This window comes from Spea bombifrons, chromosome 2 (genome assembly GCF_027358695.1).
Source record: "Spea bombifrons isolate aSpeBom1 chromosome 2, aSpeBom1.2.pri, whole genome shotgun sequence".
Taxonomy (NCBI): Eukaryota; Metazoa; Chordata; class Amphibia; order Anura; family Pelobatidae; genus Spea; species Spea bombifrons.
Genome location: NC_071088.1, coordinates 23130423 through 23418780, shown reverse-complemented (window position 1 = coordinate 23418780; position 288358 = coordinate 23130423). Strand labels below are relative to the sequence as shown.

The following is a 288358-nucleotide window of genomic DNA, read 5'->3' as shown; positions in this document are numbered from 1 at the left end:
TCCATAATTTAATAAATAAGCATGCTGGGAAATAGCTACCAATTCTAATGAAATAATAAGGATAGGGTGTAGACCACTTGCAGCCAGTGCAGTGGTGGCTTAGGGGGCTACGGGTCAAATTCTTCAGGAGCACAATGGGGTCGAGTACCGAGATGTTACATGACCCCAAGGTTATAGCACAGCGTGTAAGCAGCCATGAGGAAAGGCTCCAGGCAAGGTAGTCTATGGAGATGCCATAGACTGAGTGTGTATAGGTGTGTGTTAGTGTGAGTGTATTAGAGTGTGTATGTATGTTAGAGTGTGTGTTAACAAGTGTGCTAATGTGCGCCTGTTCTGCACTTGCCATTAGCCCCCCAGGGAACAAGGTACCATTCCTCCCCTTTCAGGGTTTAGGTGGTCCCTCCATTAGGCTGTATGGTTATACTGCTTCCATCCTCTGGAATCCCTTAGCTCTGAAAACTTGTGTTTGTTATGCCCTGTGTACTCGATAAAGCCCTGTATAATCGAAAATATTTATTTCATCTGATTAAGAATGCATAGGCAGAGTTGTATGGACTTAGCCGCAATACACTTCAATGCACTTCAACAAGGAAACACACACATCCCTTACAACATTGTTACCAAAGTCATTACTATATAAAAAAATCTATTTAATTTCCACTACTTGATAAATTCGTGTGCGTACTAAGCCTTAAAAAATGTTTTAAGTTCAGATTCTAATACTGAGAAAGTCCAAGATACTATTGATTTGCATGAATGTGCACAAGTGAAATTGGCTTTAGATATCTATGCTGTCTTCAGGATTTCTATGGTCTGGGTCTAGAATCTAAAATAGAATCTAAAATAGGGTTGAGTTGTTTAGTGCTGGGACACTAACGCAATCTTTCAATCTAATTTTTGTCCGATTATCCGTAAAGGAAAGATTATGGATACATATTAATACAAATCAAGTGGTGGAGGTGAGAGTAAAACTCATGTCTGATATTCTAGTGGAAGCCCCCTCAAATTTAGGTAAACCAGAACATATGGTGCTTAATAATCCAAAGCATGACAATAAGATCGCTATTCACAATTCAGATAAAGGCGGCTCTGTAGCTGTATAAAATAGACAGGATTATATTGGAGAGGCCTGGAGACAGCTGGGTGATACCGAATCTTATGAACGGTTAAAAAATAACCCTCTTGCTAAATTTAAAGCTGAATTAAAGGATTTGATGGTAGGTTAGAGGCAGGTATTTGTTATAACAAAGTGGGAGAATTGTTAGTAGAACAACCACTGTTGATTTCTTTCTTTACATCTGATAGATACGAATAGATTTATTTTCTCCAAAGATGGGGGACAGCAGTGGGTGCTAAATTTGTTCCTCTTATGTCAACCTGTTGACAGTCGTCCCACATCTTTGGAGAGAGGACCCATTTTGTGGAGTACCTAAAGCAGGTATGTCCAAAGTCTGGCCCGCGGGCCGCAATCCGGACTGATAAGGCCCCACAGATAAGTTGCCCAATTAAATTTGCATTTCATTTTAATGGTTCAAGGAATGTCAGGCAAAATGGTTGGCCCTCGCACATGTTCACTTCATCAAATCTGGCACTCTTCGAAAAAAGTTTGGACATGCGTATGATTTGAACATCACTAATACAGTCTATTTGGATGTTATTCTGTGAGGACAGGGACAAGAAATTATAACTGAAATGTATCGCGAAATAATAGCAGGTAATACTTTAATACATGGCTCTTCGTGTCATCCCTCATCACTTTCATTTTGGTGTACCAAAGGGTTAGTTTATGCGTCTAAAACCTAATTGCTCTAATTGCTAATTGCTACCAGATTCATGGGGATAATCTGACCAAACGCTTAACTGCAAGAAGGTAGCCTAAAAATAAAATGAACACAGCTAGGGGAATTGTGGGTAATTTGAATAGACAGAACTGAGTACTTATCATGTGGGTAAAAAGACCACTGTCCCATAGGTGAGAAAATTAACTTTATACTAGAACTATACCCTAGAAATTCATATGATGTTTAACATTATTAAAACTACCCTCCTTCTTCTGCCTACAGATAATAAATGACAGCATATAGTTAAGCAGGATTGTAGGTTCTCTACTATGGGGAAGCCAACCCTGGGCAGCTTTCTCTCACAGAACCTTTTAAAAAATCCAGAGCAAGGCCGACGGGGTTGTTTAACTACTACGCAGTGAAATTACTGGTGCGGTAGTTACCTCTGTATTTGTTGCTCTCCCCTAAATGTCTGACATACTGGCAGCAAATTCCAAATTAAGCGGGATTTGAACTTCAATACGCGTAATGTCATTTATTTAATCACTTATAATTATGGAACAGGTTATACTCCCAGTTAACGCAGGAGATATACAAGAATTATATTAGATTTTAGCTTTGGGGAGTAGATAGATACTCTCATGGTTTAAACCATGAATGGGATGTATGATGACTTTTTTCAATAATCTGGTTTTGCTGATCAATATATTCATTTATGAAACGTGAATAGCTAATATGGTCGGCCTTGTTCAGTCAGTTTTGCTGTTTAGTCTTAGATTTCAGATACTGATACCAACTATGATTAACTATTCATTGCTTGCCTTAGGGATATCTTAGGGATTTTATATGGCTCTTTATGTTTGCATTAATTTATCTGATCATCGTTATATTGAGTGGCAATTTATTGGTCATTGAAATCTAAACAACATTAACATGATTATTTATTGTTGTCCATATGTATAGCGTCAGCTTTTTATATCTATGTAAAATTTATGCATATTGGATTGATTCTTATGAACTATGAATACATTTATATTGTTTATATTGTTACTTTAGTGCTACAGTACACCAGGACTTCAGCATTTTAGTTTTTTTACATATGTGTTTTTTTATAGTAATAATCACTTTGGTAACAATGTTGCGTGGGTAGTGTGTAGTTCCTTGACAAGGCACATTTATGGGTGTGCCATTGGTCTAAACCCAATACCTAAATCTAAGTAAGAAGGACTAAACACGTCGGGTGACGCTGATGTACCGTATTTGCTCGATTATAAGACGACCCTGATTATAAGACGACCCCCCCCAAAATCTGAATATTAACTTAGGAAAAAAAGAAAAAGCCTGAATATAAGACGACCCTAAAAGAAAAAAGTTTTACCAGTAAATGTTAATTCATGTAAACTATTTTTTTTAATAAAAGCTATGATTGAGAAAAATATTTTTTTTATTTCCTTGTATTTTCCAACCTGTCCCCCAGTTACGCACATCTGCCCCCAGGCTTGCCACACCAATATGGCACTGTGGCCCATGATATGCCTTTTAACCCTCTATATGCCACTGTGCCCCATGGTATGCCTTTTGACCCCCTATGTGCCACTCTGCCTCCAGAAATGCCTTATACCCCTATATCCCATTCTGGCATTTAGAAGACGACCCCGATTAGAAGACAAGGGGTATTTTTCAGAGCATTTGCTCTGAAAAAAACCTCATCTTATAATCGAGCAAATACGGTATATGGTATATTGCGGCTAAATGCATACAACTCTGCTTATTTTATAATATGATTTCTGTGCAGGCTTGGACTTCTTTAAGCAACTTTATACTGGGAATTACCACCGATTCTTGATTGGAGGTGGTCGTTTGTGATTTGGATTCATCCTCTTGTTATGAAGCACCAAGAGTGGATTTCCCATGGATTGGCAGAGGATACTATGCTTCTGAGAGACTAAGTTGCTGCACTTCTTTTTGTATAATAAGTGAACAAAAAGCTTGTATCATTTTTAATTGAGGAAAGGTTCATATCCCTATGGGAGAATTTCATATCACCAGTACAGAGTTTAACATTGCCAGTGTGGTGTTTCAACTCACTAGAGAAAAGTTTTGTATAACACAAGGAGAGTTTACTATCAGCTGCAGAGAATTTCATATTAACAGTGACATTTCTATAAGTTATATAAAAGGATGATAAAGTTCAAGCTAAAACTACCAGGCCCATATGGATTGCTGTTAATTGTGTTTAATTATAAAGAAATTGAAATGGAGAAACATGTGACCAAAGCACTGAGGATTCCTTTTAAAAACTTCACTAACTAGTCTGGTTGCAGCTGTCTAAAGGGAAATATTAAGTAAGTGCTAGAATAGCTTGCAATTATTTCCATTGGACTTACTAGCTAGATAAATATATAAAAAAAAGTTTGGCATATAAAAGTTATCCCTTACTATTTGCTTTTTTTTTGTTTCCATTTCTAACCTGACAATTGTAGCTCAACTAGAAGCTGTCAACAAGAAATTGTTAACTAGCCTAAAACATACATTGAAAAGGGTGTTAATAACTAATTGTTTGACCTTTGACATTTTAGACTCTAGAAATGTAAGATGAGACTCTGCTGACTTCAGATTAAAGCCTTCCCAATCTGTAATGCATAACTCACACCATTGGCATTTTGAGTCCAAGTCAAAACACTGAAGTGAGACCTTCCCTGTATTCAGTGCACGGTTATTCTGAAGCTTAATATTATCTTTGCTTCAGTGATGTTCAAGAATATAGAGATTTTATGTGTTTTTTATAGGTCTGTCAACACAAAATGCAGTCGACAATTTATTTCATCAAGTGCTGATATAAACACATTGTACCACCTGATTCCTATTTATTTTTATAATAATAATTAATACCATATTTGTTTGATTTTAAGACGACCCTGATTATAAGAGGACCCTCCAAAATTTGAATATTAATTTAGAAAAAAAGAAAAAGCCTGAATATAAGACTACCCTATAGGAAAAAAAGTTTTACTAGTAAATGTTAATTTATATGTAAACTATTTTTTCATATTTGATAAAAACGCATTTTTTGTTTCCTTTTATTTGCCACTCTGCCCCCCAGATATGCCTTATACCCCTATATGCCACTCTGCCTACCTGGTATGCCACTCTGCCCCCATGATAAGCCTTATACCCCCCTATATGCCTCTCTGCCCCCCTAGATATGCCTTATACCCACTATATGCCACTCTGCCCCCCCCCCCAGACTTACCAGCGCATCCCGAGCCTTGTCCCCCGTCCTCCAGACTCCCTGGTGTTTAGTGGGGGCAGCCGGTGAATATCTGCGCGATGTGAGTAGACAACCCCCACTTCTGCCCGGCACTTCCGCCAGGGCTTTTATGACTGACCACCAAAAGGTCCTGTCACGTCAGCGCTCTGTCAAAGAAGCCCCGGCGGAAGTGCTGGGCAGAAGCGTAGGTTGTCTGTGCGTATCGCAGAGACGTTCAACGGCTGCCAGAGAGGAGGATCCAAGTCTCCTGCAGCATTCAGCCAAAGGGGCAAGTCCAGCCAAGCCAATGTCAGTCAACATGCTCAATGTGCACTATCAACGCTGTCCAAAACACATTTACAGAAAGCAAATGCATACAAAGCCAATAAAAGGAGCACAGAAACGATCCAGCCAACACTTAAATGTTGTTTAAGTGTTTTCTTACTCTAAATACCCCAAGTGAATACAAGCTCGGAATTGAATGTATGTAAACCCTATAAACATCCATCATTTGGGCAGCATTGGAAATTATTAAAATATATTCAAATGGTGGATGCCAAAAAAAACAAGTAAAGTGGCTCATAATAAACCCTCTTGCAACTAAATAGTACATGTAATACAAAGGGTAAGCAAAGCCTGTCAGAGGGTAGTAGGAGTGTGGTGGAAGGTCCATGGGAATCCCACAAACAGGAGCTGCCCAGGTATTAAAAATGCCCTTGTACGTAACCTTGGGGTAAATAATGCTAACAACTCCCAAACCGGTTCATTTGTCCGTTAAGCAAATATAGGATTAGCCCTAATTTTATATTTTCTTTGCCTAACCAAAAAAAAATATATATTTTTTCCATAAAGCATTACATCCTAAAGAATGGAACGTATTCACCAGGCATTTTGAGTCACAGGAAATATTGTTTATTTTCAAGCAGCGTTAAAGCACAGAGGAAACATTTTAACAGTCTGCATGCATATTTAATATGCATATTTAAAATAAAATACGGCTCTACTGAGTTTACGGTTTATTGCAAAAATATCATATTTAACATCTCAGACCGTTTGGATTGTTTGCTACCTGATGATGTGCAGGTCTCTTTAACACTGAAGCAGTTAATTTACTGAAATGTATCCATTTGCTAAGTGATTACAATTTTCCCTAAAGGAAACTTCAGTTAATTTAGTTAGTGACTCATATGCCAGTCTGCCAATTATAACACACATGATTATGAACACATAGAAACCTCTCGCTGTTTTCACGGTAAATCGCCGTCTACAGTGGAAGCAAACATTTCTTTTATTTTGCAGTTTCTTAGAATCCCTTTATGTCAAAGCAGCTAGCAAAACAATTGCCCACATATGCTAAAGCTTTCCAATAAATTAAAACCGTCTTGTCAATCAAAAACACATAGTTATTAGGAAAGAAAACAACATTTAGAAGATCTTAGAGAGTATTCAGTTTGTTTAGATGCTAATCAACTTTACTAGCCTTTTTGTCCTAAAGTAACCTACAGTATTGTCTTAAAAAAACAAGGTAGAACTAAGCCACATTTTTGTTATTCATTTAATAAACCAGCGTTCCTAGTTTTAGCTCAATATTTTAAATATATTATAAGATGCATCTTAGCAATGATTTGCTACAGGAATGGAAACCATTATCCACTCTTTTTATCTACAGTAAACACTAGGTGGCAACCCTTTAGCAATGTACTGACCTTTCAAGAACAGACACAAGAATGCTGAACAGGGCCTACTGAAGACTGTTTTACCATAACTTGTAAATGTGCAGAATGGGATTGCTTATCTCATGAATGGGTAACCTTGCATTACTCCAGCTGCTGATGAACTACACATTTCAGAAGCCCTCTCTCATATCAGGGTCTCCAAAATACCATGTTGTATGAGGTTCTATGGGAATGCAGATGGATTTATGGTCTTCCTCACTTCTCACATCAATATTATAGATATTAAGGAAAGGATAACACCAATCTAAATTAATATTCATAATTGTGTCTACACTTGTGTTTGTGAAAATAAGGTATGTAAAATCTACCAGCATTGCATGGTGGCACCAGCAAGCCACTGTCCACTTTAGGTAGCTGCGACATAACACCACACATGTCCATTCCTCTTTGCAGCAAAATAAGCTTTTCAAAGTGGTTACAACTTTTCAATTTGTTGGAAACATGATAAAAATGGTTCTGTTTGAGTCGATTAATATATAGTTTTTGTTAGAATTAAGGACCCATTTAATTTCCATTCAACACGAGACAGAAGATGCCAAGATCGAAGGAACTGAGCTAGTTACAAACATGTGTAGCAATAAGTAATCAATGAAAACTACATTACATATCTTTAAAAGCCATTACTAGGAAAAATCAATTACTTTTACGTAAACTTTTCTTCTATACGACCCAAATGATTTCTTTAAAAAGTATTGATTTCAACACTAATTAACTACTTTTCCAAAGAATTATCACTAAAAGAAAGTAAAAAAAGGTACATGTCTATGCACATCAATATGTAAGTATAACCTATTTGCCTCAAGTGATGCTCTGTTTTGTATGCAATAGGGGTTTCACCTTATTAAATTGTGATTAAGGGTAGTACTCTATAGCTTACTAGCTAAGGCATATTTAAAGGTGGAGGTTGTGGAAACATATCACCAAAGACTAAAAACTGCACATGGGAGTTGTTTTGTTTCTGCATCCATAGAAGCCATATGGTCCGTATGGTCCACTTACTAGGAAGCATCTTACGATTTTTCAGAATGACACAAGTAAACATCTCATCCCAATCATAAGAGTCAACGTGTCAACATGATTATACATAACATGTAAAAGGAAAAACTATTCATTTTCATACACCTGGATCTAGACAGTTCAGGGAGAAACACTTGAGCATGCGGAAAAAGGCTAAATGTGCTTTTTATAGAAAGAGAATTTGTATCCTATTGAGTCACAAATGCCAATAAAATCCATATTCAATACAATTATAGACTATTTTATGATAAGATCAATGAGTGTTACTCTAGCAGATAATATTAACTGGCCATTACAGCTACATACATGTAAGGGATTGAAGTTTGAACCTACTAATCATTTGATTAATTTTAAATGTCAGTATTACTAAGTACATAAGATCTGAAGCAATTATAGAGGAGTTTTTAGATCTGCCACACATCGTACTGACTTGCCAAGCACAAGGCTTGTCTACACAGTTACTAAAAATCTCTTATCATTTCTTGATACCTGTAAATTGGGCGTTACTGAAACAAAACTGAAATCTCAGTCAAAGAACAATGGGATCAAGACATGGAGCCCTTGAGGAACTACAATAAGTTGTAAATATCCAAACATCGGATACGGGGAGCATTACCTTACTGTCTCATGACCAACACTTAAAAAAGCCTATTGACCAATGGTTGCTGTATGAATACGGTTTTTCACTCGTGTACCAAAGGTGGCATGGGAGCACATTTTAATTCACTGACAAAAAGGCATGGCTTTGCCTAATATACTCTTTTATAAAGACACAGATCCAGGTGGAACAGTTTCAAGTAAACAGTCCAGAGAACAGAGAATAATTATACTGTAGTGTCACGTTCTCCAGAACAATCATGCACCATTGTCCCTCTCACACCCATACTTACCAGGAGGAGCAAGCATCTAAACTGAAACTTCAATTGATTGAGAGAAGCTTACTGGGTTGGCAATTTATATGCATATTGAAATCAAACATGTAAAATGTCTACCTCTCCTGCTGACTAACTCCTAGTTTAGTGAGTACACAATTAACTCTCTAATCACCTGTGCAAAAAGTAAAAAAGATTGAAACTAGCAAACAGAAAAGTCTCCTGCCTCAATAGCTCATTAGTCTTTTTGAATAATTTTTACACTATTGTGATACTAGATGAAAATAAATTAAACTAAAGTTCTTATAGTATAAATTGGCTATTCAAATGCTTTTAAACTTGCTCTACCAAATGTATAGATTTTAGAACAGCATTAAACATATTGTTCCTAGTAATGAAATGTGGAGTTGGTATTCCATTATTTTCAAGGCTGGTTTTTATACTCAGTCTAGCCCGGGCAGGCATTGATAAGCTGATGCCCTAAAAACTGAGATGACTTTTTAGAACATTTTTGCATTGTTTTTATGTGATTAAATCTTCCTTGGATGAAGAAAATGACAAATATGCTAAGATTTGTTTGCTCAACATACTTGAGTACCATTAAGGTTCAGCACTTTTAACATAAAATCAGATAACCTTTTAATACAAACATACCTAAGTATTAATTTAAAAAAAAAACTTGCATTCAATGTATGATATTCAGAATGTCAATTAGCACCAATAGTTAAATAAAAATAATATAAACTCCATCTGGCAGGTTTGTGGCTGACACTTTTAGCATCAAGTGGGAGAATTAATTTTGATTCATATCTCTGACATCTGCTCTCAAAAGTACTTATTGTAAGTGTTTCTAAAATAACACCAATATCCAAGGACCTAAGTCAAGTGAAGATTCTATTCTTCATTTCAGTTAGCTTTTTCTAATATTAGCTTTGGCGCCTATCGTGTAGAACAGTGCTGAACAAGGCAACCGTGTTGTTCAACGTGGAATTTGGAATAGAGACAGTAACCCAACTATAGTTGATTGAACCGGGGCCAGCCCTACCATGGAGCAGAGTGGGGCAATTGCTCCAGGTGGCACTTTTGAAGCGGAAGAGAGAGAGGGCGCTGAGCGGTTTTTGCTTACCAAGTTGTCAGTATCCGCTCAGCGCCCCTCTCTCCTCTGTGAGCCCTCTAGCTCGGTCTCGGTGCCGCCTTGTAATGCCGAGCGCCGGAAGATGACGTAATTTCCGGCACTCAGCATTACAAGCCAGCACCGAGACCAAGCAGGGAGAGTCGCCGCAGGACTGCTGATAGGTAAGTACAAAGGGGAAGGGGGGATAGGGTTGATAATAGGGAGGGAGAGGAAGGGTAGATAATGGGGGGTGGCAGAGGAAGGGTAGATAATGGGGGGAGGCGGCATTTTAAACTTCGCCCCAGGCGGCATTATGTCTTGGGCCGGCCCTGGATAGAACCCAACTAAATGTCAGTCTAAAACGTAAGAAGATCCAAATCTTAGCACAAGTAGGAGGCACTTTGCCCACCCCAAAGGACAATTTAATTATAATGCGAAAGTGAAAAACTCAAAACACACTCCTTTAAAACAAGATCTTATTTATTCATGCAAGTACCGTATTTGCTCGATTATAAGACGAGTTTTTTTTCAGAGCAAATGCTCTGAAAAATACCCCTCGTCTTATAATCGGGGTCATCTTCTAATCAGACCTCAAATAGAGGTCTGACTATGAGACTAAGATCCAGATCCCCTGCAGCGCTGCAGGGGACCTGGAGCCTCCTGTCTGATAACCTCAGCTGCTGTCGGCACTTCCACCGGCTATTACCGAGCGCCGGCGAAAGTGCGGACAGCAGCGGAGGTTGCATATGTGCGTACCTTCTCACAGCCGGGATAGCCCGCCCACTGCCGGGGAAGAGCTTTTTTTTTAAAAAGGCATAACATGGGGCAGAGTGGCATATAGGAGGGTAAAAGGCATATCAGGGAGGCAAAGTGGCACATAGGGGATATAAGGCATTTCTGGAGGCACAGTGGCAAATAAAAGGAAATAAAAAGAAACAAATAAAAAGTTTATATGAATTAAACTTTTTTCCTATAGGGTCGTCTTGTAATCAGGCTTTTTCTTTTTTTTTTAAATTAATATTCAGATTTTGGGGGGTCGTCTTATAATCAGGGTCGTCTTATAATCGAGCAAATACAGGTATATAGAAAATGTACATTTGACCAAAGTGTGGCCATCATGCAGATGCAATAGGTGGAAAGGAAAAAAATCACAGGATTCAAGGACCCGACAGATCTTTGCCCTGTAGCACCTCCTGTATACCATGGCAAGAAAATGTAAGTGAACCCTTACGAATTATTTGATTTTCTGCATTAATCATTCATAAAATGTGATCTGATCTTCATCTAAGTCACATTTATAGACAAACAATGATAATCTTTCATGTCTTTATTGAACACACCCATCAAACATTCACAATGCTGGTGGAAGAGTCACTAAGGGAAAACTCTGGATCATGAGCCTAGCATTGCGGCACACCCCACTCCCCGCACACTTTCCGATGAAAAAAGCATGTGTCCTGTGACGTCAGTGGGACCGCCAACCGACATCAGCGGGACCTCCTACCCACATCCTGTAAGGTGGGGCTCTGGGTAGCAGGAGCCAAAAAGTATGGCTTCCAATAGCTGCAGATCAGACCCGCACGATGTTCAGGAGGAATTTTGGGCCATTCTTCCTTAGAGCACTTATTTAGTGATATTTTATGAGACATCCTCGGTGAAACAGCACCTTTAAATTTCTGATAGGGTGCCTATTTTTCCTTTGGATTTAAATCTTTCCTTTTAACCTGTTCAGAGCTGTACACATATATCGGAAACTGTAACAGGACTGTGAATGCAACATAATAATGCTTCATAACATGCAACTATCTCTAATATGAAGCATTTTGTCCAAAACTCTGCAACAAAAGTATATCTTCACCAAAATGACAGGCTAAGTGATCATTTAGTAAATGGAACTGCTAAAATGAACAAGGATTACTAATTGAAAGGAATCTTGTTTTATTGGGTACATTGAAGCTGTTGTGAATCATTGACTTGACCTTTGAACAATATCTAAATGTAAGTAAAGGATGCTGCTATATATTCGTCTGATTCTTGGCTATAGAATTTCCTTAAAGGCTTTGTAAATTGCCCGTGGAGTTTGGTACCTTTAAGTGGCACTATTTGACTGCAGTTCAAATCTTTAACTTTTGAACAGCTCATTGCAACTGTTGACTTAATAATACTTTGACATGCCAAATAGGTTTTGCCAGGTACACTCAAAAGTCATTGTTCCTTATTTACTTTTACTGAAATGCATTTAATAAAATCAGAGGGTGGTGCTAACTTTCAGAAGAGTCACACCAGACTGACAAGTACAGCCTTGACAAGCTGCGGATAAATAATATCTGCGCAACCTGTCTGTAGATTCACACATGCTGATCGACAAGTTCTGAGCATTATCTAGGTTAACATAACTAGTCAAAACGATGACCCAATATTAAGTAACCTGTTTATACTGTAAAAACGACCCACAAAATACTTTAATTTGTCTAGTTGCAGAGCAAATGGAACACATCTTCAAAGGAAACCAAGGCGGTAAATAAAGACGTAAGGCAACATACTAAGTAAACAGAGTTAATATGAGACCTGCCAGCTTTGTTTACTTAGTGCTGGGCCAAGTTTAATTCAGTTACTTGGTTGTTTGAAACTGGGATTTTTATGAATTTGTAAAGTTGATATCACCAGATACATATATTCTATGAAGCCAAGTACATACGGGAAATTTGATGCAAACTGAGTAGTAACTGGTAAGAAAAAGTTCACTCTGAGTCAGAGGAATCAGATAGCTCCACTCATAGACAGAGAAAGAGATAACAAGGAAAAACTGAAGCTACTTGTAACTATAAAATGCCTGAAAAGGGAAAGGATAGAAAATGATTAAATAGGTTAATAGACAGTTTATATTATTATTATTTTCAGGCACGCACTATGAATTACATTTATTTTAAAAGTAGTACAACCAGAGGTACTACAATGGATACCAACAGATTTTTCTAGGGTGCAGCTAAGCAAAAATCAACAGTTAACAGTTGATTATTGGATTTAATCTAAATCATTTTTCTATAGAGCCTGTTGATAAATAAACTGGTGGAAAGTGTAAGACAGGTTTATATATTTTTTTGGATTTTGGGTTAGTTCAGCACACTTGTATAGCCTTTAAACTATTTGATTAATCACTATTCATGTAGTATATAATACAAGCCTTGCTTGGTGAGCCGTATATAAGACCATTGAGATATCTTATTAATGATATTGTTGGGTGTGTTTCATATTCTGTCATTGTTCACTTCTTAAAAATAATTGTGAGATATTCATTCAAGAATTCTAAACAAATTTGAAGAGGTTTTTTTTTTTGCCACGTAAACTTCAGTTTTGTCAATTGCTAATCAGGATAACCCAACCTTATCAAAAGTCAAGTTACTGAATCAGAAAATCTCCACCTAACTTAAGGGGGCAACAATGAAAAGGGGAGGGGGGCACAAACACTTATCAAATTGACCTTTCACCTAAAACTCATTTTGACATTAATTAATGTATTAAGTAATTTGTATCCTGCAGCCCATGAACCAGTTTTGTAGCCCTTCTTTAAATGTTCTCCAAAGTATCTATATCCTTCTAGAGATACATTGTCTACCCACCTTTAAGTCCTCTGAAATACTTACCCATAACTCCATTTTCTCAGATGTTGAGGATAATATATATCTTAATAATATTTATAATAGTTCCCCTGCAAGAAGATCCTTGGTAACTCATTTACCAAGTTGAAAGACTTTGCACTAATTCCAGATATTCTAGGTTTTATCTTTTTTATTAGATTCACATCCATAATAAAGCCTAGGCTTCAAGGATTCTTCCTGAATTATTATGAAAAAACTATGATAGTGTGCCCATCAAGTTGAGAGACTGTCTTTTAATACCAGATATTGTATATTCGTCTATAATATTTTGATTAACTTTCCACTAATTATGGTCACCATGGGTTCCCTGATAAGTGAGTTCCAGAATATACAAAATTCCATTGGTCAAGCTTCCTGTTAAATAATCTCACCTGGGAAGTTTCTTACTGAGCTGAGACTTTTAAAACATTAACTTTTCAATAGCCTATCCAGCAGATTCTATGTAACAGAAATCTGTTAACCAAATGGCTGTAATACCTGTACACTTGGAAGCCTTGACTTGTCATTATTTAAAGATACAGATAATTGAGTCACCTGCATTCAATCAAGAATATCAACCATAACATACTCACTGATGTGCCTGCTCCAGATTGTGTGGCCCTGATAATCTGCCTCTTTACCCTGAGATTGGGGCAAAAACCCTGAGACAGATTCAAATCTCAGGTGTGTAAGGATTTCACCATTTGAATGGAGACAGAAAAACAAATATAGACAGAAACATGTCTACAGAGGGATGCTTGAAATCTTTAGTTTTACAATATGATTTTCCCAACTTAAAGAACATAAGTAAACAAATGTTTTATCTTTCATGAAATAACACACTGTATATAAATGCTCATATACAAAACTCAAGGTCTCATTTTAGCAGTTTATGCCTAGGAACAAGTTGACTTGCCAAAACTGAAAACACTAAAATGGTAGGAAACAAAGTGATAAATGAAGTTCCATTTATGATGGTCTTCATTTGGTGTTTTAAGCAGCACAGTAAAAATAAAGATGTAAATTGTATGGGAGAAAACAAGCGATTAGTCATATTCAATAATACCCATTAACTTGTCTTCTTGCGGTACAGTCTTTATACAATACTGATTCATGTAAACACTCAAATATCATTTCTCTTTATCAATTATCTGTTTAGTGCATGTGATATATATATATATATATATATATATATATATATATATATATATACACATACAAACAGTACTCTTTCATGCATTCTCCAATCAACCATATATTTATGTAGATCACAACAGCAAAAAATCTGCACATCTGTTTGTTCAATTTTGGGTCTATTTTAGCTTTCTTTCCAGCAGGCATGGGAAAGTGTATTTTCTGTTTTTTTTTCTTTTTCTGACATCTGCAATAAACATGTTCATTGCCTCAGACAGAGAATGAGCAGCCAACAACAGGAGTGAGTAACCCCAGACCTTATTACAGTAATTGATGACAGAGGCCACTTCCGCCAAGAAGTCTGGAAAGCAACAACAATTGAAATATTTAATGACACATTACAGTGAAGCGCAAAGCACATGGGAGATGAATAAAAAGGGGATTTGTGGGGAATTTGGCAACTCATACCTAGAACATGAGATCCAGTAGCTAATGTTCATGCACTTTATTTTAACACTGGATATTATTAGATATTGACTTATGTTACCCAATCCTCAGAATCATATAAATTCCTTTGTACTTAAGACACATGGGAACAGATAGAGGTAGAGACCAGATATGGCAAATAGCATGATGTCAGTAGGATTAACCAAATATTTCTCTTTTATTCTCTTTATGATTAAGGGAATTAAAATATTTATTTCAAAGAATATTTTCCCATTGAGCAAGCATAAATGGCTATCTAACATTTTACCTCTGCCAGCTTGATAGTTTGAAGACTCAGCTTCTTGTTATAAAGATTTATTTATATATGATAGTATAACTTTCCATGAAGCTGTAGTTTTGTTCTAAAGAGGGAGAATTTTCTCCATGTTGCATTACTTATTAGTTATTTATTAGTAGTGGCAAAGGAGTAAAAGGATTAGGTTGGTAGTCTAATAGGAATGCAGTTTGTGTTTTCACTTGGACGATTTCAAATTGGTTGTATTTTTACTGTCAATTATTGGAACCTGTGGCATATTCTAGCCTGCCTAGGCCTAGGGTAGCAAATTCAGGAGTACTTCCACAAAAGAGCAAATCCAGGGCATGTCCTACTGGGACAGCCTCCGCCCCTTTCGAGGAAGCGCTCCAGGAGGCCTGGTTAACGGAGCTGATACAGGGGAGAAGTGGACGAAAAAAGATGACAAAAAAAACAAAAAAGATACAGGAGAAGAAGTGGATCTGTGTAAAAGGAGACAGGGACATGGAAATAGTCTGCGGAGAAGGAGAGACATTTAGAGAGAGTGTAAAAGGGTGTAAGAGAGAATATGTTAGCGAGAGTAAGTCAGAGTGAGAGAGCATGCATCAGGGATATTCTAGTGTGCATCAGGGAAGCGAGAGAAACATCCGCATTTACAGGAGACTCCTGTAAGAATAAGCAGCAATCCATGGAGTTATTTTCTGTACCAAGCTGCAAAATAGTGTTTGGGAAAGTGACAGATCCGATTAAATCAACATCAGACAGCACAAATTATGAATATGATTAATTTAGACTTAGCTTCCTGATTCATTTTTATGTTAGGCAAAAAATTAGCATGTTCACTTTAATTATCTTTGCTGTTACAATTACTGCACTTGCACAGCTCTCTTTTCAGTTAGCCTGCCAAAAATCATGGTTTTGGACTAACTAGACAGAAAAACTGATCCGTATCAAGTTTTTCCTGACCTTGCTTTATTTTAATATCAATATATTTTCAGTAGCTTTACAAGAGTTCCATAAACAGTTTGTAGAGATAGGTTTAAAGTAGATTGTCTACAGATTATTTGCAATCGTTGGTAAATAAAACCTTGCTATCAAAACATTAAATATTAAACATAATATTATGAGTAAACAGATAATGATTAAGCATAATAATATTATTAAACAGATAATTATTTTTATATCATGTCGCCATGCATAAAATAGACTAGTCTCACTGCTCATGCGCTGTCTTAAAGATAAAGTGGAAGGAAAGGGGCCACTCCAACCCTACTTTAATGTAAAATGCATATAGGAGTCCCTTTTACAATGACTAATTGGTGCATGTATTCGTTAGTGATTGGAAACTTAAAAAAAAAAAAATATTGAGCACAATCAAAAAATAATTGAGCTTTAAAATCTGAATAGAAAGACTGTACTAACAGAACTACTAAATTTTCTAATGTGCTAATTGTAAAAATATTATGTCCATTGACCTTTTTATGCTAATATATTTTAAGATTGCATTGTTGTTGAATAAATTGTATACCTGTGATTATTTACCCTCCTATTACCCCCTTCTTTAGCGCTTGCACCAGTTGCAATTATCCATTGTCTTTCGCTTTTCTTCAATGTTTTCTGGTGTTTGCTTAGTTGCTCCTCTTTCTTACTATCTACATTCTTTCTTTCCTCCCCTTATTCCGGGCACAAGCCTATACTGTAACTCATGTTTAGTATGCCTGCCAAATGACCTGATTTTTTGTGGGACAGTCCCAATTTTGTGCAATGATTAGCCACCAGCTCCCAGAAAGTAACTCTCAACAGCATGTAGTTTAGTGGACTTTAGTAATGTCAACTGTAGTAATAATAATTATTATTATATTAAAAAGTTTATTTTTTTAGTGCTAAAATATACTATCACGGAAGCCTCCGTGACTTGGAACTTGGGGGGCGCCAGTAGGCTATACCTGATTAGGGGTACAGGGTGGCAACAGTGATCCTAGTTTCCTCCTTCCTCATGCCTGTCTGACCAATATTATTGGTTCTGATGGCAGGATTGTGTTTGTGTGGTTTTCTGTTATAACTAATTTGCATATGATCTGCATGTTGTGTTTTGCATATGGTGTGATGCATGCTGGTCATAGCTCACCACCAGCCTATTGAAAGGCTCTTAGAGGCTGGTGGTGATTGTGTCCTCAATAAAGTTAGTTCCTGTTTTACCTCAATACAAGTCCTGTCTTCTTATTGGGGTTAGCCTCAGTGCTACCCTTGTCAGGGCGGTAAAGCACTGTATTGCTATGCTTCTGTATACCACAGTGCCGCCGAGGCTCCCAAAGAGCTATGTTTCCTTCTGTCTTCGATGCTAGTCCTGCCCGACGGTTGAAGTTTCGTGTTCCCGGTGGCCATGGGGAGAAGGAAGGAACGGCTGGCGGGTTACCCATTCGGGGTACAGGTCGTTCCTGTCATATATACATTTAATACTTTTTTTCTTACTCAATTTGGACAAGCCAACATTTCCCCTATCCCTTCTGTTTTCTTTGGTCAACCAAAGGGAGAAGGATGCTGCACACACAATAATTGTTATGCTGCATGAAAATATTCATCACACATGCATTAATGAATCATAATAAATCTTTGCACTCATGGTTGGCAGATCTTCCAACTGCTTTTTGTGGGAAAGTCCCAACTTTGTTGTCCTATTCCGCTTGTTCACGCTGTTGCAACCTGAATCACACAAGTGATGCTACAAAAAATGGAAGCATACATTTGATGCAATACACTTGTCAAAGTAAGTGTACCTATATGGCAGTTAGGAAATGTGGTCACCCTAGCGGCCACACATATGCATCCGCCGGCCAAATCCACACCATCATGTGGCTGCTCGTCTTAAAGTGCCAGGGGCGCCTCATGATCGCTAGTTTGTCACTGGACACTTTCAACCTTTCCACTAAGCCTTTGGTTTACAAATTACCAAATTAATAACATATATAAAACTTTATAAAATGTTTAGGATGACATGTTGCTTGTCTTTACTAGAACGTAATTTTCTGTGGAAAGTTTTATGTGTACACTTTGAGTGTCTGTGTCATGGGTTAAACCTCAACCTTACTTGGCCCAAATACTGTAACACTAGAAACCTGCCCTTATCTACTGGGACAAACTCCCATGGAAAATAAATATTTCAATAAGGCAGGCAATATTACCGACACCCCTGTGGCATTCTATTCCTAATTTGATCCGGGATCAGTAGACATTGCTATTTATATGTAACAAGCAGATGTATAACTTTAGATAATATGTTTAGGACTCATGAATGTATAAGAATCTGTGTAAAAGGCCACAACCAGTTCTAAAGGTTTACATTTACCTTCACAACATTAAAGAACCAGTACGTGTATACAGTGTGTTATACCGCATTATATTTAACCTGTGCACTCCACAATCCAAGCAAAGACCACAAATTACTGCATATAGACCTACAACGAAAGTGTTAGTAAAAGGGAACTACACGCCATTTAACTGCATTTCTGTCTCCTTAAAATTTATCATCTGTGAATCTATTGAAAAAACATTTTCTAGGAAATAAATCCCTGGTTGTCTGCTTTTGCGTGTTCTTTACTTATCCTTGTATTGATTTCTGTCCTGGAGATTTAAGCCTCTCAATTTGTTTTATGAGCAGACTGCTGCAAACCTGACAAGAATAGACGGTGATAGATATTTTCCGGTGTCATTTTATACAGAGATAAAAAGCATTTTTTTCATATTAGTCTTGCCGTTACATCATCATAGAATAGTGTTTCTGACAGAAGTCAAGAAATGATTTGCTCATCTAACTCTCTTGGCTGTAGTAAGTTGTCTTCCTTTTCACATTATATTAATGTGTAACATAATAGATCCTCCTGAACCACGTATATTATTACCAGTAGGTTTGAGAGTAAATGTGTAAATTTTCTTTTTGTATCAGTCTGACCATTGTTTCTTTTGATTCATTTAAGTTCTAAAGGGCAGGCCCACCACATACCCCTTCTGCAGTGTATTTAAAGGGTCGATAATGTCTTAGCATAAATTGATTTTTTATGAACCAGCACCCTGATAGAAATGTAAATGCTATGTAAAGGTTACAAGAGTTAAAGGAATTCATTGAAAACAAATATGTGCAGGTATTCTTTAGTTATTGGATTTTTTCTCTGTTAATCCTCCCCCAGCTGCCTATTACTGAAAGCTAGGAGCATACTCTGGTTTCCATTTTGCACATGCTCAGTAGAACTTCTATCCTAGTCAATGAGAGAAGAACCAGCCACTCACAGGTATGCTATGTGAATATTGCTTACATGCACGTGGTTGGCAGCTGTTGGATTCATTCAGTGGGATTGCTGCTTAAATGCTACAAGAAGTTTACCTCCTAATGCTTTCTAAAGTCAGTAGAGGCAAACAGGTGAGTACTTAACCCCTTATTATTTTTGTACCCTTCTTGACCAAGGCTGTTTTAACACTTTTGCAGTGCTCATGTTTAGCTGTAATTTTCTCCTCACCCATTTAGGGTACCCACAGTTATATATTGTTTTTGTCAGTATAAGAAGGGCTTTCTTCGGGGTCCAATTTTTGATCATATCATCTAAGTTACTTTTACAAAGTTTGTGGCAGTATTTTATTCACACAAAATGTACTTCAGGTATATACTTAGCTCCTGTCAATTAACACCTCAATATGTGTTCAGCAATATCTCCTGAGTACAGTGATACCATCCATGCATGGGTTTGTCTGGTTGTTTGGGGAATAAAAGGCCAAACTTGGGAGGTGTTTTTTTTTTCATTTTGACATCTGATCAGTCTGCGTCTATGCCCTATTCGGGACATCTTTGAACCCGGCCAATTCAATTTACCCCATCAAACCATACATTTTTTTTAAAGTAATTGAAATGCTAGTATTTTAACTCTTTCCATGTCAGGATTTTTTTTAAAAGATACAGCGCTCATTTTAGCACTTGCTCATAAATATAAACTTTATTTTTTTTATGATGAACACTTTGAACTTCTTTAGTGTTGATTGTACATGCAACTCAAAGTAAAATTGAAGCACAACTATTACTTTAAAATTGGTGTCTGAGAGACTTGGCAAAATAAGATTTTAAGTTTTACAAAAAAGGGAACATGTGGATGATAAACTGGGTATTCCAGGGGTATTACACTACAAAACCTTTAGTGTTCTGGGACCAGCTGAAACGAGTAAAAAATGTATGTTTATCACTCAAGAAAATTTCCAAAATGTATTTTTTCACAATTGTATTATACACTCAAAACATGAAATATACTAGGACCTCGAATATACACCAGCAGCACCAAAGTCTTCATTCTTTCCTCAATCACATACACATTAGAACACAACAAACAAAAAAATATATGGTGCACTCCAATAGAAAATAATAATAATTTATCCAATTATAAAAAGTAGCTTAGTCTCAAATATCCAAAATATCAGGACATACACATAAAAGAAAAAAGTTACAGATATGGGGTAATATTGCAAAAATACGACCATTTAAATGAAACATTACAGTGCACTCATATTTAAGTTGGAGTGAAAAACACTCATATCCAATATGAAGAAGTTGATCCCAGATCTCTGTAGCAAGTTGAGGGTTAAAAGAAATACTCAGGTCAGCAGATAGTATTTTAAAACCAATAACATAATACATGTACCATCAGTGGTTCCAAAAGTATAGCCAAATATATGTGGACACAAAGCAAAATAAATATCAGAAATTACAATAAAAACTAATATAAAATCTCTTTGAGCTTCCTCCAGGCGTTTATTGTATTACACCTATTCATCTGTTAAAACAGAACTGGGATTTAATTTAGCCATACATTATCAGAATCTCAATGTGCACAATTTTCAAATAATTTCTTCATAATATGATATAATTAATTTCAACTGCTTGTTAGGGCCTCACGAGAATAAAAAAATCATCTGTTGGTTGCACAAGACAAGTAGCTAATTTTGGGTTAGTTCTCAAATCTGAATTGAATGCATGTTAAGAATGGTAAATTCTACAGCTGGTGGTTGTGTAATGGACCATAATTCCCATCAACACAGAACTGCCCAATGCAGGCATAAAAAAATATTGATTAAATGCAGCAACGTAACTGAATGCAGTTTAAGATAAATTTATTTTGAAAAAAACGCTTGCAAACTTTGAATCCCCCCCCAAAGAGTACTAACGTTATTCAATACTTTTAGTTTGCCAGAGATTCCTGCCTGTCTACTGTTAGCCAGCCTGCTAGCTCTTGTGTATATGTTTGTAACACTAAACATATGTGCAAACACATTGAAAACCTGCATTGCTAATGGAGCATTATAGAGGCATGTACTGCATGATGCAGAAAAATAAAGGCTGCAAGATATGTCAGTCCTCTCATGGCTACGGTGAAGAAACAAATCTATTATTATAAAAAAAAGCTGTTTTATTAATACTTATATAATATATGTTATACCCTCACTGGCCACTTTATTAGGTACACCTTGCTAGTACTGGGTTGGACCCCTTTTTGCCTTTAGAGCTGCCTTCATTCTTTGAGGCATACTTTCTACAAGGTGATGTTAACATTACTTAGAGATTTTGGTCCATATGGACTTGATGGCATCACGCTGTTGCTGCAGATTTGTTGGCTGCACATCCATGAGGCGAATTTCCACATCTCAAAGGTGCTCTACTGGCTTGAGATCTGGTGACTGTGGAGGCCACAGTGAACTCATTGTCATGTTCAAGAAACCAGTTTGAGATGATGTGAGCTTTGTGACATGGTGCATTATCCTGCTGATAGTAACCGTCAGAAGATGGGCACACTGTGGTCATAAAGGGATGGATATGGTCAGCAATAATACTCAGGTAAACTGTCGTGTTTAAACTATCCTCCATTGGTATGTCCCCCACACCATTACACCACCACCACCACCAGCATGAACCGTTGATACAGGATGGATACATGCTTTCACGCTGTTAATGCCAAAGTCTGACCCTGCCATCTAAATGTCGCAGCTGTAATCGATACTCATCAGACCAGACAACGTTCTTCCAGTCTTCCATTGTCCAATTTTGGTGAGCCAATTTTAGCCACAGTTTTCTGTTCTTACCTGACAGGAGTGGCACCCGGTCTTCTGCTGCTGTAGCTCATCTGCTTCAACGTGTACGTCCAGAGATGTTATTCTGCATATCTTGTTTGGAGTGGTTATTTGAGTTACTGTTGCCTTTCTGTCATCTCGAACCAGTCTGCCCATTCTCCTCTGACCTCTGACATCAACAAGGCATTTAGGTCCACACAACTGGCGCTCACTGGATATTTACTCTTTTTCGGACCACTCTCTGTAAACCCTAGAGATGGTTTTGCATGAAAATCCCAGTAGATCAGCAGTTCCCTAAATACACAGACAGCCCGTCTGGCACCAGCAACCATGCCACATTCAAAGTCACTTAAATCCCCTTTCTTCCCCATTCTGATGCTCGGTTTGAACTTCAGCAAGTTGTCTTGACCAGGTCTACATGCCTAAATATATTCATTTGCTTCCATGTGATTGGCTAATTAGCAAGCAGTTGAACAGGTGTACCTAATAAAGTGGCCAGTGAGTATATATATATATATATATATATATATTTATATATATATTACCGTATTTGCTCGATTATAAGACGAGGTTTTTTTCAGAGCAAATTCTCTGAAAAATACCCCTCGTCTTCTAATCGGCGTCGTCTTCTAATCAGACCTCAAATAGAGGTCTGATTATGAGACTAAGATCCAGATCCCCCGCACCGCTGCAGGGGACCTGGATCCTCCTGTCTCCCCCCCCCCATACACACACTTACCGGTGCTTCCTGCTGTATTGCCGAGGCAGCGTAGACAACGTCCGCTGCAGCCGGAAGGAGGTGTGGCTAGCAGCGGGGGTTGTCTGCGTCCGTCGCGCATACCTTCCCCGGCTGTCAGAGATCAGAGTTGCCCGCACCGGTGCGGGGAACTCTGATCTCTGACAGCCGGGGAAGGTATACGAGACGGACGCAGACAAACCCCCGCTGCCAACTCCACCTCCTTCCGGCTGCAGCGGACGTTGTCTACGCTGCCTCGGCAATACAGCAGGAAGCACCGGTAAGTGTGTGTATGGGGGGGGGAGACAGGAGGATCCAGGTCCCCTGCAGCGGTGCGGGGGATCTGGATCTTAGTCTCATAATCAGACCTCTAGCATATAGGGAGGTATAAGGCATTTCACCTCCCTATATGCCACTCTGCCCCATAATATGCCTTTTAACCCCCTAAATGCCAGAGTGGCATATAGGGGTATAAGGCATTTCTGGAGGCAGAGTGCTCTATGCAATGCCTTTTAACTCCCTTAATGCCACTCTGCCTCCTGGAATGCCTTATACCTCCCTATATGCCACTCTGCCCCATAATATGCATTTTAACCCCCTAAATGCCAGAATGGGATATAGGGGTATAAGGCATTTCTGGAGGCAGAGTGGCACATAGGGGGTCAAAAGGCATACCATGGGGCACAGTGGCACATAGAGGGTTAAAAGGCATATCATGGGCCACAGTGCCATATTGGTGTGGCAAGCCTGGGGGCAGATGTGCATAACTGGAGGACAGGTTGGAAAATACAAGGAAATAAAAACAAAAAAATATTTTTCTCAATCATAGCTTTTATTAAAAAAAATAGTTTACATGAATTAACATTTTCTGGTAAAACTTTTTTCCTTTAGGGTCGTCTTATATTCAGGCTTTTTCTTTTTTTAATATTAAGTTAATATTAATTAATTAAGTTAATATTCAGATTTTGGGGGGTCGTCTTATAATCAGGGTCGTCTTATAATCGAGCAAATACGGTATTTATTTATTTTTAAATTATTATTCTTATTTTGCTGGACATTGTTTCACATAATATTTTCCCGAGTCATGCATGTACCCTGGGGACATGAAAATGTCTCCTATAAGTCCATGAAAAATGGGTATTAAATCCATTTGTCAAAAGTGCAATAAAATGCTTTCTCACTATTTGCTCCATTATTAAACTAAAATATGCAATTTCAAGATGATATGATTCAATGATGATCAACACATTATAAGTAAATGCAATTTGTTGCAAATGTGATGCACAGTTTTTTAAAGCAGCAGCAAATAGCCTAGAATGAATTTACAATGCCTTTTGGTCTTTGTGAATACAATTCCAGACAGGGGTGTAACGGCTAACAGGAGAGGCTTAAGTTGGACACAGAGGGAAATTCAACTTTTAGAGTGAGGGGGAGGGAGCTTTAGTAAATTTGTTACTGACAATTTACTGTGAAATGTATGGTGGGTGGAGGACAGCAGAACCTTGGAACCACAAGGTACAAAACAGCTAACCATAATTCACTAGGTTTTTTTTTTTCATTTTAATGGATTGTAAGAAAGCTTTCTGTCCCTATTTATTAAACACAATATCAATCTATGAGACAAATTAACATTTTTCATAACCTTCTCCTTTCAAAGTCATACCCATTAATATTATCAGCCCCAAAATGCCTAGACATTCAGAAATAGCCATCCACCTGGCTAGCTACTATAATTATATTCTAATTTTTGCTCAAGAACCAAATTGTATATAGATAAATAGCTAAAATCAAACTTCTACAATCATATATTTGGCCAGTGTAGTTAAAAGCACTGTTCACAAAATTTAAACGGCTCCCTTTATTCTTTATTTTTTTCTGTAGTTCCCCTGTATATGCTTAAGACTTTGAAGAAATCATTCATCTGACTGGTTAACAAACTTCTCACGTGTCTGCCCTGGAATAACCCTAGAATTATTTCCCATTAAAAGTATGATCTTGGCAACACAATGTATGGTGTATTACATATGCACAAATCTATCAAGAAATGTGATATAGCAAGAGATGTGATATATGTATGTCATATCAGTGTGTTCTTAGTGGGTACAGCACAGAAAAATATATGTGTAAGAGCGCTGCCACTGCTCAGTGGACAAGAATCTGACGTCAGACTTCTTAAATAGTTAAACAAGTTTCACTAAATGTAGTAATTCCGACAGGTCTGTTAACCCCTTAAGGACAATGGGCTGTCCCTAAACCCATTGAAAACAATGCATTTTGAGCCCGTACATGTACGGGCTTTGTCATTAAGGGGTTAATAGCAATTTCAATATCTCTATAATCAACAAGCAAGCTGAGAAAGCCATCAAAGCATACATAAATCCAGGGCTGTTCTGGCAAAGTCATGACTAAATGTAATTAATAGTTAAATTGTGGGTTAAAACTACCAGTACAGTATTGGTTAGTCGTTGTTGCAGTAGGTATTGATGATGAGTGTAGTTGTTGTAGTGTGGAGAAGGGAGATTGATGGTTGATATAAACCCTGAATGTCACCAAAAGCTACTGCTGGAAGGATTAACTAAACAACCAGTCAGCAATTTGTATAACAGAAATCGCTTTGTTATATTCTAACTATAATGTGTTAGTTCATACAGTACAAACACTAATGCAGAGGCAGATATATAATCCACAACTATGCAATGTCTATACACTCCACCACTGACATGTTTACAGAAATGGCACCAGGATAATTTATGAAACAGGACACCTTACTTTTGTTTTGGTTTTTTTTTTTTAAAAGGACCTTCTGTCTTCATGCCCTCACTTCTAGCGAAAACCTCACATTATGTTCTCATTTACTTCCTCTCAGTCTCCTAATGCATCCCACTTGTGTAAACTGGTGAAAACTAATGTTTTGGCAGATTTGACACACAGAGGTCACACATAATTTCCTAAAGTTCACTTCTCATAAATAGGCCTACTGTAATGTCCTCTCTTGCCTAGATGAGATTTGAAACTTTGGGATTACATATTGTCTTTTCTGCCAATTTTCCTTCAAATGTAATTTTTTAGAGCTGGATTGTATATTTTCATATCGGAGTAACTGTTTTCGTACAAGCACAGTTAAAGGGCTGAGTCTTCCTTCCCACAATGTTGTTAAGCCATTATACACAGGCAAATATAGAAAGTCTGGTGTTCACAGCATTTGATAAATACTAGTATTCAATTAAATTGAAAATAAGCAATCAATCCTGGGCTATAAATAAAAATAAGTTATTTTTTGGAAAGTGTCAGTAATCTCAATCATTAATAAATAAGCTTTTTTATAAATAATGATACAAACAGTGGTAATCTGCTGTTATGTTACTGCCATTTGCTCCAATATTACAGTATCCTGAATAACTTATTGATTTTATTTCATTGTATTGTTCTGTATGTTACTCTCGGATCCTGACTTACCTGTGGACGTTTGATCTTCTGTTCCAATCTCGGGATTTTTACACTGTATGGCTGATTTTGCATAACGTCATTTGAGTTATGCCACGAATTTTGTAAGTTTTTACTCTACTTTATTAAAAATTTTGGATAAAAGATACTGCACCATTTGGGTCTCTGTTTGTACATTTCCAGACTGTAAGAAGATTTCAAGCCCTTTGGTCTCTTTTGATGAGCTTCCCATACTGCAACACTTGTGAGTGCACTGCACACCTACACTATTAAGTGTATACTTTTTTTACTGCACTATTATTGCTGTTTTTGTTTTCTCCACATGTACTTGCGCCCCAATCTCGTGAAGAGTATCCTGAATAATACACTTTTACAAGCCCACTTTTTTTGTTGAGCTACGTATTGGTTGTTGTGGTAGTAAATATTCTTCTTTACTGGTCATTGCTGTTGGAAGTATCTTCCAGTACTGGCCATAATAGGAGGAGGAATTACTTGTTGCTTTCGGAAGTGTTCTGGTTGTAGCTTAAATAGTTTTTTTCAGTACCAGCAATATTCAAATATCACTACATTGGCTTTTGCTCATTTGTCACATGAGTTGCCAATAACATGAAAGAAAACATTTATTAAAATAAAACATAGAACTGGTTTGTGAATCAATTAATTACTCTTATTATATAATAAAATAGCTATTCATCGTGACATATAATAATTAGTTCCACTAATCACACAATTAATTTTCATAACATACAAAGAAAATCAGTTTTAATACATTAAACCAAATTGCTATGGACTGTTATTCTTTTTCTTGCTTTCTGTGATAGTTAAGAAATATATACAAATAATTACTTACATTAATTTAAAGGAAGCTATTTTACTTCTATATATAGATCAAAGTAATAAGAATTGTTTACTGGATATCCTTGATTTTGACGACAAAAATTTCAGGCTATATATTAACTTAAAAATACACATAATGTATTGATTTTACTGTAGGTAAAATAACTTTCTCCTTTGATGATTTCCCTGTGAAAATGTCGCTAAGGCTTAATTTATTATGTTTATTGTTTTAGACGTTAAACTGTATTTTAGCTGGCAATGCGGTAAGGTTAAATATAATTTTATGTTTATATATGTAATGAGAATGCCTCGTCTAGTTGTTGTTTGAACCAGCTACTTGAAAATGCACACAAGGGGAGGTGTAGAGATCTAATATATTATAAGATATGGGAAATGAGAGCAAACATTTTAAGAATGTTGCCCCAAGACTGGAATACATGTATACATGTATTCCAGTGAAATAGATACATTTCTGGTATCTTCTGATTGTAACTTTTCCTTTGATTGTATTTTCTACTTATATGTTATTCCACCCATCTTATCCAAAGTATGATAAATTACGATGTAAGGTATGCCCCACCCGTTTGTTATGATTGTCTCAGTCTGGATTCTAAAGGTATGTCCCTCTTGTTCAGTTTCAGCTTTAGTTATTCAGTAGGCAGGGTTTAGCGTTAGGACCCACCGAATATTGGAGTACTTTGGCGTAGTGGTGGGCTAAGCATACTACGGCCATTAGATGTGACTGAATCTTCAATTGTTCTCATATAGTCCTAGGCTAGTCCTGTATTTATGTGTGTCAATCTTCTATGTACCTTTGCCCTCAATTCCCTGAATCATCTGAGGATCTTGGTTCCTCTCTCCTCTCCCCATGTCCCAGTTAAGATATCCTATCCTTGCTTAAGGAGAAGCGTCTGAGGATCTCGGCTTCTTACTCCGTCCCCTGTGTTCCTTGCCTTGTTCCCTGTCCTTTGTTGTGTCCTGCATAAAGGATGTTTTGTTTGGCTACTTTATTTTTCTCCTGAGGAAGCCGTTGATTTATTCGGCGAATTTAGTTTATTCTACTGTATTGTTCTTTATGATATCTCCGGATCCTGACTTACCTGTGGACGTTTGTTTTTCCGTTCCAATCTCGGGATTTTTACACTTTATGGCTGGTTTTGCATAACGTCATTTGAGTTATGCCACCAATTTTGTAAGTGATTTTACTCTTCATTATTAAAATTTGGATAAAAGATATTGCACCATTTGGGTCTCTGTCTATACATTTCCAGATTATAAGAAGAACTCAAGCCCTCTGGTCTTTTTCTGATGTGCTTCCCATACTGCTACACTTGTGAGTGCACTGCACACCTACACTATTAAGTGTATACATTTTTTACTGCACTATATATTATATATATATATATATATATATATATATATATATATATATATATACATACACAGCTCTACTATTATTTTCTATTTCCATAACTTTAACTTTACTTCCTATTAAACTATATTTCCTACACACTCAACATCTAGAAAATTATAGTCTGGTATTAGCATTCTCTTCTACAAAAGTAGATTACTTGATCAAAGCTATTTGCCTGTACTAATCAACACTTTGAGCTACACAATACAAGCTACTTATTTTCGTTTAGTTTTCATCACCGTTCTATTTTTAAACTGGATTCCTCCTCTAAGACAATTACCTTCATAAGCTGAAAAACGTGCATGTAATACCAGCCACAAAATATATAATGGCAGAGTGTTTGAGAATTCAGAATTCAACTACTGTTAAAATGTTTATTTACCAATTCTATTTGTATTTGTATTCATCTCTGTGTGGTACGCACTTAGGTATTTGCATCATTGCCAAATGTTTAATACAATAGTGAATCTATATTAAGGTGTGATAAACTGTGTTTTCCTGTGTGGTCCATGGCATCCACACTAAGATCAGTTACCACCCATGAATCCTCCTTAGTACACAATTGCCTCTTGTCTTGGGTGCCGCTTGTTAATTCTCTGATGGTCCTATGAAAACCACAAACTAATGCTAACACCATACACTAAGGCACAAACACTCATGCGAACACCATATACAAACACACACTCTAATATCACACAGTAAAACACTCACACAGGCTAACACCATATGCTCACACGCCTGCTGGGCACCCCGGATTTAAACATGGTTTGATGCTACCATCTTGGTTATAAACCATTAAACTGACAGGATTTACAAATTACATACACAGCTGGTAGTTGTAAACCTTTCAGTTAAAGGACAACTCCCACCATAGTTTTATATCATTTTGCTATTGTCCTGTAATTGCAAGGAATATCCATGTTCAAGATTTTAACAAGTCAGGCTCATTTTTCAGGGTACAAACTACATCCACTTCTTCAAAAAAAAAAAAACTACAAATGTTGTAACATTAATTCTCGACTTTACACAGGAAAGAACCCAATATAAATACCGTATGTCAGATTCTTACTGAAGTCAGTAAATGGCTATTTTGCGAAATGTTCTGTCTGTTTGATGAATTAAAAGTTGACCCACAAGTAATTAAGTTATGGTCAGTCGTAAGAATTTCTAACAAAATGTCCCCTGTGAAATTTTATGACCTTTTCTATAACTAGTAGAGAAAGGAAAATCATAGAAAAGCTATTACAGTACATTCCATTAAACCAAAAGGACATTGGGAAAGAAATAAATGAATTTCTGCTATTATACAATGTTTGTTAGATCTGAAACAGTTGAAAGGGTACATTTTATTTAAGACCTACTTTGTGTGACTGTAATGCCAAATTTAAACACATTTTTCTCCTACTAAAACAAATGTGAATTTGCTTAAAATGGCTCTCTGATGCCCACTTTAACTCTTTAGTCGTTGAAAGCAATTGGAGAATTACAACATAACGGGTTAAACAATAATTAGTGATGGGAAGAATAGACTAGAATAGAATAATGTGGCCTTTAGTCACTATGCAATGCCTAGAATCTTTAGCACACTTAAGAGAACTGCAGATTGCATACATGTCAAAATCACAATCTCAAATAATAACTATCAACCTTACAAGGCAAAACAGCACAATAAAACATAGGATGTATATATATATATATATATATATATATATATATATATATATATATATATATATGTTATACATAACCAAGTCAACAGGCTAACTAAACATTGATTACAATATTGCATTTTATATTAGAAGCTTTGTTACCTAGTCCTCAAGTTAGCACGATATCTTGTGTCCAAGACTGGAAAAACCAGGGAAAGGCTGGCACCTTCCTCCCTGGAGGCAAGTATAGCCAACCGGCCCCGTGCCCCCTTGTGTCTCACCCTCCAGCAACTAACACTTGCACACACACACTTACACTAGAACTTCCTCACTTCATCAGTCTTACCTTGTCTGGAGCCTTTTTTTTTATAGCTGGTCACATACAGTGCGAGTGGCCCTCTAGTACCGTGGGGTCACGTTGCATCAAGTTACACGACTGCCTTGTGTTCCTGCTACCGCTAGTGGGCCCACCCTGTTTCAAGAACTGGCTCAGGGGGCATTTTCTCCACTGCCCCATGGGCCAGCCAACCCCTGGGGAGACATCAAAGCATCCCCTCCCAGTTCCCAGCCCCAAAGCTGAAGGCATACTCACTCCACACCCTTACCTTGATGCTCAGCATGCTTCATCAATTCCTCACAGTCTCTCAGGCTCACTATGCCACATGCCCAGATGTGACATCACTTCCTGACATGATTTGCTTGAGATGACGTTTTCTGTGAAGGAAGGCTTGCAGCTTTGCAGGACAGAGTACCAAAATTGGGACTGTCCCACGCGAACTAGGATAGCTGCAAGGTATGCATTTCCTATTCCTCATTTCTATAGTTATAACAACTTGGCACTTGGAGAGTTTGGAGAGGCATGGAATACTGGAAGTGGTTTGACAGCTCCTGACAGTGTTTCTTGCTCGATTTTGGGTCTACAATATAGTGGGCCTAAAGTTTAAACATTTATGGCAAGGATCACTTTAGAGCTCCATGTAACCTGGCATGATACTTGCATTCTTACGTGTTCGTGTTCCAGACGCCAACATGACAGGAAGTGTTTTGTTCTTCTTTTAATAGCCTCGTCTGATTATACTTTGCTGAATAATTAGTGAACACCTATTCTCCAGGCACTTTGGATTAAGACTGTGTATTTTCAATAACAACTTTAAGTGGGAAATGCCACACATAAACCATATTTACATGTCTGCCTGACAAAATAAATAGTTTTTTGTCTGCTTTTAATTTAGGTTGCTTGCAATAATAAACATACCTTCTTAAATAATTATATACTGGAACAGTAGTTAAAAAACATTTGTGCATTAGATCATTTGTACAGATGGGTGCTACATAACGTAGTCATAAATACTGCACATACAAATGTAATATTACATCACTATATCAGCAGTAAAAACAAACAATAAGCTCTTCCACCCAAGGGCTCAGCAGGGTCACGTAATGTAAAATTATGTTACATGACCTTATACTAGTAGTATTAGTAAAACAGACAATGTGAATCCACTGATTGAACCCAACTGTACAGTTCTTAGCCTGTAACTTTGTCTTCATTAAATGGATGTATTGTTGGCCACTGTCCCGAGAAATAGCAGTGTTTAGAATTGTCTTGAATCCTTGTCTTTGAGAAGAAGGAGAAAGAAGATTCATCACATTACAACAGTGGCAAATAAATCTATAGTGCAAACGTGGATTCATCCTGAACATTTGTATTGCCTCTATTTAAATCAAAATGGGTAAACATATTTAGGATGGACTGGGCAGTAGCCACATATATCACAAAGGAAACTGCTACCAAAACTTGTGGTGACTGATACTTCAATATTGTATGTGTGAGTACAAATCAAGTTGATATTTCAGCTTACTGCCTTATATTGCTTTACAGTCCTGCAAGGCTAGTTACAGTTAAACTTCCTAGCTCTCAGATAAGAGCCTTTACCCATAACACATTAGTAAGGATTAGGAGACTATACAATTATGACCAAAATATAGGTAAGGGTTAATATGGTTTTCTTAATCTCAGTTTGAAGTTCACCTGTTTTGAATGTTAAAACAAAAAGCGGAATTGGTTATTCGCTTCTCACACGTCACTAACTTTCCTATGCTGTGGCATACCGGAGAACTCCTTTTGATTGAACCATCATCTTCAGGAGAAATCTTGCTTCCCTGGATCTCCTGGTTAGTTTCTGCTTTCTCTGGTTTGGCCACACCTACTCCATGGCCACTTTACTCTGCTCTGCTCTGTGTTGTCCTCATAGCTAATGCATGGAGGGATTCAGCACAATCCTCCATTATGGATTTGCCCTTTTCTTCCCCCTACAGTTATTTGCCATAAGGAAGATGTACTTAGCTGAACCATCCCAGTACTGGCTCCCCGAGAATTCTGGGAGAAAGTATAATAAAACGCATATTCAATGGGAGAGCGTTACTGCCACTGATTGGTTGCTTCAAGAAGTGGCGCAAAACGTTTGACCATGGAGTAGGTGTTCGGCTGCAGCTTCCACTAAAGGTAAGTTTTCATTTTCAGGTCTAATTAATGCATATTAAAGCACTTACAAACTAATTTAATGCATTCATTGTTCAGGGGGTTGTCTGGGACACTGGAGTGACAATTTACAGAGGGGTACATCTTATACCCAAGATTTTGCAGGGCAGATGAATCCTCTCTTGACCACTGACCCCTGTGGAAACTTTGAAAAAGCTTTGGCACAAAATAAGGTCAGCTTTTTAGAAAAGAGAAAGAAAATACACATACCACTGTCTGTGTGTGTATAAAAATAACTAGGCAACTAGAAAAGAGTCATTAACTACATGTAAGACAAACCATACAACATTGTTGTTAATGCTTCCTTACACTTGTACACAAAATTTACATGGGCACACAAAATATATTTTTATGGATTATGTTTATATGCTGCCAAGACAGTAATTGCATGAATTTAACCCCTTAAGGAAAATGGGCAGTACCTAAACCCATTGAAAACAATGCATTTTGAGCCCGTACATGTATGGGCTGTCATTAATGGGTTAATATTGCACAGACAGTGAGAAAACCGGTGACTTTAATGGACCAGAATGTTCCACACATTATCTTAACATACATAGATATAGACAGACAGTATAAATACATAGCAAACAAAATGTAAGCACAAAGTTTTTTTGAATGTGTTTGTATCAGGAAAAAAAATCCCACAGGCCAAAATACAATTAAAAGTGATAAATGCTGTTTCAATGCACTAAAAGCTTTCATTTATTGTTGATGATGCAAAATGTCATGAAAAACTGGCATTAATGTCATGAAAAGCCACACATTTTTAAATGTGGAATGTTAATGCACTAAAAGGTATAACTGTTTGTAGTGTATTGTTTTTAGTTAGAGGATCATTACATTTAAAAAAAAGAGAGACGCATGCTGCTCTCACCCCTGCTTTTCGCTCTGGCTATGGAGCCTATAGCAATAGCCATAAGATCCAACCCCAATATACAGGGTTTCCAATGTCAATACATGGACATAAAAGTGGAACTGTATGCTGATGACGTCATCCTAACCTTAATCTCGGCCATCTCCTTAAACTGTCCCACCAAGATGAAGAACAGATGAAGGTTTGTGCTTTTGCCGCAGGTGTGGTCATCAGGTATAAGCCTTACTATGGCAATTTGGGTACACTAATGCCACAGATCAGCTTACAGCTCTCTGCCTAGCGGAGCATTCCCTCTCGTATGAAGCACAACCTCCATGCTAGTAGTGCAGGGTCATGGTGGCAGTTGCAAATCAGGATTTATGTAGGTTCCTATGATAGCATTGCAGAACGTTGGACAATGTCTATAAATTAAAGACTGTCCCACAAATATCACAACAGGTGGCAACAGTGTACAAAGCTCATGTTAGAACAATGTAAAGTACATCTGTAATGGACACACAAACAAAAAGCCCCCATGAAACTAGGAATTATACACAGGACCAGAATTCCCAATACGCACATGGCTAATCCTGTCTAGAGCACAAACTTGGTTGGCAAAATGGCCAGTTTTCGAGCATAAGTCTCCCTTTTTTTTTTTTTACAATCTCTATCTACTTCTTGTTCATTTGATGCTTATGTTTGCTCATTTGATCCCTTCATCAGTGTTTTAGGGACACAGAGGTAGGTTGGACTAAAGCTCACAAAATCATATTACTGTTATTACTTTTGGTTTATGGGGTAGTGTAAAAAATACTAGTATGAGTTCAATTTTTAATTTGGCACCTACTACTGGAGGAGAAGCACTGGCATTCTCCATTATTCAAGTGTAACTGGAGGTCACATCGGAAACCATTACACTTAAACTAACTGAGCCTGTGATCTGTATGGTAAATTAGGTATCGCTAAATAGATAATAAAAGTATCTTTCTGAAAATGCTATTTTCATTTCAATTACAACAGATACAGTAGATTTTAGTGACGAATATACACACGGTCAAGTTTGTTCTACTTTATCCCCCACTCCATTACCAAAATCCTATTTCCAAAGTAGTGAAAATTCATTATACAAATATACACACATACATATTTCAGTGCGTGGAAAGGACCGTGCAACCACACCCACTAAATCATGGTTTTGAAGAAGAATGGATTTAACTCATTAAGACAGAAATAACTATAATAACAAGTAATCCTGGGTTTATTAAGGTTTTGTGTTGATGAAATGAGCAGACACCTAAAGTTTGGGATGGTTTTATTCTAGGATTAGGAAAATTATAGGATTATATTATCACTTAAACATTTCTGTCAAGATGTATTTAAATGAAGGCAGATTCCAAGAAATAGCATTAATTCATTAATGTATGTTTTAAAATTGTATAGGTTACAAAAAAATATTTAAATGTAACAACCAGTCCTGTACCTTTTTATTGGGCAACTTTTACAAAAACTATACCAATATATAAAACACCAGAAAAAATCTTGGGTCTAATATGCACTCATGTAATAATATTTTATGTTTAATTTAAATAATCAGGAAAACTTAAAGCGTTCATGGTATTTTATACTTATGTAAAATAAATACCTCTAAGTATCCTTAAAAAGACCAAAATGTATTATACATGAAAACTTATAGTAATAAAGAATGCGTCCATCTTTATAACAAATGTTTTTTTTCATGCATCCTTGCATGTCTATTACAAGTAAAATGCAATCTGGAATGTTCTGGACATGCAAGGGCTTCTGTGGGTTTTAAACACAGGAAAGAAGTTTAACACGTTGCTCCACTCTCCCCTAATCACATTAATATTTTATAATTATCAAAACTAAATAGACATAAATACAGATAGTTCATAAAACGTGTTACACAAACAATGGTATGATTCGTGTTTCTGTCTGGTCCCCAGATAGCTACCTACTTTTTTTTCTGGGCTCTGTCAAGTGGTTGTTTTTGAGGATAATTAAAAGTTCAATTTCACTTCAAAAATAAAAAAAAAATGGTAGAAAGGGAGTCACAATTTTGGGAACAGATTTGCAGGGCAATTTAAGATGTCATTGGCCATAGGGGAGAGCTTAAAAAAAATGTCTCTCACTTAACCCCTTAGGGACCATGCTGTTTTTTTGTTATTTGTGCCTGTGACGGGAGGACCCCCGACTGGGTACACCTGCCAAAGAGTGCTTCCTTCTGCTGAGACACCAGCAGTTAACCCATTCAGCAAAACTAGCTCTGGCGAAACCAAAGCGGGACAGCAAAATAATGGAACCGTGCTGGCACTGTGGCTAGCCAGAGCTTAGATACACTGTGCTTATATGGTCCCAAAAAAGACAATAAGTTGTTGATGGTTGATCATGGAGCAGAGGCCCCTGCTGCAGTTTTTGGTGTTGCTGAATTCCAGCATCGAAGCATTACAGCAACACGGTTTAAGCAAAGCTGATTTAATGGTCGTTAAGGGGTTAAATGTATCCATTTTTAAAGTTATGTTTTTTAAAAGTCCACTAAACTTTTACAAGGACTCACTGTTGGGCAATCTATTAGGCTGGTGCCTGTTCTCCGTCGCTTCAAACCATTTTCTATGTAATTTCACACTTCTGGGATTTCTTGGGGTCCCAAGAGTCCAAATTTAAAAGTCTGCTGCATAGCTTATCCCACCTACAGCACAACCTGGAGACCCATGTAAGGATTTTGTGTACTTGTTATGAAGCTTTACTATCCCTTTAAAGGGGATCTTTCATGTTTTGTTTTTTTATGTATAAATAGCATCATATTAAAAAAAAACCCATGCCGGTTTTGGCTTCTGGAAAAGAGAATGTAAAAAATCTCCCAAATCATGTTACAATTCAAACTGAACTCATAATATAAACATCTCTATAAAAGAAAAACGTTCACATAAAGGAAAATCTCAGTAGAAACATGAAGTGTTAAATGTCTAAAATATTTAGCTTTCATTTCTTTCTGTGTTGGGATATAATTAGAACACATGCCCTAGAGGTCTCCCACAATTTAGGTCAGTATGGATAGAAAGGTTGTTAACTTTCTCTGCTCTTTCCCCAAAGTGCCTCAAATCATTGCCTACTGGGTGAAAAGCTAATTAATTTTGCATGTTTCATCTGGACAAATGTGTCGGATGAACAAGACCAAAACATATTATCTACTTATATTCAATGCATTCCATGTATTAATTATGAAGCTAATTATTGCTAATACATTAGCAGGCTTGTTGATAAAAGAAACACTTGGCAGTCTGTAGTATTAAGAAAATGTTTATTGGAAGAGAACAAAAAATGTAATTTCTTTCTGTTGTCTCAGAGGTGGGGCTGGACTGCTTTATATTCCAGAGAAAGAACAGGCATGCATTCAGTTGTCTTTAAAATCTGCCCTTTTATAGTTAACCATTTCAAACCAAAGGCTAGCTACTGAGAAAAATTTAAGAAGTTATACGCTTCTAGCATATACAAGTTGTATTAATCACAAAAAAACAGGTCATGGGCAGAGGTCCTTAGTGACCGTATTCTTGCCAAGGTCTGGATTTCAGTAATTAACAAGTAGTTGCTGAGCAATGTGCTAAGTGCATCCTAATAAGAAGAACTGATGTTATTGAATTAGCCCAAGACAAAATGGAGTCTTTAGTCAAAGTTAACATTTTTTATAATATTATATAATTGGTCCAACATAGAAAAAACATAAAGATACACAAGCTGTTGGGACATCAAAGGTCTTTTATATTAACCCAATATCTGTATATCAATTTGAGACAGTAAAAGTAAAGATATAAGTATAAGTTTTTATTACTTGCAAAATCTTTGGTGCAGAGATTAGGAACAATTGTTCATGTCCATTCGCCCCTTAAAATAAAATTGTGCCTTCACTCAACAGTGAATAGTGTCACAAACCTCCTTCATTTAACTGAGAACATGATCTAATGGTCCTCATACATTTAATTTGTGTTGTCTCAGTCTGTGGTTACTGTAAAGGCCCAAATACCTAGACAGTTCCTGATCATCTTATGTGATCTACTGTCAACATTTCTGCTACACTCAAAAAATCTACAGGAAAGTCAAGAATACATTTTTTTAAAACAACAGTTGTTTACACTTGATCACAGAAAAATGTTCTTAAATGAAGATTACATCAGACAGCTACAGATCTTGAGTGGGTTTAATGGACTCTTGTTCTATGTATAACATTCTTAATGAAGAGCCCTTCCCACTGTGTCAAATAGCTTCTTGTCGAACTGTAATCACGTATGCTCTCTTAGTTCTTAGAAAATAGATACAAAATAAACTTCATGGTGTATTTTTCAGACTGTATTTGTCCAAAGGGGGTCTTATTGATTGATAAAATGATAGAAAAATCAAGAACATAAGGTAGGATAAATTTCCATGTGTCCATCAATGGTGTTGCTTATTCATCCAGCATTCGTGTTTCTACTGGGCTCCAGATAAAGACTCAAATTGAAATTCGTGTAGAAAAAAAAAAAGGTGGTTAGCCTGGCAAACGTTCCTACTAATGCCTTGAAGTTTCAGTATAGGTAAATGAGCTGCTCTGCAAGTAACCTAGAAGGATTTTTAACAGTTTAAGTTTATTTAAAAATGCTGCCATACTGTGGATACTTGAGAAATAAACTACAGTTTTTAGCAATGATGAACTATGGTGACATTTCCTTCTGTGATCTGAAAAGGAATTTACTTTTATGGGTCATGAAATGCACGAAAATATCTGTAACAAGCATTAAAATAAGAATGTGGCCAACTACTCTGGAAGAAGTTGCCGTTTTTTTCAGATGTGTTCCCATTTAATACCATGACAATCAGTGCTTGACCTGCATGATCTCGCGTTCTTACCCGTCAGGATATAATGATGTAACCACAACTTCAGAGAGGATGTCAAACGAGAAAGGGGGTGAATTGTGACAATGTACATTTGGATTTGCAACAAAACGCCTCAGAATGTGACAGCTGGATCAAAAGGTAGACCTGTGAATCAAAAATGCACAAACTATAGGTTGAATATCTTGTATAAATATTTGTTGAGTTTTTGAGCCAACCCTTTCCCCAAATTAAAAACCACAGTAAAAGAGATCACAACATAAACAAACGAAACACACACACACACACACACACACACATATATATATATATATTCACAGTTAGTATGAATGTGAAAAAATACCAAATATATATTTGTTAATATAATTTTGATTTTTTTTATTTTCTTCTGACTCCCTTAACCCTATCTATTCCCTCACTAACTAACCCGCCACACTAATTTCTAAATATACATAAAGAATTACATACAGAAAAATACAAACTGCGTGATCGGGCATTCCTTGAATGATAGTGTCCCATCAGTTGGCAGGAAGCCGGGGGAGAGTCCAGGCTGTCGATAGCAAGTACCTGTACATCCTAATGGGCTATTATACACATAGAGGAAGGGTTTTTTCATGGGCACTTTTTTTTCTCTCAGGTAGTTCGGTTTTGGTCAGAATTGACTCATCTCCGTAGCATCTGTGATCACTGTCAACACCTCCAGATCAAGATTTGTGTTGCCATCCAACTTTACATTTCCTCCTGTCACATACAGCAGAGACACTGGCGCAGGGTAGGACAGTGTGTCCCCCAGAGAAAGCCCATCAGTCTCAGAAGAGTTCTTCTCCCTCCAACCGGTTTCCCCTTGGGTTGAGCCTTTTCGGTTGAAGCAGCTGCGGGACTTTATGATAATCTTCCAAGATCAGGGACTAACTCTGAGGTTGCACACACAGGTAAATTGAACAGGTCTTAAGCCAGGAGTCTGTGACCAGGGAAGCCGGAGCTGGAGTTCATAATAGTCAAGTAACAAGCCGAAATTCAGGATAGTCAGGGTCAAGCCGGGTCAAACACAGATGCAAAGGAGCAATAAAACGCACTAAGATAGGATACACTATGGTAAAACATAGGTACAACCATCGGAGGCAAGGTGTAGTGGTTCTCCGATTACTTTTATAGAAAACAGGAAAAGAAGAGGCGCCAGTTACCTGAGGGCCGCCCTTGTCCCCTGAATGCTTCTATTTAGGGCTGCAACTAACGATTATTTTCATAATCGATTAGTTGGCCGATTATTTTTTCGATTAATCGGATAAAAAAAATTTAATTTTTCATTTATTTTAAATTATTTAATAAAGTAACATAGAATGCTAAAAACAAACGGCAGAATTAAAAAAAATTCTTGTTTTTATTTCCCCAACCTGCCCCCCAGTTATGCATATTTGAGCCCAGGCTTGCCACACTGCCCTCCCAGACATGCCACACTGCCCTCCCCCCATATGCCTTATATACCCTATATGCCTTATACCCCCAGATATGTCACTCCGTCCTCCTCAGGTATGCCGTATACCCCCGTGATATGCCATATTGCCCTCATAGGATTTGCAGACTCGTTCACAGACACAATACTTTTATAAATAAACACAGGATTAATCTTCACTGCCCCCAGGATTTAGATTCCCCTCAGTTTGCCCCCCTTTACCTCTAACTGCACCTTAAGTTAACCTTATTAAATTAATTAAATTAACCCTCAGTCCTCAGCATTAAATTAATCCTGAGAGAAGACCCCATTAACCACAACTGCCCCTAAATTGACCCTGAAGACCCCATCAACCACAACTGCCCCTAAATTAACCCATTAACTATAACTGCCCCTAAATTAACCCTGAAGACCCCAACCACAACTGCCCCTAAATTAACCCTAAACACCCCATCAACCACAACTGCCTCTAAATTAACCCTAAACACCCCATCAATCACCACTGCCCCTAAATTAACCCTAAACACCCCATTAACTATAACTGCCCCTAAATGCCCCATTAATTATACCTGCCCCTAAATTAACCCTAAACACCCCATTAACTATAACTGCCCCTAAGTTAACCCTACACACCCCATTAACTATAACTGCCCCTAAGTTAACCCTAAACACCCCATTAACTATAACTGCCCCCAAGTTAACCCTAAACACCCCATTAACTATACCTGCCCCTAAGTTAACCCTAAACACCCCATTAACTATAACTGCCCCTAAATTAACCCCCACCTCCCCTAACTTTCAGCAGCCCAAATATTAATTTTATACTCAGTTAGATGAGTGTCACAGCCATGGCGATGCTAAGGAAATGGGCGGAGTCAATCGGCCGTTTGGCTCCGCCCCTTTCTTCCTCCCTGTCCCTCCCTGCAGTCACTGCCGATTGGCCCCGCCCCTTTCTTTCTCCAGCAGCGATTGCAGGGAGGGACTGGAAAAAGGAAGTGGGCGGGCTAATCGGCAGTGACTGCAGGGAGGAACTGTAAGTAGCAACTGCTGCTGTGACTCCTGTGAGTCACACTAAACTGATTATAACACGAGGGGTATTTTTCAGAGCATTTGCTCTGAAAAAACCCTAATTTATAATCGATAAAAATCGATTCAACTAATCGATAATGAAATTCGTTACCAACGAATTTCATTATCGATTATCATCGATTGGTTGTTGCAGCCCTACTTCTATTAAAATACCATATCGTTTAGCTATTTAGGTTCAAACTGATGAAAAAGGTAAAACAGATAGATCTGGCTTGCAGTCTGGCAAGGGGTGGCAAATTTGATACTGTAGCCTATGTAAATCCACCAGGGTGCTAAGCCTATAAGCACCAGTAAGGGCACAAAACACATTAAGCTGTATCCTACCTGTATACTCCTTATTCATCTGTTCCTGTAAGCACGGTTTTACTTTATTGAATACACAAAGCGAAGTGAGTGCAGATTTTTTTTTACTTATTTATCAAACTGATTTTTTTTTGCATAAGCCTTATTGTTTGTGACCCATCCCAGCATTAGCTTTCTTTAAAATCACATTGGGCCATCACAGCTCATCTCCTTCCACGTTAAGTTTTACCCTCTATGCCAGATACCATTTTGGTAAGACACGGTTCCATTACATTTTTAATTAGTAATAGGCTATATGATTGACCCCAATTTTGCCAATATCAGCTGGCTGCAGTGCATGACCAATGGTATCAATGTATAAGAGAAAACTATATATATATATATATATATATATATATATATATATATATATATATATATATATATATATATATATACATATATTATTTGTGATAGTGTTAATAGGAGAAAACTGCAAAAAACACAAATTTTGCATTCCTGTTCTGTGCAGGATATTGTTTTCAGGATAATATTGTACACAGTCCTATAAGCTACTGAAACATCTAACATAATTGTTCATGTACTGATTGTTGTTGCTTCACTGCTGCAACACTGTAAAAAAATCTGTTTCATCATAAATATTGTTAATAAATACCCATAAAGTAAGGTATATCATATTAATCTTGCCTTGAATTAAGCATGTTTTAACAGCTCTTCGAGATATTACATTACCGTAAAAATGATGGACTGCGTACAGCTGATTGAGTGGAGATGCTGAGAGTACCGACTAGATGAGCAATATCTGTCATTCATGAGATACTTTAAAGTCGACAGATTAACATGATGCTTATACAGAAAACAGCAATTAAGTAAATAATTTAAAAGCCGATTTCTGCTGACTGAAAATTCCGGCCAATAAATACTTTAATGCATTACTTTGTTTTATATTATAGCTTGTTTATATACTAATGCTCAATCACCAGCGAAAATGTAATCACAGATTTATGACAGGGATTTACGCGTAGCAGTAATACATTATTACAGCCATCACATGAATAACAAAAGCAACATCTTATGTGAATGATCAGTTCTTGTTTCTGTTTCTCACAAGTTAAAAACTTTTTTTTCAAAAAATGGGTTTAAAAATGAGATTTTGGATATTAGTTTAGAATTCCCAATAATTCCTTCAACTTCCTTGTGTAAATGATGCCTTATTTATTTAGTATGCACTACATTTATGTCTTTTAGGTGCAGAAAACAAGATGCCAAAATGCCGTTAATAAAAAGAACCTAAATTCTACTAAATATAAAAATATTTGAAATGTTTGCACTAAATGTGTGTTTCAGGAGGTTGGCACAAGGCCACCTGCTGAATAGACGCTCCTTTCCGCGTGCAGCCGTGCAAATTCAACAGATAGTTTCACGTTAAAGCATGTGATCTGCTGCACGAGATGCAATAAAGGTATGCGGCGGTGCTATCAATGGCTAGTCCTGGCCAAGATCCAATCAACCAGTCCTGGTTAAGAGTGAGCAGCCAGGGTTATTTATAAAGTATTAAGAACAACCATCTCAACTAAATCGGGAAGTATAGTCTTATGGGTTGTGTGCCATTCTTTCTAAGCATGGTTATTGTATGCTGTGGAACCCCAAGGCCCTGAGAAACGAGGAACCTGGAGCAATCTCCCCAACTTCGCACAATGTACAAGATATGCCCGCTCAAGCCATCAACGCTGCTTCCTAATACCTCTTCATTGCCTATTCCCATTCCACTAATAATATTTCTCAAACACAGGGGGAAAAAAGCATCACCTCACTGATGTCCAGCATCTCACATAAGAAACTTGCCAACAATTTCACTAAAAGCCATTTAAAAAGAGAGTTACACTTGCTTTTCAATGTGAAAATGTAGCAATTGAAAACATTAAAAATAATGTCCCAAAACTAAATGTTAATAAAAAATAATGACCTAAAGCCAAAATGAACCAAAGCTTTCTGAGTATACGTGTTTTTCTTTACACAGATTAAAAGTTACATTTTATTAAACTTAAACTTATTTATTGTGCCATCGCAAAATATTTTCAATGTCCAGATACTTAGGTGCAGAGGCCAGTTATCCATCGCCGTTTATATACAAGTCAGTATATTCAGTATTCACAGAGATTAACAAATCCTTAATTATAGAGTTCTATATAATAAATATCCCCCCTGTGGGTGATAATATTATATATGTAAAAAAAACTACCATCAAGAGATGCTAAACTTTAAAATACCAAAAAAAACACCAAACACTTTGCTGCCCCAATACCACAAAGTGTTTAAAGAAAAGTAAAAAAAAAAAAAAAAAGTAGTGCTGCATGTAAGGAAAAAAATACTTATTCTTGTGGGAATCAGCGTACTCCATGGATGCTGTGTGTACTGAACGGTTGGCCATAGCTATTTTTCACACATACCGTGACTTTCCCAATTCCAGAAAATTATAATTTTTGGGGAGTTTTGCTGTAGGATAGGGCCATGAGTTACTTTATTCAAATCTTTCATGCATTGTTGTGTTTTTTATACCTTGATTTCTTTTTACATCTAGTATTATGTTTCTAGTCTGCACAGATCAAAAGTGATGTGGACAACAAAAGGTATTACCTTTGATTAACCCGTTAAAACCTTTATAACATTCCATGTCGTCATGAAAAAAAGTGACACAAAAACCTATCATCATATACGGTACGGAACGTCATGAAGAAAGCAGCGGTGTGAGCTCCTGTTGCCTGTCGGTTCCTGGGGCAGGGAACTTCTGTACACCCTTTCCATGCCAGAAGACTTCCTTTATGAATGGGTGCATTGCCTTCTCAATTTAAAGTGAGTGCTGCTGATAACTCACAGACCGATCAGGAGTCTTAGAAAAGTAAAAAAAAAAATAAAAGTTGAAAAGTTTGCCACTAGCTGGTACCCTGAAAAAACTGTCTGATCCCCGCTGTCATGCAGGGGATCAGACAATATGGCACAGCCAGTCTCTCCGCAAATAAAATAAATAAAGCACAAATGATAAAAATGAACTATACCCAAAATATAGTGTATTATCATTTAACCCTTTATTTTCTGTGCTCTGTTGTGAAGTGACATGAGCATGCCATGTAGCCTGACCTGTTTTCTCACCAAAAATATATACTTTTGCAGGGGTATTGTGCGCTTAACAGTCCCAAATGAGACATAGGCTTCAGAAAATAAGATCTGAAAATGCCAGGTTTGGAAAAAGGAATGGACATGTTCGATTCTGTACCCTGCAACTTCCAAAAAATATTTCCAATTCAATTAAATTTTAGTAATATTTTAGTCAACTGAACTGGTTTGGGGACCACTTTCATAGTAAAATATTAGAAATAATGTGTGGGTTTTTTTTCCATTATTTGAATTTATTATTCATACTAACTGTTGGGACTATATATCCAAAACAGTATCAAAAGAAAGCGCTATCTGTTCTTGAAGAAACAATATATAATTTGTGTGGGCGCACGAAACATTAAAAAGGAAAATAATGGTTAAGGGAAACCTAGTGTACAGATGCTTAAAAAAAGACTCTGGTTTTTGGGCACAAAACACCCTCGGAAAAGAAGGGGTTAAACACTCCATCTTCCCCTGGACTAACGTTGCTTTTATTATTGTCTTTTCAGAGTACAATAACTAAGGAAATGTATCGCATATTCACCAGAAAACCTGGGAGCAGCATCCAGAACTGTTCAAAATATAACTGATTTGTAATAATTTGAATCGTTTCTTCAAAATGCAATCTGGTGAAAAGATCTTGAACAAAATAATAAAAAAAAAGTAAAATAAGTAAGTATATGCAGGAAAATAACATAACTAGCAGTCCTGTGGTTAAAATGGTTTCCCTTTTCTGTTTTCTAATGAGCAAACCAGCCTTGATGGGAACTCGGATCGGATGAAGAAGAGAGATGCTTGGAGAATCAAAAATTCGCTAAACACTCACAAATTTTACTTATTTCAGTATTATTATTTATTATATAACACCGGCGATTTACACAGCGCTTCTTATACTCAAAGGATACTGACAGACTAAGACAAACCTATACATTAGGTAAAGAGGCATTTCCCTGCAAGGTTTTGGTATATGTGAGCATAAGTGAACATACTGCATAACTTGGCAACTCACTTAACTATTGTACGCTTTATTAAACTGCAATTTAAACCGTTTATTTACCCTTTAAGAGAAAATTTGTATCAGCAGTTTCTAGTCAAATGTGTGTCAGCAGATTCTAGTTAATTAGTTTGAAGTATAAAATAAAGATTTTTTGTGCATTGTACGGCACTTTGGGGGAGAAATGAAAAGTTACTCCAGATTCCATATGAGAGAACAACATAAGAGGAGCAAATACAATATTTTGGCATTTTGCTTCCTTAGCTAACACTTGTAATTAAATAAATGAAGGTACAACTTCACATGTATGTGTAATACTCCGTCATACAAACCAACCGTGCTGCAGTACAAACATGTAACAGTAATAACACCGCTGCATCCGTGCGCTAATTTAATATCAAAGTGATTAATGCCATGATAATTACATATTCATTAGATCACAATAATAATGTCTGCACAGCAAGCACCAAAATCAGCTCCACTGTGACAGACAAGTACACAAAGGGGTCTATTCACTAAAGGGAGAATTGACATGAAGTTGTATTTCACATCCTTCACACTATACATTATGAAGGGCCAGCCCTAGTCAGCTTCTGAAGCAGGAAGCGCCTGGCAGACCCTGTATAATGTATAGTAAAAATCCGTGAGAGCCCTTCAGTGTTACCAATTGAACTACATACTATAATACAGGACCAGCTGACCCCTTCTTGCTGGAGAAGCCTAATGTCGGCCTCTTATAAGAAATAACGCAATGAAGGCGTTGAGACCAGGGCTCTCCTGTTAGCTCTCCGTTTAGAGAATAAACACCAGGGTTTCTAATAATTTAATTAAATGATGATGATGATTATAATATAACCTGTTTAGTGAGACGGAGGCAGTCTTTAGAACGTGTTATAACCCGCGCAGCCAGCAGGAAATGGGAGGACGGTTAGATAACCATTACCACAGACGATTCCGTAACGAGTTCTACATAAGCCGGGATAAAGTTATTAAAACCATCGTAAAACATAACAATTTAACGCAATGTACAGACTTCGCGTTTATCGCTCTATACTTTTTACGAGGCAGGGCTTTAAGTATTAAGCAGGTTTCGAACAGTGCAGCCATTTATCGTATATTTAAAACGTACTTCTCTTCATGTGGAGAAAGCGGGTGTCCTTTTTAACCATAGCGCTGCCGCCTTATATCGAACCCGCCGCACTGGAGTTGAAGCCACGCCCACTGACTGGCTCCCGCCTGTTAAGTTCTCCTCACGTGAAGCGAAGTAACAGTGAAAGAAAACAAACCTCCCCCGGAGTCCGACCTGTCAGCGTGTAAAGCTGAGGCTGCATAATTATGCGTCTGAAGCTATTCGCTCCTCTTATAGTAAATAAAGCGGAGTGCTCGGCTCCGAGATGCGTCACCTCTCTGCCCTGTCACCCGTCACATAACGATACCCCCCAAGCCTTGTGACTTGGCTCCCTGGGGAGAGCTGCCCTCCTCCCGTCTGCTTCCCGCTGACCTCAGTTGGTCTCTGAATTAACAAGTATACAAAAATGAAATGAATGAGCATCGCTTAACCCTATCGAGTCCGACCACTTCCCCAACCAGCTCCGCTTATCTCTAAAATCAATATAGGGGTACAGAGTCGAGCCTTGCAAAGGAAATAAGTACATTTGCTAAAGGCGATAGCGTTATTGGCATTAGATTGCAAGCTTCGGGGACTAGTAAGGCGGATTCTTAAGGCATATTGAGAGCTCAGCAGTCTTCTGACGCGGTTATATATTTACCAAATGTATATAAAGAATGAAAAGAAAACGGGACTACAGCATCCGGCTTGCCGATATATTAGAGAATGTTTCGTTAAAAGAATTTAAATCATTTTTATGAATTTGCTCCGGATATAACTTCCTGCCCGGGATGCGGTGAATTCACCCGGAAAATATTGTATAGAAACTCAGTGTAGGTTTTGCTGCACAAGTGTCTGTCTCTTATTAACGGGTTAATGTTATTTAATAAAACGCGGAGAATTTCATCAAAACTATGTTTCTCATGAAATGACGTTTATTAGATAAATAAGGCAGACGGCGCTGCGCGCGGGGCCGTTTTAGCGGAGGTGTCTGGCAGCCTACGGCCCGGGCTACAAGCACCGAGCAGCGGCCGCCTCTCGAGTGAGCAGCGAGCGGGAGAAATGGCAGCCAATCGCCGGCTAAAATGGAGGGAGTTTGTGTGAGAAGTAAGCCGGGCAGGCCCCGCTCCGTGCCGGCAGAGGGTGGGTGTGGAGATCCGCTCCGTGTTTTGCTCTTGCTCCCTCCCTCCTTCCTTTCCCCCTCCTCCGCCGCTTTGCTCGTGAACTCCAGCCCCCTCTCTATCAGCCTCTCACTCCGTCTCAATATGTCTCAAGATGGCGGCCAATGCGGGATCGATGTTTCAATATTGGAAGCGCTTTGATTTACAGCAGCTGCAGGTCAGCTCCGTTTTCTTACTTTTTCTTCCTCGCCACCCTCTCCCGCTCTCCCTCAGCCTTCTATCCGTGTGCTCCGAACCCCTCTCCGCCGTCCCTGACCGGGGCAAAACCGCCGCTTTTCTGGCCGCTCTCATTGATAACGTTTTATCAGAAATTGATCCTCTTTGTTCAATTCATCGATCAGCCAAGATGGCGCCGGCTCTGTGGCGCCGCTCTCCTTCTCTCCCTGCTCCCTCTCTCCTATGCTCCCCTCAGCTCCTACCGGGCGCTTCTCCCGCCGAAGCCCCTCTTTTACCGACACCTTTTGTAGACCTCTCCAAGTTTATTATTTTATTGCACTTTTTTTTGCTTCTTCTTTTATTGAACTTGTCTAATCGGCCGGTTGTTTTGCATGATGATGCTGGTGGCGCTGTGGTGCCAGGCTCAGCTCCTCCATCGTCTCCCCCTCCTCTCTCCCCACACACACAGCACAGGCAGCAGCCGCAAGCAGCCCGGCTCCTGCTCCCGGACCCTTCCCGGAGAAACTTCATACCATATTATGATTTTAATTGCGGGGAAATAAAATTAAATGCGAATACGTCTGTTACTCAGTCTTATTACGGGCGCTGCATCCTCTCTCAAGCACTCAGCAGGCATCTGACTTTTTAGGGGTTGTTTACCTCCTTGGATCTCTTTATCTTTTTGTAAATAATTTTGTGAGGAACTTCTGAAGGACCCGCTTATTAAAAATGTCCGTTTTGTTCCAATTGTAGTAATTATTCTATTGCTGTTTTTTGGTGGGGTTTTCCGTGCTGCTGTTTTGTAGAAAGCAATGTTATTTATAAGGTTGGTAAAAAGTTTGAGGAAATGACTAAAATTTAGGGGAAAAATACTTTTCTGCTAATATGATCTCTAGCGTTAGATCGGTTTGTCTGGCTGTTGACCCTTCTTTTCTGCTTTGATCTTGACGTTGTATCCACTCCTCGGGCTGCCTCCTCAGCTTTTTGCAGAGGTAAACTTCAAAAGCGCGTTTCTTTCACACAGCAAATAAAATGTCATTTGTTTCTTTGCGTAAATGGTATTTTCACAACTTTCTGGTTTTGGTTTGCATGATTACTGTAAACGTTGAAATTCTTATTCCGAGAAATGCCCTGAATTGCTGTCGTGTTTTTGCTTTCTCTCTACCTGTATAAACCTTAAAGCCGCCTGAATGTTCGGAAAACAGGAAGGTTTTATGATGAAGCTTTATTTTTTTCGCTTTTTTTTTTTTTCTGTGTTTTACTGTAGAAGTAGGTTATCATGTCGCTGGCTCTTTGTTGGTACCGTTTCTGCTTTATTTGTCCCTAATCTGTAGAGCTGTGAGGCATTGCCATTATATGGATTATTGTAACGGGGGTTTACGATACATTTTGGCTTTCTTGTTGGAGATGGGAGAGAGCCTGCGGTGTATGTGATCCAAAGAGGTGACCCAGTTTCCCCAGACATAAAACACTTGGCGTCCCTTAATGCGAGAGTCGTGCTGAATACAGCCAGCCGGAGAGTTAACTGTCTGATCCCTTGCATTGTTCTAGGAAGGTGTTAATTCAGTGAACGCTTTCTTTACGCCGCTCGGTTCTTTTTACCCTAAGAATGAGGAACATAGTTCTTTGGGGATTCTTGAGATCGCTTTATCAGATGAAAATGTATTTTACATAAAATTAATTAAGGCACAGGCATCTTTTTCTTTGAGGGAAAGAGTACCCTTTGCATAGATTTGCATACAATTATAAGGCTTCAAAAGTGCGTATCTCTATTACTTTCATGTCTCCCTGAGCGTGTCGTTGCGTTGTCAGGGGTCTTAGCCGAGCCTGGAAGTTATTTCTATATTTTTAATGTTTCCTTATTCTTTCTTCCTTTTAAAGCTCGTCTTCCTCAAGCAGCTTGCTTGATGTGAGCAGTGCTGTGTCTGCCTGTATCTGTATGAAAGGCTTAAGCTCAAGTAGAGATCTTAGCTATGGAGTCATGGTTAAGATCAATAGACGTTCTCATGAACTTACAGGGGGCAGAAAAATATTCTTGGCTGCCTCTATAGATTTTTTTTCCCCCTGCTTGCATCCAGACAGTTTTTATAGGACCAAAACAAAATGGCAATTTTCTTTTTTTTGTGCACTACCAGATCATGATCTGCACTGCATGATTTTACTGAAAAAAAATAAAAAGCCATCCCAAGCTTTAGATTTTGAAGGGTGTTTGACAGCTTTTTGTTAATTTGTTTGCCAGCCTTGTGTCTGACAGAATGCTTTATATTGATATGCGAACAGAGGTTTTATTTCTTTTTATATGACAGTGAATGCTTTGTTGTAGATACTGAATATTTTTGGTCTGTGGTTTAGGGAAATTTGCATTACAGATTAGTGGAATGCAAACGCATACATAAAACGGTTTATTCAATGTGCCGTTGTAGTACTCTGTCTATACTTTGTGTTTAATAAAATGAAACTACTACTAATCTTGGCCTCCTTCATTCTTGCACTTTAGCGACAAAGAGAAGCAGAGGTCATGTATTAATGCGTTCTTTGAATGAAATATTATTTATGCTTTTCTTGGTGGGTGAGAAAATATGTGCTAATGCTTTGCAGGCATCCAAACACTTTTTAACGTTCGAGAAACGTAATTTAAAAACTATAGTGTTTCAGACAATGCTGGTGGAAACCCAATAATTCTCAATACACGGAGGTGCGAGGGTCAACATTCAGCGTGTTTTTCTTTGTGTTTTTTTATGTAAATGAATGCACTTTTTGTGTCTGTCGGTGTGTATTATTTTAAGAAGGTTCTAGGTTGCTTTTAGTCTTCCATACAGAATTCATTGTTGTGTCTTTGTTAAATTGAAACTCATTAATCATGGTCTGGATTTGCAAAGTCATAGGTCATGGATTTCATATGATCGCTCCAGACTTGTCACACTGCAAGCTTTATGTGCTTGGTTTTGCTGAAAAAAGGCAATCAAACACTTCTGACAGGATCAGAAGTCAAGACTTCTTCTGCTGTCAGTTCATTAGAGTTTACAAAAATTAGATGCAAATTACAGAACAGACACTTTTGTACAAAAATTTGTTACCTTAATAGTTGATAACTTCTCAAGTAGCTTTCTAGCTATAGATTGTGCTACTAGTTTTAACATTTTAAGAATACCTTGTGGAATACTTTAAAATAAAATCCAGATGCACTTCTCCCGAATGGGATGTTATTAAATTAGTAACAATATGTTAAAATAATTCCAGACGATAGGGCTTCCTGCGCAAGTTTGGCCAAAAGTACCTGCTGTTTAAGACCTGCATAAGATAAATTATAGCTCCATAGATGTTCTTGCAGTGAGTGTTACGGAAATACGGGGCAGTTCTGCTGCCCTTGTCGGTGGCTGTATGCGTTTACCGAGCTGCCATTTGTAAACTGTCACCTAGTTCTGCAGCGCTGTACGTTTAAATCGGGTTAAAAACAGGTTCATGGACAGTCTGATAAATTAACACCACAAGGGCTCTTCTTGGCTTAAAAAGTCTTTAAAGCCCCAAATCATACAAGGGCATTAAAACGTTGTTTTAGCGCTAATTTATAAGTGTGAAGATAATCTATTAGTGTAGCAAATATATAGATCTGTAACTGTATTTGTGTAACATTGTCTTGTTTGGCATGGCTGTTGAGGATCGGCCCGTTAGTGCTTCCACAACAGGGCCCGTGTTCATTGATTTACTTTCTCCATATCCAGCCCTGAATCTCTCTTTAGGTGCTGCTCCAGTTGGACAAATCATTAATTGCGCTCCCTACAGATAAACCATAGCAGACCATCGCACAACTCTGAGGAACGTGTTGGGGCTCTACAAATAGATGTGTGGCATGCAAAGCCCTGCAAATTACTATTTTGCTACTATTTGTACACATAATGGCCTTCTGCTGTTCAGAGACTAGTCATGAGCGCAGTGTGTGTGTTTCCTCATTCTACTTCATGGACACGTCCGGTTTTACAGTCAGTATTACTGATATATTATAAAAATAGTGGGATGTGATCAAATACAAGTGCGCATTTTGCATAACGTTTGGCACCCGACTCCCTAACTGGGGCTGCGATGAAGTAGGTGCAACGTGTGGAGAACTTGTAGGATTAAAACTAGATGGTATCTAAACGCCTGTGTAGCCAGTGCTACAAATATAGAGGTTCAAGACAAGTCATAGAGGAAAGTTAGAAACATTAACCACCAGACACCTTTCTGTTCTTTCATCTGTCCTTGTATTGGGTAATAGCGAGCATTGAAAGAAAAAGTTGGCAGGCCGGTGATCTTTAGGTCATTGCTGACTTTCTGATAAGCGCAACGGTTAAGAATGGTTTATTGACATTGTGGAAACTGATATACCTTACTGAAGCTGCAGCCTTGCTGGTTGGTATTGCAGTCTTCACGTTATTTCTAGTGTGGCTGTCGGTGGTTGCAGCCGGATACAACGGTGTTTACCTGTCTTCTTAAACATTCATAGGAATCTCAGCGGCTCCCTGAAGCACTGCAGTGTGTGTGTGTGTTTCTGTGTGTGTTGCGGTGGGTCTGCATGATACTGCTGAAAGACTTGGTTGTCTCTGCGTGAATGGAGAGGAAATTATGCTTTTAGTAGTATCCTTATGAAAACTCCCTAAAAGTTATTTTTTTTTTTTTTTTTTCATCAGTTACAAATATTTAAAGTTAATCTGGTATAAGGAACATTATCATTTGATCTTAAATACATGTTAAATTCAAACACAAAATTAAAATATGTGAACCTAGAAATATTCTGGAAACCTTTCAAAAGATTTGCTTGCTGCTGCATTTGAGCTTTATCTTTCATAACACCTACATCAGACGCATTACGCCTAAATGAACTCGTTCTCCTATCCATAAAAATGTTTAATAATTAATCGCTTACATTTATTGCATAGATGGCTTTTTTATGGGTATTTTCTTTCCTAAAGCTGTGATTTCATAGTTTTTTTTGTTAATGTATGCATGTGTATTTATGCAAGATCCTGTGAAAAGTATTAGTGAGCGTATTTAATTCCATCAGCCCATTATTCTTATTTGATAATTGGGGCCCACATTTTATTTTTCTGTTTAATAAACACAGGACCTTCCAAAAACTTTGATATTTTTTTGTCTTGTTTCAACCCAATGTAGTTTGTTAGTATTTTGTCTGAATGTTGGCCCTCTCTAATGTACCCATACAAATGATACATCTTCTGAGGACAACTAGAGTTTTTCGATTTTAAGCCATATTTAAACGTACAAAACAAAATTCATTAAGATTAAAAGCTTGGTGTTTCTTTTAGAAGATAAAAGTAACCCCAAATTATGTTAAGCAATATCAAGTATAATAATATATATATATATATATATATATATATATATATATATATATATATATATATATATATATATATATATATATATATATATAGGGCTGCAACTAACGATTATTTTAATCGATTAGTTGGCCGATTATTTTTTCGATTAATCGGATAAAAAAAACAATATGCAAATTTTTCGTTTATTTAAAATAATTTAATGAACTGGATGTTAAAAAACAACTTAAATTTTACATTAACATTCTTATTTTGTTATGATGTAATAAAAAACAATATTTTCAAAGTACAAGAACCCAAACACAATATTTATGCACTTTGCACCCAGCACTCAGCACTTTGCCCCAGCCCTGGCACTTTGCACCCAGCACTTTGCACCCAGCACTTTGCCCCCAGCCCTGGCACTTTGCACCCAGCACTTTGCACCCAGCCCTGGCACTTTGCACCCAGCACTTTGCACCCAGCACTTTGCCCCAGCCCTGGCAATTTGCACCCAGCACTTTGCACCCAGCACTTTGCACCCAGCACTTTGCCCCAGCCCTGGCACTTTGCACCCAGCCCTGGCACTTTGCACCCAGCACTTTGCCCCAGCCCTGGCACTTTGCACCCAGCACTTTGCCCCAGCCCTGGCACTTTGCACCCAGCCCTGGCACTTTGCACCCAGCACTTTGCCCCAGCCCTGGCACTTTGCACCCAGCCCTGGCACTTTGCACCCAGCACTTTGCCCCAGCACCCAGTCTCCAACTCTGCCCTGCCCCCACATTCTGCCCTGCCCCCACACTCACACCCTGCATCCCCACCCCCACTCTGCCCTGCACCCAGTCTCCCACTCTGCCCTGCCCCCACACTCACACCCTGCATGCCCACCCCCACTCTGCCCTGCACCCAGTCTCCTGCCCTGCCCCCCCACCCAGCCCTACACCCACACTCACACCCTGCCCTGCATCCCCACCCCCACTCTGCCCTGCACCCAGTCTCCTACCCTGGCTCCTACCCATTCGCTCTGTGCGAATGGAGCCACTCGAACAGAGCGAATGGAGCCACTCGCACAGAGCGAATCGCTCTGTTCGAATAGAGCGATTCGCACATAGACAAAGAATACTCACCTCTGCTACGGACTCGTTCCACTTCCAAGCTTCAAGTTTAAAACTTTATTGAAGTCTTGATTGAAGCGCGTCACATCCGTCACGTAGCTAAAAGAAGGCGGAGAGTGCAGAGCGTGTAGCAGAAGCGGGGAACGCTCGCGGAGGTAAGTAAAAGGAGCCGAGTGCTCCAACAACGAATCGATCACTCGATTAATCGATAACGGAAATCGTCGACAACGATTTCCGTTATCGATTATTATCGATTTTATCGATTCGTTGTTTCAGCCCTATATATATATATAACACACTCCCTCGTGTACGTTTCCTTTTTTTTTTCTTACTACTTTAGATGGGAAATAAATGTTTGGAATTTTCTTGTGTGCTTTTTGAAACTTTTTTTGCATTTTCATTTTTTAAATTACAGGAAATTGATTAGATAATGCTGGTGGCGCTGCTCCTGAGGCACTTGTCCCAGCTGCTATGGGGTGAACTTTTAAAATAAAATTCTCCAAACAATTACACTGGCAAACAAAACACATAAGCTGAAAGAGTTTTAACCCCTTCAGTCCCAGGGGTTTTTGGTACCTCAAAGCCTGGAGCAATTTAGCCATTTTTGTGCTATGTCGGTTCAGCGATTATTCTCCTTTCCTGTGAATAGTGTACCCATGTAAACTATATATTGGTTTTTCAAGGAGAGCGCTTTCTTTTGATACCATAGTTAGATAGCTGAACATTTAGGATGAGAAATTTAGTAAAAATTAGCGAAAATTAGAAAAACTTTTTTTTTGTTAAAATACATTTTCCCTCTGAATCCTCACAAAATTAGGTAACGTGATGGAAAATCCCCTCCAAGTGTATCAATTCAGGTGTCCTGATTTCAGAAATACCTAATTTATATAGACTTTCCACACTTTCCCAGCACTTATAGGGAACATACTATAAGGTGTACATTATTCGTAGAATGTTTATGCCTATGGCTTAACGGGTTTGGTGGTTGTGAACGGCGTCAGGAGGGTTATACTTTTTTAGATGTTGTGTTAGGGCAATGGGATGTAAGGTTTTTTTTAAAATATTTTTTTGTATTTTTTTTTTTAAATGCACTGTCCTCCTTTGGGACTTCTTGAACATGTTGTTCATGTCGGTAATGTCTGCACAGATCACACTGATCTCTATGCAAGTCCCCACAGACTTGCATAGAGATCATTGTCTGTGATCTGTGCCTCATCGGAGTGATCGGATATCCCAGCAGGGTCTGGACAGACCCTGCAGGGGATATCCTGTCCTCCAATGACCTTCCGCATGACGTCAGCAGTTAGGCGATCAGGCATTTAAAATGTAACGGTTTGTTACATGAGATCGGGCAGCAGCTGCTGGCTTCTGCTGACAGAGGGGAGTCCAGGCTGTCAAACGACAGCCTGATCTCCCGTGTAGCCGCTGCAAGAAGGTAAAGACGTACTGGTACGTCCATAGGGGACTGAAGGGGTTAAAGCAACTGGTTCTGAAAGCCTTAAGAGAACATTTTGCTGGTCTCTTCTCGCAAGAATTTGTGAATTTATGATCCTGAATGATCATTTTAAAAGCCAGCTTCATAATAATAAATATATAATCAATTATCAAATGCACCTTACACTTGAAGTCCTACTCCAGCCCTATTTGTATGTTAATATTGTAGTCTGTTCTCTGTGCACACTGGTGTAATTCACTTCATGCAGATAGGTGCCGGCATTCTTTAGTTATTGGAGTTTGTCTCATTTTACTTCTGCCCGGCGCGTACCACAATATGCATCTTGCACATGACCAGCAGATCTTCCATTCTAGCCAATGGGAGCCAAGCTCCTATTGAAATGTGGTTAATGCAACCAATCACATGAATGCTTTCAATGTTTTGCTTACATACATATGATTGGCTGCTGATTTAGTGGCTTCAGTGGAAGTACTAAGCACGTGCAATAGGCTTACAGACCAATGATTCCGGTTTTCAGTGGAGGGGAAACGTAATGCATAAGTCTCATTTTCATTGTGTTGCTTGGTTATTGTAGTTAGAACAATTTGTGTGGCCTAAAATGCATCGGGGTCTGCAAAATACATGACCACATACTACAGCATAGAAATACAATTTTGGAGACCTTTTGTAAGCCAGGAAAGAGTATCTGCATCTGCACAGGGTTAGCAGGAACAACAATTGCTTGAATTTGAGTTGTTCCTCTGCCATGCATTATAGTGAAGTTGTTAATTTTACTCTTTGACATGTCTATCTTACCAACTATGGTGTTTTTCTCCGAAGTCCCAGAGATAAACCGTTCCCCTCTACCCCTTGATAGTGTGTGAAGGGGCTCACAAGGCGGTGCGACCAATGACTTCCCATGTCATAAATTTTAATGTACGTAAGGTTTAGAGCACAAGGTCCTGCTCAGAAAATGTCTACTTTGCATTCGTGGGCTGTGAGAGCCTTCCATAATCGCATGAAACACATTCTAGGTAAACAAACTTTTATCATTGCTGTCTTGTTTTAAAATGGCTACAGGAGCAGCATATATTTAGGGTCTAGGATGTCTCCGTGCTCCTACCTATTCATGTTCAGAAGGTGTGATAGAAGCCCTGTGTTCCTGACATTGATTGGGGGCCATGGCGTTTAGCAGATAGGCCTTTAGCCAAGGCTATGTTTTTATTAAGATGGCTAATTTGTTCTGTGCGCAGCTTTACTGGATTCTTCTTCTTTAGGGCAGGCAGAGGTTGGTAACCATTATAATTGAAGTTAAATATGAACAAGATCATGCTAGGGAACAAGATGCTTTTCTCTCTAACCTGTTTAGTTCACATATGTTTTAAAAGGTGTTCTTGTTGAAGGTCACTTATTAAAATCATACACTGCGTGATCTGCTCTGCAGACATTGAAATTTGCGACTATAAGTTGGCCGACCTCCACGTACACTGGAATTTCCTCAGGAAATATTCATAGCTATCTTTCATTTGGAAGCTTGCGGTCTTGCTATTTAATATTGTATCGCTAAAATAGAAGATAATGGTAGATAAGCATAACAGAACTGTCTGTATCATGAATTTTGGTCGTTTGTCATGCTAAAAATTGTTAATGTATTATATGGCCCATTTCCTAGAGCTGGGGGGAGGCCAGTTTCATAATTTTGCAATAGTCATAGTTGGGTGACAAACTTATAAACATCTTACACTTTATTCACAGCACTTAATGCACATAAGCACACGTTTTTATTTTAACATTAATGTGCGTGTCTGTTTTATTTGCTTTTTGGGGGTTCCCCTGTGATATGATTATTAAACATAGAACTAGGAACGCCAGTTGTAGTACAGCTTGTTCTAAAATTACTGAAGGGGATTCGGGGTCCGTTTACCAGGTATATCGATCCTGATTAGTATTCAGCCTGTAACCGGTTTATCAATATCCACAGCATGCGACTACAGTTATACTGATCTGCCGAGTTTGGGGAAATTACTGCAGAAATATTGGTCGTGCTTTGATGCAGCTTATTTTATAAATAATTTTGTTCCTTGCGGAATATATTGGCAATGGTCAGAGTTACACTATTCTACTGACCATGGACAAACTGTAATGTTGGTAACAATGTACCTGTATCTGTATTATGTCATACGCCAACAGGAGAGCTCCTTGAAAGTAATTTACATAATTTCTATATATCTTCAAAACCAGATATGAATATTCTTACATGTTTTATTGAATTGAAAATTCTCAGTGTGTCAACATCATTCAGAATGTTAACCTGGACCTTTGGTTCAAGCTGATCAGTTTCCTCTTTACATTTCACTTGCTATTTTTCCTTAAAAGCAATGTTTTGTTCTACCAGTGTTTCATAGAAGTCCAGTCTGTCTTCCAAGCTTGACCAGAAACCAGTCTGGCCTAACAAAGCTCTTCATTCCTAGCACCTGCCTACAGCAATGTAGGTGAAAGCTTCTTGGACGTATCTGTGGCATGTGAACTAAAGACATCCTGCTACATAAAATAGGGGTTTTACAAGATCTTTTTATACGTGTTTTGTTTAGTTTTCCTTTCTGTTATCTCTCTTCACACCTTCCCAAAATGAAAATAAAAAAGTATTCAAATTTTTTCATTGCCCTCAACCATATTTGTTTTTTTTCTTCCCCCGGCCCTGTCTGTGTGCACCTTTTTATAGCACAATGTTTTAAACGACCACCAATCTTCAGTAATACATTTTGTCTTCATGGATATTGTGAAATGATTCCCAAACAGATTCCTTTCCTTACCTTTGTTCATTCCCATAAATGCTTAACAGTCGCATTTTTAATTAGGTATTTATGAGCCCTGCAAAATGCTGAGTCCATAAGCCTATTTAACAAGTGTTGTGTAAGTTGACATGGGAGGGGGAGAGAAGGAATACTGTGACTGCAGGAGTGTTAGGAATTTGAATTCCGTATCCGCATTACCTACTCCTGATGTCAAGTCATAACCCATATCTTGCTCTGTAGGTCAATGCGGGATACCTGTATATCACAGAAAGTTATTCTTTTGATGCCATTATCTTATGAACTAGACTCCAAATATATTTTGTATTGATCTCTGGTCACATCCCTGGCTGCAAAAAAGAAAAATAAAATAAAAAAAATTATAAAAAGTAGCATGGAAAAACTCCTTGTTTATGGTGTGTGTCGCTGTCTTAGTCATGTGTGATATCTATATATATATATATATCACGTAGTGTGCATGGACTCTGCTGCAGCCACTCTTTAGACATTAAGTTTTATCTTAACTTCTCCCCCACTTGCCTATGTACGCTTCCTGCACATGTTCAGTAGTGTGCTTGTGGAAGTGAGCTAACTTTATTATTGGTGAGAGGGGCAGCACCTGGTATGTATGCCAGCATCAGTCTTAATACACGTTCATTTGATTGGCTGCAATGGGAGTTCAGCTCCTGTGGACCAGCATAGGGCTTCTACAGAGCATGTGCAAGTGTACTGGTGAATGCTCCCTGCTTTGCTTACACTCAGCCAGGGGAGGAGTTAGCTGACAGAAGATGTCTGCACCTATTCACGTGCAATAAAAATGGATTCCGGTATGTGTTAAAGCTCCTTTCTGTAAGGCCAAATTGTTAATGTCCTGTGTGCTCAGTGCTGCAGAATAACATAGTACTATATAAATAAAAAATAGAGTGCATGAGGGTTTTTTTTTTTTTTAGTCATACCTTTATATTCTTGGTATACCTTTAACTGCCTTCTATGCATTTTGTAAGTTTCTTCTAACAAATTACCTGCTTAGTGTCACTTATTTTCTGTCAAGTAGAAACCCAGCCTGGATTAGACATCTCATTTTGTTTTGTTGCACCAACAGCACATAATTGAATGAATTAGCGCTGCTTTTATAAAATAGTGTGAATTGACATTTGTATAACAAGTTGAATTAAAGAAATTGAATTAGAACTTCCGCCTTTAATGAAACTTTTTGCAGTGCTTCTGTTTATGGAGTCGCTTCAGGACTTCTCCTTCCACAAAGTCAGACGGCTCTTAAAAACCATTCTGCGCTACATGTAGGGGAGGTAATGCCATTTGCACGTTTGCTCACAGCTAGCATATGGATAGGGCTAAGCTGTTTATGGCTGTTTAGACCTGCGACTGTAAATGCTAAATCATAAACAGCTTGTTCAGTAAAGAGCTTGGGGGTATTGATTTCACCAGCCTCTTTGCACCACAGAGTGATTTTACTTAGGACCCACTCGGTGACATTCCCACTGGCTCTTGACATGGGATCTCTCGGGAAAATGCGTGTGTTTGGCAATGAAGAACAACTCGCTTCTCTCCAACCAGACGATCGCCCAACTGCTGTACTGTGACTGTGAAAGGCAAACACTGTGTGTTGCTCAATAGAATGGCTGGGAAAGCATCGCTGATGTCTACCGATGAAAATAAAACAGCTAGTGGGACAAGAAACCTACTATGGAATAAAACTTTATACTTTTAACACAATTTTTTCCTGCTTTTTTGAGATCCCAATGAATTCTATCAATGCTGTTTTCTGAATATGCCATATTGTTTTCCACGCACACTCGCCAATTTATAGTGGGGTGCTGGGGTCTGCATAGAAGGGACAGCAGCCACGCAGAGAAATCCTATACATGGCACAGGGGAGCGATTCTGTTTAATTGAAAAGATGGCTCTTCCTTTTAATCTATTTTAAGACAGAAATTAAGCTGTTCTGACACTGTCTGTACACTGATCTATATGTCATGGTTTGGATATTCATCTTATTTGTTCATAATCAGTTATACAGTTTATGGCATTGACTAGCTTCCTTCATAAGTACGCTGTTTAATGGACCACCTATTAATGTCCCTGACACCACTCCTACAGAAGAATGGATATTAAAGTACTCTGAACACTTTAAAATGTCTTCTTCTATAATGGGTGGAAATCCCCCCCCCCCTCCATGATCCAATTTATTTTTTGTGCCACTGATTGGGTGTTTATGTTGTCAGTTAGTGGCAGTAAAGTACTTTTAATTAAATCAAAGGTTTCCAGGCACAGGAGTAATTAGTCTTGCAAATGTGTAGAATTTGTCCTCAAAGTAAAGACATTTAGAAACGTATAATTTGTAAGGTTGGGGAAGTCCACTTACATAAGGTTTGGAATAAATACAGAGTAACATTAAATGCTTGCTACACCATGAAAGTTATAAAATAAAAGGCTTGCGCTTTCTCAAAATATATACCTTGTGTCCCTTTATTACTTTTCCTCACCCCCCCCTGCTTTCTTATGATTTTGGAACATTCCTTCCCAATCCTGGCAGTGCCGGGTAATCTGTGCAGTAAATTCGTCTTTGTTCTATTTCATATTCCAGTATTAAGAAAATAAACTTTCACGTAATTTGCTGAATTAGGGTAAGAAATTCAAACCGTATAAAACAAAGGCTTTTATCAGACACTTGCTTTTTATGTGAACCTTCTGCTTGGGTTTATTTTCTCTCCTCTACAGCGAAGGGTCATGAAGTTTCCAGTGGAAACTTTTATCAGTTTTGTTAGTCTTTGTTTTAGAAGTGTTTGCAAGCAATCTTTTTTTAGAAATCTGTATTTATCCTTCTTCAAGGACACCGTGTGTGAGAAAGAGGGCAGGGTAAGAAAGAGACTGAAAGCAAACGTCTGGAGCTTCCTTTTCAACGTATATGTTCCAAAAATATTTTGGACATTTTAATTCGGAATTTTCATGCAGCAAATTGCTTTTACCGGGGTTTGTCAAATTTGGTTTGTTTCTAGGTGCCCCCCCCATACTAACACTTAATAATGCATAATAAGTGCAGGAGTTCTCCTTTAAATCATACCTTATATTTTGTTTTTATACCTTAAACTGCCACTAAGGTGCACATTGTACTTTTGTATGCTCCCCTGCAAAACCCTAGGTGCCAGGAACTGTTGTTGCCATGGCGACCTGGCACCTGGGGTTTGTCAAGCCCTGGCTTATACCCTTAGTCTGGGGATACATATACCACGTATACCACATATCCTCTTAACACATTACATACAATAAGCAGTTCATTTGGCACACTCTGGAGTGTTAAGGCTGCACTCGCTCTTTGAAGTGATTTTAGAAATCATTTTAAGTCCATTACAATTTTAGTATGTTTAACACCATAATTTCTCTAGCATGCAGAGATGAGCTGGCCCTGTATAATGCATTATTTTATAAGTAATAATACTTTAATAATCTTACTGTTTATAACGGTACAGCCTGCAGCAGTAGCTCTCTGGTAATATAGGCTTAGGTATTACTGGTTAACAAAATAAGAATTGATGTTTCTTTGCAGGTAGATTTAGACAGTCTGGGATTGGGCAGGCAAGTAGCAAATGAGATTCAATACAGACAAATGTAAAGTTATGCATTGAGAAAAATAATGATGCAACATATACCTTAAATGTTATATCCCTGGGAAAAACTACCAATGAGTGATTTTAGGAATTATCGTATAAAACAGACTAGGCGATAAGATATCGGCGTGTATAAAATGGGGTATTGATTCATGGGAGGAGAATATCATCTTGCTTCTTTGTAAGTCAATCCTAAGACCTTACCTTGAATATACGGTGTAATTCTGGACACTGGTCCTTTAAAAAGGAGATTATAGAATTAGTGCAAAGGAGGGCTGTTAGTAAGGGGATTGGGAAAGAGACTGAAATGGGGGGGAGGTGTATTCATAACATTGTAAAAATATACGCAGGACCAATATAAATAGTTCTCCAGTGACCTGTTCATTAACAGAAATGTACAAAGGACAAGAGGTCATCCTCTGAGACTGGAAGAGTGGAGATTTCGTAGACGACAAAGAAAGGGATTCTTTACAGGAAGGACAATAAAGATACGGAATTCACTGCCAAGAGGTGATGCTATCAAATACAATGGATGCCTCCAATCAGGGTCTGGATAGCTTTTTATGATTGCAGAATATACAGGGGTATAAATAATAGAATAAAATTGATATTTTAGGTCTTCTTGGTCCAAGGAGGAGTCAGATTGGTTAACCCCTTAACAACACAGCCCGTACATGGGCTAACGATTTTTTTTTTGCCGCCTTTTTTAGGTCCTAAGCCAGAAGGATAGGTAGAAGAGTTGAACTTGATGGGTCTTTTTTTTTTTCAACCTAAATTACTATGAGAAATACAATACTATCCATTCAGAGACTAATTAGTTCCTTGTTTTGTGCTCCCTTTGTATTTAGACAATTAGAAATAGATTTTTTAATAGACATATAAAATGAAGTTATGAGTTCTTTTAAATATTAGAATTGTCTTGCTCTTCCATTTCACAGCCTTGTGCATTTGATTTGGAATTGATATCATAAGCTGCTCAGCAGTCTGCAGCAATTCATGCTTTCTTAAAAGCAAATTCCATCTTTACAAATAATGTAATAATAATAATAACTGAACATTCACACGAGAAGCTTCAGAAACAAAGCTTCATAGTGCCATCCCTAGTCTAGAATGATTGTAATTGAAAGTAGAATCCGGCTTTTTTGGGATAGGTTTTCCAAAAAGCTGCAAACATGCTTTAGAGTGAATGACATGTTTTAGAAGGGATACTATGTGATAAACAATTTGGTAAATGGCAGTGTTTTTATCAAACAGCGGTGGGTATAAATGTGGGTATCGGCGTCATGTTGTGATGCTACTCGCTGTTCTTATAGTTGGTACGCTGCCTATGACTGGGAAAATAGAATACAAAGTGCTCTGTGTGTGTGTGTGTGTGTGCGTGTGGTACGTGAATTTGCGTGGATCGTACAGAAGAGGAACCTTGTATTGAATGTTTAATGGAAAAGTCATTGTTGGATCACTTCTTGATGTTGCTGTTTTCAGGGATATGGATACAAGTCCCTCATTCCAGCTTCATGGCCCACTTCTGTTTTCCCCCCATCAACTTTAGTCGTTAAACCTTTTGGTTTTGGAGACCGCATTGGGAGCACGTGCTATACACCCAGCCGGGAACGAATGCGGCTTTGCTCGTTTTAAGTGCGCGTTAGACCTCTTTGCGTAAAAGGATCATGTTTTCCAGTTGTGACATGATTAGGAACTCAATTGTTGTCCTTGTTTCCCTTCTCACAATTGCAGTTATATTTTTACAAGCGTCTCTGTCACTTTACAAAGAAATTTCTTTCTTCTGAACGATGTATAATAACATTTAATGAATTCTTGCAGAGACCTGCCGAAACTCTTACACCAATAAAATGATTTTTACTTAATCATATCTTAACGAAGCAATCCGTCTTTACCTTATAATTCCTGATTTAGTTCTTGTAACATCAGTGCCGTAACATGAACGTGATTCACTCTCAAATCCTTTAACCAAATTAACTTTATGGTTCGCGCTTATAAGTGGCATTACTGGGAAAACCTTTGCAGCTCCAATTAAACGACGCTGGTTTATATATGTATAATGATTTTCCTTTAAATAAATGTGTAATTCTGACACTTCCGGATGTTGCCAGCATGTAGCTTGTGTTGTAGTAAACTTTCTACCATTTTTAATCTTCTTTCCAACAGCCTTGCTGCTGCCATTCTCCTCCACCGTCAGATTCTTGCCAGTGATTGGCTGCTTGAACAAGCCAATCAGTGACAGGAAAGTGACCATAATTGACATAAATAGGATGATCTGCGAATGACGGTCTGGGCAGTGCTATGCACGTAGAGGGATATAAAATGCATTTAAAAGAAGGTTGAAAAAAATATTAAGTATGTACTATAATAATTACAGATACTAGAGTGTTATGATCTGAGGTGTATGTGGATTTATAGTGATAATAGACCTTTCTGTTGCGCAGTTTATGGATTTGATACATTAAGCATAGCACGATAAAAGTGTTGGTATTAACGCAGGCCCGTCACTTGTAGTAACAAGCTTGATTAAACTGGGGTCTGTTGTGTAGATTTAAAGTTACAGGAGCTCACGTTTACTTTCCGTTCTGCTTACTATAATTAAAAAAATGCCTCGATGATCTTAACACATGATTCAACTGACAAGCACTAATTGCTGTGTATCAAGCCAAGAGACGTTGAATGTTGTCAAAAACCACAAGTCAGACAAACTGATTCTGCTTTTAGTCTGACACCATGTTCCCATGTACAAACCAGTTTTTACTGGATATTTTCCAGCGTCGAAACGAAATTGGATTTTAATTCCTTTTATGCTTTGTTGTTTTGTGTTGTAAATGAGATGGATGCTCGTTAAAAAAGAAAGGAATTAAACACTCAGATATCAGTTTTATATATGTGTATGTAATTATTTAGTCTTGATGTAACAGAATAGCAACTGATCTCTCACTTTTTCCAAATCATACGCGTTGATTTAGTACATTCAATAAACATGTCTTAAAAAAGTGCAGAGTAAGCAATACATATTTATTATAACCAACGTCATGGGAACAACTGTCTTAACCTCGTGTTCCAGGATTTTCGTGGCTATTCCTCTTTGTCGAGGGAGCACACCAGCCCTGTTTTCATGTTAAATGCATATTGATCAAGGCAGGTTGGAGGCACATATAAGAGAACATTAAGAAAATAATAAAATCAAATATGGAGTCTGTAAAGTTGTGCAATAGGGAATAAGATACAAATATTAAAACAAACTTAGCAGTTAGAAAGCATGAACATGGGATCTGCCTTACCGGATATATGTTGTACGTTCTTTACCGTTTTATGTATGTTACGTCTGTTGATGTGTTGTCTTAAGATATGTTGTATACAGAAGATTACATATGTATAATCTTTATTTTGTAAAGAAAAAAGAGGAAAATAAAGATTTCAAAATAAAAAAATGCATATTGATCATTAATAAGCCTGAAGAAGAGACCGAGGTAGTCTCAAAAGCCTGCGATCCATTATACGTCGGTGAGCCAATAAAGGTATCATCTTTACCGAATTTGTGTTCTAGTTAATGTAAGCTAAGCTTCTATTGAAGGCAATGAGTAGTGGCAACCAATCACATGCATGGGGATCTGAACATATGTTTTGCTAGCATACATGTGATTGGCTGCTGCTTCAATATATTAAGTAGAGGTTCTGAGCATGTGCACAAAGTTTATATGTTAATAGCTGTAGTAAAGGCAGCAAGGGGAGAATTTAAATCGGAATAAATTCTATTTTTTTTTCTAAATCCAAAAAGTGAATAATCAATGCTCCGTTTTGCGTGCAGTGAATCCTTACTAGATGGACATCACCATGCATTCGCTTTAAAACTACATATACCCATATTTACCCAAAAACAAGCATGAATTCCATCAGAGATTCCCTCAGTGCCCTTTGATCCAGATACGGATGTCAAGGGATAGTGTGAACAGGACTGAATTTTCCATAAGACAGACTGGAATATTTTAGGGATGCTTGATGCTGACACCACCAATTGCACCACAGTTTACAAAGCTTTCCCCCCCAACATTTTCTGCCTTTAAAGTATTTTTCCGTCTGGGGATCTCTTCATGTAGATATTTTTCTCTCTTGCTCTAGACCACTTGTAATTGCTGCATTTTCTGACTTTAGCATTATTCCCCCATGGTATAGGACATTCAGTTACTTGTTATCCCTAATAAATCATTGCTGCTTAAACTGCCAAATATAATTATTTTGGGTGTATTTTCCTTAAACTTCTTGAAGGGTTGTTTTTTTTTTTTTGTTTTTTTTTTTTATTAAATATATAAACATTTTTTCTGTATAGTGTGAAAAAATAAATCTGCAGACATAAGCTTGATTTATATACATGCTAGCTATAAAGTGTAATGATAAACTTTGAAGGAAAATGTTGTCTAGGAATAGTCGTATACTGTGTGTTCAATGTGTAGAGGAAATAATATTCTCTAGTGCTAATTTCTGTTATAAAGTGAATATTGAGCAGAGGAACAATCCATTAATTTGCACTTTTACACCAGAATTGTGATTTGTGAATTTCTATACCAGTGCTTTACAATCACTAACCTTAAAAATGCCTCAAAGAACAAGAATCACAAATGTTTAATGCGTGCCATTGATGCTTAAAAAATAAATAAATAAATAAATACTATTGTGTACATTTGTAAAACAAACTATTTTTTCTTATTGTTATAAATCAGATGTACTTATTTTCTGAGAATATATGTGTGTATTTATAGTGGTTTTTTTTTTTGGTTTGTTTTATTTTTCCCTTTTACGCTTATACGTTTTTGCAATACCCACCTATCTGTATGGTAGAATTGCAGCATTCTGAACAAATGGCTAATCTACCAGCCATTAAATGAGAGCCAAATGGATGCACCATTTGGACCGAAAGCGAGCAATGAGTGTTGGCAAACGGGGTATCCACTTAACATGTGGGTAATCTGGTGGAGTGCCAAATCTGTGTGCTGTATTGGAAGGCACTGTAAAGTATTTTTGAATCTTGCAGCTGCTGTGGACATCGTTGTGTTTTAATCCTTTAACCTTTCTGTCAGCTTTACATGCACTTACAGATTTACTTTTGTAATGCAACATGTTTGAGACGCTTGTATTTTTAGTAAATCACATAGCATGTACAATGTGTTCCTCGCTTGATGGCAAAAGAAAAAAAAAAGTTTGAATAATTATAATATTGTCAATTTAGGCAGGGGTCTGTAACCGAGATCCCTGGCTTTTGCTGATCTCCTTCTCAGGTACTTTAGAAGTGATCCTATGAAGAACCCTGAGATGAAAAAGTCTTCGTGAATGCAAATAGTCACATTCTAAGAAGTAGGGGAGACGAAAACATAACTCATTTGTAGGGACTTAATATCAGCTATTCCTACACAATAAAGCAGACAAATGCTAGTACTGAGTGGAGCTAAGGGAGCAATGGTTTATTGGGATAATGCAGGACAATGGGGAGGAAATAAACAGGCAACAAATTAAAGATTTGAAACAAAAAATGGACAGGGGTATTAAGGAACCATTAATAAGGGGGGGACTCCCTCTCTTGGGGAAGGCCACAAATCATGTAGTCCTTGCATGTTATCCTATTGGGAAGGGTGAACAATCAGAGAAGCACCTGCAGCCTGCATGTTATTCAGTGGGGGTTGGCACATGCAGAATGGCCACCTATTGCCTATCATGGCATGCCTCTCCTGATGGACACCATCACTCTCACTCTCCAATCACAACTTAAATAAATCTTATAAGCTTATAAATCTTCTTTCAGAGGCCTTTATATTCTTTGGATCTTTTAGTTATTTACGCTTGAGTGCATTTGTGATTTTTGAAAGGGTGGTAGAAGCTTTTACACTTACAGCTTTCCTGGGCAGTTGGTGCCATCTGTAGCCTTCTGTACAACTATATCCGGTGTATACTGTCATTACATATTTTTATAAACATACCCATAGTAAACAAGCCAGTTCTTAGGTCTGCTGCTGCTCTCTTATAATATGCACATAACGTGACCCTGCTGGGTGCCTCTCCTCACCATGCCCCTGCCGGGAAGCAAAGGGTGCCAGATTCATGATAGTAGAAAATAGGCAGTGGCTCCACAAGGTGAGAGGGGGGATGGAGTCGGGGGAAGCAGTGTGTGTATGTATACTGTAGTGTCTGGGCCGGTATGTATATCTATAGTGCTAGTCAGTGTGTGTATAGTATGTAGCATCTGTGGGTGTTTTTTTGTGTGTGTACCATAGTATCAGTGTATAGTGCCACATTTAGTGTGTGTGTCCATAACGTTAGTGCGTAATCTTATATATGTGTAGTGTTAAACAGTGTGTGTGTGCGCGAGTGGATGTGTAGCGTTGGTGTTTGTTACTGTATGACACTAGCATGTGTGCGTATGCATATAGTGTTAGTGTGTGTGTGTATACGTGTATGGTGTTCACGTGTGTTCATGAGTAGAATTTTAGCATCTGTGTTTCACTGTAAGGAAGAGGTCGAGAAATAGAGGTCCTGAGAAATGCAAGGCAGTTGGCAAATACTGAACATTATATATAATATCTAAACGTCCTGGGGGACTAGAGTATTTATTCAGGGAAGATTATACAGGAAAAAAAGGAATGTTTCATCAATCTAAGAAGGGGTGTGAGGTTACTACTTTTATGAAAAGGTCTTAAATTGTTTTCTGTTCTCACCAAGCTACCTGGAAGCTTGCATTGTGCTAATAAATCTTGACGTGGAACTAGAGTCCTGGTGATCTGTGCCAAGTTGGCAGTAATTGGAGCTGAACAGGATGTCCGTTTTGACAGGAAGCAAACACACAACTGTTGTCAGTAGTAGTCTGCCTTCAGGTCTGCGTCTTAGATCCTCCCACACCACGGAAAAAGGAGAAGTCAAAAAGTGTAAGGAAAGCAAACATGTCACGACTCTAAATTAAGGTCTCCACCAAAAAGCACAATAAGCGTGACAAAACAAATCTTAAAAAAAAAAAGATGAATTAAAATATATTTAAAACCTTGATAGCTTTTTCTAAGCTTCCATTACTAGATAGCACTAGCTTCCTGCAGACCACAGGTTTTGGCATCGGGATCTTGTAATAAAATTCAGCAACGGCGTGCACCCGTGGTGGGCGAACTGCAGTTTGTTGCCATGCTGCCTAAACACATGTGATTGGAATTCTGATGATCTGGCACGGGGTTCATCTCTGCACGGAGACTGGAATCTGGCAACGCAGTTCCAGCGGCCGCCCTCCCTCCCTTCAGAAGAGCACTTAGTAAAATCATTATTAGCACTTGTCCTGGGGAGGCAGGAGTTTGCAGTATGCGCTGATAAGATTAGCTGTGGAGCAAGGTTGGCTCAATTAGACTAGCCGTACAGAAAACAGGTACAGAGCTGTTTTTTTTTTGAGGGGGGGTAGTTATGATTTTTGGGCACTGTCCTGCTGTCCCAGGTAGCTAGCAATGCTAGCATCGCAAGTTTTAAAAATGTGGGCCACCTGCCCTGCTTGCTTCCAGCAAACCCCGGCAAACTGAGCACTTACTCATCTAGGAGTGGGTATGCTGTATTCCTGTATGCAGAGATTTAAAGTAGAACCCCCCCCCCCCCGGTTTATTTAAGTAAGTTATTGTTACTTGAAGGAGAGGAGCAGAAAAAAAGTGCATACAGTTTTTTGCATGAGTGTCACAACTACAGTAGAATGTCACCTTTCCCTGGCTTTGGACACTACAGGGCAGTGCCAGCCTGAGCCGATATCTGAAGCGATATACCCGACACCTGGGTATAATTGCAAATACTGATGCAGTTTCGTATTTTTGAGGCAGTTTGACATGATTAGCGGCATAAATAATTTGGGATTGCATCTCCTACTGTGTCAAATATACTGGAATCAGGTGCTGTTCCCTGATCTAAAGCGCTTCAAGGTCATGAGAATTAGCTCCGAAATAGTAGAGGATCATGGGTAACTAAGTACTTGTGTAAAACATAATAATAAAGTATTGTACTACTTATGTAACTTTTTGAGATAAATATTGCATTCAACCATAAGACATAAAAAAGAAAATTATGGTGGGAGTTCACCTTAAAATAAATAAATAAATCCTAGTGGCCATGTGTTCACTCTGAATATACTTTATATGTTTGTGAACCTCATTTGATAAGAGGAACAGGTGCTTGCAAAACCGTTACAAGTTCCTTTTGATCTTAATGTTGATACATTTTTTTAACTGTAAAATCTTTTTTAAACACATTTGGTTTTGAGCGTTTGCCACTTGTTATCATTACTCTGTTTGCTGAGGTTCAGCAGTCAGTGGAAACCTTGAACTACTCAACGGTGTTGTTAGCCATCCACCTAGAGTAGCACATTTCTTGGATTGAAAGAAAAAGGGAAAAGTAGCCAATATCCAACTGAACTGCCTTGCATTGATGGTGGGTCGCCTTACCTGCCCGTAATGGTGGTATATAGTAAAGCAAATGAAGATTTAATCCTTGGAAGTAACAGTAAATACACTAAGAAGCGTTTCATTCATCCAGTAGAGTATTTGAGAGATCAGGCACTGATGTTGGATGAGAAGGCCTGGCTCGCCCCGTGCGCCTCAGCACTCGGTGACCCCGCTCTGGGACATTACGTGGTCTTCCACTTCCTGGCGGAGTTGCTGCAGTTCCTAAACGCTTCCACTTTCCAATAATATCGCTTACAGTTGACCGTTGATGGCTCATCCAGCAGGGATGACGTTTCTCAAACTTCACAGACTTATTGCAAAGGTGGCATCTGTCATGATTAACTCATATAATGTAGTGGATGCATGGAATGGTAACCCAGCAGAGGTGGTTAGTTTCTTTGTTTAAGCATTCAATGAGTTAATCTGAGGTTGATTTTAATGTGTTTCTTTGTGAATGCCCTCTGTATCTGTTCTGGCTAGAGGTGTCATCTTCCCAAAGGACCCCTGTGGTGATTCATGGCCTAACAGATAAGGATCCTTAGTTATAGGAATTCCATTCCTATCTTAAGTGGAGGGGTTTCCATCACCTTTACCCCACCATAACTTATTGGCACATCAAAGATGGGACCCGATTCTTGGGGATGGTGTCATATAATCAGTCATGTGGTCAGAGGGGCGTTTGCTTGCAAAAGTGTGATTTAGGGACAATGCAGCGACCTCAAAGGAGAACTCCATGATATACTCTGATCGGAACAACATCATAAGAAACCATCTGGACTTGAGGAGTTCCCACAGGCCTACTTATTGGAGAAACTCGTGAGTGAGGGTCCTGTGTTTAAGTCCTATTGTTTTTAAGAACTGTTTGCTGTTTTATTTTTCTTTTGTATGTCTTGTTTTTTGTAATTCTGGCACTGTGTAATCTTTGTCTTTTTGTTATTAAAATATTCAAAATCTAAGTCTGTCTTTGGGCTCTAGTATCGATATCCACAAACCCTAAGAGAGGATAACACGTTACCGTATTGTTATTGAGTTCTACAGGATATATATATATGTTGTTTGCCCGGGGTGGGTTGATATATATATATAGAGATAAAGTTTCTAATTCGGATTTCTCACGAATCCGGTATCAAAATCGTGAGTGGTGGCAGACTACCTGGGGGGATACAGGCAGGATTTGGGGGTTAATTTGGTATAACTGATGCCTTGTTAAGGGGTCTAGTTAGTAAATCCAGAGGCCTGGTGCTATTAACCCCTTCATGCCCACGCCCTCCACACAGTCACGGCTTGGCAAGTAGTCCTGACCGTGACAGCATCCTTTTTTCACAAATGTTTGTAAATGCAGACTGCAGGGCTAGGTGATTGATTTTATGCACCTGTGACAATGGGTCTGATTGGAACATCTAAAACTAATAATTAAGAGGTCTGTCCCAATAATTTTGTCTATATAGTGTAAATTTTATAAGTATACAAACACAGCGTTTATTTCATCTGTATAATGCAAGATATGTCAAATGATCACAAAGGCAACCAAAAAACGCGCTTCATCCATCTCACACGGACTTATTCGTAGGTTTGGCTTCCAGTGGAGTTAAATACTCCGATCAGAACCAGGCACATGTATGTAACTTAAATTATGTGTCGATTGAGATACAATCACAAGCATGATTTAAATTACATAGATATTGGTACATAATGCTAAGTACACTAAGTATTAAAACTGTATATAATCACAATGAAACACTGTGTACTAAATACATTGAGATTGTGTGTGATGCTGTCAGCGGGACGCTTGGCACTCCCTATAGGAAGGAGATATAATACTACGAAATCGTGAAAGATATGCAAACCATAAGCCATCCAATTCATGGCTGTGTGATCGTTCTGCATACTGCGGATTACACGGATGAAACAAAAGCTATGTTTTATACCTCGGCTCCGTGATTTCTACCTACTTATAAGGTGTTTTCTGTCTATTCCAAGCAATCGAATCTTCGTTCAGTTTTATAGCATATTTCTTTGATTCTTGGCATACAATTGTAACTTTTCACTTGTATTTATTTTATAATCTTAATTGATCTAGGTTTGTGTGTGATTTAGTCGATTACTCCTGTCCGCTTGCACTTACGTCATCTATGGGAAAATGCTGTAACCCTCTTAAAGTTTTACTACTTCAGTCAGACTGTCCAGTTCTAGAGATGTGTGGGGATCTCTATTAAACTTTAAACAACTTTAGCTTCTCTAGAATAAACAAAAGCCTTGGCTATTTAGATCCAGGCTGTATTTTCAGAAGATGTGGCGCATCTACACAGTATTTTATGGCTGCCGTACCTCGGACGATGAGCTCGATGAGAACATCAGTCGTCGGCGCTTAGTTTGGTTGGAAAAAGCAGATTGTAGCTTCAAAATCGAAGCTGCCTGTCCGAAATTTTTTACAGAAAAAAATACCTGTTATGTTCACATGTTAGTGGTGCTTTGAGATGATCAGCTTACACGTTAAGCGCCTATACCATAGCTCTGGTCCTGCGCATGAAGAGGCTACAGAGTATACCTTATAATGCAGGTGCGGAGGCGAGCCGCAAGACAACTGTGAAGGAAATGACTTGTGTAGAGGGACATTTTACAATTACAGTCACAAGAATGAATATGACGGAGTACAGTAGAGCTGAAGATAAAAGAGTAATAGAGTGAATAATTCCAGACAGTCATTAAGTACTTGGCAGATTCATATGCCAGTCAAAAGCCTGAGTAAACAGATGGTTTATGTGCTTGTTTTAAATGATTCTAGTGAATAGACTCGCAGACTAGAACATAGAAATTGGATCCTGAGCACTGGAGCAGCCTGGTTAACCGCTCCGAGAACCAAACCTTTCCCTTACTTAGAATGATGGCTTCGTTAAAATAACATAAAAAACACAAAGCACTCTTATTCGTTTGTTGTCAGATCTAAAAATGAAATGACTACAGGGAATAAAGGTTACAAGCAGATCTTGGGTGTGCGTGGGCAACTAAAGTCCTTTAACAAAGTCTAGTAGATCAGCTAGATCCCCACTGGGGGTGATGCTAACTCTTCAGTGCTTGGTGTAAGGATTGAATAACGTGTCATATTCATGGTGATATTAGCTTTTTCCTGAGTATCCTATTGATCAAAAAGTAGTCATCCGTTTCTCTTCATCTGATCCCATATGCTGCCCGATCCATGCGTGCGGAGCCCAGATCCTGTGTAGAAAATGGCTGAAAGATTTAGCAGTTATCCCCCAAGCTTTATTTGGTTTACTAGGGGTCTTACTGAGCCAGATCAAAGTATTTCATATATACCTCTGTATTCTATAACCAAAAATAGATGCAAAGAAAGAAATTGGAGATGATATGTATGGATTCCCAAAGATTCAAAATGTTGCAATACTGTTAAAATTCGACAAACATTTATACTTTTTTATATGTCACTTTTTATTTTTTTTACTTGACTGGCCTACTTTTTAGTATTCTTTTCTTGAATATATTAAATCTGGTTCTAACACGAAATGTATTACCGGTGCATTAAAAACGCATTTTCATTAAATTATATTGAATTGTCTTTTTTTATTATTTATGTAAGTATTCCAACGTACGCCCCCCTCCTCCCAAAACAGATGGCTTATGACCCTTTAGATTATTTAACCCTACTTTTGCATAGATTAAATTGGGCCAGATATCGGTGATCTCCTGTGCCTACCTGTGCATAGTGCGAACAACTAAAAACTGGAAACAAAATAGTGCCACAAAATGTACCGTTGTCCACTTTGTAAATGCATCAAATGGCACTCAAGATTCCAAGACTCTTCTTTTATCCATCTGCGTTTTGTCCGTCCGCTTATACATTGTGTGTTAATTTTGATATGAGGGATATGAGCTTATACATAATGTCAGCTAAGAGTCTTGTATAACACTATAGTATATGTTGGAACTTTAGGGTTATAATACTGTTGTGTAGACTATATGAGCAGGGGGGTAAATGATGATTATATCTGATTTGTCTATTACTTTTTAAAATTTTATATTTTTTTATATTCTTTTCTACTCGCCTATCTTTCTTGATTCTTTAATTTATTTTTTTTTGTACGATAACTTATATTTTATTATTTCCTTACAGAGAGAACTTGATACCACAGCAACAGTATTAGCAAACAGACAAGATGAAAGCGAACAGTCTAGGAAAAAACTCATTGATCAAAGTAGAGAATTCAAGAAAAACACTCCTGAGGTAAGCAATGTGTTGGTTATGTTAATGCTTTGTAAGGTTTTCAATCTAAGCCTGTTCCCCCTCCCGTTGTAGACTCTGGGATGGTCTTTGTTCTGAAATCTGGGATATAAAGTTGTTTGGGTTTTTTTAGGTGAAAAAATGCCCTGAAAATAATATATTATAGTGTTTTCTTATGTTTTTTTTTAAATATTTTTGTAACATAAAACAAGAATGAAAGATTCAGGGTCCTTAGCTTCGTGAAATTTAGATTTTCTTTAACCCGAGAGAAAATTATGAAATGATCATTTTTATCGAAGCCGATATGCTGCAAAATCAGTTTAAAATCTATGAAAATCCAGGTGTAAGACAGAAATGTGGGTGAGTTGCGAAATGATGCAAATTACTAAAAATCTACACTGACATAGGCCTAGCATCAGAACATACGCAGAGACTTGTGTGAAATTGTGGTATTTGTAGTGCTTTTAGGGTTTTTTTTCTTCCTTCCCACCATGTTGTACAGATGTTTGTACCTCGTTTTCAAGATTTATTTATTTATTTATTTTTGAGAAACCACACCTGAAAAGCACGTTGCCTTTTCTCTGCCCTTTCCGTGGCTCTTACAGCCTATTTACCATAATCTTGGCCACGCTGCACGCGGACCACCAAGTCCATCTGTAGCCAATGCTTTCCAGGACACCTGCGATGGCCACTATTGCCCATGGACTTTCCGGCCTCATGGACAGCTATGAAGGGCTCACCTTAGACTCAATGGTCTCTCTAATTTAGGCAAGGAGCCAACCTAAAATGAAGACACGGGTGTAATCTGTAACACAAGACATATAGAGCATTGATGATGCTTACGGGGTGACAGGCAGTTCGGATAATATCACAGTATAAGTAACTATTTGTGTTAAGAATTGCAATTTTCAACGAATCAGGTGAGGGCCTCGTTAGCCCGCAGGCTCTCATGTAATGTAATAACGCGTGTAATAAGCAGCCTAGTGCCTCCTTAAGAAGTTGTGGCCGTTTTTCTCAGGATTTCCACTGATGTCTTGTGTTCTCTGAAGCTTAATGTTTTAAATACCTGTTAGCCATATTTTCCGCCAGCTCAGTGAAGACGATGTTAAGAGAGATGGCAATGTGTTTGTGAGACCGCTAGCAGTGAACAAGTTAATATAATTAGTACCCTGGAGACGCATGCATTTTGCCCTTGGATGCACAAACTGTTTTTAGCAACAGCAGCTGGTTTCATGTTTGCACAGTTAAACCGAATATATTTTGGTGGATTGCCTCTGAGCCATTTCTTAGTAATCGCTTCTCAATCATGTAAAAAGGTACCGTCTTTTAAGAAGGGACAGCAGGAAATGATTTGTTTTGTATAGCGCCATCATATTCCGCAGCGTTGTACAATGCGGTATAGTGTATATTTCATGTTAAAATAGAAGGTATAGTGTTCACTTAGAGATGACCTCGGATATATTTAATCCTATTATGGATGTGTTGCTGTATCTGTGAAGGCTCACATCTTGATCAGTGCTTGGTCTCATCCTAGACTCAGGATAACCACATGCCATGCGTGTGTAAATGTCCTCACTGTATTAACCTTTACAGCTGCTGAGAGGCTGTTTAACTTATCTACTACTCTTTGAAGTGGGACTCATCATGGTGAGTTTCTAGGGTTAGGCGTATGAGTGAGGCTGCACAAAAAAGACAATTTCAGGAGATGACAACAGAGAAAGGTGGTAAATGTATTGGTGTAACATACATGTACAAAATCAACACATCCGGTTAACGAGCTTTAGGGGGTTAATTCCCTAAACCGTCATGGTGAGATATTTCTACTTATAGACTTCAGTATCCATTGAAGGGCTGCTTTGAAGCTGCGTAATGTTTTGTTAAATGAAATCTCCCCTCGTTTATATCGCCACGTACAAGGCCGGGCGTACCTTACCCACGAGAGGTCGGGATTACACAGGCGATACTGTAACGCAAGTGATGTATTTTTGGTTATTTACAGCCGTTGGTACATAATTGACAAACTCCTACAATGCGGGAACACTGAAGGGGCAGTGTATTTACTATGAAGCTTTATGATGAACATATCAACGCAAACAATGCTGTACATGCTTTCCTGCAAGCAGTTCTAAATCAAAGACTAAAATTATACCCAAGATTCTTTCTTAGCAGTCTTACCAGTCATTAAACTCTGCTGCATACCTATGATGTACATTATAATATATATATATATATTACACGCACATGTGTTTGCCTCCTGTTTATGCAGGATAATTCTGTATGTCTGTGCTTTGCACACTCTGTAAAGTAAAGCAGCGTATGAAGGTTTGTCTGCGGTTCCTCCTGGGTTTTTTTTTTCTCCCATCGTTTCATTTTCTTTTTACACTTTAGGATTCCTTGTGCATTAACACATCCAGAGGGCTGATGAATATATGGAAAAATGGATTTGTGCTTTTACACGGTGTCTACAATGTGACAATAAATCTCGTTTTTTCCTTTTAAAACGTCTAGATGTATGATTTATGGCCGCCTAACGTTTTTACTAAATTCATGGTAGGTGTTTTAGTTGGCAACAGAAGTATCAAGAGATTTTGTAAACCTTTTAGTACCCTGCTTTTTCAAGGGCCTGTAGTCTAGTCTGATATATAGAGAAAAATATTACACACTGTCTGGTTTAACCCGTTAAAATGCTTGCGGGGTAAAGTCTTAATTTATGTTTGTGATTTCCCGTTTTACTGAAGATAATTGTAAGGTTCTTTTTCCTGTAAACCTTGTTTCTTTGTTAGTGGAAAGCGGCCATTTTCATATCATTTTTATTAGGTTTAGTGGGTCATCAAAGAAAGAAATCTGTATTGAATACAGAATAGCATGTAATGGCAACACAACCCAAACCCCTGTCTGCATTGCGGATTGTATTAACAGATATGCAGATACGTACAGTAAGACGGCCTCTGAACAGACCCGGCCTGAAACATCTAACCGTGTGTGTCTGAAATACATGGAATCACCGGGGTATAACATAAAACAGAAAAGAGGTAACAAGGAAGAAAAGGAAAATAAAGAGGACATATTCTATGATAGCAGCTGATCATACGTGCTCCCCCCTGCATGGCAGTTACAGGGCGCGCTCTAATTCAAGGGGCGCTTTCAACCAGATTCTGTCTCTCGGGATAGTCATTCCCTGGGGCTGGGAAATTCAAGTATGTGAGCACGATTTATTTGCCGTAAGAGCCATATTTTTTTTCAATGAACCCAGGGTATTTGTGGAGTTCGTTGTGGAGTGAAACATCTCCGTGATACTGTGCTCTTCTAGAGTATATCTGACAAGAAGAGGGGCAACGCACTTCTCATTACATTAAGTTTGGAATACATGCAACATGACCTGAGTTAACCCCGATATCGGACCCCAACGTTATAGTAAAAATCTTAAACATTTCCCCCCCAGAGAGGTTGAATTTGCAGACAAGACCACCGCAAATGGGTCATGCTGCATATCCCCCAACCTATCCCCCCCCCCCCGCACTTTCTTCAGCACTGGTCACCTGCCCTTGAACATTTTGGATATATGTTGTGGGTGAATATACCACCTGCACATCCTTTTTCTTTTGATTCTCAGTCAAGTTTAATGACACCCCTCATAGCCGCCTCTGCCATCCGCCGTAGCTCGATGGATAATTCCCACTGAATCGTATGGCTTGGATTATAGGCATAGAATAACTCCAATACAGCGGAGTAAAGGCTCCTATAAGGCATGTTAACAGTGACTCTGTTTTAGTTTATAAACTCCCTATAACATTGTTGCATATATTCCAATTTGAAGATAAAGCCGATCTTCATGAAATGCACTCATTTTGATTGCTGGCCCGGTGTAGACCCTTCTGTTAAATTCCCATCTGGGATAAATTATTTTTTTTTACCCGTTACACGTCTTGGTGCTTCTGGTCCGCAGTTTAGTTTTTCCCCTCTGTAGGCATTCCCTGCGCTGGCTTCTCTCCCTTTCCCTGTCCATTTAACTGTAAATAGATTTCAGTTCAGTTTCATTCACTTTGATTGCCCACATGAGAAATTCACTAATGTAGCTGTGGATATCCACACTCAGCAGGCCTCCTATTGTAAAACCAGCAGTGCTTTTCAAAACTTTCAGCTATGCTGGAATTGAAACCAGAGCTATTTATATGGTCACTGGAGAGTCTATTCATACTGACAGCTTGAATGGGGTGTACCACACTTAATATGTTCAATATGTACGTATATTTATATACACGGTACACAGACCTGCTTCCCACATCAATATCAGTTGTTCAGCAGCGTATTTTGGACAAGCAGTGATATAGTGCTGTTTGCCTGTTCTGCGGCCTCTGTTTTCCAGTTATTGAGGAATAATTTTGACGTCTTGTAAGCCTTATTTACAGATCTGGTGTCTAGCCTTTCGGTGGGTTTGTTCTAGGGCTGCAACTAACGATTATTTTAATAATCGATTAGTTGGCCGATTATTTTTTCGATTAATCGGATAAAAAAAAAACAATATGCAAATTTTTCGTTTATTTAAAATAATTTAATGAACTGGATGTTAAAAAACAACTTAAAATTTACATTAACATTCTTATTTTGTTATGATGTAATAAAAAACAATATTTTCAAAGTACAAGAACCCAAACACAATATTTATGAAACAAAATAACCCCAAACATTCTGAAAAGAGGTGGACTATTACTGTTCAAGAAACTTTGCCCCAGCCCTGGCACTTTGCACCCAGCACTTTGCACCCAGCACTTTGCACTTTCCACCCAGCACTTTGCCCCCAGCACTTTGCACCCAGCCCTGGCACTTTGCACCCAGCACTTTGCACCCAGCACTTTGCACCCAGCCCTGGCACTTTGCACCCGGCACTTTGCACCCAGCACTTTGCACCCAGCACTTTGCCCCAGCCCTGGCACTTTGCATCCAGCACTTTGCACCTAGCACTCAGCACTTTGCACCAGCACTTTGCACTTTGCACCCAGCCCTGGCACTTTGCACCCAGCACTTTGTACTCAGCACTTTGCACCCAGCACTTTGCCCCAGCCCTGGCACTTTGCACCCAGCCCTGGCACTTTGCACCCAGCCCTGGCACTTTGCACCCAGCACTGGCACTTTGCACCCAGCACTGGCACTTTGCACCCAGCACTGGCACTTTGCACTGTGCCCCTGCACCCAGTCTCCAACTCTGCCCTGCACCCAGCCCTGCCCCCACATTCTGCCCTGCCCCCACACTCTGCCCTGCACCCACTCTGCCCTGCACCCACACTCACACCCTGCCCTGCATCCCCACCCCCACTCTGCCCTGCACCCAGTCTCCCACTCTGCCCTGCACCCACACTCACACCCTGCATCCCCACCCCCACTCTGCCCTGCACCCAGTCTCCCACTCTGCCCTGCACCCACACTCACACCCTGCATCCCCACCCCCACTCTGCCCTGCATCCAGTCTCCTGCCCTGCACCCCCACTCACACCCTGCCCTGCATCCCCTGAAACCCCACCCCCACCCCGCCGTGGACCCCCACCCCCGCGAATCGCTCTGTGCGAATGGAGCCACTCGCACAGAGCGAACCGCTCTGTGCGAATGGAGCCACTCGCACAGAGCGAACCGCTCTGTGCGAATGGAGCCACTCGCACAGAGCGAACCGCTCTGTGCGAATGGAGCCACTCGCACAGAGCGAACCGCTCTGTGCGAATGGAGCCACTCGCACAGAGCGAACCGCTCTGTGCGAATGGAGCCACTCGCACAGAGCGAATCGCTCTGTGCGAGTGGCTCCATTCGCACAGAGCGATTCGCTCTGTGCGAGTGGCTCTGTGCGATCTGTGCACATAGACATGAAGAATACTTACCTCCGGAACGCGTCACATCCGTCACGTAGTTAAAAGAAGGCGGAGACTGCAGAGCGTGTAGCAGAAGCGGGGAACGCTCGCGGAGGTAAGTAAAAGGAGCCGAGTGCTCCAACAACGAATCGATCACTCGATTAATCGATAACGGAAATCGTCGACAACGATTTCCGTTATCGATTATTATCGATTTTATCGATTCGTTGTTTCAGCCCTAGTTTGTTCTGCCCTGCTGATTGGACCGTTTCATTGGCTGTAGTGGCTTTGCACCAAAAAAAAAATAAAAAAAAAATATATATATATATATATATATATATATATATATATAAACATTCATATTATATAGTCCTGGTTTCAGTGGGAAGGTCCATATTTCAGGCACTGTCCCAGGTAGCTGCCTTAATGGGGGGGAGGAATAGGCCTATTGGGGACATCACTAGATGTCTAGTCGGGTAAGGTGGGTGAATGGCCCTGCCTCCACTTCTGGGATTGACCCCTCTTCTTCTTGCCATCACAGGTGTCCCAGATTAGGGGATGTATTTACATGACCACGTTTGTGTTGTCTTTTCCCCCACAGTTCTTCTAGCTCTAGGTACAGCAGTGAGAGCAGACCTTGTGGGCAGGTTTATATGTTGATTCTGGCACTGGGTCACGTGTGACTCACACAGGTTTCTTGTTACACGGAGTGCCACGTGATGTCACTTCCTGCTGCACATCATCAGCTGTATGTGGATGCTGCCGACTCCAGAGTGAGGATACTGATTTTCAGCTAAGTGCTATAAGAAATGGGCTACTTGGCTGGGTTGGCCCTATGAGCCCTGCCCTCCTCTGTAAGCATATAAACGGGACCGTGACTGGACATGGTCACTGGAAAAAAAGCTGATGGGTTATTGTAAATAATTCACAAATAGAGAAAAAACCCAAAGCTGTATTTTGCAGACATTTTCATCAGTTGCTCCCTTGCTATGTCTCTAATTGCTTATAATTACTGTATCGTACATGAGTAGGCGTAATTTTCTGGTGAACTAACCATTCTGTTCAGTCTCATTATACACAGCTCCAGCCGCTTATAATCAGATTCTTACGTCGCTCGTCAGAGTTCAACAGGGATAATTTTTCTTTGGTTAACAGTAAATGCACAGGGGCTAATCCCTTTCTTGCGATTTGTTTGAGTTGTTACTTGGATGAAGCTGAGGGCAGATAAATATCACTACATAAAATAAAATGGCCTGTTTCAAGGAAAGCTTACCCCAAAAATATCCACAAAACTGCACAAAATATAGCAATTATTTGCTTGTTACTTTTTATAGCTAATGCATTTTTAAAATAATTTTAAATAGATTGAAAATGATTCCCCCGACAGCCCTTCTAATTCCTACTTCATAGTCAAGCTCACACTTATGGAATCCCCTTATAACATTTTATTTGTTAATGTTTTTGTTATATAGTATTCATAGTATTTATGCCACTTTGTTTTCCACTGGATACATAATGTTCTTATAGAAGTATCAGAGTTGTGAGCAGCCAGTAGTGAATAGGATCAAGACCTTCCAATTATACCAAGACTGAAGTAAAAGTTGTCCAGGACTGGTCTAGGCAGCCCTGTCATCACTTTATCACACAACGAAACCTGCCATAACATATAGGCTGTTCTGGCGCTCTTCCGGTTAGCTTTTGTGGGCAGTGAGGATCATTGGCCAGCTGGGAGATCTGGTCTTCAGTGGCCAGCCCAATGAGCTGTGGAGGCCTTTGTTGCAGCTCCTACTCGACCTCTGTAAAACCATCTAAGGTTGATCTCTGCAAGGTGGCTCTTTGCGTAAGGTGGGTAGGTGGCCCACTTCCATTGATTTCCTGCCCCCCCACCCCAACAGACAAGTATCTTAATTTGAACTTCTGAATGGTTGAGGGGGTATAAATCCACCTGACTCTGTGAGTGCGATAGGCTATGGGCTTCGCCGTCGTCTATAGCGTTTCCCTCTAAGGCCATCCGTAGTTTGTAACATGCATGGACCGTGTACGTGTCAGTGTTTCAATTTTAAAATAATGAGGTAGTGGATTACTTATTGTGTGTAATTATTTGCCACGTCGAGAGGTAATACAGCATTCTTTAGATTTCCTTGGAAGCTAGTTTGAGGAAATCAACCAGTCTGTTTTCTGTGTGAGCCGTTGGCGGAGAACGTAAAGGAAAGGCATTATCTTATATGAAATAAACCACTTAATCTGTTCTGCAATAAAACAGCTTGTAAAGGTTCGGGTAATCAGGCTGCCATTATCTTTCAAAACATGCCAAATTGGATTGTCACAGATCAAGCATGTTACGTTCCATTTGAGAACAAATGTGTGTGTGTATATATATATATATATATATATATATATATATATATATATATATATATATATATATATATATATATATACGTGTGTGTGTATATATATTTATATAATATAACGTGTGTGTGTTAATAAAGTTAAGGAGTCGAGAATAAGGTTTGAAGTTTTATCGAGGCTAAAGGACCTGACCGTGGGTCAAAAAGTCTCATAAAATCATCATAAATGGTACTATATGTTAAATGCTAATCTCAATTCAATCGAAAGGTGCAAATTCTGAAATGGTTTCTTACAGCCAAAAGCACAACCTCAAATGGTAAGTCTGCTTTATGTTTCAATCCAGTTTAACTTGTATAACCTTTGTTACCTGTGTGACTGTTACGGTGCGATAACCTAAGAAGGAAGGAGTGCAGTTAGTCTTTTTTTTTTTCTTTTTCTAAAACAGAATAAATGTGTATAGAGCACACACTCTTATACTTTTTATACTTCTGCCTGTTGCCAAGTCACATGTAACTGCGGCATTCTCTATGTCTATAGCGTATGTAATAATGGCCCTCTATATCTGAAAGTCTGTCTTTGGATCTAGCTGTTGATCCATAGTATTGACGTTCTGATGATTCTGTTATCCCTCTTGTGCTGTACCATTCTATATACTTGGATGTTTATTCTTTAGTCAATCTCGCTGTAGCTGACTGTATTGATTTATCAAACTTTTCTTCCTACTCTTAAATTTAAATGCATGGAAAATTGTGAATTTCTAGATTCCTGAATGAGCAACAGATCTTTATAAATATTAAACTGGAACCTGCAAGTCGCCTTAATAATTGTCTCCACGTATCCGCGGTTCCCCATGTACTTTTGCATTTGGATGTTTTTCCCCAGTGCCCCTTTATTTTCCTCTGTTCTCTATGTCAATTTTGTGGCGTTCCTGTTCTTGGCTTCTCACGTTCACCTGGCTGACACTTTTATTGGCCAAGTAATGTTCTGCTGAATGGCTGCAATAAATATTCCTAGATTAAAACACATCAACTTGCCAAGTAAAGTGCTGGGCAGAATTTATTAAGAGAACAACTTTCTTCTTAGGTTATTAGCTGGAATGTCATAATCGATAATGTATCTGTAATAGAATTTGGATATTAATTATCGATGCGGATTGTAACTAATTGCAGTTTAATGGATCGTTGGCTTCTGACACACCGTTTCATGAAAATCATTAGCCCTGTTTCCGCATGTGTGTGGATTAGTCTGTTTTACATATTCCTGAAGTGTTATATATAGTTTGTGACATTTGTATATTAAACTAGTAAACTGTGGCCCAAAGATGATGCATGAAGTGGTCTTCTCTAGAATGCCTTGTAGAGGAATGCATAAAGAAACTATTGGTTAAGCTGTTACCATGTGACTTTTACTTCTAGGGGGTATTCTAGAACACGAGTGTTCAAGGAGGAGCCCAGTAGACTTATCTTGACTGAATTCCCATTATTTAGGAGAAAGGGAAGCCTTATATAAAATACTTATTGAGGCAGAGGCCCGAGCCGGCCAGTCCACCTGTTATGGACATCTCCCGGCCCATTTACTCTTTAGAATTCTATCCTATCCTGAATGGTAATCACAGTATCTTTTCTCCTGTGCATCCTTTTTGGGGTGAAGTGCCAGTACATGCCATCGTGTGTTGGCACTCAGCACAGAAGGTACCAAAGGAAGAAACCTTCCTCAAAGCAAGTAGGTGTGCTGGTCTTGTTTGGAAATGCTCATAAATACAGCACTATCTGGAGGAATGTGAAGAGAAGCTGTGGGACCTGGGTTCTGACCGGGACTCTTCTGCTACCAAAGGATTCATTTTGGAATAATATCAAATTTTGCATTTTTATGTTTAACACCTTGATTTGAGATTGCATAGAATTAATTGACAAAAGGTTTACTTTAGAATAGGCAGATTATAATTCCAAGAACTATTTTTGATATGACATGTTAGAATAAAATGTAATGTGTTTGTTAGATGGGCAGCAGCCTGTGGCGGGGCCAGAAATGTCTGAAAACCAGAAAAGCAAATGCCCAAGGTGGTCTTGTTTGACCCCCTAGAAATCTTTAACGACTAAGCGGTTCTAAGCAGCGGGTCTGTTCGGGTGGACGACTCCTGCTGGGTACTAAAGTTCAAAGTTGCCATTTCCAGATCATTGTACTTTCCTATATGTTACGTTAATGTATATTACAAGTAAACCGCAGTGATTTATGGATTTGTTTTGTATTTCTACATTTCTTTTTCTTTTACATCAATATAACAGGTGAATTTTACCCGCTTCTCTGTAGTTTGTGTGCGTAGCTCGGATTCTGTGGGGTTTAATGCTGTTGTATAATACGTTTGTATGGAAATGGTAATGCTGTCATGGGAAGTTGGAACCTGCCATTTCAAATTAGCAGAAACTGCTAAGTGAGCATTACTGACATTGTGAATATAGTAATTGGGGTTGATTTCTTGGCACGCTGCCGACGCTGACTGACTAGCGTCTCGCAAGTTAATTATAACACAGTTAACCGAGAGAGCAGACATTTAACAGTAAGAGAGACCGAATGGAGTCCACGGCACTTTGTAATAAAGAAAATGCGGGAGAATTTTGTAAATGGGTCGATAATGGTGCTTAATTTCCTAAGTGACAGCTCAGAAGTGAACCCCATTGCTACTCTTTATTTTTGATTGTGCTCACTGCCTCTCAATAATCATAACCCACATTTTTCCTTTTTAAATGACAAAAGAATTTGCATGCCGGTGAAATGGGAACAGCGTGCCGGCAAGCCCTTGGTGTGATGGTGGGGGGCACGCTTCAGTGCTTTCGAGCGCAGTAACATTAACGCACTAAAACGCCGCCGTCTCCGTGCTGGCCGACAAGGAGACACGTTCTTCATTAGAATAATGAGGCCTTGGTAATAATTGAAAGCATTTGGCTATTACAGTTTTATTTTTTTCTTTCAGAGCCATTTTTTTCCATATTAATGTGTTTTGGTATTAACTGGGTTGAGGGGTGGTTTAAAATAAAATAAGCAGTTTCTCAGCCTTTTAACAATCATTATATATATGTCAAATTGTTATATTACATACTACTTATGTCCTGTCTACTCATGGTACAGCGCTACGGAGTTTGGTGCTATATAAAACAATTAATATTAATAATTAACCCTTTCTGTTGATGCTACATATAAAATACCATTAACTTTTAGAGCGGAACAACAAATTGAGAAACACTGTTTTGGGGAACATTTAAATGGAATCTGACACTTCCCCCAAATTCTACCCACCTTATGTGTATATAACGCTGCCAGCTGTCTAATTATTCCACCCCATTTAGTTTTCTCTCCCCAATTGTTGATTGTTCATGCAGCCTTTGTTAAGGGTGGTTGAGAAGACAGCAGATTTTGTCAGGTCAGGAAATTGGACATCTTGGTTGTGCTGCAATGAGCCAAATTTAAACTAAATATCCCCAAAACAGTTATGAATGCCAAAAAAACACAAGCTGTAGGTAGTTTTAGTAACGAAATTTATGTTAAACGCCTACAGCTTCCCCGTTTCATTCACAATCACAGAGCTATTATGTAATGAAAAGCGTTCAAGATAATAGGCCATACATTGGAGGAACAGTTCTAAATGTGGAGCAATCACCATGGAAACCACAGGAATGCACCTATTTGCACCTTCTTATGAAGCAAACTTTATTAAAAAGAAAAGAAAAAGACTTATGTTGTGTTAGATTAGTGTTGGCCTTCATCCAAGTCACTCCACAGGGGTTCTTTGTGGCCCTAAAGGGAAAAGTGTAAGATTGGTGATTGGAATTCTGGAGTTTTGGCAGCACAAGTCCTATAGAGCCCACCAGGCTTCTGCATAATCCCAGCTTTCCCAGTCAATCTGCGAACGCTTAAGGATTCCGGGTTAATAAGGATTGGTTGCATCTCATGTAAAATGTAGCAGCCAGCTCTGTTTCATAAAACGCCAGAAAGCAATACACCCGTATAGATCAATATAAATTAGCACATGAAGTTAGTTGGAAGTAGTAAAACGTGAATTACATGGACACCTGACTCCAGGGATTTGTCTACCTGGATTGTGTTTGAATGAAAGCAGATGTGTTAAGACTTTTATGTAAAGCGGGGGGGGGGACTGCCCAGGAGGCACAGTAAATTAAAGATGTCTGTTAATGTTAATGCATCTGTATGTGAAACAGCTGCTCCATACCTATCCGCCATTAGCAGGATGGAAGCGGAGTATAACTATAAGGTTTAAGACTTTTGGGGTGTATGATTGCGCAAATATATGGGTCATTTAAAAACCGGGAAGGGGTGCATCCATGGAGAACAATAAAAATGGCCCGCCGGCGATTAACAAGTGATATTAATAATAATCGCTGGCTCCAGAAATGTTTTCAGATCACCGTGAATCGACATCACTATAGTAGGCATTGAAGCGACTTGCTGGATAAAACATTTAGCCCCTGAAGCATACGGTACATACATCACATACTGAGAATGCTGGGAAACGCTACGTGCCTTTTAGCTGACAATTTCCATTTAAGAATATGAACAATTCTAAAGTGACAGTCCCCCTGATTGAACACAGGACCCGCATTTACTAATAATAAAGGTTGGTGTTAGAATTGTCTAGGAAACACTACGTGCCTGTGTAGCAGATAAGACGTGTCCGGGAAAATCTAGGTCCATTTAATTGTGGGAAAGCAATAAAGATTATATGTGGAGCATCATCACTTGTTCCCTTTTCTTCTGTTCGGTTGCAAACATAGTGTTTTAATAACCGCAGTCCGGAGGAAGGCAGACACTGCGTTCCCCACAATAATTTGCAGCCTGTGGCTTCATTGCGTTTTTTGGTACCTGCCAGCGCTTCAAACAGTCCACAGGAGATGACAAGATGGATGAAAGGCAAAAAAGGGTTTTATTATAAAAGTTAACCTTGACCTACATTAAGAACGGAGTGTACCTAAGGATTCGGCAGCGAGTGTTCTGTCATCTGTGCGGCTCGGATGAAGCATTACTTGGCCTTTTATTGCATTAGCGTAAATCCTATATATAGGATGAGACTGGGAGCTGAACAAGTTAGCACCCGGTCTGCATGTAATCACGGAGATTATTGTGTACGCCAGCACCTACTGTAAAAGGAAGAAATACGCCACAAATGCGATTTAGCTACAGTTGTTTTTTGTTTCCACAATTTGTGCGGTACATTCTAAGAGATTTCTGTAAATAAGTCCATGACATTGGATGTCTTGCTTGCCTTATTACGCTCCTTAGATATACCGTATTTGCTCGATTATAAGACGAGGTTTTTTTCAGAGCAAATGCTCTGAAAAATACCCCTCGTCTTATAATCGAGGTCGTCTACTAATCAGACCTCAAAATGTCCAGTGGGGCCATGCTACTTACCGGGCTTTGGTCGCGAGCAGCAGGAGAACAAGAAGCTAGCAGCGTGTCACAAAACTCTGCCTCCCCCCTCCTTCCTCTGGGGGCGGGGCCAGAGAAGTTGCACGCACAGCGGGCCCCTGCAGAAGTCTTGAGTGAGAGATCAGCAGTTCAGGTAAGGGGGTGGGGGGCTGGGGGGTTTGAGCGTGTGTGTGTATATGTGATTAATGGAATGAATGAGTATTTACATGTTTGTGAATGAGTGTGTGTTAGTATGGATGTGTAAGGGTGGTGGTGGTAGCATGGCATAGGGAGGCTGTACTCACACTCCTATCATCCTAGGTTCCAGCATGTACTGGCTGCCTTGGCTTGATAGGGGTGTGATTGCTGTTAGCAGTTATATATATATATCTCCAGAAATGCCTTTTAACCCCCTATATGCCACTCTGCCCCATGATATGCCTTTTAACCCCCTATATGCCACTCTGGCATATAGGGGATTAAAAGGCATATCATGGGGCAGAGTGGCAAATAGGAGGTATAAGGCATTTCTGGGGGCAGAGTGGCAACCCTGGGGGCAGATGTGCATAACTGGGGGGGCAGGTTGGCAAATAAAAGGAAATAAAAAAATATATATTTTTCTCAATCATAGCTTTTATTAAATATGAAAATATTGTTTACATGAATTAATATTTACTAGTAAAACTTTTTTTCCTATAGGGTAGTCTTTTATTCAGGCTTTTTGTTTTTTTCCTAAATTAATATTTAGATTTTGGGGGGTCGTCTTATAATCGGGGTCGTCTTATAATCGAGCAAATACGGTACTTCATATCACTTTAAGCCGTGGAAGAGTGTATATGTGCTAGAACTAGAACCGGATGAGCCGGGTTGGGCTAATTACCAGTGTCGCAGTTCTCTGCTCGTAAAACATTTGGGCTTCCTTGCGCAGCGGATGAAGTCTGTTGTGGGCTACCTAGACATGACCCTGGTTGGTTTTGTGCCTCAGCACCAGCCCTATCTGTATGGCACTAACTCATAAGGTCCTGTGAAGAGCAGCGTTGGCTTAATGCTTTTCTAACATGCTGCCATGTCTCCCACCAATAGTGTCCCCACTGTAACGGGAAGAAGTGAATATACCTTTTTTTATACGGGTCATCGGCCACGTTCATTCACAACCTGTTTAGAGAGATGTCGGCTTTAAAATCTGCCATACTCTTGTACTTTATTTTGATCACATGACAGACAGTTAAATTCCCTAATTAAAAAGTCTCCTTACAACATAGCCATTAAACTCTGGTGAAACCTTCATTCAGTCGCTAACGATTATTGAGCGAGGCGTAGCACATTCCTCACCCTTCTTACATTAAGTAACGCCCCTTCGCTGCTTCTGCCCTGGCGTGATTTTGGGAGGTGGCTTTTTATTAACAAATTAACAACCACAGTTTAGTAATTCGATTACATGCATGTTTTTCATTCCGGCAAACTTTTTTTTAATTCATTTAATTTCTTGCAAAACTGGTGAAGTAGTTCTAGCAAAAGAAACGATACCGGAGGCTTTCCTGGGATGGCCCTGCAGACTAATACAATAATAAGGTTTATTGTACTAACACTTTGCACATCTTCTCCCCGGTTCAAACTGTTCAAGTTGTCGGTTTTTTCTTCCCAGACCATATGTTATGATTGATTAGCCGCTGCAGAGTCAAATTAATCTCACATGGAATTGTGGTCTGGCTCAACACAGGCTTAGGTAGGAGTAGTTAGCTAATTACATGCCATCGGTGCATACTCCCTTGTTTTTGCTTATTTATAGAAAACGTCTACCACTTTTGTGCATATGTATGTATGTAACATTTACTTTTTAAAGGCGCTGCACCACTTAGGCCGAATAACAATTTGTGGCCATTTTTTTTTAATTTTTTTATAGAGATCTTGTTTGATAACGTTTATATGAGGTTACACGATGGACAGCATGCAGAGATTTCCTTTCATTCCTCCCTCTTAAACGCATAAAGGTTTCTGTGTTAAGAAGCCTTTCCAGGTTCTACGGCAACAGCCTGTGGGTTCCTGGTTTTGTGTCGCATAAGAGACAAATTATAAATGAGCCAAACTTTACCGTGATTCTTTCTGGCAACGCTTTGTGCATTCAGCAGTACTATGAATGATGATTTTATTGTTGCATTTAGTTATAAAACTGTTAAGCTCAGTAGAATAAAAGGAACAGCAGCAAAACGGCACTTTCTGCACCCCTGATATGGAGAAGCGGCTCCGTATCGCTCCATTCTCAGCTACTCTTATATGATGCGGGCCGGCTTCATAGCAACGAATGTCCCCATTGTGAGGAAAATCACCTTCCTTTCTACGTCTTTGTTCAATAATTTAAGGAATTTCAGAGAAAACAGTAAAATAAACAGCAAAAGCCATTATTTTCTTTATTAGCAGCATGTTGCAGCAGATTTACGTTGGGGAAACGGCATCGCTCTTCTAAGAAGGCAGCTGCTTGACGGCAATGTTACCGGAACGCAAACACCATCCACGATTGCAGCAAGTTTAGCAGATAAATTAGACAAATGGTGATGTCATTTGGCAATTTATTTATTTTCTAGTTATTTTGCTCATTATTACTAAAAACTGACTGGTCAGACCATTTCTAAAGATCCTCGCTGTATCCGAACACACAACTGCACCTAGATTGTAAGCTCTTTGATCAGAGCCATCCTCACCTGTTTCTGTAAATCTAAATTGTTATGTACTACCCGTTGTACAGCGCTACTACAGAATCTGATGGCACTATATAAAACAAATAACTCCCATTACTAGTGCCCCCCCCCACACCACCACCACAGCCTGCTATTGGCGTTAAAGAACTAGTCAAGCTGTGTAATTACGCTGGAGCTATTTGGTTTAAATTAAGGGACTATTTTACCATGCGGGAGAGCTGCGTCATTACTAGCTACTTTCTTATACAACAGGAAGATTCAAAAATGATATAATCTAAGGTTCATTTTTTTTCTTAACGCAAATACATTTTTTGCATGAAATACAGGAAATGATAGATCACCTTTTAAGGACTGAAGAACTAGGGTATGTTTGTGGGGGGGGGATATAACATTTATATAAATATTTAGTCATTATTACCCCATCTGCACCAACCCAGGTGCAAAGATTCTCCTCAGTTTTTGTACAGATTGAGGCATTTTAATGTTACCTATGATTGTTCTTGGTTAAAAACGTTCTACTTAAAATAGCGATTTATTTTGTGGTATTTTTTAAAATATTTTTTTAGGAAAAGGATTACACTGCACGTAGCAAGTAATGTTAGCACCATCAGGGTCTTTAGAGCCAAGAATCCGGAACAGGCCCTCGCAGCTGTAGGAAGAATGTGCCTAAAAATCTGATATTTTTCTGCTTTCTGTTTATTGCATCTAGAGCATAAATGTGATGCTTAAGTAGGAAGGAAAACACGACAAGAGGCTTTTAAAATAATTTATATTCATGTTGAGACTCTTTGTGGACGGTCTTAATTGAGGCCTTAGGATTAGTCGCAGTAAAATTAGTCCCAGAGTTCTAGCCGTCTACATGGCTGTGGAAGGATGACTGGGCCTTTTCTAGTGGTGCCAATTGCATGGCGTGTTTGCTAATCTTCTGGCTCCAAGCATTATGACATCATGGGAATTGAACGCTGATCACGACTAGCTGTAAGAATACAGAACATTTACAAAAATAAAATTGGTAATTTGCTGCTTCTAAGCTGCGCAGACAGTCTGCTGTAAAACTTTGTAAAAAGTTTGTTCCAAGATCGTGTTCTAATATACGTCAGAAGGTAAATGATTGCGTGATCTCTCGGGTGTTTTCATGCCGTTATAACCAGGTTTAGATAACCTTTTGATTACCAGATAGATGGGTTGATTTAATGTAACTTCTTATGTTTATTGCCATTGTCACATCTTATTGTGTGTTCCTTTTAAAAACAGATTTTGATGTATATTTGAATGTCTGCCATAAATAGGCATAAAGAGGAAGAATAAAATACGAATGAGAATAAAGGATAGAGATTCTGAAGTGAAATACAAAAATAGGACTTGTTTAAGACATCTGCAGGTTGTCTGCAGCCATTCTGTGTGACTCCAGATTTCTTCTTTTAATTCCATTGACCCTGATTATGGAGATTACTTAAAGCACAGAATTATGGTTTAACCCCCGGGTCATCACTGCCAGACACTCTTGTTTTATCACAGTAGCTTGTTTAATGAAGATTCTGTTTGTGCGTAATTATTTAGGAATATCTATGTGACTATGATGGATAATCCCATATGTTTTAAACTTTGTCTCAGATTTATCAAGGTACTTTAGCGTTCTCTGCATGACCTTCCTCTTCTTGGCTCGTAGGTTTCCATGTGTCCTTAAGTGTTTTTGTAGTGTGTACGACTGACTGATCTCATTAGTTAAAGCTTAGTGTAGGCCATTTGTGGAGAACTGTGGGCTTACTGGAATTATCTATTGGGCTGGGTGACGGACATTTTTCTTTTCTTTCTAGAGGAATCCGTTTTAACTCACTTGTTCATTATGATTACTAATATTTAATTCGGTATACTGGGCGATACTTTTTACCATTAATATATGGGACTTTGTATCCCAAGGATTTATGGCTGGCCGAGGCACTGTATCTTAGCGCGCTGACTGCTGTCCAAAGGCGTGTGATGTTTAATGGATCGAGACACGTGTGCACGCTGATGACCCCGTATCTCTTTCTGTTCACTCTCTTGGCTCATGGTGAGCCATTCATCATGCAGCTTTTGATAAATTGCATATATAAGCTCACACTGTTCCATCATGTGGTTACATGCATATTTATACTTTCTCATTTTCAGTGTATTTAGTAAGACGGGAGCATTACTCTGTCCTCTTCGGTTTATTTTACTTCTTATTCCAATTCTTAGAGCTCCTTTGCTATGTGTGTCCTTAAACATTCCAGTTTCTGAAAGAAAATAAAAACAAAAATGGTCTATAGAAGTCCTTTCCTTTGAAATGCACTTCATATCGCCATTAGAAAATAGCCGTGTGTGCATCTACCCCTGAAAACCGAGGGCTGATTAAAATATATTAGCATGGAATTAGATGACTACTTAAATTCTTAATGAATTTCAGACAGTTAAATATCACCAGCAGCTATGGATAAAGCTGAGCACTCAAATTTGTGCAATTTTCCTTTTTATGGCATGTCATCTCATGTAAGTGTTTTGTGACCCATGGAAGGAGTTTGAGGAGTAGCGCAATTAGATTTTATTTAGCTAAGCAGCGTGTGTGTCCTTAAAGACAGCCATTGTTATGGTGCAAAATCAATGCAAATCTTTGTATTAACCAGTTAATGGCTCCATCATGATGATTTCTATAAAATGTTAGCGTAAATTAAACTAGTGGATGATCGTTAATACTGGGAGGGAAAAACGTGCACAGACTAAACACTTATTGTATGAAAATTACATCCTAAACTGTGAAAGGTAAGGTTCATCTTAGATGTGTTTTTAAGAAGCCACGAAACGTATGCATAACATCTGAAAAACAGTTTATCCCCAATCTGTGTATGTGTTCTTTAATTTAAGTATACTTTCCACACATGCTTTGTAGTACTTCCATTAAACGTCATTGCAATAGAAGCAACTGGTGTTCATCTGGCATAAGTATTACTGGCTACTGCTGAATTTGAGTTGGAGTGTGGCTGAGCTTGTGCAAGAAGCATACTTAAGTATGCTTCCTGGTTTCCGTAGAGGCACCACAATGGAGTTAAATGAGACAGAAGTCCACGCTATTTTCCATGCAGTAAAGTGCATCGGAGTTGTTGTAAAATAAAATTAAATATTTAATGTAAAAATATGGCTTTAGTGCTTCAATGATTTCCATAAAGTTGGACACTTGTGAAGTATACATCTATGCTTGTATATGTGCTATGCCAGATAAATCTCCAACGCAAGAATTTATGGCTTTTTAAAATTCTGAATACTTTGTCCTTAAATTAAAACTTGTTGGCTCCTAAAACACACTGTGTGTAACATTGTGTGTGTTTGCATACAGCCTTACAAATAAATCAGACATGTAAATGATTTGGCTGATCACTGTCGTATTGTCTCGATAGTATCCTGAGAAAGCCGCCTGATCAGCACTCAGGTCAGCCATCGGTAAAAAGGTTAGTCCTATTTACTGGGCATCTCATTTTTTTCATGTAATGTGCAGATGAATAGCAGTGTTAATAAAAGAGTTATTGCTCAGTTCTCTGACATTTATGTCCTTGGATTCCAATAAAGAATTGAAATTATGAATAGCTGATGGTTTAAATTGATGTTTTATGTTGAACACTAGCTGTAATTTGCCCTCTGAGGATTGTTATACCGAGAAACAGATGGTTTTTCAGAGTAACAAATTGCTTGAAGTATATATATAGAACGGGCTTTGAAATGCTTACACCTTCGATTGCAAACAGTCTGATCCTGTTTAGAAACGTTTATCATAAAACAGAGACTAGTTTTCACAGTAAACATATTTTCTGACCTGGTATTGTGTTATACCGGAGAATTAATGTTTCTGGGAAAAGACTAGTTCATAGCCTCTTTCGGAGTAAACCAAGGAAAACTGATTTTGCCAGATTCTCTATTATGTACTTGTTTTGAACACGTTGGAAATAACCTTGTTTTGCTGTATAACCCAACAACGTATGCTACCAATTTAATAATAGGGGATTCTATGTAGTGGCTTTAAAATGGGGAGCATGTCACACAGCATTATGTACGTCCTTCGTTAGTAAACATAAATTCATGAGTGTCTGCTTACCGCTTTGGATTAAATGGCTAGGACTATCTATCTATAAGAATATCTGCTAAAAGTTTCCTTTGTTTGTGCTCCTAATTGCTGTGGTTATGTGTATAAATCTAATTGGCGCCATGGATGCATATGAAACACACATATCTGTAAATAGATTTGTGACCATGGTGGATTTTTGCGTCCTTGGGCATGTGCGGCAAGTTTATAATATACACTCACTGGCCACTTTATTAGGTACACCTTGCTAGTACTGGGTTGGACCCCCTTTTGCCTTCATTCTTTGAGGCATACTTTCTACATGGTGCTGGAAACATTCCTCAGAGATTTTGGTCCAAATGGACTCGATGGCATCACACAGTTGCAGCAGATTTGTCGTCTGCTCATCCATGATGCCAATCTTCCGTTCCACCAAATACCAAAGGTGCTCTCATGGATTGGGATCTGTTGACTGTGGAGGCCATTGGAGTAAAGTGAACTCATTGTCATGTTCAAGAAACCAGTTTGGGATGATGTGAGCTCCGTGACATGGTGCATTATGCTGCTGGAAGTAGCCATCAGAAGATACACTGTGGTCATAAAGGGATGGACATGGTCAGCAACAATACTCTGGTAGGCTGTTGCGTTTAAACAATGCTCAATTGGTACTAATTACACCATTACACCCCACACCATTACACCCCCACCACCAGCTTGAACCATTGATACAAGGCAGGATGGATCTGTGCTTTCATGTTGTTTGCTTTCATGTTCACTGCTTAGCTTGCCAGTCTCAGACATTACAGAAGAGACATTACCTTCAGGCTCTTCTAATCGCTCACATCACACAGAAAACCTCACTCAATCACACCCACTGGTCATCACTGTAAATGTGGATCTGTAGAGCTTTGCTGTTTCCCATGCATGGAATGGCTGATGGGAGGGGCTGTGGGCAGTCAGACTGCTGTGATGTAATACACAGGGGAGGGCTTTGGAGGAACGACAGAACTCTGTTTCTAGCTGACTGTAGTATTCCAATAGACTTTTGAACATAGTTTTTTTTTTAAGAGAAAACACCATAGAGCATTAACTAAAAAAAAACCCAACAGATTGACAGCTTTCTTTTACTCAGAAGTTATCTGGGGCTATTTTAAGAGTCCCTCAATGTAAGGCAGCTCCCTTAATGCCCTTCATTCGCAAACTTCAGCTAACTCTACCAAGGGCTCAATAGCCCTATTGTGGAAACGCAATATTTTGCAACACTTTGGGGAAGGGAAGCCCATGATGAAGTACAGTCGCTAGCCATCAATGTCCCTTTGGCTTGAAGAAACTTTGATTAGAATGATAGCAATACTCTGTATTACTGCTTCACAAGGCCCTGGCGGATACAACTCTGAAGTGGTTTTATTTTTCCTAAATCTTTGTGGAATAAAACGGGAATGCTTTGCCCCTTGAGTGCTAGCAGCTTGAGTAATCGATGTGAAAATTAGGTTTGGCAAATGCTGCTACATTAGCAGAAGCTAAAAAAAAAAAAACGTTTTTCCCCTCTGAAATATACAGGGGGATTATGTGACAGCAACAACTGAAAAATATCTGTTATTTTATAAGGTCTTGAAGTAGAAGAACATTCCTAATTCCCTCCTTAGTTTGTTTTATTTGATCATTTTTAAAGCCTACCTAATATTACAATTCTGAGCTGTAATCTCGTCTTTTCCCTTTATTTCTTGTTTAGCAGTGAAAAATATATAAAATGTTTTTAAATATATTCAAGATAATTAAAGTATGATGGAGGTAATGAATGTTTAAGACAATAGAATACATATTGTATATAAAATATATTATGAGCAGTGAGAAACTAATCCTCAGATGCTTCTAAAAGAGATCTGCAATTTATGAAGAAATCAACTGGCAAAGAACCATGTGATCTATCTTTTCTGCCAGTTTTTCTAGTTGTTGCAAAACAAATATGGGTGACACGTGTGCCCCAATGGAATGAAGGTGTAGAGCCCATGTTTTGTTGAATCTTTCTGGTTATATACGGAACGGCTGCTTGGTTATTATTATATAGCTTACCAAATGGACAGGTAATATCATCTACCCCCCCTCCCCCGTATTTGTGCCCTGTTGAGGTGATATTGATTTTGTTCGGCTGACATCAACATTCTTTGTGAAGGGCCAACCTCGCTGAATGCAATGCTAGGCCTTTATATTTTATAGCTAACATCCAACCTTCACGTAATCAAATTTACAAAGCCTTGAGGTAAAATCTCCCTCCGAACTCAAGTGTAATATTTTGGACTACAGTGGAAATTTGACTTTACCTCTGTGTTCACACCACAGTATTGGATTGGCAAAATAAAATGGTACTTAAGCTTTCACGCATAGGTATACATATATACATGCATTGTGTTATTGCTATAAATATTCTGTTTTAACCAATTTGCTCTTTACTGAACCAACAGAACAGTTTCATAATTTAGTAGTCAAACCAAAATAATATAATCGGTCAATAGATCATAACGTAAACCAGGGCTCAACAAACCCCAGGCACCAGATTAATATTGGCCACAAGAAATCACCTTTGGTCAACTAATGTATTGCTGGGGGTAGGGCTGCAACTAACGATTATTTTAATAATCGATTAGTTGGCCGATTATTTTTTCGATTAATCGATTAATCGGATAAAAAATATGAATGAAAATTTTTCATTTATTTAAAATAATTTACTTAACAAATGATGTTAAATACAAACAGCAGAATAAAAAAACTTTGATAATAAATTTCTTGTCTTTATTTCCCAACCAGCCCCCCAATATATGCACATTTGAGCCCAGGCTTGCTACGCTGCCTCCCAGACATGCCATGCTGCCCCCCCACATATGCCACGCTGCCTACCACAGCACTCCACGCTGCCTCCCACATCTGCCACTCCACGCTGCCTCCCACATCTGCCACTCCACGCTGCCTCCCACATCTGCCACTCCACGCTGCCTCCCACATCTGCCACGCCACGCTGCCTCCCACATCTGCCACTCCACTCTACACCCACATGCCACTGTGCCTGATACGCCTTATACCCCCTGAAACACCACTCCATCCTCCCCAGACATGCCACCCTGCCCTCCCCACATATGCCACGCCATGCTGCCTCCCACATCTGCCACTCCACAATGCCTCCCACATATGCCACGCTGCCTCCCACATCTGCCACTCCACGCTGCCTCCCACATCTGCCACTCCACTCTACCCCCCACATGCCACTGTGCCTGATACGCCTTATACCCCCTGAAACACCACTCCATCCTCCCCAGACATGCCACCCTGCCCTCCCCACATATGCCACGCCATGCTGCCTCCCACATCTGCCACTCCACAATGCCTCCCACATATGCCACGCTGCCTCCCACATCTGCCACTCCACGCTGCCTCCCACATCTGCCACTCCACGCTGCCTCCCACATCTGCCACTCCACGCTGCCTCCCACATCTGCCACTCCACGCTGCCTCCCACATCTGCCACTCCACGCTGCCTCCCACATCTGCCACTGTGCCTGATATCCCACTCCATCCTCCCCAGACATGCCACCCTGCCTCCCAGACATGCCACTTCTCTACCCCCAGATATGCCACTCTACCCCCAGATATGCCTTATACACCCTGATACACCACTCCGTCCTCCCCAGACATGCCACACTGCCCTCCCCACATATGCCTTATATACTGTATATGCCTTATACCCCCAGATATGTCACTTCACTGCCCCCAGGATTTAGATTCCCCTAAATTAACCCTTAACACCCCCTTAACCACAGCATCCCCTAAATTAACCTTAAAGACCCCATCAACCACAGCATCCCCTAAATTAACCCTAAACACACCATTAACCACAACTGCCTCAAATTAACCCCAAACACCCCATTAACCACAGCTGCTCCTAAATTAACCCTAAACACCCTATTAACATAACTGCCCCTAAATTAACCCTAAACACCCAATTAACCATAACTGCCCCTAAATTAACCCTAAACACCCCACTAACCATAACTGCCCCTAAATTAACCCCCACCTCCCCTAACTTTCAGTAGCCCAAATATATATATATATATATATATATATATATATATATATATATATTACATACATATATACACATATATATATATATATATATATATATATATATACACACATTATATATGTATATACATATACTTACAGTTAGATGAGTGTCACAGCCATGTGGTTCTGGCCTGGAGAAGGAAGGGGCGGGGCCAGTTGTCACAGTGATTACAGGGAGGGGGAGTAAGTAGGAGCTGCTGCTGTGAGACGGTGAGTCAGACTAAACGGATTATATAATGAGGGGGATTTTTCAGAACGTTTGCTCTGAAAAAACCCTCATTTTATAATCGATAATAATCGATTCAACTAATCGATAATGAAATTCGTTGCCAACGAATTTCATTATCGATTATTATCGATTTTATCGATTAGTTGTTGCAGCCCTAGCTGGGGGGCACCTGCCCAGTACCTCCAAGGGCCCCATCTCTTCCCCAGCACACTGCCCTCTCTCCTTCAGTCCCAGAACATTGAGTCTGAGTGCAGGGGGGAAAGATGTCCTATCCCTCACTCAGACACAATCAGCGCGTGAGGACCTTGAGGGAGCTATTACCTTCTCCATGGAAAATGCAACTTTGCAAGGATTTTAATATTTACATTGGCCCTAAAACAATGTTTGCTAATTTATAGGTTCCTAGAATAAACACACGTTATGGAAGAGGAAGGTGCCCCTTAACCAATGTTTAATTAAAGGCTACATGTTTTGGCCCGTCTTCAACACATTGAATACCAGAATAACATTTCAGCACAACATCCAAAAGACTAGCACTATAGCCTTGAATTCTGTAGTGTGTGTGTGTGTGTATGTATGTATGTATGTATGTATGTATGTATGTATGTATATATATATATATATATATATATATAATGTGTGTATGTATATTTATATGTGTGTGTGTGTGTATACGGCGGTCCCTAATTGAAACCAATGAGGAAAACGTTACACATCCGCACTGGGGTCTAAATAGACGTCTGCACACAGCCTTCCCCAGAGCCAGCGCTGGATCTGGCTGGAGGTGAGTATATCACATGCAGGGAGATGCTTTCAGCCAAAAGGGGAAATTGCATTGGTGGGTAGATTCTGCAAGTAACTTTAAAGTGAATATGATGGCTGGATCTGGCACTTTTTCCATATTCTACATACGAGTGCTGTACATTTACTTTATTCTAGGGAAAAAAATAGCTTTGAGGATAATGAAAGCCCCACTTAATGTATATTCCATTGGGGAGTCTTTCGGCTTCATGTTCTTGGAATCGGCATGCTAATTCTTCTCATTGTTTTATCTCTGCCCTGCTGTTAAGTTACTGATTGTTGATGGTTCAGGCAGCTTTTGTAATGGAGGGGTGAGACAGTATCAGAACAGGCAATTGATAATGTAGCATACAAACACCAGTTACAAATGTTAATCTTTTAAATGCAACAGTAGTGGTAAAACAGATATTCGCAATAGCATTTGAACAAATACCGGTAACTACATTCTCTTCCATTAAGCAGGAGAGTTTTTTTCTTCTTCTAATTGATGCAGTGCTTGTAAGAGGAAGTATATTCGTGACTCACCTCTTGGGGTCTTCTCTCTGTATGAACACCGCAGAGTCTGGCCAAGCTCCCCGTGTCTTTGTAACTCACTGAGTATCGCATCATCCAATTGAAGAACAAAGATCTGGATGCCTGCCTCTCATGTATCTTGAAAAGGCCTGGCTACCAAGCACACTTAGAACACATCTTGCCGTGCACAGTTTCATTCTCTCAGATAACAGGCGTCTGCATAAATATTTTCAAAAGTAGCTCTTTTTACCAAGCGAATTAACGCGTTTGTGTTTGGAAAACACCATGATGTGCATTCTATAAATAACTATTTTAAGATATTGTGTCTTAAAGCTGACGTAAACTTCCTCATCTACATATAGCTCCCTTGTTAAAGGCCAAAACCCTGTTGAAGGGTGCCAAATGTTGGGGAATTGAGACAATGATGGATAAACATCCCAACTTCAAGTGATTATTTTGTGCAAGAATCGTGTTTTATTTTGGGCCTGACCCTAAGCCTTGTTGGCGACCCTCCTCTCTGCAAAGCGCCGGGATGTGATGTCATATTCTAGCGCTCTGTGACTAAAAGCACAGTAGCAGCGAATCATTGTAGCTTTGTAGGGAAAGATATTTTTATAGAACATTTTGCTCTTATGATATTCTGGGATTTCTTTGTGACTATCAGGTGAGTTAGGAGAAGCGACGTGTACATTCTATGGCAGCGACAACTGAAATCCCACACCATTCCTAATCACGAACTCACTGGCTTCAAAACACTGGCCGCAATGCATATTCTTGATGAGTCTGTAGATTTACCTGAAGGTGCAGTGAGAGTGTAAGAGTAATAGAAGAATCCTTCTGTTTAATCATTGCTTTGAAAAATAGGTCAAGAAGAATAATCTACATCTTCTCCTAGTGAATAATTAAAGCTAATGGAATTTTCACAAGATCTGGGGAGGAGAATTTCTGTAAGACTGCAAGCTTGTGTAGATCAAGGTATTTTTTATTTATTACCACAGTGAGTATAAATGTACCTGGTAAATGCATTTTAAAGCTAAACTATTCCACACTTCTATTTTTAAAGGTGGAAATGCTCTTCGGTCAAATGGGGGAACATTTCCGTATCGATTTAATTACGCAGTAGTAGACGGCTTTTGGCTCAGAGGAGAAATGTTTCAGCGGACGGACATGCAATTAGAAAACACACTATAACCCCTTGTTTGACTGTACAGTTGGCAGCTACATAGTCTGGATTGGACAAAATCGTGCCACGTTAGGAGCCACGGAGAAAAAAAGTCTACGAGCTGTCTAGTAATACATTACAAAAAAAGTTAGGAGCTAGAAGTCAAATTCTAGAAGCCATCGTTACCCAACGCCTGTGACTGGTCTATCCCTGTTATAAGCATAGCATGATATAAATTCTCTACATGGCTGGATCAAAAGATCTGATACACCCTACACATACCTTCCTCCATACCGTAATAAATAATGCAATGACTGCTAAGGGTTACTTGTATAACCTACTAGAGAGCACAGTTCATTTTTTGTGCATCAGAGTCTTTAAGTGTCCAATGGGGAAAAAATGAATGTTGTTTATGACATTTTACAGTGGATTATGGTGGCCTAAAGTGGAACTGCTGTTGATCTTGTCTTTTGGCTTATTACATAGGGCTTATTTCACTTAAAGCACGGCTGTGTCGTTAACAGCACAGCTCGCAAACTGCTTCGGATGTCTAGAGCTTACCTCCCTTTTTTTGTTTTGGCTACCTGGGCTTAAAGTCTCCAACAAAGTTGTATAATGAATTAACAAATAATTACATTATGGATCTGGTCAGAAAAGGTTCTCCAAGCGAGAATCAACTCAGCTTCAATGCCTGGCCTGAAATTCTAAGCTTGTTGCGCCAGTATAGGTGTTTAACCCCTTTTTGTTACAGGGCAAGCAGGTTGTCTCGTTGCAGTGCCTTCCATTATTCCTCTGGTATGGAAATTGTTACAGAGCAGCATTAAAGCTGTCTGGAAGATATATTGTTTATTTTGTCTGTCTAGACGCCTTCCCAGTCTTGCTTTATTATGCACGCATCTATTTTGCCCCATGATATTCTGGTTTTCATGCTTGCAGTAAAGTGAATCCGTGCCCCCATCTCAGTAACGTCTGTTTGCAAGTTCACGCAGGTAATGAGAGCATGGGCTGTTTGTCGTCAAAGTACCGCCATCCTCATGAATTGCTTGTGTTTGTGATGTGTGTTTGCTGAGGCTTTATTCAGTTTACTTTTCAGTAGTGATCCAATTCCGGTGCTGTGGTTAGAATCGATATACATGAACTCCCTCCCTTGGATATTTGCTTTTGTAAAATGTTTCTTGCTGTTTCACATGAAAGGATTTCTCCTTCTTCCGATCTGTACACATAACCCGCGCTCATGAAGCTTAATGACAGTGTCGCCTGACCATAAGTGCTAATCAAAACAATTACGAGTGCCCTTCAGATCAAATAGACGTATAGATGGCATTATTTGATTTAAACGGTGTACTGCTCTATACAGGGTTTGCCATGACTCTGAAAACATATGTCTGTACATATGCCAGCCCAACATGTGTTGATAGTATTAGAAAACAAGCAGCGCAAAAAAGTTACGTCATTTTTAAAGTATAATTTTTTGTATATATTCTTTCGTATATTTGTCTTAACTACTATTGTTTTTGGCGCTCCATGTTTTCTCTATATCTTATCTCTGGTTTCTTTGCGCACTTTCTTGGGGTTTATTCAGGTATTTTGCCCATTCTTTGTGTTTAGTGTTCATCTGTGGTCAGTAAGAAACAAGCGTTATGCCTTAAAAGCTTTAAAAGTCATTCATCAAAGGTCTCTAAACAACAGAATGTCCCTTAAATTGGTTTACTGTATAGCTGGCACACGTCACTGTGGACAATGTAATCCTATGGATGCTATACCCTCTCATACGTCAAGGGGACATAACGTTTTCCTCCTGTGTTTGTTCTCCTGCACAGTGCTACATCATTCTTTGTGAATCAAGATCAACTGACTTTTATTTTTGATGTACTGTTTGTGAAGGATGTGTATTCAGGGAGTCTTTATGTTACATTTAGTATTGATTACTTGCAATTTTATACGATTAATGCTCCCTTGGGCTCTATTACATAGTTAATTGGGAGCTTAAATTATGTGGAGCCTCATCTGTACTGGTTGGTATAATCACTTAAAACAGGATTCTCACCCACGCTTGTGCAACCGAGTGGTGAAGTTACTGCAGAATATATGTTTACATAATGTTTACTTTCGATACAATTCTAAAAGAAAAGTCCCAGTGAAAATGTTTTGAAGGATCCAATAAACCGATGAAAGCTTGGTTTTATTTTATTCGGACCTAGAGCCTGCAGTTGTTGTCAGTCATGTGATATGTTGGGTGATGTTCTTACTCATACCCCACATTGAGCTAATTCTTTATTGCAGTGCTACTTATCGTCCTACTTATCGTGTGTGACATCTAAGTTGTTGGGTTCTAAAGTCTAGGGTAGTTCTAGAAGGTCAAACAAACAGGACTTGTAAATCTCCAGATCTTCTCCAGATAGCCTGGCTGGGTAATTGTAGAAGTCTCGCAATCTCGGCACTGGGTAGCGCTACCTGCTCACCAACCACTACTCTCAGCCTTGTACTACTTTTATTTCTTATTCTGAACCTCTAACCTATGGAGACCAACCTGGAAGAGACTCAGAAAGCCTCTATAGGAGAAAACCAGCACAAATCATAAGCCATACGATAACCCAATTCTTTTAGTCCTGTACAAACCAATAAGATGGGTGATGCAGCTTCCATTCCTTACTCCCCCTATAATCAGCATAACTTATAACTGCCTGATTCTGTCCATAATAACAGTTTTCATGGCTTCCTTTCTTTAGACTTATTTTATTTTTTCTTCCTTCCTCTGGGCGGGCTGGTGGCAGTAACCAAAGCACGAGAGTGTGACTGAGGCCACCATTCAGATACTTTCCCTGCATCCTTACATACAGGATTGTCCAGGGGATAGTAACCATAGATCAATAAATGAAACCAAACACTCACTAATCCTTGTGTAATCAAATGGGGACTGATGTTACAAAAACTAATCTTATATTTCTCTGCTTTAATTGTAACCGTGGTGTCCGACCTTGTTATTGGGGGTCTGTAGCTTGCTGGGATAATAGAAATTATCCAATTATTATTCTATCAAGCAGTGCCTTATGCAAAAGAGTGTTTTTTTATCACCCTGAAAACGTGTTGTTTGCCCTTAAAGGCTGGAATTGGGTAAATGTGGCATTAGACTGGATGAAAAATAAAACCTTTTTCTGTGTGGGAGTTGCATAAAAACTTGCATTAAACAGACATACTTTAGCATTTTCTGTCTTGTCAAGTGCAGAGCACTACTATCTGGTTTATGAAATAGCAGAGATCAGACATTAGGGAACAAGGTTTAGTGTGAGGATTCTCCATTTAAGTCGTTTTTATAAGTGAGCAAGAAATGTTCTTGGTGGTGGGGTAAATACAGCCAAAATGGAGGCTTGGAGGAGGGGGGGTCGGGTGTTGGCTTGGTCTCTAATTTAAAATGGAACTGGAAATGAGGAACCCCACTTGGGATTTAAGGCTGCCAAATTCTAAACATGGGCCGCTATTTTACAATTTGTCTGGATTAGTAACAAAAGTAATAATTTTATTGCCAAAAGCTTATTCGATGGGGATGTTTTTAGAAAGAATGGCTTCTCCTGTGAGATCAATAATGCATAAGAATGGGATGTATTCAATAGTGAAGGACTTTTCTTGGAACGTAATTCATTAATTAAACATTACTAGTTGCAACGTTCTGCTAAGGACCACAGATCTCAGACTTTGTGTATTTTAATTACATGTTTTTTTTTTTGTTTTTTTTTAAATTGTATGCGATTTAAGTCATTGTACATTTACAACAAATTAGGATTCTAATTTTTTTTCCCTTCTTTTTAGGACTTGCGCAAGCAGGTAGCTCCTTTATTAAAGAGTTTCCAAGCAGAGGTAAGATGACTTTTAATTCTATTTTATCCTTAAAGTCTGATCAAAACGTAAAAAAAAGTAGCTTCCTAATGCACTAAAAATGGTAAAGGAATGACCTTGCTCCTTGTTTTCTCCTCACAAAACGTCTTCATATGCCCCCTACTTCGCACAGTTGCACACATGCCTGATGAAGCAAAGTGTCATCTCTGAAGGGGTATATGTTCTGTGTCAGAGAAGGATTCACCTCAAGGGACTCCATGGAATTGTTATTAACTCTTATTATTCTGATTGATTTGAATAGAAATTGATCTATTTTTAAACCAGGAATTTGGAGCGTTGAAAAATGTACGCTATACTTTAGAAATTTATGGCAACCTTGGTTGCGTTTTTTTTTAACTCCATGTGTGAAATCCAGGGGCGTAACTAGAAGCCTCAGGGCCCCGGTGTGAGAATCTGTTAAGGGCACACCCCCAACCCAATCTACCCCCTTCTCACACTATCTACCCCCTCTTCCCCCATTCTCAGGCTATCTACGCCCTCTCCCTCCCTTCTCACTATCTACCCTCTCCCTACCCCCGATTCTCACTTTATACCCTCTCCCTACCCCCCCTTCTCACAATCTACCCTCTCCCTCCTTCTCACTATCTACCCCTCCCTACCCCACCCCTTCTCACTATCTACCCCTCCCTACCCCACCCCTTCTCACTATCTACCCTCTCCCTACCCCCCTTTGTAGGTCACTTACCCGAGACAGACGCCTCGCGCTCCCAACACTGCAGTCGGGGCAGCGCTGAGGCAGGCGGCGGCAGAGGAGATAGAAGGGCACCGAGCGGTTACTGAAAACGACTGCTCGGCACCCCTTGGGCCCCCCTTACTAGCAGAACTCCAGGGCCCGGTCGCAGTGGCGACCCCTGCGACCCTGGTAGTTCCGCCACTGGTGAAATCTCCTTAGACGGTTTAACACATAGAACAAAAGGTAAACTAAGGAACTTAGTTCAGTAAATGCACCTCTGTCTTCAACATACTGCATTCTCCACAATCCTTTCTGTAGTCCCCGCTAGGAAAAAAAAAAAAAGCAGAATTTTGATTAAGACTTAGAGGTCAAAAATAATGATATGAAATAAAGCAGATAATGAGCTCAATGAGTTAGTTTGTATTTCTTTTTGTTGGGTGTTGATCTCCTGAAATAGGCTTTCAGCCTACCCAATCTTGCTCTGAGAGAATGGTTAATGGCGGCGTGTTTTTTTAGGTCCTCAAGCATCCTCTGTATACATTATTTGTAAGCCCCCCCCACCTTTCAAATATAGCGTATCTGCTGCTGGAAAGCACTTAGGAAACTATCAAAAACACCAAAAAAAAACGGTTGCGGTGTAATGCTCCCCGGGTGGTCGCATCCAATGAGAGTTAAAAAGGTTCCAAGAGGGTCTGGCCAGTTATTGCAATGAGCAATGCAGCGCAATGAAGCCCTGTAAATATAAAATATAAATATAAAAGTCTTTAAAAAAATGATTAAAAAAAATCAAAATGTAATATGTAAAAATAATAAACGCCAGTGACGTCCAGTGGGACCAGTTCCAAGAAAATTTTAAAAAGTCAAAAATTATAAACCAAATGTATAAATAGAAGCCCAAACACCTCATGCAAACACAAAGAAATATACATAAAAAAACCTTTCTAGCCCCAGTACAACAACAAGAAGAAAAGTGTAGAATGTAAGGAGACACTTTACGTGCTTATAGCTTCTAAGCCCAGGACGAATATTAGAATATTTAGCAGTCCCGTTGCAAAAAAGGATTTAACAATGGGGTGTGTGTCCTATAATATGAACTAAACTTTAAAAAGGCATATCAAAGCATCAGACTATAATTGAACAAAATGCTTATACTATGTCTTGACATAAACATATGTATCGTGACATGAACATAAGTAGCTCCCATTGATGGAATGGCACACGACTCCTGAATTCAGCATCTAGAAGGCATGACAGATCTGCTGTAAGTGATGCTAATCGCTGTGTATATGACAGTGTTTCCTTAATCTGTTGCTATTTTAGTGACAGAATGAAGCAGATTCTTGTCAAATTGTGTAACAAAACAACCCAGTTTGAGTGTAAATGCTTAGTCTGGAATGTTAAACCCGGTTTTTGGCGTTCAAGGCTATGACTTCCAACATACCTGGTGATGGTAATTGGGAAAAGTGGGAAAAACACAAAACTCAGGAACAGACTGCATCATGCTATCTTTTTTTTCAATGGCCGGTGTTGATTCACTTGGGACAGACTATATATCTAAATGCGGAATGGAGTGGAAAGTCCCAGCTGATCACAAGGGAAATGTAAATATAAAATTTTCTTTTTTCTGGTTTTTTTTTTGTGTAAACACTACTTTTCCCTGAAGGAGAGAAAAGTAATCCTTTTTATAGGGCTGCTCGGTGCATTGGTGGTGCGGAACTTCCTGATTGGCTTTCTTCATTGCTAATGCACTTCAGAAACTCAATATTTCTTTGCCATGGTGTCTGTGTCTAAATGTCAGGCCTTCGCATATTCAATCGAGGAAGTTTGCCATATTTACTTCCTGCTGTGCTAAAGGTATAGCGTGCCAGGTAGAACGTGCTCGCGGTATCAAAGGTTCCCTGTGTAAAGCCAAACACCTAATTAATAGGATTTCGTCTAGCAGGTTCACTCAATGATGGCTCTATTAAGAGCTCTCTCTGATCTACCATTCTGTTTAGAGGCCAGCTCCATAATTGAAAACATATTTTCTTCTTCTGAGCTGCAGCTGGTTTGGTTCTGCTCATGCAGAAAAGGATATAACCTTGCATAACATAGGAAATGAACGGTTGAGAGAGAAGCCAAATTCAATTTCAGTCAGATATTTCGAGGATAAGTCCATGATCTATGGAAGCAGGGGGAATGAAAAGTGTGTGTGTGTGGAAAGGAGTGTATTCAGCAGTCTATTAATCACGGCTGGTCTGGACTCTCGCTTAGGAGCGATTCTTCTACAAAGACTGGAGAGGATCCAGAGCCTCTAAGTTTAACCTCTTAAAAATCATCTGCTACTTGCAACTCGATGGATATTATATTGTGATATTACATTTGGCCAAGGCTGCTAGACCCTTAAAAATATTAAAAAAAAACGTGTGTGTGTATAAATGTATGTATATATGCATACAAATATTTTCCTTTACACCCAGATCCACAAATCTATTCCGTTAGTAGAGAATTACAAAGTATCAAGTGTATTGGCAGTAACTGGACTAGTTCATGTGACATATAATATATAATATATAATGTGTGTATGTGTTTATAGTTCCACATCATATGTAGGGAATAACGTTGTCTTGATCTCCAGCACTAAGCCTCTCTTTCTAGCTTGTAGGAGCTGGCACTTTAATTTTGTCGTCTCCGTGGAATGCTTTAGGGTGACATAAGGACAGTTTGCTCTTTAAGATTAGGGCTGCCTGCCGTTTATACAATGGATTGGTTACTGGGAGTAGGTAAGGTAGGTCTGTAAAAATAATAACCTGGAGAAATGCTGGATATTTGTGTGGGTTTTAGTTTGCGCTTTTGGACAAATATAATTTATCCCAGTAACGAATGGCTGTGTGCAAAAGCCACAAACATACGCTAAATGCATATGATGAATAGGAACCCTATATGTAACATATGATACATGCAGATGTGAGGAATATAGCCCTAATACTCATTAAGATTCCCTGATCTCTCTCATCGAAATCCCGTCCTGCACAATAAGTCATAAGAGATTCCATCACCACCTGCTGGCCAAATGTATTAATTCTCCATATCCGAGAGCGACTATTTGCCCAGGTAAATGTCTCTAAAAACGTCTCTAAACACTGCGTTCATTTTATTTAAAGGCCTACAAAACAACACAATCCGGCTGCCGTATTATAGATATGCCCTTGCGCTAAAATACTATGAGCTCCCAGACACACTAAACTCTGTATGAGAGATAATCAAGAGCCATTAATGCTTAAGATATCACCTTATCAGTGACCTGGCAATTAGTAGATATGGCTTAATCTGACAGCCCTAATCCAAGACCAGGTATCTGCAGGTTTAATCACCCTTGAAATAAATGTTTTGCATCATTAATGGCTGCTTATGGGTTCTGGGAAAAAAGTAATTTCCTGCAGACTGTGTAAATGTAAATATTTATGTATTTTTCCTGGTGTGAAAAGAATGCAGTTTTGTACCTAAACAGTGATTTAGCTCCTGCATCCTTGTTTATCAATATTTCTGTACGGTTGCGTCCTGAAGTTGTGAGCGGATCAGGGAGAATGCGCTTTGGTGCTTCCGTGGTGGTGAGTGGTGAGGGTCTCCTGCCCTCGTGTCACCCTGCGGCTGCATATACCACTACTGAAGAAATGTGGGCTGTCTTTCATTATTATTCCCAGAGGCTCTCCGAGAGCGTTTGGCGTTGAAGTTGAACAATGGCTTTGGGTTGTGTGTGTGTGTGTGTGTGTGTGTGAGAAATGATATATACATTACCGTTCAAAAGGGAACCACTTGGGGCCACTTAGATGTTTTCATGGAAAACATGGATGTTTCTAGGTGTAACACAAACCAGTAATCGCAAAAGGGTTTTCTAGTGATCAGTTAGCCTCTTAAACTTGGATTAGCAACAGCATGCCATTGGAACACGGCAGTGATGGTTGCTGGTAAAGGGCCTATGAAAGCTGTTCCCAGATACAATAATCATTTACAACATTGACAACATCTACACTGTATTTGGGATCCATTTAATGGACAAAATGTGCTTTTCTTTCAAAAACAAGTGAGTGACCCCGAACTTTACGACAGTAGTCTATATCACCAAAGCTGTATTTACTAAAGTGTAAACTCGAGCGTTTGATCTCACTCATCACGTTTCTCCTTTGATTACTAGTTGGCCGCAGATAATACATAGTCACACACATGATACAAGTCCTGCTTCTAATGCATAATTAACTCATTGAGATGAAACATTTCATTCACCTTAACTCACCCTCAGCTCATGGTTTAGTGGATAAGCCCCGTATGTATAGAAAATATGAGCACGGTTCCGTTACATAAACATAAAGATTACTGTGTGAATACAGATGAGGAGCCGAGGAACTGTGATAAATCCAACTCGCAGACGTGTGTTTATACAAGCGTCTTTGTACAGACATCACGTATATGAATAAACTGGATCTGCGGCATCTGAGAGCGTTAATGTGAGGGCCGTCTACTGATAGGAATCCAGCAGTTACTTAATCTTATTAATTGTATACTTTGCCAAACCTTCCAGGCGTTCTTACAATATACACTGTAAGCCTTACTAAAACATGAAGTCATACCTAGACTTAGAAGAGTCTTCCTTAGGTGAGTTATTTCTTCCCAGCACCTGCGGTGTCAGACGAAAATAAGATTTAAGCGATTGGCAGCATGCTTGGTTTAGTCGGTCAGCACTTTTAATTTGTACTTGAAACATTAAGTGCTTGCGTCGCTGGTCTTTAATGAAAGTCTTTTTAGTCTGCCTGGCGCATGGACTCAAGCCAGGTTCATAGAATCCACACTACGAAAGAGCCATTGGCGGCATTATATCAGTTGGAACGGTCTCCTATTTCATTTAAATTAGCGTGCACCTCATTCATTGGCGCTTAGTGGATCGCTGTAGGTTTGAAAGATGGTCATGCAGCTGTGTGCTGTCTTTCCTAACCGTTAGTCCGGGACAAATATCATTGATTATAGAATAAAAGGCTGTATGTATGTAATTGGATTCTTTGGGTCCTCGTCCTGTAGTGTTGATCTTTTGTGTGTCAACAAGTTGAAGATAAGTGTGACCACTTACAAGAAAAGCTTATTAAATTAATTACATGCCCTAATGCTAATATTGCTCTATAATATGCATTTTCTGTAGCACGTATCTCCTACCAAATGGAATATCCGGTTATCTCAATTTAGGATCGGATTTGAGAGAATAAAATTTAATTTTGACACTTTTGGTGCCATAGAAGAGTCTAGAGACTGACGACATGTAATTGAGAAGTTTTAATGTCATTAGCCTACTATCAGAGCATTCTTTTCCATTTTGGTAAAGATGTTGCCATTTCCTTCCGGTGTACAAAAAGTTTGGGTCCTTGCGTAGAAGCAGAAGTCTTCTGGTGACTTCTACCAGGGGATGCCGGGCCGGGTTACACCCACAACACTAACTTTATAGGTTGCCATGTTACAATGTGCAAACATTCCCGTATCGGTTATATTTTAAAAGGAATACCACCCCCCAAATAAACTCCAAAACAGGAGGCAGCTGTGAATTTCTTTGCAAAAATATATCGCGCATTAACATTTTATCTTTAAATCAGTATGGCTGACCCTGGCAATGCTGCTTCGGTTACATGTTAGGGAGCACTGGAGAGAGGTGTCGTTACATGTAATACCAGAACAAATAACTCTTGAAACAATTTTTCGCTTTCCATCAGATATCACAATTGTTTCGTATGATTTGTGGTGTATGCGTCTTCAGACTCTTCAGCTTAAAATGACCTGGAATCCGAGCACCCTTGCTTTTTCTGTCCTGAACCTGGAGCCTCCCAGTCTCTCCCATGTGTTTGGCAGGAGGCATAAATAATGGGTGCACTGTTTGGGGCTGCAGATTTGTAGGGGTCACCGAGGTATTTGCTAAAATGTAAAAGGAATGGAAAGAATGTATAAAAAAAAATAGTATTCCTATGGTTATTTATGTCCAAACAGCAAGACGGAGCTTATTTCATAAAATGGTACTAAAATATTCAGCAGCAGGAGAGGAATGTAGTGAAAATGTTGCAGTAGCCATTGTTACGATGAACCTCAATATTTGCTGGATATTTAACTAAATGGTGTTTTCTAAGAGTACCCCAATAGAGTAGTAGAATTTTTCTGCTAGTGGTTGGCAATAAGATATATTTTTAATGAAGTATCTGTAGGGGTGTATTCACTAATCTGGGCAGTATAGATTGGCCAAATAGTTCTGACCCTGCTGCCAAATGCAATGTTTCTGTGAGCTTGCAGGTACGTTGAGTTAAGCATTTCGACTCACCAAGTTGATCGCAGATAGGAAAGCCTAATACCAGTCATCATCTCCTACAAGTGATGAGTTGACCCTGTATATTCCATATTTACCTTTTCAGTGCTCATTTATTATGTGCTATGCTCAGTGACCCTTGAAGGAGCATTTAAATGTCAACCCATCCCTTCATCATGGTCAGTATGGAGGTTTAACGTTTGTCAGCAAATAAAAAGTCAAGATTTAGCTACAGTTTTTTTTTTTTGCTGCTGCTGTTTTTGTTCAGTTCTGCAAGCAAAACATTACATAAACTGGGAAGCAATTATCAGGTGGTGTTCTCCCAGAAACATGTATAAGCTTCTGGCACGGTGCAGTGGTATATTTAGGCCTTGTACTGCACTAAAAGATGGGAGGCAGATCCCTTGCGTGGTGCCGCTCCGGAGGGAGTGGAGATTGGCCGGAATGTGATGGTATGAGATGCCAGAAGGTGCAGAACCGCAGATCTCAGCTGTTGCTGTGCAAGATCACCCCAGAAATGCCCCATCGCAGGGTAAATGTGGGGCTCAGAATATGATTGGGTGGGTGCACGTACCTGACTTTTTTCTATTCCAGCAAAATGTAATGAAATGTAGTAACCAGCTTTTCTCCTTGTTCTTGGTATAGATCGATGCATTGAGTAAAAGAAGCAAAGAAGCGGAAGCTGCCTTCTTGAATGTGTATAAGAGATTAATTGACGTCCCAGGTAAATACATTTATGTTCTGCTGTTGTATTTGTTAGATAACCTAGCTTTACTCCTGCGTTGCACCCTTGGTTGTATGTTGTTCTAGTAGTACATGACCATGAATGAAAAATTCTTTATTGATTGAAGATATAACATTTTCCCATACCCTACATTCCATTGTTTACTATATTCTATAACCTTATGTAGTGGTGGTTTTGAGCAATGTATATGTAATAGAATCCCGCATTTCACAAAAACAGCCATTTTTACACGCTCTTACCAGAATTTACATGCTTACTGATAGCATCCTCTTTTTTTTTCTTGGAGTGTAATATTGGGCAATGGTGTCAAATATTATTTCCCTTTCTTTTAAATAATTCAGTTCCATGTGAGACTGTAACCCCAAAAAACACATGATCGCATAAAATATTTAAATAAACAATCGGTCTTAAAGAAGCGTTTGTTCATTGGTTAGGGGGTTAATTTAGCTTAAAAGTTACATAGCTTGGGTTCATATTTTTATTAAATTCTATAAGAGTGTAGTTTACGGCCACCCCTTTTATTGATGTACATCTGTTAATGGAGCTATTAGTACCTGAACCCTGTAGCCATCCTTCTAAGAAAGATGTTCTAGGATTTGTAGCCTTATTTTGGCGGCGTAGTGAGTGTGATGTCAGCGCCTACACAAATGCTAACAACGAAAAGGTTCAGCTGCCCTCCAGCAAGTTTGGTTGTAGCCAGAAACCACAGTGTGTGCATCTATAAACTACAATTAGAGACAGGAACTTTCTCTTCCCAAGCTAAGCTTCCTTTTAATTATAGTTATTTACCAGGTGTGGCAGTTTCTGTTCTAGCTATGTGCCTGGCTACATAAAGATTAGCTTTCAGACACAGTAAACAGAGCATGAAGCACCCACAAATACTTACAGCCAGCGTTTTAATTACTTTTAACGCTATTGTCTCCACGGGGCACCGATAGGGATCAGTGATTTAGTTTGTTTGTTTCTTATTTTTTAACTACTTCTTTAGGTTTTACCTTGTCAGATTCTCATCGACTGTCCGTGACAAGGAATGGAGATGTGTGCATGTGCCAAAATGATGCGTTGCCTGTGCCAGTAAGTGAACTCCCACAGGCTACGCAGAATAAGACTTAAGGTTACATGGCGCTGTACAGGTAATAGCCTGCCAGCGTCGCATCATTTCTCCAATACCCAGCTCTATTCTTTCAAAGATAGGAGATGACAGATGAACACATCTCCTGAATGGAAAACTGTGTTGTGAGAAAAAGGCTGAATTCTTTTAAAAGGGGGGGATTCAGCAGAAACTCCCCATGTAAATGTAAAGTGCCCTCTCAACTATCAAATCTCCTAATCTCCCTGGTCCCTTCCCCATCTAGCCTACCTTATCTACGCAGCATTGGACCTTCAAATCCTGGAGCGGGGAGACCACTGGTTGAGTTTTGGCACCAGGATTTTAAAAGTCCGTACAAGCGTCTCTATTGGTCGCCAGCAGGGGGCTTGTCTGCCATCAACCAATGAAGAGCAGCTGCACTTAATTGGTTGATGGCAGAGGAGGCCCCTGTCGGCGACCAATAGAGTCGCTCGTACGGACTTTTAAAACCCTGGTGCCAAACTGCTGCGTGTTGCGTTAACCCCGTATTAACCCCTTCTAAAAACAACAACACAAAAATGAACACAAAGAATGTTCAGGAATATTCGCCCGAAACAAACAGAGGAACGGGTGAATATTCGTGGAATGTGAAGATTTTTTTTCCCCACGAAGACAAACACAAATTGTTGGCCGGCGCCCAAGTCTAGTTCTAACTGTCATGTTTTAAAGGGGAGAGATAATGTGTTTTGGCTTTTTTTTTTTTTTTTGGCTTTTAGGAAGTACATTTCTGTGACCCACACATAGGGGTGTTACACTAGGACCTATGTACGCTGTCATACTTCCTACTTTTGTAAGCCTTGGCATTATATGAAAGTGTTTGGTATAAAACACCTACATGTACTCTTTTTGGTATAGCGTTGATTCTAGTCCTGCCAAAACCGGGAAGCGTGCCGCATGCTAAATATAGTAAACTGCAGTGCAAGATTTTTATGCTTCTTGCAGACTTGAAAGTAAACTATTCTTGAAATGTCCTTAACCGAAGCATTCTGCCTTAAGGGAGCCGGTGATTTGCAGAGGAGATATGCTTCAGTAGGTGATCTTACTTGTCAAGCAAGGTCTTTTCCTCGGAGTGGGCCAGAATTCCCGCTGCTAGCGAAGGGGACGTCTGGTGGGGTGCATAGCATTTAACTTTTGATAACTTATGATTTGTAATTTAACAGTTTGAGATATTTTGGCTTATGGGCCTCATTCTGAGACCACTAGAGTTTTACTAATAGCTTGAACTCTGTAACATCTTTACCTATTTTCTTCTGATATGTATTACCACGTTTCAGATGCCATATTACTAACACATTCCATGTAAATTATAATTTTTAATTTTTTTATCATAAGCACAATTTTTGTGTTTTATGGTTATAAGGATGTTACCTCATCGAAATTTTGGAAATACAAAATGGCACCAAAAGATAAATAGACCTAACCTGATCTGTATTTATTCTTTTTTTTTTTTTCAAATCCTGGTTGTCTAAGGATTTATGGGGTTTTTGTGATGAAGCTGTAATGTTGCATTTTTGCCAATATAAGCAGTTATAATTTTCTTCACACTCTCCGGACCAGACCTGTGTTTCATATTGGAGATCTCATTAATTTATTTTGCTGATTTTCCACAACAGAAACTGTCACTTTTGCACAAATTATATGTGATGTGTGGAAATGTAAAACAAGCCACTAACTGATGTAGACAAACTTATCTGTTGGGAAAGGTCATTAATGGGTTTGGGTGTCTCTACTACTGACAGTGATATAGTGCTCCTGTGCTGAGCTCGGAAAGACTTTGCCTTTTTCATGGAGAGATTTATTCCCCTCTTTTCTTTATAATCTGCATATTACCTCCAGTCTCCCACTCTGCCTTAAACGGCTATAGAAACACTTGCAACATGGAAGAGGCTCATGGAGTTGGTTTGAATTAAATCTGCTCTAACTTGTGAACATCTACATACACAATTGCCTTTCATGTAATATGTTTGGGAATTACCATACCTTGCCAGAAATGCTGCCCCGGGGACCTGATAATCTGCTTTGTGTGGAAGTCAGGGTGACCGGTCAGTGGGCACAAAATGGGCCTTCTACATCAGCCTCGTTTGCCATCGCAGATTTGAAACACAATGACAAGCCAAATTAAATTATTCTTAAACATATCGTATGCCTTGTGTCAGAGGGCCTTAAGATCTCATGGTATCATCAGCCCGCCATGTACAAATAACTATTTTATGTAAAAATTTAGGGATTTATAGGGTATCGACATATTTACCATTGGTTCTACAAAATTAGGAAAATGAGTTCAGTGCAGTGTTTACGTCTGCTTGACTGAGGTTGCTGTCTAGGCTCTAGTTTTCTACCATCGATCTCACATTGTTTGAATGAGAAATAGTCAGATGTTGTCTCTCTCAACAAACTCCAGAAGCCATGTCTGCTTAAAGTGTTAGAGCTTGAGTCTGACTCGATTGAGTGTTCTCTGTGGGTGGCACCCAATTGTCTAAGTGATTCCTAAATTCTTTAAACATTTGTCAATCCCTGGTTTATGTTACTTTTTCTGGATTCATGCTGTATTTTATTCGCTTTGGAGTTTGAGAGTTCTAAAATATAATTTGTTGATATTTAAATAAGGATAGGGAAGAGGCGAGAAGGATATTTCAAATGTTAAGGTTGAAGTGCAAATGTTTTATTATTAAATAACATGTTTGCATTATTGCAACTTTAAATTCATAACTTCCTTGCTGTTGGTGAGGGACACAAGTGCAGAGAATGTGTTTTTTTTTTTTTTTTTTTTTTTTTTTACTGCATTTTGGTGTAATCTTGCTTTTGAAAATTTGCTATTTCACTTAGAATTCTGCATAGTAGGTGCCACTGTTGGACAATGATCCGCGTTATTGCCCCTGATTAGTCATACTCCACATACATATTCTGAAAGGCCACATCTATCCATTTACACTATATAAGTATAATATTACTGGTTTCAAAGGGTTATTTTTTAAAAAAAACAATAATAATTTTACCTGGACTGCTAGGGTTATAGGATGTAGGGGCGCGTTTTAATTTTTATTTTTTTCCTTGGTGGAAAATGGATAGAGATTGCTTTGAGGGTCTCTCTTATATTATGAATGCCTTCGATTTCACAGTGACATCATGGCGTTCACTATATAGTTGAGTTGCACAAAGAGTCACAGAATCAATGATGGAATTTAAAGAAATATCCAACTAAAGTGAAGCAAATCATGTTTGCTTTGCAATATGTCTAATTTCTATACCGTTGTTTAATAAAAAGTTGCTCACAGAGCTTCCTTCCTGCATTACAAGTTCATTGAACAATATCTATCAGTCATGAAGGACGTCTTGTATGTACCATATCGCCAGGGAACAAATTTTAGTTAGTTTTCTAGATAAAATGTAAACATTTATATTTAAAAAAAAAAGATAATATTCGGTATAAATCAGCACAAATGAGGGAAAAATGCAAAACCCAGAGCCGTCTATTGAATGTATCAACCCCTTGACTCCAGCCCCAGGCACTCCAAACTGTGCACGTTGTCAGATTATCTTATAGTCCATACTTAACAGGTATAAGTGTTCTTGCTTTTCAGGCAGCCTTCCAAAGGACTAACATTACTGCGCTCACAAAGGCTGACTGTGAGCTCTGAATAAGTGATTTGTGTGGGACAATAACTCTTTGAATATCTGCCCAACACATTTCCTCTGTTCCTGTTTGAGGCTTCTTCTCTGGAGACCACTTGACCAGGTCCTTGTATTTCCTCATCCTTTGCCCATTCATTTGCCAGAAAAGGTCTGATCTCCGATACCGAGTATGCTTGGCTTCTCTCCGAATCCGGAGCACATGTCACTGACCTGCTTGTTTGCATTGTAAAATTAGATCAGGTTGCTCTGTTTTGGGCAGACAGAGCAAGCAAAAGGGCTCAATTGAGAAGATCAGTTTTCTGTGGTGTCTGAGGGAATAAAACAGAAGATGTAGCTGTGTTTGAAACATAATCAGCCAGTCCAAGCCACCATGACTATGTTACCATTCACTACTCTCTGCCCACTAAATAACTGGGTGGTCCTGACACACTTGAAATGCAGGCAGCTTTTCATCAGTCTCTCATCAGCATGCTAATTGCTGTATGACTAATTAGGCCCTGAATTCCAGTTGATTTTCTATAATGAGACAGCTGGTTTAATTATGTAATCGTATGATTATATTAGCCTACAGTGCCCTGGCAAAAAAGTAACGTATGCAGGAATGTGGTGCCGTGGCATGAGATGAACACACAAGAGAGGCATTCATCTTAATTCTGATACTGTGTGTGTGTGTCGGGGGGGGGGGGGTCAGCGCGTAGTGTTCTTTGTGCGACTGCTGGAGTAACGGAGATTAGTTCGTGGCGAGCAGACCTGAAAATCAAAGAAAGCACACACGCGGTTTGAAACTGTGTACGTAGCTGTACATTTGTGCTGGACTGGGCGGAATTATATAATCAACAAGGTTTCCGAAAATCTTGCTGGTTAGATTTGTCTCGATCTGCTTTTATTGATGCACATGTATAACAGGGGCTTTTAAACGGCACTTGTCTAGTCTTTATTTACATAAAGGGACGTTCTGGTGTCTCATACACCCCCACCAATGAATAATGCACATTCATGTTCTTTGTTAGCACTTTAATGTCCTTTATTTAAACAGGCTGGGGAACATTTTGTAGAAGCTGCCTCCTAAGTGGCACCATGTTCACAAAACATTTAGCGTCTCGTGCCTGCCAGTGGCTGGAAAGTGTTCCCATTGAAATCATTGGGAGCGCTTTCCGCAGGTGTGTGATCCCAGATCTTCTGGGGCTGGCTGGCTGGCTGGCTGGCTGGCTCTCAGCATAGTGTGCATTAGGAGCTGGTGGGGAGGCTCAATACATTTGCAATGGGGAGAAAAGCATCAAGGCTCTTAGCGATAATATGCATTTAAAATACACAGCATGAGTATTTGTACTTTCTCGTGGGAGTCCTGGAAGTACACTATTTCTACCTCTTATCTATGCTAAGGAGTAAGGACCACATCAGGAAAAATGAGCATCACACCATGTCCTACCTCACCTGCCGTGCAGAGAAGCTGTGTGCTTTGAAACCTGTGCCCGGCGGCAGCTGCTTTATCTACAACGGTTACTTCTTTCACTTTGTGCTGTTTTTGTCATTCCGCTATCTTTACCACTTTTATTGTTTAACTGGCAATACCATCGGTTCCACAGCATTGTTAATACGTTTTTATAAAGATGTCCTGCATAATTAGCACTGTTAAAGTGTTTGGGTTTTCAGCAATTAAAGGGTCAAATTGTTAAACAGCTGTGTCGCTTTCTAAACTCGGCTCCCAAACTAAGCAGACTAAAGTATTATTGATTACATCCTTTCTATTCCTTTTGCAAACTTCCCATAGCATCTGCCAGGAAAGTGAGCTGGAAAAAGTAAATGTTTCCACTGGTTAGAAATGACAAAACAGATTGATTGTGTACAAGAAATAAACCATCTTAAAGGGACAGTGGTGGCCTCGCCAAAGAAGAATACACACTCTCGAGTGCTTTGTGAGTAGCTGCAGCTCCAAAGCTGCTCCTCTCTGCTCCCGCGATTCACACCACTGCAAGCACTCCCATTGAAAACAACAGGATTGGCTTCTGCACATGCGCACTTGGATTGTGTCACGTTAGACCCCCATTCCCCGCAAAGTTTGCTAAACCAGAGCTAATCGGCAGTAAGTATATCACGAGTTAGGAGAGGCGTTTGGCCGAACACAAAAAATAGCAGACAAGCACATATTCTACAGAATCCCCCATACATTTGGAAGGGTGACGCCACATAAGAGACCTCTCAGCTACTATATGCCTTAAAGTGCATATGATGGCTGGAGTGTCCCTGTGGTGGGGGGGCGATGGTGGACGGCTGGGTCTGAGGCTGATGGTCCAGTGGAGAAGGTGAGAAAAGTTGCGGAGGAGAAGCTACATTTCTCTCTTACAGTCTAGAATGCTAGCTTTGGTTAGGGTAGCAAGGTTTTTCAGTGTTGTGTGTATGAATATCAGATGCTATATGTTCTTTCCTTTCTTTTACTGCTACGTTCATTCAATAAACCAAAGTAACCATTTATAAGCCTGCCATAACTTCCACTGGAAAATCAGCATTAAATACTTTTGTTCACAACAAAGTCTGCGTTATTTGGATTGGCTTGAAAATAAGTCGATGACCTAACAGTTCAATTCAGGTGAAAGGGGTATAGATTTCTTGTTGAAACCAGCAATGTATGGAGCTGGTTTAATGCTGTATTTGAGCATTCTTATGATGGTATTTTTATTTCTGGAAACTGTGTCCCAGTACAAAAATCTTGGAAATCGGTTATTTAACCCCTGTGCTTCCTGGGCTAATCCAATCAGTAGGTCACTTCAACCAAAAAAAAAAAGATTGTTGGCTCTGCCAAATATTCTACGTCTTGTTTGCCACGTACTGCTTTTCTGTATAAAAGTTCTGTTGGGATAATGTTATATTATCATGTGTCTGTATACTGTATAGCAGGCACTATACGTGTGGTTTTAGGACATGTACAAGCGAGTTGAACTCCCACCTGGTCGCTTTGGATGTTGCCTTGCACCCATGGAAGTGAGTGAGATGAGGTGCAGCACACGCCTGGGTAGTTTACTGAAAGGTGCAAGAAAACATTAATTGCCCTCTCTTGATAAGCAAATGCACTTTGGCAAAGCCGTCTTTCATTTGAATACATTTTAGGATTTTATTTTATTTTTATCTCTGGCAACCAGTGCTTACTTTTGTCTCACATGACAATTAAGTGTCCCCAGCAAAAAAAAAAAGTTATAAATTAGGTAAAATTTTACTTGAGTAAATAATTATTTCTGTGAAAGGATTGGCCATTTATCAGTGCTAGGAATGGTGTCCATTGTAAAGGTGGTAATAAACTCCCTAGGGTTGATGGAATAGCACTTTTAAGTAAACAAAGAGAGCAGAAAGACTTGTTTTCTTAAGTTTAAAAACAAACATGTGGATTGATTTGTTGGCAGTAAAATGCACTAGACCGTGTCAAATCGGCTCCAGTAAAAGGCAGACAAATGGGACTGCATCTTCCTTTAACAGATTTATATCTGAAGAGTCTGTCTCAGCTTGTTTAGAAAATTCCCACGTATGATAGGCACACAAAACGAAGAACAAAGTCCGGGGATGGATAAATCCTTTGCACATTCTACCATATCAGTTTTTTTGTGCTGTTTTCTAAACTTTTTGTATTTCTAGTTTTTTTCTAAACTAAAGGGGGCAACTTAGTGTCCCATGATGCAGACCCATCAACGCAAAATACAAAGAAGGTGTCCATAACCAATCTGCACTAATAAATACACATATCACAGGGATAAAGACGTGTTTAAAATACATATATATATTAAAAATCATCCTTATAGGGTCCTCATAGTGGACAATATAGTTATCTCCTCCAAACTGATACAAATAAAACTACCGGTATATAGTGTAGTATTTCAGCAAAAGTGCAAATGTAATGTGGATTAAACTCATTCACTTTTCCTTCAGCTCTCATGCATGCTTCCCATGGGCTGCTCCCATCCTACGCGGAGGGAATTCCCTCCCCAGCCTATCCGTCTTTCCCGCTGCCTTCATTCTTTCTATAAAAAAAAAAAAAAAAAAAAAAAAAAAAAAAACCTTCCACATTAATGCCCTTCCACGTATTCCTTTAGCTCACCTTCCCTAGTCCCTCTCCTGCTATACTTCCCATCCCTAACAGCGGAACTTCTACCTCTTGTGTAACGCACCCGAACTCCCTCTAGATTGTAAACTCGTTTGACCTCGCCTGTTTCTGTAAGTCAAATTGTTATGTTATATACGGCAATAAATAAAGTGATTAAGCTGCTAGTCTCTGGGCTGCAGCGATACCTCAAAAGGACAGTGCTAAATTACTCAATTCCACAATATACTTTTTTTTTTTTTTATCTTGATTAATTTATGTCCTGTTTACTCATTGTACAGCGCTGTATGGATCAATAAATCAATAAATACGCCTAGCCACAAGGGGTAGGGATGTGCACCCACATGCAGCAGCTACTGTCATCTCACTGGGAAACGGCTTGAACTACTCAGAGACAGGAGCATATTATCCCTGAAAAACACATGGATACGACTACCCCATTTAGCAAACATATGCTTTTGATCTGTTTTGCTGTTTGTTGTGGGTATGATTATCATCGCTATTTTATCCGCTGCCCTGCAGTTAAGCATCAGGATCTTTTATTTTTATTCTAGGACAATGGGATATATTCTCATATCCTCAGACCTCTTTATTTCTAGGGTTGATCACTTTACTCCTATTCTTTGGAAGGCAGCTGGATGTTCTGTATCACTGCTGAGTTTCCAAGTTTAATCACTGCTGTCATTCTCTAATAATCACAGACGTCACCAGTCTTTTCCTGATCTTTAACTGGAGTTTAGAAGAGTCGACTGTCTGTCTCCATCCCTTTTTAATGTGAATTACTGCTTATATTAGGGAGCTGGAGCCAATCCATTTTATATGGAGATTAAACACAATACCCCTTTGTTTAACCTATTCATTGCAGAACTACAGTAAGCAATTCTTTAATTCCAATTTGCAATTAAGAGCAATCCAGTGCCCTCTTATTCCAACTCCTCTTGGATAGCTGAGAAAAAGCATGTGTCCATGCCTAATGTGTTAGCAGACACACAGTATGTTCTTAAAGACGGAGGGTGGTCCGCTGAATGAACGGCTGTGATACTTTCAAGTTAAGTAGGGTAGCTAATGTACACTGTTGTTGATCCATTTCGCTTGATGTTTACCATTCCTCATGATGAGACTAAATTTTGCTGCTGCCATGCCATTACACTGGCGCCCTCAATAGAAATGTATCCAATAATCAGTTTGCAAGACAGATGTGCAAATCCTCAGTTAGACGTCTCCTCGAGCGTTGTACAGCAAGGCCAGGTCGGTATTCTAAACCTACGGTAGCTGTACTCCTGGGGTGCTTCATAGGCGACATTGGGGAGAAGGCGCTTTAAGTCATCTTCATAAAACAGGACTATCTAATTGCCAGAAATGATACTGATGAATGTGTAATGGATGTATCCGATTGCCATTAATGCTCACACCTGATAACTGTGTACTTCGCTTTGGCTTTTTTGATGCCGTGTATATGTGAGAGAAGGTCTTCAGCCCTCTACAATATTGATTACCAGAAGAGGCTATGATGTCAGAACTAGACTAGTTTTAAGCTCGTAGCTATTATTTGCAGTATTTACATATTAAAAGTGCAGAATAGTTGGTGCCTTGGTAAAGTTTTGGACCTTGTCTCACTGAACATAGGTTGAAAAAACCAAAACAATATTTTCAACTGGTGTTAAAGCAATATATATTCATACAGATACATCAAAAGCGCAAACTTAATTGCAACATTTGAAAAACCAAACACGTGCAATGCGCTTCGTGCATAGATAATCCAGGGTGCGAACTGGCCTGTTCTGCAATACATGGTGAAGTAGATCAGAGAACTTGTGTTAAACAGAGACTATGCATTATACTGCTTTTATTACATACTACAAAATGGCTATTGCATGAACATCTGCAGCCAAACTTGGCATTTAACTTGATTGATTGCTATATTCTCTGTCTTCGTCCCTTAGATCCAGTTCCCGCTTTGGAGCTGGGGCAGCAGCTTCAACTGAAAGTTCAACGTATGCATGACATTGAAACAGAGAATCAGAAGCTCAGAGAAACGTTAGATGAGTACAACAAAGAGTTTGCTGAAGTAAAAAACCAAGGTAATTTTCTTTCTTCGTGCAGTTGATCAAACTTCTTAATCAAGGAATTTATCTTTGCAAATCACTGATTGGAGAGTATTCTTCCTATTCTTAATATTGCTATTCTAAATACAAGGGGCTTAACGTGTACATAACAGATATGATCACACGTGCATGAGATAAGGACCCTGTCTGCGAGCCTTTAATATAGACTTGTTCCTCGCAAGAATGATGGACTTATTAGGACCCGCTCAATAGCTTACAATCAAAAAGGGTATTATATACGTAACAAAGACAGGGGTAGAAAGAGGCAGTGGTAGCAATCTGAAGGAGTAGTTTGGGGTAAGCAGTCGCAGGGTGAAAAATAGAATCCATAAAGTGAACGGGAGGTGGATGGGTTTGAGCTTGTGGCAAGATGGCGACTTGTAAATACTGTTACAGGAAAAGCAAGAAGGGGAAAGAACAACAAAAGAGTAGAGACTAGGCATTTTAAACTAAAGGGCTTGAAGGTGGGAAGAATATTGTCAGATTTATTGTTGTATGATGCTGTAACTTAATCCGGAAACCGGAACCCTAATCAATACGACCTTAAAAAAGGCTGGCTGATGTTTTGACAGTTTTTCAAATCGTTATATAACATTTTTTTTTAAACTGTTGCAGACAAAAATAAAATGTAAAGGGATTCACATAAGCGCCCAAAGCCTTACAACATATAGCATGTTAAAATGTTACATTGTGTGTTGGCATTTTTTTTTTTTTGCGCTGTTTTGATTAATACCAGGTTTTTTCTGACAGATGTTTTAATCTGAAACGGATGAGGTTATATAGACAAGACAGAGAATAGGAATCCTATTAAAAGTTACATATGACTTGTTTGCCAAGTTTCAAAACCAGCATTCCAGCGCTTCTTTTATGTGATAATTGGAAAGACATAGTCTTTGATTAGCACTGATTTTAAGCCTCTTTGAATGGATGGTTTTATATTGTTAATCCTTTCAATGGTAGTCCCTGATTTCACTGTTTCCGAGATATATAAATAATATATATATATATATATATATATATATATATATATATATATATATATATATCAGTCAATCAAAATGCGAAACTGATGTTTTAGAAGTTTTAGGAAGGGGTTTGTCACATAAATGGCTAGACGAAACCTATCGTGGGGCATATGCCGGTTGGTTTCTCGCAGTCTCTCTGTGCGCCTACTTATCTATTATCCAAAGCACCATAAAATAGACACAGGAGGTATTTGAAATGCTGCCAACATCTGGAAGATTAACTGATAAATCCAATAACAGGAATGATCTCATCAAAATGTTTATTGCTCACGAAGCCCAGGGTGATTAAATTCTTGTTTACACAGAAGCTTAAGTAATCACCGCCAGCTATCAAGAAAGCAAACTTATTCACCTCACTTCAACTACCGTTCCCAATACTCAATTCTATCGAGTAAGGGGAAAAAAAAGAGAGAATTTGCACCTTGTGTAAGCGCACTTGAGCAGGGCCCGTCTTATTCTTTTGTTTCTGTAAGTGAAAATGATGCACTGTTTGTTCAGTACTTCATAGTTTTAACTTCCACAAAGTGATGATTCTGCCCGGACATGACAGCAGGGTTTGTAGGCAGTGGCATCAAAAGCATAGCTCAGCCCCTTCCACCGTAACTGATTTATCACCATACTTGCCAAGGGCAGATAGAGCTTTCTTTTGATATGAATAATACATTAAATAGTAAAAACATTGTCACCAAAGTGATTTTCTTTTTATTGTTTTGGGGCAAAAAGGGAACATGTCCATTCCCTTTTCCGAAATTGAAAGTTTTTAAAATGTTGTCTAATTTGGGACTGTTTAGCAGCCCACAAGCTTAAAATCCCCCATAAAAGCATCTGGGAACGCCGGTTAGTGGTGTGCACGGGTACACACGCTGCTTCTTTATTCAGTCTTTTATTCAACAGTTTCAAGTAATTATTTCACGACCATACCAGATCTGATATTTTGGAGCCAGGACCTTGACTAATTAAAGTACTGTGGAAAGCGGTGTAATTAGCGAGCTACTCCAAAACAATTTACACGGTGTATGCATTTCTCTTTCGATTGAATGTTTGAGCCCCAAAGAAACATCAGAGCTTGATTGCAGTTAACCTGTCTCAGCCGAAACACTGGAGATATCCATGCGATAGTCTGTTTCCTATCGCAGACTCAACCAGAAAATGTCCTATGTAAATCATTGGTTTTTCTCACCGTGACCTGGTGCAGCTTAACCTTAAAAGCAGAGTGGCCCTTAAAACACAGAGGAATCCGTTCCTTACGTTGCGCTGTGCAGCGGGGTCTGAGTTAGAGCCCTGGCAGCATGCAACCCAGGACTGGCCCCCGACCCAAAAACTCCAATGTAAACGATCCCTATAGAAATTAATTAGAACCGTATAAAGGAAATCCATCTTTCCGCTTAAATGTGCATTTTTTCAGTCTAGACTGTTTGTGCAAACACCGTCTGTCTGCAAATTGTCCAAATATTTTTTGCCAAGCTTTTCATTGTATTTACAATTGGCATCTTGAACATTGTCACAAAACATATTTATATATATATGTTCTTTTTTATTGCCTTCTGATAATAGAGTGCTCCATTCCAGGGTTTGATACAAAAAACTATATTGTGTTAAATTTTCCTAAATAGAGTGATGAAAGTGTTTATACTGACAGATAATACAGAAAGGGCAGAACACATCTACCCAGCCTAAAAATACTGCTGAAATAATCAGTATATACTTAAACAAACCAAGGAATCCACGCACATCCAGTAAATACATACTGTATGTCCTATAAATACTACTTAAAATCTATTTTAGATTAATTATATGGAAACGGTAACCACTGTCATTTTTGCTAGGCTTCAAAAGTCTAGAGTGTGTCATCTTTTGTACAGACCTTCGTTGAAATTAAGGTACATGAAACAATCCGATAGAGTATATGGGGAATGTGGCCTCCCTGGATCAATAGTATTGAGCGAAGCAAACGATAAGAGGACATATTACCGGTGTGAGGAGGGGGTAAATAAAGTTGTGTAAGTAAAGGTTCGAGGACCACCAGGTTGAGAAAGCTAGAACCACGACTCCTGACCTTAACAGATGAGGTCTATAATTTGCCTTCCGCATGACCCCATAGTAGCATTGTGGGTTATGTTTCATTGTGAATGGATTATGGTTTCTGTTCTTTCTTTGCCATTTGGATTTTCTAATTCAATATTTGCCATAACGCCATCTATAGTGCCATCACATGCCATAGCATTGTACAAAGGGATCGTTATGATACGATGTCATCCAACAAATGTCATAACTATATGTACGATACAGTTCATTTGGCTGTAACAATGTCAATGATATATTTTGTTACGCAACAATTCAGAAAAAAATAATGAAATTAAGGTTATGCCAAATTAAAAAAAAAAAAAAACTCTCCTTTAACTTTCCTTTAGCCCTTCCGTCTAAATGTTCATCGTATGCGTGAAAGCTATAGGAAAATGAATGCATGACAAAACATATGTACTACTCTCAATGTAAATTCATTCTTTAGTCTACACTGAGACTTTATTAATCCCAGCTCAACAGAGAGATAATTTGAAACTGTTCAATAAGGTGATATTATGCTTTACGATTGATTTTTCTTTTCAGGCATGTTGCAGAAACCCTGGCTCTATTTCCCAGCAAAATCCATTGATCCTGCTCAACTGAAACGTTTAAAGTTCAATTTAACATTTAGGGAGTAAAAGGTCTCCAAAGGGACTCATATCTATTGATTTTGTGTCAGAGTTGAAGAGCTGTAGTTTAAAACACACCGATTCTACAGGGTAAAGAAAGCCTTGTATTATGTAACCACATGAAGCTATGTAAACAGATTTTCTCCCTATTGTTTTTTCTCTACAGAGGTTACAATAAAAGCACTTAAAGAGAAGATCCGGGAATATGAACAGACTCTGAAGAATCAAGCGGAGAATCTAGCCTTAGAGAAGGAACAAAAGTTACAAAATGACTTTGCTGAAAAAGAGAGGTGGGTACCGACATTAGAAAATTAATTCTGGCTCCATATATCTAACGTATTAAGTGGAATGGAGTGGTTATCACTGATAAGAGGTTAATGCATTCCATACGGTCCCAGGACGTCTTTAAATTGGAAGGATTTCATGAAATGTTTGAAGTTTGGAAAATCTACAGGAACTCCAGACCTGTGTACTTAATTGGTCATTTCTATAACCACAGCCAACAGCTCATGACAAGTGTAATGTTGGGGGTAAGTGTGAAAAAGGACTGTGGTTTGTGCCGTGGTGATACACCCAGGGGGAGGTCTGGCTCTGACACCCCCGAGCTAAAATACACACTAGTGCACACACTTACACACACTATATGACCAAAAGTATGCAGACACCTAACCATCACTCTCTTGGGAAGGCTTTCCACAAGATTCTGGAGTGTGCCTGTGGGATTTTGTGCCCATTCAGCCAAAGGAGCATTTGTGAGATCAGGGACTGATACTGGATGAGCGGGCCTGGCTCGCAGTTTCTCCACAGCAAACTTGTCAGACCTTGTCTCTTTGGACCTTGTTTTGTGCACAGTTGCACAGTCTTGCTAGAACAGGAAAGGGCCTTCCAATGTTGGTGCTGCAAAATTGGAAGCATGCAGTTTTCTAAAATGTCTTTGTATGCGGTAGCATTAACATTACTTAGAGGCCCTAACCCTGAAAAACAGAACTATGCATTCCAGTAGGTAGTGTTTTCCTGGCATCCGCCAAACCCAGACTCAATCATCAGACTTCCAGATAGTAAAGCCAGATTCATCACTCCAGAGAACACATTGAACGCACTGACGTTGCTTCCAGAGGCACTCTGTAGTGAGTGTTGCTACAGAGGACAGGCGTTTTTTCCACATCCCCGCTCAGTCATTCTGTGTGGTCTAATGTTCCTATGTTCTATGTACTGTCTTGGGGCATTGTATATTATTGTGATTCGTGGAGCCTCCCGGGGCAGTCTTGGACTGTTACTTGCTGTGATGACCAAAAACACATCCAAATTAAAACTAAGCAAAAAAAAAACAGACATCAAGTAGCACTGTCTGCTCGCAGGAAACTCTTGTGGGGGAAAACCTTGTTTCTGCAGCTGAATTTCAATCAGTGGGTATATAACATGACCACTCTCATCAAGACATGCATGATGCTGTGAGTGGGAGCTGCCTATTTCTGACCACTTTGACACTCCTCAGTGCTTTTGATGGTTTTAAATCTATTTTACTCAGCTCTTTATTTAGTCATGGTATTAACATTTATCTCCCTTATTTTTTTTAGAAAGTTGCAGGAGACACACATGTCTACGTCTTCCAAGCTTGAGGAGGCTGAACACAAAGTTCAACTTTTGCAAACTGGTGGGTAATAATGGATGAGGACACCTGTTTTTGCAATTCTATAAATTTGAACACAAAGAAAATATATATTTAAACTTGTGAATTAAAGTTCATATTTATTTTAACAATGTGCATACCAGACCAACCACTCTATAATTTTTTGATTGACCACCGCCTAAATCATACACCTGATTATACCTAAATGTATTTTAATTTGAAATTTTTACTAAATGCTTTGTCGCATCCATTTCTTCCATTTCTAGTGTTGCACAAAACTTCCCAAGACAGTTAGCTGTTCCCCTGTACTGTTAATATTTGAGAGGATTTTGGATCAGTCAGTGTAGACTTCCAGAATTGTATGTGAAAGATTTGTTCTTGATATGCAATGGCAGAGTAGTCTAAATAAACTTTGCTGGATTGTTATGGGGCTTTTATGAAGGTAGTTTGGCTGAGCTACATTAGATCTACTTTTGTTTTTTAGGAAATGAACATTGGCACTTTGGGATTGTTTTTTTTTTTTTATAGTGTTTGTTATGTAAACCGTTTAATAAGCATTCTATTTTGTCTTCTTGTAGCCTTGGACAAGTCTCAAACAGCATTATTTGACCTAAAAGCAAAATATGATGAAGAAACATCAGCAAAGTAAGCATCCATTGTTTTCCTTTTTGTATTTCTTTTCTTACTATATCAGCATTTGTTTTTGCAACAGCTGGTATTCCAAATCTGATGTGTTATGCTTATTTTTATACTGTAGTATGTTTTGGACCTTTTTGGTGGTAAATGTGTGTATGTATTACGCATATTGCCCACTGAGTTGGCGTTTCACACTGACAAGAGTCTGAGGAACCACAGTAGATCCTGAGTGTCACTTCTTGAGTTTAGAGTGAGTAGCATCATCTTGGTCTCCGCGTGCAGGAAGTCATGGCACCGGCTGTCGGTCTTCCAGCTTATTCTCCTCTTAAGGATGTTCCTGTTTCAAACCAGAGTTCATTGGATAAATAGTCCAACGAAGCACATTGTGTCCTACCAAAAAGATTTTCAGCACATAACGAGTGTAAAAATGCAGTATTTTAGCATGTGCATTCACAAACAGTTATTTATAAATTGGCCAAAAACATGCATTTTCTTTCCAGATGTCTATTTCTGGGATAATCAGTACTTTTTTCAGAGTTTCTCTGAGCCTTGCACCAAACAGATTTTGTAAAGTAGTGACCTCACAGGTTAACCTCTCCTGAATAAAAACATGCTCGACTAATTCTTCACTGTTGCCGTCTCTGCCTCCCTCGCATCGCGTACATTTTCCATGTGCTTACACGACACATTCTGCAGAAGTGCTCATTTTGTAGAGATGTATTGCAGGCTGATTGGAGCTGGTTAGTAAATACTATTGAGGGTACATTGTCCTGGTTTTCCTAACATTTATTTATGACTAGAAATGCCTGTGTTGTGTTATAGCTACGACTCCCAGACCAATTGTATTACTTTTCAGCGTTGCTAGGCAACCATCAGATATTTAATGCCCCGTCAGATAAAAGTGAGTGAGACGTGATTTTGCAGGCGTCGCGCCGACTAATATAACGTGATTATCAGCATATTGCTTAGCAATTTTCAAATCGTGCAGCAGGATTCCCAAGCAAATGTTTCCCATGTATACCATTATGCTGCGGATAGCTGTTTTTAAAGCTGTACAAAACTATAAATTACCCCAAGCTTCTATTTGCAGCCATCACAGGTTTATAGGGCTAACACTTTCATTGCCATGAGACGTTACCTTGCTCAGTTTTAGATTTGTTGTAAGTTATACAAACGAATGTCCAATTTGCATTCGTTTTATGGCACCTTGTTAAGTGACATCAGAAGTTATCATTTTTCCATATCGTTGGTTGATGCGGGGATGTGTTATGTGCAGCTTGCCTGTCGTTGTACATGGCTGGAATATCCTGGCGGGAGTGGGGCCAGAAAAAATAGTGGATAGGGCCAGGACGAGACCACCCGTCCAGCTCTCCTGCAATGGAGGTCTGCGGTGCTTCAGGGGACCTCAACCGGACCATTATTCCCACTGCTCCCAGAACAGGACTGTCCCATGAAAAGCATGACCCTTGGGATATGTGTTTGTGCCTCTAGTGCTTTGATATCTAGGTAGGGCAGTGACCCTGAGTTATCAATCTCCCCCACTTGCTGCAGGCCACCCCTTCTGACTAGTATGGGGTGAAATACATGTATTAACGTATTGAAATGTGCAGATATTTACATTTCTCTGCATCAATACATTCCGTTTATGGCTGCAAAACACAACTCCGTTGACTCTCACTTTTCTTTCGTCTCCTGTTCTTGAGTCTCTTACCCTTAAGCTTTGCAAGATTCTCAGTCATGGTGTAACGCACACTTGAGTTTTCTCATTATCTTCACCGCTTTAAAAGATATATTTTGCGAATCCTGTGTCCTGGGGGGATATAAATATAAAATGTATATCTACAGTTTAACCCAGCAGCCATAAAAAACGGCATTGACCTTTATTAAGATCACATACGTTTTTAATGTAGGAGAGATTTTTTATTTACAAGCCATCACGCATGTAGTGGAAGGCAAACGGTTCTGCGTTATCTTTCAGTAATCTCACTGAAAATGTCACTAAAGCCATAATAACAGCAACCGGCAAGCAATAATCATAAAAATAATGCATTGCGCTTTCAGAACTCGCATTATTGCTCAAGGCCCAAATTCTCCGGCTTCGAAAGTAAACTTGGCCAACACGACATGATTTACATTTTTGCTGTATTATACGTACAGGCCCGGGCGATGTGTGCACGTACCTTTATATGACGCTGTGTGCTCCAGAATGTCCGTGCAGCAGGGTCAGTATCCCTACTGTATGTGCATTGAAGCAGGTTAGAAACACGCATCGGATAAGAACCATTTGTCCCATCTATTCTGCTGTAAAGCCTAAACATTTAGTTTATCCTTTGTCTTGAATTCAGCCATACCATTCCCTCATTGCACTAAGCTCTATCCCTTCTGCTGGGAGGTCAATGTCAGCATCTCTTGTTGACTGATTACGGTATGGCTGGTCTGATGGAGCTTCTTTGGGGTTTCTTTGTAGCTGAACTTTTTCTATTTATATAACTAGAAGCCTAAAATACTTTGAGCGTTGGCTTAGAGATGTCATTGGGGTTATCACGCAGTACTAGGAACAGGCAATCTCTGCCACTTCACCAAATGTGGAGTCTGTCCTTGAGATGGTTGGCCAGCTTTCTGTACGCAGCATCATGTCAGTTGTCCCACCAGCCATTAGAGGTCCAGTGGCCAGTGCCCCTGGCTGTGATGTCACCACACTGGCCAGTACACAAATGCTTTCAAACACAAAATCTAGCAGATTTTACGTCAAACTTAACACGGTGAATTTACTCCAAATTGGAGCCAGGATAAAGCATTGCCAAGATAAAGCATTGCCAAGGACTGAGATGTTGATCTGATTGCCCATGGAAACAGACCATTGATGAGTTTTGGAGATGGAAGCAGACGTCATGGCTAGACACTTAATTTTCTGTGTCGTTGAAGAGGAAAGCGGTATGATAAATGGTTGCGTTGCTACTTGAGGGCAGAATCGAAACCTAAACCAGTTTACATCTTATAGGCAGCCCAATCTTTGTATTATTTGTTTAGTGGCTACAACAGCTGCCTATGTGAATAATTTATTAAAATGTCTTATAACCACAAAATCAGTACAATGAAGTATCAAGTAAAATGTAATAAGTAATAACTATATTACCGGTTACCCCAGAATATTGTATTTGAAAGAACGAGTAGTCTTCATTGAGGGATCATGAGAAATGAAGGGGAGATTTCGCATAAATAACCCCTCATCTGTTTACTCTGTGGATCTTAGAGCCGGAAATAATAGCTGGCGTAAATATGGTTAATTTGGTTTTATCTCAGATGTGACAGTTGTAGGATCCATGCCCCATTATAACCGCTACCTTTCCATTCACTACCAAATTGTGGCTTTATTGTCATCGCCTGTCCCGAGAATAGTCAGTTTTGAGTGAAATTTGAATTTCATAAATGTCGATGACCTAGAGGCATATTTCTATTAATATAATTTTTATTATTCTGTAATATTGAAATGGCTTTTACAGCTCTCAAGCAGGCCACGCATTAAGCAATATGTTATTTCAGGCTGGAATTTCTCTGGCCGTGCTCCGGTGTGGGGAGGAATATTAGAATATTTTAAGCAGCATAAGGGAGCCCATGTGTATACCGTAACTGTTACCGCGAAAAAGAAACTGTTTTCTTGTTTAAACCTGAGGTGAGGTTTAGAAGAATAATAGTTCATGGGTTAACCCTTTAAGTAATTGTTCAACTAAATATTGTGCTCGGAGCCATCGCTAGGCCCCAGTGCCACCAACGTGGTTAAATATATGCGCTATGATGGTATTAGGGTATTATTGAACCCATACAGGTTTTCCATTAACCCTTTGAGTGTTTGCGTCTTGAGCACTGTATTATGGCTCGGGACACACAAGCAAGTCAACGGATTAAGGCTTTTTAATTATTATTTATTCTGCAATGAAAATGTGTGCGCATGCAGTGTTCCCGATGTGCCGGATGGAATATCAGGAAAGCGGCTTATGGCAACCCTAAAGTTTTCCATGTGTAGGCTCAAAATAAAATGCAATTAGCCTTTATGCTTAGAACAAGGATCCATTGATGAATACAGCTGGTCTTTGTTTTATTCTGCTCTTCAGAGTGGGAGGTAAAAGTGCTCTTCATGTTTATTAATGCTGCAGTTTCTAGACAGATGCTCTGAAGCGACTATTTCTATTGGTTATAAATTCGATATGATGTATACTTCAGAAAGCAAAATCGGTTAATAATAAATACTGCCGCCGAAACTAAATGTGCTTTTTGTGCAAACCACACAGTTTTGGGTTTTTATTTTTTTAAAGCTTTGTCGCAAATTATTGGAAATGTTAGGAAACGATTGATGCTATATCTTTTATGAAATACTTAGCTTATTTCTTAAATGAAAGTTTGGCTGTACGGCCATGTTTGCCTGGTCACATCATATATGTGCTCTGGCCGAGTGCGAACGCTCTGTACGGATTACGATCCCTGTGATGTATAGACGTATCCCGGCAATATGCTAGCGCTTTAAGAAACGGCAACAAAGCACATTCTATCATTGTCTCAGAATACTTTTCGTAAGAAGCATTTTATGCTGCTATGGCACTAAAGCCTTTCGATATGATTACGCTCACAACGTATCAAGACTGCAAGTTAGAATTAACGGTTCCGTGAAAACCTCTGAGTGGATGCAGTTTAACTTTAAGGATTTATAGCTGGGCAGGGACTCGGGTAATGCGGATGTTGCCTCCAATGTTATATTTATTTGGAAAAATGTTCTAATCCAGCAAACTAGGTGGATCGGTTTATTAAATTAAGTCATTTTTTCTGCTGCCGCAGTGGTTTTCCAGACCCAGCTAATAGCTATAATATAGTTTGTATCCCGTTACACGGCACCTGTAGCTTCCCAAACATGCAACCTTCACGCCGATGTTTTTCATTTTATGTGTTTAGAGCTTGGGGACACATTTTTTGTAACGTTTTATTTGTTCCAAATGCGTCTTTTAACTAAAGAGAGAAGATTTTCTCTGTGAGTTAACTTCACTATCCGTTATGAAAAGCCAATCCCAGAAAGGGCTTGGCTGGCCCTGCACAATGTATAATTTAATCAGCAAGATTCCTCAACCATTATACAGGGCCAGCTCAGCGCTTCTTGCTGGAGAAAAATGCCGGTGTTGGCCTTTAATAATAAATTGTGAGCCAAAACCACAACTCTTCTGCCTGCTCTCCGTTTAGTGAATAAACCTCAATCGGCATTGCAGTGTTGATGCTGTAATTGGTTCTAAGCACCCCTAGGTATGGTGTAAATAACCATAGGAACATGCTAGAGTATATGTGAAAAGTAACGTATTTGAATGTTCTCCATGCCTCTGGTACACAGAGGGTTAACATGAAAATGTTCCTTTTAGTTTTCCATCATTTTGCTGAACGCACCACTTGCGTTTCATGCGCTGGTGTTAAAGAGTAAACCGCGTTTAAAGCAAGACCAATGTTTTTGTTGTGCACGCTTATTCTGAACCGGTGACTGGATTCCTGGAACGAGTATAAAAGACGGTGGTTTTATGGTTATTACATGTGGTATTATGCTGGGTCTATAATAAAAGTTAATTCGTAATTAAAGTTTCCGATTTCCTGTTCAGTTAATGAGTCATGAACATCTAAAGCATGTGTTTAGAACTATAAAGTAACTTGCAATTACACTAAGAGCAGGCTTTACGTTTTATTCAAAGCAGACACCGGCGCACAGTGCAGTTGGAAACTATTGCGCAATTGCACAATGTATAGCCCTTTAACGTGCAGTGCGTAGAATGTAACGTGGTCATGGAGCGTTCCACGAAGGAGCAGGCTGCAGGGAGGCTGCCCGGAGAGGAGCTGTATCGTTATCAAGAGGGTGACCAAACGTTTCACGAAACCTACCTGTTATAAATCCTTTCTTTCTCTCTTGGTGCTAAAAGTGAACCGAGGATGTCACCTCCCTGATGAACAAAAATTTGTATACCCTACTTGTTACTTCCTGAGGGGGGCCGCTTCGGCTGCGTATCACTTAGGCAACTTGAATGTTTCTTTATGCGTTTAGACAGACACCTCCCTTAAATAAATATATACAGAAACGTTCACTAAGGCAAGAGTTTTTGCTTCAGCTCCTTTCTGCCCCTATACATTAAAAAGGGCAAACCCCGGTGAGCTTCTGCTGCATGAACAGCTTGGCTGGTCCTGTATTGGTTCTTTACAGTTGAAATCCCTGCCTGAACACAGGTTGGCCTAATTCAGAATATCAGCTGACAAGTGAATGGCGTGTGGCTGGAGCATCACATACATCATTGTTATGGCTTCCTTCTGTTATAACATCTCATGAAATAACTTATCAGTTTCTCCATATTTTGATGACCTTGCACAGCCCAGAATATATCTAATCCGTACTTAAAACGCAGAAACAAATACGTTTTTAAAATATAATCCCCCTTTTGAAGTATAATTTTTGTTTAAACGCGTACATGTCACGATACAATTACGGTATATAAACCGATCTTTATTAGTATTTCCATGTGTTAAGCTGCCGCGCTGGTTGGTAAGTTAAAGCGATACATCTTGGGATGTATAGAAATATAAAATTAGAATTTTACGAACAGTCCGGATTCTTTGTATTATTAAACATGAAATAACACATTCTGTTATCAGTGTTACACGTTAGTGATCCTAATGTCCGTTGTATGCTTGAAAGATGTAAACCATTCTTAGACAGGACAACACACAAGTAGTTACACTCGCAGCTTTGGGAGAATGTTCACCGATTTTGTAATTCATGGAGCATAATAAATTAAAGGAATTGCATTTTATTATTATTTATTGATTTATAAAGCGCCATCATATTCCGCAGCGCTGTACAATGGGTAAATAGGACATGACAAAGGTGCCTTGAACCAACAAAGAAAAAAACAGAACCTAACAATAGGGGAGATGTAATGGGGAGGAATAATCATGTAGATCGTGAGAACAGTTGTTTGTAGAACAGCAATTCTCAGTCTGTTTCTTCTGTATTGCTATAGTTTCATATTTCTCACCCTATATGTTTCCAATCAGTTTTGCATTGACCCCTTTACACTAAATACCCACGAGCACCAAGGTGGTTCTGATAGAAGTCCTCGGATTTTGCTGATCCACTGCCTATTTCCTCATCGCAGTGGGAAGTAATATCTGGGATTGTGTGTTCAGTCCCTGTCCTAGCGTTTTGTTGACACGTGTCACTTCATCTTGACAAGACAGAATGTCGAGCCCTCCAAATGGAGACAAGTGTCCAGAAGAGGCGATTTTAAGTGTTTTCTGGCATGGATGAATACATGTGCCAAAAAAAGCAATCCAAAAGCGACAGATGCAATCGTGCAGACTGAATGCAGGAAAATGTGCAGTCCCACAAAGAAAGTGAAATTACACTGGGATTCAATCTCTACACCACAGTCAGAGGCTCAGAAAGGATGAATACTTTCTAATATCTGGCCTTAGCAGAAAGATTGGATGGAGACTAATGCTCAGGAAGAGACCAAACGCTGCTTGATGCCGAGCTCCAAAATGTTATGGCTATTAGTGATCTAAAACCCCAAATAACTCCGATGTTGGTAAAAGTAGTGAAAATACCTTTAGAAATGTATATTGTACAAATAAAACACATAGCTGTTAGGTAATTGGGTCAGATATCAATAAATCGGTCACATTAAAAGTTGCAGTAGAGCAACCTCCTCGCCCGGCAGACTCTCCTGTAACGAAAGTTTCCTTTGGTTATTTGAAATGTTGGGAGCTGTGTTATGATAAAATGAAGTGCCTTTTTTTTGTCCAGAATATGTGATTTCCAACCCAGATCCCAAATACCCCTGAAGACTATATACATCCCATTCAAATTATAAAACTGTTATCTGCAAAAACAAAAACATTGATTTCAAAGTCTGCCATACATTTTTTAGAGATTAACTTGGAAATAGTGTTTTTAGAAGAGAATCACAAGCTCCCCCACTTGTAGTGTAACGTGTTAATGTAGATTTCTGCGTGAGCTGTATTCTTTGGCCGGTTTCCGGTCTGTACAGATGCATCCTCTTTTCCCCTTAAGTCGTTCTGTAAACTTCTGGAAGGCTTTGGTTTTTCAAAACTATGAAATACCGCTTTTTCCAGGTATGAATTCAGGGCCAATTCTGTGTGGAAAGCAAGTCGATTTAGCACGATTGGCCTCACAGAAAAACTCAATTCGTTCTTCCAATAATGTTATCAGTGGTGTTTTTAAAAAATGCCTATCCTGAGCTCATGTAGAAGGGGATTAAAAATATGAAAGATTGTTCTTTTATTTATTTTAAAAACCATTCTAGTTTTTGCATTATATGCAATTTTCATACAGCTACATGTTAGCCATTTGTATGTGTTCCAACTCTTAGACCAATGTTCTAGACTAACATGGTGACTCCTGTGGTAAACAATAGAGTAGAATGGCTCAGTCTTAATCAGACATTCTGACTAATGAAAGCATATAGAGGAGTGGACTTCATTAGTATAAGGAATTAGTTCAGTGCGGTGTTTCTACAGGCAAAGTCACTCAAAATATCACACGACTGACAACAATGGCCGCCCCCATGTCTGTAGATAAAGGAAGTTGATTGGCATTTGTCTGTGTTAACCTGCATTACTGCATACACACGCTATTCACGGAGGAAAACGCTTTTCTCATAGGACTTCCCTTCAAGCTTATGAGTCCACAGGCTGCGCTCCTACTCCAGTTTGGAACAACAGTGCTAGATATTGGTTTCCTTCAGTTATCCAGCACCGTGCCAGAGATTGTTCTTTGATGTTTAATAATAGCCATCTAGCTATTTCAGAGATTACTTGACAAAAATAAATTGAAGTGCGTTCCTGATCCAGTGTCCTAGTAGCCTTGCTTTTTTTGTCATTTACAGATTTCCTCTTCAACGATTCTAATTTTTCACACACTTTTTTTCATTATTTAGTAATCTAAGAATAATAAAACTTGTATTGTACATTCCTAGGAATGATCAGATTTTTGTTTCATTGCCGTGTTTTTGCCGCTTTGGCCTAAAATGTTTCTGTTGTCCGCCCCGGCTCATGGTGCTGGGCGGCATTTACAATGATGTGTTTGGGGATTCTGGAATTACTGGTTTTAACATGATTTGTCTGGCTGATCAATCTGCGTTGGTAGGCTTCATGCCAGGTATGTGCCTAAAATTTGCCAGCACTGATGCAGTGTGTTGCCAGTCCTGTGGCTTATGATTCCTGTCAGAATGTTGCCAGTTTAGTAAAACTTTAAAACCCTGCATTATAACATTTTCGACCACATTTTTATTTGTACGTCGAGGTTTTATTTTGTATTACAAACAAACTTGGTCTTTTAAAATGCCTTATTCATCCATTTGGTCTAGTAATTCAGTCATTAACATAAAATGAAACACCTATAACAGCCCATTCACACACACACCATTGGCGAGCAATGCAGGGCTTACTTTTCTGTATCGTTCCCATCCATAAAATTAAAACCAGACTATAAACCGTGTCCTTTCCAAGCAGCCGTACATATACACACTCGTATAAGCGGTCAGGGATTTTGTGTCATGAGCTGTCATTTAAAAAAAAAAAAAAAAAAGAAATTTGATGAAATCGCTTCAAAATCAAAAGTTTCCTTTACGATCGGGAGAGAGATAATTGAACTCATTGATTTGTTTCACGGTTTGTTTGCCCTTTCGTTCCCTTCCTGAGGTGCTGTTTGCTGAGAAATGTTTCCAATCACCAGAAAGACAGTGGGGTGTGTAATATTTTCCCCGCCAGCTCTCCATTCAGCCAGACAAGGGGACTGTGGCGAGCCTGCCATATGAATTTTTAATGCAGAACTTCATAACACAGCCCTTGCAGCTCGACTGCTCTGTTCTCTTGAGCTTTCAGATTTAATGCTCTGATGAGCAGAGCTCAGGCCTGGGGCGTTCTACATCGTTCGGGGTTAACCCTTGGAGCACCAATCAGAAACCTTCCTTCTCACGCCAGATAGCTCTTATTCAGTGAGGCTTCTAGAAACACCACACTGACACTACTCTATTTTTTATGATGTATTTAAATTGGTAACATACTGATGTTTGCAGGTTTAGACAGAGGCAGCATTGTGCTTTATAAACTGGATTTCATGAAACTTCATAAGATCTGTAACTGTATTAAAGGGACAGTTTACTTTCCCTGACAGCCCCAATAAATAAGAATGTATATTAAAACTACTTTGTATTATGCATTCTTCAAAATGAAAGAAAAAATAAATCCCTTTACTGAGGTAGAAGCTGCAGTTCTGCAGCTAACCTGCTCCCCGGTCCGAAGATTCTTGCTTGAAGTAGCCAATCAATGGCTCCCATTGAAGGCTACAGAAGTGTTTGCAGCTGGAGCTGACTGGAGGTAGATCACGTAAATAGAGATGTTTTTAGCCAAACACAACAAAAAATGTATTTCAATATTTTTTGTTATAGGTAACGGAAAATGTTTCCTATCGCCTACTTTAGCTTAAATGGTTTTAAAGGTTTCAGACATTAAAAAAAATATATATATAGCTTATATTGAGTGTGAAAATCTACCTAGTGTTATCTAATTTTTTTTAGAAATACATTATTTACCAGATAATTAGGAAGCTGCATTTAATGCCAGTGATGTCTCCATTGATACTTACACGCTCCAGCCACATTTTCCATTATTATTTTTTCTTTTTCTATGGCAACATTTCAGTTCTTGGTTTAATGTCACAGGACATGAAGTCCATGATAAAATATAAAGGCCTGAAGCAAAAATGTACTCGATTATGTATGGGAAGGATTCTGGAATTTAGCATTACTAGCAACGATATCTGTAATGCTGCATTTTGTCATAAAAGTATTCAATTCAGCAGTTTAGATGGAACAGCAACATTAAGCCAGCCGCTGCCATCTTATCGTAAAGGTGCTGCCATTAAACATGTAAGTAAATGTTAATGGCTGGATGTATGTTGTAACGCTTTTTTGTGGAATGAACGACAAAAATACTAAAATCGCAACAGTTACGTTGAAAAGTATTTGCACCATATCTGATTTTCTCTATTATTGCATATTTTTTGATAGACTATGAAGAGATCCTTTTGTGGTTTGTAGTAATATATAGTCAAGAAATAAATGGCACCTAAATAGTTTTATTTTTGTTAGTTTGATATGATAGTAAAGCGCGTAATATTTGCATTTCAATATTCTATGCATAAACAGCTAGAACAAAAAATCACCATGAAAGGGCGAGGTATAAAATAATCCAGAAATTCACAAAGGCTGGAATGGAACATCAAGGGATCTATAGGTGCCTCTCACCTAAGCTAAGGCCAGTGTCTCCATCGCTAGAGTCAGACACTGGGCATTCATTCACTGCTCTCCAGGAAGAACATGAAAGCTTGTGTAGAGAAATGAAATATATATGTGTATGTGTATATATATATATATATATATATATATGTGTATATATATATATGTATATGTGTGTGTGTGTGTGTATATAGCAAAAGTGCATTCCAGATCATCATCATAGCTATACAGAATTTCACAGCTGATAACAACCATTTGGCCTGTCTAGTCTAGTAAAGTGCAATGTGGTTTGATGTGGTATCATGACTTGAGGATGCTTTGCTGCATCAGATCGTGGACGACCTTCCATCACTGAAGGAGCAATGAATTCTGTTTTCTATCGGAGATTTCTGTAGGTTTATGGCAAGCCATCTGTCCATGAGCCATGCAGCCAGACAACTATCTGAAACACATAAGCAATTCAACATCAAGAGTGGTTCAAGAACAAGAAATTTCAGGTTTTGGAATGACCTAGTCAAAATACTAAATATAGACCGGAATTCTGTTTCCTCATGGTGCTTTCTGATAACCAAATCTTGCATGTAGTAACTGATATGGCACAGGATAAATCTATAATCCATATTGATTTGCAAGAAGTACAATGTATTCTACCGGTGTTTTCAAAAAACAGTCTATAGAATACATTGTCTTGTGCACTTAATAATTAGGTCCTTTAACATCCCCTGGAATGCCCGAGGGAATCCTGTCCTTCACTTCTTTGTGAAGGTGAGACATCTGAAAATGTACCTGCTGCTAGAATGTTATATGCATGGGGGGTTTTATTTTGGGCTTTTTTCTGTTGTAGAGAAAACAAATTTGTGAATTTAGCATAAACCCTGGTTTAACGCATTTAGAAGCCTAGAACCACAGTATGAGTGGTTGCGATCATTAACCCCTTTACTACCAAGTAGCATTTTGAATACTGATCAAATCTATATTTTGATTCGGGTAAATGCAAAGTTAGAGATTCATGTGATGTTAGTAAATTGCGACATACTAATGTCATTAGTATGTGTATGTTGTACGTGGTGTGTATGTTGAGGGAGGGGAGATATGTTTTTGGTGGCTTAATTGGCACTGCAGAGGTTAAAATTCAGCACCTAGGCCAGCAGTTCTCAAATACCACTAACAGGACTCCAGGCCCAACCACAGGTGGATAAATACTGCCTCAGCCAGTGAAATCATCTATGAAAAACATCTGTTTTTGATAAAAAAAAAAAATTTGTAAGCTTGCAATTTTATGTTGTTAACCGTTAATATGATACACAAGCCCGTATATGGCTTCACACATACCTGGCATATTAAAAAGGCAGCAATATAGTTACATTGAGCTACTTCATTGGCGGCCATTATACTTGCTGCTGTTGCCAAGCCGTGACAGTGTGGAGGACATCGGCATGAAGGGGTTAATAGTAAATCGAGAGGCCTGGTGCTAACAAGGCATCAGTTATACCAAATTAACCCCCAAATCCTGCCTGTATCCCCCCAGGTAATATGCCACCACACCTGATTTTGATACCGGATTCATTATATATATATATATATATATATATATATATATATATATATATATATATATATATATATATATACATACACCACACCTGATTTTGATACCGGATTCATTATATATATATATATATATATATATATATATATATATATATATATATATATATATATATATATATATATACACTCTAGAAATTAGGAAATACCAATTTGGTAACGTGTTATCCTTTCTTAGGGTTTGTGGATATCAATATCAATACTACCCAAAGACAGATTTGGATAATATTTTAATAACAAAAATACAAATGTTACACAGTGCCACAACTACAAAAAACCAAGACATGCAAAAGAAAAACAAAACAAAAGCTAACAGTTCTTATAAACAGTGGGACTTAAACACAGGACCCTCACTCACTTCAATAAGTAGGCTTGTGGAAACTCCTTAAGTCCAGATGGTTTCTTATGATGTTCCAATCGGAGTCAATTGTGGAGTTCTTCTTTGAGGTCGCTGCATTGTCCCTAAATCAGACTTTTGCAAAGAAAACACCCCTCTGGCCACATGACGCCTTTTTCAAGAATTGATTCCCATCTTTGATGTGCCAATAAGTTATGGTGGGGTAAAGGTGATGGGAAACCCCTCCACTTAAGCTAGGAATGGAATTCCTATAACTCAGGATCCTTATCAGTCGGGCCATGAATCATCACAGGGGTCCTCTGGGAAGATGACACCTCTAGCCGGAACAGATACAGAGGGCATGCACAAAGAAACACATTTAAATCAACATCCGATTAACCCATTGAATGCTAACACATAGAAACTAACCACCTCTGCTGGATTACCCTTCCATGCATCCACTATATTCCATGAGTTAATTATGACACTGGGGTTGAAAAATCTGGTTGGTATTTAGGAGCTAGCCAAAAAACATAGGAACCTATGATACTAATTAACACACACATACCAACATGCTTATACAGTAGCATACTTACACACATACTAACATACACACACAATAACATACTTCACATATACAAACACACACTCAGTATGTGAGTGTTACACAGTTATATACTTTCACACACATACCAGCACACACATTAACATACTAACATACACAGTAACATACTTCCTTTTAAACATACCAACACACACGTACAAACACACTGTATCATGCGTACACACTTGGTAACTTAACATACCAAGACTCTAACATATTTACACATACACAGTAACATGCATACTTCTACACATACGCTTTTTCCCCCCCTTGTACCTTTGTTGTCTCAGGACAGTTCTTTTTACTTCCATGTAAATGCCTTGGTTGGCAGAGATCTCCCTTGTGACGGCTCATTGAGCAGCAGACCAGGAGGTCTAAACACCATGTAGTTTGGAGGTAAAGGGGCTGCCCTACCCCAAGGCCAACTAGAATGTCACTTCCACAAGGTCACTATAAGTGAGTCTACTCAGCATTCTGTGTGCCCCTCTTAATATAATGCATACTTCCCAAGTATTCCCTTTGAAGCAAGAAAGTTCTGGGTTATGGGCGGTGTCCTGGTGACCGGTCAAGCTGTGCTACCATGTCCAGACTGCCATTCTTAGCGGTAATTATGTGTTTAAATGTTGGTGATAACATTTAACAAGCTTATGTTAATATTTTAGCAGCCAGTATGAGCTTATGTTCTAATTAATAGTTGATTACAATTCATTAGACCTGGCACCGTTGAATGTCAGCTAAGCACAGCCTAAATAGACTGCATTGGAAACGACGAGTGCCATTAAGACACAGAGAGCTGGGATATGATATACCGGTGCTGGGGGAGCTGCCCTAGGTCAGGCATTAGGGCAAAATGAAAGCTAAGTCCACCACTGCTAGGCTACCCAGAGGGGGGGGGTGCATATAGCTTTATGAAGACGCAGCGCTAGCCCCATGCAGAAAACAAAACCCATAGAGCCAGGGAAGCAGGGCTTCACCCAGACACCCCAGGTCAAACCCTTGTATGTTCCTGTGACACAAAAAGCAGACGCTAATAGGTTATTAGCCCAGAAACCAAAAAAAGCTTCTTACGAGTGTGTCTTGTATTGGTTATTACAATTTCACATACAAGTTATATTTTGTCTAAATGGAAAGACAATTCTAAGGAGAAAAGACACATTTAGTAGCCAAACTAATTTGGTGTTTGTGTTTTTTTATTTGGTGGAACGCAAAAGAAACTAAGTAGGTTTGATGTGGCCCTGTATAATGAATAGCTTAACGTGGGAGGTTTCTTAAAGCTCCCCATATTTAAATATTAGTTATACAGGGCCGGCTCCATTGTTGAAGAGAATAGAATTTGGCCTTTAGGGTGATATCACGGAGCTGAAATGTTCAACCCAAGCTCCCTCTTTAGCGATTAGACCTCAGTGTTGTGAAAAGAATTATTAAATTGTAAAAAAATAAATAAAAGTTAAAGGGGCAGGTTTGCACCAACAAAAATGTATGTGACAACTACACTTTTATTACGTTTATGTATATATTTCAAGAAGGAACACTTTCTCAATATCCTTCCCATTGCTTAATTAAATGGCGAGTTTCAGAGCTTTAGATGAGTGTCAAGATTTTATTTGTGTTGTTGCTATGACGATAAACATGTGCTTTCGACATTTAACATTAACAAACAATTACGCCACGGTAGGCAAATATTTACTTGAACCAAACAGACAGTTGCTTGAAAGCAATAGACAAAGTGTCCTAAAGACCATTTTAGTCATCTCTACACAAACTTGTGTCTCTGGTACAAAAAGACAGATTAAACAAGTCCCTCTGGTTACAGTAAACTGCTCATCAGGCATAATGTGTGGCAGTCAACATTTATAGGGGATCAAGAACAGACACAGCCACCCATGTATTTCTGTAATGGCATCTAGGCCTTTTTTACGATTATTATTGCTACAAATGAATCGCTCTGTATCAAAAATCTATCGTGCCAGCAAAATTGGAGCTTGGAACTAAATATCAAACGCACAACGGATCACAATACACAGACTACATTTTAATCAGAGATTGGCCCAGTACATGCCCCTGTCCCCCATGCCCCTCCCATCAAACCTCTACAAGGGAAAGCCTAAGGTTAGTGGCACCTGGGTGCAGTATTTGTTAAATCCCATTTACTCTACCACTGTACACTTACACACATACACAGACACACACACGCACCTGCTTTCTCCTGCTTCTCCTCTCCCTCTCCCAGCCCCCACTAACCTTATGCTCACCCATGACATTCCAGCACCATACGCTGACACCCAGACACAAATGCTAACACCAAATACCGACACATACACACTCATGCTAGCACCATACTGTAACAAACACACACATGCTAACATCATATGTTCACAAGCTTTAACACCTTACTTTAAAACACACACACTATAATATCAAACACTCTACAACCCCATACATCAATGTACACTCTAACATTATCCACTAATATACACACTCATGCTGATGCAGTACGGTAACACACACACACCATAACACCACACTCCAATATACGTGCACATACTATACAACACCCACCCACTAACACTATTACATACACACACACAAATAATATTATTATAAACTTACACGCATACAGCAAAGTACTTTCACACACTAACATGCTTTTTTACACGTACACAACTTACCTTTGTTGGCTCAACCACTGCATATTTTGTGACCTCTCTGGGTGCTTCCCCGCGGCCAGTGTATACATTTCTATAAAGTGCTCCTGTTTTTAAAAGGGAATTGATGGGGTTGAGAGAGCCTTTTTCTAAAGGGTGGAAGCAGTGAAATCTGCAAAAAATCTAAATATCTTATCACTGCATTCTTTCATGTATATATTTATGAATGCTACAATATGTCTTCATGGAGGACAAGCTTTTGTTTTAACTAGACTGGCTTTAATGTGAAAACTGCTTGTCAGTTACTGAGGACAGGGAACATTCATCTTGGAGATTAATCTCGCACCTTAGACAGGTTTTCTGGTGCTTTCAGAGAGCGTGCTGGGTAATGAATCTTAAACTCAGGGTAGCAGCTGAATAAGCCTTTATTATAAAAAGAAATCTGCATCCCAGTACTATGATTTTAAGGAAGCAAGACACAGCACACACCATTAGTATTCCATCTTATCTCTTTTGTAGAGGGCATGCTATGGTTGGCCTTCTGTCTTTGCTGGGGGATGCTGACCTTTATTCTTCTTGTAGAAGACTTTTTATGGTTGATGGGTCAGATGTTCTCTAACTGAAATACCCCACAGGACAAGATTGTTCTTGCAGCCAGACTGCAGAGCTAGGTTTTATTAAGCCCAGAAATCATGCTTCTCATCGCAATAGCGTTACTATTAAAGAGTGTGTGTGAAATGTTATGTAACTTCTCATCTGATGTGTTAGGAACCTGGAGAGAGAGGAAGCTGGGGATGCGATATCTGGATGCTTCTGGTGGATAGACCATGCCATCAGGCTATAACATGCTTTTGATTTTCTGATTATTTTGATAAAATCCTTCAACAAGGTTCTACAGCAGCGATTGGCTGATCTGTGGCCTTGTGTTATTGCACCGTGCATCATCAGCTGCCCAATGCTTATAAAGAGTTGACCCTGCAAGTAGGGAAGACCTCATAAGACAATTATTTTTGGTGTTTTATCCAAATATATATACATTGTGCATGGTGCACATCCGCGTTTGGAAACACTCCATAATTCAACTCTGTATTAGATATATTTCCTTAGCTGGCACATTTTAACATCAGTTATTTTTACGTTCCTATGTCCATAAAGTGGCCAGCAGAGCACAGTTGACGTATAGGGTTTTGAGTTTTTGCACAGTGATCACGTGTTCCCTAGAAATCCTGAGTACTAGTCAAAGTAGACATTTTTCAGATTTGACAACGGCTGGCGACGATATTGTGTTATCCAACGGTGACGGTATTAATCTAATCTATTGCAGAAGAGCCTATAATGCATTTGTGAGCACAGGGCATTCTCACACGGTTCTTTTCATAGACACAAAATGAATCACGCTGTACACTTAATTCTTTGAGCCGCAGCTGCTCAATTTGTCCCACTCTGAAACGATTGAACCTTGAGTGACAGTTCCAGGCAATGTCTCTGATTGCACAGAGGGTCACATGCCGAGGGGTAACCTGCATTTCAGATGCTGTCTGCATAATGGTTTATTTGTCATTTTTGTCATGCACACACAGGTTATTTGGACACCGTGTTGGGCCACTAGAGGCCAATCCTGGTGTAATTCCCTGCATTTGTAGTTTTTATTATAACTTGATTAGATTTAAAGACAAATTCCGTCCTACTGTTGGTATTCTTTGGAATGCATGAATGTATAGAACAATGTTATCATTATTAGCAGCTCTCTCTAGTTAGAGACTTGGCTGCCTGCACAACTTGTCAAGATTGTGGAAGTCATTTATGTATTAAAATGTTTTATTCGCATTAACATATTGTGATTTTTAGGTCTCTAGAACCCTTACACACTGAAACCCAGCACACATTCTGAGTTTCTAGAAACCTGAATAGGGGTTTCATTAGAATTTTAATTTCATTGATGAGAACGGCCACTGGTTTGAGAGAGACCTCCAGGTTGCAGATCGATTTGGGAAGGACAGTGCTAACTACAGCTTTCGTCTTGGTGTTAAATTTTCTTGTTATTTTTTTGCAAACGTTTTATTGCTAAAATAGGGCATGTAGATAGGCTAGCATATTTCTGTCAATCTCAAAATCTTTTAAGATCCTTACGCACAGTCTGGATCTGGTTTGAACAAGCAGTGTGACTGCAAATATTTATGCATGTTAGTATTAAAATGAATTCATATTTACAGCGATCTATAATTAGCAGAGGTTTGGTTTTTGAGAGTTGAATCATGCAAAATATGGATGTTGCATGGAAAAAAAAAAGTATTTCAGCTTTAAACACATTGCTGTATACAATAATGTAGTTTAATTTTAAAGGAAACCTGTTTTTTTGTTTAAAATAATCTGTGGGTGGCACCACACCAAGATGATTCTTTATGGCAGTGCTAATGAAGTCCTTCCACCATAGACTTTCAGGAGCCAGAGGGTCTCTTTCCACTTACCACAAGGCAGTATGATAAGGAGCTAGAGCACACACAGTACAACAAATATGCACTTCTAAAACATATGAAAACTAGAATTGTTTTCAAAACAAGAACAATTTTTTTTTTAACAAAATATTTTTGTGGTGGTAGTAATGAAAATACCCTTTTAAACATGTGTACTAGAATGTAAACATTTACTATAAGGCCTAAGGCAAAGACAATCTTTTTTTTATCGGTGTATGTATTTTGAATATACAGTTCATATGCTTTTTTTTTCTTTTTCTTGTTTGGTGTCTTGAAGTAAAATGCATTGAATATTAAAGCTGTTGGCGAATCCAACCGTTTTAAATGATATGTTCACTGTTAGCATATGCTCTTGTTTAGATTAATTTTCTCTGATATATGTTTCTTTGTTCCCATAGGGCAGATGAGATTGAGATGATCATGACCGACCTTGAACGAGCTAATCAGGTAGAAACCTATGCTTTAATAACTTGTGTTTTGGAGGCATGTAATTGTTCAGTGGGAGGGTACAAAATGACCACCCTTAAAACCTCTTGGGCAGCAAATGTTCTCAAGAATAAATAGATTTGGGTTTCAGCCGCTTCATGGTGCTTTGAAGTCGTTTTGGCCTCTTTTTTTTTCCTCTGGCTGTTTTCCCTGTGTTTTAAAAATCCTGCTAAAATGTATAAACGAAAAAAAAAGATAGCACATTGCAACATATATTAGTATCGTTCCGTACGGAAGAGTGCTGCTGTTTTGTTGTAAAACAATCAGTGACTCAAACACTCTAAAGGGTTTGTAGCGATGCATGCCGTTATAACATGTTGAGAAATTGGTCTTGGAGTATATTCCAGAGGAGAGTTATTTGCCTCCGCTTTGGCGCATATGCTTTCTCTTTAGTCCAAGAAAGATTTGTAGTTTTAATGAAGGGATTTTGGCAAGCATGTACTGTGCATGGCTTTTTGATTAAGCACATCTTTAGGGAATGTCAGATTACATTGAAAGGCGTTTAGATGTAAGCTTTCCGTTAAATGGGTTTTTTATGTGTGGGTGCTGTGATATTGTCTAGGGGAACCGTGTTCGTCTCTTTTGTGTTTTATGTTTTGTCTTTGTGCTCAAAAGTGTGCTTTAATGTCGCACGTAAGAAAGTGTGACAATGGGAATTAGTTAAGTACAGAAAGGATCAGGCAAAAAAAGAAATAAAATGATGTCCTAAATTACTATTTTGTCCCTTCCTAATGGGCTTCACCACTTCCTTCCCGGGTAAAGATGCCTGCGCTCATCTTGTTTCCCATATCATGCGTGGAAGGGAAGTCGGTCTTCCAGCAAACGGCATAAAAATGAATTGAGTGCATAGTTTTTCCGTTCCGTAGTTACTATAGTTGTTTGTCCATAACATGTTCACCAGTTGTACATAGCTTCGGCTCTTGAAAATAGCCACACTTCAATCAGAATTCATTCCTGACAGCCTGCTCGCAGTACCAAATGAATATGATTCAGTTTCATCATTAAATAATGGTCCCCAAGCTTTCTTGAGTAGGGGGACCCCCGTGTAGACTGATGGTGCATAAGGTATATACAAAAAGAATGGATATTACTATATTAAGCACAGAGTGTTTGTGTTAGTAATACCCTGGCTGGCATATTCATAGAACAAGCTTTCCAGACTTCAGAGGGTCCCATAAGGGAGATGAGATGGAACAAGCTAATCGGGTAGAAATGAGGTGCCTTAAGCATTGGTTTACAATGTTCTATGCATATTTTATCAACCTAAAGTATCAGAAAAGTTGAAAGAGTCTATTACACGTATAAAATGTTTGTCTGGTAACTGATCATCAGCCACTGTAAATGAGAACCAGCGGGCGGATTTAGTGATAACTGGCAGTGACTGATTATAAATATGAAGGCACCATAGTTCAGAGCTGCAAACAGGACAGGGATTCTGTCTCCTTGTCTGAAACCCCATAGTGTAAAGAATTTTAAATTAAAGTTCATGTACCCAACCTGGGATATCCAAAAATGTTGTCGTGTTCAAGGTGCTCAAGTACTGGCATTGTCTACCCGTACTCTGGTCTATCAAAGTCTGGGAACTGGGAAAAAAGTACTCGTGAGCATTTTATTCACTTTCTTTGGGTTCTCTTATTCATAAACAGAATACCATTCAGACTGATGCACCCCCCTCCATTCAAAGCTACTCCTGTTCTCAGACATTATGGCTGCATCTCTGTTTGTTCTAATAATATCAAATGATTAATAGACAGATTTGTAATGACCGTGTTTTCATTAGTTATATATGCAAATAGAATTCCAATGTATTGACAAGTTTAACCGCTTCATCGATCACTCTGGCAACAGGGAGCCGTTACAGATATTCATGCCTTTCCAGATTAAAAGATTCAGACTGTGTTTTCTCCAATGAGTCATTCCCACAAGTGATTCTGAAATGAAATCATTCTCGGCATGAGTATAGAAATAAATTGAATAAAAAGATTCCATTCCTACTCATATTTATTCAGTCTGATAAATTCAGTGGGCTGCAGCATTAGCAGCAGCAGGGGATTCCTTGCTCCTAGCGTTAAATTACTGTCATAATCGCTCAATTATTTCTTCCTTGTACTGTTTAAAATAAAAATCCATCATTTTCCACGTTTTTTTTTCTTCTTCTTCTTCTAACATTTATTAGGTTGAGTGTTTAGGAAAATCAATTATAGTCAGCCGGGCATGAATTGATGAATGTTCTCAGATTAATTGTCAGTTGTTAAAATGAATGTACTTTCTCAGTTCACCTTTTTTTTTATTATTTCTTTCAGAGAGCAGAGGTGTTTCAGAGAGAAGTAGAGGCCTTAAAGGAACAGCTCTCATTACTTAACAAATCTGTCCAACATGCTTCACAGGCTCCAAAGACCTCTGACACGGTGAGATCCATACTTACGGACATAGCTAACGCCGTTATAATCACCAACAGTCTTATTATAAGTCGCTATTATCAATATTTATTAGGCCTATATTACTATTCGGTCCAATAATACAGATGGACTTATTTTATTTTTTTGCTGTCACAACTTATGGAGCCCCACAGCTGCTTTCACCTCCAATTTGTAACGATGCATAATACATTACCTATGTAATCTATATGATATCTATATACAGTATATACTATTATTTGTATTCATGCAGCTTCAGTGGATTCCATACAAGTATACATTGAGGTTATATATTGAACAAATTCTGAAGGTGTAAATGGCATGCACGCCAGAGATTCCCATTCAAAACATTAGTGTACTGATGACTGATGAACTTATGGCTAGCTTGTGGGGTTTATATTTCCCTGAGAGCTGGCTGTCTGTGGGCTTTTGCTGTTAACATAGTATTTAGAGTAATATAGTGAACAACCAGGGGGTGAGCAAAGCATGTGCCGCTGCAAGGACCGTTCCTTTAAAGAGCCGTTCAGCTGCTCGTGACTTGGGAGCCATTGGAACTCAAGCTGTATCGGTAGAAAAAGACTTGAACCTCCCTGGTCTATTTAAGGGATAACTCAGCTATAGTTTTAAACTGGCAAGAGGAACAACCAATGCATCCATCCAAGTTAACAGGTTGTATGTATTCTTCCTGTTGTGTTAATATAATTGCAGATGATGTCCAAATACAATAAATAAATAAAATGAAAAGTTGTTGTGTCCACACAGGAGCAGGTAACGGAGGCAGTGACACGTTCTAGTATGGAAGTAGAACTTACAGCAAAGGAGAGAGAAATTGCCCAGCTTGTGGAGGATGTACAGAGGTTACAGGCCAGTCTCACTAAGCTCCGTGAAAACTCAGCCACGCAAATATCCCAGCTTGAGCAGCAGCTAAACACCAAGAACAGCACACTCAAAGTAAGTATGCAACACGATGACGAGGTCCATTAGCATAAAATGGGTGGGACATGCAGTGGGTGGGGCTTGTTAAAGTGGTTGGTCAGAAGTGGGAGGGGCTACTTTTGCTTAAACTATGTAATGAGAAATGCTGCTCTGCTAATCGGACCAGTATGTAAATTCTCGGTCCCTGCTTTTTTGTACGTTTAACAAATTCTTAAACAAGACCATCCAGTGTCTTGGCCAGCGAGTTTTATGTTAACTCAGAAATATTGTAATTATTATATCCTTTGTGTGAATGGTGTTGTGTATGGTATTTTGTAACCGTTTACATTTTTTTCATGATGCAGGTAGTTTATGCTTCAGGTCCCTTTGGGAACTGATACCAAGAACAACAAGATCAATTGTCTGCATGGCTTTTGGGGACTGATGTACACTGAATAGTGATATTAATCACTGCAGGGGAAACTTGATGCTTGTGTGAAATTATATCAACCTGTTTCCTGCTACTGGAACATGTAGAGCATTGGAGACCAGCCATTAACCTCTTCCTGCTCTGTGAAATGCATATATATTACTTGCATCCCAAATAATTGTAGACTTCATCAAATGGTGCTCAATGAGCCATCCCTAATAGACTGCGGTTTTTGGATGCACGCTCAAAAGCAAAGCCTCTTGATCTCTGCAAGTCATTTATTCATTCCGACATGCCTTGCTACCCCCAGCTTTGCGTACGTCCTCATCATTTGATGGATGATGTCACCACAAATTTGTCTTGTGTACAGAACATGAAAATAGATTACAGCTATGGCATTATAACATGCCTCGGTAGCATTACAGCAAGTGTAACTGGGAAACTTACGAAACCAGCACATCAAGGTTCTGAATGAACCTCTGTTGATTGATTTTTTTGATACAGCAGCTAAAGAATCCTCGTCATGCAATTAAAGGGGCAGACAACATAAAAAAAAATCAAAAATCAGAGTGTAGCATCCATCTCTAGGCAATATCCCCCATACAAGAATTATAACTGTCTGTCTACTATCATTTCATGGCCGGCCTGGCAATCTCAATTAAGCAGATAGAAAAAAGTAATCACGAAGAAAAAAGCACTAGCCACACTAAAAAATTACCATGTTTAACAATGTCAGCGTCACTTTATATCATTACACTTTTCATGGCGTTATCAGGCAGTTTTATATATAGATTTATACAAACGTTGTTACTTTTTTTTCCCAGTGATGTATAAAGACGTACATTTAGAAGAAGGTGTGGGACCTTTTAACATCTCCAGCATCATTCCAGCATTCTTAATTTGCACATTGCAGCCAATACCAGCAGGGAAATAATAGTGGCTGGATGGTATGCAATCTTATTGATCTCCCCGGAACTCATGTTGGGGTTAACCAACAAAAGCACAACTAGAATAAATCATGTTTTGCTTTTTTCAAAGAAAGTAGCAATCAATATATTTCTTCTCCGTTTGATAAATATTGAATATGTAGATTGGAAAAAAACAGAACAGAACTCTTATCTACTTGCGCTCCTGTTAACCTTACTTTTTTGGTATTTCTGAGGTGTGTCTGATATTTTTATGACCAAAGAGCAGTGTTGTGCTGCAAATCCAGTTTCTGAGGGGATTGTTACTGTGATGTTCATGTACGACAGGTGAATAGTTTCCAGAGACTGATGTATTCATGTTGTTTTGCAGCAACTTGAAGAAAAGCTAAAAGTGCAGGCTGACTATGAAGAAATTAAAAAGGAACTTAAGTAAGTAAATTACATCTGTGTGTATTCCATAGTCTAGCCTCATGAACCTGAGCAGCATGTAGCTACATTTTTTCCACACAGCCATTGTTTTCTGCAATTGCAGTTGCCTTTACAGAAATGGTCCTGCTGGCACCTTCTTATGGGATTTCTGATGAACATTAGTTTTCTTAATGTGCCACATCTACAGTAGGACAGCATAAGAATGAATGTGTTGTATTAGCTTTGCAATGCTCTAAATACCTGCATGGACACAGATATTCATGCAGGGATATCATTATAGTCTTCCCTGTCTTGGACCATTGGCAACCATTTCTATCAGAATAGCACTGGAATTGGTTTGCCCCTTTTAGATGTTTAAATACATGTGTACACATGCCTCATAACTCCTCTGAGAACCCAAAGCACACGGGACAATATATAGGAGTCACATATTTCTTTTGTCCTCCTTTTTGTAATCCACATAGCCTTGTATCAACGATAGAGCCATCATTTAACATACAATGTTTCTTTAGTAAAACCTATGCCTAGTACATCATACATTGCCACAAAAATGTATTTTCCATAGCTGTTAAAAGGGGCATTTTTAATTCCATCTGCAGTTGATCATATTGCTTTAGGGATCCTGTATTATCTTGTTTATGTAACTTCTGCTCCACATATTTCCCATGTTCCTTCCCTTCTTTAGCTGTTCTTGTTGTTTGTGCTGCAACCATAAATCATATTGTCAAAGTGACATTCTGTTACAGTTCTGGGAGAGTCCTTCCCCTGCCCACAACATCTGAACAATCCAGTGAGGTACATTGTAAACATTCAGCACTCTGTAGGGATATTAGACCAGGAGACGAAAAATTTGGTTTGGACGTAGGAGCCATTTTTCTTTCTTATTTGAATCTGGCACTACAATATGGTAGACATACTGACTCTGGCACTATACATTTACAAAGACACTGACTCGTATACACATACATCAACTACTCACCCCCACCTCGTAGAGACCTGCCACGGTGCTGGCCATTGTTCTTCTGCCATTGTGAATCCGGCACCCTATACTTTTCTGTGTGGGCGCAGTGAAGCCTTGAGGGGCACAGTGGGGTCATGTAATGCACGTTATGTGACCATGCTGGGTGCCTCACGGCACCCTCTTCCCTGCATGAAAGCATAGGGTGCTTGATTCACAATGGTAGCCTTGGCCAGATTTGACCCCCTTGTCCCGCAAAGCTTTAGGCGCCAGGGGGTGGTTTCTAGTCACCGGGGTTTGTTGAGCCCCTATATTAGTCAATAAAGGACCAATAAACTTAAGATAAGTTTAACTTCTCTGATAGAACTATGTGGTTCTATTGAGATACCTGTCATTTACTGTAGCTGTACATCTAGCTTCAAATGATATCAGCAAGCACCTCAGCCAGTGTGCCGAAACCAAGGGCTGACAAAACAAATTTCTGTCATTCCTTCTGCAATCATTTGGAGTAACAAACAATGGAGGGAATCTAGTTAAAATCCCCTCTACCGATCTATCACACTGCTCACTGCAGTGAGTGACTGTCGGCGCCCACATTGCTGTCTGCAAGCAGGCTTTGTCACCGAGAAAACATCTGGTAACTTCTAACGTATGCCTTTTCAAAATTTTGGTAACATTAAAAATAATAATAATATAAACCTTGGTGTCTTTTGAAAAAAATGTTTAAATTTACACCTCAGTGAATGATAAGAATTCATCTGCCTGCACATTTTGTGTTGGATTAAGCAAACTTTTGAGATGGCTCTATGAAGCAGCATTCAAAGGAGAAAAAATACATATCTCTGCTGCCCAGGCTTGGTCTACAGTCGATGCTGCACTTCATACCCATGTCTATTATTATTGTTTTTGTTGTCATTATTGTATGCTTGTCCCAACCTTCACCTACATGTAACTTTCCATGATTCCTGATCGGGTTGGGAATGTTTTAGCAGTCGAAGGAGACAGGGTATCATTTTACTTTACGGGTTGCTAATAAAACCACACCCTGTAATACAAACTTCAGTTCTATATACTAAAAAGATTACTATTGAGCTACCAATAAAGCCTAACCATTAATTGGTGGAAATATGGAATCTTGAAGTTTTATTGCTGCTTTATTGTCACACCAGTCCTAACATGTAATTCCAGTTCCCTAATGCCTCCGGAGGCTATCTAGGGTAGTTAAATAACCAGAATCGGAGACGAAAGTTTTTTTTTATTATAACAGTGGGTTAACCAAATGTCCCATTTGACCAGGGATCCACTGATGATGGTCGGTCTCAGGTACTGAACTTGCAGATCTCAAAATTAATAAAGGACACATCTGGCAAGTTCTGTTAATATCCACAAGCTTCAGACTTATGAAGAGGAATGTAAGAAGAACAGTTTAGGCTAAAAAAGCACATGAGCCTTGATCCCAAATCCTTATTTTTCTGGAAATAATGATAAATATATGGGAAGGGTTGCAAAAAGTTCATGTGATCTTTACAGTAAGCAGTTGAGATGTTCTTAGAATTCCAGAAAGATCAGCTATTACTTTGAAACGGAAGGCTTTGTGAGCCAATTGGTCCTTAAGCACTGTAACTACTGTGTTTTCTAACTAGCTCTAACCACAATTAGTGATTAGCATGATATGACAGAGAGGAAAAAATACATTTCTGGGAAAAAGGTGGTTTTTATGCTATTGAGAAAAAAAACAAATGAATGTAACAGCGGAGAATGTTAATCTGTTTAAGTATATAATGATAACTGCTAGTGCTTTTTCAATAGGATGATTATGGTAATACAGCCTCCCTCCCAGCTACATTAGTGAATGTATACACTTTGTGACAGCTTCAAATGCTAGATCCTTATTAACATTTCATTTTATGCAGTGATGTTGCCTGGTGGGAATAAAGAATGCGTTATTTAAATGACCCATAAGAAATATGTATTTTATCTAAACAAGGGGGTGGTCCATTAATATAACATGGGACCGTATGTAAAGTATTGTAAATGTCCAAAACCAGGATATTTATGTTATTAGACAAAAGATGCCCGAAACTAACAGCACATACTTCTTCTTTACAGTATCCTGAAATCCATGGAGTTTGCCCCGTCTGAAGCATCGACTGTTCAGGTACAGTACATATTTTACACCCCTGTCTTTCCATTTTGCTTTTAGAACAGTTTAGATGGGAGAGCCGTTCTCTTTAATTTTTAACCAACCTTTTTTCCTTGAACATGCCGTCGCCTATTTTTCTAGCAAGAACAAGGTGAATGCGCTACAAAGTACATGATTTTGATGCTGTAATATGTTTGAATTATTATACCTGAAGCATCATTTGGTAGCTTGCTCTAATAGTCTGTATAGAAGAGGTACTAAGAGGTGTAGAAAGGGTTATATAAACTAACAGGTGTCCTTAGGGTTCTAGGAACACCTTCTTCAACCACTCCGTGATTCACCTGTTCTGAATACATGAATCCCAAATTGAATGAAGGACGAATCTGACAAGTTCTAGCTCAGACTTGGAGTGCTGCTTAAATAAACATTTGAACATATTAAGTTGTATGAAGGAACTGCGTGCTAGTGAGTAGTTGAAGTGCTTGTCCATATCTCTGTTTTAGTATTTGGAGATGTATAAAACACTGCAGGTTCTGCAGGTGGAATACTTTAAACATGAAGGGGCCAATGCCTTAGTCTGTCCCCACAGCCTTCATTGTGAACTTAAGTATTGACCTCTCAAGTTTGCTTTGTTCAGGACATCTGTGGGAGTCTTCTTTGATTTTGCGGTATAGACATCATACTCTATCAATTCCATAACTGTACATTTTTTTGTCTTTAGGATGCAGCTAAACCGTTGGAGGTTCTGTTACTGGAGAAGAACCGGTCTTTGCAGTCAGAAAATGCCACATTGCGCATTAGTAACAGTGACCTGAGTGGTAAGTTTGTTTTGCTTACTTTAAGTGCCAGACTGCAAGAACACAAATAAAAGAAAAGCTAACACGCGGAGAAATATTGTGTAAGCGATAAATGACAGCAAGATTAATGAATGTCGGACGAGAAAGGGAGTGTATGTTGGATAAAAAAGAATGCATGTTGAAGACTGCTTTAAAAAAGACTAATTACCTGGGAAAATGGCAGCTTTGTAGGCTATTATGTTGCGATGTTATGAGGTTCTTCTTCTCATTCCTCCACCTCCTGGCCAATGCTATCAATAGAAGCATGATGCAAAGGGAGAAGGGGTTCTGATTGAATATGTTTTCCTAACAGAATTTACTGAACCTGCTTTGGCTGTAGCATAGTCTACTTTCTTATTGTTTGATAATGAACTGTGACTCATTCTGAAAGTGATAAGATATGCTGTATGTATACATTTTCCTTAAGGTGCATTCAGTAGTTTTAGTGATGCATCCTCACTGATGTGTTGGGTTGGACGATCTTCAGCCCTTTCCTCAAGGAACTCTAGGCTAATCTCCAAATGTAAATGTTTGCTGTGTGGGCCACATTTTGATTGACTTGAAAATGTATTGAGGATGTCCACATTCAAAATTGCCAAGTATGACACTGTATGTTTCAAACCATGGCTTCTATAAGAGATGAAGTGCACTTGATTGTAATGTGTATTCTCCAGGCTGCAACAAACTGTACAAGAAAGGTGCAAACATGAAATGCATGTTGTTTGTTTTGGGGGCCTAGTTTGGCTTACTGAAAATTCAATTTAAAAACCTAATTGGCCCTCAATTTAAAAAAAAAATGCACTTTTTCACTTTTGTGGGGCAAACATTGCGTTTTTATCTTGGTTTTTCCCTTGTAATCCCCCATAATGCATTATGTTTGACCTTTCTTGTAGGGTCAGCCAGGAGAAAAGGGAAAGACCAGCATGAGATTCAACGTCCTGCAACCTTGCCAGCCTCCCCTCCCTCTAAGTTGCTTCGCAACGCAGGGGAGCAGGCTTCCAATACTAATGGTACACACCAGTTCTCACCAACGGGTTTAAATCAAGACTTTTTCAACTCATCCATTGCAAGCCCTTCTTTACCCCTGGCCTCCACAGGAAAATTTGCACTAAATTCACTACTCCAGCGACAGCTAATGCAGTCCTTCTACTCCAAGGCAATGCAAGAAGCAGGAAGCACAAGCATGCTTTTCTCAGCAGGTCCCTTCAGCACAAACTCCATATCTTCCCAAAGTCCTTTACAACAGCCAAGCCCGGACATAAATGGCATGGCTCCCTCGCCCAGCCAGTCGGAGAGTGCTGGGAGCGTCTCGGAAGGAGAAGAAATAGACACAGCAGAAATTGCACGTCAAGTCAAAGAGCAGTTGATCAAGCACAATATAGGGCAGCGGATTTTTGGACATTATGTATTGGGACTATCACAGGGTTCCGTGAGCGAGATACTGGCTAGACCAAAGCCGTGGAATAAATTGACTGTGCGAGGAAAGGAGCCTTTCCACAAGATGAAGCAGTTCCTCTCTGATGAGCAAAATATCCTGGCTCTCCGCAGCATACAAGGCAGGCAAAGAGGTGAGTGACATTCACGTTCCTTTTTTCTCTCTCATACATTATGTGCATTTCAACTTCGTCACTGTAATCAGTCCTTCCGGTAGTAGTCATTGTTTTCTTTTCCGCATGGTAAACGTGTTCATTCATTGAAACCATTGCTCAGTGCATCCAGATCCCTGACAGAAAGTGTTGCATCGTTATCACGAACGATTAAAAGTGTGACCAACGTGATGTGTCCGCCAAAAGTCCGACAGAATTTACAGTCTCGCTGTGCTTACTGATTTCTTGTTCAATGAAGCTAGCATCAGTCTTACGTAATCGCCCAGCTTAAAAGTAAACGTTAAGAGGCAACCTGGAAAAGAAACTGTTGAATGTTTCCATATAGCGTGGTTTCCATTGCCCTGACATGTATGTCATTCTTTATATATAGTAAAACATTCTACATCCAAAATATATTAGAATATATTTTTGTGGCTTGCTTCTGGTTTTGGGAATGCTTTATTGTGATGTCGCCATTCGCTCTCCAGAGGCTCACCGCCTACTGATCAGGTTTCAAGATAACTTTCTAAACTGGAAAAATATGCAGGTTCATATATATATATATGTGTCCTACATTCCCACTAAAACAGGATGACTATTTTATTCATGCCAGGTTGCCTTTGATATAAGCAAGAAACACGTGAAGTAGACACCTGCAGAGTATAAAGCTAAAAAGAAGACATATTGGTTGTTCAGTTGATTATTTTGTTACTTTAGTTCCATTTTCCAGAATTTGGCCTAACTTTCCTTGAATTTGGAATGCTCAAACAATTAATAGCACGTTATTCCACACATATCTGGGAACTTCTTGCTGTGGAACTCTGTATGATCTAATGGGGGAGGCTGATATTTAAGCCACATAAACCCCACAGATGTGGTTCTATAGACCCTCCAGATGAAACCCTGCGAGTCCCTGATATAAATAACCCAATTGTTGTTTTTTTGATGACGGTATCTCTAGTGTAGGCTCGGAAAAGTACGTTTCATTTTGCAAAGTAATCATTTTTGGCCACATCAACATTTATTTTCGTCTACATTAGTAAATTAGACCATGACATCATATATCTCCCGATTGTTTTGTTCTTACCAAACTTGTTTTTCAACAGAGAATCCAGGCCAGAACCTGAACAGACTATTTCAGGAAGTCCCGAAAAGAAGAAATGGGTCTGAAGGTATGTCTCAAGATGGGGATTTGGGGTTTGCAGCCATCATGTGAACTTTTCATATGTGTCCACTGTGTAAATAGTAGCTTTTGATTCTGGCCTGGAATCTGATGGAAAAACATCTGTAGTAAGTATAAAACAAAGCATTGACCTGCAGCAATTGCTTCTAGACCAACAATAAAGCGAAAGGTATTTGATCTCTCTGCACTGAAGTATATGATAGCTGGGAGATGCTGACGGAAAATGTTGGAATTCAATTCTGAGCATTGGTATTTCAGACTTGAATTTGTTGGGGTTTTTTTGAAAGCAGGTGTCTCCATCAGAATAAATGTAACTGTTTTTTTTGGGATGGGCCATTATTAGGACCATTCAGCTGCCATCACCGAGTAGCTGCATCCTCTTTGCTGGGGCTTCAGTCCTTAGTGAACTAATCTGATTTAGTAATCAAATGCAAATATTGATGTAAGAAGAAGTCAGACAATTGAGTGTCTCTATAATCCCTTTCTTAGCAAGGTAGTGCTTGCTCTCGGGGTTTTGTGTGAGCGACATTATTTTCTTTTGATTTTCATTGTCACGGGGTCTAGCATCTGCATCCCTGGAAATCCCAGTTGGTGCTTTTCTCGCTGGTATATCATTGATACCCTGCCTGAATACAGGTGATTTCTTTTAGAAAATTGCTTGTTCTCAGAAAAGTTAAGGGCTATAATTGAAACTGTTTTGTTGCCGCTGTTAGCAGTTCCCTACAGTGGGAGCTTTTGGATTGACTGTTAAAAGATTAGGTAGTTGCACCGACGTAAGAGAGAGCGTGGCTCTGCATACAACACACGAAAAAGGCAAACACAGACGTAGTAGTTCCATGTTTGTTCTGAAGCCTTTGAATGAATATTGAAAATCGTTTTGGTGTATGTATGTATCTATATGTATGTATACATTTATAACTTGTTTTATATAGCGCCATCATATTCCGCAGCGCTGTACAATATATAATATAACAATTAGACTTACAGAAATAAGTTAGGAGTGTCCTGCTCAAACAAGCTTACAATCTAGAGGATATGTGTGTATGTGTGTGGATATATATATATCCTCTAGATTGTAAGCTTGTTTGAGCAGGAGTGGTAAAATATTACTTGAAACAACCATTCCGTTTTAAATCATCTTGGTATAAATATATGTAGATATCACTCGTTCGCTGTTGTACGTTCTTATGGTTTTGCCAAGAAAATATACTATTACAACTCATTAGTGTTTCCAGCAGAAAGGCAGAGTTGAAATCCGTCATTTCTAAAAATAGTTTTACTTGATCGAAACTTGGCAAGCGTCCTTAACCGTCTGGCCAAATATCCTGCGTTTGTTGATTCGTTTAATATCCTGTTTCCAAAAAAAATCTAGCTCGAAAGAGAGAAGGCACTTAGATCTCTAATCATCTTTGCTTGACTGACAAAAGTAGGCTTACAAACATCACTGGAGCCAGCGCTGAGCACACTGCCGTCTTTTTCAGTGTGTCTAATGATTTTAAATGTCTTATTTCAGACTCAGTTTGTGGAAAATGTATCAAACCAATCTAAGCTTTAATCAGATGTTTAAGGGCTTTTATAATGGCTTACGTTTTTTACAGTATGTATCAATTTTGACAAGTTTAATAATGTCAGTGTGTTTCCCCTCTTTTATTTTCTCTTCTTACACATGATTTAACTTATTTATTTATTACTTTTATTTCAATTTTAATGTCAGTATATTTTTTCATTTGCCTGTAATTACATTAGTTTAATTCATATTGTTTTGTTGATGTTTTTAGGGAATATCACAACACGGATCCGAACCCCAGAAAGTGGCTCTGATGAAGCCATAAAGTCTATCCTAGAGCAAGCCAAAAGAGAGCTGCAGGTGCAGAAGACTGGTGAGTCTGCGAGCTTTGTACGGCCAGCATATTGAGAAGTTTGCCCATGGTTTTTTTGGTTGTTGCGGATCGTAGAATGGCTTTTTTGGCCAGGAGAAACGTTTCTTTTAGTAGGGCCTTCAGCATCATGTGCCTTGCTGGACTGTGACATTAAAGGCTGCTGATACTTTTACATAAGCTTTTCATTACTAAATTTTGAATGCTCTAGCTCAATCTTAAAAAAAAATATTAATACAGGTCTTGTCCCTTGCCTAATTTTGGCATATATGCATGTGCCGTACCGAGAGGACATGGGTAGGACGGAAGGCTTCAGAGTTATAGCGACAGAACTAGAAAAATTAGCTTTTTAGAAGTTTATGTGCTATTTTTTGTCACAATTAAATGACATTTCTGGTTTTATTTTTCTGTCCTTAAAGCTTTGGAGTACTCAGATAATATTTTGTCTGTGTGATAATACCTAAAAGTTACATAAATCTATGCACTCTCTATTAACATAATATATGTGTACAGGTTTGTATATACCAACCTAAATGACTTATCTGGAAACCAAGTTGGGACAGGCATAGCAGCAATGAAGTGGCGTCTAATAATAATAGTAAAAAAATAAAAAGCTTCAGGCGTTCTTTAATTATATTTCCATATATTAATTTCTCCAATAACTCCGTATGTTTCACACCCATCTGGCACTCAGATGTTTTTTTTGTAATACGGTCTCTGCCAAAATACTCCTTTCTCTCTCAAGCCAAGACGATCTTCGTGGGTTATGTAGTCATAGCTTCCTCCTTACTTGTTATACACATGTATTTTCTTCGTTCTTCTATAGAGTATACTTAACCTCTCGTATTGAATAAACAGCCTCTCTGAAGCTTTCTTCACACTAACCACCTGACTCCAAAGTTTGTAGACCGCTATGTCCCGGAATCTAGGCCATTGTTCAATTTCTCACGTTGCATATTAAAATGTGCCTGTTTCCCTAGTCTGTTGTTTCCCCTTTAACACGGAGATCTAGGTGGAGAGGTATTGAAAACGAAATGTCACATTTATAAGGAAACATAACGCCAAGGTATTTCTTTTCTTTGCAGCTGAGCCGGCTCAGCCCCCTTCTGCATCAAGCGGTGGTAATTCCGATGACGCCATTTGGACCATACTGCAGCAAGCACGGCGTGAAATGGAAGCCCAGCAGGCCGCCTTTGAACCTGCCTTAAAAACAACATCTTTAATCCAATCTGACCTTTCTATCATTTCTCCTAAACTTACCTCGACATCTTCAGTTTCCACGGTTTCTAGTTACTCTCCTTTAACCATGACATTAAAGAAACACACATCTATTTTGGACGCTAGTACTTCTACTTTACAGAACCTCTGTGTAAAAAAGGAGCCTCAAGAAACACCAGGGTTAGAACTTCATAGCATATCAGATACATCCCAAGGCATGCTGCGGCATGTGAAAAATGAATTAGGTCGGGGTGGTGCATGGAAAGACCACTGGTGGAACACTGTCCAGCACGACAGACGAAATCCTGGTTCTTCTGAAGACACAAAACCAGAGGAAATCAACTGTGGGAAAGAAAAGCTTATCGCTCAGAGCAGGACAGAACGTAACCAGCTTCAGGGGCCTTCCTCTTCTTCTGAGTACTGGAAAGAGTGGCCAAATGCTGAATCTCCATACTCTCAAAGCTCAGAAATCAGCATGACTGGAGCCAGCCGCAGTGAGACTCCACAGAACAGCCCACTGCCTTCTTCTCCGGTGGTCTCGATGACCAAGCCTACCAAACCATCTGTCCCTCCGCTTACTCCAGAACAGTACGAGGTTTACATGTATCAAGAGGTGGACACTATAGAGTTAACCCGCCAAGTGAAGGAAAAACTAGCAAAAAATGGAATCTGCCAAAGGATATTTGGAGAAAAGGTAATTCCATATATAGAAATTGATATTTATAGAGTTTTAGTTGTTATTGCAGCTCTCCAAGGAAAATGTTGGCATAAGCTTTTCCTGATAAAGTGATTCCTTGATTTCGGCATTCTCCTATAAATCATGTAGCTGCTCCCAGCCTGTTTTGGCAGAAGGGAGATGTTGTTCCTGGACTGTCAAAACGTGTTCTTGACACAGATACGATAAATAAATGTTTGGGTTGGAAATTCAGAACACTGTTACTTTGAAAAATTGCTGAAAGATGCTTTTTGTAGTGGATACAAAAAATTAGATAACGATGTATAGAAACCTCTGGGGAGTTTGCGGTGGATTCTAAACCAGAAAGCTCTTTACAACTGACAGCTTCTGTTATAGGTCTGATTGCCTAGCTAAATTTAGCGCTGGGGATCAATTTACATTTGTTTTAATTTTACACAATTTTTTAAAAATGGTTGGTGTCATGGACGCCCTGAACAACAGGAGGAACCACCACCACCTGCCGGTTCTCACCATGACATTAAGGAGGAACATAGGAGTGAAAGGGTTAATGGGGGGGCAGCAGGGTCACTCGCCGCCACCCTCCCCGCATGGCCCAGAGCTTCTACATCTTAATACCAAACCTGTTCACCCCACAACCCCAAAGTTTTATGCACTGTTACCACCAAGGTCGATTTAAGGCTTTAAAAATATCTAAGGAGGCTTCGGCAACCCCCTGAGCTGCTGAAAACCCAAATTGACATTAAAAAAAAAAAACTTCCAGGTTATAAAAACAGTAACGTGGTAAATCCTGCTATCCCGGAAAGTTCAGAATTCAAGTGCAAAGATACAACTGATTAATTTATGTTTAATCTGGGTATGATGGTCAGTGTTTTAATACAAAAATAATGATGGGAAAACAAACAAAGCTGTATAAAAATAAACAAGAATAAAACCGCAGAAAACGTACTTTGTAACTTTATAAAATAATCTGCGTAAATCTCTGGGTGTTAGGTCCCTTGTCAGAATGATGTTACAGGAAATTCAAAGTTTTCCACCCAATTCCTATTCTTATAGGAATCTTCTTCCTTTGTCTCCACGAGACGTCCATTTGCTGTCACATGGCAGGGAAGTCTCGCCAAGGCGCTTTATAACGCTCCTAATGAGCTGGGACAGCAAACTCCTTCCTCATATTTTAATATGCCGTATTTTGTTGCGATAATTACAATAATAACTCTAAGGTGGTCACGTTCCCCCATATTATTACAAGCGTACATGTAACAAACACCTCCTATCTACCTGTCAGCTAGGTAACCCATTCTTATTTCTTAGGCCTTGTTTAAACCCCTTCCTATCATTCTGGAGCTCTGACTGTCAGCACATAGAACCTCTTCATGTTGTGGTTACGTTTCCATAGTAGAATCCTTTCTCAAATGATAACCCTGAGGATGCCAGGTGCTGTCCCCCCTGTAACCCCAGTGCCTGGTCCTCTGTGAGGACAGGACATTTGGCGTTCTTTGAAGATGCCCTGCTTAGATGGTCTTCATGTTCCACTTACTCTATAGTGGGGTCTGGCTAGGTTTCTGAAAAAAACATTTATGGCCTAAAAAATAAAATGCAAGATGCCTTGTTAACCCTTAACCATAGGCATTTTGTTTGACAGTTGGGTTTACTATAATGAGTACCGATGGTCCTGATGTCACTGCAAAGTGACTTGTGTATGCGTGTCTAAGAAAAAGGGTGACAGGTCCGGGTCATTGCAACTTTGAATTATTCCTGTCAGATTTCAAGAGGTCCATTTTCCTATTGTAAATTGTTACGGCTGTCTAAAATATTTAGAATTCTTATGGAAGGTTATGTTTGGACACGATCTCGGTTCCACTTAAGTTTTTTTCCCATTGAACTGATATCGGTAGTAAAGTAAAAAAAAAAACAGACACTATACCATTGTAAATTAATGTGTTTTTTTGTTCCAGATTCCTAAGCACCTAAGTTAAAAACCTTATGTATCAAACAAGGTCAGCTTTTACATACATTAACGTTTAGAAAAGAATAGAGGCGCTTACAACAGGCTCGTAATTAAGTACCAGTGACCTACTTCACATAATTTCAATGGGTTTATTGTTAGCAGTACTGTTGTTTTAATCCTAAATATGTCTTGGCCTATTACTTTCAGGCTGCAGCCGTCTGGCACTTGAAAGGAGTCAATAGAATGGTTACAGTGTGTGGCTCATGATGCACACTAAGGGTTAAATCCTGATCACATGGCTTTTTATGCAAATACATGAATGGATTCTTCATGGGCTGTTTGATTGAGGAATTAATATTTTTCCTTTTACATTTTCAGGTGTTGGGACTCTCCCAGGGTAGCGTCAGCGACATGTTGTCAAGGCCGAAACCTTGGAGCAAGCTGACCCAAAAAGGCCGTGAACCGTTCATCCGAATGCAGCTGTGGTTAAATGGTGAACTGGGACAGAGTGTCTTACATTCACAAGGACAGCAGCAAGGGCAAGGTACTAAAAATAATGGATTCCTAACTGTGTGCTCACTTTACAGTACCGGTTCTTTTAGGGTCTGACGACAAGTTCCCATTTACTCAGAATATGACCTTGGCTGATACAGATAGAAGTGGCACGATGATGCGGAGCTCTTGTTGTCATTTGGTTGTGAGCAGAGTAGATTTATTATGCTGATGGGCGCTATGCACCATGTGTTTTAGTGCTTTGTAGCAAAGAAAAAGCAATTGTATAACCATACTTCCAATGTTGTCTTTCACACATAATCCTCTTGCTAAACTTCCTTTTGTATTTATTTGTAGCTCCGCAGTCTGCAACAGCTCAACAGGACCCTTTGGTTGAAGGATGTCCAAGTTCAGGTATTTTTTTTTTTTCTATTCTAGTAACTGAAACAAAATTAGTGAGGGTGCACCTGTTATTTAATCTAGAAACAGAACTGGAGTCCGTCTTGAAGGCATAGCAACGCCTGCGTGACCGCCTTGAGTATTATACCAATATCAGGGTTTTGCAGGGTTCCTGGTCTAACATGTAATTGTAAACCTGTCAGGATTGCAGCCTGGTTCACAACTGGCACCTTCAATATGAACGGACATGACTCTTTAATACAACTGAGATCTACCATTTTCGGTGATGGATGAAATGTGGCCACTACCTATGCTCACGATTGATTTTAAGGCTGAGCAGTCTACTAGGACTCCGAGATTAGTCCAGCTAGTGTCTTAGAAATTGTGTTTGCCCACTTGCGTTCACTCAGTATGGCTTAGTTACAAAAATCAAGACACAGCGACCTTCACATTAAAGATGTGGCTTCCAGGGGAGAGGTAAATAAAGCAGAGCCGGGGTCTGTAAACATTTGGAACAGTCTGTTGGTTTGGGAGTAGGGAATAGTCTACGCTGTAATGTCCCACGCTCAGCATGTCTTGGACTATTTTTCTTCCATAGCTCCTGTGTCCTGTATGTGTGATATACATTGGCCAGGGTGCCTCATTTGATAGAAATATAGAAGTTTCAAAGGAAAGATATTTTTTTTCTTTCTTTAAATGACTCTGGTAAGAGAGTTTATTGTAAAATAACTTCTTTAATGTCCCTTATGTGTTGTATTGTGTCTATCATACCCAACCATCAGATGCTACACAAACTCTTTTTGATTATATTGCCTGGTCTAGCTTTTACCGCTATCATGAATTCTTGACCCATGACCCAAGTTTGAATATTTATCCTTTAGATTTTGAAGATTATGAGACGTGAATAATTTTTACCTGTGACCTCAGGTTATTTATATTTATCTCAGTGGAGGTATGCATAGGAAATATTCTTTTTTTGTTAGTGCCCGCTCATTATTTAACTGGAGCTGTAAAACTGAATTTGAAGTTACAGCTGTGGGTCATCCCCAGGGATACTATCTTTTTTTTTTTTTCTTTGCTCGTCTATATTCTGAGCGATCATCCATCATGTCTAACCTCATGCTGCTTAGCAAAAGACGAACCCAAAGGAATAGAACCTTGTACAACAACAAAAGACAATAGCTAATTAATGATTGGGTTTTTTTCTTCAACCAGAACATACCTTGCATAATGGTTTCTGCATTAGTGACTTAAACATCTACAGTATGTTTGGAGGATGCTTAAAATAATGTCTAACACAAACAAAGTCCTTTTTGTTAATAACGTCACTAGGCGATTAATCATCTGGGTCCCTTAGGATGCAACAGAATGAAAAACAGTCTGCAGAGACACTCGCTTGGTGTAGGTTGTCATTGTGTTCTTGGTAAACTTGAAATGCGTTTCAGAACAAGGGAGTTTTTCTATGTTCTTTGTAATTTCATTTGTGATACATTAGTTGGGAAAAAAACAGGAATTAAACTAATGCACAGCCATGGCAATCTGTCAGTTTAACTTTCTTTACGTGGCAAGGCAGTATTCATAAGTAAGACAAAGAAGGGTTCTGGACATATTATTATCATCTTTTACTTATATAGCACCAACGATTTACACAGCACTTCTTACAATACATAAATTCAAGGGATATGACAAGACGGGAATTGACAGACTAAGACAAACCGATACATTTGGTGGCGAGAGCCCTGCTCGCAAGCTTACAATCTTGAGGGAATGGGGTGACAAACATAAGGCACAGAGAGGGTGAGAGGTAGTGTGGGAGTCTCAGTGACGGGTGAGAGGTAGTGTGGGGGGTATAAGGCACAGAGAGGGTGAGAGGTAGTTTGGGTTTGTATCAGTGATGGGGAAGTTCGAGCAGTAAGACGGTGCGGCTTCTCTGAAGAAGTGGGTTTTTAGATGTTTCTTGAATGTTAGGAGGGAGGGTAAATGCTGAAGGTTCCTTGGGAGTAGATTCCAGAGATATGGGGCAGCCAGAGTGAAATCTTGTAGACGGGAAAAGGAAGAGGTGATAAGTGAGGAGGAGAGCCTTAGCACATGGGAGGAACGTAAAGATCGAGTAGGGGGGTATTTACTTATGGGGGCAGAAATGTATGGAGGGGCAGTGTTTTGGATGGCCTTATGTTAGTACCAGGATTTTAAATGTATCTCTAAAGGTAATAGGGAGCCAATGGAGGATTTCACAGAGTGGGGAAGCAGAAGAGGAGTGGCGTGCAAGGAAGATTAGCCTAGCAGCAGCATTTAGGACAGACTGTAGAGGAGAGAGACGGGACAGTGGAATGCCAACCAGAAATGTGTCACAGTATTCAAGATGGGAAATAAGAGAATAAACCAGGGTTTTTGTGGATTTTTGGGTAAGAAATGGGCAGATGCAAGCAACAGGATCTGATGAGGGACTGAATGTGAGGAGATGCTTGAGCCAAGGCGTCAGGCCTGGTTAATAGGAGAGATAGTCGTGTTAAAATATCAGTTAATAGACATTAATAACATAAATACCAGTTAACTTGAGCTTTTAGCTGATCAAGCATAATATCTTGTTCCACAACTTATTCTGGTGTTTTTAATTGGAAAGGAAAGCACATTAAACATGAGGCCCTCCATAAACATTTTATCACATTAACAGAAAATATATAACTTTGCATGCAGTGTTTTTCTAGTCCGTTCTGTAGTGGAAAGCAGCTGATTACAGAAGATTACGCACAGATTTCCTCTAATAAACCGAGAAACTCCTCATCCGATATTCACCATCTTAGTTCAGGGATGTGAATATGTTGGTGTTTGGGGTTGTATGGGTGACATTAAGCAAAAGATCACTTTGTTAGTTTTTCTTAGGTGATAGAGATGCTTAAGTAAGAAATATTAAACTGCGATTGCTATTAATGCCTTGCGTTCAGAATTTTTATTTGTAAATCTACATATGACCAGAGGGGCATCATTTCTACCATGACTGGATTTTTTTCTGTGCATGTTTTCATCGTGATCATTCTGGACCCCTCGAGTGCTATTGGCTAAGCGTGATACAACATCTTACGGTGATGCTTCAGGACAACTTTAACTTAAAATATACAGAGAACTAGAGTTTTCCCGAGAGGGTAATTACGCAATTCACGTTTTGTGGTATTGAGGGGTAACACAAAAAACAGCTTAAAGTGATATTTTAAGGAGATTGTCCTCAAGAGCATTTTTCTTGATGGCTTAGAGTCTACGACTGCATGATACTTCCTTGCTTTTAAGACATCAAAACGCAGAAATAAAGTATTCCTCATAAAGAATCTAATGTGAAATGACATAATGTAGACTCAATAAAACCAGTAACGCGATCTAAAAATTGTAGAGACCTTTAAAATGGCGATCTTGTGGTCTCTGTAACCAGGGATCTGTGTACAACACATCAGGCAGTGATATTATGCATGTCTATATGAAGAAGAGAATCTATCATCTGATATAGGGAAGCTTGGGACTGACCCACAATCTGCCTCACTCGCTGCAAGGCAAAATCTCAAGACTGCTGTTAGATTTGCTGCCGATGCTCTTTTTGTAGCTAATAACTTAGATTTTTACCCTCAGCGGTCAACATATAACCATAGGCGTTTTCAGGTTTATTTCAGACACTCTCATGCTTTATGTATCTATTTTAGCTTCCTTTTCGTTTAAAGATGCGGTTCAGGTGAGGTACGAGCCTTCAGTGCCTTCCCGAACTCTTGTGGTCAGTTTTGGCATGGAGCCAAGAGGTGTCCTGTCCTTGTCATTAGGTGTTTATTCTGCTAGATAGTGTATTGTGGCTGCGTAAGGAAACGGGTTCCCCGGGGATTCACGCCGCAGGGACGGTTATGTATCATGAATGTAGAAAACCGAGAATATTTGGGGAATGCAATGGGTGTTTGAGCCCGTATAGTGTAACGATGAGCTGAAACATGTATTAGTAGTTACTCTTTAACTATGGGAATCATAGCTAGTCGGGTATGCGGAATGTGTGTTTAACCTTTTGAGTGCCAGAATGTCAAGCAATGCCATTGCTATCGTTGGCATACACCTCTGAATCTCAAAGAGTTAAAATGTTACACAAGATATGTATTTTAATGATTAAAAAAAACAACTAAATTTGACTGCAGATTTAAAAAAAATGAAAAATAAAAAAAGAAAGCTACAGCAAACGCCTGAAGCTGCATTCGGAGTGGGACTCCCCAGGGGCTACAAAAAGATGTTATAATCAATTACCACATCATAACACTGATGTATGATAATTACGGAGTGTTCCTCCTGAGATAGTGCAGCATTTGGCTGGGATGCAGTCCTTTCATGGTCCACTGCCTGATTAATATGCAAATAATAGGCTGATTGCATGATGAATGCAGAAAATGAGTTCGCTGATAACGTGAGCAGCGAAGCGAGAACATGATAAATTACTTTTACTGACTGTCCTACATTAAGCACCCTTTCCCAACATTTTTATCTGAAATTGAATGAAGCAGTATGGATGTTGTAGGACTTGTATAAAATAATGTACGTTAATAGCTGCTGTTATATCGCTCTGTCTAATATGTGTCGCTTGATTTCAGTGCTTCGCCGTATAAACGGAAGGGGGGGGGTGCGCTGACGGTCATGATAACAATTAAAAAATGTTGAGGGGGAGAAAGCATGTTAGGGGGGCAGGCATGGACTGGCCTGACCCAGTAAAAAAGGCTCATCCATGGCATGGAGGGGCAAGACAACGTTAAACCTCCCAGTGCCTGTCTGTACTCTCTGGCGTTTGCGTGTTTAGCTCCGTTCGCTGGCGTCTTATAAATAGTGATGTAATTGTACTTTTTCCTGACGCTCGGATGCACACTTTGGGGCTGCAGAACGCGTCCGTGATGTTAGTTGCGAAGCACACTAGGAAGAATGTCCCGAAAGATTGATGAACCAGCCTCGCGTTTCATATTGTGTGAATTCACAAGTGAATGAGGGAGGTCACTCGCTGTGGCAGAAATGTTGATCTAGCAAATTCACCTTCTGATTTTCCACATATGTGCTCGCGAGAGAGCAGTTCCTCATATTCTTATCTGCAGCAGAGTCATAGGCTTTGTTTTGTCGTAAGGCTGTAGACACCCCACTTTATTTTTTTATTTATTTATTTTAAGGGTACGCATTCTTCTCCATTGACACATTGAATGACTCTTATGCTAAAACAACCATTTTAGGTTGTCTGTTATGGTGCCCATTGTGGGATTTATTGACGGTTAGATACATGTCACCTAATGCAACCTGGATATTTTGACTACTTTCGATGCAGCTGGGGGATTTAGAAGTAAATTCCGTGTATACAGCGGGAGTTGATATTTTGTTTCTCTGCCCCCCTGTAGCTTGGTAAATGTTTCATTTTTAGTTTGTATCTTTAGGAACAATATCATTTAGGACATGTTTTGCATTGTTACATTCATTAGTCATTGTCTTAACTACCATTAGTGTTATCCTATTCATAAACTCCTTGGAATAACATTAAGAGGTTATTTTCCCCCACATATTTTGCCTCCTGGCAATCCTCCCATATGGTAAACTCTATAGGACCCTCCGAGTATTTACCATGATGACTATTGAAACCTTCGCTCTTACTTCTGTTGTATTCTGTATTTTTTTGTGTAGTAACCCTTGTTATCGGTAGCGTATTGATCTATAAACTCTGTATATAAATGAACGTTTCTCTGAATTCATCGGACTGTTCATTCTGCGCAGAGGCTTGCAGATCGCTGGTTTCTCTAACCAAGGGCTACGTAGATGACAGCATGTGGTGGCCGAGTGATGGATCACATTTAACGCAGGCTCTTGTTACCGCATTCATCACCTTTGGAGCGTGCATGTAAATACGAATAAAATAAATCCGAGTATAAACAAATAAAATCGATATGTCTGGGATTTAAGAACAATAATTGTCAGGAGGCACCTGTTTACTTCTGATGTAGAGATCATGCATCAATCTGATAAATATTTATTGATATGAACATCTCAACAACCTTTTCTTAAGCACTTTTGATTTTTTTTTTTTGCAGTTAGTTCCCCGATTAACGTCTCCCCTTGCCATTTTTTGCATATCTGTGGATCATTTAGTTCCTGTATTGCACTACTTTGCATTACTTCTCATTGTTTAATTTCTTAACTATGCAAATTGACTATTACTATACAGTTGGTTTAAGAAAAATAGAACTAATTTTATTAAATCATTATTGTTGATTATGTATATGTATCGCATTCTAGGCATGCCTGTGTCTGCTAGATGAAACATACAAGTCTTTGTCACTCTTCCCTGCGGTAAACAGTTCAGTAAGAGCAGGGCCCTTTCCGCCTTCTGTATCGGTATATTTCGATGTGTCCTTTTGTCAGGTTATATATTGTTTGTTTTAGTATTCTTAATGTTTATTGTGCCTCTATTGTAGTAGGGTTATGGAATCTGCTTGCCCTGCAAATGAATGTAATATATCTATCAAAAACTCCAGGTGTGTCGTGAAAGTACAATGGTTCTCAGAAATGTGATGAAGACCGTCCCCAAAACATCAAGAGACATCTTACTATGATTCTCTTTTATGGGACTGCATAGAGCCCTTTCACGAGGTGGAGGTAAAATCAGCATTTAGTATGTAGCCAAACAAAGAGAATGCTCAGCCGTTCTTTCTATACCTTAATACCATCCAATTAAATATATAGACACAAATACGTAAAGATGCTCAAATGTTTAATTCATACACGGCCAGTGTGACGTTTTTACACCGTACCTGCTGCTCTTATGCCATGTATGTATGTATGTATGTATGTATGTATGTTTGTCTTGTGGCTTGATTAATGTCCTACTTACAAAGAGGTGAGAAATATGGCTCTGGCAGTTTCAGTTGTAATAGACGAATAACCGTTTAATAAAAATCCATTTGTTTCTTGCAACCATGATGGATTCGGGCAATGGATGTATATTTTGAGCTCACTTGACAGCAAACCCTGAACAAACAGGCAAACTAGGTGAAACTTTGCTAGAATGCTGATTTTTACCATCTTCTACTTCGTATGCTCGTTTTTCATTTCCATGAGCTTTTGGGTGTTTTAATGGGCTGTCATGTCAACAATCACATGACACAAAATAATCTGAATCATATCTGGTGTCACAAGGCGCACGACCAGCATAATCGGTGCAAATAAAACCTTTCCCTAGATGACCAAAAAATGGGGAATAAAACCAAAACGTACTTTTAAAGAGAAACCAAAAAATGAAAACAAAAGCTCTCAGGCCGCAGTTCAATATAAACGTTTGGTCAAAGCCGTCCCAGCTGTGCACCTTTATTTTTGGAGCGCCCAAAAGAAAATTATTCATGTATGCGTGTCTGTGTTCTCGAACAATGCTCAGTGTGTCTGATTAGGTGCCTTGGGAAAATCTATTTCTGACCCATTAACCTTCACTTAGCATAGAATCGTGGATCTACCCACTATATCTGTGTGACAATGCTTCTTTTGTTCACACAGATAATACTTTCTTGAATCTAAGCAGTCATCGATCATGGAAGCTATAGGCATGATGTTTTTTTCATTCTTAAAGTGCTCGATTCAGCAAGTTATCTGTGCATTATAATATATATATATATATATTTGCGCGACTCCAATATACACCTTTTTGTAGTCATCGATGTATTGATCACCTACTTATAAAACTGCTGCTCACAAACGCTGAGCAATAATAATATAAAAAAAGTATTGAATGTCTCTTCTCCTAAAAATTATAATTTACAGAAAAAATTCTTGAAACCCAAATAGAAGTCCTGTGTGTGTGTCACCTTGTGTAAATAGCTCACTGTAAAATAATAAAATAATAAAGATTACTGGAATCTTTTCCCATTTTTTTTTTTTTATTTTTTTTTAAAAGCCTTTTTTTTATTTTATTTTTTAAAGAAAAAAATACAGGAATTCATGTTTAATTCCTACATTATAAAAAATTCTTAAAACAATATGTTTGTATACGATGTACAATAGCAGACGATGCAGTAGTATGACCTTCACCGTGTCTCTTGTCAGCGCGCTTTCTTAAAGCTTGTATCGGGAACCTTTATTATTGCCTTGCTGGCCATCCTCCTAAAATCTAATGCAAGTAGACCTAAATGTATTGGTAATGCTACATAAAATTAAGCATTTTAATATGTCCTTACTATGGCCGGAGTGCAGGAATATTATCAGCCCAGCCATCAGATGAATAATGTTTGGGTTCTTGTCAAAATGTCACAGAGCACCCTGCCATTTCATTTCAGCAACGTGTCCTTCTGAATGCGCAGTACGCCTTATGGCACGCCAGCAGTAAAAATGTCACTTACAATAATTACTTTTTGGTGAAAATGCTTGCTGACTTCCTACCTTCAAGCTGTTTTTTACACAGCAGGGAGATAATAAGAAATGACTTTATCCTGACTGCTCAAATAAACACTAAATGGAATTTAGGTTATTATTACTGAAGATAGAGAGCAGTGTTTGTAAATTTAAATGGCGGATCAGATGAACAGGAGATTTGTTGCAGAAAATTATAGTCCATGAGATATTTTCTATCCGTTCTGTTGAGTCTAGCGCTTTCGTTGTGGTTTGAAGACCTTTAGTAAAATATGTTTAAATGACCCCCTTTATTAAAAGAAACATATAGAAAAAATGGATGTTTTATGTAGTGGCTAAAATAAAGACCATGTTAACCAGCCAGCTCTCTCGGTATGCAGGTTTATTTAAACCTGAGGCCACCACCCCACCCAGTTGCTGTAGATTTTTAAGATGATGTGGCGCAATTTGAGCTAGACTTCTGGCTTTTGCTTGTATGGCCATACAAAAGTGTATCTGGACTCGTCCCTCGTGTAAGGGGTGGATTTGAAAAGCCGCTGCTCCGGCTGGCACTCGTCCATGCTTGATGTGCCAGGTCGTGTGAGAAGTTTGACCTTGTGCTCAGCCGGTACAGATCTGGTGTCTTCATCAGGGCACAAAAAAGAAATAAGCAAGCCACCCTTTCCCGTTTTGCTCTTACGTATTTTTCCCTGAACAAGATCCCCAAATCATGTACTTGATGGTTAAACATGTACACCTTTGCAGAGGTTGCCGAGTCCTCCAATTTATGTTGGGTTCTCTATAATTCCTTGCATGGTCCGACATGTGAGGTTTACAGGCTTGCCTGCAACCTAATTGTCCCCGTTGATAATTTTTTTTTTGGAACGTATGCTTTATAGGTTTGTGTCCTAACCAGCCATCTGGAGAGTGAAAGTGTTCTGAGGTCCATTGGAAGTCATTTAACGTATGACAGTCGAATATTTGGATGGAGTTCTGTAAAGTCTCACTGAGTTACATCTGTCTGATGTTGAATATGTTCAAAATAATATCTCTTAACGACATTAGGGCTGAAACAACTAATCGATAAAATCGATAATAATCGATTATGAAAATCGTTGGCAACGAATTTCATCATCGATTAATCGGATCGATTTTTATCGATTACAAAAAGAGGTTTTTTTCAGAGCAAATGCTCTGAAAAACCCCTCTCCTTATATAATCCGACCTCAAACAGAGATCGGATTATAACACCGGAATCCAGATCCCGCGCTACGCTGCAGGGGACCTGGATTCCCCTCACTGTCGGCCGGTCTCTCACTTCCGTCTCTCTCCCCCTCCCATCTGCCTCCTCCCCCCTCCCATACGTCACTCTGCCTCTCTACCCGGCACCGTTACTGACAGGAACTTTCCCTGCAGCTTCATAGAAGCCTCAGTGTAAGTGAAGGTGAGTAACGGAGTCTGTCTGTGCGATGCAAACCCCCACCGGCTAACAGAGAATCATCCTCTCTGTCATCCGGTGAGGATCTGCATCGCACAGACAGACTCCGTTACTGCACTTCACTTACACTGTGGCTTCTATGAAGCTGCAGTGAAAGTGCCTTCAGTAACGGAGCCGGGTAGAGAGGCAGATCGGTGTATGGGAGGGGGGAGGAGTCAGAGGAGTGTATGGGAGCCACCCTCCAATACACCACCTTGGCTCCTCCCCCTCTCATACGCCACTCTGCCTCTCTACCCGGCTCCCTGGTGTCTTGTCAGAAACGGAGGTTCACAGGAGGCAGACTGGAGTATGGGAGGGGGGAGGAGGCAAAGTCATGTATGGGAGGGGGAGGAGGCAGAGTGGAGTATGGGAGGAGGCAGAGTAGAGTATGGGAGGGGGAGGAGCCAAAGTGATGTATGGGAGGGGAGGAGGCAGAGTGGTATATGGGAGGGGGAGGAGGCAAAGTGATGTATGGGAGGGGAGGAGGCAAAGTGATGTATGGGAGGGGAGGAGCCAAAGTGCTGTATGGGCGGGGGAGGAGGCAGAGTGGTGTATGGGAGGGGGAGGAGGCAGAGTGGAGTATGAGAGGGGGAGGAGCCAGAGTGGTGTATGGGAGGGGGAGGAGCCAGAGTGGTGTATGGGAGGGGGAGGAGCCAGAGTGGTGTATGGGTGAGTTATAGTGGTGTATGGGGGGTATTATGAATTTTTAGGGCATATAGGGGGTATAAGGCATATGGATATTAGGCATATCAGGGGGCATAAAACAAATCTGGGGGTAAAAGATATATCAGGGGGCTCAGTTGCATATAGGGGGTATAAGACATCGATATTAGGCATATCAGGGGGGCATAAAACAAATCTGGGGGTAAAAGATATATCAGGGGGCTCAGTTGCATATCACTGGCATATAAGGAGTATAAGGCATATCAGGGGCACAGTGGCATATCAGGGGGCACAGTGGAATCTGGCATATAAGAGGTATAAGGCATATATGGGGCAGAGTGGCAAGCTGGGGGTCAGATGTGCATAACTGGGGGCAGTTTGGTAAATAAAAAATTTAAACAAGGCTTTTTTCTCAGTTTTTATTAAATATGAAAAATAGTTAACATATGAATTAATATTTACTAATAACTTTGTATTAAAACCTAGTTTGAGAAACACCTTGTTTGGGTTCTTGTAGCTTTTATTATGTCAGTAAAATAAGAAGGTGAATAGAGAGAGAGAGGCCATTGCAATAAAGAGATGAAAGTGTAAATTGTACGTTTTTTATTGCAATTTTTCTTCAATTTAAAATAATGTATTTTTTTATCCGATTAATCGATTAATCGACAAAATAATCGGCCAACTAATCGATTATTAAAATAATCGTTAGTTGCAGCCCTAAACGACATCAAACTCTATATTCCCATGTTACCGTCTTGAAGTTGGCTTTTGATTTTGAGCAATAGGACGATGCGGCTGGACGTTAGAAGGTCATCTTTGTCACAACAGGGCTGGGAACGTTTTAATTTGGGGATTATGGAACACTTTCCTTCTTTTATGATCTTTGACTAAAATCCCCAACAGATCAGAGTTGTGCCTCGAGGAAAACATATCATTGTGTCAAATATAAAACTTTTGAATTAACAAGTTTCTTATAATTGAGCAAGTGTATGCATAGTCATTCTTCAATGGCGTTTGATACATGACGCTGCCCTTGTTTCTTTTACAAGCTGTACATTATATTGAGCAAGTATTTTATGGCTTCCTAAAGGAAATTTAGTAATCCTCTCTCAAGCAGGTTGTGGCTTCAGTTCCCTAAATTTACCATGCATTATAAAGGGCCATCTGTGGTAAACGTGTCTGCAAGAAGAACTGAGCTGAGCCTCTATAATGCATAATTCAATCTCGTTGATTTAGATGCGCTATAAATAGGGCCAAGTAGACAGACACTGGGGTTTTCCCTTCATAACATAATGTAAAGTTGGTGTGATGAAATTGCAATTCTTCCAATTGCCTCTTTAGTGAATAAACTCATATGTGGTCAATACGTAAGAATATGAGTGCTGGAGTCAATCTATGTGTTTATACTGTTGTCAGAGTGTATGTGTGTATATGTACAGTACTAGTCATTGTGTGTGTAAATGTATAGTGCCAGAGTCAGTGTGTGTATGTACAGTGTTAGTCATTGTGTGTGCGTGTATAGTGCCAGAGTCAGTGTGTGTGTGTGTGTACAGTGTTAGTCATTGTGTGTGCGTGTATAGTGCCAGAGTCAGTGTGTGTGTGTGTGTGTACAGTGTTAGTCATTGTGTGTGGGTGTATAGTGCCAGAGTCAGTGTGTGTGTGTGTAGTGTTAGTCATTGTGTGTGCATGTATAGTACCAGAGTCAGTGTGTGTGTGTGTACAGTGTTAGTCATTGTGTGTGCGTGTATAGTGCCAGAGTCAGTGTGTGTGTGTGTAAATGTATCGTGTTAGCTGGAGCATGTGTAAGTGTATGCTGTTGTGTATGTTAGTGTGGCTTTGGCATGAGTGTGTAAGTGTTAGTATAATGGTTAAACATACAAGTTTGAGTCTTTATGGTATAAACTACCAATTGTCGTGAAGTGGTTAGCTGCAGAATTGAAGAAAGGTGTATTATGTTGTTTTGCCCCAATAAACATCCTTTATCTGCAGACCATGGGAAGGGAAAAGGCGGGAACATAATTTTTGCGGCTGGCTTCTAGATCCACGCTAAATTTGTCAACCCCTGAATTCAACCAAAAAATCTCTTTTGCAGAAGATTTTCTGCAGTTTTCTCTATAAAAGGCCTCGCACTGTAATTGATTTAATTTGGTTTCAGCTGTTCCAGGTGTCTGCTTTACACTATTATTTGTGACAGTAGAAAGATTATGCACAGTTCTAATGATATCACACGAAAATGCGTCTGTAGACGTTTTCAGTTACTTTCACTGAGATCACAAGCAGACACATCATTTCTGAAGCCAAAGTACGCTTCCAAGCTGTCTCTGCTTATTTTTGCTGTGCAATGAAGGTAGACTTCTTTAATCATTTTCCAAATGTTTACATTTTCTGCTTCATCTGTCATCTTCCTTTTAATAGGAGTACCTTAGGAAAAGCATGCTCTCTTCTGGAGGTGCTTGGGCACCGAGGTCTAGCAATTAATCTTGCTGTTCTTTGAGGTTTGTTGAGACTGATGCAGGGAAGAAAATTAGAGGAAACTTAGAGCGGCCGTGTGTTCTCTATCAGGCAGGCGGCCATGATGTCGACCTTGCTGTAGGTTAAAGGACGCAGACCTGGAAAGAAGTCTGTTAATCATGTAGGGAATTTATGCCATCCCTGACAGTGTACAGTGAGCAAGATGGATGACCTGCCAATTTGCTCCTACGCTTGGCTGAATCTGGGCAAATTTACTGTACAGTTTCTCAGCTGCCTGCAACACAGAAATAACATTCACTAGGTTATATATTCTGTTTACGGTGACCTAAGGGTTTACAGAAGAGAAGCAATAGGATTTGTAAAGTGCGTCTTGCCTTATGGGTATTAAATGGTTATTTTTTAAAGCAAGTGAGGAAAAACTGGTAGTGGGAGGGGAAGCAAACATTTCTAACCCATGTGATCTTTTTATTTTTAACTTATTTCTAAATATATGTAGTATGAATTTTAGAGAAATTAATACTATGCATGTGTATACATTCTAGTAAGCCAAAGATGGTCCAACCATTTCTAAATTCGGCATCTTTGACTATTTATAGGAACATATGTATCTGAACTTAAAGTATTTTATTTCAAAGCGATTTTGGATTGCAATGTATCTTTATCTTAGACTAAATATACGTTTAAGAAAAAAAAAACTCCAGTCATCATATGCACTTTAATACATATCACCAACTTGATTGAATTGGAAGTCCAAATGTAATCTACCTCCCAGTAGCTCTTGCAAATATTAACTGGCTTGCTAGTTTAATTTACGTTTAAACGAATATAATAGTACAGTATAGTTTGATGTACTCCAGTACAGCAAAGGTATTTATTTTAAGATGACAACGTTGTATTTTCCTCTTTACAAAGTAAAATAATGAAACCCCTGTGAAACGTTTTAACGGGATTGGCAGTGTTGCAGTACAATCCTTCCGATTGATCGTTAATGTTATGTTGCACGTTCAAAATGATATGTTATATAATGTGTAAAACATAAAGCGCATCAACGTAATGTATTAACGAGTGATATTATTGTCTTTGTACAGAAAGCACTCCAAAGACCTCTACTAGCTGCAGTCCTGCCCCCGAGTCTCCAATGAGTTCCAGTGAATCTGTTAAGAGCCTGACAGACTTGATCCAGCAGCCGTGCCCTGCGATTGAGACCAGCAAAGAAGGCGAGCCTCAGGAGTCTAATGATGCATCCGCATGCGACTCCCAGCCAGCAACTCCTCTGCCATTCCCCGGCCACTCCGCTCTGAGCATCCAAGAGCTGGTGGCCATGTCCCATGAGCTGGACACCTATGGTATCACCAAGAGAGTCAAAGAGGTGTTAACTGACAATAACTTAGGTAACTTATCTCCCTTCCCCACACAAATTTACATTACCAAGCGTAGGATAACCTCTCAACCAGGAGAAACTAGTCTGGAGAGGAAAATGACTAGTCTGCTCACAAATATCCGCGTGTTTTTTAAGTATATTTATTGCTTGCCACATATATGTGGACCGTTGATTAAAGTATTCAATATGGTTTGTTGCTCGTAGTTGTTCATTTTCTTTTTAACATGTGTTAGAATGTAAAAAAATATTGGTAAATGTGAAGTTAAAATGTACAAGCCGTCTGTTTCGGTCCGTTGCCGATCATTTAATTCCATTTTCTGTGTCTTTTGTTAATTACACATGTTCTATTTTTGCAGGTCAGCGTCTGTTTGGGGAAACCATCCTGGGTCTAACACAAGGCTCGGTCTCTGACTTGCTGGCACGTCCAAAGCCGTGGCACAAGCTGAGTTTGAAAGGAAGAGAACCATTTGTACGCATGCAACTGTGGCTCAATGATCCAAATAACGTGGAAAAGCTCATGGACATGAAACGCATGGAAAAGAAAGGTATGTAGAGCCAAGGAATTCTAAATAGTTTTACCTTTCTGTACTGCAACCCATGTGATTAAGGTTGTTGTGGACTCAGCGGTTAATAACCAGCAGAACACAACAGACACATCACCAAGCACTGTGTGCACAGGTAGGAAATCAATTTAATCAAAAGAACGCTTCAGGCAGTCATAGCCTATAAGGAAACTCTTGGCTACCACCAAACCAATGCTGGTCCTTAATGATAAGAATAGAATCTGAATCCAAGGTTGTGGTTGCGTTTTTTTACGTACCACCTTAGTGCACAGTGCTGTATAACGAAACACAAGATATGGAGGGCTCTGTTTGCTAGAACAATCTAAAGGGAGATCCTAATGCACAAAGGGTTTTCTGGATGGGCATATTGTTGGCTTCCCTGAAGAAGTGCGTTTTCGAGGCGTGCGCTAGTGGAGCAGGAAGAGTGTTCGTTCTTCAGAGTCGGTGCAGCGCACATAAATTCCTGCAGGCAGAAATGTGAGAATTGGGTGTAAGTCAGTAGAGCAAAAGTATAATGTGGGCAAAGGTGGCATTTGAGAGGCCTTTAAAAGTAAATATATTAATATTGATATATTTGATCATCTTTATTGGCTTCTACCTTTCAAATACGGAATGCTGCTTCCAGTCACGCATTCCAATGCCACCACCTAGTGTTCGTGTCGCATGATTACATCTGGAAATATAATTTTATCTTTATTATTTCTTAACTAACTTTGGTAGTTCCAAACTTCCGAAGGTATTTTAAATGAAGGGGCTATGTAGAGATGTATACAGATTAAGTGAAAGAACATAAACGTGCATAAGAAACAACCCAAATGAAAATGCTGTTAAATCTTTCTGTTGTTGTCAGATGTTATCCATCTGGCAGCTTGGGGATATATAGGATGGGAGGGGGGTTATAACCTCATACTCACACACCTTATTTAAAAACTGTTAGGTGTCATTCAATTGTGCCCCACTGCTAGAAAGATATATACACACCACTCTCATAGTGCTATAGAATACTATACATAAAGTCAGACTGATATCTTTCAAAGGTACATTATCATGTTCCTACTTGCTTAAAAGTACTCTTTAAAAAACGTTTATTAATTTGTATTCTCATTTTTAAACCAGCTGCGTTTTCCGCATTGTTCCTGGTTATTTTGCATTTCTCCAGCTACCTGAACTCGTAGTTTTCTGCTATGTTGTATGTGTACTATTTCTAACCAGGAGCAAGTCCTAGGCAAACACTGGTCATATCAGTCTTAAATTGACAGTACAAAAGGGAGAAGTCATGTTCTCCCCTGGTTCATAGCCAGACAGCTCTGTCTGCGTCTCTCTAACCACCATACAGAAATTGCTTCCAACTAGTGAGCATTAACCAGTTACCAAAGCCGTAACTAAAAAAGAAATCATTGCAAATGTGCAGACATGAAGTTATTGCTACGTCACTAACCTCCTGAAAACATGTTTGTTTTTGGTTTTCAGCATACATGAAAAGAAGACACAGCTCAGTAAGCGATAGTCAGTCATCTGAGCCTCCTTCAGCGGGCATTGACTACAGCCAAGGCACCAGTCCCCAACCACAACATCAGCTGAAGAAACCCAGAGTAGTGTTGGCACCTGAGGAGAAAGAAGCTCTAAAACAGGCTTACCAGCAAAAGCCATACCCTTCACCCAAAACCATTGAAGAACTTGCCACCCAGCTTAACCTGAAAACTAGCACCGTCATTAACTGGTTCCATAATTACAGGTAAGCTTGCACTTCATAAAAGCAGAGTGTTAAGATCTGAAGGCTCTTGTGTTGTGACCATACCATGGAGCGCATCAATAACCATTATTTCAAAATGAGTCATAACAATGTAAACATTTATTTATAGTATAAGCTTTGGATCTACAAAGTCAACTCAATCCACAAAGGCCCAATGCACACAGTGTGCAAAACATGGCAGAGAATGATGTAGCTTACACAAAAAGGAAGCCTACATTAGAAATGGCAGTTTGCTAATATGTGGGTAGCTATATTTGAGAGTGGGCAGTGTGCCCGTTGAGGTACTGTTTCTATATTATGGAAATCAGACTCGGATATACTGACAAATATATGCTGGGAACCTTTGAGTTAAGCTACATTTTAAGGACTTTTTGTGTATGTCGGTGTGTTTTTATGAGTAACATTTCTTTTCTTATGTTTTTTTCTTTTAGGTCTCGCATACGCAGAGAACTATTCATTGAAGAAATTCAAGCAGGTAGCCATGGACAGATTGGTTCCAGTGACTCCCCGTCAGCCACAAGCAGCAGGGCAGCTCACAGCTCTGAAGGAGACAGCTGTGATGGTGTAGACATGGAAAGCACAACAGAAGGGAAACATAGTGTCCTTGAAGCAGACCAATTCAACGGTGCAAACAAAAAGTCTCAGGGAGGACAAACTGATTCAGCTTTTGAAGAGAATGAGGATGCTAGATCTACTGAGAAAACAGACACCACACACTTAGGAGTGGACAGTCCAGAAGATACAGATGAAGAAGGCCGGAGAAAGCTGCGTGGCCGGCGTTCCTTTTCTGGATCACGAGAAGGTTTGGAGACAACCAAATCTGCTACTGAAAAGCATGCCTCTACCTCAGCTGCCTCAAACTTGGTCCCTGCAAAGGAGAGCTCCCACAAGAATAAAGAAGATTCTGAAAAATTATCCAGTGTGCCAAGTACAAGTTCGCAAAAAGGAAACTCTATTCAGAGCTTATTCAACTTTTCGGAGACAGCAAGTTCCAAAAACACGCGGGACAACACTTTGAGGAAAAAGAAAGCAGCAAACTTGAACAGCATAATTCACCGTTTAGAGAAGGCCGCTAGTCGGGAAGAGCCCATCGAATGGGAGTTTTGAGATTATGTTCACCCTGGCTCCAGAGAGCTGGGGAAACAAAACTGGACCTTTCACTGATTATATCGTGTTGCGCACTTATCGCCCTGCAGGCCACAGGGCAAAAACGCCATAGGCCAAGGTGCATATAGCAAACAAAAGGAGCATTAAGCCCAATTTTATGTTGTGTTTTCGAGGACGAAAACTGAAATATGTAGTCAAGCTTTTTTGTACCCTGGAGTGTTTTTAGTATTGCCCTAAGTGGTTTTCACACTTTCTGGAAAAAAAACTCTTACAGCTTTGCCTTGTGCCCTCCATTTTCAGAGTGGGCTTAAATAATTTCAAAAAAATAATTTAAAAAAAAAATAATAATTAAAAAGATGGAACCCACAGAGTTAATGGGGCTTTTTATCTGCCATGTAATGGCCGCAGAGCGATAATACACTATAATCTTCTTATACCAGGAAAAGGATGAGAATTTTTTCAGGAAAAAAAAGTTTGTTTTAGTTTCTTTTTTGTAGCTGTTTCAGTTGCCACTAAGAGATTGCACAGTCAACTGACTCTAAACACACTAGTTTGGATTCCTATTTTCAAGAAGAAAAAAACCTGCTTGGAACTTTGAAATGAAACAAACACATCTACTCCACTTATTTTCTAACAAAAATCACATCAGGAAAAAGAAATCTTAATTTGTGGTAGCTGACGTATTGTTTTCTTGTTAGTGGAATAGAATCTAGTGCACATTGTTTCATAGCTTTAACGATTCTGGTCTTTTCCAGACTGGAATTTGTTTTACACTCCATTTAGGCCAAATCAGGACAAAAGATCTGAATTTAGGTATTTTATAATCTGCTTTTTAACCTCTAACCACAGAACACGCTGATCAGACCTCATATTTTTTGGGGGGGTCAGAGGGTACAAGTTGGAATGGTACTATGTACTGCTTCAGTTGACCTGCGAGTTCTTAACACTTCCTTACAGTATTCGTTTTTCAGAAAACTTGTATTTGTTGATTTCCGTGGCCAATGGAGCCTAAACAAACGCATTTGAATACCTAAATATGCTGCCAAGAAGGATGCATATCCAAGTGACATTTTCTGAAATGCAGTCTGGTCACTCACTTTTTTTATGTTAAAAAAATAAAAATAAAATAATAATGCTCTTTACTCTGAGATAGTACAATGTAAATAGATAAATATAAAAACCAAAATGATCATTTAACGGAATTGCATTTGTAGTTCTGAACAATATTTTATATAACAGTCAGTCCTCGGTAAAGTACGACTTCCATTCCAATTTGTATCCTATCCCTCCTTGCTGTCAATATGTGTGTGTGAGAGTAAGGAGAATGATGGGAATAACTGTGTATGCAATTTTATACGTCTGTGTATTTTCTTATGTACTTGTGCACACATAGAGTGCATTACTGCCACCTTTTTCAATAAGCTGGTTTATCTGTTTTGGCTTCTACAAGTTTTGCTGAACTAGACTCCTTTATTGCCATATCTTAAAAAAATAACTAACAATAGATGATTTCAGTATATATATATATTTTTTTTGCTTATTTATAGGTGCCGTATTTTATTATCTGATTGATAGGAAGGGATGAAACGGGGGCAAATATTCTTTAGAGGGATAGACTGCCGGCAGTATTGGGTATAATTTACAAGATGTAGTTGTCATACTGTATATTATTGATTTGAAGTTGTTTTTCTTTTTTTTTTTTTTACCTTATTGTGTATCATTGAAACATTTTGTCTTAGGTCAGCATCTTTTTGATGACGTTATTTGGTGCATTTGTTACTTAGGTTTTAATAATATTCCTTTTTTGTTTATTCGCCCCTCTCTAATGGGGATGTGGGGTGGGATTTTTTTTTTAAATTATGCTCCCTATGCTAAACCTTTCTGTATTATAAGGTAGAACAGTTTTAGGCATAGAACCACATTTCTTTCTAGGTTGTAGACATAACGCTCTTCATACGCAGTAGCACTTCTTCAGGATGGAAACTTAGACTCTTGAACAGCAAGAAGGACAAAAATGGCTCTAGGAGGCAGAGGCAATAATTTGAAAATAATCCAACAATGTTACTGTTTAACTTGAGATAAATTCTGCAATATATACTACATAAGCATCACTGCTTATTGTTTTGCAATAAAATTCTGACTGTTCTCATCCTAAAGTATATATTTGATCGCTAGATCACTCATTTTTGGATAATTTGTTGGAAGCAGGTCAAGTTAATGCTAAAATGATTCAACATCTGTATGGGTTTCAGGAATTGGTTTGCTCCAATCCATGCTTATTTCTGAAGACCATAATAAAACAGAAACAAGCACTCAAGCTAGAACCTGAGTTCCTACAGCATCGCCGAGTTTCTAACACCTTAATGTCTCTGGTTGCCTTTTCTACACGCACTTGCTTTATAGCGTAGGAATGAACGCTGTTGTGGTGACCCTCACCAGCTTACCTGCATACATTGTGAGGCCAGCCCTGCTCTATGGCAGATAGCTATACTCATGCCATTATTTAAAATACACTATTTGTATGTGTAGGTGTTTCATTTTGTGGATATTTTTTATTCTGTAATATGTCAGGAAGAAAACTTGTGTTTTTTTTTCTGGTAGTATTTGTACATAGGTATATTGCTATAATTTAGGGTAGTGACACTGTCCCCAGAACACTCTTAATGTTTTTTCTATGTCTTGGTATCTCAAAGTTTTCTTTGGATTCCCAACAATAATTAATAACATATCAGCGGGATCTTTCTTTGGTGATATTATGCCCAATCCTTAGTGCTAATGAAAACCTGTGCTAAAAAAAGTGGCATGTTTTGGAGTTACTTGATGACTATTTTATGGAAACTCGTGTCTATAATTGGTTTAAACCTTAAATTCCTCTTTAAAGAGGAACCGTCACATTCCATGCTATTCCTGATCATAACTCGTCTATAAGACATACTGAACGTGTTCTTTTTTCGTTTAATGTAACTCTTAATGACATTTACACACCAGATAGATCCAAGAATACGTGGTACCACTCCCTGAGATATCATGGGATGTGATGGTTCCAGCTGTGGAGGCAGATGTGATGTCAATGGTGAAAAATCCAAATCAGTATATTACTGTAAACCATAATAATGCCCATGGAAGATGGTTTGAAAGTGCCCATATGTAGCCCCACTAACAAAGAATACATATTCAAGTATTTTTTAAAAAATCTCCAGGTTTCCGGGGGGCGTTGATAGAGAGCATACGCATAGGGAGATTCTGATGAAACCCTCCGTGTATTTGCAGGGTGTAAAAGGGTTAATTCACAGGAGACACTCATCCATTATACACATTAAAGTGTGGATGATGGCTGCAGTATCTCTTTAACGGTTAGATTTTAATGATGAATTCATCTCAGATGTGACAGTTCCTCTATGAAATTCATTTATATATTAAAAACACAAAATAGTCTCATTTTCCAAAACCAAAATCTCATTTTGGCTTTCTTTAGTTGGGAAGCACAATCTAGCACAAGATAAGGGATGTGTAACAGGCACCGAGCATGTATGTTCTCGTTTCAGTACTTACCGCTTTTCTCCATTATCTTACAGAGAAGAAACTTGTATTTCAGTACATATGTTTAAATCTTTATTTTTCAGTCCATGAAAAATAATTTCATAAGCTAATAGTTCTTAATATTAACAAATTCCCAACATGTAATAACCAACATCTACACACTTCTGAAACACGTATAATTTGCAGACACTGCCCGTTATGTATTGATCTTGGTAATTAATACTAAGCAATGTTTTTAACACAGTGGTTCTCTCTATAGACTTCTAGTCCTTCTGCGTTTTATTTTTCCTTCTGGTATATTAAAAATATTTTTCTACCCTTTTTGCTTCTAAAAGTCTTGTATATCTAATGACCAGGTAGATGTTGCATTTTCAAAAACCGTCATTTTCTTGCAGATGATATCATCATTTGAAAACCAAAATTAATGAATATTAAAAACTGTATGGTTTTCTGAGGAGCCAATGTAAGCAGATGTCTCTAATCCCTTAATAAATCATGTCTGACAGCTGCAAATTTTAAAAGTTCTAATATCAATACACTTTTGTTCAATAAAGTCCCAGTACCGCTACTTTTTTAGCCCAAAAAACAGAAATCCTCCCATGAATAGGTACTTAGATCCCCAGCTTTCAGCCCTTTTATTTGAAATTCATAAATTATTCTCTAAATGTCATCCCTGACTATTTGGCCTTGCACAGAAACCCTATCTTTGGTATTTCGGGCATAATACAAACCAAAATAACAGAACTAAAACATTGTAACCTCAAACGTTGGGTTGTGTCACTTTTTGTGGCAGTTAAATTGGCATTACGTTAATAGGCTAATGAACTCAAGATTTACAAAATACTATATGATTGTGTTTGCTAATTGCTTCAAGCTAAAAACACATGGCTTTGCTGCTGACGGTCACATTACATCCACTTAATCCCAAAAGCAAAAGAATTGGCAGTGCTTTTTATATTTATTTAGCAATTGCTTTGAAATGGAGTACAAAATTAAATGTCCCAATAATTACACTTAGTCAAATTCCATCGCAATCTGGAATCGCACAAGCCGTAATAACAGAAAAGCCTCTTGTTTATTGCCTGAGCTTTAGATAATGCAATATAGGTTAAATAAATCGCACTTTGCACAAAACATGCAAGTGTCAACTCAAAAGATTGCATTTTGGCTTAGCTATGAGAAAAAAATACTGCATTACTGCTTGTGATTATCCATATTATGTGTTTTCTTTTAACCAACTGCTATAATAGTGTATATATAATCACACACGTTGCTACAGTTCTGTGTGTTGCATATTAACCCCTTAAGGACAATGGTTTGTCCTTAAACCCTTTAAAAACAATGCATGGACGGGCTTTGTCATGAAGAAGGGGTTAAGTAAAGGTGGAAAAGGACATTAGTCAATAAAATGTAATATTTTCAGTATGTACCTACTTGAAGGTGATTTAAACATAATTTCTTTTCCTGTTGGAACTGCGGCTCCTTTAATGGTTATAGGTTGTCTCTTGTCTGTTCCCTCCATACGGGGTGGATTAATGTATAGTTTGTCATTTAGAATTGCTCATTTAACACTACAAAACTTCGAGAAGGTTACCGCTCAGCGTGATCGCAGTGCTAAAGAGGCATAGAAAGAAGGCAGGTTTTTAATTCTATGAATGTTTTTCTTTCTAATCATAATGGGATAATCTCTGCATATGTTTTACCTGTGGCTGGGTTACGCAGAGAATATTACAGTGGAAAACCCGAGTAAATTGTCTTCCTAATATGAAAAAAGGTTAGCTCCATCACAGACATCAAGTTTTTGGCATACGTGGGTGACCTTTTATCTGTAGTTATTGTAAACTTTTGGCTTTCCCTTTCAAACATGGATACTAGACAGTTTCCTGGATTATTTTATATAAAATTGGACTCTAAACAAGCAATATTTGTGTAATGCCAGCATTTAATTGATCAACTTTAAATTCTGGGATGATTAAATAAAAATAAATTTGCATGTTTTGTTTTCTCCCGATGAAGAATTGCTAAAAATTCTTAGGGTGAACGGGCCAGTTGTGTATAAAACGTGCTCTTTTGCCTAGAAAGTGATTACCGTATTTTATGTTTAATCAAATTTTTTTTAATATTTATTTGTAATTTTCTTTGTTGAGAACCACTTCACCAAATAACAAAACCGTAATTTCATTTACATGGTATCATTTTTAAATTAATATAATGCTATAATTTTATAGATTGGGTTAATTTCAAGCCAATTATCTATAAACTGGGCTAGCATTTTAATATTTCAATCAAGTGAGTCTATCAAGTATATCATTATTGTTTTAAATGCTATTAATCCATATAAATTTAGATTTTCTTTAATATGGATTATTTTATGGTTCTTTTATTGTAATAAAATGCGCTTTTGCTTTTACTATATTATGCGTTAATTTTCCCGGTAACAACTAGGACTTTCTTGCCAGCCTAAGAATTACTGAAATAAAAGTAAAGCAGCTGGATATTTTCCCACAATACTCATTTTAAACACTACAATATCCCATCACGTTTTTCAAACTGTGATGTAAACCGTAATCTACGACCTCAGGCTTTTAAACAAAAATTAATCCATTAAAACATCCATAATTACAAGTGGCAGAAAGCTGTTACTACGATCAGCTTGATTTTTTGTCAAAAAAAAATTTGAACTTTTAGTTTTAAAAGAAAATCTTAATGGTCACTATATTTAAATACTGTTACACCTTAAATTATTTAACATCATTTGACTGTTTCTAAATGCATTTTGCAGCCGTATGGTGGCAAACTAGAAGGATCGTAAGTTATTTTCAACTTAATTCACACAGTGCAGATAATAGAGATTTACATTAAATGTAAATTTTTTAAAAAATATATTTAAACATTTAAATATTTAATCAGTCTACTGATCTGCTACAATTATATTTTGCTACCATTAAAGAAATTCCAATGCAAAAATCTTCTACAGGTTTCTATTTAAGCAAAATCACAAACTTGGGACCTACTGCATAATTTATAGTTCTTTTTATTATTTTGATGTAATCCTTCATTCATGACCCAAAATGCCATATAGTCATTCTTCCCAGAAAACCACGGACTTCTGTCCAGTAATATTGTGCCTTAATGCATTGTTTCTTTTAAATTTATGAAAACTTGTGTTTTTTCCCCAGTAAAAATAATACAGAAATTGTGGCATCGTTTGCTTGCAAAATCAGTTTCTATACTGGATAATTCACATTGTATATTGCAAGTACCACTTAACAATTTAATAAAAAGTAAATGTCTGGAATGACAAGAACCATTAGTAGCTTGACAGAAACCAGCCCGCTAACCTTTTTGCCATGTGTTGTAACTTTGTGTTATGTAGAAAAATATTTTATGTACTGATTATGCATTTTAATAATCCGTTTCGGCTTTTTATAGCTTAAATAAACTAAGCCAGTTTTGAACAAGTGTGGATGCATGTAGGGCTATTTAATACATTTCCGAATCCCTTTTAATTTTTGTTTAGTGTGTGCGATTTAACATTAGAAATGCAACTACTTCTTTCCAAAAAGGAATGAATGGATTGTTTTATTGCCTCATGCCTCTTAGACCCAGTTATATTGTTCAGAATATATTATGATACATTTAGTGCAGGGATGGTATTAATGCAGGAAATGGAATTATCCTCATCTGTATCCTTTTTGATCAGTGTGTGTATATATATATATATATATATATATATACATATCACATTTTTCCCATTCTGTTGAGGTGTATGAATTAGAAAATGGCACTTTTTGTTTTCTGTACTTCCAAGTGTTGACTTCAAAAGAAAAATGTTTTGGTGTTTTCTCATTAATTTTTGTTTTATCAATTTTGATGTACAAAGTTTCCATTTAAAAGTGTTACGGTGGATTACAATCTCATTAGGCTGTAAATGTCACAGCAGACTAAGCTTGTGTCATGTGACTTGGATTTTAGCTCTGGAGCAGAATCACAGGTTTGTGCTATAAAAAATTTGCTACAAAATGCTATAGTCGTACTTGCTTTGCCCTATTTTAAGGCAGTCCCATTTGAATTTTGAGTTGAATTGTACATTTACTATCGGTACCAACAAAAAATACAATTATTAAATAGCTATTTAAATCCCAATCAAAGTCTAGCTGTGTCTGTTGTTAAAGAAGCCCCACTCTGCTATAGAATAGATATTTTAACACTGCCATATCATTAAAACCTGTAATTCTGCTTCAACGGCATAAAATTGTTCTTCCAATGTTCTTCGACTGCTCTTCAATACATGCAGTTGAAACTTGGACGCGTGAGCGTGTCTACAAAGGCAAGGTTAGCCATTAACATCGAAAAGGAAAAGAACAGTTCTTCATGTCCCTGTTTATGTAGTTGAAAGATTAACTCTGTATATTTGTGCAATAACTACTTGCCATGAAGATGGGTGCAGCTGTTAAATACCCTGACTACTAACACAGCACAAGATAAACTCAGAAGTGATGTACTCTTTCCTCCCCATATTATTTTTCTCTTTCCTGAGAATTTATGAATAAGCTCAGTTCCCCAGTGTATTGTGGTGTCCGACATTTTTAGCAGTATTTTATATATATATTATTTTTTTTGCTGTATCGCATTAAGTCTTAGACATTTATAGAGCTTATTTGTTATTTGCAATCACAGATTTTAAAAAAAAAAAAGAAATCCTCACAAAGACCCAACTGACCAAAAAAAGTGTCATTTTTGTACACGTAGTTTTGAGAAGCCTATGTTGTGTTGCTGTGATTCCTCTTTTTGTAGGTTTTGCTTTCTTGGTTCTTGTTAAGACATATAGTAGGTTTTTTTTGTCTATTTTTTGGCTGGCAACAGTGGGAATAGAGGTCCTGTCAGCAGAATGGCATTGTTCTGTCTTTGTTTGGGTAGCCATAATGTTTGTTCTCAGCACTGTACAACGGTCCCTATATGATATGGAGAAGCAATATCACTGTATGAATCTCACACAATGTATTATTATTATTATTATTCACTAGCACCCTAGGTGTGATAATTGAAGTAAATATCTTTTATACAAACACAGTCTTTGGTGGTCCTGTCGTTATTTTCAAGTCTGTGGTCCCAACAGCAAACATTTACTACTAAGACCTTGTATATTCAGTATCTTTTATATGCTGCATGTAGTGTATTTAACTGTAAACTCTTTTCCCAGACAACACAGGTAAGCCAAGTCCTATCATTTATAGAATTGACTATAGTGCTTTAGGTTGTATGCTTAAATGAACAGTATTAAAATGGCTTATAATCAACATGTCCGCTATGCTATAATGAAGCTGATCATCAACTTAAAGTGGATTATTTTGGGTTTGTGGGGTTTTTTGTGTTATGTTGCGTGCTTGTATTGCGCGGAACAGCAAAACTTACATCGAGTTTTGCATGGTGTCCCTTAGTTCCGGTTTTCCTAGTGTGATATACACGCGATGAATCCAGTTTTGGATACAGATGAGTGTCGCATTTCCTAGCTGGACTTCTGACACAAAGGGTTGTCCTGAGCTGATCTCAGAAGTGAAGCCAGAGTATTGTCATAAATAAAGAATATTTGCGGCAATATATGGCATTTGCAGTATAAATATTTACCAGGCTGCATTGCACATTGTATCATGTGTGACACAGTGTCCAGGAGGCTTCCAGGCAGGTGAGTACACGTGTGAACTATACACCCCCTCACAACCATAGGACAATAACTAAAGCAAAGATAATTATAGTGTAAGCTCCCCTCTAAAGAACCCAATGTATAGAAACCTTTAATATCATTCTTTACAGTGTGCGGCAAATAGCTATGTAAATGTTCTCTTTCTGTGTGCGTGAAGTAAGTTGACACACGTAGTTCATATCAACAGTCGCAGACGGTTTTTGTTCAGGTATCAGTCTCTGGCCTTATCCAACCTTATCCCTATATATGCGGCATTGGGGCATAACTGAACTCGGCACTGACCTCCATAGTGTCATTGAGTCAGTTGGGGAGAACCGTGATCTCCTTTTTAACCGGCTCATAGATCAGTGGCTCTCTTGAAGCTTCTAGTTATGCCGCGCCCTGAACCTGCTGTCCCAAACTAGAATACACCACTGTCACAGCGAGTTATAAAGGTTTCAATATTAAATATATCAAATGCTGGAAAATTTAGGTATTATATTTTCCCCTATTACAATTCACTCTATAGCCCAGAAAGGTCAAGTTGTATTTCCTTTACAATAATTAACGAAAAGTGTACTTATTAATGCACCCTGTAATTATTTTACAGCTGTAAATCACGACAAATCTACTAAAAACTTGTGGCTTGGCAGGTCAGTGTAGCTAGGAGGTATAAGTTGTACAAATAAATATTAAGATTGTATGGCATCCCCAAAGAATATTTTTTGAATGGTCACTGCTGTTAAAATAAAAATGTAGCATCTATCATTATTTTACCACTGAGATGGTGAATACTGCACAGAATACGATTGAAATTGCATCAATAAATTATCCCATAAAGACAGTTATAAATTGGTACTTATTGAGTGTAATTAATATGTCCTTACTGTATTCTTTATTTGGTTACCTACAAAAAAAAAATCTATTTTTGCCGTGTACCCAATTGGATTTTTGAAGGGCTAGTTGGGTACTAAATTTCTTTAGTACCCATTTTTTGTTTAGTTATGTTTAAATTTAAAAAATGACTTTTAAAATGTTTTAAACCTTACTTCTGGTTATCACAAAATATATAATTTTATTGTATACACGTAGATTGAAATGGATGTTGTATAAATGTAATGTATATATGTCAGTACCAACATGTAGTCTGTGTTAACATTTATTTTGTAATGTATTGACATGTATGTTTGTGTCTTTTATAAATGCTTTCACACTACATTCAATTTAACAACCTTGCACAAACTCGTAGGTGTTGGGCCTTTCTTGGCCTGCTTAACATCCATAGAATGGTAGGAGACTTAGATGTTTTCCTCCTCTAATCGGATCAATGCAGTATAAGGGTAACCAGCTTGATACATTATCACATATCTTTAAAATGTTTAATTTAAGTTGAATAAATCAAATGATGAGGAGGGGTTCTACATGGAGTGTTGGGTGCAAAATTGAGCGGGGAGGAAAATCAAGCTGGATTAAAGGATCGGTTAGAATAGAATCTGTAGGAAGATGGGACTGAATTAGAGTGGATTAGAGTTCAGATGTTGAATTGAAGGGAATGAGAAGGGTAGCTAAAGGGATGGAGAAGAGACCTACAGGAAGACAGGGTAACTAGTGGGGTGCAAGGCATCTATAACAAATAATGGTTGGGGCTGGTGGGATAGGGTGGAAAGAGAGTGAATCATAAAGAAATGTCTATGATTAAGCTCTTAATTATTATTATTATTATCTTTTATTTATATAGCGCCAACAATTTATGCAGCGCTTAATACAATACATATATTCAAGGGGTCTGACAAGACGAGAATTGACAAACTAAGACAAACCGATACATTAGGTGGAGAGAGCCCTGCTCGCAAGCTTACAATCTTGAGGGAATGGGGTGACAAACATAAGGCACAGAGAAAGGGTGAGAGGTAGTGCGGGGGGTATCAGTGACGGGTGAGAGGTAGTGTGGGGGGGGTATAAGGCACAGAGAAAGGTTGAGAGATAGTGATAGTGTGGTGGTTGTCTCTAGCAGCTAAGGCGGACTGCTTCTCTGAAGAAGTGGGTTTTGGGGTTTTAGTTGAATGTTGGGAGGGAGGGAGGGTGAAAGCTGAAGGTTCCTCGGGAGTAGATTCCAGAGATATGGGGCAGCCAGAGTGAAATCTTGTAGACGGGGTGATAAGTGAGGAGGAGAGCCATTGTTAGGGAACAGTTAAAGACTGGAGGGAGTTTATGGTTGGAGATGATAGGAATAAAATTGGTTAGGTTGAGCATGTTGGTTAAGTTTGGTGGTTGAGAATGATAGGAATAGGGAAGAATATGTGGGGGACAGAGGTAGCAGAGCAAACACAGGCAGGTTTCACATATAAAGGTTAGGGTACTGGGATAGCTGTGATGGCAGAGAGAGGGATGGGATTTGGAATGGTTTAATGGGGAGAAGTGGGTACTAAAGGGATCCAAAGAGTTGATGCCCTCTACTGGCATGTTTAAATAAATCTGGTAATTAACTGTCTATTTATTAGGACAACACTGGGGCGGGCGGGAGAGGGGCAGGGAGGGTGGGCACAAAAGTCAGTTGTTGTGGGGAAGATGGAGGAGTGTAATGCTTTAACTATAACTTTGCTGGTCCTAGGCTACAGAGACGCATCGTTTATTTACTGGGTGCCATTATATAGAAAGTACATAAAAGTACATGATTAACACTTGGCTAAAGATTTCTATTGCTATCCATAACTTACAATTACATTGTTAGCCCTTATCAAAGAATTACAACAAGAAAAACATAAATGCACATCTCCTTTGTGCCTATGATCCACCCTTTCCATGACACACTGCACCAATACCCCATGATGAGAACAATTCCATCAACTCTTTTTGCACACACATAATTAAAGTTTGCTGCTAAAAGATTATCTGCCTTTGTTCATAGAACCTTAATCCTAACATAAAAAAAACAAATTTACATTTTGAAATCCCAGTGAATTACATATACAATTTACACAGTGATATAACCACAAACATCTTGCCACAACCCACCTGATTTGGCAGACCAATCATTTTGTTGAATATTAAAAATCAAAGAAAATATTTCTATAATTCAGTGCCCTTCATAGCTAGAGCAGTAGCAGGGCAGGGTCAACTAAATACATGTATAAAAATGAACACAGAATTGCATTGAGTGCCATAATGCTTTTTCAAACAGAATACACATTTGGCAAATAATATACTTACATACTCACTATCCTGTCCTAAAACCAAAAACACTAGCCACTGGATCAAAATAATTCTTTGGTTTCTAGCAGAAAAAAATAGCTTGATGATTATATATTATACTCCCATCATATGCCTCTGAAAAAAATGAAAAGCATTATTTTATTGTAAATAATGTTTATATATTTATGTATATATGTAAAGGCTCTCTTTACCTAATGTAACATGCGCCTAGTTCTAGTTTTGTCATGCCCTTGAATATATGTATTGTAAGAAGTGCTACATAAGTTGTTGGCGCTACATAAATTATAATATAGATATGTAATATAGTATTGCATATAAGGGAAACATAATCCACAAAAGTGAATATAACATATTAGTACCCCAAGCATGCGCCTCATAACATAAGGCACTATTGCTACTTCTATAGTGCTGCCATTGAAGGAGCACCTCCAGCTACGATTACAAATTTGGTGCGAAAACCGCAGCAGCAGCCTGCAAGCTTAAAGGCCACAATGGGCTCCATTTATGGGGCAACATGTTCAGTATTACAAGACCTTTGTATTCATAGTATGGTATAGAACGCATATGTTGACAGTGTAGATAAGGTTTCCAAATATTCAAAAAAGTTTAGCGCAACAAGATTTTCAGTTGAGTGTTCACTTCACCAACACTGCCCAAAAAAGGAAAATATATACTTATCCAGATGACGTGTCCAAATCTTATACATTTTATACATATCTTATAAATATACATGCTCTTATACATAAAAGTAACAAAACATACAACAAGGTCATACGAGCTTTCTGCATAAATATATATGTATCCCATATGTATGTGTATATATATATATATATACCGTATTGGCTCGGATATAGGCCGCCCCCGTATATAGGCCGCACCCTAAAAGTTTGGTGCTTTTTTAAAGAAAAAGTTTTTTTCTTTAAAAAAAGCACCAAAAAAAAACATGCTGCCACTCTGTCCCCCCCCCCCCGAGATATGCTGCCACTGTCCTCCCTCCCCGAGATATGCTACCACTCCTCCTCCCCCCCCGAGATATGCTGCCACTGTCCTCCCCCCCGAGATATGCTGCCACTGTCCCCCCCCAAGATATGCTACCACTCTCCCCCCCGAGATATGCTGCCACTGTCCTCCCCCCCGAGATATGCTGCCACTGTCCTCCCTCCCCGAGATATGCTACCGCTCCTCCTCACCCCCCGAGATATGCTGCCACTGTCCTCCCCCCCGAGATATGCTGCCACTGTCCTCCCCCCCCGAGATATGCTGCCACTGTCCTCCCCCCCCGAGATATGCTACCACTGCCCCCCCCCGAGATATGCTGCCACTGCCCCCCCGAGATATGCTGCCACTGTCCTCCTCTGCCCCCCCCCCCCGACTTACCGGAGCAGACTCCCGGGTGTCTTGCGGGGCCAGCGGGGAACATCTACGGAATACGGCACCAGAATTTGTATACGCGTATTGCGTAGATGTCCCCTGCCGGCCCCGTAAGACACCCGGGATTCTGCTCCGGTAAGACGGGGGGGGGCAGTGGGAAGTGCTGGCAGGGGAGGCTGTCAGAGTATCAGAGAGTAGGATGCAGGTGTCTGCACCGCTGCGGGGGATCTGTATCCTAACCCCGCTGCCTGCCCGGGACTACATGTTCCGGGCGTCGGGCGCTACACCCCGAATATAGGCCGCACCCTCACTTTAAAGACTTAAAGTGGGGGGAAAAAGTGCGGCCTATATTCGAGCCAATACGGTATATATATCCCCACCTTGGTAATGCACTCGAATCTCTAGGAGCAATTCAAGTTTGCTCCAACATGACTGCTGAGTTTTCTCCTGTTCGACACTTCAGTCATAAGGTGGAATATCTTTCTGTTTAAGCTCTAAAATCTCCTTCGAATATATTCACAGAGAAGAGACGTTGCATAATTATATTACAAGTATTTATTAATAAATAACAATTGTTTAAGTAGACTTTCTAACGCTCCATGCAGCGCAGTCTGTTGTGTATCACGATCAAACTGCAGGGATTACAGATTTGTTATATCTATTAAATTAGATCCAATGTCTAAAATTGGTTAAACATTCCAAGGATCATATCTAAAGGGGGACTATCACTTTCTAAATTCTAACCGATATTAATTGTATACATTATATATAGCGATATATGTTCACGGTGTTCCCTTTTCACAAGTATTAATTTAAATATGCCCTTATTTTCTGCTGTGCTTTATTTGGCTACTGTCTGGCTTTTAAAGAGCCTCATGGAAAAGGATATGTTTCTCTTTAAAATGCCGTGCTGTATACAGTAATGTATTTTAGCATTGACAAAGACTTGGTTTAATCTCAGTTTGTTTTGATAAACTTCTGTTTTCTGCAGACCTGTGATGTCACCACATCCTCATGGGTACCATCTGATGTCAAGAGATATCTTTGAGGTCCATAAAGACCCCTAACAGATCTCTAGTCAATCAGTAAAGAAAAATATGTAGAAGTGCCCAAACACCTTGTTAGCCCTCCTTCTAGAAATACAAAAAAGGTCCTTTTCTGCCCCGACATAAAAGGAAGCATTTTGAATATTGTGTATTACTGTATATGATGGTTGGGGGCTATGTTGCTAAGCACAAATTGGGCTTATTTTTTTCAGCAGTATCAGAAATCATAGGAAGGTTTTCTAATGCTTTTACACATTGATAAGAGATGTTATATGCGTGAATATGGTTGAAAACAAAAGTCATACCTGTTTTAAAATATTTTTTTGAGAAACAGAGATAACATGTTTACATCTCATGAAAGCTCTAGAGTACCCTTGTCATGAAGATGCTTATCTGTCTCTTATCCCAGAAAAAAAGATGGTTTCCCACGTGCAACCAGTGACATCTTGTGGTGTGTACGTGCCACAACCAGAAAAGTAATTCATTATTGCAGATTTCTCCATAGGAAATTTTACTTTAAGTGTAAATAATCATTAAATAAAGGAACTATGTAGCTTAATTTACAAAGGAATTAAGTTAAATTTTTGCATCAAGGTATAGGCTTATAAATAACTGCTGGTTTATACATTTTATAAAGGAGTAATATTAAAATATATTTTAGACAAAAATGTTTTTAATTGTGCCTGTGCATACGCTGTTATGTTGAACTTTTTTAAACTACACAATTATGTCTGGATTTTCTAGATTGTAATATACCGTACTTAAAAATATTTTAAAAAGGGTTAGATGGAAGACCTCAGCTCAAGAGACAGACTTCTAATAAAGTGTAAAACAGTAAGAAAAAATATACTTCATTCTTTTACTTGGTGATATTGACCAAGTGTGCAAATTTATTTGGTGAAAAAACTGAAGGTCAGAAAGGTCAGCCTTACATATTTCATTGCCGCCTGGAAGTAATTAATTGTGTTTTTATTAAGTATTTCCGTGTATTTTTAAGCATCATTTAAATCATGAGGGTCTTTGATTTTGCTCATTCTCCATATTAGTGGAGGTTGTTGGGGGACCTTTACCTTTAGAAAGTCTAGAAATAAACCCAGTTTTACTTGACTGTGTATTATCACTGATTTATGTCCGCCATGTTCCACTTGTTTTCCCATGCGTGGGAAAATACAGCCTCATTTCATGGATTGTTTTTGCATGCCCACATGACAGGTGGGAGGAAGGGTGAAAATGCCAGATGTCAGAGACCATGATGTGGAAAAAATGTGTCTAATGCACACATTTTTACAAACGAGCACAAAATGGTCCAATACTGGCCATTTTTATGCTAATCAGGTTGACCTTTCATGTACGAGTACATTTGTAAGAATTGACATGAAAGGGTCAAGTTTTTTTTAAAAAGGAATAAACAAATGGTGAAAGCGATACTTGGCAGTTCATCAAAGAAGTAATGACAGATTATACATTTAAAAAGTCACAGCTGCAAAGAAAGTCTTGTTATATAAAATAACATGAATGCGATGCGCAGAAAAACATTATTCCCAGAGACTTTCCATTAGTTGAGTCTGTTTTTATGTGAGTTATGAAGTATGGCCTCTGTCGGTGGTCATCAATGGTTAGAAAAGTCCATGTCTCCACTCCCCTAAGAGCACCCCAGTCACCCCCACAGTTGCAAATACATAAAAAGTATTGCTTAAAATGTTGCTTTAGAGCCTGTCAAAATTATTTTCTTATTGTCTAGGATACACTTTAGAGGTATTATTTTTCGTAAAGTCTCAAGTCACTTCATGAAAGCCTTCCTAGGTTCCACACATTAGACAGGACTCGCGGAGCTTATTTTTAGGGAATGCTCTTAAATTAGATAAAATATTTCAGAATTTGTATTTCAATTTTTATGTTTCCAGCACGCTGTGCAGAATTGCAGATGCAGTTCACTGAAGCGGTTTCTACAGTATCTGAACAGAAAGATCTAATATCAAAGTTGGAACAGGACCTCAGCACCATCCAGTCCATGTCTTCTGTTCAACGTCCAGATGCAGAGGTATGTTTGTCACGCATTTTGGTACCCTACAGATAATTTAGCATTGTGGATTTCACAAGTCTTTTGTGGAAAAATATAGAACAAAAATAAATAACATTTGCTATACAGAATTGCTTTTTTAAAGTGTTTTTGTGGTTATCAAACAGGGAGCTGCTATCACCAGCAGTATGGAGAAGATTCCAGAGCCCATCAAAGAAGCTACAGCTGTGTTTTATGGTGAGAGACGTTTTTTTTTTGTTTTTGTTTTTTTTATGATGAGCAGATTTGGAAGCAAAGGATCTTGATAATCACATTGAAAATTAATTGAAAACACATTGTATAACTAATGGCACAAGACCTTAACTGTCAAAAAGGGCTTGTTTCTTCAATTTTATTTTTTGAATATTTTTTTTATTTTTTGATCATGCTGCACTTTACTTCCATATGTGATACATACAAAATGTGTCAGCATTCTAAATATAAATCGGGTTTTTTTTATTTTTTATAAGGCACACTAAATGAGTCTCTACACAGAGCAGAGGTATGTGTCTGTCCACGCAATAATGTTAATTCCGGTTGGTATTTCAATTTTAGGTTATTCCGCAAATGCGACTCTCCCAGAAGGTCAAATGGATTCACTTCTATCTATCATATCCAGCCAAAGGGAACGTTTCCGAGCCAGAAACCAGGAGCTGGAAGCGGTAGGTTAAAAGTGACACCTCTTTCATGAGTCAGTTATTCCAAATGTCATCATTTCTTTTCCACATTCCATTTGTTTCTGTTGGCCTTTTTTTGTTCTGTCTTTTTTACTATATTCTACAAGTGCATAAAAAAAAGAGATAATATAAAACCACACAAAAACAAGAGACGTTTCCACAATTAATAGAATGACGTTGATATTTTAATGTTATGTATATAAGGAAATCAGTCCCTCCTATCTGTGTTTAACCAGAGGGTAGAGTCTATAGTCTGGGCAGCAATGAGTGACCCTGTGCAATAAAGTACAGAAAGAATAACGGGGGTATATTAAAGTAAGGGAGTTTGGTGGGGTGAGAAACTCTCAAATCTCTTTGCGGTTGAACCACCGGTATAGTCAAAATCTTACAGATAACCTGCTATTACATGTTAATATCTAGTTAATAACGCATATGCCAATGCATGCGTCCTATTAGAAATCAAGCACTAGACTGTGCTTTTGAAATAAATGAATCCAGTCAGTTCATCTCATGTCCGTGGGGTACTTCCGATTCCACTGTCTACCAGCAGGATTGCGTTGTTATAGGGATATTGGGACGATAATTCAAAAGAGAAAAGATATGTGAATGGGTCCACCTCACACTATGCTTCAAAGCTCATCTTCCCTCTGAATATGTTATGTTTGTCTGTGAAATTGAGACGATATGAAAATATGAGCAATGGTCCTGCAGATTCATTTCTATGTGAGTCTTTTTAGGTGGATAGGGTAAAGAGACAAATGAAGTCCTGTAGTTTGTCAAAACAGCAAATAAATCTGGACTGGCATCAGAGAGGGGGAAAAAGTTGGTATTGATTGTGTAGTTTAAAGAACATTATTGACGTGGGTGGTTTTAGCCTCCAAAAGATATGTGGTAAAGCCAGGGAACTTGTTGCAGAAAGGAAAAACATTAGCCTCAAGGGTAAGCCATAATTTTGCATGTAGGGAAACTACCTAAGTGATTCCCCTAATGACAAATTGGCTCCTTATCATAAGTTTCTATACAAGGTGACCTAACACGTTTTGAATCAAAGATACGGGTCTGTTCTGCCATACAGAAGCAGAAATATGTGATCCTAAAATCTTGAAGAACCAGTATAAAAATCTGGCTAAAAGGAAGCTCAGTTAAGTCATATAATTTGACAAAGCTGAGCTAATGTGGATACCCAAAATATTTATTTATTTATGAGCATCATCAGAACAGGAACAGATTGTTGAAGCCTTCTCTCTGGACAGGTTGGGATGTCGTTTGACAGTGACATACACCAGGAGCTGAAGTAAAATGGGTGGAAAAACACAAAAAATACTACTGCTAACTTTGACAACGGCTGGTGGTAAAATGTGTGCAATATGCTACTTGTACTTAATGCCCTATAACATGCTATAAAACACTGGGTATTTCTAAACTCAGGACAAATATTAGAATCTATTTAGCATGTTCCTTCGTTAGCTTTTGTAGATGAGTAAAAGTCAGACAAAATCCTTTTTTCTGAAGGTTTAATAACTTTGATAATTATTAATAATGGTTGGCTGAGAAACATGCATCATCCATGTATTCCAGGATTTTATTTATGCTTCCCAAACAGGCGTGCGAATGCCATTAAATGATTCTGAGAGTATGAATAGAAGGTGGGAGAGTGGACATTCTTGCCTGGTTTCATTTTTATTTTTTTTAATAAATGGGAGCCGATAAGACTCCATTCACGTCAATCCTAGCGGATGGTATCTAATAAATTAATTATAACAAAGTCATCATATTTGGGTCTATATATATAATCGTCTTTAACTCTTGCACAATTCTGGGTCATTACCCTGCCTTTTTGACAAATTTTCTTCCTACTTTTCTCTTTGATTTTTTTTTTGCTCTTGAAGTGAAAAATGGATTTCCATAATTTATATATAATATACATTTATATGTCTTTGCATAAAGGCTTGAATCATCTTTGTGCACGTAGTAATATTTTAATATATTTTTATATGTAAAATTATTTGTGTGATGAGAAAGCTACTGACTAATATTTTTTTTTAAGCACTCAGCAACAAAGACAAATTATCCAAATAAATATTTGCTTTGCCCTCCAGTCAAGGACATAAGTCCATAATTAGGAAGAAAGCTTTTGGAAAAAGCTTTAAATGTGAAGCATTAACCACGAAAACCGATGGAACTGACACGTTTAAAATTTCGTGCAAAAAACACATGTTTTTATGGCCCACATATGTTCTTTATTTGCCTTAAATGCACAAGCAAGGACACACACATTACTACCATAATGAGAGGTTCAATTCAACCAGGTAACTTACTTTTGAATTACCCACTACAGAGGCATTGTCAGTGCTATATCACATCATCTGCACCATCCGTTAGCCAGTTTAACATGGCATGACAGTATTCTGACCATCCTAGCTTCTTCAACAAAGTGTCATAATTTATATTTTGCAGAATGGAAATAAATATTTTTATAGTTTTTATTTTTGCATCCTTTGAGATTGTCAGAAGGAAATTACGTGATAGATGGACATGTCTGAATAGAGTGTGTATTGCAACAAATGGTTAAGAAAAGTAGTATTTTTAGTTGATGAATAGGTTTAAGTTGCATGTTGCTGAGACCAATATCTCTCTAGGTTACAGCAGATAAATGTAATTATGCAAGCATGTGAATCATACTATAACTCGTAAGAAGGGGTATAGTCACATGTATTGTACAGCTTAAATGCGTAAACTGTAGAAACGTAGTCTAATAAATTATTTATAGATTTGGTCTCCATGTAGTTACCCAAGTGTTTTGTTTGTTTTATTTAGGAAAATCGTATGATGCACCATACAATGAGAGCCCTGCAGAGCGAGCTGGATAATCTGAGAGCTGACAACATCAAACTGTATGAAAAAATCAAGTTCCTGCAGAGCTATCCGGGCAGAGTGAGTCTTCATTTCCCATCCTCATTCTTTAGCATAAAGAGACAATATAGCAAAAGATTAATATAACAAAAATTAGTAGAAACCATTCTTATTGACTTTTGACCATTAACAACAATGCATCCAAACAATGTCATCAGTTTATGATGTTTATGAGCTGGGCCAAAGGTAAAGCTCAGAGTGTTGTGAAAACTCTAGTGCTTGCTCTGGAAGGCATGCTCTGTCCTTGGTTCATTGTAGAAGATATCACCAGGAAAGGATATACCTGAAAGCAGTTATAAATGATGTACCCTGAAAACCTGGTGTACTAGTGTGTCATATTAAATAAATGGTATCTTAACAAAGGAGATTTATGTTATCATGGGGGAGAAGCTGGTCAGTCACTGCAATAAGTTCCTACATACAGGAATTTGGAATCGATCACATTCCCAGCAATAATAAACCTAGAACTTTAGCTTAGCATGACGTGACTTCATGATGTCACGGTGACTCCTTTTGCCACAAGCAGTGCATTCTCCGGTGCTGCCCACTTTTTCACCTTCATATGAGTTTTAATGGCTGTTTTAAATGCTGAATCGATTTCATTGCACACAGTAGTTATTTGTAAGCTTTGCACATATACCATGGAGTAAGTAGAACCAGAATAATTAGCACGTATTTATTGTACTTTATTACACAGTCCTTCATTTGCTTCTTTAGCAGGCTACACTAAAATGGCTTAAGTAAATAACTGCGTGCGTGCAAATTACTCTGAACCAGTCTCTTCCCATAAAAAATATTTTTAAAAATGATGTGCGCACTATTTCCACAATGTTGGCTAATAAAAGCTTAGGAAGCGTAATCATTCAATAAGACATATCTTTACAGCAAATGAAAGGAGAGCAATAATACATCTTGCCACCAGGTGATACCATTCACCTCTGTTTAAATCTCAAGGACACCGTAGGAAATCTTAAAAACATCTTAAAAAATCTTAAAAACAGAAGATTGGAAGCCCAAAATGTAGACCATATGTATTTATAATGTGAATGTGTTTGTACAAATAGAAAAAAAACAGGCAAATAGAGATACAAAAATACATATAAAAGGAAATACTCTCCTTAATGACAACTCTTCAATTCCTCAGATCCCCATAGACAAAACAGTAGCAAAAGCGTGTCGCTAGAGTGGATAGCAATATGAATCAGGCGAACTGTTGTCTCAAGGAATGGAGATATATGGGGAAGAGAAAAAGAGCACATAGTGTGAATCTGTAATGCACAATAATACATGCTTTATATAGTGACTACAAAATCTATAGCTATACATTTTTTGAACTTCTGATCATATAGGAAAATATGGGTAGGTCATGGATCTGGAGTACTTCTTCCCCTCATGATGAAACCATTGTATAGGGATTAAAAGTACTCAGCCCAGAGTTCTCTAGAGAAGAGACAATATGCCTGGGCAAATGTTCATGTTTGCTTGTTGGAGAGTTGTGGTTTCACCAATTGATCTGTGCATTCTGAAAGTCTCTCCTGCAAGAGCTTAGAAATATGTCTTTAAGGAAACAGGCTATTCTCATGATGGGGAAAAACAGAATTTTAAATGAAAAAAGCCTTACTCCTATTCCATTGTGCTTCTTAGGAACGGGTTTCCAATTAGTAACTTCTTCCTTTAACCCCCTGAGACTTTCTGTCCAGGTTACAGGTGACCCACCCTGAAGCTTGTCACATGTTAATTTTAGGCTTAGATGTGAAAACTCTTAGTTTCTCAATTGAACTTCACTGACAAATATACATATTGCTGATCAAAAGTAATCAATAACCATTGTTCTGTCAGGGTGGCAAAAGCGATGACACAGAACTCCGTTACTCGTCCCAGTATGAGGAACGACTTGATCCCTTCTCGTCATTTAGCAAGAAGGTAAGGTCTTGGTATAAAGGAATAATTAAACTTGCTGTTACAGCCAGATCCCAAGCATGAATGGCAGATATGGATATTTAGATGTTTGTGTTTTTACAATGACATATTGATTCTACTACACATTGGCATAAAAAATACTATTTAGAAAAAAATAATAATTTCACACCAGCCCATGTATTATAGCTCACTCATGTTTCTCCTAGCTCCACAATAAAAATGTCACCACCTTCATCATCATCCTCCTCCTCCTCGTTACCCTACCTGGGTGCTGTTGCATTGGTGCAGTAATGGCTGTGCTATCAGCAGCCATTCCTTAATTCTGAAGTTCATTTGAGGACATGTTTTTTGACCAATGCAGACCTGCCCAGAAGATAATTAAATTGATTGGTTAATGTTGAATTTTGATGGTGGTCTGCAGGATAACTCATAAAATGTGCAGTGGTTTATAGGTTTGTTTTTTTTAGTGGAATTAAACTTGCAGATTTACTTAGCCGTACCAATATTACCAGCCTGAAACCGCAGGACGCTTCCGAAAAATATTGGCTGGAGTGCATCGTTTATGATTTATGCATGGAAGACGTTTGTCTTTCCATACGCACGGTAAAAGCCTTTGCTTTAACCTGTATTGATTGTTGCACTTAAATAGTTATTTACTAGTTTCCCCAATCAGCCAATGAATTTGCTTAATGTTACGCTGGCACTCACAAGGCTTTTGTTACCAAGACAAAATCTGCTTGTGGTTTCCCACAAATTTCTATCAGAATTACAGAGTCTTTTGACTCTTTGTGTGCCGGTGCATTGACCCTCTAGCGTTAATATTACCTTTTGGTAATGTCCTCTACGACTACAGCAACTGTCCTTCCTGCTCGGTTATGATGCCATATCCCAAACTGTAATCCGGCAGATCAGGGAGGCAGGAAGTAGGGTGATCTCCCCTTGTGTGGCACCAGTGGGAACCTGCCGAAGCCAAAATATATCACTGTTTGCATTGTAAAACAGTGTTTGTTTCTTGCTTGTTATATTTTTTATACATTTAAAAGTTGAGAATCATTGTACAGGTTTTTATAACAATTTCCTGCTTCACCATAGTTGATAAGCATGATTGTGCAAGTAATTTGCTGGGCCAACAATTTCCTATAAGCCAATAAATATAATAATTATAAAGAATCAGTTTCATTAAATATACCCAAGCAATATAATTTAAGGATTTACCTTAATAAACATAGAAGGCTCTTTTTTTAGAATGACTGCTTGATATACATGCAAATTTAGTGCATTAAATAATTATTTGCGCCATGCCTGGATCTTTGCTGTGCAATATATTTTGGAGAATGTATATTGGATAGCACTCGATACATGGGTGAGATTAGCTCCAGAACGCCTTTAGTGGAGTGGGAGGAAAGTGGGCCATGGCCAAATGCCTCTCCCCTTGCCCTGCGACAGAAGAAACTGAGGTATGCAGACAACACTTCACAGGAACCAGACAATATTCACAAATGCACTTCTATGCCCATTGAGTTTCTCCATACCTACTAAATTAAAATGTCTGTTATGTACCATTAGAAGTATGCAGCACAATCTCTTTCCACAGAAGAATAAGTAAAGCGATATGGATGTTTTGCAATTTTGTTTGTATTCTCTCTCTGAATAGTAGGACACTTTTTCAGATTTGTGTTTTCTTTTTCAGGAACGCCAGAGGAAATATCTAAGTTTAAGTCCCTGGGATAAGGCAACCCTGGGAATGGTAAGTTCTACACAAGCATTTGTTAAATTCTTCTAATAAATAAAGTGTTAATACATCCCGACAGATCCAAACTATTCTAGATTAATCTGAAACTGAGTTTGTGGCTCATGGTATCTCAAGATCTAAACTCAAAGATACTTTGACAAATATGGTCTAATATTTTAAGAAACACCTGAATTGAATCAATCCTAGGTCTTGTCTTAGATTCAGGATAACTTTATGCCTTTCTTTATGCATGTTAAAAATTCCCTTTTTGTATTGGCCTCTAGCTTTTCTGATGGGAGCCTGATCAATCTCCGTTAAAAAAAAAAAAAAAAAAAAAGGCCTTAATTATTTACAAGCCTCTGATCCTCTAGTTTTATGGCCTATTTTTCCAACATTTCTCCCTCCTGCACTTTATTAAATCCCTTTAAAATAAAACCCGCTCTAACTTTTTTCCTCTCTTTCATTGGTTATAACATTTATTTCAAGCACCTGGTAACCTTTGTCTTCAGAACATTGATATCTGTGAAGTTTTTTTTGCTTGGATTCCTTTTGTTTTGAACCTTTTCAAAATTCTTTATGATGCATATAAATATTGTTCCAAAGTTATAAATAAAGTTTAAAAAATGTCAAAATGGAACAGTATTAGTAAGTGGAGGCTTTATTTAGTTATTTTAAATATTCAGCACTGCTGATATTAATAGTGTTTCAGTCTCATGAGTAAAACTAAATTGAAGGTGTTTCAATATCTCTTTTCTAGGGAAGACTAATTCTGTCCAACAAAATGGCCCGTACGATTGCATTTTTCTATACATTATTCTTGCATTGCCTGGTCTTTCTGGTAAGTAAAATGTGTATAATATTTCATAACATAAGAAATTAAAATGTATATATTTTGTAAACATACATTTATATACCGTATTTGGGTTGTCTTATAATCAGGGTCTGATTATAAGACGACCCAAATTTGAATATTGTTTAGGAACATACTTTGTTTTTAACATACATTTTTTGAATTCTCCAGAATTATTTGGCAGGAAGTTGTGCTTTACTTGACATCTCTTATATGTATTTGGAGCAAAATATAGTTGTTCTCCATGGCTTTTTCATGCTGATGAAGTAAACTAGAGCCTTGCGCAGGACTGTTCTCTTAATCCCGCTCCTGCTGAATTTCTGACCCCCGCTCCTGCAACGTGTGTGTTCCGCTCCCGCAAGCATTCATTCCCTCATTCATTCTCAATTATTCCCTCATTCATTCCCTGATTCACAGATACTCATTCATTCCCTCAATCATGCATACTCTTTCATACAAACTCCCCCACCCCCTTATCTGAACTGCAGATTTCCCACGCACTCCCGCAAGGCTGCCTTCGCGTTGCTCGCACACAGCGTCTCTTCTCTTGTCCCGCCGGAACGGAGCAGAGTCATGTGACGTAAATTCACGTGACTCTGCTGGGTTCCTGGGTGGAACAAGAGAAGAGACAATGTGTGCGAGCAACGAGAAGGCAGCCTTGTGGGGGCGTGCGCGGGATTAATGGGACCGGCAGGTTCATTATCTGACCGCCCACAACACCCGAAAAAACCGCCCACACCCACAAGTTTTTTAACGGGTCCCATGGGACCCGCATCCCCATGCAGTACTCTAAAGTAAACTATTTAGTGATGTAACCTGTACAGTAAAATTCCATTTTATGTAAACTACTAATGAGCAAATATACTTTTTTTTACATTTTAAGTATAATAGATGGGACTGTGGGTTCAATTAAAAGTCCCTAATAAAGTAATTAAAAGTAAAATATTCTTACTGGGTATTGTTTTAGGTAAATTGCAAGTATTTGCGGCACACATACTTTCATTTGCAATTTAAAATGCTAAAAACAGGAATGATATTTGGTAGTGTATAATACATCATGATGAAATAAATAACATTATTTTGTTCTTTCATTAGGTGCTGTACAAAACAGCCTGGAGTGAGAGTGTGGAAAGAGATTGTGCTGCATACTGCTCTAAGAAGTAAATATTCTCAAACTACATGGCCACCTTGATCCCTCAGTGTTTCTGCTTTTATGTTTTTTTATACTTATTGCCTAAGTAATTTTATTGTAAAATTGCAAAAAAATGTAAAGGTGTATTTTATATCTCCACTTAGCTTTTTATTGACAGTGATGTGTTAAGGTCTAGGTAGCAGGTAGTAACTTGGGAACTGTGCCAATGGTGCACAGATCACTGCTGGAAAATCACTACAAGGGATAAGAAGAGAAGTATGTTTGGTGTATTTTATGTTAGGATGAGAGCTTTAGTGCCTTGAGAAGTGGAGACATTGTGGTATCTGTTGGGCATTTACTAAAATGTCCCCCAAAAGGTAGTTGAATTGGGTGTCCAGCAGCCGTTATACATAACAACCCACTAAGAGGACCAGAGAGTTCTGCTTCTCTGAAAACAGAATTCACACTTCACTCGCAAATGATTACATACAAATTAAATGAGGTTAAAGGGAAGTTGTATTTAGTGAAGACCAGGATGACCATAATCTCCACACAACTGATTCTTCATTTTGACACAGTGTCCCTTTCCTTGAAGAACTGCTCTTCTGTTTGCAGTCCCCACTTAGTTTGTTATTGTTTGTCATTTGGAAGCCTAAGAAAAAGATTAACTTATTTTCTATGTTTATTTTCTTTCAGGTACTCTGATCACATGCATAAGTTCCACGAGAATGGAGACAATGGAGCCATGTGGCAATAACATGTAAAATATGTCCTCGGAGACCAGCTGGGGACATCTTACTCTGTCAGGGCCAAATGACAGAATCTGCCTGTGCAGAGAGCTTTTAATGATTCATATGCTACGCTCAGCTCCTTGACCTAGACTCAATTATCTTTACTATTCAGGAAAGCAGTAGACACACGTGATAGGAAAAAAAGATAACATGCATTTTTAAAAAGGCAAAGATCTATTTTCTCATAGCAGTCACTTGCCGCTCTCAGGCCAACAGTAAAACCTAGCAAGTATTTACCAACCTTTCTATTGTTGGATGGATCTTGTACTTTTTTTGAAGTGTGGATCAGACAAAATGATTTAGGGACCTTTCTGTTTGATTTTTTGTCCTTTTGTGGTAATAAGTAAATTCCCAGATGGAAAGGTTAAGGGCAGGCATTGCGATTAAGAATATATACATACAAAACCTGCTTATACTACCATTTCCCAAACATATCCATGTGAATATCTTGCCATTTGTAGTCCAGGAAAACTGTAATCCATGTAACAAAAGCAAAAGTAGAAAATTTAATTTCAGCAAAGATACACATTTGTGTTTTATTGTGTATGTGCCTATCAGTGCTGAAAAAATGGTATCCTAAAAATACCTATAAGCAAATAAACTTGGACTGCTTGAAGCGCAGACTTCAGCTTTATAAGCAATCATTGTTTCTCTAAATATCTATTGTTTTGCGGTAGGTATTGGCAGTGGCTTAACCCATCGTGAGATCGGCAGCTAAAGGCGTCTGCAGAAATCCAACTCGATTTAAGTCTGAATGATATGTAACAGCAGGATCTTCCTTACTTTTTAGTGTATTCTTTTCCTGTTGAATGAAATGAAACCCATTCATTTTTGTTCTATTTTTGAATATCTTCACATGGAAATGTTTGTTTTTGTTTTGTTTTTTATCATATCGTAACAGCCCTGACCAATAAGAGTATTCCTGCAGTACTGGTACATTAGTTTGTTTGGTGAAATGGGTTTCCAATGACAATAATCACTTACAATGCTATTTAGTTAAGGTTATGACATTGTTTTTTCAAATGTTGATTAATAATCCATAAAAATGTGATTCATTTCTATGGGTTAAACAAGTTACAGAATCATCCCCAATCATAAAATATGTAGCTAATTTTATAAGAGAATGTGGGTATAAGAGGAGATGCCACCGGCTTTTCATTATGACTCAGGCAATACATCATATTGAATACAGAGGATTTTTCTGGGTATGATGTGAAACTCATTATCTAAACATAAATACATAAAATTTGCAAAAGATTGACATGAGCATTACATTTATACAGCCATTTTCTCATGTAGAAGGGAATATTTTGTTGATAGCTTTTCATAGATCACAGGCTCCATCGCTGCAGAACTGGGGAGCTTGTAGAGCCCCTGCTCCCAGAATCTTTAAAGTGTGCATCTTTTTAAATCCCGAGAGCCTGCAGGATGCATTCAGCAAGAAACACGGGATACTTTACTCTGCTCACCTTGCAATAGAAATTCACTGGGGTTTGCCTTTTGTAATGAAGTTAAATTGGTGAGGGAATGATCCAACTGAGCTACAGTTCACAGTTTAGTAAATAGCTCGTATTGTTCTTTTACTAAATGCATGTTTCCCCTTTAAAATACTAGTCGCCTTTGGTGCTGTTAAAAGATGAGGCATTGTATTACTAACACTGAGAAGCATTGCCAGAATCAATGTGCTGAGGATTGCGATCCAAGTATATAGCAGCCCTTCTTCTTTCAAGATCAATTGTCTTTGCATGAAAATACATCCGTCACATCATTACTTTAATATGTATCTTTATTCCCCTGCAAAAGGTAATTATGGCACAGGATGCAATCATAATGCTATTTTAACCATTTGTGTGCCTGCTTTACAATTACTAATCTGCTACTTGTTTTACTGGAATTAATAGGTTAATGATCTACACCTATAGAGATATTACATTGTGCACCTCCAATTAAAGAGGAATTGCACGGGGCTCACTCTTATCTCTCTGTAAAGGTTGTGGGATTTTGTCAAAATGCAATCCTAGTTATAATAATTACATATAAATTTGGAAATGTAGAAATGTATTCTTTGAATTAAAACAAAACATATTGGAGATTTTAGCATATCTGATTCTATAAAGCCTTGATTATATATTGTTTCTGACCTATGCAAGTATGGTATTAAAGTTTAGACATGAATGTCCATGTGTTTGCGTGTTTTTATTTAAGTATGGTCACCTCCCCAATAACTAGTGTATATGATATATATATATATGTGTGTCTAATCAGGAAGAATATGATTACATTGTTCAAGGGATACTTCAGCCATCATATGTACATGTGACCCCTTCCTCTAAATTTTCATGATGTCCCTTTGGCAAATGCATTGGCCAATTCTGCAATCACCCCATATGCATTTGCCGCTTTCTCCACCTCTGGTCTAAATGCTGAGCGGGTGAAGCATTCAAGTGAACACATCTCCCTGCACAGTACGCCACAGTACTGGCTCAGGGAACCCTGCCCAGGGATTGCTTCAGACCATTGTACACGTGTGTGGAAAGTGCTCCCATTGCATTCAATGGAAGCACATTTCTGCCGCTGATTAGTTAATTGAAGCAAAAAGGTTTTCTCACGTTTTTTTTAAATTTAACATTACTTCTATGTTATTTTTAAATAAGACTTATAATTATATGTTTTGGAATTTCAGGAGGGTTTTTTATCAATCCTTTTAAAATGGTTCTGTTCCTGTGAACTGTTGATTTCATATATTCTTTACAGGAGGCTCCACGCCTGCTCATGGACAGTGACAACTTACACCTCCTACTGCTTCAGTTTTAATCATGCCGGTTTCAATCAGTTCCAATTCTAATGAACGTTCCATATTAATTATGGTTATATACAATAACTATGTATATTTTGCAGTATATTTTAACCCTTTAAGAACCAGGCTGCTTTTTTTTTTGTACCTTTCATGACCGAGGCTGTTTTAAAATTTTAGCCATGTTTGTGCTTAGCTGTTTTGATCATAACATCTAATTCCCTATAAAAAAAAGTTTTTTGTAAAAAGCACTTTTCTTTGGGAAGTGTGCATTTTTCATCATGGAACTTTGACATCTGGTCCTTCTGCCCCCATGTCCCTTTTGGGACACCTTTAAAGCTGGCTAACTCAATTTCCCCTGGTAAGACCATATATTTTTTAAAACTAGACAAATAGTGGTATTTAAACTCTTTCCATACACTAATTCTACCACCAAGCTTTGTCAAACTTTGTAGTAGTTATTTTTGTGTGTTTGCTTCCCCACACAGCCTTGACACTTTGGATGCTTGCTAAACTCATTTAATGCCATAATGTGCCAGGCATGTTATCGTTCGTTAATTGACAGTTTTCTCATGACGTGCCTTGCCTGTCATTGGTCAGTTAGGGGTTAAAAGCTGTATGTACTGTTATTTTTATATGTCTCCTTTCCTATGCATTTTTGTATAAAAAGCACTGTGACCTGATTAAATATTAATCTTTCCCTCTTATGGATCCACAAGATCAGACTAAAGTTATGTGACAAAAATAGATTTGAAGACAAAGCTTCTGGAAAATGAGGGACCCTATGCTGCAGTCGCCACCCCAGGAACCTTATCTGTCCAAGTCCCACCTTTTTAACCTGATTGAAATTATTTTTCTTTTCCACAAAGGATTCAAACAGTGTTCATTTTCTCCATAACAGTTCTTATCTATTACAATAGCATAGAGACCTACAAGTAGATTATGTGTGTTTAAACTGTGTAGGATTATGCCTTTGCGACTAAACAGCTTGTACTATAAATAAACCATTCAGGACTAAAGATTAATGAACTGAGTGATCGTTATAGTAGAAGACTATAAATAGTATGTCTAAAAGAGCACCATAGCCTAACAAAGCACTTGTATTTTCATTTTGAATACTAGTAGTATTGATCATTTTAAAACATAGTGGTTGAGATCACAGACTACTTTAAGAAATTAGTCTAAAAAAAACCTCTGCTGATAAGCAGTAACGAGGATTACGGCATTAGTTACAATCTGCTTATGAACAGCGCAACATATTTCATAATTGTGATTACAGTTTCAATCAAAATGGCACACAGTATTTTAGGGGATAATGGATCGCTGTTGGTACTAATGACATCCGCTGAATTTTGTAATTATTTATCGCCAGGTGTATGCAAGGTTTGTTATCATATCACTACCCTATTATGTGAAGATCTGGCACCTAGGTTTTATTAGCTCCATAATATAACTGCACGTAACTGAGTTAAACTTCACCAGTGGCATATCGCAGAGACGGGGGCATTCAGATCCACCTTGGGATAGATACAAGGAAAGGGTGAGGCTGTTCAACGCAGCTTGCAGAGGGGACCCCATCGTGTTATGTTTTAATTTCTATAGCGCTGTTAAGAGGGACCAGCATTAGACATATGGTTGCTGGACCCTCTAGTCACATAAGAATTTGTAATAAGCGCCTAACTTTTAAGAGATCAGAAGGTCACATAAAAGAAACAAACATTTAAGAATAATTTTCACTTTATATTTTTGTGTCACATGAAATTAAGCAAAATTTGACAAAATTAAAGAATTACTTTTGTGAAGGGTTTGAGCTAGAAATGACTTCTAATTCTGTATTTAGTTATTCAATTCAACAGAGCAGGCAGAACTCCACCTTTAACTTCATGATTTGCTATGTGCTAGTGCTGGGAAAGTTCAGTGTATTTGATGTTGTGCTCTGGTTCAGCACAGACAGCCCTAGGTAAGACTAGAAAACAGAATAAACACTGCTGGAAGATAATTACGATTTGATTTCTTTTTATACATTTGTTATGGGAAAAACTGGAAGAAGAACAGATTAGAAAGCTCAAACACAAAGATACGTGTAGTTTAGCTGATGCCTGACACAAGTACAGGATGTTTACATGGATTGTGACCTCTTTTTAATCTGGATGTATTTTTTTAGACTAGAGGAGGAAGCAAATTTAGTTGTGTGGGTGTGTATTTTGTTTTTGTTTAAAGTGCAATCTTGGGCATCGTGTATTAATACATTAAACACTTAAACCGAGTTACCAAGAAACAGACTAGTCGAAAATCAATTATTAGTCACAATGGTCTATTTGAGCTAGGTGAGAAAGATGTGTAAATAAATGCGCATGTACAACTGCATACATTTGGTGGTGCTGCTTGCCTGGAGGTGGCAGTAGGTGGCTAAACGTAACTAGGAGTGTTTATCAGTGAAATGCAGGTAATGGCACTGAAATAAAGGAGTCAATAAAGGAGGCAAGCACTGATGTAAAAAAAAAGGGTATTTTTTGCTCTTTTAAAGAGGAATACCACGTAATTTACTTGCCTTATAGCACTTATCTGCCCCAATCTAGTTTATATTTCATTTTAGTCTGATCCTGGCACTAGCCAAATGCACAAAATTACCATTAAATGCTCAAGTTTTTACCTGTAAAAGAAGAAAATTCCCTTTTTAAAAAAAGAAAAGGGGAATTATTACAATCACCGTTTTAATATTGGAGGAATAATTGGGCGGGAATCATAAGGAAGTGATCTATTGTAAGACTCCCGGAGATGCTGCTTCCCAGACTTCCATGTTGGCATCTTCAAGCTGTGGGTAGGGGGCAGCATATCTTCACACGTCCCCCTGCTCAGGTTCCACTCACTCCTGCCTACTCCCCCCACTTCCCAGCCCATCAAAGTCTAACTAGGGATAGCACTGTCCCCCATTGCATGGCTAACTTGCTTGTTTGTCAGGACCGCTTCCCCTTCCTACCTCCTATATGGAGCAGGATTGGGGGAGCTCCTGATGGTCAGCTTTGTGAAGCTCTAGCGTAGTAGGTGGGTTTTTTTAATTTTATTTTAAGCACGTAAGTATATATACAGTACATATTGTCTAGTAATACAACTGACTATGCCCATAATAGGTGGGGTTTTCTTAGGTATGTATTGCCTCTGCTAATGTGTAGATACTATTGCATAGGTTTATTTAGTGTTCAGAACTGTAACATGTAGAATTTTACAATAGTGAAAGCCTGTTTGTGCAAAATGCTGATGCAATAACACAGAGTGTTGCTTTGAAAACATACTTTCAAGCCTCTATGGCCAATGGTTTCTGTTAGGTCTCAGTACAGCGGTCTGATGACTGGTTGAGATTTTAGGCAATGACAGCTTACATGGCAAAGCCTATATTTACAAACGTGACGTTTTATTTTCCCCTATTATTTATATATGATTAACAGTGAATGACAGGTTTGTGTGTGTGTGTGTATATATATATATATATATATATATATATATATATATATATATATATACACACAGTATAAGAAAGAAAGATAACAAAAACATGTTTGTGAGTGCTTTTAAAATGAAACCGGGAAATTGTGGTTGAACAACCACTGAGCAAAAATGCCGTTGGGGCTAGCAGGTGCAACAAATTCTTGATTATGAAGTATTAAAGAGAAACTCCCACCACTCTGTCCAGTTTTTTTTTTTTTGTTTTTTTTTTTAAAGAATTATGTAGGTAATACACCTACTGACTACGCAACTATACAACCACAAAAAGTAGGAGTTGCCCTTTAAGCAAGTTGTATAAGAACCAAGCTGCCAACTATTGAATGTGGTGGACTATATTCCTAATTCCTCCAAATACTTGTACCATAAATTGTGTCCCATATTTAAAGGTGCTGTGCGTAAATTTCTTTATAACTTTCTTTTTAAATATTTTCCTTTGAAGGTAATTTCGCATCTATGACAATACAGGTATTTAGATGACAATGAGAAATGCATCAATCATATTCTTAGACATGCACAGTAAAAATCCTTAACCCCTTAAGGACCGGGCTCATTTTTCGTTTTGTACCCTGTGGGACGGAGGCTGTTTTGACACTTTTGTGGTGCTTGTGTTCAGCTGTAATTTTCTCCTCACCCATTTAGTGAACCCACATAAATTATATATTGTTTTTTTCAGGACAAGATGGGCTTTCTTCAGATACCATTATTTTGATCGTATCATCTTATTTACTATAAAAAAAATTAAAAAAACATGGTGAAAATTTGAAAACAAAACACATTTTATGACTTTTATTTGAAAAATCTTTTACTCACCTAAAAAAGCAAGTAAAAAAACTAGCTAAATAGATTCTACTACTTGTCCTGAGTTTAGAGATACCCAATGTTTTTATGTTTTTTTTGCTGTTTTTTGTAAGTTATAGGGCAATAAGTACAAGCAGCGTTTTATGATTTCCAAATCTTTTTTAACAAATCTGGTCAGTCTGCCTCCATCCCCTCTTTGGAACATCTTTGAAGCTGGTTAACTCAATTTAACCCATTCAAACCATATATTTTTGAAAACTAGACACCCCAGTGTATTCCAAATGATGTTATTTTAACCCTTTCCATGCACCAATTATAGAACTACACTTTGTCAAACTTTGTAGTAGTAATTTTTTTTATTTTTTTTTTTCACACAAATTGTACTTTAGTTATAGATATACAGGTCCTGGTATATGTCACTGTCAAACAACACCCCAATATGTGTTCAGGAACATCTCCTGAGTACAGCGATACCCCACATGCATGGGTTTGTCAGATTGTTTGGCTGGTAAAAGGCTACTTTTGGGGCATGCGTAATTCAGGTGGTCATTTGGTCATTCTGCCTCCATCTCCTCTTTGGAACATCTTTGAAGCTGGTTAACTCAATTTAACCCATTCAAACCATATATTTTTTGAAAACTAGACACCCCAGGGTATTCCAAATGCTGTTATTTTAACCCTTTCCATGCACCAATTATAGAACTACACTTTGTCAAACTTTGTAATAGTAATTTGTTTTATTTTTTTTGTTCACACAAATTGTACTTTAGTTATAGACAGGTCCTGGTATATGTCACTGTCAAACAACACCCCAATGTGTGTTCAGGAACATCTCCTGAGTGCAGTGATACCCCACATGCATGGGTTTGTCGGGTTGTTTCAGATTTAAAATGCCACATTTGGGAAGTGCGCTTTTTTTCTCCATTTTGGTCAGTCTGTACCTATGCCCTATCTTTGAGCTAGGCCACTCCAATTTACCCCATCAGCCATTTTTTTTTATATTAGACACCCCTTGGGTATTTGAAGTGCTTTTATTTTAACTCTTTGTTGAGATTTTTGAGAAATTTTAGCACTTGCTCAAAATAATAAACTTTATTTTTTTTATTTTATTTTTTTAATACTTTTTTTATATTTTTTTCCACATTTTGCTGGTACTGGATGGTTCATCTAGTGACATCACTGCATAATTATTATTTTTTTTTTATTATTTATTTATTTATTTTTTTAATATTTTACTAATCACATAGTGATTAGAACGCTGGGCTCCATTGACTTGCATGGTTGAATGCAGTACCTGTATTCAACCAGCAAGTGGAGCCAGAGTTCTCTAGAGGGTCTGGAGACCATCTAGCTAACTCTTTCATCTTTATTGTTTATTTTCCCGGGCCGCCGCCATCTTGCTGATGGCGAAGAACAACGGCAGCTGCGGCTGTGACCGCTCTCCGGAGCGGTCACAGCCTACCCAGAGGTAAGTGTTTGGTGTCGCTGGATGCCTCCAGACATGGCCCCCGATGCCGATCTCGGCCTTGCTGAATGCCTCGACATCGAGGCATTGCAGCAAGGCCGTTTAAGCGAAGAAAGTGATCCTTGATCACTTTCTAAGCTTATTTAATTCTTTGACGGTTCAGGACCGTCAAAGGTCATTTAGTGACCTTCTTGTCATGAAGGTCCTGAACCGGCAAAGGTCGCGAAGGGGTTAATAGACAAAGATCACCAAAATCATGTGTGCATGCCAAGAAGTATCACAATAAATTGTTGTCAAGCGACAGTATACATGTGTCAAGTCTTTTCCGGTGAATCTCCCTAATACAAATAATCTGGCTTCAAAATTTGCCTGCATAATTTCTGTATCAAAGGATAAAAAAAGAAAGTTTTGTAGACTAGTAGTTGTGGTTTGTATATCTTGTTTTATGTGTTCCCTGTCATTGCTGGGAGTAATACCTGGATTCCTTGTGCAGATGAAGGAGCACCCTCCATTTCGGGCTTCAAGTCAGCCGCCATACTTTTTGTACCGGAATTAATTGTGTCTGCCATCGCGTCTGATTTTTCTTGGCCTGATCTGGAACATCTTTGTAGCAGAGTAGGTACGGGATTTCCTGATGAAAATGACTGTTTTTATCGAATTGAACTGATTTGTGAAATTTGTGAAAATATGTAGGTTTATCAAAAAGATTAAAGGTGGCGTTCCACATATTCAACATGTTCTGCATATTCTGCTAAATTTAACAGTATGATAACTAAATGAAGCTTTGTAAACAACATTGCTAGTACTGTTGAATTCCCAAACCTTTCACAGAAATCAATTTTTAATCATGTTAAATTTGATCTCATTGATCATTTTTGCTGGAAACACTTTTCATTTGATACGTAAGCAGGACTTGATACGGTGTTGCTATAGAAACTGAAAATATGTTTTTATGTGATTAAGCCTTCAGGGGAAAAAAAAATAAAATGACAGATCTGCTTAACATACTAGATAACACAATTAATGCTGTCTAATTGTCTTTGTGAAACAGTACCTTTAATTGATAAGGGCTAGAATAACATAACTAAAAATAAACATGAGCTGTATTCATTTATATAATTCCCTTTTTAGTTTAGTATTAGGAACTGGGCTAAGTTATGTTAATATTTTTTTTTCTTTGAAATTGTATTTATTCTAATGCAATTCACAGCTCACTTATTAATGTCTACAGGGGATGCACCAATTTGTAATACAGTAAGTTTCGAGTTGTGAAATCAAATGGTTTTTTTTTCAAGTGTGCTTAATACATCAATAATACCTGAGAAGTTCTGAACTTCTGGGCGGGACGTGGCCAGGACTGCACACTGATGTCAGCGGGCGTTCCCGCTGATGCCTGGGGCGGTCCTGCTGATGGCAGTGGGAAACACCCCCGTTTAAACAAAAATGGGGGGGGAGGGGGGGCAAGGCACATTACATTTAATGTCTACCACATTTTGCTTCTTTTCATATCATCTCTCATCTAGGCCAGATCAAGGAGTTTGTTTCTTGCATCCAACTATTTTTTCATATCCATTTCCTGGTCAAGACTGGCCCAAGGCAGGTGTCAAAAAGTATAATGTAGTTTACTACATAATGTTACATATACCACTTAACGCAAGGGTGCAAAAACTATTACTTTACATGTATTTATATAGTGTCAGCAGATTCCTTATCGCTTTACGTTCAGTCTAGTAGGATAAAGTCACACACAACAACAAACTGGTACAAATAGGGAAGATGGCCCTGCTCTTGCGAACTTAAAATCTAGTCGGTTGAGGGAGAAGTGAAACAGTAGGAGAGGACTGCTTGCATGAGTCACTTCAGCTCCTCTTAACTGATCTATAGTTGCTTTTGCACTTCAAGACACTGTGATTGAGTAAACAAGCCCGGGTAACATGGGGGGAAAGGGAGCGCAGTGAAGAAAGGGAAGAGGAAGCTGAACAGCCAATCTGAGCTCACTCTGTGACCTAAACATGCCTGGAAACTTGTAGGTTCCAGCTGTCTACTTACGTCAGTGGCCACTCCCAATGATGTCAGTGGCCGTTCCTGCTGACATCGCGGGAAACGCTCATTTAAAGGGGAAAAGGAGTGTGGATTGGGGAGCAGCGCTTCTCCCGGGGTTCTCCGGGCCATAGTCGGAGAGTTCCCAGGTATGGACCTAAAGCCCTTTCACTCTTCCTGCCTGGGTGTAGATGGACACTGGAATAGAGGAGCTGGCTCTGCACTTGATTAGTCAGATGATATCAACTATTATAATTATATAGTTATATCTACCTGCTGTAGAGCCGTCCCGTGGAGCAGTGGCAATGGAGCAGCTTGGGTTGCTACAAATCAAATAAGCCTACTACAAGATGGGAGTTCAGGGGCCATCCTGGGGCCCAAGGGTAATCGCTCCACGTGCCCCTTGGTTAATCAAACCCTGTCTCTTGTTTGAGAACGGTTTTGTACAGAACAGTATTGCTATTCTTATTTTGACCCTTAGTTTATTTCTTCTTCTTTGGAGATAACAAAAAACGTATTATCCACTACAGCATATTATTTAGTAGGGAATGTGGAGTCACGTGTCCTAAATACATACTCTTAGTTAACTGTGGATCTTCCACAGGGGGAAAAAAGTTTTTCTTTCATTTAAAGAGAGCCTTAAAGCAATAAAATCGCTATGTACTAACATATTCAAGATCAGTATAAGGGATTTTCATGAACAACAAGACCATTTAAAAACTAAACGATAATTACTTTAAAAGGTATCTTTTACAGCTTGGACGGTACCATTACTGCATATAGTTTCTTCATATAATGTGCACTTCAGGGATCGCCACTAAACCAGCCACAAGGGTTAAATCCATCTGGAGTGCTTAAAGTGCTTACTGACAGCTGTCAGAAGGCCACTGCTGGGTAAGTAAGCTCTCTGATTGTATTGAAAGACAAATCAGTGAAGCATGTAAAGCACAGAGAAGTATTCTAAGAGTATATATATATGTATATATATATATATATATATATATATATATATATATATATATATATATATATATATATATATATATATATATATATATATATATATATAATTTGGATTTCTGGAGCGATGGCTGTTGATCAAGGGTCATTTACAACATTAACAAAGTCTGGGGTATATATTGGGGTCACTTAGAATATAGTGGTATATCATTATATCATACATACACACACACACTATTTGACCAATGGTTTGTGGACGCCCCAACTATTGGACTTAGGTGTTTCAGCCACATCCATTGTTAACAGGTGTCCAAAATGAAGCACGTAGGCAGCCATCTCCATAGACAAGCATTGTCAGTAGGATGGGTCGTAATGAAGAGCTCAGTGACTTTAAACATGGCACTGTCATAGGATGCCACCTTCACCACAGGTCAGTTTGTCAAATGTCTGCCCTGCCAGCTCTACACCAGTACACTGTAAGTTCTATTATTGTGAAATGGAAGTGTCTAGGAGTAACAACAGCTCAGCCATGAAGCAGTAGACCACGCACAGAGCGGTCCTGTAGAGTGCTGAAGCTTGTAGTGCATAATAATCACCAGTCCTATCTAGCATCTCTCACTACAGACTTCCAAACTGCTTCTGGAAGCAACATCAGCACAAGCATTATCAGGAGCTTCATGAGATGGTTTTCCATCACTATGATTCCTTGTCTAGTGGAGAAAATCAAAAGAAAAATCCTATAGAGTGCAATACTCCATGTAAAGTGCAAACACTAGTTAGATCATACTGACAAATAACATGTTTGTCAAGCCCATCCAGTTGAGGAACGCTCAAGGTACCCAATAAAAAAGACAAATAAGCACAGATTTCAAATTATAAAATGTTTCCCGTGATATCCAGTATTTCAGAAAGTACCGTATTTATCGGCGTATAACACGCACTTTTTTAACTAAAATATTAAGCTGAAACCCTACCTGCGTGTTATACGCCGATAAATCCTAGAGCCAGTGGCGGAACTACCGGGGTCGCAACTGCGACCGGGCCCTGGAGTTCTGCCAGTCAGGGGGGGCCCAAGGGGTGCCGAGCGGTTGCTGAAGACGACCGCTCGGCAACTCTCGGGCCCCCCTGACTGACAGAAATCCAGGACTCCTCCGCTGGCGGCCGCCGCCGCCGCCGCCTGCCTCAGCCGCCTGCCGCCTGCCTCAGCCGCCGCCTGCCTCAGCCGCCGCCGCCTGCCTCAGCCGCCGCCGCCTGCCGCCTGCCTCAGCCGCCGCCTGCCGCCGACTGCCTCAGCCGCCGCCTGCCGCCTGCCTCAGCCTCAGCCTGCCTCAGCGCTTCAACTCCTGTGTTGGAAGCGTGAGGCGTTTGTCTCGGGTGCCGGCGCTCAGCAGTGAAGCGCCGGCACCCGAGACAAACGCCTCACGCTTCCAACACAGGAGTTGAAGGTAAGTGACCGGGATGGGGTTAGGGAGAGAGAGGGGAGATCCTGAGAAGGGGGGTTAGGGTGTGTGTGTCTGAGTGTGAGTGTGTCTTACTGTGTGTGTGTGTGTGTGGTTTCCCAGATAGCAGTGATTCTGATGAAGTTTTTTTTGTTCAGTTTTTTTGTTCAAAAATGGGGGTGCGTGTTATACGCCGATAAATACGGTAATAAAATACCTTATCAAGATTCTGCCAAGTTAAAAATTGGCCACTATGCTCATACATTGCGGCCACTGTCTGCTAGGAATAAGCCATTTAAGACCATTTAGAAGTGACATATCAATTCTGCACAAAACAGAAGAATTTCATTTATGCTAGTGATTTCCCAGAACCCCTTCATGATTCCGTGATGAACGCTGCAAAACTGCAACCTTTAGGTTGATGGGACGTTGCATGCATGCCAGCAGCACATACAATGAACACGGATTGGGGGGAAAGAGAAGCGTTTCTGCACGCGTCTTTCTCCTTGAATCTGTTTACGTTACTCTGACCCCTTGGGAGTACTTCCGGAAAAAGGGGGCACTTTCTCTGCACTGGAATAGGCTGAGTGCTCCAGGAGGCCTGGTTAAAAAAAAGGGCAAAGAAAGAAGACACAGGGGGAAGCAGCCAACAAGGGAAAGGAGACAGGGACGCAAAATCAATTGGGCAAGATATTGAGATATAAAGGATAAGAGAGTGTGAGAGAGTGAGAGAATGTAAGTGTGTGTGTGAGAAAGTGTGAGTAAGCGTGAATGAGATTATGAGAAAACAAAATGCAAACGAAAATGATGGGAGCTACGCTGTACCACCGACTGCGTTTTGGCTCACAATATAATGATGGGAGTCATGCTTTACCAGCGTGTGTCTGGATCACTGTATAATAACATTCACGCAACACATACATACACACTCTCCTCCTCCCATAGTTAGTGGTGCTTAACAGCAGCCCCCCCTCCCTTACCCTGCATGGTGCCCTGTCTTCACTGCTGCTCACAATCTCACATTATGTGACCCACAAGCCAACTCGGTTACTGTGCACTTACTTGCCACCCACTATAGTGTGCCCACGCTAATAAATTATCTTAATGTTAATATAACAGTCAACGAATTAGACAATGGAATCTGCAGAAACTCTGTATCTAAAATGTGAAGTAATGTAGGAGCCATGCTAAAATAGTGAACGTGCGTATAAATATATAATATATATAATTCATACAGCAAGTTTCAAGTTGTTAAATCAAATGCGGTTTATTATTTTTAAGTGAGCATTACTGCACTGGTACTGCTAGCTTCATTAAACCAAAAATCTCACACAGCCATGTCTTTTCTATGTGTGTGTGTATCCATAATATATATATATACATATATATATATATACATATATATATATATAATCTACACACACATTCATATATGTGGCTATAATTGTTGTGCGCTAACACATAATTCAAATAACCAAATCCATTGACGATTATGGGTAAAGTCGCATTCTAATAAACAAAGGCACCGATATCATGAAGCACACGAGCCACGACCCTTGCCCCCGCTCTGTATAAGCCATGTGGCGTCCTAGCCCTTTAATCGCCATGCGATGCTGCGAGCCCCGGCGCCGCCTCCAGCTCCGTGGGTGTGGAAAACAAGAAAGGGATTTGGGGAAGGTGCTGGCGGCTCGGCGATCTGTTATTTTCCGTGCTCGTGAGATGGAATAGCGGAGCCTCCTGATTTCAGAGCACGGGATTTAAATCCCTCTGCGTGTCCGCCTCCAGAAATGATTCCCATCACAGAGTAAGTGTTATTTCTATCGGGATCACGGACACCGCCGTGAAATACCCACCGATCTAGTGCCTGATGTGCGTGAAAGCGATTGCTGGGTACAGATTTCCATTAAGGAGGGGGGGTGTAAATATATGTAGTCTGCTTATGCAATTTTATTTGTAAATATTATGTTTAAGTGACATTGTATCTTTTTTTAAAAAAATAAAACGTGTTGCCATCACTGACTGCTCCTGCTTTCGTGAATCGTGCTTGTAATCCGGTGTAGAATTCAGTCCTGGTTGATCAGGGCAGAAGCTGGGTACTTCTTTATGGGGATGCTGCTTTGAGGTTGTCTTCCTTTTTGCAGAGAGGGGGTGAAAAGGTTCAGCTGCCCACCCTGCATTATTTATGGAGGTTACAATGAAGAACAGCTGAAGGTCCTCCCAGGCAGATGTTGTTGTAAATGCCCTTCTGCTTGTCTCTGGGGGAGGGCACACAGCCACTGCTGCTGGATAATGGAGACCCAGCTAACTGTTGTACGACATGAGGTTGTGCTGGATGATGGGGATCCAGGGAGGAGATGTGTAAACATACACTGTGGGGGAGACTAATCCCTGGTATTAGAGAGATAGACAGAGAACCCTCTCCTAATATTCTGCTTCAAAGCCTCAAACATATGAAAGCTGGGTGTGATGATCACCAGACATTTTTTTATGCTATTGATGTAAATGATCAAATGATGCTAATGATACAGTCTTTTTCTGCCTAAACACCAAGTATCAGTCTGACTTTAGTTAAAGTTTAAGATTACTTTGGATCGCAGACCCAAAGATGGGTTTAGCTGCTCCTATAATGGAACCTGGTTACATTTACTATGTGGTTGATGAGTTCAGTGTGTCTGTGATTCTAACTTGTATGTTTGTATGTTCTAAATGTCCATTATTAGAGCTCTGCGATTGTAATGCGATTTGCAGAGGGTACATTTTCTTCTGACAACAAGAGTGTGGAAGTCCATCTGTTTGCACTTATTGGTAATAAATCTCAGTTAAAATGCTGTTTTGTGTGACTTTGGTCTTAACAATGTCCCTTTGAACAGGGGATGGCTGCATTTTAAGAGTCACATGAAATGGTACATTACCACCCACCACATGGTTACCATGTTTCTGCTTGGCCAGAGAGAGCCCATTCATAACATCCAGGTTACAAGCTGTGTGAATATTTTCCTGTTGCAGCCACAGGGAATCTTTATAGCTCATTTACTTAAAAAATAAACACATGCCAGGTGATTTTTTACCTTCCTGTCATTTTTTACTGTAATATTAATCTGCTTACATTTTTCTAAATTTGATTTAAAGAAATTATGATTTTACGGACCGATCCCTGTGGGTTCCAAAAGGGACGCACATTTACGATTGTTTATACATGGGTAGAGTCTCCACCAACCTCATATGGAGATTGGGTACATCTCTGTTTCAATGGAATTAATGGTTTTTACTCAGTCATATTAATGGCGTTGGCCCTGCCTGGATGGAAGCGATCATTTAAGGGTTTTGTGTAGTTACGATATCTGCATCCAAGATTTCACATCACAGAGCAGATGGGTTTCAAAGCTTGTGTGCGCTTCCCACAGCTGCTCTACTATACATTATAAAGGCTTATCACCATTCCATTATTGATTTCGGAAATGGAAGACAGATTGGAAACTGTTGTACCGCTACTTCCGCTGATTGCCCTGCGTTTTATTGTTTGAAAGTGAAGTGTTTTTCCACTAGACGTATATATAACAAACAATTCTGGTACAAAGTACTAAATGCAGAGCAGTCAACAGGACAATTCATTGGTATCCATGGTGACTGCTCCACGATTAGAACACTGAGCCAGAACTGCACCTCTAAAATTTGGTCCATGTCAGTAATTAAAATCTGAGTAGTGCATAGGTTCAAAACACTATTAAAAATAACCCATTTATTTCACTTAATGACTTAAATATACTTAATTTAAGGTCTCATTTGGAAGTCATTTATACTAATTAACAGCAATGGGTATTATTAAAAAGAGGAACTGATACCATCACAAGCTTGGCATAAGTAAATTAACTAAAACTACCTATACCGCTATACATTATGGGCAGGTGTTGACAGTGTAATTGACGATATTTAGTTTAAAAGTTCACCTTGTGGAGGCCGAGTTTGGTAACCCCTTTTCTGACATCAGAATGGCTGCCCGAACCAACAATCAGCGATATGGTGGAGATTGCATGATGGAGAGGAAACATCTTGTTGGTATATATTTAGGTTTGTTTTTAACTCCGGGTCACGGGAGTGGCTTTGTGACCAGTTTTTGTGCGTGCAAGGCTAGCCCAGTGATGTCAGTGAACCGCTCACCAAGGTCAGCTGGACTGTCTAGCCATATCCAAAAAGGGGGGCTCTGGGTAGCTAGAACCTGGATGTTCCCAGGTATGGTGTGTATATATATGTGTGTGTGTGTGTGTGTATATATATATATATATATATATATATAAACTGTATTACTTCCTCACTAGAAGCACTTTAAGGAAAAGAACATTCATCTCATTGCACCCTGGTCATGTATATAAAATGTTTCTTTATTTGTATAAGTGCCTTGGTGAAGACGCAAGGCTTTCAGGAAGGAGAAGTCTGAGGGGCCCACTACAGGCTGCAGATGATAAAATCTCATTATATATATCATGTCTGTCACTTGCACAGTGAGGAAGCAAAATATTTTTACACCAGTGCCTCACAGTTTCTAATTCTACTCCAGTCTACGAATAGAGAACTAAATTGATTGTTGGCAGAATATATGCAGCAATTCTTTATATATTACCAATTAGATACAGTGAATATTGTAATAAAACCCACATGGAGATGATATCAATTGGAAATTTTGTTTATTGCCTAGAGTGTATTTATATACAGTTAAGCCACAATACTGTACAAAATATTTTATGTAGGTTATAATATATCATTTAACCACTTCTGAATTGCAGATTTCAACATGAATTGTTAATTCTGTTTTCCTTTTGAATTCGAATTCTTTTGATGAAGTTTGTTATCTTGGACAAATTTGGAAACAAATCATATAATCTACACATGTACAATTCATAGGAAGACACTATTTTGAAAGATAAGGTCATAATGAAAGGGGTTGTTCAAAATTTTAAGTAAAACCAATAATTTTATATAGATTGTACGCTTGTGAGCAGGACCCCCTTATGAATCTGTTTTTCCTAGTCTGTGAGTTTTAGTTTTGTCATATCCTTCGAATGTACATATCCTAAGAAGTGCTGTGTAAGTTGTTGGCGCTTTATAAATAAATAATAAAAATAATCATATAGTACTGTATGTGTGTCCTTTTAAGTAAAATTACATGATACCTCTTAACTTCCAAACCCCTCCTAGTGTCACAGATTCAAAATGTGAATCTGATTACCCAGGAAAAGGATTGTTCTTAATGCATTTCATCTGATGACTTTGGTTAGCAGTATAAAGACATCACATGTCATTGGGATAATAATAACCAGTCTCGCATAAGTGAGCTGTTGTTGAATAAAACACTTATCATGGCTCCCATTTGTGTAATGGAGGCGTTCGCATTGTGGAGCCCCCTGTCCAGTAGGGACCCCTTAACATCAGCTCCCCCTGCAGGGCATACTTTTAGGTTGGCAGGCTGCGCTCTCTCGGTCACATCATTTACCTGTGCTCAGGCAAAACACCTTGTGAGGAACATGAGGGAGCAGGAACACTTCTATTTCTGTACCAAACCTTCTGCAATATACTGACTTCTTGGATTACTTTCGCAAAAGGGCAGAGCCGCCTGGACAGCCTCTATTTTGTCCCTCCAATCGGGAGGGGTGTGCTTGGAGGCTCTGCCCTTTTCAGAAATGTCTCTTGGAGACCTAGACAACAGAGGTGGTAGCAGACAAAGAAAGAAGACAGAAAATCAAGAAGAGGCAAGAGAAGAAGCAGAGCTGTGGAAGAGGAGATGGACACAGAAGCAGTCAGGAGAAAAGGGGCACTGATAACCAAGCACTGATTGTAGTGCTTGGTAGGTTTATACCACCGTCAATGTCTGGGTCAGCATATAATGATGCGTGTTATGCTGCACCGCTGTCAATGTCTGGCTCATTAAATAGTTATATGAATAATGCTGTACTTCCATCAGTGCCTGGCTCAGTATATAGTGATGAAAGTTATGCTGTACCACCGACAATATCTTTGTTATGGTGTACCACTGTCAGTGCCTGGCACAGTATATAGTTGGTGTAAATTCCATAAATTGTTGGCGCCATATAAATAAACATAATTTTAAAATATTGAAGTACCTAATTGCTAAAGAGTTTCATACGTTTGGACTTTTTGTGTTTTTATTATTTTTGATATTTTAAAGTTCTTGTGACTTTACATGTTGTGCCCACATAAAGGCATCACATACAACTAAAGATACCATGTCAGGATCTGTTACAATATCTGAGCAGGGGAGAGGCATTTGGTCCTGCCTTCTCCTCCACCCAGGTTATACCCATTTTCTGTTTACTCCCTCCCCACCACAGCCTGCATCCTGCCTGTAAAGTCTATTTGTGTGTTGCCTCGCCCATACTAGGACTAGGCCAGACCCAGAACGGGGAGCTCTGAGTAGCTAAGCCTGGTAAGTCCCCAGCTATGGTGATAAGTGCAGTTGTCAGTAGGAGCATTCCACCTGTTCCTATGGGGATTGCTCCACTTTTACTACCTTTCACCAGAACTGGTCATTATACACAATATTTCAAAATAATACTTTTAAATAACCCTGCACTTATAATCTTATTGTGTATATCAATGAAGATATGTAGCTGTTTAGTTACAGGTCTGGCCAACCATGTTTGCATCAGCTTTCGGTTTGGGTCTCCTAATTAATCATCACTCGGTGTCAGGACCCCAGTAATTCAGAATAGTACATTGTATGGAAATCTGGGGGTCAGTTCTTTTGAAAACTGGTAAAACTGGACCAAATGGCAGTCTACTGATTGCTTTTTGTGATTGTCACTTTTACTACCAGTACTTTGTTTTAAAATTAAATGTTTGTAAATTTGTACATAACCTGTATAATAAAGAACACTATCATGAGAAATGTACTAAAGTACCATTTGCAAAATGAAGCATATCATTTTACTACTTTTTTAAAAGTCATCAACTGGCTTAACATGTTTTATTCCCATCATCCGTTCTCTTTCAATGACAACAAAGCTTCTAAAGGGGAAAAACCATGATGTACTCTTAAGTGTATTCCTAACTCTTGTTTATGGAGTCTGTTAGTGAACATGATTTCCCATGAAGTGACAGATTTGCAGAACAGACGGATTTTGTCTCTCTGCAGAAAGATAAGGAAACATTCTACTTTTTTGATGTGATCAGTGATAATTTATGCAGAATGTAATTTGATTAATCATATGCTGTAATCAATCAATTGATTCTAACATTTACCTGAATGGTTTCCATATAATGCTGTACCAGAAAGATGGATATTTTTTTTTCTTTACATAAAGGAATTGATGTAATGATTGAAGTAATTGAATGTATTTAGAAAATGGTGTTCTGTTCCAAACATCCATCCTTTTGTCAGTAAACCAGTCTGTTTTTATCTAATGTTGTATAATTAGTGTTGAGCACATATGCTTTTAGAGTGTAAATTTACAGTCTCCCGGGGTCAACAACAGACTGGAGATTACTTTCATGAATACATTTTGTATTAGCTCGCCTTACATCTTTTTATTTTCATTAATAATTGTTTGTGTATATGAATGTGTGTATATATATATATATATATATATATTGTTACCCTTGTAAGATGTTTGGAAAATGATGAATAGCAGAGAATAATTAATCCTTTGTGTGTCAATGTGGGAAATTGACTTTATTTGGCAAGTTACAAAGTTTAGGTAATAATAATCTGATATCATTATTATTATTTATTGTTTTATATAGTGCCATCAAATTACGTAGCACTGTACAATGGGTAGACAGGACATAACAAGTAGTATCTAACATAACAAATTGACTTACAGAGGCAACAGGTGAGGAGGGCCCTGCTCAAACGAGCTTACATTCTAGAGGAATTTAGGGTGTATTACACAATAGGTAAAAGTGCCGTTGTTAGGGATTGACCAGCCACACTAGTGTAAGGAGAGGGACTAGGAAAGGTGAGCTAAAGGAATATGGGAGTATGGGAGGCCGTCAGTGTGCTATGTTGTAGGCGTCCTTAAAGAAGTGGGTCTTGAGGGATTTTTTGAAGGAATAAAGGCAGGGGAGAGATGTATAGACCGGGGGAGGGCATTCCAGAGGATAGGGGCAGCCCTTAAGAAATCTTGTAAGCGTGCATGAGAGCTAGAAATCCGAGGAGAGGATAGAAGGAGATCATTGGATGAGCGGAGAGACCGGTTAGGGGTGTATTTAGAGATGAGTGAGGAGATGTAGGGAGGGGAACCGCTGTGAAGGGCTTTGAAAGTAAGAGTGAAGATTTTAAAAATGAATCCTGAAGCGCACAGACAGCCAGTGAAGAGACTGACAGAGGGGAGAAACATTAGTAAAGCGATGAGAGAAGAAGAAAAGTCTGGCAGCAGCATTCATGGTGAATTGTAGAGGGGTGAGACGGTTAAGAGGGGGACCAGCTAAGAGTTACAGTAGTCAAGACGGGAGATAAGTAGGGCATGGACAAGAGCCTTAGTGGCATGCTGTGTTAGGAAGGGATGGATGCTGGCAATGTTTTTAAGATTTTAGAGACTAAATATGGGGTCTGAACGAAAGGTTGGAGTCAAGGGTGACACCAAGACAGTGTGCATGAGTAGACGGGGAGATGATGGCACCATTAACATTGAGGGAGATAGATCTTAGCTTTGGAGGGAGGGAAGATGAGGAGTGCAGTTTTGGAGAGGTTAAGTTTCAAGAAACGTAAATACATCCAGGTAGAGACAGATGCAGGGCAGTTAGTTACATGATCTAAGACAGAGGGAGAGAGATCAGGGGAGGATAGATAGATCTGGGTGTCATCAGCATAGCATTGATACTAAAATGGTTGGGAGGTATCTTTTAGCTATGCATTGTGCTGGTTTTTTTATAGGAGAAACCTGCAAAGTTGATGCATTTATAACAGTCAATAAACAGCTCACAGTGAGTTGTATATCACAAACAATACAACACACTTTTAAAGGGACAAACCACTTTCTTTCGGAAGAAGCTGCAGCCCACCACCCCTCCATTATATGATTAATGCAGGCAGAAAAATCATCAAAAGCAATGGGAGCACTTTCTGTGTATACCAACGAGGAAACTCTGGAGCTGGCTGCTTGTGTCCATCAGTAAGCAGATGTGTTTGGCTTAAAGCATCTCCTGCAAGTCAAGAAGGTAGAGGTGATGATTCTGATGAACCCATTCATACATTGTCAAGGGGAAATGTTCATTAAAGTTCATATGATAATTATGGAAAGTGAATTCATAGTTCCTAACAGTCCTGATTTAGTTAACACTAGGGCTGCAACTAACGATTATTTTAATAATCGATTAGTTGGCCGATTATTTTTTCGATTAATCGGATAAAAAATGTAAATTTTTCATTTATTTAAAATAATTTACTAAACAAATGATGTTAAATACAAACAGCAGAATAAAAAACTTTGATAATACATTTCTTGTCTTTATTTCCCAACCAGCCCCCCAATATATGCACATTTGAGCCCAGGCTTGCTACGCTGCCTCCCAGACATGCCATGCTGCCCCCCCCACATATGCCACGCTGCCTACCATAGCACTCCACGCTGCCTCCCACATATACCACACCACGCTGCCTCCCACATCTGCCACTCCACGCTGCCTCCCACATCTGCCACTCCACGCTGCCTCCCACATCTGCCACGCCGCCTCCCACATCTGCCACTCCACTCTACCCCCCACATGCCACTGTGCCTGATACGCCTTATACCCCCTGAAACACCACTCCATCCTCCCCAGACATGCCACCCTGCCCTCCCCACATATGCCACGCCATGCTGCCTCCCACATCTGCCACTCCACAATGCCTCCCACATATGCCACGCTGCCTCCCACATCTGCCACTCCACGCTGCCTCCCACATCTGCCACTCCACGCTGCCTCCCACATCTGCCACTCCACGCTGCCTCCCACATCTGCCACTGTGCCTGATACGCCTTATATCCCCACTCCATCCTCCCCAGACATGCCACCCTGCCTCCCAGACATGCCACTTCTCTACCCCCAGATATGCCACTCTACCCCCAGATATGCCTTATACACCCTGATACACCACTCCGTCCTCCCCAGACATGCCACACTGCCCTCCCCACATATGCCTTATATACTGTATATGCCTTATACCCCCAGATATGTCACTTCACTGCCCCCAGGATTTAGATTCCCCTAAATTAACCCTAAACTCCCCATTAACCATAACTGCCCCTAAATTAACCCTTAACACCCCCTTAACCACAGCATCCCCTAAATTAACCCTAAAGACCCCATCAACCACAGCATCCCCTAAATTAACCCTAAACACCCCATTAACCATAGCTGCTCCTAAATTAACCCTAAACACCCTATTAACATAACTGCCCCTAAATTAACCCTAAACACCCAATTAACCATAACTGCCCCTAAATTAACCCTAAACACCCCACTAACCATAACTGCCCCTAAATTAACCCCCACCTCCCCTAACTTTCAGTAGCCCAAATATATATATATATATATATATTACATACATATATACACACACATATATATATATATATACACACACATACACATTATATATATATATATATATATACACACACATACATATATATATATATATATATATATATATATACACATATACTTACAGTTAGATGAGTGTCACAGCCATGTGGTTCTGGCCTGGAGAAGGAAGGGGCGGGGCCAGTTGTCACAGTGATTACAGGGAGGGGGAGTAAGTAGGAGCTGCTGCTGTGAGACGGTGAGTCAGACTAAACGGATTATATAATGAGGGGGATTTTTCAGAGCGTTTGCTCTGAAAAAACCCTCATTTTATAATCGATAATAATCGATTCAACTAATCGATAATGAAATTCGTTGCCAACGAATTTCATTATCGATTATTATCGATTTTATCGATTAGTTGTTGCAGCCCTAGTTAACACAGGTCTGACAGCAAATTTTTAGACTGACAGTTCAATGCTCAAATTTGGCATTGTTTCAATGTGAAAAGTGCAGAGCCAAAACTAATGTGGGCAGAGGGTGACATGACATCATACGCTCAGGTAGTGTAGTTAAGGCATGCAGGCCCATTATGACCTATTAATTTGTTTAGTCTGCCAAAGGCAAATGGAAATTAAACACATATACACAAATGTATATGAAATATATATTCCTCCAAAAAAATCAGAACTTAATTATAGGTGATACATGTATTTCTTAAGCAACACAAAATTTATAATTATGATCATTTATGCCTCTAGTACGGAGAGGCTAAGAGGTTTCATTTGAAGAAGCCAGACTCTTCTAATATTGGACTTTAAATGTTTCCCTCTGGAGTAAGTCAAATAAAATATGTATTGTGAAAGCTAAAGACAAGTCAAATTTATTGAAAAGAATCTTACAAAGTGTGTTATTGGTAAACTGTAACAGGTAACACAAACTGATGATGGGGTATAAAAATATAAACTATACAGACCTTTTGGACAAGGAGTTTTCACACCATAGGAGGAAGCAACTTAAGCGTTTTGCTTCCTTTCGTCAAATACCTTGCCATTCAATGTATCCACAAAAAGTATATGCTTTTAGGTACATGTGCAACATACTTTTTTCACTGTTCTTCCTGTAAGGATTCATGCAGGTGAAAAAAAATGCATATATTTTTACTTTAATATTTTGGAACCACCGCTTATGCCTAGAGTTTTCATCTTCATTAATATTTTTGGACATTGGTCAAGTCTTTTAACAAGCTGAATGGTCTTAAAGTTTTGCCTGTAGTAGTGATCAGAGAATGCAAAACTTCCTCATAAAATTATATCTTTAATAAATCCAGCACAGGGTATTTCACTAAAGTACAGGGATGCTGTAGAAAAATATCAGCGTATTCAGCTATATCTTAGGATACAGTCCCAGTTGCTTGGCATAAATGGGCAGCTCTGCCTCAGTGGCAACAGGTTATTTTGGCAATCATTTTTATTCCCTTACTGGATTTTAACAACAAAGTTTAGCCAGTTCTGCATTTCGACTTTTCATTAACAGGATACGTTTGTTTAATGTCTTGCACAATGTCACAAAGCTGGGAAAGACATCTTATTAAAGGTTGTATGTTTTCTTTTTGGAAGCGAGTGATCATTTTAATCTGTGGTGCTGTAAAACATACAGTATCCAGTACAAATGAGATGGAATATACACACCATAAAATTCATAATACAGGTATTGGATGTTTGTGCTTGTTAATGAGCTAGATTAAATAGCTAGAGTGACTTAAATAAATTAGCTATCTACAAATATACAAAAGACAAGACATGCTTAGAATATTGGGTGGTTCTTAAAATACTACAAATCCCTTTTTTATAGGGAGATTTTCAGCAGAGTCATGCCAGGCTGGCTAATTTCAGGGGCTTCACTTTAAGGGCAGGCAAAGGTCGCGTTTGACGTACATTAATATCGTTCCCTTCAACCCAAAAGCGCTCCTCCTTATGCACCAAACCTTGCAATGCTCATGACACAAGCGAGAAACAGGGGGACTTATGTAAAACAGGGTCTAAAAATGGGTCAGCTGGTACCTTTTTGCTTTTGAAAATCAACCCTTTTGCGCTGTTTATTGAGTATTTTCGGGTGAGGGATTGGCGCACTAGCATTGGGGGTATCAATCTTGCTGGCTCTATTAGAAGATCTGTGGAAGGAGAGAGACTAAAGGGTATTTGCTAGATTGTGAGCATGTTTTACAACAAGAAATTTGCGGGATCAACAGCAGATGATTCCAGAGCAGACCAATACAACTTCTGTTAATGTTCTATGCAAAAAAAAAAAAAAGTTTTAAAGTATTGATGAGGTGATGTCTCATTCCGCTTCAATTAGCCAAGATGAATAAATTAGCCTCTGTTGCCTGTTTCTACAGACATATAAACTGGGGTTTGTTTTCTTATTTGGAGTCAATACAATTTATTTTATTTATTATTAGAAATTCCCAGCAGGAAAAAGCCAGAAAGTTATTAAATGATCACTCCCTTTTCATGTTAAAAGCCTATTGGAATCAAGTACTTTTTTTTAAAAAAAAAAAACGTTCTAGTTTTTGCATTATATAATGCATTCCTTGGTTACTGGACTTCAGTCTCGTTTAGTTTCTCTCCTGGCTGCCTCTATACTTCTTGCGTGCTCAGTGGTCCACAAAGTGGGGAACCACATCAGTGGGTGAAGCCATGAGCAGTTGGAGGCAATCTGGTTTGTTGTCTGAAGGATAAAATTATAGATTAAAGGAGAATATACATATTTTTTTATTACTAGTATCACATCAAAAACAAGTTTTCAAAAATATTGTTTTGCGTTTTAAACCATTCTGGTTTTTGCATGTTATAATGTTTTCAGGCTGCATTTTTGTCATGTATTCAAGCTCTGTTATCTTAGCCCAACCAACAAGAAAAAAACAACATCATGACTCCCTGTCATACTGCTTGTGGTAAACAATACAATGGCTTATAGTCTTAAATCACCAGACCCTCTGAGTAATGAAAGTTCTATGGAGTTACAGGCTTCATTAGCATTGCCATGCAAGTGGCGTTTGAGCAGGGAAAGTCACCCAAACTAGCATAACTGACAGCAATGGCAAAGTCCAGATCTGCAGTTTAATTGGAACAAAATCTGATAATACTATTTTTTTCTCCCATGAGACTTCCCCTGTAATCTGTTTAATATTGTTTACACATTAAAAAAAGTATAAATTGCTGACTGTAAATTGGTCAAACAATCTTTGTAATGGTGGGGTGAGTATAAGATATTATATAATGCTGACTGTGCCACAGGATGCCACCAATCTCAGATTCCATAACGTTTTTAAACTAAATGTTTTAAAAACATAAAAAATAAGAGCAAGCTGTAGGCAGTTTGAGTGAATAATATTCATGTGTGTATGCTATAAACTGTTAAGGCACCAGTCCCCCTTTAGATTGCAGCACAAGCAATACAGGATTTGAGTGGGTGGCTATAGCAGGAGACAAACAAAACAGCTGACTGCGTACTATGCTACATTTCTTTTACAGAAATAGACTCCCAGTATTGATTTACCCTTCCTATATTCTATGTTACTTCCATGAGCTTCTAAGAACTTCTAGTAATAGGATATCTCCGCTGTGCCTGCACTGTGGCAGTGTTTGGTTCTGTTTGACCATGTGATGAAAAGATAATACTAAGGACCCCCTTATGCTTAGAGAAGAAGAGAAAACAGGAACGAGGGATAGAATAAATAAAAAAATGGAGTGAAACAAATGGATGGGCTGTGTACCTGAAAAAAAGGGTTTGCATGTTATCATACAAGATATTTTGCCCCTTAAGAATATTTGGATTATACTTATTTGGGTACTTGTATTTTGTACATGGCCTTTGATATCATTGCTTACATAGTTCCAGATATTTCTCTCTTTTAAGGTCATATGTCCTCAGCCCTATACATGACATATTTGTATTCTATTTTTATTGTAACCTAGTGATCCTAAATTGAAATTATTATATTGCATTCATAGGGTGGCAGCTAATTCCGTAGTGCAGTATTGTGCGATTGCAGGTCTGAGAGGTGCTGTTCCATTTACACAAAACATTCGTTGTAGTCGGTGCCTGCTTTAGTGTCAAATGACCATTAAGTGTTCCTGGCAAAATTATTCCTGGGAAGCGTTTGTGCATTCACAATTACTAGGAATGATGCTTATAATGCTGCATTTAGTTACAAAGTGTTACATTCAGTAGACTAGCTGGAACAACATCTTGAAATTGAATTTTGAGAAATGAGATTGCCCGGACATTAAACTTCCGTTCAGTTAGGAATCATAAATGATATGGCTGCCTTTTACTAGAAATAAGTCCTTGGAAAGAAATCACTTAAAAAACAAACAACAACAAAAAAAAACAGGAACCCAAATGCAGAAGTGAGCAGCAGAATCATGAGTGCGAAATCATTTTTTAAATTTTACATATGAAAACATGTCAGATACAAAAATAGGAGCTTATTATTTTTTGTTAGTGTTTGCATAAGTGCTTTACTGATGCATACGTAATAGGATTTATATATATATATATATATATATATTTTTTTTTTCTTTTTTTAATATAGACAGGTGGGGGCTTTTATAATGTCGTTATTGTGTCATCAAAAACAGAAACGTGCCATCTCCAAAAGCTATGAATTAAAAATTAGAGCGCAAAGACAGAACTGATTAATTGATATTTAATCTAAATAAAATAGCCAAAGTGCTTAAATATATACATTATATATAATTTATACAACAATAATGGTAAAATAAGTTACAAAACAAAATAGTATTAAAATAGACAAGGATAAAACACACAAAAGAAAAGTAAAATAATCACTGTGAATCTTCAGTTCCAAAATATGAAGACATTCAAAGTTTGTTTTTTTAAGGAATTCTTACAGAAATCTTCTTTGTCTCTAGGAGATGCCCATTTTGTGTCACATGGGAGGGGAGTGTGTAGCCCAGGCACTTTCCGACAATCTTAATGAGCTGGGTATAAAACCTAGCAGCAAACTGATCACGGTGATCACGTCCCCCAGGTTATTACACACAGGTACCAAACACCCGTTGGCTAGTTGACCTATTCTTGTGTCTCAGGCTGTTTAACCCCCTCCTGCCAAGTTTCCTATAATTATAGAGCTCATACTGTCAGCACTTTGGAAAATGAACCATAACTCTGAAGATGCTATGTGCTGCATCCCCTGTGTGACTCCAGTACCTGGTCCCCTGTAGGATTTTATGGCACCCAGGATATGTCATCTGGTATCCATTGAAGATGCCCTGCTTGGGTGTGCTTCTTCTTCACTGATTTTATGATGAGGCCTGGCCAGGTCTCCAAATAATATTTATGGCAGGATGTGGCCTGGGAAATGGTTACATTTTCTGGTATTCATGCAAGAAGCCTTGTTAACCTTTACTATATCCTTCAACATATGCATTTTGCATGAAAAAGCATAAACATTTTCCACCTGTTTCAGGAGAAACACAAATGTTGCTCCTTTAACTTCCATTAGTTATATAGTTTAACACCCAGACAAATCTTTGACAGTGTTCTTGGTGGATATAAACCTTTAACACAGCATACCACTTTCTACTTGGACTCAACATAAACAAGCAACCAAAAAAATCTAAATTAATTTTTATGTTTACCCCAGCAAAACCAAAAGCAGACAAAAGTTGTTTAACTATTCTTCTGTTATTTGCCTTTAAAAATATTTGCCTAGTCAATGACTGGTGGTAATAAGTGTATATATCACTGTGTGTAATTTTTAACACACACACTAATAATAATATTTACTTTTCCTAAATGTAGCCTACCCCTGTGTCTCACGGGCAATATAATATACAGAGTAGGCAAAGCTGCATTTACGGTATGAAAGCCCAGAGAGCTTGCACACGGTGAATGAGCTGCATGTTGTTGTTCCATAATTTAGCTTCTTAATTCCCTTGCCTATCTCACATTTTTAAATAAAACAAACTTTCAGTTCCACTTCCTTTTTAGAAACACAGAGGTACTGTAGTTGTAAAAAAAACAAAGATTCTATTCCCCTTTTCAACTCATGCACATGGAACCAATGAAAATAAATATGATTCCAAAGTCCATATTGTAAAATGACAAGTCTTCCGTGTTTGAAAGGATTAAAGATATAATGCCATGGCTCTTTAGCAGTTATTGTAGCATGTTTTTGATTTTTAGTAAATATCTAGACTATAAGCTCGTTTGAGCAGGGCCCTCCTCACCTGTTGTCTCTGTTACTACCCATTGTACAGCGCTACGGAATTTGATGGTGCTATATAAAACAATAAATAATAATAATAATATTATTAGTGCCTGCGTTGGGTCGCCAATTGAGTACAGTTGTTCAGGTCAGCTCAGCTGAGTTGGTTGAAATTAGGTAACTCAATTACAAACAAACTGCCAGCAACAGCACTTCAGCTCGACTTTTCTACGAACTTGCTGCAGGTTCTCATGAAAAGAATAGTAACTCCTCAGTCAAATAGACAATGAATTTTAAAAGGTGCTACAACTTTACCAAGTCATCTCAACTCCTCAGAAGGCAAGTTTGACAAAAGCTCTAGTAAACGCAATAGGAGTGACAGACTTTCTGCCTTGACTGAAAGGCTAGGTTTCCACTTGGGTTTTTGTCCTGCGTTATTTTCTGTGGAAATTGCTTTTTTTGACCTTAGGCAGTTTTTCCAGCCTTTACAAGTTAGAAGTTTCACCCAGCTAAAAGGGATTCAGATAAATGGCAAGTATCTGCCCCCTCCTGATGTCATTTCTTTGGTAGAGTTCTACTTAAACACGCCCCAGCGGACCCTTTTGTCTCTTTTCTGTGGTTTGTAAGGCATGCTTTATTCCGAATGTCTGCTCCTCTAGGAAGATTGGCCCCAAATGATGGTGCAAATTGTTTGCTGTTGCTTTTGGCACGCAGGATCCAGTTGGGTATGTTTGTTTGTAATGGCATGTTTGTTCCAAATGGTGTAAAATTCAATATGAACTTTGTTTTGTGTGAAACTGTTTGTTTCCAGCCTATTTCTCGTAGGACACACAGATACTGGGTCCATCCTCTGCATTGTAACTGTGGGAAAAAAACGCCATAAAAAACGCCAAGGCAAAAAACCCACATGGCTTTTTCATGGCGTTTTTTCTCTCCCATAGACTTCTATTGGAAAAAAACACCAAGATTTCCTTGCAAAAAACGCCTGAGTGTCAACATGCTGCGATTTTGAAAAACTACCACAGAGCCCAAAAAAGCAGAAAAACGCCAAAGAGGACTGAAAAAACGCCGAACAGAAAAACGCCAAGTGGATATGGCATTGTGCGATTTCCTATTGAAGAACAGCTAACATCTGGCTGCAGCCGTTTTTCACAAAAAAACGCCAGGTGGCGCTATTGGCGTTTTTATAGGCGTTTTTAGCAAAAAAAACCCAAATGGAAACCTAGCCTTAGACTAGCATGATGGAATAAAGAAACAGCCTAATCCCCATAATATATTTTTATTTTTTAAAACATCTTGATGTTGATTGTGCATGGACTGATGCATGTACTATATGCAGATCAGAGCACATTATTTAGTTAGAAAATGACTCATTTAACTGCCTCTACTGAAACCAGAAACCATTAGTGTTAAGATAGCATATATGAGATTGGCTGCTGGTACTTCTATATGCTCTATATGTTGTACTGTTATCAAGCTGTTTTGGTTATAAGCATAAAAAAATGAAAGGGAAAACCCAGACATGTAAGAAAATGAGTGATTTTATTCTAGATTAAATAACCAAAAAAAGACAATAAAACAACCTACCTTTACGGTCGAGACTAAGAAGAGATATAAATTGGTTGATTCCGTTTTGATTGCAAATACAGGTTATGTTTTATTCTCACTATTATTGTTAACTTAACGACAGAAAATGCCTATGTTTTCGATGGATATTCCCTCATACTCCTTACCCCTATTTAAATTTCAGAACTTTGTTTAGATTTAGTTACAGTTTTGTATGAGATGTTAGAGATTCTCTTTTTACGTGACTGTTCACTTTAATTAAAGAACATTGTCTGCTTACTGATCCACTTACAGGAAAAAAAACACTTTTAAAGTTAGAAGGGATAGCAGCTATGTTTTCACTTCTGCTTTTAGTACCATACTGTAGCAGAACGTCCCACTAATTCTGTCTGCCCCCTGGTTTTGAAATTAGTTACCTTTAGGTAGCTTTACTTAGTTATTTAAAAGTTATGATTCTGTGGACAAGATAATTAACTATAAGCCTCATTATCTAAAGAATGCAAAGTGCCTCCTGTGAATAATTTAGAATATTAGAAAGCTTGTCTTGAGCCCCATCCAAGAGTTTTTACCACATCAAAGGTAAACACAATTGGTATATTGAATGGGCACCTCAAATTAACAGGGGTGGTCCTATGTTATAGTCATTTCAAATCTTAACACCATGATAGAGAACATACAAGATTTTCGTATGATAGTATGTTACCCCAGGTAGAGTTCAGGCAATCTTCCAAAACAGTGAAAATAGAGGCGTATGACATTATCCTGGACACTGTCAAATGCCTATTCTATATTTAAAAATATTATTTATTCATGTATATAGCATGTTATAATATATACATTCAAATATATATTATATACTGTGTATATATATATATAATGGACTGGCTAAATCCCTGGTGCTGGGTAGTCATGGCGCCCCGATTTTTAGATCGGACTCCTAACTTTTTATGCCATTTTATTTTGATTTCTATGGTTGTATCTCTTCCTGGGGAAAAAAAATATGCTGGCTCCCAGATTTTTATATTTGGCTCTTAACTTCTACAAACAAAATGTTTGCTGTGATGTAAGACATTCTCTGTGTGAAAGCAGAATTTGATTTGCTCTGTTGGATTCTGTCACTTTGTTACAATATAGAAAATGAACAGCAGATTGTCCACTGGGGGAGGGGGTGTCTTGCCTTTTAAGGTATGTTTACATAAAAAGATTACTCTGTATAACACAGAAAGTAATGATGTGGGAAATATTGGTGAAGTTGGTTCTGTGGGTAAAGTTTTGTAGTAAATACGTGAATATATTATTTATAGCAGCCTATTCACTAGTCAATGCTTATCCCACTGCTCTGCTGTGTCCTGAATGTACAATCCCCCTTTTTTTCGGATGATGGAATTTTTAATTCATTACATTACCAAATCTTTAATACTGCATTACAGCAGTCTGTGGAAAGCTGTCTTAACCACTAATTATGTTTTATCTTTATAATTTTTTGTATCTTTGATTAAATAAGACATTTGTTTTATATGCATAAAAAAAGTTTCTGTAAATCCACTAGCTACTGCACCTGGGGTCTGTCTATAATCCATTCAATAGAAATGATTAACTTATGATTCCAAGCATTATGCAGGAAAGAGTCAGTGTTTGTTCTGATCCAATTATCTTAAAGGGACATTCCAGCCATCATATATACTTTTATTTTTATGATAGGTGGGTGGTAAGTTTTCATAACGTCCATTTTGCAAATGCATGGGGCCGGGATTCTGCAGAATCCCCCCAAATGCATTTGCCCCTATTCCCACCCCCTCCAGCTAAATGCCCTGCAGGAGGTGCATTCGGCCGGATGCATCTCCCTATATGTGATCTACTCTCTTTCAGTCAGATCCTGCACTAGCTCTGCTCAACACTACATTCAAGGGTTTGTTTAGACCCCAGTGCACATATGTAAAGTCTTCCCATTGATTACAGTGGGGCGCTTTCCTCCCCTGCTTAAGCTGTCAATCAGTGAAATGAATATTCCCATTGATTTAATTGGCAGTACTGTCCTGTCACTGACTGACAGCCAATCACTGGCAAGAAATTTCAAATCATGGAGAAGGAAAGAAGATTTTGTCAAATGGCTGTAAATTCTTTGTCTTTTTCCATTTTGGCAGAATGCATATTAAAGTTCTCACAGAGTACGTTGTATAGATTTTTTATCCAAATTAGTGTATTGCTCATTGAAGGATGCATCAGCATGGTTTGGGTTTGTAAGTATTCAGCATTCACTTGAGCCAACTACCTTGCACAGACAGTTCAACCATAACTTAATAATAATTGTAATATTACTTTCTTTTACAGATATCCAGCTTCCAACTTCCCCTTAAACTTTTTTGAAAATGAGAATAACTCCCTGCATTTAAAAGAGGGACAAGAAAATGTAAATGGACCACACAGCTATCATATGCATTGAAGTGTACATGATGGCTGGAATGTGCCTTTAATTTTATGGGTTCCTGAATATGCTGCATGCTTGAAAGTTAAATGCATTCTCTTTCGTTTCTAACTTGGACCATAAAATACAACAGAAATGTCTTGTTGGCCCTTGCTGACTAGCATACATTATGCATCACAGTTACGTTGAATAAGAACTACTCTCCACATATTTGACACTGAGTTAACTGCAGTGGTTACTAAATAACCTTATGAAAATTCAAAAAGTGTAACGCTTGCTACATTTAAACAAATATTAAGTCATTTTCTTTTTACTTTATTTGAAAAGTTTATAATTGGAAACCTATAATACATAAAATGTTTACAAGTGAAATTATTATATATATATATATGTATAATGGTGACGTTCCAGAACATTAATGAGTAATATTGGGACATTTTTAAATACTGGTTAACTAAATAAATTCCAGAAACAAGAAATTTTGTCTAAGCGCCAGCTGAAGTGTAAATTTTATGTTTTGCTACATACATTTCCAAACCAGAAAACTAACATTAAACAGTAACATACTGTAGCAGATAAATGTGGGATGCTGCAAAGGGACACTAGTTGAGGGACGCTGATGGGTCTCATTGGTGTTCTTGGCTGTAAACTGTAAATACAAGTTGAACACACTGTATCTGTGCCAAGTCAGAAAGCAGACTGAAGGCTATAGAGAATGTTGTTTTTCCAGAGAGGAGATAATTTGGTCTATCCAGTTTAATAACACCGTAGATGAAAATGGATTATACCCATGTCTGCAAATGTTGCTATTTTTTGCATTTATTACCTTTAATAGTTTCATATGTTTCATGTAAATTATACTAATTTGTTTTTACCAGTGTTCCAAAACTAGCACTCCCTTGGGGTTAGAACAAATGTTGTGACGATTGTTGAGATAAAACCTGCAAATGATATGGTATTTATAAAAAAAATTACTTCGGCTAGCCTTGACCCGACATGGGTGATAATCTAACCTGTTTTTGTTGGCAGTATGTAGCAATTAAATGTTCCTTATTTTTTTTACCTTATTACCACACTACCCTTCTAATATCGTAGTCTTATTTTTATGTTTAGAATGGAAACTGGTGGTTTATGTACAAAGGTCCTTTATGTATGTCAATGAGGTTAGTGATTCTCCTTAACAATAGTATGTTATGAGGTGTTCTTAAATGTGCTTAATATTATAATTTGGTTTGTCTTCCAGTTTTCTAAGAGTGGAATGGAATAACCATGAATGGTGATGCACCTAATCAGGATTCTTCCTCTCAGCTCCCTGACTGGAAGGAGTTCTGTGAGCTTCATGCACAGGCTGCCGCTGCGGATTTTGCCCAAAAGTTCTGCCAGTTTTTGAAAGAGAATCCTCATTACAATGCCCCAGGAGCAGAAACATCATTCTCCCACCACTTTGCAGCCAATTTTTTAGACTTCTTCAGTTTTGAGGTTAGCAGGGTATATGTATCTGACTCTCCATCAAAGTATAACATTGTACCTTTTGTAGGTCTTCAGAATTGCCAGGTGCCTTTAGCTAGAAATTTTGTACCAAGAAAAGAAGAAACATCAACAGAATCTTTGGACAGCATGGACAATCCTGTCACAAACAGAAGTCGGACTCAGGGCCGTGCTCACAAGGTCTCCTCTTATGGCCAGTCACGCAGTTCTGAAGATGTTTCAGTTCATGGAAACCCCAAGACTAAGTTTAAGAAGGGCTTTTCTTTGAGGAACATGAGTTTGTGTGTAGTAGACGGTATGAAAGAAATGTGGCACAGAAAGTCTTCTCCAGAACCAGGTTTGGATAATGGGCAGACGAGACGCTCAGAACGTGACCAGTGTACTCTTGGTAGTAAAGAACACGTTGAGCCACGCGAAAAGTGGACTCACAAATTACGGCTGTCAAAAATGCAGCCATCGAAGATTGATGTAGTTGACATTCAGAGAGAGGGAACGCTAAGGTACATGGTGGCAGATGACACAAACTGTGTTGGTAGCTCTCAATGGCAGAAATGCCGTTTGCTTTTGAGGAAAGCAGTCAAAATGGAGGGAGAAAGATTCCTGCTTGAGTTTTTTGTGCCTCCAAAGGTAAGACTGATAGCTTTGGGTTTATTCTTTCACTTACTTTGTATTTGTCATTTGTATTGCAAAACTTCAGAAGTTCTTTTAAAACTCAGTGCAGGCATAAATTATTGAAAATGCAAACGATTCCATAAATAACCCATATGCTACGCAAAGAACATTGGAAAGGAAAGACTTCTTTTTAGTGTTGTAATTGTTACACAGTGAATTGTTAGTTATTGATAAAAAAAAATAATGCATATGCTTATGACTAAGTACGTAAGCTTCTGTTTTGTTCTGCTGTGGTGTGTTTTGCTCCATGTAAATATGATTAAACACTTACAAGCTTTGGATTGACACTTCAGAACTCCAGCAGGAATAGATACATATGAAATTGTGAGACTTGCTTCTCTCAGCTTTCCCAGTAGAATGTATAGAGAATGTTTCAGTTTCTGATTGTGAATGATTCCTGCTATGCATTTCATTCTTCTAGTTTATTTATGTAAAGACTTGTGGAAATGACAGTTGTCTTTCTTTCATATTCTGTGTTTATTTAATAAATATATTAACTTCTGGCCCAAATACAGCACTTGACCCCCTTACTATAATAAATGGCTAATTCATCCCAAAAGCCTACTTGGACTATCTCAAAATAGACCAGAAATCCGCTTATATTTGGATTATATATAATATAACCTTCACTAGTCTACCTATTGATTTTTTGATTTGGAGTGGTACAATTATCTAATTTCCAACTACAGTTAAAAGTATTCCATATATACCGTATTGGCCCGAATATAGGCCGCACTTTTTTCCCCCACTTTAAGTCTTTAAAGTGGGGGTGCGGCCTATATTCGGGGTCTAGCGCCCGACGCCCGGGACATGCAGTCCCGGGCGCCGGGCAGGCAGCGGGGTTAGGATACAGATCCCCCGCAGCGGTGCAGGGGACCTGCATCCTACTGTCTGATATGCTCAGACAGCCTCCCCTGCCGGCACTTTCCACGGGGGGGAGTACCGGCACGGGAGGTTGTCTAAGCGCATTGCACGGACGTTCACCGGCAGCTGCGATGCGCCGTTGCCGGTGAACGTGCGCACGATGCATTCTAACCCCCCCGACTTACCAGGGCAGACTCCCGGGTGTCTTGCAGGGCCGGCGGAAGACATCTACGCAATACGCGTATACAACTTCCGGTGCCGGCACTTCCGCTGAGTGCCGGCACCGGGAGTTGTATACACGATGTGCATAGATGTCCCCCTCCGGCCCCGTAAGACACCCGGGAGTCTGCTCTGGTAAGTCGGGGGGGGGGGGCAGAGTGGTAGCATATCGCGGGGAGGACAGAGTGGCAGCGTATCTCGAGGGGGGGGAGGACAGAGTGGCAGCGTATCTCGAGGGGGGGAGGACAGAGTGGTAGCATATCTCGGAGGGGGAGGACAGAGTGGCAGCATATCTCGGGGGGGGGAGAGGACAGAGTGGCAGCATGTTTTTTGGTGCTTTTTTAAAGAAAAAAACTTTTTCTTTAAAAAAGCACCAAACTTTTAGGGTGCGGCCTATATACGGGGGCGGCCTATATCCGAGCCAATACGGTAATTACATTGAAATAAAGACATTTAACATCTTTGATGTATAAAAAGTGCAAAGTTATTTATATAATAAATACCTAGTACTACTACTTAAACTACCATAGGCTCTATGGGACAGGGACCTCCTTTCCTAATGTATTCATACCAGTTATATCCCAAACAAAATCTGTAGATTACAGTACATATTATATGACTGCACTTATGTACCTACTTTTATTTATTATACTGTAAAGTGCAATGCAAATCTGTGGCACCATCATAAAAACACATATACAGCAGACACATGGCAACTCAAGGGGCTTAAAAAAAGTGAAAGCCATCATTGGAGACAGCATTGGAGTCTAACTTTCCTATAAGGCTAACTATGAGTTCCACAGTAGCACCTGTCACAAAAAAATAACTAGTTATCTAGTCATACAGAGAATGTCTGGAGAGGTGTACACGTGCTCTGTTGGAACATTACATTTATTTGGAAAAAACTATTACTTCATTTTGTGTTTTTAGAAAGGCCATGGCATTTTTGCCATATTATTAGTAGCGTCATTGAAATGTACATGTAACTTTAATTTATTACATGACATTACTTTATGTCTTTGCCACCTTTTTGGTAAATTCACAAGAGTTTGAGATCAGTAAATTTATTTATGTGCCAGGCATAGTCAAATTTGGGTGGGCATAGGGTACCTCTTGAGCAATCATGTTTTAAGAACAAAGATATGCTGAAAGGATCGTGTCATTTATGGAATATACACTTCTAATAAATTTGCTATTTTATGTTATATGAAACATTGATCTTTTTGTGGTAGGAAGTAGATTCCTAGCTCAATTTTTGTACATGGCACCAGTTAGTCTAGAATCAACTCTGGTGCCAGGTCTAACTTGTTGTTTTCATCAACATACATAATTAATGTAATATGCTTTTATCCTTCTGTATGGTGACAATAAACCTATGTATCTTTTGCAGTCTTCAAAACCTAAAGTAAGCATTCCTCTGTCTGCCATTATTGAGGTTCGGACAACAATGCCATTGGAGATGCCAGACAAAGACAACACGTTTGTATTAAAGGTATTGCTTATATTATTGATGTTTTATTGTGATTTCATCACCATTACATCTTGAAGGAAAGTTTCAAGGACACGTGAAACTTTGTCCTCTCATCACAAGATGCTATAGTTGTTCAGCATAGGTAAAGATTTCATTAGAACATATAAATATAGCAGTATGTATATCTGGTAAATTCATTTTTTGACTGATAATCCTGTATCTGTGTAATGATATTTTTGAAAAACAAAGTTTGTGTCTTTCAGTTTGTCTATTAGGACACCAATGATGGTATTGTTAGGTTCCGTAAGCCTCTACCACTCACTTTTCACAAAATAACCATTAGAAGATTGAATGTAATTCACAGCAAATGGCAAAATGGAGGGATGTTTGTTTCATTCCTTGAGAATAACTAAAAGCCTATATTCTTGAAACCAAGTGCTTTCTTTATTGTTTAAACTGATGTAAATAGTTTAATAAATAAATTATTTCATTAGACAATGAGTAACCATGATATTCAGCTAGAGGCCTTCCACTACAATATGAAATCCAAATATGATTATTATATATACTCATAAACTTATTGTAGCTTTGTGAGACAGAGCAAAATAAAGTAAAGTTCCCCAAATTCTGATGTATGGCAGGCACTACGTAAACATCTTTATTTTGAGAAAGACCATCTCTGTTGTATTTTTCCTTGTTAAGTTAAGGAGCAAGGTTTAATGCCGCCATTCAAACCATAATGCTAAATGTTGTATTAAGATCATGTTGTATCATGTTTTGGCTGTGCAACATAGATGCATGCTATCCTGACCTAAAGTTTTATGAAAACCAGGCCCCTTTTTGATATCAAATCTATCAAAAAAGAGTCTAAGCTGGATAGTTTCAAAAGGTACCAGTTATCCAGTCCACGTAGACAGTAGACTTGGGCGCCGGCCAACTCTTCGTGTTCATCTTCATGGTGAAAAAAATCATCTTATTCCACGAATATTCGCCCGTTCTTCATGTTCATTTTTTTCTTCATTTTTTTTTTTTTTTAGAAGGGGTTAATACAGGGTTAACTCAGTACGCAGCAGCTTTGGTGGTAGGAGGGGCAAGTGCACCTGTCTTCATTGGTTGATGGCAGACGAGCCTCCCTGCTGGTGACCAATAGAGTTGCTTGTACAGAATTTTAAAATCCTGGTGCTGAAACTCAGCCTGGGGAGACCAGTGCTCTCCCTGCTCCTAGAGTTAAAGGTCTACGGACTCCAGACGGAGTTTCACCGGCAGGGCCCTCCTCTGGCATCAACCAGTTAACTCCTCGCGAACCTACGGATTTCTGCTCCTGTTAACCCCTGCGATGCTGCGTAGATAAGGTAGGCTAGATGGGGAAGGGACCAGGGAGATTAGTAGATTAACGAAGACAAACACAAAGATTCGTCGTGTTCTGTGTCTTCGTGTGCGTTTTGCCGCCACCATGTTCGTTTCTTTGGTATCCGGGCTAAACAAGGAAAACGCACCCTTCGTGTTTGTTTTCATGTTGGCCCAAATACGAATGACAAGTCTTATAGACAGCATATAGCATTTTCATAGTTAAAGAAATATGCTGTTTAATGCTAGCATGCTAGTGCCTGAAATTTAGTATCCTTTTATGGGGAGAATCAGAGCCATAGGAAGGGTGAGGCAAGTGAGGCACTCGCCTCAGGGGGAGCTGTGAGGGGTCACAGAAAGCAGGTCCTCAAGGGTGAGCCCTGGCACTCACCATGTGGACAGCCTCTCCCCTGTTGCTCCAAACTTGGGTAAGGGTTGCGCAGAGGCTCTACCCTTTTGAGACAGAAGAGTCAAAAGAGTAAGCGGAACTGTAAGAAAGGAGACAGGGACATGGAAGTGATCGGCAAAGAAGGTAGGGAGACATTGAGTGAGAGAGTGTGAGTAAGCCCATGATGCCCAGCAAGCCAAAATATTTTTGTGTTACTTGTTGAGCATCATAAATAGTTCTCAGTAGCAGTATGTGTTAGAAGCTATGCTGCACAACTATTTGTCTGGCTCATTTTATAGTGCTATACCTCCATCAATCTCTAGCTCAGCATATAGTGACAGGAGTTTTGGTGTTCCACCATCAGTGCCTGGCTCAGTATATAGTGATGAGCGTTATGGCTCACTATATAACAATGGTAGTCATGCTGTATCACTATATAATGATAGAATTCATGGTGTACCACTTTCCGTGTCTGCATCACAATATAGTGATAGGAGTCATATTGTACCTCCGTTAGTGTCTGGATCACTGTATAATGAAGGGAGTTATGCTGTATCACTGTCTGTGTCTGGCTCACTATATATATTGATGGCAGTTATATTGGGCCACAGTCAGGCTCAGGATATAATGATGATAGTTATACTGCATCACCTTTAATATCAGGCTTACTATTTAATGATATTATGTTGTACAATTGTCATTGTATAGCTCAATATATAATTATGGGAGTTATGCAGTACAACCATCAGTGTCTGGCTCAATGTATAGTAATAGGATTTATGCAGTATAACATATGTCACGCTGACTATGTGCTTATGCTCACTATGAGCTGCACTGTATCATATTTAGGTCTGCTAACTGTATACTGATGAAGGCTATGCTATAACACCTGCATATACACAATGAGGATTATAGCACACAACCCCTAGAGTGCCAAAGTTTACTTTACAGTCCTATTGACCCTAATGTCCCATTAAACTTATGCAAAAACTTGCTCATGCCACAACTAGCACAAGATGTGAATAAATCACTGGATTTGGGGAAATTTGTTTTAGTTCTAATCCTCTGCAGTTCGAGTGTCATTAATGTTCTTGTTAATAATTCTACTTTGATCTAAATAACCTTCTGTAAAAATCTAAGGGGGTGCATTTTCCCGTTCTTGCCTTGGGTGGAAAAGGAGCTAGATACAGCTCTGGGGAGAATTTTCAACTTGGATTTACAAAAAAGGCAGGATTTTTTTTATTTAATAAAAAATGACACATACTCAGTTTATACAGCTGTAAACACACTCAAAACATACACATTATATCTCAGCCACACAACACGAACATACAAGCATGCATGTACATTCTTGCATGACTCTGCTGAACATTAGCCTTCGGAATGATCCCAGACAGCGGAACACTCTTCCATTATTAGTTTGACCTTCAGATACAGCTGTACCTGGTGTTGTGCACATGGTGCACTGTCCTTTATTATGTGGCCAGAATTGGTGCCATAACAGTGCCTGAGAAATGGGAATGTATTATTTCCCAAGTAAACAAGGGATGTGTTCTACATATACAATGGTAATCCAGTGGGGGGTCTGATCAACCCAAAGTTATTAATGTGTGTATGTGTATATGCTGTATACCTGCGTAGTGTCATCAAATATTCATACCAAGGCTCTGCTGAATAGTGCAATGCATGGGAAGGAGACTTCTGTTAGATACCCTAGTAATGTTAGAGGTTTCATAGTTTTATTCCTTGTTTAGTTTAGAACTGATTTTTGTATTTGTTTTTAGCATGCACACAAGATTATATGTGGTTTAAAGGCTAGAACTTTTTCTTAGGGTGTGTCTAAAAAAAGGTTGGGACTCCAGAAATGGTTTTATTGTGGCTTCACCACATTCTTGTTTTAGTCTATTCATTCTTTGGCTACTTCCCTGGTACAGGCTGGTGGAGGTTGAGTTTGACATGTAAATTTCATTCCGTAAGCACACGTTCATCAAACAGCTTGAAGCAAATATTTCAACATGAATAGCAGTAGAGCTATCACCAGTGAAGTAGATAGGAAATGGTAGAATAAAGACTATTACCTTTATTGGTTAACTGATTTAATAGCCAATCTTGCCTTTTTATTGCTTAATGCCACTGCACTAAACTTATAATTGTCTGTTACATGGATCATGCTCGACATCCTGTGCTCTACATAAGTACATACTTCTGTTTGGCGATTCAAGCTTTTTTGTATGTATTTTGTTATACCCTTACAACCACATAGTTGCACTGGCATTTCCTGTTATCTGAAAGGTCTAAAGAAGTCTTCAGGGGACATGAGGATAAACTAAACCACAGATCTTTCTTAAGACATTAGATGTATAATACTGAGGCATATTAAGATGAAAATGAATAGTAACTGAAGTTTAATGAAATTAATGTATAGAAATAGAAACAACTTTACAATTCCTTAAAACCATACACATTTGAGAGTCACAACTTTACATTATTAAGTTAGAACGTATGCCTTGTCTCGGTAAGGGAGGCTGTTATTCTTAAATATTAATAGTGAGTGTTACTTTTATACGGTAATTTGGTAGTGGCATAGCGGATAACTATCCAGGGTATGCTGGAAGGCAACTTGGTGGAGAGTGAGAAAGAAGAAACTGGCCCAGAGACTTCAGGCCAAATCTAGAGAGTGTCCAGAGATTGGTAGCATATACTGCCATACCTACACTGATTCCCTCTAAGTATCACTGGACATTGCTATTTGAAGCTAAATACAGTATACATCTATATGCACATATTCATATAAACACATACCATGGTTTATTCAATAAACAATGAGCTGCGGTCAGTTGCATTGTGAAGATCCAGCTAGGCCCCTCTCACAGGAGGACATGAGGATAAATTAAGCCAAAGGTTTTCCGAAGACATCAGATGTATACCTAAAAAGGACTCTAATATGCATTCTTAGTTTGGAGGCTGTATGTGACACTATATGTGCCTTTACCATCACAAATTAACATACATAATGTCACATGTTGTGTGAATAGTTAAAGATTTTGTTTTCCTTTTAGGTAGAAAATTCTGCAGAGTATATTTTAGAAACTATTGACTCTCTTCAGAAGCACTCTTGGGTAGCTGATATCCAGGATTGTATAGACCCAGGGTAAGTGTAGTACAGTTAATTTTATAAACGCAGGGATTCAGTAAAGGTGCTGTTACACATACCTTGATTAATTTAACAAATTAGTAACTAAATGCACCATTGGAAACAAAATACATATTGCTGTTGAATGCCCAAACCCTCCCCTGAACTAATTGTCATATAAAATTTGGCTTCATTTATATTTTTTCTCGAAGAGATCATTGTCATATGACACAAAGCCAGGCATTAGTAGGCTGTCGGCATCTTAAAAATGTAATTAAACCTTTAGTGTTAATGATAAAATGAAAGACCTGCTAAGACTTTTATTGGTTATGGTTGTAAGGTCCATTCATCACTATTGTGATGAATACTCTTTAGCTATAGATTGGTTCTGTTAGTCCAAAATGTTATGTTATGCACCACTTGTTATGTCCTGTTTACCCATTGTACAGCATTGCAGAATATGTTTGCACTATTTAAATCAATAGTATCATAGCATTGAAGATTTCCCTTAGTGAAAAAGTACTGTACCAATTTAAAATTAAAAAAGTAAATGAAAACATTAATGAATTGTCCAATTCACAGTTCTCTTTTGTACACAGAGACAGCGGAGAAGACATAGAACTCTCATCTTGTGGACAGGGTGCATGTCTACCAGGCAGAGTATCATCGTGTAGCTGTGAGTTTCTGGCAGATGGTAAGTGTGGATGGCTTTGGAGAGCTATGCTTGTCAGATTAGATTGTATATAAGCCTCTTAGGAACTGGTTTTAAAAAAAATAGTGTATGCTTTGCTAAGTTTTTCCTTATCAAATCTAGTACCATGTGTATAAACATTATAGATATGGTCCCCGGCCAACAACTGTCTGTGCAAGAGGGAAATAACGTTTTGGTTTCTTGGATAAGGGTACAACAGACCTGTTCTTTTATTGAGCCAGATATCTCTTCCAGGCTCCTGAGTGCTATTACATATGGAGGCACAGTTCCCTCTCATTAGGTCACATTATATATGTTTGTGTTAACTTATTCTTATGTTTCATACCATGGGCATAGGAACCCCTAAATATCTGAGGGGGGGCAGCATTCTCCTCAATCCTGCCCCTGAGTCTGTGTTTCTCTTACCAATTTGAGCCTAACAGTAAGCTGTAGTTTTAGCTGCTTGCATTACCATGGTAGCACGCAAACCAAGCAGCAACAGGAGCAGAATCCTCGTGGTGAGACAGCTCAGTGAAGTGGCAGTGGAGCAGAGCAATGTAAGTTCAATTGCTCCACTGCCTGCTGCCTCTGTAAAACGATATATGCCTAATTTATCATTTATCCACCCCCCTCCCCGCAATTTTTTTGGGGGGGTCTGCACCCCTGGTTCCTATGCCCATGCTTCATACCTAACTTTTCTATTTTCTAATACATTTACAGCGCAGTAAACATAGTCTAACTAGCCCAAGTACCTTAAAGATGATGATATGCAGCAGTCATTCAGCAACCTACAACCTCTCTTCCTGTATTTCATCTTTGTCTTGCCCATTTACAGCCTTGCACTTTTAACAACCCTGGTGAAAGTGGTTCAATTTTTCTTGATGCAAACAGCTGCAGCCCTGGCACATAAGTCTTAACAGATGCACCCAAGGCTCATGGCAATTTTCCACTGAAAACTAGATTTGATCTGCAGATTTGACACTCATTGAAATGTCACATACTATAGTGAACAGCATTCTGTAGACTGAAACAAAACGGGAAAGTACTATGGAAAAAGTAATATTTTTCTTTGAGCACAAATTGCAGTATGATATACAATTATACATTAAATTTCTGTTCTATTCAATCTTCAATCTCTTCTATTTAAACAGATCTACCTCTGGGAAAGGAGGGTACTGAATTAACTAGCTCTGTCCTATACAGGTTCTTTCTTATTCTGTTCCTTTAAACACAAAACCACATACTTCACATCAGAGCCAGCCTTAAGTGTTCTGGCGCCCTGTGCCGACTACTCCTCTGGCGCCCCCTTCTCACTATGATGTCATATTCCGGCGCTCAACATGAAATGCCGGCACCGCGAAGGAGTCATGGAGAGTGAGAGGTGCCGAGCGGTTGCTGAAAACTTCACGAGCAACCGCTTGGCGCCCCTGCCCAGGACTTAAATAAAAAGCATTATTTTGTTGGGGTTTTTTTAAAACTTTATTTAACATTAAGGATGTTAAAGTTTAAAAAAACCAACAACAACAAAAAAACAATGTTTTAATTTAAGTCCCGGGCAGGGACTTACTGATTTTATATATTGTGTTTTCATAATGGATGTGTGTAGTCATATAGCTGCAGGCATTTGATTAAGTTGTTTGTATGCTTGTGAACCTACCATTTTACAAAACAACAAAGCAAACAAAAAAATAACCCCTGCTTATTGTTCATGTTATATTTACACAAGTCCCTTTAAATAGGTTATCCAAGGCTGAGTGAATCATTTTGATTTATAACCGAAGAGCCAGCAGATGGTAAAATATAACTATGTACACGTTGCAAAAAAAAGAACTGAAAGAAAATATTTTATCTTTTGCAGGTGTATACCGTCCCCTGGAAGCAGGAGGTCATGATATTACTTCCACATCTGCTGTCTCTCTTCCTCCACCTGCTTTACCTTCTCAGGGAAGAAACAGGGAACAGGCTTCTGCAGATCATCTTGTGCACATTCCACTAGAGAATTTTCTGCAGACCTTGGAATCTCCACCTTCTAACCATGCCGCAGGTAACTTACACAAATGTATGAGTGTATTACAAACTTTTAGTTGCCAGAACCATGGGTCCGCTGATGCATCCTTTGGGTTTGATGCTTTACAGTATCTTATGAAAACATTGATAAAGTACAAATACTTTTACATTCTGGATCATTTTTATAAATGTGAATTACCAAGTCACTAGCCACAAAACCTTTAACAATATGTAAAGAAAAACATACCTTTTAAGTGTATTTATATATTACAGTGGGAAATTAAAGTGTTTGGTTTTATTTTGTGGTTTTAGGTGAAGAAGGTGACAAAGAAGTCAATATAAATTTGTTAGATTTCCCTTGGTTCCATGGAACTTTATCTCGTATTAAAGCGGCTCAACTTGTGCTTTCTGGTGGAGCTCGGAGTCATGGACTTTTTGTCATTCGTCAAAGTGAAACACGTCCAGGGGAATATGTACTGACTTTTAACTTTGAAGGCAAAGCAAAGGCAAGTATCCTGAATGTAGACATTCATCTTATAAATAAACCTATGTTTCTAAATCACATACAGCAGTCCCCTTTTTCAAAAGGGTATCACAGAGAAGCACCACGGTGTTGTGATTAGTAACTCACTGGGACACTGGGAGCAGCCATGGGGTTCAGATAATCCCAATTAAATTAGTCCTTAATTTTATTAGGTAACTGTCCCTCTTTGGTGGCTGACTTGATCATTTAGGGATGAGAGAAGATGACATTATGACAGAAAATCAATTGAAACGTACCTTAGTCCCTTACTTCAAACCAAACATCTCAAAAGAAATTGCAAAATGTACAGTGTATGACTTTTTTTAAATAAATGAGATATGTTAAAAGCCATGATAGTTGTCTGTAAGGTAAACATCTCATTTTTTTCTGGCAGCATCTGAGATTATCTCTCAATGAAAATGGCCAATGCCATGTGCAGCATCTGTGGTTTCAAACCATTTTCGACATGCTGAAGCACTTTCACTCTCATCCCATACCCCTGGAATCTGGCGGCTCTGCTGACATTACTTTACGCAGCTATGTTGTTGCTCATTATCCCTCATCTGGTGAGATAAATTCTTCTTTGGTTGCATTTTTGTTACATTTGTTTAAAACTGGGAGTTTATTCTATGGGTAAAAATGAAACAATGAGTTGGCTATTATAAGGTATACTGTCATATATCAAAGGTAAAAACTGCTCGCTGAATTGTACTGCCTAAAAAGAATATTACACAAACTCATAAGACACATGCCTTGGTGTTTGAGATTTTCAGGTGGTTACATAGGTGGCCTAAGGTTGACTAAACATTTCATTTTTTCCCATTACTTTTTTAACCCAAACTCTAACCGTCCTCTAGACATAAGAAAACAAAAATTCCATAACGGGAATGGTGAACGCTGCAGATGGGGTCCTGTTCAGACCCCTGTGCAGAAAAACTTCCAATTGATTTCAGTGAGAATGTTTTTTTATCCACTGATTGGCTGCTTTAAGCAGTTCTCAGATGGTTCAGGGTATGCTTTCTTACTTAGTGGAACTGTCTCCTGTGCATATTCAGGATGTTAGTTTTACCTTTCTGTGGCACATAAAATTAGCTTAGGTCTGTCTAACGATTTCTTAGAAATTCTAGATAATTCTAAAATGTATCAATTTAAGAAAAGCTAATCCTTGGCGAACCCAACTGAATTACTTAGTTGAGGTTGTTTCCTGTTAATGTATTTGTTGGTTTTTAAAAAATATTTTATTTAAAGAGGAAATTCATTACATATTAAGTGTCAGGATTAAGTTTGGAGCGTAGAAGCAGAGGATATTCCAAAACGATGTCAGGAACAATCCAATAGGTCAGGGGCCCGCGGCGATCAGAGAAAAGGGTAGTCCAAGCTAGGGTCAGGAAACAGACAAGCGGGGTAATCCAATAGGAGAGCCAAAGGTCAAATAACAGAGAATCAAAAAAAAAAAGGGTCTGAAGCAAGGTGAGCAGAGAAGAACAGGAATCTGGGCAATACCAGTCCTCCCTGTAGTTTGCTGAAACTTTAGGCTGCGATCGTGGGTAGATACCGCTACTAATCGCGGAGCTTTTGGAAGGCCTGCAGTGACGGAGGACAGGGGGGGAGACCAGGTAAGGGTGAGAGGGACATCACATTAAGATACCATAAACCGTCATAGATTACATAGCAATCAACTGTACATATATGTGCACAAAGTTTAAACATAAATACAATCAAGGATTACTTAACAAGAATCCAGCAAAGTACATTACGTTGCATTACATTTATTTATAAATCGCCAGCAGATTCCGCAGAGCTGTTACAGTCAGTAGAACAATTTAGAAAAACATACAATAACAAACTGGTGCAAAGGAGAAGAGGGCCCTGCTCTTGCGAGCTTACAATCTAGAGTACACTTATTGATACTTTCACTTGACAGTTCCAGGCATCTCTTGTAGTTAAGGTATATAGTAATGAGCATGAAACTTACCAGATAACAAAACATACTTCAAACCTTACATATTTGTAACTATAGCTTATGACTAGGATTCTACCATATTTGTTTACATTAATGCCTGTGGGACATTAATTTATCATACCTCCCAGGGTGGCACCATATATCAACCTGAATAGATCTGTCCCCAGGACCAGCAGGGCAGGTCCTTCTTCACAGACCTAACCTATGGATACACATAACATAAAATACTGATTAAATCAGAAGGCTAAAAGCCCTGTATTCGAGCCTTGCCTTTTTTAAGTAAGCTGTTTATAGTATAGACTTTACAGTTGCAAACCTCTTTTTAGTTGAATTACAAACCTTGTTGTTGGTTTTTTTACCTAACACCAATTGATATTTAGATGGATCTCTGAATGGAACCCCATCTCTTGTGACATATATCAAGGAGACGAGGATTTCTCTTACAAGAAAACCAGAGGAGGCCACATATAAATTATATACATATAAAATATATAGTTTACACCATGGAAAAATTCAGTGAGGATGAACAGATCCAAATACCAGAGACTTTTGTTTATAATATGCATATGCAATATTCAACTCAATCATTCTGAAAATCTCTTCTGATCAGGCATTGTGGTTTTGGAGAATATAGTGGGCACTATTTAAGACTGACATACAGATAATGACATACAAGTATAAGTATGCATACAATTTGTCTCTGGTATGTGTAAGTACACATACCGACATATATGGAAATATAGTTAGTCCTGTAAGCCATTTTGGTTTCTAGTCTCTATCTCTATTTACCGTATTGGCCCGAATATAGGCAGCACTTTTTTCCCCCACTTTAAGTCTTTAAAGTGGGGGTGCGGCCTATATTCGGGGTCTAGCGCCCGACGCCAGGCAGGCAGCGGGGTCAGGATACAGATCCCCCGCAGCGGTGCAGGGGACCTGTATCCTACTGTCTGATACGCTCAGACAGCCTCCCGTGTCAGCACTTCCCACGGGGGGAGTGCCGGCACGGGAGGTTGTCTAAGCGCATCGCGTGGACGTTCACCGGCAGCGGCGATGCGCCGCTGCCGGTGAACGTCCGCATGATTCATTTTACACCCCCCCCCCGACTTACCAGAGCAGACTCCCGGGTGTCTTGCAGGGCCGGCGGAAGACATCTACGCAATACGCGTATACAACTTCCGGTGCCGGCACTTCCGCTGAGTGCTGGCACCGGGAGTTGTATACACGATGTGTATAGATGTCCCCCTCCGGCCCCGCAAGACACCCGGGAGTCTGCTCTGGTAAGTCGGGGGGGGGAGACAGAGTGGCAGCATAGGTTGGGGGGGAGGGACAGAGTGGCAGCATATCTCGGGGGGGAGCAGAGTGGCAGCATATCTCGGGGGGGACAGAGTGGCAGCATATCTCGGGGGGGGGACAGAGTGGCAGCATATCTCGGTGGGGGGGAAAAAAACTTTTTCTTTTAAAAAGCACCAAACTTTTAGGGTGCGGCCTATATACGGGGGCGGCCTATATCAGAGCCAATACGGTATGTAATTCTGCCTATATACAAACATGTAGACAATATATAAAAATTGCATTAACAACTTCAGTTCTTCTGTGCATCCAAAGTAAAAATTAAAATTGAGCATCTTGAGGTTTAAAAAGTAGCCTTTTTAATGCTGTTAAATTGGAATTATAAATGTTTTACGTGAATTAGTTGAAATTGTTTTGAAATGTAAGTATTATATATAATGAGATTAGAATATGACATGTATAATAATTATATTCTGGACACAGTGTTTAACTGACATATTAAATGTTAATAGTGCATCCAATGTTTTTGGCATTTGTGGACTGATATCCCTGCTGATCAGGCCGTCTAAAGAACTCAATGCCGTCAGCAGGAGTCAGCTCTGTGCTGACAACTTCAGTGTAACATCGTGTGGTCTGTGTGCCAGATAATATGATTGGGCATTCTTTTCAGGCTGTGTCAATGCTGACAAAGCTGTAAGCACTAAGAGGAGTAATAGAGACTTTGTAAGATCTGTCCAAATCCTGCTGGAACCTAAGATCACGCCCTGCCTCCAGATTGCACACAAAAAACACTACTAAAAATTTAAATAAAAAAGTAATCATTTTAAAAATAATTCTAGTGATGTCATCTTGACATCACATAGTCCCCATGATACAAGAGAGATCCCAAGAGTTTCTGTAGCGATGTAGCACTGAGATCAGTCCAAAAATGAAAACAAATAGAAAATATTTTTTAAAAAAAACTATAAAAATGTGTCCAATATTCCAGCAGTGGCACTTATCCTATAAAAGAAAAACTGAAGCAAAAGTAAAGAAGCAAAAACAAAAACAACAACCCACACATATAGTAAAAAAAAAAAAAGTCTCAGTATTATATCAGGAGCACTGTCTACGTGTGCTGATGCTGGGAAGTAAAACATTTTGCCAGATCTAATTCATTTAGGCAATAAACAGCAACCCCGGCCTCATTTACTAATGGTTTAACTGTAATATTATGCTATCAATTACGCTACAAATTTGGTAGTCATTCATCCTTCATTCCCTGAAGCACACTTTCCTGAACAGTACTGTTAACCAAAATCAATTTAGATTTAGAAGAGTCTTTACCTTTTTAAGATTGACTTCCCAATCAATGATTGACCACGTTATACAGTATAAATATAACTGTTGCTCAGTAGTTCTTGTGTTCACAAAAAGGCTAGTCCATGTATCTTTCAAAATGTCACTCAAAATATCTCAAATGACAGACAGCCAGATGTTAACTGGCAAACTTGTTTTTTCTTCAGATGACTGGTGTAAACTTTAGTTGTATCTGTCATGGTAATAGGCCATCTCAGTCTATAAATCACATATAGATTATGTGTGTGTATATATAGACACACACAAACATATTTAACACCTTTAAATGTTCCTCTTTTTTCCCAATAGACTCTGCGCCTTCCTCAAACATGGGATTACAACAAGGCTGTAGGACCGAAAATCATTCTCAACACTACTTCTCAAGCTCTGGTGCGAGTAGTATTCAACCAGGGGTTCCTCCTGAAAGTTTGGCTTCATCCACACATCCAGCATATCACAGAGTGGAAGGGACTCTTGGAGCTCAAAGCCGCAGTAACAGTGCAGAGCTCTTGTTAGAATCCTCAAATGGAAGCACAGAAGATTACCATGAAAGCGATGGATCTCGAAGCAGGACCAGAGCTGTAGAGAACCAGTATTCTTTTTACTAAATAACTCAGATATGATTCACAGCACTGCAGCTGTGCCTGTTTTGAATTCACAACCTATGGTCTGCATTTAATACAACCAAGGTATATTGAGTTAGCTTCTGCAGTAGCCAGAATTCACATTTTTTACCTACCAATGTACTTCTTTATGAGGTGCCATAATTATCAAAATTGCCTGTTTAATAAAACATCCCTGATAGTGACATTTATAATACCCTGACCTGACGGCCACTCCACATTCATGATCTGGGTTTGTGGCAAAATACCATTGCACCTACGTGAAGTGCTTAGGCATGAGGCATTGCTTTCTTTTGTGATGTCACCTCTGCATCCTCCCACAAGGAATCTCGACAAGACTGAGGTTCATTACCAGGCTTTACCTTATTTTGTTTTGCTATTTTAGAAACACACAACTTCAAGCTGTGTTTCAACCCTAAAGGTTGTTTGCAACCCGAACAGTGCTCCTCAAAACACAAACTTCCACCGTCTGTTGCCTTCTACCCATTCCCAACCAGAAAGCCAGAGTGAGTCCTCTCAAGTGTGGAGAAGAATATAACTACTTGCCATTTTCGGTTAGAATATATGTAGCACAAAATCAACCATTAAGAAATGAATGCTGCCTGAGAAAATAACTACCTTATAGGTCTACACAACTGCAAATAAATTGTTCCCAGTTGGGCTATATTATTTATTGTTTTGTTTTTTAGGTGTAAAACAGGAATAATTTATAAGGTTTTATAGAGTTTTTTTTTTTTTTTTTCTGGAAATTACAGAATAATGCATACACAAATGTTTAGCGTATGACAGAGTGGAAATTCCAATCATAATATGATGAGTTGAATTTTATCCAACAAGAAATGCACCTTTACATATAAAAGTGTGTTGCTGCATTATTTTTTCTTAAAAAAACAAAAACAAAACGGTAAACGTAGACTGGGCATATAAATGTTTGTGTTGTAGTTTGAATGTTACATTTAAAAAGAAACTGCCAAAATACACTATATGAAAGAAAATGTGTTTTTGTAACAATGGATATTTGTACTTCTTTCCTTTAGTGCACCGTTTTTGTTTACTATAAAATATAATAAAGAAGAAACCATTATGTCCAGGAATTTGTGATCAATTTACATTTATATGTAATTGTCCAAGAAAAAATTTGAAAAAAATGTTGCATGTATGTGTGTATGTATAGACCCACACAAATATATTTAACAAACAAGTTGCATGTATTTTGTTTTTGGGGGTGGGTAAATAACACTTTGTTTGTACACAAACTCTGGATTAATGCCAGAGGATTAAAGATACGTTCGTACGACATTATTTAAAAACAGATCTCAAAAGCAAAACGATTTATAGACCTGTAATTTTTATAATAAATGGAATAATTAACTTAGTTTTATGACACAGATCATATCTATCAGATCTCTGAAAATATTACACATATTTGTTACACTTTATATGCTGTATTAAGCTTTCATAAGTAAACGGTACAATTTAAATAAAGGTACTTCCTAGAGATTTGACATGTTTGCCTTAATAGTTTTTAGTTTCTGGCCTAGAGCATTGCTTACTATCCACCGTTGATGATGAGAATTTTATCAGACCATTTCAAACTAAAATGAAAAATAGTAACCTCATTAAAACAGTAACCATACCACAAACAGGACTGATAATTTAACCAATCATGACACTGAAATATTTTTCAAGACCTACATCGTATGCCATATGTAAACCTGTATATATATATATATATATATATATATATATATATATATATTTATATATATATATATATATATATATATATATAAGGGGCACTTATGCATATAATAGCTGCAAGGTCCCTTTAAATTTTTGTGTTGGCCGTTTTGCAACAGGGATTCTGGAAATGCATTTGTCCCTTTTGTCACCTCCCTAGATAAACTCCTTACACAAGATGTGTTTCTTTGAACACATCTCCCTGCACATGATATACTTACAGCTCCAGCATGTGTAAAGTGTCACCCCGCTGATTTCTACAGGGGCATTTTCCTGCCACTGACTGACAGATTCAAGAATTGGAAGAATGCATATTAAAGTGCGCACAGAGTCCTTTCATGTGCATTATTCTATAGTGGGGGTGTCGGGTACATTAGATTGTCCCTTTCATATATGATGGGTTGACAGTCAAGGGGCAGAATGTGCTCCCAATGCATCACCTACTATGGTGACTATCTTTTCTGGAAAACAAATGCATTTACATGTAACTGAACAAAACATGTAAAGCGGTGCATTGCAGTATGTAGGATGTGTTAACTCATAGAAAGTTACTCAGTTTTATATTATGCATACTGCAGTGACATATACCAGGACCTGTAAATTTACACCTCAAGTAGAATACAAAAAACAAAAACACCCGATTTCTATAAACTCTACAAATATTAAAATCTACTTTGCTTTTGTAGACAAGTAAAAGATTTTTCAAATAAAAGTCATAAAAAGGATTTTTTCAATTCTTACTATATTTTTCTTATAGTAAATTAGATATGATCAAAATAATAGTATTTAAAAAAAGCCTTTCATATTGGAGTTCTATATATACATTTATCCCATTGTTAAAAAAGCAGAAGAGAAGCTTAAAAGGTGGAAGGATTTTGATATCTCGTGGTTAGGCAGGGTCATCTCTATTAAGATGAATCTTCTGAAATGTTTGTACATATTTCAAACTGTACCCTCTTCACTTCAGAGGAAGGGTTTTACATAGGCCTAGGGTGCATAGATTTGGAGGATTAGGTCTCCCAAACTTTATTTAATATTTTTTTCCCAGCGCTCATTAACTCAACAGCTTCATGTTCCTAAAGTGACTGAAAGATGGGTAGATATGGAGCATAGCCTTCTGCTTCTACACAATATATTGAGCCAATAAATATGGATGCCTGAATATCAACGACTTATGCATTTAGCCCAGGGCTTGACAAATTTGTTGTGAATCTCGGCGCCAGGTAAAAAAGTTAGGAGCCAGGATTTTTTTAAACTAACAGTTGGTCAGGAGTGATCTGATCATCAGCCCACTTACTAAACTCACAGCATTTGACCTGGAAGCACCCTGGACTTTCAGGTCAGTGCTGTTTTTTTTTTTAAATTATTTTTTTTAACCCTTTCAATGCTGATGTTCCATTGGAGCACAGCATTGACTGATATTTAGTCCCCACAAGCTTGTGGGGACAAATGTTAACCCCTGCAATGCCACGAATGTGTCATACACAATTGTGGCATTGAAGGGGTTAACGCTGCACTGTCGCTCTCAGGGAGCGATCAGGCAGCAGGGGGTATTGGGGCTGGTCTCCACACTCACGGGGAGACCAAAGAACCCTCTCACCCTGTCCCTGAAGCTGCCTCTGGCAGCTGGGACTCAAATTGCTGGTCTATAGACCAGCCATTGCAGGGGGGGGGTCTCTGATGACTGCTGTAGGCTTCCATGCCTACAGGAGTCATCACAGGGCTTGTGGGGGCTCGTTTTTGCTGTTGCTGGTCTGCCTGGCAGACCACCAGCAGCAGAGCCCCGTACAAAACGGGAATTAACCCCGTACAAAACGGGAATTAACCCCTAAATGCCGCGGCATTGAAGGGGTTAACGCTGCACTGTCGCTCTCATGGAGCGATCAGGCAGCTTGGGGGGTGTTGTGTCAACACACAACCCCCTTCCCTGAAGCTGCCTGTGGCAGCTGAAAACGCGTTTTCAGCCTACAGGCTCACTCCGTGGGAGTGATCTCAGGCTCGGGGGCGGGCTCGGAGTGGCTGTGCTGTCTGCCCAGACTCCTGGGCAGACAGCAGCAGCAGCGCCCCCCCGTGTGGTGACTCAGCCTCTTACATCCACATTTTTTTCTGGATGTAAGAGGCTGACAAAACCTAGGCGCCAGGACAAAATTCTCTGTCGCCATGGCGACCTGGCGCCTGGGATTTGTCGAGCCCTGATTTAGCCTGTCCCAGCAAATGTCATTCCATGGAAATGTGGAATAAGGTGGCTGTTAAACGAAAACTTATCAATTACCACTCTTACCCCGCTGTTACGAAACAGATCCTTCACCGCAGGTTTGAGTGCCAAATATTTTTAAACAACTTAATACATTTTCATTTTATGCAACTGGGGAGTTTTGTAGACCACCAGGGAATCAAGTTGGGGGGAACTGCACGGAACACTCATGTCTGCCTTCTCCAGTGAGCAAATTGCAAATTTACACTTTTTACACTTCACGGATGAATTCTGGAGGGAGCCCTCATCTTCTATAAATGGCCAGATTGGAAAGGGATTCCGGTTCCACCTTAAGGATGGAAGAATAACAAGAGATATAGGAGGCTACAGTGAGCATATCCATATGTGTTAACCATAAGGAGCATACCTCCATAAAACTCTCCATAGTTTGTATTTCACTCCTGCTCAATTGTGTAAGATTACTGTTTGTCCCTCGAATTTCTGTTGGAAAAAGTGTGGGTAGGTTGGTATATATTTTCATGTCTCGTGGTCCTGCTGTAAGATTGTTAAATAATGGCGTGCAATCAACTCAATGTTAACCCCCACATTGGGGAGATATGTTCCTTTAGATCTGTCACGGAAGCCTCCGTGCCATGGGCTCCTGGAGGGGACTGAGTGCCAGCCTCCTTCCTACAGACTACGGGCCCTGGTAAGGAGTGCCATGTTATCCAAATCACAAGAGACTCTAAAGACTGTGGAGCTCGGAAACAGATTTGGGGTTCCTGCATTTTGGGACTGTGACGGTTCCTAGAGTCACCCTACTAAGTTAATGTTATCCTTTTATGTGGTATTAATAAAAAAGTATTTTGTTATTGCCTTATTTCCTAACCGTTTACACACAGCACGCTAAGGTCTGGGAGATAATCTAATCAAGACATTGTGTATTCCTTATTTTAGTGGTGTCTGTGTCCTTTTGTTTTGTTAATCCCGTTACTGCCCCTGTTGTCTCTGGGATGCAGATTAAGGGGGCGGTTTGTATCCCAGTATGTTAATGTCTGTTTTGCTGGATATATCCAGCCGTCTGTGTCTAAAATAAATCAGTTCTCCTCTTGTTGTACTTAAAGACTAGTCTTGCCTGGTTATTTGGGCACTGGATAGCGATACCCTTTTACTTTGCTTGGGGATATTGCCGACGGATTGCGGGGAATTATTGTCCTGAAGGGAGAAGTCGCTCTTGGTGGAGAGGGACAACCTGAGGTCCCTTGTCAGTCCGTGACAAGATCCATAGCCAATACTGCAATCCAAAACCATGATTTAAAAAATTAATTTATAGCAAGAGTGGCTTTAGCCAACCAACGATCAATAGCAACGGTCAGTTTATCCTGACCCTAATGGTAGTCAAGGCATGAAACTCGCAGCCTGGACTCCACCCTGACAGCAGAAGCCAGCATCCCTGGCTTTCTGCTGTCCGATCTGATGTAACAGCTTCGGGCATTCCCTTCCGGGTCGCGTCACTGCTGACGTCACCCAGAAGGTCATCGGAGGACAGGATATCCCCTGCAGGGTCTGTCCAGACCCTGCTGGGATATCGGCTCCCTCCGATGAGGCACAGACACTGCGATCGCTATGCAAGTCTGTGGGGACTTGCATAGATATCACAGTATCATCAGTGCAGGGGGATCGCAGGGGGGAGAGTGAGAAACCATGTTTCTCACTCTCCTCACATGCTGAAACACAAAACGAAGTAAAAAAAGGTTAGTGATTCAAAATAAATAAATCACTAAAATAATGCAATAAATAATAATTTTAAAAAAAAACAATAAAGTGAGCTAAGTGATGTCATTGTGACATCACTGGCATTAATAACATGTTCAAGAGGTCCCAAAGAGGACCTCTAACCATTTAAAAAATATATATAGATATATAAAAAAAAATAAAAAAAATCTAATAAAAAAATTATACATAAAAAAGATAAAAATAATAAGAAAAGAAAAAAAACCTTACATCCCATTGCTCTAACACAACACCTTCTCAGTACAACCCTCCTGCCCCCCCCCGTTCACAACCCCCAAACACGTTAAGCAGGGGTGTCCAAGTTTTTTCTGCAGTGGGCCACTTCATCAGAATTGTATACGTGCGCGGGCCGCACTCATTTTTCACTGTGACAAAAAATATGGCCTTTAATAAAATATGCAGATTAAAATAAAGTAAAATGACACAAAACCTTTACTCTTCCTCTCACTGATTTCTGGGCCTAGAAAGTTTTGCGACTACAAATTCAGGATTCCCTAGATTTATTCTAGGGATGAACTAAAATGAAAATTCTGGACCAAAACATTCAGGGTTCACTTAGCCAAAACCGAAAATGGCCCCCACCTTTAAAAATAATAATAAAAACTCACATTTTTAATAAAAGTAGGTAACACACAACTGGACAAAATTAGCAATATGACTTGGCAACCAGTAAATGCTGGCAACCCAGGCAACCAGTAAATGCTGGTACCTAGGCATGATGGGACTGTGCTCGCTGTGATTGCTGTTAGCAATCACACTCCTATCATGCCAAGTCAGCCAGTACATGCTGGTACAGGGTGGCTGTAAGTGATGTGCAGACCCCATACCGCTGGCAGCATCACTACACAAGGGGGGCAGCTAGCTAGGTTTCAGCATGTACTGGCTGACTTGGCATGATAGGAGTGTGATTGCTAACAGTAGTCACAGTCCCATCATGCCTAGGTTCCAGCACTTACACATCCATCCAGTAAATGCTGGAACCTAGGCATGATGGGACTGTGATTGCTGTTAGCAATCACACTCCTATCATGCCAAGTCAGCCAATACACGCTGGCACAGGGTGGCTGTAAGTGATGTGCAGACCCCATACTGCTGGCAGCATCAATACACAAGGGGGGCAGCTAGCCAGGTTTCAGCATGTACTGGCTGACTTGGCATGATAGCAGTGTGATTGCTAACAGCAATCAGTCCCATCATGCCTAGGTTCCAGCACTTACACATCCATCCAGTAAATGCTAGAACCTAGGCATTATGGGACTGTGATTGCTGTTAGCAATCACACTCCTATCATGCCAAGTCAGCCAGTACATGCTGGTACAGGGTGGCTGTAAGTGCAGACCCCATACTGCCCTGGCTGCCGATCTTACGCGGGCCGCATGTTGGACGCCCCTGCCTTATAGTATGTTCCCTATTAGTGCTGGGAAAGTGTGGAAAATCTATATAAATTAGGTATTTCTGAAATCAGGATACCTGAATTGATAAACTTGGAGGGAATTTTTCATCGCTTTACCTAATTTTGTGAGGATTTCAAGGGAAAATTTATAAAAAAAAGTAGGTGTTTTTTCTAATTTTCGCTAGTTTTTACTAAATTTCTCATCCTAAATATTCAGCTAACTATGGTATCAAAAGAAAGCTCTATCTCTCCTTGAAAAAACAAGATATAGCTTACATGGGTACACTATTCACAGGAAAAGAGAATAATCGCTGAACCGACTTACCGCAAAAAATGGCAAAATTGCTCCAGGACCTGAGGTACCAAAAACCCCTGGGACTGAAGGGGTTAAAAGCGCTTCTTGTCCCGACAAAAACAACAATATATAACTAAACGAGAGAAGAAAATATAAAACAGCTGTCCACATACAATACACATACAATATATTTATGCAATTCATCCCAACATCAGAAGTAGGCAACCAGAGACTTTTGTTTTATTTGGTATGCTGGGTCTTTAGACTCATTTTATGGGACTTTTTCACCTGTTGGTAGCTATTTATGCAACCAAGGCACTTAAAGAATGATGCACTTTATTTATACGATGCGTGGCCACATTCCCTGCTGTTTCTATACACACCGTTGTGATGTTTAGGACTGTACAACACCCACCAAAAATTCTGACCTCCTACAAAAGAAGAACTTTTGAAGAAATGAACCCTAGTGCTCTTGCTAAAATACCTTCTAAATGTAACAACGAAGGACATACTATTCTTAAAAAACGTGCAAGTGTTAATTAATCACGCCGAGGACCCCCTTACTGCACATATAAACTAGAAGCAAAACTGCCGCCATCAACAAGAGTAGGTTCCCGCCCATTCATTGACTACTGCTGAGGCGCAGTATTAGTTACGTAATCAGCATGCGCCGGTGTAAACAACAGAAGTGGCGTGGACTATGGCTGCCGATCCTGCTGTTTCCAAACCCGTGCGACCTAAAAAAGACCCCCAGCCCCTGGTTATCCCGAAAAATGCAACCGACGAGCAAAGGCTGAAGTTAGAGCGGCTAATGAGGAATCCTGTAAGACTTTGGCATTATGTTTAAGGAGGGTTTGCTTACGGCTTGGGATCCCAGGTTTAGGAGTATGTCAGAGAAGCATCGGTGCGGGATTGTATTAAAGTTTACGCATACTTAATATGTATTTTAAAATAAAACGTAATCGAATGCAGTTTTTTGAGCCTCCGCCACACGTTTCCTTCCTCCTTCAAAACCAAATGCTTAATAAGAGACACGTTTGTTACGGAAACAAATGATTAATTCTAATCATTTAAAGCCTTTTTTTCTTCATGAGAAGCAGCATTGCCTTAATTGTTCTTATGCAGAGAGCATACAATGATGAGCATTACAGACAAGTAATACTTTTTGCTAAATAATTGCCGTGAATGTGGAGTTTCCTTTGCATTCTGGAAATATAATGATATACCAGCCTGTCATTGCTGATATTGAAGAGACATGAAAACATTAATATGTTAAATCAATATATAATCAATAATCACAAAAGTGGATTACATTTCCCAAAAGTAAGAAACCGTGGATATCCTGTAGGAATATCTTTCTCTTCACTGTAATGTAGTTTAGGATTGATGACTTTTTTTTTTATTTTCTTCCAATAAACTTCCTTTATCTACAGACCTGTAGGCTGCCGTTGTAGTTGGTCGTGTGATATTTTGGAAGACCTTCTCTGTTCAAGCTCCTCGCTGGGTGACAGACTGTGCCTCTCTGGTGTATACCAGAAGCAATATGATAATTCAGTATTTGTCTTGGTAGACTGTGCTAAGATAACAGCTAGAATATGTGCACATTGATAACATGATACTGACTGAGAACATAATATGCAAAAACTAGACTGTTTTTAAAAGAAAACCTAATTTTAATCTAATATTAGTTATAACAAAAAATGGGAGTTCCACTTTAACTGTAATCAACTATATTTTCCCCCAAGTTGCAATCATGTGTAAACATTGCACTTCTAGACAAGCATGTTGTGTCCTGGTGCCTTTGTCCAAAACTACACACCACACATTTACATTTTAGCAGTGACTTTTTTGTGTTTCATGGCAGAGCAAAACTTTCCTTGTAATGGGAAGTTTTAAAAATTTTAATTTTAAAGAGGGTTACATCTTGTTTTTCCTTTGCAGGACAAAACTGTTCCAATACCCGAAGGACCGAGAGAATGGACCCCACGATCTGCTCCAGAATTCGTCAGAGATGTCATGGGTAATGATTTACTCTGCATTGTATTCATTTCATAGTTGTTAGCACTGGTATGTACTATTTGTAAGCATATAAATGATGTTATGAAACATCAACCAATGCGCTTAGCACTTTACAATATAATAAATAATTTTGCTTCTTAGGTGAACCTGTTATCACAGGTAGCAAAATTAGTACTAATGGAGTAGCATCTTGATGTGGGGCTGAATTGCTTGCATGTGTTAAGGTGAATATATATTGTTCTCAAGCTACTGGTTTACAATTGTTATGCCACTGGTATGGTTTGACTCACTGAGGATTCATGTGTTGCCTAGCTTCATTAAGAACGAAGTAAATCAATGTGATGGAGCTGAGTGGAGATTCAAATTGATCCAATATTCTTTTTTAGTGAATCCAGTTGAAGTAGTGGTAGCACTGCTGTTCTGGTGAACTAATAAGACGATGGTGGGCAACTTATTCTCTTTTTACTTGGTCTCAACTGTTACATTGTCTGTTACTCACTTATTGAACTTTTCCAGGTTCCAGTGCTGGGGCAGGAAGTGGTGAGTTTCATGTGTATCGACATCTTCGTCGCAGGGAGTACCAGAGGCAGGAGTTTCTGGATACCATTTCCGAGAAGGTTGTTTGCGCATATTTTTCTAGTGCTGTTAAATTCACAATTTAACCAGAATTAGGTAATTTTGAAATCTCAAATCTCAGAAGTGGTAGAAACATATTTTTGTCATTTAAAAAAAAAACGACATATTTAGTGCGACTAAACTTCTTTTAAGTAAGCCAAAGCTTATTTTTGTTTTCCAAATTTTTTTTTTTTTTCGTTAAAGCATCTTGTACTTTAGAAGTTACCATCTGCTTTCTCTGGGGAACCATCACTTACTGCTTGCAGATATTGAGATGGTTATCAACAACCACTTATTGTAGTAGCCTTGTTTGTGGCTATATGGGTAGATTTTGACACTCTGCTGAGGCTTGTGTGAAAAATAAATGGCGAGAAACGTTTCTTGCGCTTACTCTGGGATGTTGATATTTTCCATGCATTCATATAGCTCATCATCTATGAGGAAGCAGACTGACGTGGCGCATTTTCTCTAAGACGATTGATCACAGTTTAAACAAATTAGTATGACTTGTTGAAATTGACTGTGGCTCCTTCCACTGAAGTCCATTGCTTTCAGACTTTAATGTCTCTAGAAATGTTTTCCTTTAAACATTTCTTATGCAGAAGTGGCAGTGGTAATGTAATCTGATACTGGGTTATCTGTACACTATACCTTTTTTCCTTACATATACTCTTTTATCTCTTTGATGATAAAGTACAAGTACATTATATGCTAAGATATGTTACACAATTGCAGCAAAAGTTAGATGAAGAGTTTCAAAGAAAGCTAATGGAGAACAAAATGATGGAAGAATCAAAAACAGCAAAGCGCAGATTGAAAAGGTATTTATTATTACATCTAACATATTGTAAGGGACATAACCATGTTTAATCAAATAGCTACCGTTGTAATGTGTAGATCTGAAAACGTTTTTTAAAATAGCACCCTATGGGAGATGCAACATATGTAAGTAAGCATCTTAAAAAATCAGCTGCAAAGTACAGAAGAAACAGGTATGACATTAAACTGGTATTTTTTTCTTTCTACTGGAGTTCCACTTTTTTTAGATCACGGTTGATCACATTGATTTTAAATTGATATCAGCAAGTGTATGTATGTTAAAATGTGTGTACATGGTTCTTATTCTTGGGGTCCCACTTAACATTTTTTGAGAATGGATAATGCATTTTAATGTGAATTGGTTCTTTTGTATAATTTTTCTTTTCTTGAAGTTCAGAGAACAGTATCAGCTAAGATGTTGATTTTTCATTTTTTTTTTTGTTTTTGCATTGCATAAATTTTCTGTGTAATTTCATTTATTTGTTTTCTAGGCAAAAATTAAAAGAGAAGAAGAAATTAGCTAAGAAGGTCAAAACAGGAGAAAAGGGTTTGTATTTCTGTTTTTATTTTTTATTTTTATTTTTTTTTTATTGTTATTCAATGCACAACTACATCCGGCTTTGCAGGATCCACGGAAGCATCACAAGTGAGGCTGGCCGTGGATAATGGAAGGAAAGTCCTCCCCTGGAAAAAAAAAAATGGGCGCCTAACCGGCTAAAACAGTGTTTAGGAAGCGATAGACAATTGCTTCCTAAGCCTAATCGGTGTTGCTGACATGCCTCAATGTTTTACTACTTTTTAATAAATGGTCAAATAAAACCAGTTGGTGTCATGGTGGACACATCCTTTTGGACTCTATTGCTTGAAGCAAACAGTGACATTAAATTCAGTGGCGGCACTTTCCATACATGTGCCTAGGTATCTGAACAGACCCCTGCTTGCAGCATTCCTAGCTCTGGAAGCGAGTGTCAAAATGTGAGTGCAAAACACAAAAATGTAAACGGGCCACACAGCTATCGTATTCATTAAAGTGCATATGCTGACTGGACTGTCCCTTTATGTAAGAGGGGTAGAAAGAAAAGGAATGGGTGTTTAATCCACCTGGGGGTTTGTAATGATCTTCTGCCAGCTGGTGCTGAATTGAAATATTGGTTCAACATTTATTTTTTTGAGACAGCTAATCAACACTGTGAAACAGATTGCTAATTGCTGTGGGACATAGGCTTGCAGGCAGGTAACACACCTGGCCTATTGTCTTCTAGTTGAAAAACAACAAAATCTAGTCAACTAAGATAGCAGAATTTGGTGGTTTTTATTTTTTATTTTATTAAATTAAATTGAATTTGTTCTCTTAACATTTAGATACAAAATCAGAAAATTCTCCTGAAGCAAGTGATGACGGAGGTTCAGATCCTGAAGATAATTAATGACCACCTTGGCCGAGAGCAGAGATAGACAATATCTAGGATTTACCGACCATTTAAATTATGGAGACTAAAAGCCTGCATTGTGTGTAATGCGAATAGGCATGATTGACAAATGATATGAAACACATTGATAAATATTCAGGACTTTGTTTAAGACTTTATATAAAACTAGCGTGATGTGGCAAAAAAAAATCCTTTGTTCATACATACGTACACACTTATTAAGGGGGAACTCCCAGCATACATTTATATACTTTTAGTTGTCATGTTTCTAAGGAATATATACAGTATGAAATATGTCATAAAAAGTATTGTAAGTAGTAATGTTATAGTTTATTTCTATGTCTCATGCAAGTACTATCCTACTGATGAGCCTCTGTGAGAAGCTTGTTCTTATGACTTGGAAGCCTCTCTGAGAGCAGAACATAGCACCAGTTTGAAGATAACCCATGGTATGTATTACAAGGTTCTACCCATGTTGTAGCATCAAACAAACAGTGGAAAATGGAAAGCTGACCTGGACAGGGTCCAACTATAGTACTGCAAATGAACTTCGAGTGGAACTTTACCCTGTCTGATCAAAATTCCCAGTCACAAATCTGAACAAAAGCTCAAGTTTGTGCTATTTGTGTCTTTCCTTTATGATATTGGTAGTGGAACATTGTTGAAGAAATAATGCATACCATCTGCTAATCTATCAAAATTATGTGTAATTATATATATATATATATATATATATATATATGCACTCATGAATATTAAAAAAGGTACTGCAAAATGTTTTGTGATCCAACAAAAGAAATAAAGATCTATTTTTTATTTTGTGAATGTAACACATTTTACATGCTGGTAGATATTGTAATGGACTGCACAGGGGTAGTGCAACCTGTATTTTTAAAACTGTGCATTTATTTATACTGTAAAGCAATGCAATCAGGTAGTCATAAGGTCCATGTGGATTAATGCATTTTATCCCCGAAGTACCCTTTGTGCATGTATACATAATGCAATTGATTTATATGTGTTAACATTTATAGGTCATTATATAATTAAATAAAATACTAGGGTGCATTTGTCAGCACAATATGGATTACGCATAGTGTGGTTCTAGTACAAAGCTTGAACTGCGGTCTTATAGAAGAGTATAAACTAAGTCACAGCTGCAGTCCACTCTGTATTTTATAATTTACATGTTATAAAAGTTGTAGCTCCAGATCCCACCTGAAATGATTAACTAGTATTGACAAAACCACCCACCTGATGCCATCAGTGTCCAAGAGAAGTAACTTGTGCTTCTTGAAGAACTTTGAAACAACTAAGTATTTTATTATCAGGGCATGGCTTTCTGGAAACAAAGTATTACCTAAAAGTAAAGTTGCTGTGATCCAAAACACACGCTACTTTTTTTTTTTTTTTTTTTTTAAGCTATAAGGCAAAGGGTCCCAAACTTACTGCCCCATTTCAGAAAAAAAATGACTCAGTGACCCACAGAAAAAGCTACCTGGGTCATTCCACCACCCCCGAGGGAGCATTATCACTCACTTTGGGAAGCAGTGGATTATAGTTATAACTTGCATTCTGTGTTTATTTGGAAAATAAAGTAATCACTACAATGTTACCTCTGTTACACAACAGATGAAACATTTATGAACAGTTTTTCAAAATGTTGTTCTTTCTTAATGCTTTCAACTCCCTCCAATTGCACCGGAGACTACTACAGCCGCTCGCAAGGTGGGAAGCACTGCTATAAGGCTACCAAGACAAAAATAGGGAACAGAAATACTATAAATAATGCAGTTCATGGAAATCAAGTTCTGCTGTTGTACCCCAGTGGTAACAATGGTTTGAACGTACATGAAAAAGCAACGTTAGTCTATCAAATTGCTTTATGAGACTTCAGTTACATTTGTTAGCTAATGACAAATATAAACCATGAACAATGGGTTAAACTCTGGACAGTAAAAATTTAAATATAAGCACTGGACACAAAGGCTAAATGTCACCTTCCTGGCTACACGGAATCCCAGTTTTTATCTCTACACAATTTTTTCTTCACAAAAAATGCAGCTTTTATTTTCTTTTGTGCCATATGGAAGAGTTACACAGACTGCTTCGCCCATAGATATTTGTGAAAAGTTTAATGAGGAAAAAATTGGTTGTAAGCAATCTGCAGTGCTAGGGGCTCAAGCACAGGTTGCTAAAGAACCAAAGCTAGAGCCCAGGAAGTATGGTATACCTTCTGATACAAAAGATCCTTTTTTGCCAAGTGCATGATGTTCAATCAGTCCCTCGTGTCTTATTTTTACAAATATTTATGAATCGGGTGTCTGCTTACTTAAACAAAACCATCTTCAATGTGCATTGTCCAATCTGCCACCACTTTTATGCTTTCATTTTTTGCTTTAAAGCTGACGTATAAGCAGATTTTTCATATACTATATAAGGCATTGGTTCAACAAGCATACAACTATTGGTAGAATGATGCATCTTATTTTGCCATGATTTATTACATAAATTATATTTTATTTCAAATAGGTAAAAGACTACAATAAAACAATTACATAACTTAAAAAAAAAAACATTAAAACATAAATGCACACAATTATTTGATATGCGCCTTGGAATTAATAACCATTTAAGTCCAAAGTGGAATTCATCATTGATGGCAAGGCCTCTTATAGTCTTAAAGTTGCTATCCTTGTTTTTCTAGCACATTGCGCATGTATGATATGAGTTTAGAACCCCCCTCATAGGCATTTGCCCCATTTCCACACCAACTTGCTATATGACGTGCAGGAGATGTGTTTGGCCAAACCAGCAGCACTAACTAACATTATTCCAGTTCATACATAATTTTCCAAGCATAGTTAATACAGACAGGAGAGACTGCTCTCAGGTTTTTCAACTTTTATATAATACGGTACACCTGGACTTACAATGGAGTTACGTTCTGATGAACCCATCGTAAATTGAATTTATAGTCAGTCATATATCGCTAGATGTACCATACCTGTACCATCCTTGGGTAATCAAGTAAATGTACTGAATGTGCACTGCTATCATGGTAAAGTTGAAATATCTTAAAGTGAGGAGCACCTGTATGGAAGCAAACTGCGACTTTTTCAGTTGAAAATAGAGACATTAAAAATAAAACCTAAATCATATTTACAGTTCTAGCTTGGTTTCCATTGGTATCGCTGCCTCTGTACACCCCTAGCTGGATTTTACCATTTGGCTGTTTTACTCACCATGCAGCTGCCTTCTGGCAATATTTTGAACATACCGTATTTCCCCATGTATAAGACGCACCTTTTTTAGAAAAATTTGGGGTCTAAAAATTGGGTGAACCTTATACAGTAGTGGTAGATTTTTTTTTTTTTTTTTTTTTTTTTACTGGAAAGGGGACAGGAAAGGGGGACCTGTGTTGCTCAGCAGCGCCTCTTGATCCGTCGCGGCAACACAGGAACCCAGTAGCATGGACGGTGTGTAGGGGGCACAGGGAGGCTGAAAGTGATGTGCATGTAGGAGTGCAATTGCTAACAATTGCTAGCAGCTAACATAATTCACACCCATATCCTACCTAGCCAGCCAGTACAATAACTTTATGTAATATATATTTTTTAAAATTTCGGCCCCCAAAATTAAGGTGCGTCTTATACATGGGAGCGTCTTATACTTGGGGAAATACGATAACATTTTGAGACGTCTTTTCTCTACAGTAAGATTCAGAAATCATGCCAACCAATACCTTTTTTGACCTATAACCAATTGATGCCCCACCGCAGTCTTCACTGAACAATACTTTAACTGCAACATTATCTAGCAAGATCACAAACACTATCTTTCAATTTTGTTAAAACTCTGGGAGCATAGCTGCAAATCACCTCCTTAAAAACAGCACTGCATAGTTTCATTCCTTTTATGCTGACTTTCCCTGAAAGCCAAGCGCTACTTGAAGCAATGTTAGTCCAAGCGTCTCTTCTTTGCCACCAGGGCTAAATTCTTCTGACAATTCCCTGAATGTGCAACAGATTCTGCGGTCCTTAATGTGTTTGCGATGTATAGCATGTTTCCATTTAAAACGTGCCTCGCCATATAAAACTACCAAAGATCTCCGTGGCAAACATATAGCTACTTCCACATCACTGCACGGCACTAACTTTGTTTGGGATTCATCATCAAAAAATGAAGAACCCGGAACGTCTGTATGGTGGAAATTATTAGGTTTCAAGTCTATGATGGCACTTGATTGAGTTCCTTCTCCAGTAGCCATTAACTGGATGCTGTCTACAGAATCAGTTGTCATGGTGAGTACTGTATTTGATAGCAGATTTAAACTAACTAGTCGCTCCCCCCAGAGCCAAGAATCATCAAAGTGTGGGTCAATAGCAGATCCTCTGTCTGAATGGTAATCAAGGTTACACTGTTCAACTGGCAAAAATCCTTCAAGAACAGCATATTCCTTCATCCTGTGCCACAGTCTTTGACTAAAACTCGGAAGACCGGAGAAGTTGCCAACTTTTAGCTTTTGTTTCTTAAAGTTCACCTTTGGACCAAAATCCTGCAAAAATAAAATATTTAAAAATTCAATAATATATTTTTATATAGAAATAATCTTATTTATTTGGGTGCCGGTCTGCATATAAAATGTTTTCATTTGCAGTAAGGATGCAATGCATAGCTTTGGTTATTATTTGCTCCATTATCCAACTACAAAAAAAGTCTTACCATAATCAAGCCTGTCACATTTTTTTTTTTTTAAAGATATTTATATTTAACAAAAATACTTAACCCTAACTCCATTTGACACAGAAACCTAATCTGCAGGGCACCAGTTTGGTACAACCCTGAACTATGCTGCCAGCACCATGGGTCCAGCAGTAGTTTTTCTAACTGAGGGTCACACAGGGGGTCTTCAAAACAAAAAAAGATGCAGTTTCAACTCCTTCACTTCCTATATATTATAAAGGCACAACCCGAAAGCTTCTGCTGCAGGAAGAGCTTGGTTGGCCCTGTATCATGTAAAGTAAAATCAGCAAGATTACTTCACCTGCTTTCTCCGACCAGACTGGGAAGGCTTCCACTCTTCTTGATCCATTAGATGGACCATCTCTTTTTCCTCTTCCTGTGTCACAAAATCTTGTATCAGACAGACACCTGGGAACGGAATCCACCAACCAGCGGAATCTGTGTTTTCTATTCCAAGAGCCATACCTTTATTGGGACTGTAGATAAATGAATGTGCCTGAAAAACAATACATGCACACAGAAGATATTAAAAGTGCCATCAAATACATAAACATCAGAAATGAAGCAAATATAAAATACTGGATAACTGATTACAAGGTTTTTTTTTTTTTTTTATTTATGTTTAGGTCTGCAAGTACGTTAGCCGACTAAAGTCTATCACAAACTACTGAAAAGAAATGAAATTAAAAAGGTGCCATTACACAAGCCAACTTTACCATTTTTACAACTAAATATACCATTAGAAAGAAAAAAAAAAAGAAAAAAAAAATATACATATATATTTTTTTTCCCCATTGACGGTTTCTCAGGGAATGTTTAAAATCAGACACAAATGGGCTGATTTCAAATGAAATATAGCACTGTTTTATGTGATTCAACCTTCCTGTGGAAAATATAATATTAGAATCTGTTATGCTATCCTGCCACTGATTGGCTTTAATATGCTTCTTTTACGAGGCTGTTAGGGTCAGCAAACTGCCCGTTAAAGTTACCCCCAATTTACTGTTCTTTGGAGGCTGTTGATTAGTTGGCTGCCCTTGTAAGGCTGGGGGGGGGGTAGAAAAAGAGTTTGCAAAAAACTGATTTTATAGAGAGTAATACAGCTCAGGAATTTATTTCATTCAGTCTCATAGCAGTCGGCAAACACACAGGTGGAATAAAAGCCTTCTGTCCACATTGAGACAGATACATATTTTCATATTCTACACGTAAACGCAAATCTAACAATTTAATGCTGCTTCTAAACCAGGTTTCGCTGGCGAGTTCTATATGGAGTAGTGCATTACCCATAGGTGCAACCAGGGCCCCCTTATCTGGGATCCTTTATCCACTAACACAGGGAGACCTATCTTATTTTAATGTGATCCTTTTTTGGACTTTGCATCTGCTTCTAAACCAGGTTTGCATGTGTAGTGTAAAAATGCGGGTAGCGGGCAAGGCGAGGATAATTGAGAAAACAAAAATACATGTAGGCTTTCTTCTATAGTAGGCATGTAAAAGGACACTGAACTGTGAATTTTAAAGTGCCAGGGCTATTTTTACCATGCCACTCCAACACAACCTTAAAAGTTGAAAAACTACATTACAGCTATCAATCGCTTACACAGTCACAAAACACATTAAAAGTGTCCACCCTTTCATTTGCAATAGCCTTGTCTAAAGGGCGAACATGACCTGTACGTCTATTAAAACGATGACACGTGAAACCTACTCTCAGCACGAAGCCCCAGTGCTTGTAAATCTGGTTTTAAACATTACCCTGTTTCGTTCCATCTGCAGAACCACTCCGTCATTCACCGATTCACAAAGCAAACAAGACCGAACACCTTTACAGGCACAGCCATGACCCCCGCTGTTTCCCACTACAGCCATGCAGATCAGTTTCAAAACCCGGTACCAGACACTTCCGGTAAACGGAGCCTTTCCGGATGTGACGACATCTCGGCGCGCTCTAGAAACCACCAGTTAAATGTGAAATGCATAGTGGTTATATTCAGAGTTTGTGGGACGGTTAGTATTCGTAAACCGAGGTGTAAGGTAGTTAATACAGGCCGAGACTGGGGTCCGTATGTAAGTAATTCGCGCTAACGTCAGCTCCGTGGTGTTTTGTGCCAGTTTTGTGTGTACTTTGTGAGTTTTTTTTTTATTTTATTTTCCAATTCAACTTGCCGAACAACCTACTTGAAATAGAGGAGTAGATTGAAGCGGTTCTTGTTTTTACGTTATTCGATGTACTATAGAGCTGCTGTGCACGAGGTCTCCCTTGCCTGCTCTTTTAGATGTTAGAAATCCCATTGCAAAGTGTTGTGTACCTGGTACTATATAACTCAGATAATAATACTATTGCTAGTCTGGTCCTAAAAGTTCATCCAGCTAGCTGGGAAAATACGTGGTAAAGGTGTATTTTACAGTACTGCTTTATGATACTTGTCTCTTAAGGTGGCGCTCCACCATCATCTGTTCCCTTAATGTGTATATAAACCCTATCATAATTAAGGAATATGTCCCATTATAAAGATTATATAAAATTATTAAAACTTTTTTCCTATTATTTAAGTATTAATCACTTATTTGGCAATGGTATATTAATGATTATCCTGTTAGTAGAGTTGAAAAATTATTAGAAACATTAATCTACTTAATATACTAATAAATAGGCTCAATTATTAGTAAATCAAGAAATCCAATATCTCAATAAGAGAAACGCAATAGGCATCAACCAATATCAAGGAACACCTTATAGCTGCAAAAACACAAGGACAAACTTCCCAAATGTCCCAATAAAATAACAAAAGTGTCTGTGCCCCCAAACAATAAATATGGCCATGAACCACCTAATTAATCAAAACAATATATAAATACCCTTCTGGAGAGGATGTATCTATCAACAACAGGCTCATAAAAAAGGAAACCAAAGAAACAACATCATACAGTATAGGGTAATACATCTGGTAAGTAGGGTAGATATCTATTTGGCAAGACAGACTCTTACAGCAAAAAGGGCACTGATATGCCCATATTAGTATATCAAGTTAATAATTAATATATTAACTAATTGGAGAAAAATTAATTCAACATTAATTAAACAAAGTTAATACCCTAGGGTCACCCCTGGCACCAAATACTAACACACATACTCATGATAACATCATAACTGACATGTTTAACTCCATACAATCGCAGACACACATGCTCACAAACATGCTAATACCCACACTTTAACACTATATGCTTACATACAGTCATACTAATGCGATACAATAACGCACACAACACCATACACTCATACATTTGCACACGCTATTCAACAACGTGCACTTACACACACTGACTCTAGCACTATACATATGCATACAGACTAACACTACAGACAAAGACTACTCTCCTTCTTCTCTCACAAAGACCAGCCTCCGCCGCAGCTTGTACTCTCCTTGTGAGCTGCCTGCCTGCTCCCTCAGTACTACTGTGGTATCGTGTAATGCATGTTAAGTGATGCGCTCGGTTCCTGGGTGCCATGCACCCACCTCAACACACTCCTGCGGCCAAGCCAACCAGTACTGAATTTACAATGCGTGATTGATTGTGTTCTGTTAGCCATACAATGTACACACATGCTTTCTGCATATACATGGCTAAGTTTTCCATGTTTATGTTCTACTGTCACCCTATGCCTTGTATATCAGGTATGTTCTGTTTTTGAATTGAATCAAGTAGTTTCTTTTTGTTTGGTTTTCCTTACTTAGGTAATGTGATTTACAGTGCTAAGAAGACTTCTCGTTCTGGAGAATGATGAATACTTTTTCAATGTAGTAATCTCAATTTAGATTCTGTAACTGGACAGGTCTCTCTCATTCAGGATATTGTTCTGTTTAAGCTTATGTGGTTTAATCAAACTGGTTGATCACAAATATTTCACACATGTCTATGTAGGGATCCTGGTGTAAATGTTAAGTAACTTGTTTATTTTGTATTTCTACAGATTCCAAGGAGGCAATAACTCTCTTTATATTTGTATAACAGCAAACCCCTAAAATGACAAAACTTACAACAGAACTCCTGTTAAAACATGGACTACCTAAATCCAAATCTTTAAAAGAGCTGAAAAAACTAAAGTATGTTTTTTTGTTTTACGTATGTCTGTGTTGTGATGCCCTGTGAACTGTTTCAAATTCACACGCAATGCTTTGGTGATCATATTTTACATGTAGGGCATAGAAAAGTATGGTATGTATGTGTGTATATGTGTGTGTGTGTGTGTGTGTATGTATATATATATATATATATATATATATGTATATATATATATATATGTATATATATAATACTTGAGACATTACATATAGATCAAGAAAAGTGATTTATAATTTGTTGGATCTGTCTCCCAGTAATATAAAACTGGCACTTTTCTAAAAGCTACTACAGTGTAGTAAAATTGGTCTATAAATGACCTCAAGTGGCCTTGATACTTTTGTGGTGTTTTTTTTTATTTTTTTTTTTTATTCTTTTTGCATTGAAAATATGTGCATTTGTTTGGTAACATATAAATTCGGATATATTTCCTTTAATAAACTTGTGAATACTAATCTTCTCCTAGCTTGTCAAAAATGCATCTTGAAACAAAAGATATAGACCCAAAGCTTTTTTCTCAAATGGTAAATCTTGAAGAATTGGATATCTCTGGAAATCTGATCTCCGAAATCCCCAGCAACCTACAACTTCATAACCTACGTGTTTTAAACTTCAATGATAATCAAGTGGAAGAGATAACTGTTTTAAAACAATTTCCCAACCTGGAGGAAGTCATGTACGAAGAAAATCTCTACCTGACAGTAAGTCTAATACTTTGATTGACTTTCCCTGCTTAAACAACACACCGATCTGATACTTTGCTAGTGAAATCCTTTGTTTCCTCTATGTTTGCTTAACATTGAGCTATTCTATGGTTTCCCACAAAGCAGTATGATAAGGAGTCATGATGTTTGTCAAGTGCATTGGGTTAACATTACCAAGCTATAACACCTATTTGAGAAATGCACAGCTGAAACTATTAGTATTATCAAAAATCCTGAACCATTTCAAAACAGGAAGCAATACAATGTTTTTATTAAAACTTTCTTGTCATACAATAAAAGTTGCCGTTCCGCTTAAAGATCTTTATGAAACTAAGCCATATTATTGTTTTCTTTAGGTCAGTGATAACCACAAGATATTTTGTCTTTTGCCTAAGCTAAGAAGGCTGAATAACAAGGATATAACCTCTCTAGCCAATCATTTTCGATTTGTCAACCACAGAGAGTTGAGTAGCAGGGTAAGTGCTCTTCTTTTTTTACTCGGGCATATTTAGCATGTGTGTATTGCATGCTAATGCCTAAATTATCATTTAACTCTCAAATCTTCACCTCTTTAAGTTACACTACACAATTCTTATACTTTGCTCTGTTGTAAAAGTAGCATTCCCACTGTACACTTTATTTAGACAATTTATTTTAGAAATCCGTTTCCATTTTTTTCTAATACATAACATGGATTCTTAAATCATGTATAATTTATATTGAGATGTTTTGTATGTTCATTGCATCAGGGGTTCACAAACCTAATATGTGTGGAATACTTGACTCCAGAAACATCTTTTTTTATGGGAAATGTACTATATAGGGCTGCAACAACAAATCGTTGCCAACGAATTTCATTATCGATTAGTTGAATCGATTTTTATCAATTATAAAATGAGGGTTTGCTCTGAAAAATACCCCTCATTATATAATCCGTTTAGTCTGACTCACAGCAGCAGCTCCTACTTACCAGTCCTTCCCTGTAATCACTGTGACAACTGGCCCCGCCCCTTCCTTCTCCAGAACCACATGGCTGTGACACTCATCTAACTAAGCATAAAATTAATATTTGGGCTACTGAAAGTTAGGGGGTTGATTTAGGGGCAGTTATGGTTAATGTGGTGTTTAGGGTTGATTTAGGGGCAGCTAT

At 38.7% G+C, this 288358-nt stretch overlaps 5 protein-coding genes and 1 long non-coding RNA gene across 7 annotated transcripts in view; 4 read left to right on the top strand and 2 right to left on the bottom strand.

Annotated features, from left to right (window-relative positions):
• Positions 1-48028: 48028 nt before the first annotated feature.
• CUX1 (cut like homeobox 1) lies at positions 48029-214064 on the top strand. Of its 2 annotated transcripts, XM_053457145.1 has the most exons (24): positions 48029-48185; positions 75050-75160; positions 106167-106214; positions 113885-113963; positions 124777-124914; positions 128823-128946; positions 130234-130310; positions 130865-130931; positions 150325-150373; positions 152716-152820; positions 153592-153780; positions 155471-155529; positions 158597-158645; positions 159352-159448; positions 160360-161034; positions 162159-162224; positions 164014-164115; positions 165198-166024; positions 168351-168516; positions 168822-168878; positions 182925-183227; positions 183574-183762; positions 185251-185515; positions 185965-187804. In XM_053457145.1, the coding sequence occupies exons 1-24, from the start codon at positions 48123-48125 to the stop codon at positions 186638-186640; spliced, it is 4581 nt and encodes a 1526-aa protein (XP_053313120.1). In that variant the 5' UTR covers positions 48029-48122; the 3' UTR covers positions 186641-187804. The 2 variants fall into 2 exon arrangements, with proteins under 2 accessions (XP_053313120.1, XP_053313121.1); XM_053457146.1 differs by lacking the exons at positions 160360-161034; positions 162159-162224; positions 164014-164115; ... (5 more) ...; positions 185251-185515; positions 185965-187804 and adding exons at positions 203398-203534; positions 203681-203750; positions 204108-204214; ... (4 more) ...; positions 212740-212804; positions 213473-214064.
• Positions 214065-228215: 14151 nt separating this feature from the next.
• On the top strand, positions 228216-265560 carry SH2B2 (SH2B adaptor protein 2). Its single transcript, XM_053457144.1, has 9 exons — positions 228216-228371; positions 248558-249429; positions 251948-252049; positions 256823-256914; positions 257496-257590; positions 259446-259631; positions 259907-260100; positions 260512-260683; positions 265018-265560. The coding sequence occupies exons 2-9, from the start codon at positions 248584-248586 to the stop codon at positions 265314-265316; spliced, it is 1986 nt and encodes a 661-aa protein (XP_053313119.1). The 5' UTR covers positions 228216-228371; positions 248558-248583; the 3' UTR covers positions 265317-265560.
• Positions 265561-273418: 7858 nt separating this feature from the next.
• PRKRIP1 (PRKR interacting protein 1) lies at positions 273419-277717 on the top strand. Its single transcript, XM_053457141.1, has 6 exons — positions 273419-273570; positions 274689-274767; positions 275283-275383; positions 276117-276202; positions 276692-276747; positions 277563-277717. Exons 1-6 carry the CDS (start codon positions 273448-273450, stop codon positions 277625-277627), a joined length of 510 nt encoding a protein of 169 aa, XP_053313116.1. The 5' UTR covers positions 273419-273447; the 3' UTR covers positions 277628-277717.
• Positions 277718-280129: 2412 nt separating this feature from the next.
• LOC128474586 (uncharacterized) lies at positions 280130-280451 on the bottom strand. The gene is made up of 2 exons (XR_008346367.1): positions 280370-280451; positions 280130-280319 (listed from the first exon to the last, which is right to left on the bottom strand). It is a non-coding gene; the product is annotated as an uncharacterized LOC128474586 (long non-coding RNA).
• Positions 280452-281037: 586 nt separating this feature from the next.
• On the bottom strand, positions 281038-284278 carry ALKBH4 (alkB homolog 4, lysine demethylase). Its single transcript, XM_053456827.1, has 3 exons — positions 284135-284278; positions 282678-282872; positions 281038-282188 (listed from the first exon to the last, which is right to left on the bottom strand). Exons 1-3 carry the CDS (start codon positions 284246-284248, stop codon positions 281547-281549), a joined length of 951 nt encoding a protein of 316 aa, XP_053312802.1. The 5' UTR covers positions 284249-284278; the 3' UTR covers positions 281038-281546.
• A 57-nt stretch (positions 284279-284335) lies between these two features.
• LRWD1 (leucine rich repeats and WD repeat domain containing 1) overlaps positions 284336-288358 on the top strand; it is an 18137-nt gene continuing 14114 nt past the window's right edge. The window contains exons 1-4 of the mRNA XM_053457139.1: positions 284336-284446; positions 286356-286488; positions 286971-287205; positions 287565-287684. Of these exons, the coding sequence (XP_053313114.1) occupies positions 286409-286488; positions 286971-287205; positions 287565-287684 (435 nt within the window). The 5' untranslated portion in view covers positions 284336-284446; positions 286356-286408. The remainder of the gene's footprint in view (positions 284447-286355; positions 286489-286970; positions 287206-287564; positions 287685-288358) is intronic.

Excerpts from the sequence above, each read along its gene's own strand:
- CUX1 (XM_053457145.1), top strand. The coding sequence starts at position 48,123 with ATGGCGGCCAATGCGGGATCGATGTTTCAATATTGGAAGCGCTTTGAT. Across the intron at positions 155,530-158,596 it reads GAAATTAAAAAGGAACTTAA|TATCCTGAAATCCATGGAGT; the intron begins GTAAGTAAATTA and ends TCTTCTTTACAG. Across the intron at positions 166,025-168,350 it reads AAAGGATATTTGGAGAAAAG|GTGTTGGGACTCTCCCAGGG; the intron begins GTAATTCCATAT and ends TTACATTTTCAG.
- SH2B2 (XM_053457144.1), top strand. The coding sequence starts at position 248,584 with ATGAATGGTGATGCACCTAATCAGGATTCTTCCTCTCAGCTCCCTGAC. Across the intron at positions 249,430-251,947 it reads AGTTTTTTGTGCCTCCAAAG|TCTTCAAAACCTAAAGTAAG; the intron begins GTAAGACTGATA and ends TATCTTTTGCAG. Across the intron at positions 259,632-259,906 it reads ACCTTCTAACCATGCCGCAG|GTGAAGAAGGTGACAAAGAA; the intron begins GTAACTTACACA and ends TTGTGGTTTTAG.
- PRKRIP1 (XM_053457141.1), top strand. The coding sequence starts at position 273,448 with ATGGCTGCCGATCCTGCTGTTTCCAAACCCGTGCGACCTAAAAAAGAC. Across the intron at positions 274,768-275,282 it reads ATTCGTCAGAGATGTCATGG|GTTCCAGTGCTGGGGCAGGA; the intron begins GTAATGATTTAC and ends GAACTTTTCCAG. Across the intron at positions 275,384-276,116 it reads TGGATACCATTTCCGAGAAG|CAAAAGTTAGATGAAGAGTT; the intron begins GTTGTTTGCGCA and ends ACACAATTGCAG.
- ALKBH4 (XM_053456827.1), bottom strand. The coding sequence starts at position 284,248 with ATGGCTGTAGTGGGAAACAGCGGGGGTCATGGCTGTGCCTGTAAAGGT. Across the intron at positions 282,873-284,134 it reads TGCAGATGGAACGAAACAGG|GCACATTCATTTATCTACAG; the intron begins GTAATGTTTAAA and ends ATTGTTTTTCAG. Across the intron at positions 282,189-282,677 it reads AGTCTGGTCGGAGAAAGCAG|GATTTTGGTCCAAAGGTGAA; the intron begins GTGAAGTAATCT and ends TTATTTTTGCAG.